Source organism: Tachyglossus aculeatus, chromosome 4 (genome assembly GCF_015852505.1).
Source record: "Tachyglossus aculeatus isolate mTacAcu1 chromosome 4, mTacAcu1.pri, whole genome shotgun sequence".
In the NCBI taxonomy this organism is placed as follows: Eukaryota; Metazoa; Chordata; class Mammalia; order Monotremata; family Tachyglossidae; genus Tachyglossus; species Tachyglossus aculeatus.
Window position 1 is genome coordinate 74,916,179 of NC_052069.1, and position 209,950 is coordinate 75,126,128.

Genomic DNA, 209,950 nt, shown 5'->3' on the forward strand with positions numbered 1-209,950 from the left:
TACTTTGCACATAGTAAGTACTTAACAAATGCCATTATTACATTACAAGCCCACAACCTTGGTGTCATCCTCGACTCCGCTCTCTCGTTCACCCCTCATGTCCAAGCCGTCACCAAAACCTGCCGGTCTCAGCTCCGAAGAATTGCCAAGATCCGCCATTTCCTCTCCATCCAAACCGCTACCCTGCTCATTCAAGCTCTCATCCTATCCCATCTGGATTACTGTATCATCCTCCTCTCCGATCTCCCATCCTCCTGTCTCTCCCCACTTCAATCCATACTTCAACCCACTGCCCGGATTGTCTTTGTCCAGAAACTCTCTGGGCATGTTACTCCCCTCCTCAAAAATCTCCAGTGGCTACCAATCAACCTACGCATCAAGCAGAAACTCCTCACCCTGGGCTTCAAGGCTGTCCATCCCCTCGCCCCCTCCTACCTCACCTCCCTTCTCTCCTTCTCCAGCCCAGCCCGCACCCTCCCCTCCTCTGCCACTAATCTCCTCACCGTGCCTCGTTCTCGCCTGTCCTGCCGTCGACCCCCGGCCCGCATCATCCCCCTGGCCCGGAATGCCCTCCCTCCGCACATCTGCCAATCTAGCTCTCTTCCTCCCTTCAAGGCCCTACTGAGAGCTCACCTCCTCCAGGAGGCCTTCCCAGACTGAGCCCCCTCTTTCCTCTCCCTCTTCCTCCCCCTCCCCTCACCTTACCTTCTTCCCCACCCCACAGCACCTGTATATATGTTTGTACGTATTTATTACTCTATTTTATTTGTACATATTTATTCTATTTATTTTATTGTGTTAATATGTTTTGTTTTGTTCTCTGTCTCCCCCTTCTAGACTGTGAGCCCACTGTTGGGTAGGGACCGTCTCTATATGTTGCCAACTTGTACTTCCCAAGCGCTTAGTACGGTGCTCTGCACACAGTAAGCACTCAATAAATACGATTGAATGAATAAATGCAATTGATTGAGGAGAAGAAAGATGTGTGCTGAGCGTTGCTTCAGGAAGATGATAGATTGGAATGGGGAGAGGCTGGAGACTGGCAAGTGTAGCAGTATCACATGTTGACCTGTGTCATGTGTGTGTAGGATTGTTTCTTCCTAACAATAAAAGTAATAATGATTTGTGCCCCAAGGTGACCCCACCATCTCAAGGTCAAATGCTATCTTCTGACCGCCCAAGCTAGCAGGTGGAACTGGGAAGTGCTGTTGGGACACCTCCCCCCACATCCAATACTGCTGGATTGCCAGCCCAAGCCGGGAATACAGAAGGTGTCCCTCGCCCCCGTGCCAATCAAATTAGGTATGGAGGAGCCGGGAGGGTGGAGATTGGATAAACTGAGGCCAGAAGTTGGAATGGCCTAGGAAAACAGTTGATAAATACCTGCGGCCTCTGACCTTCTGGGCAGCGGATCGAGACTTGCAGCAGCCGGTCGAGGGTCACCTCTGCCCAGAGCGTGAGATGCCCGCTCTGCCTGTACCAAGCGAGGAGCCATGGGATGGGTCAGTGTCCCATCTCGCTGAATGCTCGGGCTGGAAGCCGGGCGCTTCGCCTCGGGTGTGTAACTCATCCGTGGATTCCTCCCGAGTGGGAAGTACTCGTGGGTGGGAGCTAGCCGCCTCACCACATGCCAAGGAACCATACGTGAATTCCACCTGGGTGGGACCTGGGGGTTCTGCCACGCATGAGTAACATACAAGTATATTCCTCCCATTAGGGAAGCTCTAATATCACCAAATAATCATATTCCTCCCGAAAGGGAAGTTTAATTCACTGCGTCTACATAATCAAATAATTCAATTGGCCTCATGGAATAAATTTTGTATAAAACTCAGACTTTCTGTCTCTAGTCGCTCTATCTCTCGCCGCGCCGATTCCCGAACGAACCCGTCCCTGGGCGATGGGCGACAAATTATGGTATTTGTTAAGGACTTACTGTGTGCCAAACACCATACGAAGCGTTGGGGTAGAGACAAGATAATCAGGTCGGATGTAGTCCCTGTCCCTCGTGGGGATCAGACTCTAAGTGGTGGGGAGAACAGATATTGATACCTCATTTTACAGACGAGGAAACAGAGGCACCGAGAAGTTAAGTGACTTGCCCAGGGTCACTGAGCAGGCAAATGGTGGGGTCAGGATTAGAACTCAAGCCCTCTAATTCCCAGGAATGTTTTTTTTCCACTGGGCTGTACAGCTTCCTTTGCTGCTTTAGTGCTCCCTACACAAAATCTGTTTGCACCAACTTGTGGTCGTGTTACAGCAGCATAGACCCATTGCTCTGGGAAAAATATCCCCTAATTCTTCCATCATGATATATCCAAATTATCTAATGAATGTACATATTAGAACAAAACTAGATGTACTCAGGAAGCTCATCATGGCTTTTGTTCCAACTGGCAAAGAGCTGGGCCTTACTTTTAAATTCTTTAAAATAGTCTCATTAATTATCAACTCCTAAGGGTATAGAAAGGGGTTGCTTTCCTCTCTCAAAATTAATATGAATCGTCTTACTTTGTTATGTTTGTTATTAGAGAAGCAGTTTGGCTTAGTGGAAAGAGCACGGGTTTGGGAGTCAGAGGTCATGGGTTCTAATCCCGGCTGCGCCACTTAGCTGTGTGGTTGGGCAAATCACTTAACTCTGTGTCTCCATTACCTCATCTGTAAAATGGGGATTAAGACTGTGAGTTGGTGTCATCCACGCCATCACCATTCTTGGGGCCTGCCATGTGCACAAAAGACGAAGATTTGGGGAACCATCATGTACTTGCTCGATATACCTCTTACCATTTTATATTTTTACAGTGGGGGCACGAGGAAAGGTTGCTGAGCTTGGAATGAAGTTTCCGGGGGCAGTTTTGACATTAGGGTAGGGTCTACTGAGATAGTGCTTCCAGAAGTGCAAGGTACTCTGCCTTCCTCCAGCCTGCTACAGACCAGACCAGGAATGTGAGAGGGTTATTATCATCACCAGTGGTATTTATTAAGCACCATTAAGCACTTGGGTGAGCACAATACAATAGAGTTGGTAGACGTGCTCCCTGCCCACAGCAAGCAGCATGGCCTAATAGATAAAACACCGGCCTGAGAGTCAGAAGGACTTCGATTTTAATCTCAGCTCTGCCACTTATCTGCTGTATGACCTAGGGCAAGTCGCTTAATTTTTCTATACCTCAGCTACACTATCTGTAAAATGGGGGTTTAGACTTTGAGCTCCTTGGACTGCTGGCCAACCTGGTTAGCTTGTAATCTACCCCAGTGCTTAGAAGAGTGCCTGGCACATAATATGTGGTTAACAAATACCATAAAAAAGTAACAAACAAACCTACAGACCACAAACGCATCATATTAGCATTAAAAGGCAGGCAGATTTATAGGCTTTGCTTTCACCCTGGCTTCTGGTTTGTCCCAGACAGACGTGCGTTCTGGGTTAAATGAATATCACTGCCACTACCTGTTTTGTATTGCTGGATTTCAAAGTCTACTGGTAAATCGATTGCCAGATTAGAGATTTCTTAGTTTACAGGTTACAATAAGGAAATCAAAAGGCATAAAAATCAAACTCTATTTAATATTCTTACTTATGCATTTTGAGAATATACCAAAACCAAACATAAAGGAACATTTATTCACTCAGAAGGTAATAAAGAAAATTTGCAAGTAGAAAATGCTAGCAGGTTCAAGAGAGGTTTGGATAAGTTCATGAAGCCATTCATAATGGGTTACTAGAGGGAAAGTTAGGGATATTAAATGATATATCTGTAACCATTAGGAAGGTTACCAAAGAAGGAAACCAGCATCCTGTGGGCAGCACTGTCAGACACAGAATATTGGGCTGAATGGCTCATTGGTCTCACCCAGTGATGACATATTTTAATGGTCTTATTTTTTCAAACCCTTTGATGTTTCACATCTTTTTAAAGACATGGACTTGAGAAAATGCCTTGGTTATTAACTCAAACTTGGAAAATCTGAATTTTCTGCACTTGATGTTGATATAAGCAGGCCTCATAAATGTGCATCAGGCGATAGCTCTTCATTTTTCAGAGTCTTCTTCAGGGTGTTGCTGCAGTGACTTCACCTGTAAGATAAAAGTAATAGGCATTCTTAAAAAGGGAATAGTGCCTCGTTTCCTTGCAGTCTGTGACACATTTCATTTGAAATGCGGTTTGGTCGTGACACTAAATAATTCCCAGTTGGAAATAATACTGCTAGATTTTCTGTTTTCTCAGTTTCAACTTTTCTTCAATCAGACACCTACTGTGCGCAGAGCACTGTATTAAGTTTCTGGGACAGTACCAGAGAACTAGTAGATGTGATCCTTGCCCTCAAGGAGCTTACAATGTAGTGGGAGAGACAGACACTAAAATAGATTACAGTTAGGAGGAAGAAGGAGAAATGGATCATTATATGAGTTCTATAAGTTGTTATGTACAGAAGTGTTTCAGGTGGTTGAGATCACACAAGTGTGTAGTTGGTGCTGACGTGATAGTTGGGAAACATGACCTGGGGCTGGGGGAGAGAGAGCAATTACTCAAGGAAGTCTTTTTTATATGCTTATTCTTTCCCATTTTCCCTCTCTGCCACTCGTAATGTCTTTCTCCCCCTCTAATCTGTAAGCTCTTTGTGGACAGGGATTGTGTCTACCTTCTCTATTGCATTGTACTCTCCCAAGCACTTAGTACAGAACTCTGTACACACAATAAGCACTCAAGAAATACCATTAATTGATTGATTGGATGTGATTTCTGAAGAGCTCTGAAGATGGAAAGAACTGTGGGATAGCAAAGGTAGTGCAGCTATGCTTACTGGAAGGCAACTTTCTTGGGTGGGATATGTACATGTCCAAGACTGAACTCCTTATCTTCCCTCCTAAACCCTGCCCTCTCCCTGACTTTCCCATCACTGTTGATGGTACTACAATCCTTCCTGTCTCACAAGCCCGCAACCTTGGTGCCATCCTCGACTCCGCTCTCACGTTCACCCCTCACATCCAATCCGTCACCAAAACCTGCCGGTCTCACCTCCCCGACATTGCCAAGATCTGCCCTTTCCTCTCCATCCAAACCGCTACCCTTCTCGTTCAATCTCTCATCCTATCCCGTCTGGATTACTGCATTAGCCTCTTCTCTGATCTCCCATCCTCCTGTCTCTCCCCACTTCAATCCATACTTCATGCTGCTGCCCAGATCGTCTCCGTGCAAAAACGCTCTGGGCATGTTACTCCCCTCCTCAAAAATCTTCAGTGGCTACCAATCAACCTATGCATCAGGCAGAAACTCCTCACCCTGGGCTTCAAGGCTGTCCATCACCTCGCCCCCTCCTACCTCACCTCCCTTCTCTCCTTCTACAGCCCAGCCTGCACCCTCCGCTCCTCTGCCGCTAATCTCCTCACCGTGCCTCGTTCTTGCCCGTCCCGCCGTCGGCCCCCGACCCACGTCCTCCCCCTGGCCTGGAATGCCCTCCCTCCCCACATCCACCAAGCTAGCTCTCTTCCTCCCTTCAAAGCCCTACTGAGAGCTCACTTCCTCCAGGAGGCCTTCCCAGACTGAGCCCCCTCCTTCCTCTCCCTCTCCTCCCCCTCCCCACCCCCCCTGCCTTACCTCCTTCCCCTCCCCACAGCACCTGTATATATGTTTGTACAGATTTATTACTCTATTTATTTTACTTGTACATATTTACTATTCTATTTATTTTGTTAATGATGTGCATCTAGCTTTATTTCTATTCTGATGACTTGACACCTGTCCACATGTTTTGTTTTGTTGTCTGTCTCCCCCTTCTAGACTGTGAGCCCGTTGTTGGGTAGGGACCGTCTCTATATGTTGCCAATTTGTACTTCCCAAGTACTTAATACAGTGCTCTGCACACAGTAAGTGCTCAATAAATACAATTGATTGAATGAATGAATGAATATAATGCATTTGGGAGAGTATGCTAAAGTAAACATGATCCCTGCCCTCAGGGATCTTAAAATTTAGTGGAGGAAGCAGATATTAAGGGAAGAACAGAGTATGTAGAAACATACACAAGTGCTGTGGGAGTGGGAGTGAGGTGAATACCGAAGTAATAATAATAATGTTGGCATTTGTTAAGCGCTTACTATGTGCAAAGCACTGTTCTAAGCGCTGGGGGGATACAAAGTGATCAAGTTGTCCCACGTGGGGCTCACAGTCTTAATCCCCATTTTACAGATGAGGTAACTGAGGCTCAGAGAAGTTAAGTGACTTGCCCAAGGTTACACAGAAGACATGTGGTGGAGCTGGGATTCGAACCCATGACCTCTGACTCCAAAGCCCGTGTTCTTTCCACTGAGCCACGCTGCTTCACTAGAGTACTTAGAGGATATAGATTGGGAAGTTCAGTGGTTAGTCAGGGATTTTCGTAAGACTTTGAGATCAGACAGCGTCCAATCTACAGGGTTCACAATATAAAAGGAAGGAGGAGCAGCGCCCTATCCCCAGTTTTTAGATGAGGAAACCAAGGAACAGAGAGGTTAAGGGATTTTTCCAAGGTCACCCAGCAGACCTGTGGTACAGCTGGGAATAGGATGATGTCTTCTGACCCTCAGGCTAATGGTCTTTTCATTAGCCCATGCTGCCTCCTTAAATCTCCTAAGAGAAATGTATATCCAATATCAAGTGCTTAGTACAGTGCTCTGCACACAGTAAGCGCTCAATAAATACGATTGAATGAATGAATTACTGTGGGAAATCAGACTTAAATTTCCTTTGGAATGCTGATTTTTTTTCTCCAGTATATATAATATATATTATTTACTACAGGTTTGTTTGTGCCCATAACAAGTTCTCCCTCTTTTGTCCCCACCTTAGTGATGTGCAAAACATTGTCCATTGTCCTCTCCCAAGCTCTTAGTACAGTGCTCTGCACACAGGATGCGCTCAATAAATGCCATCGACTGACTGATGCCGGGAAAGAAGGTGGTCTTCCTACGATTTGTAGGGTCAGGATGAAGACTCTGAACTGGGGAGGTAGCAGAGGGAGGAAAAAGAGTGGAATAACAGGGCCTTGGGAAAAACAGACCTCTTCCCCACAGACAGATACTGTTTTACGAGGAAACCCCTCTAGACTACTAAGTGATCTTAGTCAAATTCCACTAAGTCAAATTCCAAATTCCAAATTCCAAATTCCACTGTGGACAGGGAATTTGTCTACCATCTCTATTATACTGTATTCTCCCAAGTGGTTAGTACAGGGCTTTGTACATAGTAATAATAATAATAATGGTATTTGTTAAGCACTTACTATGTGCCGAGCACTATTCTTAGTGCTGGGGTAGATACAAGGTAATCAGGTTGTCCCACGGGGTGTCAGTCTTAATCCCCATTTTGCAGATGAGGTAACTGAGGCACGGAGAAGTTAAGTGGCTTGCCCAGGGTCACATAGCAGACAGCTGGTGGAGCCGGGATTAGAACCCACATCCCCTGACTCCCAAGCCTGTGCTCTTTCCACTAAGCTATGCTGCTTCTCAGTAAGCACTCAAGTCCATAGTTCACTTTGCTGCCCAGATCGTTTTTCTACAAAAACATTCAGGACATGTCACCCCCAAATCTCTCCTCAAAAAAACTCCAGTGGTTGCCCATCTACCTCCGTATCAAACAAAAACTCCTCACCATCGGCTTTAAAGCACTCCATCACCTCCTTCCTCAAATCTGAAAGACAATTACTCTCTCCCCCTTCACATCTCCTCCAAGAAGCCTTCCCAGACTAAGCCCCTCTTTTCCTCATCTCCCACTCCCTTCTGTGTCACCCTCACTTACTCCCTCAGCTCTTTCCCGCTCCCAGCACTTAAGTAATTTTATTTGTACTGATGTCTTTCTCCCCACCTCTAGACTGTAAGCTCACTGTGGACAAGGAATGTCACTGTTTATTGTTGTATTGTACTCTCCCGAGTGCTTAGTACAGTGCTTCGCATACAGTAAGAGCTCAATAAATGCAATTGAATGAATTAATATGATCAAGTGATGCTGATTCTGCATAATTTATCATCATGTCTATTAACCAATAGAGAAAGCTTAGAAGGGCAGATATTTCTGCAGTGTACACAGAAAGACCCTCTAAATGTACTTATGGTCTAATAAAGTGAATTGTACACCTTGTTCTCCTAAAATTGCACAACGCTGAATTAAGGAAACTTGCATTGTGCTATTCATTGTGTCTTGATATCATGTACTTGCCTACATGTGCCTGTGCTCTTAATAGTACTAACTATTGTATTTATACTTAAAATGTGCCAAGCACTGTACTCAGCACTGAGGTAATAATAATAATGATGATGGCATTTGTTAAGCGCTTACTATGTACAAAGCACTGTTCTAAGCGCTGGGGGGAATACAAGGTGATCAGGTTGTCCCACGTGGGGCTCACAGTCTTAATCCCCACTTTACAGATGAGGGAACTAAGGCTTAGAGAAGTTAAGTGACTTGCCCAAGGTCACACAGCAGACATGTGGCGGAGCCGGGATTAGAACCCATGACCTCTGACTCCCAAGCCCGTGCTCTTTCCACTGAGCCGTGCTGCTTCTCAACAGGTAGATACAAGATAATGAGGTCAGACACAGTGCATACACCTCATGGGGATCACATCCTCAGCAGGAGGGAGAACAGGTATTTTAATCCCTGTTTTACAGATGAGGAAATTTAAGCACAGAGAAAGAAAGTGACTTGCTCCAGGTCACAAGGCAGGCAAGTGGCTGGATTAGAACCCAGGTCCTCTGACTCTCAGGCCCGTGATCTTTCTATTAGGCCTCGCTGTTTCTCACGCTCTTGCACACGGATCATTTTCTCTGACACCGCAGCATGCCGTGTCCAAACAGGCTTGTATTGTTAACTGCAACTTCCCCAATTCCCGAACTGTGGTCGAGCCAAAACACGTAGTGGCAATAACACAATGACAGAACTGCGTGTACTTACCGGCAGTTATCTTTAGAATCAGCACAGCAGCCATGAATGTCTCTAAGAGGAATTTTCTCCCTGCCAGGCAACCAACTACAACAGTGGCTCTCTGGGCAGCTGTGCCCACGAAAGCGGACCCTCTACTGTCATAGCCGCTGGGGTCTGACTGAGATGCCAGGCTGAAGGGCTCTGATTCCACCCGGAGGTCACGGAGGACAAATTCAATCTTGAACCGTTCTCCTGTAAAATGAAAACACAACAGCATGTTCATCTTCCGTGTGTCTTCTCAAGAAGTTGCACTTTGGTTTGCCCAGACTGAGAAGGCCGTTACCAGTGTTCCAGGGGAACTGGACACACCGTGTGCCAACTGCAGAATAATCACACCAAGATACCCACCGAGTTTGCATCAGTCCAGGGCAGACAAACTGATCATCTCTGGAACTGCTCAAGAAGAAGGTTCACGCAGATCTTCTAGACTGTGAGTCCGTTGTTGGGTATCTATATGTTGCCAACTTGTACTTCCCAAGCACTTAGTACAGTGCTCTGTACACAGTAAGTGCTTAATAAATACGATAGAATGAATTAGCAACAAAGCCACGCTCTTCCAATCAATCTTGTTGATTGAGAGCTTACTGTGTGCTGAGCACAGTATGCACTAAGCGCTTAGGAGAGTAAGCTATAGCAGAATTGGTAGACACATTCCCTGCCCACAGTGAGCTTACAGTCTAGAGGGGGACAGAGACTTAAGTATCAATGAATAAATTACAGATACATACATTAAATGGGGCTGAGGGAGGGGTGAATAAAGTGCAAGAGTGACACAGAAGGGAGTGGGAGAAGAGGAAATGAGGCCCTAATCAAGGAAGGCCTCTTGGAGGAAATGTGCTTTTAATAAGGCTTTGAAGGTGGGGAGAGTGACCGTCTGTTGGATATGGAGAGGGAGAGAGCTCCAGGATAGAGGCGAGAAAGACGCACTTGAGGTACGGTGAGTAGGATGGCATTAGAGGAGTGAAGTACGTAGTAGGAAATCAGGGAGGTAAGGTAGGAGGGGGCAAGGTGATTGAATGCTTTAAAGGAAAGCATTCCTGCATACTGTCAACAAAAGGGGAGGGAATCAGTACCGTTTGCATCATTAGGAGAGGAATTTCCTTCCAGATTCCTGGAGGAATTTTCTTTGAGAAGAGATTACCTGAGAAGAGTTTACCTCAGGTTCCCACATACTATCAGCGAAAGGAGGAACTAGCTCACCCTGAAGGGAGTTTGGGTTTGTTTGGCTATAAAAGGCAAAAGTCTCTTTTGTAAAAGTATGCATCTACCAGATTGTGTTGGGGTGGTGTACCCTGGTAAGTGGAGACAATGGGAGGCTTTAATAATCAGTGGTATTTACTGAGTGCTATTATGTGTAGAGCACTGTACTAAGCACTTGAGAGAGTACTATGTTACAAACTTAACCCTCTCTAAGCCCTCATTTCCTCTTCTCCCACTCTCTTCTGCATCATCCTGGCACTTGGACTCTCTCCCTTTATTCACTCCTTCCTCAGCCCCACAGCATCTATGTACATATCCATAATTATTTATATTAATGTCTGTCTCCCCTTCTAGACTGTAAAGCTCATTGTGAGCAGGGAACCGGTCTACCAACTTATTATAGTGCATTCTCCCAAGGGCTTAGTTCAGCGCTCGGCACACAGTAAGCGCCCAATAAATACATTTGATTGACTGTACAATATAGCAGAATTAGCAGACACATTCCCTGCCCATTACGGACTTACAGTCTAGGGATAAAGAGGACTTGTTGTAAACCATGATCCTGGTGTGTGATCCTTTTGGTAATGATTACCCAGCATGACAGACCTGTGACCCAAGCCGATCAGTGGTAACCCCGGCCAGCCCTCTCTGGGCTAAGAGCACATATTTTACACCCAAAACTTAGATAGACACATGTGATAACCATTGCTCTTTACTATCAGATGTTGGTAGCCATCTTTTAGATTGACAGGTCATGATGAAGCCACCCCTTGTAGTGACTCTTAAACACACTCTCCTTCACATCACCCTACTGCCACCTCATTCCTTCCTTGCTCCCCTATTGTTAATTTATCCCTTAACACATCTCACTCCCCAACAATCCTCTGTTATTACTCTATTTATTTATTTATTTTAATTGTACATATCTATTCTATTTATTTTATTTTGTTAATGTGTTTGGTTTTGTTCTCTGTCTACCCCTTCTAGACTGTGAGCCCACTGTTGGGTGGGGACTGTCTCTATATGTTGCCAACTTGTATTTCCCAAGCGCTTAGTACAGTGCTCTGCACACAGTAAGCGCTCAATAAATACGATTGATGATGATGATGATGATGCTATTTTTAAAAGACCATTCTACCTTTTCTCCTCTTCTTCCTTTTCCCTCCCAGTTCTCCACACCTCTCCCCCTTCCATCCTTACTTTCCATGAAAGTATTGGTCATAAATAGTGTATAGGAAATAATGCAAAATGTGATTAGTTAAATGTAAATGTTATGTTTTCTGGTGTCATCTTGGCCCGTTGCTTGGTGGAAAAACACGACTCTGAGGGTCCGAAGACCCAGGTCTAGTCATAGCTCTGACCCTGGCCTGCTGTGTGACCTTGGCTAAGTCACTTAACCTCCCTGTATCCCACTTTCCTCATCTCTAAAATGGGGAGTAAGGTATCTGCTTTCCCTCCTCTCGGATTTTAAGTCACATGAGGGGTAGGAACTGTGTTTGATCTGATGATCTCATCTACCTCAGGGCTTAGCTTTGTGCTTTGGGACACAGTAGGTATTTAATAAATAACATAATTATGATTATTAACATGGGTCTAGTTCTAGTGCTAGGTCTACCACTGTCCTGCTGTGTGATCTTGGGCAAGTCATTCTACCTCTCTCCACACCTCAGTTTTCTTCTCTGCAAAATGGGAATATCTATCTCTCTTCACCTCACATAAAGGATGTGAGGATAAACTAGATAACTGTTGTGAAAGCAAATTAGAAAAATAACCACTGTACAAAGTCAACATCTTATTAAGTGTTCCTATTTGCAGTGAATATTCTATTTTGATCTTCTGTTCTCCCAAGTGCTTAGCACAATGATCTGCAACTTTAATGAGGCAGAGGCTGTGGTGGAATGGCAGTGGCTGGGGTGACAATGATGATCCTGGGATTCCCTCTGCTGCTCCACTGGTACAGCCACTGCCTCGGACACATCCAGATATTTTTACATCCTTTATGAACCTGACCAATTCCAAATCATTTGCAAACTCCATCTGTAAATTTACAGATAATAATAATAATAATAATGGCATTTATTAAGTGCTTACTATGTGCAAAATACTGTTCTAAGTGCTGGGGAGGTTACAAGGTGATCAGGTTGTCCCACGGGGGGCTCACAGTCTTAATCCCCATTTTACAGATGAGGGAACTGAGGCCCAGAGAAGTTAAGTGATTTGACCAAAGTCACACAGCTGACAATTGGCGGAGCCGGGTTTGAACCCATGACCTCTGACTCCAAAGCCCGTGCTCTTTCCACTGAGCCACGATGGTTGGCAACTTTAACCTGAGGTATCTGGGAAGTCACTTTCACACTTTTGGGCCACTACAGTGTCACTTGGCACAGTGCCCAGCAAAGTAATTATTATGCTTTCCTGGATTTAATTATAATGTGGTAATTGTGGCACTGTACTAAACATTGGGGTAGATGCAAGATCAGCTAGTCAGACACAGACCCTGTCCCAAACTGGGCTATGCTCAAAGTGGGAGGGAAAACAGGTAGTGAATTCCCATTTAACAGACGAGGAAACTAAGGCACAAAGAAGTTAAGTGGCTTGCCCAAGGTTACACATCAAGCAAGGGGTGGACCCAGGTCCTCTCACTCCCAGGCCTGTGCTCTTTCCAACAGGCCACACTGCTTCTCAATGCAATAATGTACAGTTGTGGAAAGCCCTTTGGCCTAGTGGAAAGAGTATGACCTTGGGTTGTAATCCCATCTCCATTACTTGCCTGCTGTGTGACCTTGGGCAAGTTATTTAAATTATTTGTGCCTTAGTTTGTTCATCTGTAAAATGGGAATTCAATACCTGTTTCCCCCCCCAACTTCGACTTAGACTCTGAGCCCCATGTAGGTCGGGGACCGTGTCCAATCTGATTGTCTTGTACCTATCCCAGAGCTTAGTGCAATGCCTGGCATGTAATCATTTTGGTATTTATTAAGCACTTACTAAATGTCAAGCACTAAGTGTTGGGGTAGATGCAGAATAATAAAGTCCCTCATGGGCTCATAATCTAAGTAGGAAGGAGACCAGGTATTCGATCCCCATTTTGCAGATGAATGACCTGAGGCATAGAGAAGTTATGTGACTTGCCCCGGTCCTCTGACTCCAAGGGTCATGCTCTTTCCATTAGGCCACACTGCTTGCCATAAAAAAAGAAATGAACAAAGTAATGCATGATAACTTTACAAACAGAAAGACCTGTGCTTTCTAATCCTATAATTCACTATCAAGAGTGACAACTGTTTTCTGTAGTGTCTACTAGGTTTCATAAGGTTGAAAAAATTTCAGTCCATCCTTGATTTAAGATGTTTTGAGATACGAGGAATGGCCCTAACAACATTTCTAGATAGATTCCCTTTTTAACTTTACAACACATTGGTTTCAGCTGTGCAACACTAGCCTCGTTTGGGACGCTAGCTCCAGGGGAGATGGTGGGTTCTAGAGGGCCAAAGCAAAATGGGGAAACACTTTTAATGATAATGATGGTATTTATTAAGCGCTTACTACGTGCAAAGCAGTGTTTGGAGGGACTGGTATAAAAATTTCAAGGAGATGTGACAGAGTGGGTGAGGCTGAGGGCAGGGATGGGGAGGGGATTACTCAGTCCCCAATCATCATCATCATCAATCGTATTTATTGAGCGCTTACTATGTGCAGAGCACTGTACTAAGCGCTTGGGAAGTACAAATTGGCAACATATAGAGACAGTCCCTACCCAAGAGTGGGCTCACAATCAGAGCTAACAGAGAAAGTGGCTAGGTCCATTTTACATTAGACTAAGTAAATGTCAGCTATCTTTCCACGGAATATCTCCAACTCAGAAATAGTGGATAGAGCATGGGCCCAGGAGTCAGGAAGACCTGGGTTCTCATCCCGGCTCTGCCACATGTCTGCTGTGTGACCTTGGGCAAGACACTTAACTTCTCTGACCCTGAGTTACCTCATCTGTAAAATGGGGATCCCCTCTCAAGGTTGCAGCTGGAGAGTTTCCAGTACTCTACCAGTCTCGGCCTCAAGCAGAGGCATACCCATTCCATTCCTAGCTTGGGCAGTGGCTAGCGAGTGGAAGCAATCTGCTGCAAGTCAAAATTCACCTGTGCTGGGCAGCAGCGGCATAGGAGACAGTCGAAGATGGAGACTCAAGTTTACTGCACGGAAGGAGGCAATGGTAAATCATTTCTGTATTTTTACCAAGAAAACTGTAGGGATACTCTACCAGAAAAATTGCAGATGGAGAAAAGGGTATTCTGGGAGAGAGTTATCCATCGTGTCTCTATGGGTTGGAAACAACTCGATGGCATAGAAGAAAAATTGGGATAAGAGTGGGAGCCCCATGTGGGATAGGGCCTGTGTTCAACCTGATTATCTTATAGAGAAGCAGGATGGCCTAGTGGCAAGAGCATGGGGTTGGGAGTCAGAGGATGTGGGTTCTAATCCTGACCCCACCACCTGTCTGCTGTGTGACCACGGACAAGCCGCTTAACTTCTCTGGGCCTCAAGTAACTCATCTGATTCTGGATAATTTTGGTGAAAAGTCTCCGATCTCGGTTCAGGAACCAATTCCCCACTCTAACACTGTACTATTGGTTCGGCCTTATAATGGGTCTTAAGTCAAAATGTTTTAAGTAAGAGCCCTTTGACTCAAGACAGATTTTGAGGAATAAATCATGTCATAAATGTGAGGACTCCTGAACTCTTACACAGATGCTTTTTCTCAATAGTAAGCGGTTTCGTAGCTTTACACAGTTAAGTGTACTTCAAGTAAAACATTTTTTATTCTTATGCTGTTTGTATACTGAAATTTTAAAGCTGTTTGGAACTGCAAATCCTTACCAGTTTTAGTAAGACTGAGGTCAGTGTAATTGGCCCAACAACTGTTAAACGGCACTGTTGTATTTCCGCTAAGTCCGCTGATTTGGTTATTGTTGATGTCCTTGAAAACAGCTTTTAAAGTCATTGAAGTGATACCTACTGATACACAGTTGCCCTAAGAAATAAAACAAGTTCCAGTGGTTAGCATGACTAAATACATTTCTCCACCACACACACTCTCACACATGTAGAAATAGGATTCTTTTGAATTATTCAAATAAACTCAGTGAGGCACAGTTCTTTTCGAAAACAGACCTGGAGAGAAGACATGATACTACTTTATTCAAGCTTAGATTTTATAATAGAAACACCAAGGTCACATGATCTCCTACAATTCTAGTTTTTTGGTTATACAGTCATTTGCATTTTATTTACCTTGATAATTACTTTTGTTATTTCATGCCATTCAGTTTGGCACTAATATCAGTACCTCATTAGCATTATACAGGAAACTTAATTGTAACTGCCTAAAATTCTCTTTCTCCAGTAAAGTTACATAATCCTAGCACAGTGAGGAAAAGCACACTATGATCCCAGGATTTAAGATAGTAAGTCAGAAGCTTAGCACGTTTGGACTGTTGTTGGGTTTTTTTAATTGTTTTCCACAAACCTTCTCGAAGTATCTCTGCTGTAAAGAAATCTGGGTAGGCCTTACCCCCTCTATTCCATTAAGTTTCACCCATCACGGGTCCTATTAGGAATCAACCCTGAGGTGGGCAGGAGAAATCTGTACTTGCCTCAGCTCCAGATCTGTGGAAAAACTTGCCTCTAGCCCAGAGGCTAATTGGGTCAGGTCGACCCACTAAACAGCAGTAAACTGCCTCCATGGATGTGAGGGGTTGGGGCAGATAATAATAAAAGAATCACAGGAAGGGAGAGGAGCTGTTAAACTACTAGGTAGTCTAATTTGACTGCATTAATGTACAAGGTCTGACTTTTCATTCCCCTGTTATACAGTACTTGCGAAGGTTTGCACAGGACTTGAACATTTGGATTTGCCACTATTCCCTATATTCCGAGCACAGTTCTACGAGGCGACTTACATCAGAATCCACTGCCTTTATTGAAGGCTGCTGGGAAAACGGTAGTCCTTGCTGTCCTGCAGCTGGTTGGGTAATCACCAAGAGTGAGGATATGAAGGCCATATAGTTTACAGGGAATTGAGACCTTTCAACTGGTCGTGCAGTCAGCTGAAAGAGAAAAGATGTAATAAATGTCCTCCTTCATAACATTCCAAACTGAAACCCCATCCGTGTTAACCAAGCAGTAATAATATCCACTGACAAAGATTTAATTCTGTTACAATATCGCTTCCAGATCTCTAAAAATAGAGATGAATTAGTTCTGGAGCGTTCTGTTTGAACAACCAAACAAGAGCACATTTAAGACTTGTATGCATTTGGAGTAAACCTGTGAACATCACATAAAATATTGACGGATGACTGCTAGTCAATCAACTGGGTAATAACTACTCCCCCTTCTCCTCAGAGGTCTCATCCCTGGGTTTCTATCTTGGTTCGATCCCCAAAACGAAGAGAACCAGTCCTCAACACCAGAACCTACTCCAGCTCTCACTGGTACAGAGTGAATAATAATAAAAATAATGGTATTTGTTAAGTGCTTACTACGTGCAAAGCACTGTTCTAAGCACTGGGGAGGTAACAAGGTAATCAGGTTGTCCCACAGGGGGGCTCACAGTTTTAATCCCCATTTTACAGATGAGACAACTGAGGCACAGAGAAGTGACTTGCCCAATGTCACACAGTTAACAGCGGAGCTAGGATTTGAACCCATGACCTCTGACTCCAAAGCCCGGGCTCTTTCCACTGAGCCACACTGCTTCTTCATAAGCAGCATACTATTACTACTACTTGTACTACTAGTCAATTAGTCATATTTATTGAGCCTTTACTGTGTGCAAGGGAGAGTACAGTATAACAATAGAACACACCCATTCCCTTCCCACAATTAGCTTACAGTCTACTACTACTACTAACAACAATAATTACAATAATTATTATAATTATATCTCAAGTGATTACTATGTGCCAAGCATTATATGGAGTGCTGGAGTAGAGACAGGGTAATCAGGTCTCACATGGGGCTCACAGTCTAAGTAGAAGGGTGTGCAGGTATTTGATCCCCACTCTGCAGAGGAGGAAACTGAGGTAAAGAAAAGTTAAAAGAGATCTGCTCAAGTGGAGCCGGGATTAGAACCCAGGTCCTCTGATTCCCAGACTCTGATTCCCAGGCCCATGCTTTCTCCACTAGGCCATGCTGCTTCTTGAAGATGCTAATATTCCTGAATCCCACTAGGGCTATCTGAGGATTGATATCACTAGCAGTCTGACGCTGGTAACTTTTCCAGTTTATACATTCAACTCTTATTCCTCTCTGTCCTGATCCTAGCAGCCACTGTGGCTCTTCCCTGTCGACAAATCCTCACCTCCAAGACCCTCTGTCTCTCCTTTCCCAGTTGTCCCCTCCACAGGGAGTTAATGTGTATTCTCTGTGGAATCCAGCCTCTCAGTTTCTCCAAGGTCTCACTTTCTTCCCCTATTATCAGTAGTGCTGTCTTGTTTCTATAAACCATAACTTTTAATATCCCAGTGATAGGTCCCTCCACTCACCCCCAGCCATTATTGGTCATTCTGGATAGTCCCAGCTCTCAAGGCAGGGGGAGAAACTCAGAAGTTAGAGGGACCATCCCAAATCAGCCTCCTCCCCAAATCAACGGGGACAGGAACAAATTCATTTACCCATCAACATAGGGAGCCAGTCACAACTTCCATAGGCATTGATCAACTATTTATTGGCTCCAGCAGGAAAAGAACTACTCAGAGGAGAGGAAAATCCAGGAATGGGTCAGTCCTCCATCCGTGGTGGTCCTGTTACACCCCTGTTTGGGTCAGCCAGGCCAACCATCAGCTCACCTCCTCCAGGAAGCCTTCCCAGACTGAGCCCCTTCCTTCCTCTCCCCCTCGTCCCCCTCTCCATCCCCCCCATCTTACCTCCTTCCCTTCCCTACAGCACCTGTATATATGTATATATGGTTGTACATATTTATTACTCTATTTATTTATTTTACTTGTACATATCTATTCTATTTATTTTATTTTGTTAATATGTTTGGTTTTGTTCTCTGTCTCCCCCTTCTAGACTGTGAGCCCACTGTTGGGTAGAGACTGTCTCTATATGTTGCCAACTTGTATTTCCCAAGCACTTAGTATAGTGCTCTGCACACAGTAAGCGCTCAATAAATATGATTGATTGATTGATTGATCAGAACTACTCCATTGCTGGACAATCAAACAGAGAAGCAACATGGCCTAGTGGATCGAGCACGGGGCTGGAAGTCAGAAGGACCTGGGTTCTAATCCCGGCTCTTCCATTTTGCTGCGTGACCTTGGGCAAGTCACTTCACTTCTTTGTGCTTCAGTTACCACATCTGTAAAATGGGGATTAAGATTGTGAGCCCCACCTGGGACCTGGACTGTGTCCAGTCTGATTTGTATCTCCTCCAGCACTTAGTACTGCCTGGCACATAGTAAGTGTTTAACACATATCACTACAAAAACAAACAAAACAAACGATCAATTGAGTGCGTACTGTGTGCAGAGAGCTGTACTAAGCACTTAGGCAAGTACAGTATCAATAGAATTGGTAGATATGATCCCTGCCTATAAGGAGCTTACAGCTACCAATCATTAATATTTTCAACAACTCTACAAATAGAGTTGACAATAAAAAAGAATTCACCTATCCACCAAATTTATGTGTGTCATTCAAGACAGTAGGGGAAGAATAAATAGCAATTTATAAAAATAGCTGGACTGGCCTTTTTTTGTTTTCATCTCCTACCTTAATCCAACCAGAATCACTTGAAGGAGGAACAGGACTGGAAATCGACATGGAAGAGACATTAAATCCTAGATTTTCCCAAGATTACAGCCTGTCCAAGACAATCAGCGATTTCCTCAAGTTCGGAGAATTGCAGCTGACCTGAGGACAAACAACATCCTTTACTATAATTGCAAAACACAGGCTAGAGTGCAGAAAAAATAGAGTATGTGATATTTCAATTCAATTACCCACACAACTTCCTCCTCCTCATCTTCCCAATTGCATAAGATTATGTAACTGCACTGAAGTTTCAGCCACGGTGTGGAAAAATATTACCCTTTGATAAAATACATCTAGAAAAGAACACAGTTTAGTTGCTGCTGCTAAATTATATACCTTTTGGGGTGGTTATAGGGAGGGCAAAATTCCGTATTTACTTGTTTACTTGTTTTTAATCACTTTTATCTATTCTCTTACTCTTACACCTTTGCTGTCCGACATGGGGCTCACAGTCTGTGTGGTGGGAGAACAGGGATCTTTCCCCATTTTAACAGAAAAGGAAACAAATACAGAGAAGCCTATGGCCACTCAGCAAACAAATGGCAGAGTCAGGATTAGAACCCTGATCTCCGGACTCTCAGAGTCATGCTCTTTTCGCTAGGCCACACTGAATGATCTTTGAATTCCTTCATGTTTGTCAAAGATGAATTGCGACTTACTTAAGGAAAGTGACTCTAATCTACCCTTAGATTACCATTGGAAGGCCCTTTTCCGTGTGTGGTCACTTGGACATACGGCCATCCCTTTAACACAAACTCTTAGTAGAACTTACCTCCAGTGTGGTTGATCATTGTCTGCGAGGGTGGATCTCCAATTTGCAGTTCAATGACAAGTTTTGCTGATCTCTTCCTGCGCCGACTCTGCTCTCTAATTATTTTGGTGATTCGGATTTTTTCAGGTGATATCTTCAGGAAGGAGGCAAGATTTTGAGCCAGGCTGTTGGAGTTGTAAAAATCATCATCCAGCATTGCTGGTAAGGCGAAAGAAACAAAGAGAACTGCAGTGGTGTGGATTTCCACAGGAGTGGATCCTTTCACCAGGAGGTAGAGCATTTGAGAGGTTCTATCAAAATAGTTTTCCCCAGGGATGGCGGACCTCAGCCTGGGAAGAGGTTGCCCTGAAAAAAGAGCCAAAATAGAATAGGTCAAAGTATTTCATCCATTATTCTAATTGGAAAATATTATAAACTATGTTTTATAAACTAATCCATCAACTCTACCAAAGTACGTCAGTGATTCAGTGGTTGCTATTGTCATTGAGGTTGAAAATTATTTAAAATGAAGTGAGCATTAGAAAAATCCCAAAAATATTTTGCCCCATCCAGTTAGATTAATCTTTCATATTGTTTGTTAAGTTTTAAATGAACACCGGACTTTGTTTTATGGAGACGATCCGGATTTTTATATAGATACTTGAGGTCAAAAATGTCACCAGCACTGTTTCTCCTGATGAAAACACATTTCCTGGATTTGAATACAAGTCTGAGGGCCATAAACAGTAGGAAAGAACAAGCTTTCTTTGAAAATATACTCTTCATTTTCCTTACATTCATTTACTCACTTGATAGTTTATTAAATCTATCAGGTACAAACCAGATGGGGTTTGTAAGCTCACTTTGGGCAGATTAGACTGTAAACTCATTGTGGACAGAGAATGTGTGTGCCTATTGTTATATTGTACTCTCCCAAGCACCTAGTACGGTGCTCTGCACGCAGTAAGGGCTCAATAAATACGATTGAATGAATGAATGAATGAGGTCTGTGACTATTGAACTGAATATCTGAGCTGATTCAACAGGAAGCTCTGCTATACTCGGAATTGTCCTGTATAAAGTATTGGAGACCAATGCATACAGAATGTGGAAGCTTTACCTGTATCTCAAAAAGTTGTTAAATGGAAAGAAGAGGTCAGAGATCTCTGTGCGCAGAACAATTCACTCAGCTCATTCAATCACTTAATGTCATCTTCAGCCAGGAGGCCTCATGGTCAATGACTAAATTGTTGATTTCATACATGTATACCTACTTGGATTGAATTTACAGACTTTCTTCTGAGGGCTCCACACTGTATTTTCTGGGCAAACAAGTGAGTTGTTCACATACACATCCAAACGCTGAAGTGTGGAGAAAAAAATTGCCACTTGAACAGCCTGTAAAAGACAAATGACTCAATATTGTTTCTTTTAGATGGGAATCTGAAAATACAAATATGCTTTGCCCTTCCACTAATGAGCGTCAGTCACCTCACCCACCCAACAACTAGAGCCTAAAAGAAACCAAGTGGTGTGTTCAAGAAAGCCAAGCCACAATTCTAAAAGGAATTTATTATACTGCATCTCTCTTTTCTTCTTTTTAGATGATTTTTGCCTTCTAAGTCACCTTTCCAGGTTATTCCCTGCTTCTACCCTCCTCTTGGTAAATGCTCCCTTCAGGAAAAATATTCTTTCTGCTCAGAAAAGTCTCAATTCCTGAGGAAGCAAGCTCCAGCAAAACAGATCCCACCAGCTTACAGGATAAAGAGAGAGACAGAGACAGAACAGTATGACTTCACTTTCCCTCTGAAAATGGTTCTCTTCTTCTTTGAAGAATGCTAACACTCTTCTACAAACTTTCTCCCTTTTACAAAACCCTCCTGGGTTCCACTCTCCAGACCTCCTACCATATCCCTCCCTTACTTCCATCCCTTCCTACCTCTTCCTGCTTTCTCACTACTGGCTTCGTTTTCTCTAAGTGTTCTAGTGAGAAGTCGACAGGGCTAAAAGTAGTCAGGATTAGGGGGAAAATCAGACTAATTCTTGTTTTACCTTGTTGTCCTCAACATTAAGCAACATTAGTCGGAGGTTCTGAGGGCTGGTGCCCGTGAAATAAATTTCGTAAGACTTGTTCAGAGCCACGATGCTATGAAACAGGGACAGTCTCCTTTGACACGTATATCCTGAACACCAACCATGATCCTGTGGACCTAATATCAGAACAGAAGAGATGGTACCTTACAATGCAGTTACTTATTTATTTTCTCCTTGAAGTAAATGGCAAATCTTTCCTGAAAATAGCATTAATATAGTGAGCTCCCTCTCCCAAGCCCTTAAAAGGACACGTGTTTCAATCAAGGAAAGGGGAGCTCTAGATACGATTAGCTGGATGTTCTGTGTCCCACTCGGGGAATTCATTCATTCATTCAATCGTATTTATTGAGCACTTATTGTGTGCAGAGCACTGTACTAAGCGTTTGAGAAGTACAAGTCGGCAACATATAGAGACGGTCCCTACCCAACAATGGGCTCACAGTCTAATCCCTGTGCATGCCATGAGCTATGGTAACCTCCATATCCCAGTGTCTGGGTCACTCTCCCTAGCCCCCAGAACACTTTGCTCATATCTTTGGAGACCCTTGGGGCCACTCCAGACTGCCGATTCTGAACTGGATAATTGGATGAGTCCAATCTTAACTCTGGTGTGAGCACATTTGAACTCCTCTGGCCAGACAACTTCCTTCTCCACCATTTCCCAACCCTGACCATCGGTATTCTAACAGAGGCCATCCAGATGGGGGCCAGGCCTCAGACTTGCCTGGACTGAGACCTCGTCCAGGGATAATAATAATAATAATGACATTTGTTAAGCACTATGTGCAAAGCACTGTTCTAAGCTCTGGGGAGGTTACAAGGTGATCAGGTTGTCCCACGTGGGGCTCACAGTCTTAATCCCCATTTTACACATGAGGTAACAGGCACAGAGAAGTTAAGCGACTTGCCCAAAGTCACACAGCTGACAATTGGTGGAGCCGGGGTTTGAACCCAAGACCTCTGGCTCCGAAGCCCGGGCTCTTTCCATTGAGCCACGCTGGATGTTATCCAGGGCTCCCAAAGATCAGGTATGCCCCATCATAGCAGTCTCAGATGGGGACAAAAGGACACCTAATGGGCACGTTCTGGAAATACTGGGTGAGGAACATGATTTTGGGATACTCAAATAAGTGTCATTGGTTTGCTACACTTTTTTGCTCAGCGGGAAGCAATTGTTGGGTTACTTTATTTTCATTATTGGGGCAATTAGGCAGGAAAATGTCTAGAAAATATATTTTTTTTTTCTGCCAACTTGGAGCTGGGCCTCCTAGCTCTCCAAACCTAACAGTAGGATGAAGCCAAAATTTCATTTTATTTGCACAATTGAAATGAAGAGCAGAGAAACCCTAGTTTCTGGAATGTGGTGATAAGATATAAAATATCCCAATTCAACTGCCAAATAAGTCATTTTGGGTCCTTTCTCTCATTTTCACTGAAATCCTTACCATTAATAAGGTCAACATAGCCATCACCAAGAATAGCCACGGGTGAAATTCTTCGCATTTCTGTATCAGAGTCCAGGCTTTCAATGACCAGCATTGCATAATCCATTCCAAAACGACGATAGCTTTGCCACTCCTGTACATACTTACAAAAAGAATCTCGAATGACTCCTAAAACACACACAAAATTGTTGACTAGAACATTTTTGAAAGGATAAAATGATTGAACAGAAAAGGTCATAAATTGCCCACTTTGGGGGATGTCATTTCTCTTGGGTCTAATTTAGAAATGTCTCAGTGGAGGAATTCCAGGTAAAATTGATGGGGACTTAGAAGTTGAATCTTTGGTGTCTGAAATTCATGTACAATTTCGGGACTCTCCAGGACAAATAAAATCATCATTTATAGATGCAGCTCTCATGTTAGGCATACAGTGGCAGCCCTAAGCAGGATACTCTGTGGTTTACTATGCTGAGGCAAGGATCACCCAGCCGTGCATCAGTCAATCAATTATATATATTGAGAGCTGACTGTGTGTATAGCATGGTACTAAGCGCTTGGGAGAGTACAACACAATAAAGTTGGTAGAAACCATTCCATATCCACAAGGAGCTTACAGGCTCTTAATGGGCTAGTTGACGGTGAGGCAGATAGATACAACTGTAAATCTGAGTGTTTGTCTAGAGAGAAATTCAAGCCCTCTATGTTGATTCATTTAGTATGATCTAAATTCCTTTATTTGTTTTGCTTTCTACAGTAGACTGGCCATCTAGCACTTAGAACAGTGGAAGCACTTAACAAATACTATCATTATTTATTCCCCTCTTCTTAGTGGGCTTGATTCTTCCACTGCAGGTCATGAGGATACAATACTGTACCTCCAAAAATCTACAAAAGAATGTGTCTGATTCAATCAATCAATCAATTAATGGTATTTATTGAGTGCTATGTGCAAAACACTGTACAAAATTCCTGGGAGAGTACAATGTACCATACAATAGAATTAGCAGACACATTCCCTGCCCATAACAATCTGAAGGAGAAGGTTGAGTCCAATATGTCATAGAGTCACATCAACCTCAGTATATTTCCGTGGGCAGGGGCCATATCTATAAGCACCCATAAGTCACTTCCCTTTTATACTTCCATGAGACATATATAAGAGTGGAAGGATATTCTCCCACTTCTATGTAAACAATACTAATGATCACAATCACATGTTTCTTATTTTTCCAAAGCTCTCTCATATTAGCTATCTCACTATGTCCTTACAACATTCCTGTTGGTAGGAGGAGGAATCATGTTCTTGTCCCCATTTTACAGATAAGGAATCTGAGGCCCAGGGAGGTTAAGTGATTTGTCCAAGTTCACCTAGAAGACGGGATTAGGGGGCTGAGTAAAGATTAGGTCTCCTAACACCCAGTTCTGTGCTCTTTCTACTAGGCCACTACCTCTGAGGAAGTCTGTTCAGTTTTACAACCACTCTTTATTTACCATCTTCATCATCAATGGTATTTATTTAGCTCTTACTATGTACACAGCACTGTACTAAGCACTTGGAGAGCACAAGACAACAGAGTTGGCAGACATGTTCCTTGCCCACAATGAGCTTACATCCTAGAGTAGGAGTCATATATTAATATAAATAATTCATTTATCACTGAAGAGAGAAGACTTAATTTAACTGAAAGTGCATTGGCTCTTCCAAAACAAATCAAGCATGTTTCTAAAACACTAGACTAAAGGCAGGAATCCTGCTGGGAGATCATTAAGTGGAAATCCTTCTTCTGGGCCAATACTCTAAGGGAACTATCAGAATAAAAGTACTGCCTTTAAAGACAGGCAAAAAACCCTGGGATTCTCTTTTTCATAGTAAATAAAATTCTTCAGTATTTCAGTATCATTCTATAGCCTTGGTAAGAACTTAGTACTGTGGGGAAAAAGACACAAATGGAATTCATCTTCCCATCAAGGCATTTCACTGGGACACCTCTTAAGAATACCATCATCTCTTTATCTTATGATCTTTATCTTTATATCAAGCCTTTACTCCCAGCTTGAGTTGCCAAATTCAACCAAGGGAATTAATTCCCTATCCTTACCCAGGTCAAATTTTGGGTTCAGAGATATCTGTCGGAATTCACACCCCAAGACATACTCCCATGCTCAGATCTTCCCTTCTCCATGAGAGGCCTTTTCAATTTCACCTGACCCCTTCCAAGAAAGATCACCACACTGGGACACAACAAACTGCAGCAAAACTTACTCATCTTTGAGAATCTTTTGAAAACACATTTAGTGCGCTTTCCAGATTGTATAGGAAATGTATATTTCATCAGTTTGCACACCACTGAAGATTTTCTTTTCTTTTCTTACTAAATTTTATTGTCTTATGCTGTTGAGTCATCCACTAATTCAGAAACATTAAATAAATCAAAGGAAGGAAATGCACAATATTGCTTGAGCTTTTCCATTACTAAAAAGGGGACATATGATTGGCATAGGGACAGTGTTCAATCAGATTACCTTGCATCTACCCCAGCACCTAGCAAAGTGTTTGGCACATAGTAAATGCTTAATAGATATCATTTTTTCATTATTATTACTACATGGTATTACTGATATTTAACAATAGAATAAAGTATTTTCAAACCTTTATTTGGTGCTTTTTCAGAGACAGGTATTCGACTGCCGTTCAGGGATGTGAGCATTACTTTTGGAATTCGATAGTCCCCAATTCCATGTTGTTTGTTTCCATTCCATTCATATTCAGCTTGGGGTATCACTGAACCGGCACTTCCAAGGAAAGAGCCATCAGTGTCTTTAAGGAAAGCTTTCTTCTTGGCATCACAAACCATGTCTACACAATCTGATGGGTTCACTTTACTGGGCATAGAAAGCAAATTAATGATTATTAGTGCTATCCTCCCTCACTGCCTTGCATTCTGAATTTCATTAGGTTTTCGATCAATCAATGGTATCTACTGAGTGCTTACTGTGTGCAGAGCACTGAACTAAATTCTAGCGAGAGTAAAATATAATATAGTTGGTAGACACAATCCTTGCCCTCCAGGAGCTTATAAACTAGAGGTTGTTTTTGGTTTCTATGTGAGCTCTTTAAAATGCCAGCAATGTGAGGTATATATTCATTCAATTGTAGTACAGTGCTCTGCACACAGTAAGTGCTCAATAAATATGATTGAATGAAAGCTACATATCAACAGTGTTGATTGAATATTTGTGGGTGCTCACCTGGATCCCATTGCCCCCTCTAGCTATGGCCCCATCTCTGTCCAAATCCCTTGAACGGTTTGTATACTCTCACTGCTTCCACTGCCTCTCCTCCGACTCCTTCTTGACCCTTCAAACTCTGGCTTCCACCCTATTCACCTCACTTAAACTGCTCCCTCATAAATCACTAATAACCTTCTCCTTTCCAAATCTAATGGACTCTATTCTACACTCATTTTTCTTTACCTCTCATCTGCTTCCCAAACTGCAGATCATATCTTTTTCCTGGAAACGCTTTTTAGCCTTGGTTTTACTGACCCATTTCTTTCTTCCCCTGGTTCTTCTCCGAAACAATCTGATTGCTCCTTCTCAATTTCTTTCAGGAGCTTATCCTCTGCTTGCTACTCCCTAACTGAAGATGTCCCTCAGGGCACTGGTCTGGGTCCCCCTGTTTCTCATTTTACAATCATTTTCTTGGGGATCTTATAATAATAATAATAATTATGATTGTAGTATTTGTTAAGTGCTCACTACGTGCTAAGCACTGTACTAAGCGTTAAGGTAGATGCAAGATAAACAGGTCCCACATAGGGCTCACAATCTAAGTAGGAGGGAGAGCAGGTGTTGAACCCCCATTTTGCAGATGAGGGAACTGAGGCACAGAGAAGTTAAATGACTTGCAATTTCACATAGCAGACAAGTGTTGGAGTCAGGATTAGAATCCAGGTCCTCTGACTCCCAGCTCCGTGCTCTTTCCTCTAGGCCATATTGCTTCTCATGCATTCTCATGACTATAACAACTACCTCTATCTTCCTGACAAGCTAATCTCACTTTTCCTCCTGCCTACAGTACATTTCTACATGCACTTCAATGCACTCACTAGATCCAAAACGGAAATCCTCCTTCTTCTCAAATCTTCTCCTCCACCGAATATTCCCAATTTAGTTGACACACTCCCCTCTCAAGGTCACACCTGGAGAGTTTCCAGTACTCTACCAGTCTCGGCTACGAGAGGGAGAGTCAAGCAGAGGCCTACCCGTGCCATTCCTAGCTTAGGCAGTGGCTATTAATAATGATGATATTTGTTAAGTGCTATGTGCAAAGCACTATTCTAAGCGCAGGGGAGGTTACAAGGTGATCAGGTTGTCCCACCTGGGGCTCACAGTTTTAATCCCCATTTTACAGATGAGGTAATTGAGGCCCAGGGAAGTGAAGTGATTTGCCCAAAGTCACACAGCTGACAGTTGGCGGAGCCTGGATTTGAACCCATGACCTCTGACTCCAAAGCCCGGGCTCTTTCCACTGAGCCACGAGTGGAAGGCAATCTGCTGCAAGTCAAAACTCACCCACGCTGGGCAGCAGCAGCATGGGAGAGAGTCAAGGGTGGAGGCTCGAGTTTACTGCGTGGAAGGCAGCGATGGTAAACCGCTTTCGTATTTTTACCAAGAAAACTCTATGGGTACACTACCAGAACAACTGCAGATGGAGAGCAGGGCGTTCTGGAAGACATGTGTCAGTGATGTCATTATGGGTGGGAAACGACTCAACGACATAAGACAAGTTGACACACTGCTATCTTCCCTGTCTCTGATAACCTTGGCACTGTTCTTGACCTCTCCTCTCTTTCAAACCCTGCATTCATGATTGTTGTTCTTCCACATCATTCTCAGAGTCCACTCTTCCTCTCCATCCAAGCAGCCACCAAAGTGGTTCAGGCACTTGTCATTCCTCCTTCCCACCGTTAATATCCTTATGTATATATTTTTAAACTCTGTTGCTTTTCACAATTGCAATTTATTTTAGTGTCTGTCTCCTGGAAAGCTTCTTGTGGGCTGTGATCATATACACCTTGGGAGAATGAACATTTTTAATGATATTTAGCTACACTTATCATCATCAATCATATTTATTGAGCGCTTACTGTGTGCAGAGCACTGTACTAAGCGCTTGGGAAGTACAAGTTGGCAACACATAGAGACAGTCCCTACCCAACAGTGGGCTCACAGTCTAAAAGGGGGAGACAGAGAACAAAACCAAACATACTAACAAAGTAAAATAAATAGAATAGATATGTACAAGTATCAACATGGGCAGAGTTGTGTTACCTTAAATCAGGTCTATGTATATATATATTTTTGACTGCTCAGTAGTGTCAATCGTCCTTATGTTTGTCACCTGGATTGGATGCTGTAAGTCTTCATTCAAAGGGTTTGTCATAAAAATAACATTAGTTTCACCAGAACATACATTCTTGAATCCAACGAATGTGGTACCTAAACAAAATCAATAGAAATAAGAACCATTCAGTAAAAACTGAATTAGGCACACAGTTCTGAGGTAGACCCTGTCTTTGACAGCATTGAAGCAGAAAGATTTGCGGTAAGAGAGCCAGAAGCCAAATTTTGTCCCATGAGTTGGAATCTCTTTATAGACGAAAGGGATGAATTTTTAGGACTTGGTTCTAAACCGGCTCTGCCACTTCTCCATTGTGTGACCCTGGGCAAATCACTTTACTTCTCTGTTCTTCAGTGACCTCATCTGTAAAATGGGGATTAAGACTGTGAGCCCTGAGTGGAACAGGGACTGTGTCCAACCTGATGATGTTGTATCTACCCCAGTGTTTAGGACAGTGCTTGACACATATTAGGCACTTAATAAATGCCATCCTCTTCATTATTATTATTTAGAAGGGAGGTTTCTTATGGGAAATTGGGCCTGAAGGAGTAAATTATTGTTCAGTGAATTTAATGGTAATACAAAAAGCACCTGAGTCTGTATTCCCTTCTCCCAGATGCCCACTGCACTTCTATTTCTAAAGTGAAGGTGCGGCTGTTTCTACTATCATTGGGTCGTATGCCAGCAGGCAGCTAGGAATTGATTTCTCGGTTGCTGTGGAGGTAGTTGCTGTTTTTTGGCTGCACCAGTGGTGTCTGAGTAGCTTTGAATAGAAATGTACCAGCTCATCCTCTTGGGCAAGTTTTTTGTTCATTTACTTTGTTTTTAATGATATCTGTTAAGTGTGTATTATGTGTCAGGCACTGTACTACGCCCTGGGATAGACACAAGATAATCAGGTTGGACAGAGTCCTTGCCCCACATGGGGCTCACAGTATTAATCTCCATTTTACAGTGCTTAGTACAGTGCTCTGCACACAGTAAGCACTCAATAAATACGATTGAATGAATGAATTTTGCAGATGAGTTAACTGAAGCCCAGAGAAGTTGAGTGACTTGTCCAGGGTCAGACAGCAGACAAGTGACAGAGCTGGGATTAGGCCCCAGGTCCTCTGACTCCTAGGACCATGCTCTGTCTACTATGCCACGCTGCTTCCCTACAATGAAAATTAGAGTACTAGAGTTACTATAGAGTTACAATAGAAATCAGTCAATAAGTCAATTATCTTCACATGTTTACGGTGAAAGAAATCTTTTTCATCCACAACCAAAGTAATAGAATCTCACCATCAGCTTCACCATTCTTAAAACAGAGTAGCAGCTATTTTATATCAGGAAATAATAATAACATGGCTCAGTGGAAAGAGCACAGGCTTTGGAGTCAGAGGTCATGGATTTGAATCCTGGCTCTGCCAGTTGTCAGCTGTGCGACTTTGGGCAAGTCACTTAACTTCTCTGTGCCTCAGTTCCCTCATCTGTACAATGGGGATGAAGACTGTGAGCCCCCTGTGAGACAACCTGATTATCTTGTAACCTCCCCAGAACTTAGAACAGTGATCTGCACATAGTAAGTGCTTAATAAATATCATTATTATTATTATTACTAAACTTTGTTTGACTTGTTTAACCAGATGACTCCTACAAAAATTAATTTAATATGTCTCCTGGGAAGTGTTGTGACTACATTCTCCCTCCTCTTTCATTATACCATTTAAGGAGTTTTGCCTTTTGTTTATTAATTCTATCTTTAAAACTTACCACTAACTTTCAAGAGACCACTGATGGCATTGTAGCTCATTAGTCCTGCATGAGGCTTCCTTGGTGCCATATTGTGAGCGGAAGCAAAGGTTGGCCAGCAAATGCCACTTCGCCCACCTTGTCCAAAGAAAAAATGAAAGCTTGAATTCCTTAGAATGTTCACATTCACTAACCAACTTATATTTAAGAAATTCTCTTACCTGAAGGAGGCCTACAGCTCCTATGGGTGGCAGCAAGTCTGATATTGGGATCTTCATTGGTTAGGATGTCAGAGCAGTTAAATTTGGGACTACTTCCTATCAGCAATGAATTCTGAAAAACAGTCCCAAAGTGTAGACCTTGGTCACACATGCTTAATCATCAGTGACAATGGAAAGGATAAGTTATCAAGGTAAAACAAAAACGAACAAATGAGAACGGAATTTAGTAACAGTGCCCAGGGTTGTTGAAATAATGATGGGAAGTGGAGAAGAGGGGTTAGTACTAAGTGTACCAAGAGCTGGAGTAGATACAAAATAATCAAGCCCAAGTCCCACGTGGGGCTCATAGTCTAAATAGGAAGGAAAACACGTATTGAATCCCCATTTTGCAATGAAGGAGACCGAGGCCCACAAAAGTTAAGTGACTTGTCCAAGGTCACAAAGCAGACAATAGGCAGAGCAGGGATTGGAACCCAGGTCTTTTGACTCCTGGGCCTGTACTCTTTCCACTAAGCCACACTGCTTCTTGAAATAGTTGAAGTCCCTTCCCATGTTTAAGGACAGAAACAAGGTAATTGTGTAATGTAGATGGAAACACTTGGCTTTCATTCTCCATAGGATCTGTTGTGGAACCAGGACTAGGGCCTTTTTAAAATCACTTGTTACTGTTATTGGTAAGGTTGGAAGATCTGACTACTGTACTTCCCCATGACAAATAAAATTGCCTCGACACCTTTGGTGACAAATTATTTATTATTTATTTCTCACACATCTCTTTCCCAGGTTAAGTAATGCCTAACTGCTCATAGGTCCTCTTAACCAGTCATTCAATTATTTTGTGCAGGAAGTCCTCAAATTATGATTGTCCAAATTGTGATGGATAGCATTTCTGATGTCTCAGAATCTATACTCTGCTTCAGGTTTACAACATAGCATTCAAGTTGGTAATGCCAGGCTCAAAAGGGTGTGTGTGTAATCTTGTCCCCTTCCTCTTTGTGGCTTACCCATTCACTCTTCCTCTTCGTGGCTTACCCATCTCTTCTTGTGCTTACTTCCATGTCTCTCCATTTTGTCACCTTCTGTAGCTCACTGTCACTCCTGCAACTGCTAAGCCAAGGCAGGATGGGGAAGACTGTATATTTTCTTACCTCTACTTGTACCGTTTTGCTTGAAATTTTGTGAGCCGTAGCAGCTGGTGTGTAAATAATAGAAAAAATGCCCATTCCATTCTCAACCAGGGTCACATTATAAATTTGCACACTCTCTGTTGTCTGTAATAGAGATTGTAAGTCACACAGAATGGAAACCATTAAAGAAAAGTAAACACACCACTATTATCAACCAATCAATGGTATTTATTGAGGACTTACTATGTGCAGAGCACTGTACTAAGCACTTGAGAGTTCAATACAATAGAGTTAGACACTTTCCCTGCCCACAGTGAGTTAACAGTCTAGAGGGGGCTATCATTTGTAAATACTTAATAAGCACCTATTGTGGGTCCATCACTGTACTAGGTGCCTGGGAGTGAACAATAAAAGTAAAAGACATTGTCTGTGCCGTCAAGAAGCTCACAGCCTTAACTGGGGAGACAGGTACACACGGGGGCAGGCATTCAGTGAGAGCAAGAGGAAAAATCATATGCAAAAATCACATAAATCAGTCGAATATTTCAAACTATAAATAAATGCTAAGGATGGCCGAGGGGATGACAAGATCAGGGAAGTCGGGGTTAGTCATGGAATGTCTTCTGGAAGAAGTGAATTTTTAGAAGTCAATCATATTTAACAATTGAGTGCTCATTGTGTGCATTGCATCATACTAAGTGCTTGGGAGAGTACAATATGACAATATAACAGATACATTCCTGGCCCACAATGAGTTTATAGTTTAGAGGGCACAGAGTCATATAATTTGGTGGATTTCAATTGGGGGGAGTTCTGTACAAAAAAAGGAGAAACTATGCACAATGGACTGGAGATAGGAAGGTGGGAAATGAGGATCAGCTATGTAGTTAGATGGGGACAAGTGAAGAGGGCAAAATGCAGTGTAGCAGAAGACAGTAGCAAGGTAAGAAGGAGACAGCTGGTGAAAAGTGTTGGCTCCAGTGCTCGAAAGTTCATATGATGCAGAGGGAAATGGATAGAGAGTTTTTTGGGAGGTGAGTGATGCATTATTCCCAATGGCATTTTAGTAAGATGATCCAGCCAACAAAACATAGGTCAGGATGAAGATGGGGGAGGCTAGAGGTTGGAGGCTGATGGAATAGTCAAGCTGGAGGGTGACTAGAGCATGAACAAGGTGGTGGCTGTAGGGTGGGGAGAAAGGGGGCAGTTCCAAGAAATACTGTGGAGGGAAAAACAGCAGAATTTAGACTATGACAATGGAGGAGGTAAAAGACAGAAATACCAAAGATGATACTGAGGTGAGACTATTCGGGGTATGGAAGATGGTGGTTAGATAATAATAATAATAATGATATTTCTTAAGCACTTACTATGTGCCAAGTACTGTTCTAAGTGCTGGGGTAGATAAAAGGTCATCAGGTTGTCTCATGTGGGCTCACAGTCTTAATTCCCATTTTACAAATAAGGTAACTGAGGCCCAGAGAAGTTAAGCGGCTTGCCCGTGGTCACACAGCAGACAAGTGGTGGAGCCAGGATTAGAACTGATGTCCTCTGGCTCCCAAGCCCATGCTCTTTCCACTAAACCACACTGCTTCTCTAAATTGATAGTGACAAGAAGGCTGGGAAAGTTTAAGAAGGAAGATGAGGAGTTAAGTATTAATCATGCTTAGTTTTGAGTGCTGTCAGGTCATTCATGGGCCCGTGTCCTGGAAACAGGAAGAGATGTGAGGTTTTTAAGGTAGTGAGAAACTGTAACTAGTGAAGTAGATGTGGGAGGCATCTGTGGAGAAGTGAGAACTTGAAGCCATGTGAGCGGCTGAGCTCCTGAGAGTGAATGTAAAGCGAGAAAAGTAGAGGGCCCAGAGAAGAGCTTTGTGGGTCACTACTAACAGAACAGGTTATCTGGAAATAGATGCCATAATCCCAGCACTTCCAAACTGTAAAACCTTGAATAAGAGAGCAGCCAGGGAGACCATCTTGGTTCATATAAACCCCAAATAATCCTCCATGGGCTTCATTATTCTGCCACTCTTCCACAGGGTTATGCTGACCTAGGAAGAAAACGCACCGGCTGATTGCACTTGCATGGGCTTTTCTTCACTTAACAAAGGTTGTCTGCTTTGTGACCTTGGGCAAATCACTTCACTTCTCTGTGCCTCAGGTATCTCATTTTTAAAACGGGGATTAATACTGTGAGTCCTATGTGGGACACAGACTGCGTCCAACCGGATTAGCTTGTATCTACCCCAGTGCTTAGTTCAGTGCCTGGCACAAAATGCTGTGCAAATATCCTAAAAATGCACCTAAAAATTCATATATTCTCGATATTATTTTAAAAGTGTGATCAAATATTTTTGCAGAACTCAATTATAAAAGCACACTTTTTAGACGTGAGGGGGAAGAATATCAGTCTATTATTCCCCCTCATTTAATATTAGTCTCCCATTGTATTTTTTACTAAACTACGTAAATATTTGCTTTGGTGTTGTTATACTCTAAAGGTTGAATCTGTTTGCATTAAAATATGATTCCTCAGTTCATACAGTTAGAGAAAAAGGGGATTTTCTGAAAAATGTCCTCCATCTTTTCTGTTGCATCTGTCTGATCATATCTCAATCCTAATGCTCTAGGAAGCAAGAAAGCACTTTAAAAGCAATACCAATTAAAAGTTAAATAAAAATAGTTACTGGCAATAAAACCCAGTTAAAGCAGTTAATGGAGTTAGGCCTGGCAGCATAAATTCATACATGCATATTAAAACTTCAGCATTCTTACAAAGGCAGATAAAAAATATGATCCTCTCTAATATTCATTCCCATTCTGCCTATTCTGTGAGAAATCAAGACCATTTATGACTTTTAGAATCAGTAAAGCATGCTAATGATTTCAAAAACAACTCCAAACTCGAGAGGAACTTGCACTGAAGCGAACTCTAATCCATCCACTTGGTCTTCACCAAATGGAATGCTGCTCAACTTAGGTCTACAGTATAAAATGTGTCATCAATAAATGTTTCTTTGTTCACAGAATGGAGGAGTTAAATGTCCAGGTTTGGAAAGATGAAGGCTGAGCGGGAACATAATTGAAGCAATAAATCCTGTAAATGTTGGGACAGGACAAAAATGGAATCATTGTTCACCAGATAAATTCTCCAAAACCAGGGCCGGGGTATACTCATTGAAATTTGAAGGTGAAGAGCTCAAAGCAATTCCATAGGCATCTGGAATAGGCGTGTGCAATCGATTCGTATAGAATGCTGTGCGGGCCGAAAATATAAATAGTTTAAATAATTCATGGGTCAGAAGTTCATATTGGGGTATTAGAAGAAAATGTTTATGTTAGAAGTAACATCCCGAATTATGCAGTTGGATGTCAAGGGTGCTACTGCACTATTCCTTTAAGCACCCTGTGGTATAATCCTCCTGGGCTTGTGGAATATTGGTCTGGCAAATATATGTTGCCAACTTGTACTTCCCAAGCGCTTAGTACAGTGCTCTAAACACAGTAAGCGTTCAATAAATACGATTGATTGATTGGCCTAGTATGACCTACACATGACCTTGAAATTGTGCATTATATGATTTGAAGTGTGGCAAATTATCTTACCTGGGCATGGTTCACCATCAATGTGGTATCCGATCCTTTCAAATCCGGCAACAATGTTATTTTGCAACACTGTGTTGGTTCCTAAATTTATCTAGTTCAAAAATAATGAAATACTTTGAGAAGGGTAAGAATACACTGAAACCAGGCAGTGCATGCCCATATATAATGTTCCAAATACATATTATGAAATGTCTTATACCAACATCAACCACAGGAAGAAAAATCAGATGAATGATCATTTATACAACTGAAGCATATATGTTGAGTAAAGTTTCTATGATGATTTCTTGTCTCTTACTTGGATTTCTGTTTGGATTTTCTGCTGAAGCTTGAATTGATCAGTTGATCGAACACTGGTATTTACTGAGTGCTAACTATGTGTAGAGAACACTGTACTAAACAGTACAAGAATGTTAGTGCCTCAGCCACAGACTGTTAAGTCTCTGCAGTCACTGAACTTCATCTCTAGGCTACCATCCCTGTTGGATGGGCAACAAAAACTGGATCCTTCGCTGGCCACTTAGCTAGACTGCACTGTGTCTAAAAGGCATAAGATAAAGAAGCAGCGTGGCTCAATGGAAAAAGCACGGACTTTGGAGTCAGAGGTCATGGGTTCAAATCCTGACTCCGCCACTTGTCAGCTGAGTGACTTTGGGCGAGTCACTTAACTTCTCTGGGCCTCAATTACCTCATCTGTAAAATGGGGATTTAGACTGTGAGCCCCCTTGGGACAACCTGACCACCTCGTAACTTTCCCAGTGCTTAGAACGGTGCTTTGCACTTAGTAAGAGCTTAATAAATGCCATTATTATTATTATTACTATAAAGGAGCAAGGGGCCAGGGATAGTCAAACTGACTGAAAATCAACAGGGAAAAGTTGTGCGGTGTATTCATTCCCACCGTTTTAAAATGATATGGCCAAAACCAGAGGGAAAAATAATCAAAAATAACTGGAAGCATCAGAATTAAATAATTTAAAGAACAGAAAAGGAAATCATTTCCTTCTACAAATCTGTAGATTATGATATATATAATTCTTATATATTACATATAATATATAAAAGATTATTATAAAAATCTAGTAGAAGAGATCATCAGCTCACAAAATGTAAATAAATATTAGATTAATGGCAGAATCCAGAAGAAATCATACTGATGTCATTATTCCTCAGAAATATAATAGCTTTAAATATTGTCATGCTGTTGAGTCACGTCTGACCCATAGTGACACCATGGACACATCTCTCCCAGAATGCCCCACCTACATCTGTAATCGTTCTGGTAGTGTATCCATAGATTTTTCCTGGTAAAAATATGGAAATGGTTTACCATTGCCTCCTTCTGCACAGTAAACCTGAATCTCCACCCTCGACTCTCTCTAATGCTGCTGCTGCCCAGCACAGGGGAGTTTTGACTTGTAGCAGATTGCCTTCCACTTGTATCCACTGCTCAAGCTAGGAATGGAATGGGTAGACCTCTGCTTGACTCTCTCTCCTGTACTCAAGACTGGTAGAGTACCGGAAACTCTCCAGGTGTGACCCTGAGAGGGGTAGCTTTAGATATAGCATTAACTAATTTGGATGGTGCAATAACTACAAACATTTCCCCCTACCATTTTGGAGGCATGCTCTCATTTTACCTCTTAATTCATTCATTCATTCAATCGTACTTATTGAGCGCCTACTGTGTGCACAGCACTGTACTAAGCACTTGGGAAGTACAAGTTGGCAACATATAGAGACAGTCCCTATCCAAGAACGGGCTCACAGTCTAAAAGGGGGAGACAGACAACAAAACAAAACATATAGACAGGTGTCAAAATCATCATCATCATCATCATCATCATCATCAATCGTATTTATTGAGCGCTTACTATGTGCAGAGCACTGTACTAAGCGCTTGGGAAGTACAAATTGGCAACATATAGAGACAGTCCCTACCCAACAGTGGGCTCACAGTCTAGAAGGGGGAGACAGAGAACAAAACCAAACATACTAACAAAATAAAATAAATAGAATAGATATGTACAAATAAAATAAATAAATAAATAAATAGAGTAATAAATATGTACACACATATATACATATATACAGGTGCTGTGGGGAAGGGAAGGAGGTAAGATGGGGGGGATGGAGAGGGGGACGAGGGGGAGAGGAAGGAAGGGGCTCAGTCTGGGAAGGCCTCCTGGAGGAGGTGAGCTCTCAGCAGGGCCTTGAATGGAGGAAGAGAGCTAGCTTGGCGGATTGGCAGAGGGAGGGCATTCCAGGCCCGGGGGAGGACGTGGGCCGGGGGTCGATGGCGGGACAGGCGAGAGTGAGGTACGGTGAGGAGATTAGCGATGGAGGAGCAGACGGTGCGGGCTGGGCTGGAGAAGGAGAGAAGGGAGGTGAGGTAGGAGGGGGCGAGGTGATGGACAGCCTTGAAGCCCAGGGTGAGGAGTTTATGCCTGATGCGTAGGTTGATTGGTAGCCACTGGAGATTTTTGAGGAGGGGAGTAACATGCCCAGAGCATTTCTGGACAAAGATAATCCGGGCAGCAGCGTGAAGTATGGATTGAAGTGGAGAGAGACACGAGGATGGGAGATCAGAGAGAAGGCTGATGCAGTAGTTCAGACGGGACAGGATGAGAGCTTGAATTAGCAGGGTAGCAGTTGGGATGGAGAGGAAAGGGTGGATCTTGGCATCAGAACAAATAGAATTAAAGCTATATGCATATCATTAACAAAATAAATAGAATAGTAAATATGTACAAGTAAAATAGAGTAATAAATCTGTACAAATAAATATACAAATGCTGTGGGGAGGGAAAGGAGGTAGGATGGGGGGATGGGGAGGAGGAGAGGAGAAAGGGGGCTCAGTCTGGAAAGGCCTCCTGGAGGAGGTGAGCTCTCAGTAGGGCTTTGAAGGGAGGAAGAATGAAGCTCTTAATGAAGCTTGCCATTCCCTTACCTCCCATGTAAGGTCGTTGTGGGCAGGGAATGTGCCTGCCAACTCTGTTGTATTGTAATAATAATAATGATGATGATGATGGCATTTATTAAGCACTTACTATGTGCGAAGCACTGTTCTAAGTGCTGGGGAGGCTACAAGGTGATCAGGTTGTCCCACGGGGGGCTCACAGTCAATCCCCATTTTACAGATGAGGTAACAGGCACAGAGAAGTTAAGTGACTTGCCCAAAGTCACACAGCTGACAATTGGTGGAGCTGGGATTTGAACCCATGACCGCTGATTCCGAAGCCTGTGCTCTTTCCACTGAGCAACGCTTGTACTCTCCTAAGCGCTTAGTACAGTACTCTGCATTTGTTAAGTACTCAGTAAATGCCATTGATGATGATGACGATGACAAAATGGTGGGATACAGAAACAAGGTAATTACAGAAAAAGGGTGGCTGTCTTTATTCCACCACTTTCTTTCTGGGCTCATCCTCCCATCCCTCTACGTTGAACTCTTTTCTTCTAATTTCATTCTACTCTCAACTCAGGAGGCCTAACAATGTTCAGACAATGTTTATCCAAGAAAGGAGCATCCTGAGGAAAGAAAGAGAGGTTTAGGGGAGACTGTAGGCCTACCTAACTCCAGTGGATCTGAAATCAAAATCAACTCATCATTACAAAAAAGAAATTCAGAAACAGAGAACATGAACATCGGAAGAGGCAGCTTCATTAGACTGACCCTTGTACTGACACACTCAGAGATACTTTAGACATTTTAATTACTGTATGGGAAATTACAGTTTAGTATTAAGAATACTAAAACACAGAAAATACTTCTAAATATAATCTCAGTCAGTACCTCGATTGCTGCATGCCATTCAGTAGAACTTATATCTTCTCGGTCTTGGTAGGTGCCAGGCCAAAGTGAAAGAGCCACCAAGTTCTCTCGGACCCTGTTGCCATTTCCCCTTATCGTTATGCCTGTGAATGAAATGGGAATCCCAGTGACAGACTGATAGTTTCACAAAGGCAGAGATGTATTTCTCTACTTCATTCTTTAGAGAAGCAGCATGCTTAGTGGAAAGAGCCCAGACTTGGGAGTCAGAGGTTGTGGACTCTAATCCTGACTCTGCCACTTATAAGCTGTGTGACAACATCTCTGTACCTCAGCTACCTCATCTGTAAAATGGGGATTAAGACTGTGAGCCCCACGGGGGACAACTTGATTCCCTTGTAAAGAAATAGCATGATATAGTGGGTAGAGAACGGGCCTCGGAGTCAGAAGGTTTTGGGTTCTAATCCCAGCTCCACCACCTGTCTGCTGTGTGGCCTTGGTCAAATCGTTTCACTTCTCTGTGCCTCAGTTACCTCATCCGAAAATGGGGATTGAGACTGTGAGCCCCAAGGGGGACAGGGACTGTGTCCAACCTGACTTGCTTGTATCCACCCCAGTGCTTAGTACAGTGCTTGACCCATAGTAAGCACTTAACAAATACCACAATTATTATTATTACCCCAGGGCTTGGAGTAATGCTTGGCACATGGTAAGTGCTTAACAAATACCATCATCATACCCTTTTATTACTGGAGAATATTCCCTTTCTGAAGTCCTAATGTTGGATCTGTAAACTGTCTTTTCTACTGTATTTAATGGCTACTTCATTGTTCTACCACTTCCTCTTCTGAAACAGTTTGTGGTATTTGACACTGTCATAATTGCTCAAAGAATACTCCAAGTAGAGAAAAGCAGTGGTGAACCTACAAAAAACACAGTAATTCCATTTTACCCATAAGTCATCTGATTATGATCAAGTAGTTATTTGCAGGTGAAATGCTATAAAATATCTTCAGATTAATTAATAAACGAACGTATCACTAGATTCCCCCTTACATATTATGTGATCATTCTTCCCTCTGCTATATGTAGTAAGTAAAGTTGGTCCTAAAGAATGGAATTTAGACCCAAAGTTCAATTCTTACCTTGTCCCACTGTAAAGTAAATGATGTTATTATCAACGTCAACTCCATCAGTGCCAAATACACCAATAGCTGGGGAAAAGCCATTGTGAAAAGCACAGCCACGAATATAAGATGAGCCATAGTCTTCAACCTATAAAAGAAGTCCACACACTCAGAGTGGTCTTAAAGTACAAACAAAATATATCACAATAAAATATTTGGAAAAAAGGGTGATTTTCAGGAATTAGCTCTTCACATTATAATTGTCCAATGCCCTCCTTTCACAGAGAAAACTGTCTTGAGTGGGTTGGCCATAAAAATCAACAAGTGTGTCAAATAAATACTTTAAAGTTATCTTTCAAAGACTTTCTCTCAATTTACGTTAATGTATAAAATTCAGTAAATTGCAGACTGTATTGCCAACAGATCTAGCCCATTTTAACATAAATCAGTTAAACAAAATAGTTTTGTGTGAAGGAACATGAATAAAGGAGATGTGAAATAGTGAGATTTCCATTCAGTTTCCTCTTTGTGAATATTTTTAATAACCCTCTGCTGCAAATAAATACCCAAATTAGGCCCATATAGCTGATTTTTTTTATGGTATTTGTTAAGCACTTATGCTGTGCCAGGCACTGTACTAAGTGCAGGGCTAATATGAGCTAATTAGGTTGGACACAGTCCCTGTCCCACATGGGGCTCACAATCAATCCCCATTATGCAGATGAGGGAACTGGAGCACAGCGAAGTGAAGTGGCTTGCCCAAGGTCACACAGCAGACAAGTGGCAGAGCCAGGATTAGAACCCAGGTCCTTCTGACTCCCAGACTTGTGCTCTATCCACAAGGGCAAGCTGCTTCTCCTGTAGCCTTTTAGTATAAAGAAAGGCACTCTGTTCCTTAACAATGACAAAAATAGGCATTAGCATAGATAGAGACTAAGAAAACAACTGGAACGCTTTTTTAAATGTACATAGAATGGAAAATAATGTACAAACCTGTCCAAGATTGAGGAAAGACACAGAATATCTTGGATCTGTATGATCCCTGTAGCCTTCCTGTCCAGTGTGATAAAATTCAACGTTGCTGATTCTTGCATTTCCTAAAGAGACCATATGTAACTATACTATCCGAAAAAGAGATGAAACCGAGTTCTTTAAAAATACAACAAAGCTCTAAACAATGGTTGCCCATCCAACTCCGCATCAGATAGAATCTCCTCACCAACAGCGTTAAAGCAATCATCTTGCCCCCTCCTTCCTCTCCTTGCTACTCTCCTATTACACCCTGCCCGGACACTTAGCTCCTCTATTGCTACCCTTCTCATTGTACCTCAATCTTGTCTAGCCTTCAAAGCCTTATTGAAGGCACGTCTCCTCCAAGAGGCCTTCCCTGGTTAAGCCCTCTTTTCCTTGTCTTCCACTCCCTTCAGTGTCATCCTGACTTGCTCTCTTTATGCATCACCCCCCAGCCCCACAGCACTATGTACATATCTGTAATTTATTTGTATTACTGTCTGTCTGCCCCTCTAGACTGTAAGCTCTCATGGGCAGGGAACATGTCCATTGTATTAGTATTACTATACTGTACTCTTCCAAGAACTTAGTATAGTTTTCTACACTCAATAAACTCAATTGATTGATTGATTGTGCCTGAAGAGGAACAGGACCTTCTCCAAGTTACCCTCAGCCCTATGATTCTATGAAAGAATAAAATATAATTTAGAATTTACTCCAAACAACAAGGAATTAATTTCCTCTGTACCTAGAAAATGAACTGAATTTTTTCTGAGGACATAGAGTGTACCTTTGTAGGTCAGCCTGTTTGTCGTGAATGAACTGACGAGCACTCGTGCTCCAAAGGATTCCTTGTACCACTCTGGATAATCTTCTCCAACTATTTTGATGTTCCTACTCAGCAGTCCAACATCGGCTGCTAATGTGTAGTTCTGACCAGTGCCAGGGACCTGATACCTTTCAGCTGTAACAGAAGATTTACTGGTTAATTGCCCAATACGGGTAGCGGGGTTGTTCTGATGACTTATTTTTCTTTGGAAGCAATGTGGCATAGGCCTTTCTGAGGGTTTTTTATGGTATTTATTAAGAGCTTACTGTGTGCTAGGCACTCTACTAAGTGCTAGGGTGGATAGAAGCTAATAATGTTGGACACAGTCCATGTCCCACAGGACTCACGGCCTTAATCCCCATTTTACAGATGAGATAACTGAGGCATAGAGAAGTTCAAAGACTTTCCCAAGGTCACACAGAGCTGGGATTAGAATCCAGATCCTTCTGATTCCCAGGCCCATGCTCTATCCACTCGGCCAGGCTGCTTCTCACGGCCTAGTTACAAGACATTAAGTGTACTTTCCAAGAGCCTAGTACAGTGCTCTGCACACAGTCAGTGCTCAATAAATACTATTGAATGATAAATTGGGCTTGTTCTCTGATACTTCCTGCCTTGTAGAGGAGTCACAGTTGGACTGTATTGCAGGTCACCACAATACATGGGACAACAACAATGAACAACTAGATTCCCCTGCCTCTATGACTGGAGTTACCTTTAGAATGAGAGAACTGATCCCAGATGAACTTGATGTGCCTTTTCCACCTGCATCCTTGTGATCAGAGTGCCAAAAACAAGGATGTAATAATAATAATAATAAAAATAATAATAGTATTTGTTAAGCGCTTACTATGTGCCAAGCACTGTAGTCAGGAACTCAACCCCTGGGATGATGCCACAGAGTCCCCTTCAGTCATCTAAGGGTCAGGGAACTCTTATGATCCCAACATTTCTGCAGCCTTTTCTAAGATGCAGTCACAGTTTGGGACCGCAGCAGGGGGTTGACGAGCAGAGAAAGTGGAGGTGAGAAGACTAACATAATAATAATAATAATAATAATGATAATAATGATTGTATTTGTTAAGCACTTACGACATGCCAAGAATTGGTCTAAGCACTGGGGTAGATGCAAGGTAATGAGGTTTGTCCCATGTGTGGCTCGCAATCCTAATCCCCATTTTACAGACGAGGTAAGTGAGGCACAGAGAAGTGGGGAGAAAGGGGGCAGTTCCAAGAAATATTGTGGAGGGAAAAACAGCAGAATTTAGACTATGACAATGGAGGAGGTAAAGGACAGAAATACCAAAGATGATACTGAGGTGAGAATATCTGGGGTATGGAAGATGGTGGTGTTTAGTTGATAATAATAATAATAATAATAATGGTATTTCTTAAGTGCTCACTATGTGCCACACACTATTCTAAGTGCTGGGGTAGATATAAGGTCATCAGGTTGTCCCACGTGGGCTCACAGTCTTAATCCCCATTTTACAGATGAGGTAACTAAGGCCCAGAGAAGTTAAGTGGCTTGACCGTGGTCACATAGCAGACAAGTGGCGGGCCAGGATTAGAACCCATGTCCTTTGACTCCAAAACCCATGCTCTTTCCACTAAGCCATGCCGCTTCTCTAAATTGATAGTGAGGAGAAGGCTGGGAAGGTTTAAGAGGGAAGATGAGGAGTTAAGTATTAATCATGCTTAGTTTTAAGTGCTGTCAGGTCATTCATGGGCCGATGTCCTGCAAACAAGAAGAAATGTGAGGTTTTTAAGGTGGTGAGAAACTGTAACTAGTGAAGTAGATGTGGGAGTCATCTGCGGAGAACTTGAAGTCACGTGAGTGGTTGAGCTCCTGAGAGTGAGCTTAATCTTAATCCCCATTTTACAGATGAGGTAAGTGAGGCACAGAGAAGTTAAGTGACTGCCCAAAGTCACACAGCTGATAAGTGGCAGAGCCAGAATTAGAATCCACGACCTGACTCCCAAGCCTGTGCTCTTTCCACTACTCCAACATGGAAAGCAAGGAATGGTGTTGGAGGCATAGAGATTTGTAGTGGAGTTTCAGGTTTATACAATTTGATATTGAGTTTAGTTTTTTTTTTTTTTTGGCTCTACCAGAATGTCCTACATAAAAACAGTGAGACTCATGGAAGGTTCAAATTATTTACTAATTTAGGACTGCTGGCATGTCCCATCTGGATAATTAAAATGAATTTAGATTTTTTTAAATGGTATTTGTTAAGTGCTCACTATGTACCAAGCACTGTTTTAAGCACCGGGGTTGATACAAGTTAATCAGGTTGGACATAGTCCCTGTCCCCTTGGGGCTCACAGTCTAAGTAGGAGGGAGAAAGATTTAATGCCCATTTTATAGATGAGGAAACTGCGGCACAGAGAAGTTAAGTGACTTGCCCAAGGTCACAAAGCAGGCAAGCAATAGAGATGGGATTAGAAACTGAGTCCTGTGACTTTCAGGCCTGTGCTCTTTCAGGCCTATGTAGAGAAGACCACACTGCTTCTCTAAGTCTTGCTTTGACAATACTGAATAGCCCAATGATCATATTCATTCATTCAATTGTATTTATTGAGCGCTTACTTTGTGTAGAGCACTGTACTAAGCGCTTGGGAAGTACAAGTTGGCAACATATAGAGACGGTCCCTACCCAACAGCGGGTTCACAGTCTAGAAGGGGGAGACAGACAACAAAACAAAACATATTAACAAAGTAAAATAAATAGAATAAATATGAACAAGTAAAATAAATAAATAAATCGAGTAATAAATATGTACAAACATATATATATATATATATATATATATATATACAGGTACTGTGGGGAGGAGAAGGAGGTAAGGCGGGGGGATGAGGAGGGGGAGAGGAAGGAAGGGGCTCAGTCTGGGAAGGCCTCCAATCACATAATTATTATCCTATATCCTATCCTATATAATCCTATAACTGTATATGTATTTTTTTTTGTTAAGCACTTACTGTGTGTCAAGTACTGTTCTAAACACTGGGGTAGATTCAAGTTTAATAGGTTGGATACATTCCCTGTCCCACATGGGGTTCACAGTTTAAGTAAGAAGGACTCTCCCCCTCGTCCCCCTCTCCATCCCCCCATCTTACCTCCTTCCCTTCCCCACAGCACCTGTATATATGTATATATGTTTGTACATATTTATTACTCTATTTATTTTATTTGTACATATCTATTTATTTTATTTTGTTAGTACGTTTGGTTTTGTCCTCTGTCTCCCCCTTTTAGACTGTGAGCCCACTGTTGGGTAGGGACTGTCTCTATATGTTGCCAATTTGTACTTCCCAAGCACTTAGTACAGCGCTCTGCACATAGTAAGCGCTCAATAAATACGATTGATGATGATGATGATGACTAGGTTTTAATTCCCATTTTACAGTTATAGTTATGAGCTACATCATTATACAATCCATATTATCAAAGACAAAATCAGATATGAACGCTGAATTACATGACTAGAAATTTGAGTTCTAGATAAAAAAAATCCAAGATTTATCATAAAATCAGGACTGCAGTCTTATTCACTGTAAGCACTTAAATACCATCAGTATTATTCACTGTGCTTAGCATAGTGCTTGTCACAAAGTGACAAGGAGGGAACTTTGCATAGTAGAAAGAGCTTAGAGTTGGAAGTCAAGAGACCTGACTTCCACACACCTCCTGTGTGACCTTGGGCATGTCATTTAACTGCCCTAGGCCTGTTTCTTCATCTGTAAAATGGGGATAAGATACCTGATCTCCCTCCTTCTTACACTGTGAGCCTTGTATGGGACAGAGACTGTGTTCAAATCTAATTATTGTGTACCCAGCATTTAGCAGTGCTCGACACATAGTGTGTAATAAATATCATCATTATTATTATTGAAAGCATAAGGTTATTACTATGAATTACTTGCTTGAATTACTTACCAATGTGAGTATATGAAAGAGTATCATTGAGAATAAGACTTCTGTGATCAAGTGAAATTTGTGTAATCCTCCTGGTTTCTGTTTGTTTTGAATCATAGCTGGTAGTTGTTATCAAGATATCTTCTCCAACCTTAGTCAAAGACAAAAATTCCAGAATCATTTTCCACTCAGTAAAAAGGCTGAAGTTTTAAAACAGCATCAGTATACTTTGTTTGTGAGAAGCAGTGTGGCTTACTAGATAAAGCACGGTCCTGTGAGTCAGAAGGAGCTGAGTTCTCCTCCCAACTCTGTCACTTGTATTCTGTGTGACCTTGGGCAAGTCACTAATGTTCTCTGTGCCTCAGTTTACTCATCTGTAAAATGGGGATTACGACTGCGAGCCCTGTGTGGGACAGCAACTTTGTCTAACCTTATTAATTTGTATCTGTCCCAGGACTTAGTACTGTGCCTGGCACATAGTAAGCACTTAACAAATACCATAAAAAATTATAATGATTTAATAATAATTAACAGAGGACATAAGCAATTCATTTACTTCGGTGATTAGTTACTAAATTATTCTAGAAGATAGAAACCACTGAAAATTCAATTTTCTAAAAATAATTGGATCTGTTCATTTTGATAAACAAGCCTCAAATTTCTAATAATCTATACTTCACTTAGTGTTTTTTAAACATTTGTACAACATCAAATGGTGAAATGTAACAGTTAAAAGCAAACTGGTCTGATGAGTGAAGAATAAGCCACTTATCCTGTGTGTGGGTGTATGTGTGTGTATGTGTGTGTGAAACCTGAACACTTACTGTTGGTCAATTATATTACTGAGGTGCCAAAACTGTTCATTAATTTTGCTGTCCTGCATCAGTAACAGATGTTAAAGCAAAGGTGCACTTCTCCCCACTCCTGAAAATCTTCCAGAGGCTGTCAATTTCTCTTTGCAACAAGTAGAAACTCGTGACCACTGGCTTTAAGGCACCCAGCTTTCTCTTCCCTACCTAACCCTGCTCCTCTCCCACTATACCCCACGTCACACACTTCACTGCTTTCCAGTCATCCTACTCACTGTGCCTCATCAAATTATCTGTTCCACCTGGAACTCCTCCCCCTTCTTCATATCCTACAGAACACCACTTTCCCCATCTTCAAGGGCCTTTCTGAAATCATAGCTCAGAAATCATATCTTCCGAAATATCATCTCTTTGGGGCAGCCTTCACTGATTAATCTTTCATTCCCTACCATATTTCTCCCCTAATTACTACTTCAGGATGATTTGCCACCTCAGCACTTGGGTACTCACACCCACACCTCCCCCCAAAGCAGCACTTATGGACATATCTTTAAACTCTGTGACTTTCCCCTACCTATAATTTATTTTGGTTTCTGTCTCCCCAGCTAGATTTCTGGAGTGCAGGGATAATATTTACTATTTAATGTTTAATAATGATGGCATTTATAAAGCATTTACTATGTGCAAAGCACTGTTCTAAGTGCTGGGGAGGTTACAAAGTGATCCGGTTGTCTCACAGGGGGGCTCATAGTCTTAATCCCCATTTTACAGATGAGGGAACTGGGGCCCAGAGAAGTTATGTGACTTGCCCAAAGTCACACAGCTGACAATTGGCGGAGCCGGGATTTGAACCCAAGACCTCTGACTCCAAAGCCCGTGCTCTTTCAGCTGAGCCACGCTGCTTCTCACCTCAGCTACTAACCCTGCTGTATTCTCCCAAGTGTTAATACAGTTCTCTACAAAGCGGAGGCATTCAAAAAATACAGTTGACTGGATCTTTCATTCAACCCTTTACCATTAAGTAGAATCCCCACCTAAACAACTCCTGAAAAATAATAGTACAGGTTCATTTGGATACCCATCCTCACACTAACAAACTCTGAATTTCCCTAGTTTTGTAGAAGTACTTAATTGATTATGGAAGGGAGGAGCATTCTGAAAAGACACCCTTTCTCTATATCCACTTCTTTACATGTTATGGGAAAATCATGACTTTTACCTTCCAGTCCACAGCATGTACCAGCGATAAGCTTTTGGAACCTGCCAGAGCCGTTTTTGAGAGTTTTGTTCTATATACTGCACGTGGAATTCCATGAAGATCCAGTTCACCAAATACCCCTGGGGGAAAATGATAAATAATCATAATTGTGATATTTGTTAAGCACTTACTATGTGCCAGGCTGACTAAGTGCTGGGGTGGATATAAGCAAATCAGGTTGGACACAGTCCCTGTCCCGCATGCAGCTCGCAGTCTTAATTCCCATTTTACAGATGAGGTCACTGAGGCACAGAGAAGTGAATTGACTTGCCCAAGGTCACACAGCAGACAGATGGAGGAGTGGGATTAGAACCCAGGTCCCTCTGACTCCCAAGCCCATGATCTATCCACTAGGCAATGCTGCTTCTCTAAAACAACATCACAATACTACCTTATTCTGTGTTTTCAACAGGAGGTTTTATTAAAACATTTAGCACTTTCGGCATTGAAGGATTAGGTTAAAGTTGGTAGAACAAATAGTCAAGACTATCTTGGCTCAGTGGAAACAGCACAGGCTTGGGAGTCAGAGGTCACGGGGTTCAAATCCCAGCTCTGCTGGTTGTCAGCTGTTTGACTTTGGGCAAGACACTTCACTTCTCTGTGCCTCTGTTACCTCATCTGTAAAATGGGGATTAAGGCTGGGAGCCCCACGTGGGACAACCTGATCAACTTGTATCCTCCCCAGTGCTTAGAACAGTGCTTTGCACATAGTAGGCACTTAACAAATGCCATTATTATCTTTCTAGGATAATGCAGCAGTATCAACTTAGTATTTTCCAAGAAGCTCTTTCCTACCAAAGCAACAGGAATCTAAAGAAACAACTCCTATATTAGCAATGTGTGCTTGTGTGTGGGATAGAAAAATATATGCATATATACATAACTACAGATAGATAAATAGTCATACAAATGTAAATACTGATCTTTCATGCTACAGATAAAATAAGAATATAACAGGTTTTACAAATGAGAAGTATGATTTGAATTTGCTTGTATTACATTACTGAAATATTTTTATTCTTAAAACATAACTAATCTAAGGATTCCTCTAAAATTCATTCAGGTTTGCTTCGATTTCTATTCTCTTTAAGTAGAAGTATTTCCAACTAATCATTTAAGCCAACTACCGGATTTCAACAACTTAGAAACACAATAAAACCGCATAGACCCACATAACCTTAATCCTTAAGAGCAATCATTATGCCAACTTGCCAAGCACTGGCTCACAACATGGGAAAACTTCTATAGCCAGATCTTCTTACCTAAGACCTTGGACCCTTGGTTAACTCCTTCTGATAGAGTTCAGTCTGGGGTAGAATGACTTCCTCTGAGGATAATCTCTAGTTCTCCTTTGAATGGTCTTTCTTCCCAGCCACCGATTAACCTGCCACCCTAGAGTGAAGTGGAAATTCATTCAAACGGGAAGAATTGTAGGAAAAATACAGCAAAAAGGAGGTGGAAGTTCAGGACCCTCTCCTGTTTCCAATTAATTGCCACCAGCCCCTGTTCCACCCTCAGAACAGTGAGGACACACCGTCAGCGTGAGGATTAGCCGGATCCCGTATCAGCGTATGCTCCCTCCTCCTACCTAAGCCTGCAGATCAGGAGAGAAGCTGCTCAGCCCCCAAACCACTGTGATTTCCCATCAGCTCCTGTTCCACACTCAGAATGGTATGGACACGTAGTCTGTACAAGCACTAGCCAAATCCTATATCAAAGTACTAACCCCAATCCTGGAGTTGGGAGGAAGCAGCGTGGCTCAGTGGAAAGAGCATGGGCTTTGGAGTCAGAGGTCATGGGTTCAAACCCCAGCTCTGCCAATTGTCAGCTGTGTGAGTTTGGGCAAGTCAATTAACTTCTCTGTGCCTCAGTTACCTCATCTGTAAAATGGGGATTAAGCCCAACAGCCTTGCAGGCCGAGAGTGAAGCTGCTCGGTCCCCATGCCATTGGGATTTCCCGTCAGCCCCTATTTCACCCTCAGACAGTGAGGATACACAGTCAACACGAACACTAACCAGATCCTGTATCGGTGAACTACCCCCAAGCCTGCAGGTGGGAGGAAAGCTGCTCAATTCTCATACTATTGGAATTTCCCTTCAGCCTCTACTCTAGTCCTAGAAGGGGGAGAAAACACCAGCAACATAATTTCCCAACTTTCAGAGCATCTGGAAGACTGTTGCTGTTACAGAGGCTGAGACCAATGCGAATGTTGGGACTCAGTCATTCTTTCAGTTGTATTTATTGAGCCCTTACTTTGTGCAGAGCACTGTACTAAGCACTTGGGAGAGTACAGTACAACAATAAACAGTCACATTTCCTGCCCACAATAAGCTTACAGTCTAAAGGAGGAGACAGGCAGTAATATAAATAAATAAATTGTAGATATATACATAAGTGTTGTGGGGCTGGGAGGGAGGGTGATGCAGAAGGGAGTGGGAGAAGAGGAAAGGGAAGGCCTCTTGGAGGAGTTGTGCCTTCAATAAGGCTTTGAAGCAGGGGAGAGTAATTGTCTACCAGATTCCAGTCCAGAGGCAGGATGTGGGCGAGGGGTTGGTGGCGAGACAGGAAAGATTGAGGTATAATGAGAAGGTTGGCACCAAAAGAGCAAAGTGTAGTCGCTGGGTTGTTGTAGGAGAGTAGCGAGGTGAGGTAGGAGGGTGCAAGTTGAATGAGTGCTTTAAAGCCAATGATGAGGAGTTTTTGTTTGATGCGGAGGTGGTGGGCAACCACTGGAGTTTTTTGAGGAGTGGGGTGACATGTTCTGAGCGTTTTTGTAGAATACTGATTCGGGAAACAGAGTGAAGTGTGGACTGGAGTGGGGACAGACAGGAGGCTGGGAGGTCAGCAAGGAAACTGATGCAGTAATCCAGGTGGGATAGGATGAGTGATTGTGTTGATGTGGAAGCAGTTTGGATGGAGAGGAAAGGGTGGATTTTAGTGATGCTGTGAAGTTGGGATCGACCGGATTTAGTGATGGATTGAATATGTGGATTGAATGAGAGCCAGGGGTCAAGGATAATAACTGTGAGAAGGCTGAATCTCTGCTCACCTAATCATGATATCCAATAGCTTTTTCTGTATTTATCACTGCCCTGCTCTTTTATGCTGTTTTTGTGTTTTTATCATCTCATCATTCCTTATTTGTCTTTCACCAAACTCCCTTCCCAGTCTTTGACTATGAGTTCCTTGGGTAAAGGAACCATGTCTAATTATCACCTGTGTATTTTTACACAGTGGTTAGTACACAGTAGGCACCCAGTAGGCACTTAAATACCCTCTGTTTCCCAAATGAGTCATGTAAGGAGCAGGGGACCTCACAGCAAAAACTCATAACTCTAAGCCCATTGTGATAAAAAGAAGGCAGAAAAAGAGGCATTTTCTATACTAAGCAAAGGAAATTTAATGGCCCAAGGCCAGAGTTTGGGCATAACAATAAGAAATTTGAGGGATTCACAGTTTCCATTTCAACGAGAAAGCGAGAAGGGGAGGGGGTGTAAGGAAAAGGAGAGCAGAAGGTGGACACCTGACTTTCTGGAATTGGAATTCCCCCAAGAATAGGAAACTGAGTGGAGAGACACAGTTGCAGGGAGAACGATAGAAGGGTGCCTTGGATGTGGTTTTGTTGTATGAGTTGAAATTTCATTAGGTGAAGTCTTGATTTGGAGATTTGTGGCAAAGCAGGCTATAACTCCCATAAGTATTTCAGTTTATGCTACACCCTTGGGATCTGCTCAATCGATGTCTCTTGGACTCACATTAAAAAAAAGGCAGAGGGTGGGGGAGGTGTCCTTTTCTAAGTACTCTAAGAAATGTCTTTGGCATTTATTGAATTGTGAAATAATCCCTAATCCTAGCTCATGGGCAAATTCAAATTTTGCCCAAATCCTATTAACATTACTTAGCCTTATCCCCAGATAGAGCATGGACCTAGTGGAGAGAGCACAAGTCTGGGAGTCAGAAGTCCTGAGTTTAATCCCGGCTCTGCCACTTGTCTGCTGAGTGACCCTGGGCAAGTCACTTCACTTTCCTGTGTCTCAGTTATCTGTAAAATGAGAATTGACACTGGGAGCCCCATGTGGGACAGGGACTGTTTCCAACCCAATTTGCTTGTATCAACCCCCCATTGTTTAGTACAGTGCCTGGCACAAAGTAAGCACTTAAATACCACAATTATTATTATTATTGTTAATAATAGTAAGGAATTCATTTTTGTTGGCAATTAAACTTTGATTTGGGACCTTGAGAACAGGTCTACTAAAGTGAGAAAAACAGAATGGCCTAGTGAAAAGAAAGAGTGCAGGCCTGGGACTTGGACCTGATTTCTAATCACTTTACCACCACTTGTCTGTTGTGTGACTTTGGGCAATTCGCTCAACTTCTCTGTGCATCAGTGCCTGGCATATAGTAAACGCTTAATAAATACAATTATTATTATTATTATTATTATTATTATTATCTGTAAAATGAGAACTAAGACTGTGAACACAATAAGGGACACTATTCTAATCTTCAAAGCACTCCTAAAATCATATCTTCTCCATGAGACCTTCTCTGACTAAGCCCTCACCACCCTGTCTAAGCCCTTCCTTCTGTGTCACTTTTTTTATTCATTCATTCATTCAATTGTATTTATTGAGCTCTTACTGTGTGCAGAGCACTGGACTAAGCGCTTCGGAAGTACAAGTTGGCAACATATAGAGACGGTCCCTAACCAACAGCGGGCTCACAGTCTAGAAGGGGGAGACAGACAACAAAACAAAACATATTAACAAAATAAAATAAATAGGGTAAATATGTACAAGTAAAATAAACGGAGTAATAAATATGTAGAAACATATATACATATATACAGGTATACAGGTATATTTTTACACTCTGTAACCCTTAAGCACTTTGATATTCGCCACCAGCCAACCCCAGAGTGACTTATGTCCACCCCCATCTATATTTATATCCATCTGTAATTTATTTTAATGCCTGTCTCCCCAACTAATTGGTATGCTCCTTTTGGGCAGGGATAGGGACTACCAACTCTGTTGTACTCTCCCAAGCACTTAATATAGTCACTGATTCCTTCAATTGTATTTATTGAGCACTTACTGTGTTCAGAGCGCTGTACTAAGCCCTTGCGAAAGTACAATACAACAATAAATAGTGACATTCCCTGACCACAACGAGATCACAGTCTAGAGGGGGGGAGGCAGGCATCAATACAAATAAATAACATTACAGAAATATATATAAGTGCTGTGAGGCTTGAGGCGGCGGGGGGGAAAGTAAAGGGAGTAAGTCAGGGTGACACAGAAGGGAGTGGGAGATGAGGAAAAGTGAGGCTTAGTCTGGGAAGGCCTCTTGGAGGAGACGTGGCTTTTAAGCATGGGGGGAGAGTAATTGTCTGTCAGATTTGAGAGGGAGGGAGTTCCAAGCCAGAGGCAGATCATGATCTAGGAGTCGGTGGCAAGACGGGAAAGATCGGGGCACAGTGAGAAGGCTAGCACTAGAGGAGCGAAGTATACAGGCTGGGTTGTAGAAGGAGAGAAGCAAGAAGGGGGCAGGTGATGGACTGCTTTAAAGACAATGGTGAGGAGTTTGTCAGTGCTTGGCACATGGTAAGCACTCAGTACATATCATTGGTTAATTGATAATCAAGTAGTCAATGTAGGAAATCATAAACAATTGGCTCAATGTGGCAGCAGTTTGGATGGAGAGGAAGGGGTAGATTCTAGAAATGTTGTGATGGAATCCATGACAGACCGAATACGCGTGCTGAATGAGATAGATACTATACATGCCTTCATAATCCACTCAGGAGTCAGCGTCTTAATGACACTTCATGAACCATCTGTCAAATAATCAACCAGATTCTCTATATTTAATCCCAAGTAAAACAAATTTTTAGACTTCCCTCTCCTTACCTGCACTGATATATATGTTGCATTCAATACGACTTTTCCATAGGTTGCATTTTTAGCTCGGAAGTTATTTTTATTCTCTTCTAGTTCCAGAACTCCAAAGATAGTGAGTCTTCCCATAGGTGGCATTTCAGCATCCACTACGAGCCAGGTTCCTGAAAAATAATAATAATAATAATAATTACGGTATTTTGTTAAGTGCTTACTATGTGCCAGACACTGCTCTAAGCACTGGGGTAGACACAAAGTAATCACAATCTTAATCCCCATTTTACAGATGAGGTAACTGAGGCACAGAGAAGTAAAGTGACTTTCCCATGGTCACACAGGAGACAGGTAGAGGAGATGGGATTTGAACCCATGTCCTCTGACTCCTAAACCCGTGCTTTTTCATTCATTCAATCATATTTATTGAGCACTGTACTAAGTACTTGGGAAGTACAAGTCGGCAATATATAGAGACGGTCCCTACCCAACAACGGGCTCACAGTCTAGAAGGGGGAGACAGACAACAAAACAAAACATGTAGACAGGTATCAAAATCCTCAGAACAATAGAATTATAGCTGTATGCAAATCATTAATTGCCACTAGGCCATAAAAAATGCTGTTTCTAATATATCATGTGAGTTCAGCAACATTTCCTCCATCATATATTACCCTTAATGGGGGACTTTTGACCTGGTGGTGGAAAAGCACAGAACTGGACGTCAGGAGATCTCTTGGTTCTTAATCCCAGCCCTGCCCTGACCTGCTGGGTCACCTGGACTTTATCATTCTAGTTCTCAGTTTCCCCATGTGTAAAATGGAGATAAGATACCCAACTCTATCTCTTAGACGGTGAGTCTCCTGGGGTCTCGGATGGAGTCTGATCTGATCACTCTGGATCTAGCCCTTGTGCTGATGAGGGCTTGGCTTATAAATACTTCTTGAGAAAATACTGTGCCCTTAATTGTTTTGATACCATCCACCTCCTTAGGCGAAGATGCAATGGTGCTGAGAGGAATACAGGAAGGATATGCACTCAGTTATTCTACAGTGTTGGAGTGGCATTCTTACATAAACCCACATTTTAGTATTCATCTCACAGCCAGCACTGAGTGAATAATAACAGTAACTGTGGTATTTGTTAAGCACTTACCATGTGCCAAGTACTGCATTAGGCAATGGTAGAGACACAATATATGTTTATTGGACATAGTCCCAGCCCCACATGGTGATAACGGTTTAAGTGGGAGGGAGAAAAGGTATTTAATCTCCATTTTATAGCTGAGGAAAAAGGCACAGTAGGCAACTGTGGGAGCCGAATTAAAACCCATATAACTGGTTCTTCTGACACTGCATCATGCTGTTGGAGGAACATTTCCTTTATTCTGCTGGTGCACTTCAGCTGAAATGTGCAGTGACAACAAACAAACTGGTAGAATTAGATGTAATAGACGGGGGCAAGTTTATGCAGCAGGGCCTAGTGGAAATAGCACAGGCCTGGTATCTAATCCTGTCTCTATCACTTGGACAAATCACTTAACTGCTCAATGCCTCAGTTGCCTAAACTGTAAAATGGGAATTCAATATCTGTTCCCCCTCTTACTTACACTGAAATCTCAATGAGGGGCAGGGTTTTTATCTGAGCTGATTATCTTATATCTATCCCAGCACTTAGTACAGTGCTTGACATGTGATAAGTGCTTAATAAATATTATTATCATTACTCTCATCATATCTGTTCTCAAATCAAAGAAAAAGATTGGATGAAAAATTTGAAGATCAGATAGGAAAGAAGACACAAAGCGGGAAGAGTACAAAGGACAAAAAAGAGAAATTCAGGAGGTAGAAAAAGAGGTGAAAGTAAAACAGGAATTGACTAGGAAAAGAGAGGAAAAAGTAGGACAAAATGGTAAAAGATAGAGGAAAACAGAAAACAACCAAAGAAGGAGCAATGACAGAGGGAAAAATGAAAACAAATAAAGGGGAGGGTAAGAAATGAAAGGATGAGTGCTTTTGAAAGATAATTCATGAAGTGGTGTAAGACACCAGTGTGGTAATCTGGAACATGTGGGTTGTGTTTCCAACACAGTTTGCAATCCCACCAGATAGCCTCATTTTTTATGTTAAAAAAATAGAGGGAACTGGACACTATTTTCGTAGTCAAAGAATTTCTCTAAAGTCATTAATAATGGCTGCTTAGTTTATGCTTCAATTTCTCCAGCTATGTTGATGCAATACATTTTAACGTGCAGATAGTATGTTTCAAGTAAGTCAACCAATTCAGTGCCTGACCTTTCTCCATTTGTACTTGCATAATGGTTTGTATAATCACCAAACTTCTATCCAGTCAGTTTATGGACTGTCAAAAATTATGTTCATGTTTCTCTTTAGAGTATAAACTCTTTGTGGGTAGGGATCATGCCCATCTACTCCATTGAATTGTACTCTCCCAAGCACTTAGTACAGTGCTCTGCACACAGCTAATCAATCAATCAATGGTATTTACTGAGTGTTTACCATGTGTCAAGCACTGTTCTTAGTGAATGGGGGAATACAGTACAACAGAATTAGAGAAGCAGCGTGGCTCAGTGGAAAGAGCACGGGCTTTGGAGTCAGAAGTCATGGGTTCAAATCCCAGCTCTGCCAATTGTCAGCTGTGTGACTTTGGGCAAATCATTTAACTTCTCTGTGCCTCAGTTACCTCATCTGTAAAATGTGAGCCCCACATGGGACAACCTGATCACCTTGTAACCTCTCCAACGCTTAGAACAGTGCTTTGCACATAGTAAGCGCTTAATAAATGCTATTATTAACAGAATTAGCAGAAAGGTTCTCTGCCCATATTGAGCCTACATGCTCAATAAATACCACTAATTGATTGTACTTGCCTTCCGGGATCAACACATCTGCTCCTTCCTGAGGAATAGTGTAATTATTTTCCTGAGATGATTGCCAGAAAGAATCGTTTGACCACAAACTGAAAAAAGAGGAAAAGCTAGTCACTGTCACAGTCCTCATGATGTTCATCATCATCACTAGTTGTCTAGTGCATCAAACTGTATATGAAGCTAAGAAAATTTAGCTTACAAATTTTGTTTTGGGAGAAGTAGCTGACACATTTGCAATTTAAAAAATGATAGACACAAGTGCAGGCACTCTACTCCTAAAGAAAATCATATTTCCTTCTCTTCCAGAAAAGCACCAGCAACAGTCTTTGAAGGGAAAGAAATACATCCAGTTTTAATATCTTAACTAAGGGAAATGTTGGTGCAATATTCAGGTTAAGACTTTGGCCTCAGAAGAACAGAGCCAATCTGTTTAGAGGTCAGAGGGAAACATCGTTTCTACTTCCTACAAGCCTAACTTCCAAACAACATGGGAATAAAAATGCAACACAAACACACATATATACACAAGCACATACGTATGCGCATGCACGCACATACACACACATGCACTGGAACTGAGCCTATTTTCTAGTTGATATTAACATTTTCTGGAGTATTTGCACCATTTGCCAATATCGTAGGCCTCCCCGATCAAATTCTAAGCTCTTCAAGTGCCGGGACCGCATCTTCTATTTTGATTATATGATCCCAAGTTCAGTGCTCTGCACACAGAAGTTATTCAATAATAATTACTGTGTCCCCCCCCCACACATATTAAGCTTTAGCACCCAATTTTTTCTTTGTCCTGTTTAGTAATTAACTATGGTACTTATTAATTATAATATCTTCATCAGGATTCCTTTGTCCTGAGAGAGGCTCCCTGCTGACTTATTGGTTTCCGAACACATCACAAGCATGTAGGCACTCAGCTCCAGTGGTCTTCACCCAATACAGATAGTCCTGGACCTTTTTCTTTAGCGTCCATCACCAGATTTAAAGATTCACCTTCTGGTAGAAATTCAGTCATTAAGCGGAGCTGAGGAGAGGGGCTGAGGGTAGATGATGACTGAGCTCTGAATGTTGCTCATTGCCCAAATATTTTCATTTGTGTTTGAATTGATTAGTGCCATGAAAATGTGCTCCATGGATCACACACTGTCCTAAGATGGCCAGTTAGACAAATAAACACAAAACATATTTTTTTAATGCAGGAGGCTCTTTAGAAGTCATATGAACATCAAGTTTAAAGTCAAATTCAATTTCAGATTTAAAACAAGACTACCACTAGTCTGCTGTGAGACTTTGGGCAAGTCCCTTAACCTCTCTGGGCCTCAATTTCCTCATCTGTAAAATCAGGATAAAACAGCTACTTTCCCGGCCTTTTAGATTCTGGGCCCTAAATAGGAGAGATCTTTTGGTATTCCTCAGAAAAAAAAATATGGAAGCAGCATTTAAAAATTCATATACTTGTATATCGCTGGCCGTTTCCTGGGAAGGTGATTCCTTGCTGATGAAGATGATGGGATACAGTCTTCCACAGGGTAATGGAAAGCTCCAAAATGAACACTGATATCTCTCACATCAGCATCGAGCGATCTAGCAGCAGCCTGAACAGGGCTCTGTGGGTGACTCTTCCTTCCTGACACTGAAAGAGAAGAAAAAACATTAACGAGGAAGTAGATTACCAACTCTCAACTGAGAATCCCAGCATCCTTTAAATATCGACTCCAATTCGTTCCTGGGTTTAGGGTGATATTTTAATTAGTGCATGGCCTCTTAGTTTTTCCTTCCACTCAGAAGATAAATTTTCTCTCCAAATGTCATTAAAGGTAATTCAGTGGCTCGGAAGGTCCAGGCAAAAAAAACAAACTGACTTGCATATTAAGATAAACTTTTGTCTTGTAATGTCCCACAACATGAACATGCAAATTTTGCAGAATTCAGAGGATTTAATTTCTTTTCCCCAGGGTACCTCCTATTTGTATCTATGAAATATCAATCTCAGGATTTTTGCAAGGGGCACAAGTAATAATTCCATTTGGCCTTTGTAAGAAAATAATTACAATAAAAATTACAGTAGTTCAATATCCCAGTAATCATTACCCTACTTCACAAATGAGACTCAGGTACAATTTCTGCCCAGGGAATATATACCCAGGTAGAACAAAGTGGTAGTATTTTCTTCGAGATGCCAGTCTCCATTTCTGTTGGAACTCCAATTTAATGGATTTGTGGATCCATTCCTTTTATCAGTAATAATGACCTTGTCAAAATGCTGTGTGAAATTATGGGATATTATTACATAATCTTCCTCCTGTACAACAACAGACAAATAAAGGTACACCCAGATCTTCTGTAATGTGGGAGTTTACATTCTTGACGAGCCCATGTTAAGGAAAATTCATAATAGCCCATGTCTTGAACAACTATGCAATTTTCTTCCAAAACTGCGTCACGTCCCAAACAGATAAATACATGTTGTTGGAAGAACATTCCCTATTTCCATAACAGCAGGAAACACCCACTATGGAGAAAAAGTATATAAGGAAAACTATGACTTATTTTATAACCAAATGTATATTTTCATTAGCAATGCTGAATATCTTTTGGGTATAGCCATGTGATAAACACCTGTACACCAGAAACAAAAGAAATGGTCTCTACCCTCTAACAGGATGTACATATATTTTCAAGGTGCTTACAGTCTAACAGGACCTAAATTAAATTAGAGCTCTAAAACTTTTTGTTGGCTTTCTAGTCGCTGTTGAATTTCATACTCAGAAATCTGCATATTCCCACTGAGTCTACAACTCTAAAATGATAAATGATTCTTTTAGACTGTGAGCCCACTGTTGGGTAGGGACTGTCTCTATGTGTTGCCAACTTGTACTTCCCAAGCGCTTAGTATAGTGCTCTGCACACAGTAAGCGCTCAATAAATACGATTGATGATGATGATGATGATTCTTAACAGATCCCCCCAGATGAGGAGATTCCAGAGCATTTAAGATACGTGTTGTGACTAGAGAAGCAGCATGGCTTAGTGGATAAAGCATAGCACGGGGAGTAAGAAGAATTTGTGTTCTAATTCCAGCTCCACCACTTATCTGCTGTGTGACTTTGGGCAAGTCACCTCACTTCTCTGTGCCTCAGTCACCTCATCTGTAAAATGGGGATTAAGACCAGGAGCCCCATGTAGGACAGGGATTGTGTCTAACCTGATTAGCTTGTATCTACTCCAGTGCTTCATTCAGTGCCTGGTACACAGTAATAGCTTAATGAAAAATAAAAAGGAAGGAAGGATTAAACGTGGCTAGCTTTCTAGTGATCATCCCTTCCTTGGATTCTATTGACTTAATAATGAACTCACATCTAAAACCTCAGAGATGCTCCCAGACCCTCTGGGATGCTCGGAACTGATCTTGTCCTTAAAAGGTCTAAGGCTGCTGTGGAAGTTGAGATGAGCTCAAGGCTCTGAACCTCCTTCTAATATCTGAGAGCAATAATGCACAGCCTAAAGGATTCCCCAATACCCTAAGGAACCTGTTCAGGCATCAATAAGACTTCGAGAGGCTTCCAAAGTGCAGGAGATTTCTTAGAACAAAATTATTTCGGCAGAGCTTTTTACCTTAAATCCATAGAAAGTGGCAGTATATGAGATGTTAGTTATGTGATCAACACCTTTAAAGTACCAATTAATACTATTTGCATTTGGAATTAACACCATCCAACCAGATAAATGAGTCAGTCGTTTCTTCTGAAAGGGGACAACACTTGTTCCTGTAAAAGTGAGTGGAGGAGACAAAAAAAAAAATCAAGCAGCTTTTATGAACACCACTAACTCCCTCCCTTTTTGCATTACTCAAGGAGAAACTGGGAGATAGCCACTTTCTTAATTACTTAACTAGTAGTTAATTAGTTTGATTCTTTATCTAATCTAGAAAAATAAATCAACTTATAGAATTGCTCTACTTCAGCTTTCAAATTTTAATGACCAAATCTCCTAAAACTTCTCATCATCTGAATTTTGTAACTGAATTGTTGCTTCTGTGCATAGGAAAGATAAATACTACTCTCAATGTTATTTCTATAAGTAATAGATTTTTAATAATGGCATCATAAAGTTAAAAGTTAAAACCTTTGCATTCCTGTAATATAATTTAGCTTTCTGTATTTCAAATTGTGCCCTACCAGAAATATGTTCTAAATTCATATTGTACATTCATTATATCAAGATCAAACCAAGCTGAAAGAGTATAGAGCAATTATAAGGGAATCATGTCTATTAACTCTACAGTATTGTACTTTCCCAAGTGTTTAGTTAGTTCCCCACACACAGCAGGGGCTTAATAAATACTATTCAATCAATCAATCAATCGCATTTATGGAGCTCTTATGGTGTGCAGATCACTGTGCTAAGCACTTGGGAAAGTACAATACATTAGAGTTGATAGGCATGATCCCTATTGACAGGGAGCTTATAGTCTATAGAGGGAGATAGGCATTAAAATAAATTATAGATGGGGGAAATGATAAGGTGTAAGGATAAACACACAAGCCCTGTGGGGCTGGGGTGAATACCAAAGGGCTTAAGGAGTACACGACTAAGTGCATAGGTGAAGCAGAGGGAGGAAAGGGCTGATAGGGGAATAATCTAATTATAATAATAATTGTAGTATTTGTTAAACACTTACTAAACGCCAGGTACTGTACTAAGCACTGGTGTGGATACAAACAAATCGGGTTGGACACATGGGACTCACTGTCTTAAATCCCATTTCACAGATGAGTTCTATTGAGTTAAGTGACTTTCCTAAAGTCACAGAACAGACGAGTGGCAGAGCCGGGATTCAAATTCATGACCTTCTGACTGTAAGGCCCGTACTTTATCCACTACTCCATGAGGGCAGATGAAAAGCCACACGAGGGCTTGGACTAACAGTTTCAGGCCACAAACATCCAACACACCTTTACTGGCTGCAAATATGCACTGGGGATATTATAGGTTTCCCTGGCCTCTCCCAAGGTGACTAGGCTCCTGAGAATATCTGTTATTTATAAAACCAAAGCCTTATAGAATAAAAGGAATTAGGGATTGAGACAATCTGCCCAGATGGCACAGGGTCCCAGAGAGAGATATTGCAGGCTTTTCTGTCAGGAGGCCCAAACCTTGTCACTGGGGAAAGACATTTCCATGCCCTGTCAATCACTCCTGCCCACCTGAGAAAATCTCCCAATGCTCAATGAGTTTTGGACAAAAGGGAGGTCTGAACCAATTTTGGACAAAAGGGAGGTATGAAGAGGAGGTTAAGCAAAGAGACACAAAGTAGACAATCCCTTGCTTCTCCACTGCCAATTGAAGTTAGTGCCATGACATTTGAGCCACAAAAGAAACCTCTGCTGAGAGCCTTCTACAAGGATAAGCATATTGGATTTTGCTGTTTTAGGGCAATACAGGTTGAGTTAAGGATCATTACCAGACTAGGGGCAGCCTGCAATTAAATCAGGATTTTGTTTTCCAGTCCTTATTGTCTAATTACTGTTTCCATTGCATTACTTACTCCCAGCTAAGGGAGATATATGATTCTGACATTAATACTTCTGTATGTGTGAGGAAAATACTTGTATATCTGGGTCAAGTCTCTCTGTCAGCCCATTACTTCAGGGAAACCATACTATTGCTTTGAAAGTTGGCTTTCTTCTGTGAGCTGTCTGGATACAGACCAGGAGCAAACCCCAAGAAAGTTTCCTGTGCCTCTCGGTGGTTCAAATATACCCTGACATGGGATGTTAGCAGCAAGCTAAGTGGACATTACTGAGGTTCACTGGTCACAGCTATTCTGTACAGGACAGTGGAGGTAGAGCAGTCTCAATGTCCTTTTATCTGCAATGGTTCCAATTGGGAAAGGCTGGCTGTTCAGATGGTTGGAGGAAAGTTGCCTGCACTTTGATTGTCCCCACATGCTTTGGGAAAGGAGCTTCTCTGAATCATCTTCCCCTCAAGTACCTGCAATATGGGGCAAATCCAGGGTAAATCTCTAAATGTGCTACAAAATGTCAAGGGACAATCTGATTTTCATTTTAGAGGATGGAGGAGTTGTGTGCAGAAAGACATTTTAGAAAAGTGATCTGGACAATAAGAGTGAAGTATAGCCTGGAGAAAGGAAATATTGGAGCCAGAGAAACGAGTAAACAGGTTAACAGTAGCCAAACAGATTCATTCATTCAATCGCATTTATTGAGCGCTTACTGTGTGCAGAGCACTGTACTAAGTGCTTGAGAAGTACAAATCGGCAACAAATAGAAACGATCCCTACCCAACAACAGGATCACAGTCTAGAAGGGGGGAGACAGACAACCCAAACAAAACAAGTAGATAGGTATCAATACCATCAGGATAAATAGAATTATAGCTATATGCACATCACTGTACAAATAAAATAGAGTAATAAATATCTACAAATATATACAAGTGCTGTGGGGAGGGGAGGAGGGGAGGGTATAGGTAGGGGGGGTGATGGGGAGGGGAGGAGGAGGAGAGGAAAAAGGAGGGGCTCGGTCTGGGAAGGCCTCCTGGAGGAGGTGAGCTCTCAGTAGGCTTTGAAGAGAGGAAGAGAGCTAGTTCAGTGGATATGTGGAGGGAGGGCATTCCAGGCCAGGGGAAGGACGTGGGCCAGGGGTCAATGATGGGACAGGCGAGAATGAGGCACAGTGAGGTTAGCGGCAGAGAAGCTGAGTGTATGGGCTGGGCTGTAGAAGGAGAGAAGGGAGGTCAGGTAGGAGACGGCGAGGTGATGGACAGCCTTGAAGCCAAAAGTGAGGAGTTTTTGCTTGATTCGTAGGTTGACAGGCAACCACTGGAGATTTTTGAGGAGGGGAGTGACATGCCCCAAGCGTTTCTGTACAAAGATAATCCAGGCAGCAGAGTGAAGTATAGACTGAAGCGGGGAGAGACAGGAGGATGGGAGATCAGAGAGGAGGCTAATGCAGTAATCCAGTCGGAATACGATGAGAGTTTGAACCAGCAAGGTAGCGGTTTGGATGGAGAGGAAAGGGAAGATCTGGGTGATGTTGTGGAGGTGAGACTGGCAGGTTTTGGTGACGGATTGGATGTGTGGGGAGAATGGGAAGGATGGTAGTGCCGTCTCCAGTGCCGGAAAAGTCTGGGAGAGGACAGGGTTTGGGAGGGAAAATAAGGAGCTCAGTCTTGGACATGTTGAGTTTTAAATGGCGGGCAGACATCCAGATGGAGATGTCCTGAAGGCAGGAGAAGATATGAGCATGGAGGGAGGGGGTGAGAGCAGGGGTGGAGATGTAGATTTGGGTGTTGTCAGCATAGAGATGATAGTTGAAGCCATGGGAGCAAATGAGTTCACCAAGGGAATATAGATAGAGAACAGAAGGGGGCCAAGGACTGCTTGGATAAGGTGGTGGCTCTTTGGATTTATTTTATATTTTATTTTATGGGATTTGTTAAGCACTTACAATGTGGCAGGCACTGCACTGAGTGCTGGGGTCGATATTCATTCATTCATTCTGTCATATTTATTTAGTGCTTACTGGGTGCAGAGCACTGTACTAAGCACTTGGGAGAGTACAAAATAACAAAAGATACATTTCCTGCTCACAAGGAGTTTACAGTCTAGAGGGGGAGACAGACATTACTATAAATAAATAAATTACAAATATGCACCTAAATATCGTGGGACTGAGATGGGGCATGAATAAAGGGAGCAGGTCAGGGCGATTCAGAAGGGATTGGAAAATAAAGAAAGGAGGGCTTAGTCAAGGGAAGGCCTCTTGAAGCAGATGTGCCTTCAATAAGGCTTTGAAGCTAGGAATAGTAATTGTCTGTCATGTTAATCAAGTTGGACACAGTCCATATCCCACATGGGGCTCACAGTCTTAATCCCCATTTTACAGATGAGGTAACTGAGGTACAGAGAAGTTAATTGACTTGCCCAAGGTCACACAGCAGAAAAATGGATGAGGCAGGATTGGAACCCAGATCCTTTGTACTCCCAGAGCCATGTTCTTACCAATAATAATAATAATAATAATAATAACAATAATGACAGTATTTGTTAAGCGCTTACTACGTGCCAAGTACTGTTCTAAGCACTGGGGTAGGTACAAGGTAATGAGTTTGTCCCATGTGGGGCTCACAGTCTTAATTCCCATTTTACAGATGAGGTAACTGAGTCACAGAGAAGTGAAGTGACTTGCCCAAAGTCACACAGCAGACAAGTGGCGGAGACGGGATTAGAACCCACATCCTCTGACTCCCAAGCATGTGCTCTTTCCACTAAGCCACACTGCACTAGGCCATGCTGCTTCTTAAATGGAGAGAAAGAAATGGATCTGGAAAATGTTGCAGGGGTGAAAAGAACGGCTGGATTTAGCAACAGCCTCAAAATGAAATTTGAAAAGGATCAAGGAAGCAAATATAATGCTCAGGTTGTGGCCATGGTTTACTAAAATACAATAAATATCCAAACTATTTCAACTATGAATGCAATTAAGAGAACATATCAGTAGCATCTGTATATAGAAAGACTCATTTTTCTAGACAAACTTAGATCAATTAAATCAATCTGTGCTTTGGACTGCCAAACTGAACTTACCAAAGAAGTTGGAAAGGATCACATCCTTTTCCAGAAGAGAAGTGGGAGTAGGTTTGTTGAATGCTAAACGATGAAAGCTTACAGAGGAGTCACAGAGAGACCCAGGAAATCCAACGCTCCATTCTGCCTGTTGACTGCAGTGAGATGGGTCTAAAAGTGAGCTGTGTGGTACAACTGTGTATCCTTTGTGGCCTGTGAAACCAACAAACATTTTAGGAGAGGATTATAAACTTGGAACTGCCTGCCAAATACGATCAAATTTATTTAGCACTTACTGTGTGCAGAGAATTGTACTAAGTGCTTGGGAGAGTGTGATATAACAATATGTACAATATAATGCTTTGGTAGAAACATTCCCTGCCCACAGTGAGCTCACAGCCTCGAGGGAGAAAAAGACACTGATAGAAATAAATAAATTACGGATAAGTACATAAGACCTGTGGAGCTGAGTGGGAGGGGAATAAAGGGAACATATCAGGGCAACACAGAGCAGAACAGGAGAAAAGGAAAAGAGGTCTTTGTCAGGGAAGGGCTCTTGGAGGTGATGTGCCTTCAATAAAGCTTTGAAGCTTTATTGAAGCTTTATTTTATTTTGTTGGTATGTTTGGTTCTGTTCTCTGTCTCCCCCTTTTAGACTGTGAGCCCACTGTTGGGTAGGGACTGTCTCTATGTGTTGCCAATTTGTACTTCCCAAGCGCTTAGTACAGTGCTCTGCACATAGTAAGCGCTCAATAAATACGATTGATTGATTGATTGAAGGCAGAAAGTGTAATTGTCTGTTGGATATGAAGAGGGAGAGCGTTTCAGGTCAGAGGCAGAATGTGGATAAGAGGCTGGTGGCAAGATAGATGAGATCGAAGTACAGTGAGTAGGTTGGCATTAGAGGAGTGAAGTAGATGGGCTGGGTTACAGTAGGAGAATAGCAAGGTCAAGTAGGAAGGTGATTGACTACTCTAAAGCTAATGGTAAGAAGTCTCTGTTTGATGCAGAGGTGGATGGGCAACCCCTGGAGGTTCTTGAGGATTGGGGAAACATGGATTGAGAATTTTTGTAGATAAATGATCCAGGCAGCAGAGTGAAGTTTGGTCTGGAATGGGGAGAGACATGAGGCAGGGAGGTCAGCAAGGAAGCTGATAGAGTAATCAAGGCGGGATAGGGAGATTGTTTGGATTAATGTGGTAGCAGTTTGAATGGAGAGGAAAGGGAAGATTTTAGCGATGTGAAGGATAAACTGGCAGGATTTAATGACAGATTGAATATGTGGGTTGAATGAAAGAGATGAGCCAAGGATAATGCCAAGGTTATGGGCTTGTGAGACAAGAAGGATAGCGGTGCTTTCTACAGTGACGGGAAAATCAGAGGGAGGGGGCAGTATTTGGGTGGCAAGATGAAGAGAAGCAGCGTGGCTCAGTGGAAAGAGCAAAGGCTTGGGACTCAGAGGTCATGGGTTCTAATTCCAGCTCCGCCACTTGTCAGCTGTGTGACTTAGGACAAGTTTAAACTTCTCTGTGCCTCAGTTACCTCATCTGTAAAATGGGGATTAAGATTGTGAGCCCCACGGGGGACAACCTGGTTACCTTGTAACTCCCTAAGAGTTTAGAACAGTGCCTGGCACATACTAAGTGCTTAACGAATACCATCATCATCATCATTATTATTATTATTATAAGGACTTCTGTTTTGGACATGTTAAGTTTGGGGTGTCAGCAGGACATCCAGGTAGAGATGTCTTGAAGACAAGAGGAAATGTTAGACTGCAAAGAGGGAGAGAGACGAGGACTGGAGATGCAGATTTGGGAATCATCCGCATAGAGGTGATAGTTGAAGCCTTGAGAGAGAATGAGTTCTCCAAGGGAGTGAGTGTAGATGGAGAATAGAAGGGGATCCAGAACTGAACCTTGAGGGACTCCCACAGTTAGGGGGTGGGAGCCGGAGGAGGAGCCTGTGAAAGAGACTGAGAATGAGTGGCTAGAGAGATAGGAGGAGAACCAGGAGAAGATAGAGTCAGCAAAGTCACCATCGAATAACATTTCCAAGAGAAGGGAGTGGTCAGTAATGCTGAAGGCAGCTGAGAGGACAAGGAGGATTAAGATGAAGTAGAGGCCATTGGACTTAACAAATACTTCTACAAAATCTATATGTCACAGGGTACATACAGCATTTCAGGTATGCTCTGTCTACCTGAGCTGATCTGATGATCTGAGCTCCCCTTCTGGCCCAACCTGCCAGGAGACAAATGCTGGTCTGCATGCTGAGTTATGCTATTCTAATACAGCACGATTTAGGACTAAAACACAATTCAGCCTCCACTTAAATAGGTTAATTTTGTTGAGTCAGGCACTTATTTTCAGCATGTTAACCTGGAAGAGGGACTCTGAATGCTCAGTACCGCACTCCAGTGAACAGGATTCTTCCATTCTCTGCCTCAGAACTGAACCATTCTTCCAAATGGTTCCTACCACATCCTCAATCCTCACCCTCATTTCTAGCCTGGAAAAAAGAGGGAAGGCATGTTTCTCCCGTTCCCAAGAACCCTAACTTTTTCCTCTCCATCAGTCCACCCCAATCCTCTGAGAGCAAGAGCCCCAATTCTGGTTCTGGACTGTAGGTATGGCCCCCGATACATAGGGGAACAAGGGTTCAGAATTTCCGGAGATCTGAGTAATATTTTCTCAGAATGAAGATGTCCTACCCACAAAGCAGCCCCTGGCATCAACAGCCACCCCTCCAGACCAGTGCTGGGGGCTGGGGTGGTAGGCAGGGGCAGGTGGGGGCACTGGCCACTGTGTCCCTCTCCATCTGGTACCTGATCTCTGCCACTTGCTGTGTGACTTGGGCCAACTCACTTAACTTCTCTGTGCTTCCATTTTCTCATCTGAAAAAGGGAGATGAAATACTTGCTCACCCTCTTACGTAGACTGTGAGCCCCAGATGGCAGAGATAATATGTCTAACTTTGTATAGACCTTAGTGCTTAGTACAATGCTCAACATATAAGGAGAGTTTAACTAACAGCATAATTATTATTGTTGCTACAATTGTCAATCTCTCCGAAGGGAAGGTCACGATGACGATGATGATGATGGTGGTATTTGTTAAGCGCTTATTATGTGGCAACCACTACACTAAGCATGGGGATAATGCAAGATAATAAGGTTGGACACAGTCCCTGGCCCACAGTCTAACTGGGAGGGAGAACTGGTATTGAATCTATGTTGAAGATGAGGCACAGCCAAGTTTAATGATTTGCCCAAGGTCACATAGCAGGCAAGTGGCAGAGCCAGGATGAGAACATAGGTCCTCTGACACCCAGCCCATGCTCTTTCTGCTGGGCTACACTGCTTCCTGACCTCTCATAACTTCATCATCATCATCAATCGTATTTATTGAGCGCTTACTGTGTGCAGAGCACTGTACTAAGCGCTTGGGAAGTACAAGCTGGCAACATATAGGGACAGTCCCTACCCAACAGTGGGCTCACAGTCTAAAAGGGGGAGACAGAGAACAAAACCAAACATACTAACAAAATAAAATAAATAGAATAGATATGTACAAGTAAAATAAATAAATAAATAAATAGGGTAATAAATATGTACAAACATATATACATATATACAGGTGCTGTGGGGAAGGGAAGGAGGTAAGATGGGGGGATGGACAGGGGGATGAGGGGGAGAGGAAGGAAGGGGCTCTGTCTGGGAAGGCCTCCTGGAGGAGGTGAGCTCTCAGTAGGGCCTTGAAGGGAGGAAGAGAGCTAGCTTGGCGGATGTACTTGTCTTATATAGCAAATTTACTTAAGCACTAACTCATTTACTTATCCTCCTTCTCACTTTCCTTCTATTCGTAAATTATTTTAACATCTCTCTCCCCTGCTATTCTTAAATTATTTGAACATCTCTCTCCCCTGCTAGACTATAAGTTCTTTCAGGGTAGGGACCATACCTACTAAGTCATCTGCGCTTTCCAAGTCCTTAAAACACAGTGGGAACTCAAGAAATACTATTGACTAGTTCAATGTGTTTGTAATGTATGCAAAATAATTACCTGTTTTTCCTCTTTTTCCTTCTCATTCTCCTCTTTCTTATTTTCTTCTTTGTCTTCCTCTTCTCCTCTCCCTTTCCTGCTTCTTTTCCCCTTTATAATGTACCATGTATCATGTACCACGATAAACGAAGCAACATGGAAGAAGCACCCACAAACTTTGCTCCTCTAATGCCAACCTACTCACTGTACCTGGATCTCATCCATCTCGCCACCAACCTCATCCACACAATAATCATAATAATGGTATTTGTTAAGTGCTTACTAAGTGCTTAGAGAAGCTGCGTGGCTCAGTGGAAAGAGCCAGGGCTTGGGAGTCAGAGGTGGAGGGATCTAATCCCGACTCCGCCACATGTATGCTGTGTGACCTTGGGCAAGTCACTTAACTTCTCTGAGCCTCAGTTCCCTCAACTGTAAAATGGGGATGAAGACTGTGAGCCCCACGTGGGACAACCTGATCACCTTGTATGCCCCCCAGCGCTTAGAACAGTGCTTTGCACATAGTAAGTGCTTAACAAATGCCATTATTATTATTATTATTATTATGTACCGGGCACTGAATTAAGCACTGGGTACAAGCAAATCAGACTAGACACAGTCCCTGTCCCATATGGGGCATACAGTCTCAATCCCAATTTTACAGATAAGGTAACAGGCACAGAGAAGCGAAGTGACTTGCCCCAGGTCACACAGCAGACAAGTGGCAGAGGAAGGATTAGAACCCACAACCTTCCATCCTCCCTCTTCAGAGCCGACAATTTCTCTTCCTCTTTTCAAGGTCTTACTGAAGGCACATCTCCCCTGAGCGCTTCTCCGACTAAGCCCTCTTTTTCTTGCACTCCCTTCTGCATTGCCCTGACTTGCTCCCTTTATTCATCCCCACTCCTAGCCCCACAGCACTTATGTACATAACCATCATTTATTTATTTTTATGAATGTCTGTCTCCCAACTAGACTGTAAACTTGTGAGCATTGAGTGGGCCTCTTATATTGTTGTACTGTACCCTCCTAAGTACTTAGTACAGTGCTCTGCACACAGTAAGCACTCAATAAATATGACTGACTGATTGACTAATTGGAAGAGCAAGGGCTTGGAAGTCAGAAAACCTGGGTTCTAATGTTGGCTCTGTCACTTACCTGCTGTGTGACCTTGGACAAGTCACTTAACTTCTCTCTGCCTCAGTTCCCTTATCTGCAAAATGGGCATTCAATACCTAGTTTCCCTCCTACTTAGACTGTCAGCGCCACGTGGGACCTGATTATCTTTGTGCTTGGCACATAGTAAGGGCTTAAAATATACCACAAATTATTATTATTGTCACTATTGTCCCCACTCACAGATGATCTCTGTATCTATGGCATTCCCTAATACAAATATCATCAAACATCACTGACATACTGTATCATCGGTGAAATTTTTCTGAATACTCTCAGCCACAGAATTTGAATTTCCAAAGTACCTAGCCGTCTAGTCATTATGGACCCGATTCAAATAAAGTATTCAGACCATTCAAGTGCCCATGAATTGACATCTACTCCGAGTATTTGAAAACGGATGAAAGAAATTGGAACTATTTCAGAATTTGCAAAACCCTCACAACTTATTAAACACACAAATCTTAACGCTGTTTGAAAAGCTGAGATTATACAATTCATCAAGTGCTAAAATAATTCTCAGCTGTGATATTCTGGTTTCCCATACGACTTGTCATTCTGGAACCCAGACATGCTTTAGTTTATATTTGACTCTTCTGCAGGGAATGAAAGAGTCTTTTTATCTATGTAAAAAAAACCATGTCCATCATATTTTGATGTGAATTAGAAATCATTTCACCTGTGAGGGATCCATCAGTGTCCGTCAGTACTGCTTCATGCTCCCAACGAAATCCGGCCTTGTTTGGAGTACGAAAATACCGGATGGAGGCAAATCTTGAACTCCAGCCCCCACATCCATCAGTGCAAACTCCAACAACGGAGGTCACCCCGATAGCAGTGCAGTGTGGGCGGTCAAAGTTCATGAAGTGTAGCGAAGACACGGTTAAGCCCTCATCAAATGGAAGAAGTAAGCCTTTTGAACTGCAATAGGAAGGGCCCAGGCCCAGGTCATCCAGGTGACCAACTATCTTGGCGTTTTGGATTACAGCTCCACTGGATTCACCCCACCCTCCAACATAAGGTGCCAAGATCCTCTTCGTCTCTATTCCAACATCCGCGCTGTTTACCACGATGAAGTTATGGAACTGAAGGGCGCCGCCGTTCACCCACTCTGCTCCTTTCCGGCAATTCCACGTTGTCAGTGAGTTAAATATCGCGGGCGTTGGTACGGTGGAAGTGCAGGAGCCTGTCTGCATGGGGAAATACTCTTCAAAGATCCATAAACCGAACCAGCCCTGGGAGTGCACGGTATTGTTATAAAATTCCCCAAGGGGAACCCTTTTCTGGCAAATATGTGGATCGTGGGACGGCCCATCGGGGTGGTTGTTCATCCGGTACCAGAAACCAAAGTGGGTGCCCCCAGCAACTGCGTTGTGTCTTATGGAGTTGTTTAGGTTGGTGACCCAAAATGCAGCTGGAGTGACGTCATCGTTGAGGAGGCCGCTGCTTTGCCGAACGAACACTGCCAAATTAGACTGCAGGATGTTACCGTGTTCGATCCCGTCTTCTATAAAAAATGCTCCTCCTCTTACGTCATAAATCACGTTCCTCTCCACCAGGAGGTGGTGGGTGTTGTGGACGGTGACTGCTCTGTTGTAGGTCTGGTGAATTGCACAGCCTCGTACGTAGGACTTGAACCGGAGGTCTCCCAGTAGGTGCCAGTGGATTGGATAACGGCCCAAACGGAAAGCCTGGCCAGCGTGAAACACCTGCCAAATGAGAAAAGCACGTTTGAGGTAGAAATAATTGTAATAGCTGGCATTTCTGAGAGCCCGTCTATTTTTCCAAAGCACTTTCCCTTCAATTGACTCATTTAATCTTCACAATGTCTCCGTGAGCAAGGGAGAGACAACTTTCGGACAGATGAGAAAACTGAGGTGCATCAAAGTTAATTGTCTTGCTGAAGGTCTCACAGCAGGCCTGGTGGCAGGGCTGGAACTCAACTCTTGGACTACCCCCATCCCCACCTCTCCATCTTATCACTAGATCATGATGCTTCAGGGTAATAGAGGGGAAGGCTGATATCCAGACTGTGGCTAGATCAGAGAATTCATCTACCTGAGATAGCCAATCCAATTTTGTTCACTTTTGGATTGGGTAACTTATTAACCCACTTATCTAAAATTTCAATGATATCATCTCCCCCTCTAGACTGCTCACTGTGGGCAGGAAATGTGTCTATTTGTTGTTATACTGTACTCTCCCGACCACTAAGTACAGTGCTTTGCATACAGTAAGCACTCAATAAATACTATTGAATGAATGAATGAATAAATTTAAACAAGCACCAGTCTTGTAATGGTTAAACAAAATGAGATGCAAACAAAATTATAGTGTCAGATTTCTTATGGTTTCTCCTCTTTACTCACAGCCTTTAAGATGTGGGTATGCTATTAACTTCTTTTCTTATGCAGGAACTCAAGTGTCAGACTGTCAACAGCTTTTCTTAGGTTTTACATTGTAGCTTTTTTAAAGAGTACCCCTCTTTCCCACTTCCTCTTCCACATTCACACCCAAACTTCTGCCCATAATAAGCATATGATCCCTGCCCTCGAGAAGCCTACTTGTAAACTTGCCTAATTTTCCTTTATAATTCATTTAAAAGCAATGAAAATGAATCTTCCTTTCTGTTTGCCATCCATCATCAGGTGATTTGGTCCTCTGTTCATCCCTAAATCTTATTCAAGTTCTTTGTATTTCATAGGTGAAGTACTTTCATAGAGAAGTACTGTCGCCTATTGGAAAGAGCACGGTCCAGGAGTCAGAGGCCCTAAATTCTAATCCCAGCTCTGCACTTGTCTGCTGTTTGGCCTTGGGAAAGTCACTTTCAATCATTCATTCATTCAGTCATGTTTACTGAGCTCTTACTGTCCACTTAACTTCTCTTTACTTTAATTCCCTAATACGTAAAAATGTGGATTACGTCCTTACTCCTTCATATCTAGACCGTGAGCCCCATGTGGGACAGGGACTGTGTCCCAACTGATAACCTTATAGAAACTCCAGCCCTTAGAACAGTGTTTGGCACACAGTAAACACTTAATAAATATTATTATTATTATAGCACTCTACCTCTGTAGACTACTTATAAAATGTCCCTCATATTCACTCACTTCCTCATTCTCATTTTTTTTTAAAATGGTATTTGTTTAGCACGTACTATGTGCCAGGCACATAGCTAAGCTAAGCTAAACTAAGCGCTGGGGTAGATACAAGCTTATCAGGGTGGATACAGTCCCTGTTCCCACATGGGGCTCACAGTCTGAATCCCCATTTTACATATATAATAATAATAATAATAATAATGTTGGTATTTGTTAAGCGCTTACTATGTGCCAAGCACTGTTCTAAGCGCTGGGCACTGTTCTAAGTGCTGGTTATAGAGAAGCAGCGTAGCTCAGTGAAAAGAGCACGGGCTTTGGAGTCAGAGGTCATGGGTTCAAATCCCAGCTCTGCCAACTGTCAGCTGTGTGACTTTGGGCAAGTCACTTCACTTCTCTGTGCCTCAGTTACCTCATCTGTAAAATGGGGATAAAGACCGTGAGCCCCCCGTGGGACAACCTGATCACCTTGTAACCTCCCCAGCACTTAGAACAGTGCTTTGCACATAGTAAGCCTTAACAAATACCATCATTATCATTATATGAGGTAACTGAGGCACAGGAAAGTTAAGTGCCTTGCTCAAGCTCACACAGTAGATGAGTGACAGAACCAGGATTAGAACCCAGGTCCTTCTGACTCTGGCCCGTGCTCTGTCCACTAAGCAATGCTACTTCTCTTGTTCTTTTAAGTTTACGTTTTATTGTTTTTTTCTCATTCCTACAATAAATCATCCTCGGCTTTGTTTTCTAACACAGGAATCTCTATGTCCATCTGCCATGTGGATTGAATTTTAATTTAACGTAAGTAAAATCACTTAATATTTCCAGTTCTCAAATTGGTATGTTTTGTGTTCTAACAAAGTCATGCATTTAGGAAAACCTGTATTGAGGTTTTTGTTTTTTTTTTGTTTTTAATAGTATTTACTTACACCCTGAATCCAACACCTTTAATGCTACAACCCATATGCAGACATACCTTGTCAGAAGAGTGTTCCCTAATTACGAGGTCACAGTCTCTTTAAAACACGTAGTGGAAAAAGAGAAACATACAAAATGCATCTCTTACCTCTACATATTCTAACCTTCCGGTTACGAGATTCCTATTAGGTTGAGGAGCGTGAAACATGATACAGCCTCCAAACTGATCACTTCCCATTTCTTCACCAAACTTTCCTTGTAGACAAGTCTGGGTGGCAAATTCACCTTTAAAACATCATCAGCAGCACCATTAGTATCTATGGTATTTACTGAACACTTACTGTCTTCAGGTCACTGTACTAAGCTCTTAGGCAAGAACAATACAATGGACAAGTAAACACAACAAACTCTTACTAGATTTAGATTTCCTGGAACACTATCCTCTCTGAAGCACCAAGCTATAGCTTTACCAGTGAGGGTTTACAGAAAAAGTATTCCAGTTTACACTCCTGCAAGATTGGGATCCCCCCTCTAGACTGTAAGCTCTCTGTGGGCAGGGAACACTTCTACCAACTCTGTTATTCAGAGTTTTTTTCTTTTCCTGGTGCTTCCTTTCCCTTTTTCTCTACCTAGTCCTCCTCATAAAGAAATGAACAACTGTAGAAGGCTTTTAATCCAAAACCCCACAACCTTTCAAATACTCAGTACAGTGCTCTGCATACAGTAAGTGCTCAATAAAGACGATTGATTGATCTCTGCAGACAGGAAAGTAGGGCTCCTATGGTGAATAGGGGAAAATAGCCTCAAGATGTTTCCAGTTCAGGCATAAATCTTGATCAACTGAGAGGTCATTTCTGTGTGTAGAGCACTTTACTAAGCACTTAGGAGAGTTCAGTAGAATTAGCGTACAGATTTCTTGACTTCAAAGAGCTTTTGATCTAAAGGGGGAAACGGGCACTTGAGCAAATTACAGATCGAAGGAAATCATGGAGTATATAAGATGTGGACAATAAGTGCTATGGGGGCTGTGGGGATATTAATGCTTAAGTGCTCCAAAAGAACTGGGTCGTGTAAGAACTGAGAAGCAGAGCAGCCCAGTGGATAGAGCAGGGATCTGGGAGTTAGAAGGACCTGGGATCTAATTCCTGCTCCTCCATTTGTCTGCTGTGTTACTTTGGAAAAGTCATTTCACTTCTCTGTGACTCAGCTCAACTGTAACAGGGGATTTAGACTGTGAGCCCCATGTGGGACAGGGACTGTATCCCAACTAACATGTATCTACCTCAGGTCTTAGAACAGTGCCTGGCACAGAGCGCTTAACAAATACTATTAAAATAAAGAGCTGAACTGTCAGTTTCAGTAGCGACAGTCCAGGGAAATCTAGAATTTGATAGACTTGTAAATGATCAAATTATTTTGGAGATTTGCAGTATGAATTTATACCAAACAGCTGGATTTATTGAGTTTATTGTGTGCAGAGATCTGTGCTAATAGTTTGGGAGATGACATCAGAAGCAAAAGACAGGTTACCTGACTTCAGGTGACTTAAAATAAAATGAAGCAATGACAAGCAGATAAAAATATTTATAATTTGAGTTCAGGTGGAAGAACAAGGTGTTAACGTGAGTGTGATAGTGTGAAATCACTGAATGTAGATTTTAATTATACATAAATCAAGAAGTGCTGAGGATGAGTGTAAGCTTCTTGAAGACAGGAGCCGTGTCTTCCTGTTCTATCGTATTGTGTTCGCCCAAGCGCTTAATCCTCTGCACACAGTAAGTGCTCAACAAATACCATTAATTGATTGATTGTATGCAAGTATTTAAGTGCTAAGGGAGGCTGTTCTGTATGGGACTTGAGGAAATTAATTGGGAATTTATTTGAGATTTGGTGTTAGGACTCCTTTGATTATGGGGCTTGGTGGATTTTAAGAGGAGAGTGCTCCAAATCTATTGTCAACCTTACTAAGGTTAAAGAGTTAATAGATGTCTCTCTCCCTCATGGGGCCTGGAAAAATCTTATACTCAGTTTTAATGTTTTCCATGGTTCCTTGGGGAGGGTTCCCACCCCTTAGACTTATGGAATGATGCAGACAAAGGGGATGAATGTTATTGCAGTCATGGAAGGACAATACACTTGAAGTGATTTCCTATTAGTAAAACATACATAGTTTCTGTAATCTTGAAAGCTGTTAATTTTTTAAAGCATTTATTTTATATGTTATAGTTTTTCTGGTCATAAATACTCTATTTAATCCATCCCAAAAAGCATAAGTAAAAGCCCTGATTTTTTTTAAACCTATAATTCTACATTTCAAGATACAATGATAATTACAGAGAAAACTTGAGATTGAATTTTCAAATTAAAGGAACGTGCTCAAATGAGGTAAATACATTCCAAGCAACAACAGCACGACAGCAGGACACTTGAGCCACACTGAATTTGCTGAGAATACCTGAATCAAATCCCTCGGGACATGGTGGTATTTTATCATTCCACTCTATGTTACTGGAGCCTCTCACGAGGATGTTTCTTGTAAGAACACCAACTTCTGCTCTTCCTTCAAACAATGTTCCATCAGGGAGTGTGACAGACACTGCTAAATGTGTATAATTCAGGGGACTGGTTAGAGTTATGATTGTGCCATCAGCAGACATGGAAGCAATTATTCTCTTTTCATTTTCTCTTTGGCTTTGGCTACGAAGTAACAACAAAATAAATTATAAAGTTATACCTTCAAATTTCTTTGAATGGAGTAATGTTAAATGAGAACTACAACAATTTCTTTTACAGAGTTTAAGGCTATTGTGTAACAACTTGAATGGATACAAAATGTATTTCATTTTCAAGCTAAAATTATATAGGAAATATAGAGATAACATGGGATTTCATTTTACTATGTGAATAAAGTTTTGGACCGTCTATATAGATATTTTCATTATATCTATGACAATGATATTGAAATTTAGTATGTACAATAACCATCTTTAGACTGTAAATCCTAGAGAATAGGGACCATTTCTCTTGTATGACCTGTGGAACATTTAACACACAATGAATGTCCCAGATTTAAGGACCGAATGGAGGAGCAGAAAAGAAAAGGTTGGAAGATATACAGTCTTAATTCTTTGTTCACCAGCATTAAGTTTCGACTACATAGGTCCCCAATTATTTACAAGGGCATGGATAAAAACCAAATTCTCCCTACTACAGGAAGATGAAAGTCTTTCTACCATGAAATGTTGCTATATGCTTCTATACTACTGGGATTATTTTACACAGAAGAACAAACCAGACACACTGATAGTTAAGCATCTATACGCATAATCCTTCTGAACATCTGCAAAACTATTTTTAACTTACGTCTTTGTTTTAGAATTACAAAATGACAAAAATGCCAGCCCTGAATCTTAATTTCATCGTGTGTCACTGCCTTAGCATTATTAAGTCAAAGTTCCATACTTCGAATGACTGTTATTGCTGGGTAAATACAGCCTTATCTAATAACACTGTTATCTACGGTTTGTATAATTAAAGTTTCCATTAGTTTTCCTCGATGCTCTTGGAACAGCTAGTTTGTTCAGCTGAAGGTCTTATTGATTATTTTATTTTTACATGAAGAAAGATATAATTAATAAGGAAAGTTTGAAGAGTTTTGACTCTAAAACTATTATTATATCTATGGAATCTTTCTCATCATCATTATCTCCAACAGTAGCATTTGTTCAGAATCTTGAATCCTACTGAATCAGTAGGATTCAATCCTCCCCTCGATTGAATCATGAATAGGTTATGATTATATGTCGGGGCTCTACTTGGATAGAATAAGAACAATGCTCACCAACGTAACTTTTCACATTTATTTTTCAGTCCCTTAAAAAAATGAAGAGGCATAAAAAAATAAGCAGCATGGCCTAGTGGGAAGATCACAGGCCCAGCAGTCGGAGGACCTGGGTTCTACTATTACCTGCTCTGACATTTGTCTGCTGCATGATTTTGGGCAAATCACTTAACTCTTCTGTGCTAAATCCACTTAACTTCTCTGTGCCTCAGTTTCCTCATCTATAAAATGGGGATTCAATATCTTCTTGGACTCTGAGCCTCATTTTGGACAGGAACTGTGTTCGATCTGATTATGCTGTATCTACCCCGGTGATTAGTTCAGTACTTGACATGTAGTAGGAACTTAGCAAATACCATTATTCATTCATTCATTCAATCATATTTATTGAGCGCTTATTGTGTGCAGAGCACTGTACTCAGCGCTTGGAAAGTACAATACAGTAACAAAGAGAGACAATCCCTACCCACAATGGGCTTACAGCTAGAGGAGGGGAGACACATCAAAACAAGTAAACAGCCATTATTAGTATTATTGTTATTTGCCATTGTTGTTTTGAACTGAATGAATAAGTTAAAGTTTCTTGGACTACAAAGCTGTACCTGTTTCCAGTGGTTGCAATTATAATTTCATCTCCCACATTCCACGTTACAGCTTCTTGTAAAACCAGAGTGTTTTCCCCAGCTTCAGCTGTCTCAGCCAGTCGAGTCCAGATCACTGGAATAGGCCGACCTAAAACCACACAAAAATATGGTCATACGGATTTTCGGAGCCATCTATGGCTTTTGAAGAACCACGCCACAACTTATTTTTAAAGAAACTAGCCTACCTGAATAATTAGGGTGCTGAACAAGTTTACCTCAGCCTTTTCACCTTGCTCGTTTAAAATAAGTAAACATAAATAATACACAAATCCTAAAACCAGTCCTAATTTACGTATATCTAGTTACAGTTTGCTACAGTTTTTGTAACTTTATAACTGATGAAGTTTTATCATAGTCACTTCTCTGGTCTTTAGACAAAGTTCAAAAACTGATCCCACTTTTAGTGGGGAACTAAGAATATAGAATATTTGCACAATGTATTTTATTTTAAATGACTACAAACTCAAAATAATCATATGAAGAGAAGGAATATAATGTCATGGCCTAGTGGTAAGAGCACGGGCTTGGGAGTCAGAGGTCGTGGGTTCTAATCCCAGTTCCGCCACTTGTCTGCTGTGTGACCTTGGGCAAGTCACTTAACTTCTCTGTGCCTCAGTTACCTCATCTGTAAAATGGGGATTGAGACTGTGAGCCCCACGTGGGGCAATCTGATTAATAATAATAATAATGGTATTTGTTAAATGCTTACTGTGTGCAAAGCGCTGTTTTAAGTGCTGGGGGGACTACAAAGTGATCAGGTTGTCCCACGTGGGGCTCACAGTCTTAATCCCCATTTTACAGATGACGTAACTGAGGCACAGAGAAGTTAAGTGACTCGCCCAAAGGCACACAGCTGACAAGTGGTGAAGTCAGGATTCGAACCCATGACCTCTGACTCCCAAACCCCATGCTCTTTCCACTGAGCCACGCTGATTACCTTGTATTTACCCCAGTGCTTGGAACTATGCTTGGCAAGGAGTACAGTGGATAAGAACATTTTGGTCATAGACAGTTATGATATCTCTAGAGCTTCTACAGGCCTTTTTCTCACTTTTCTTAATCAATTCTACTTATTGTTTGCTTGCTGTGTTCAGAGCACTGTACTAGACGCTTGTGAGAGTACAATATAAGAGTTGGTAAGCTTGTTCCCTGTCCACAAGGCTTTCCCACTAACTCCTAATGGGCAGGAATGATACTTTTTAACTTTAATGTATTCTCCCAAGCCCTTAGTACAGTGCACTCTGGAAATTCTATATGTGGAGTTTTTGAGGTTTTGCGGCTGTTCCAAAAGGTGACGAAAAGTCCTACTTTGGTGCGAAGAATTATTTACTTTTAAATTTATTTTCATATGATAATTCTTAGAGATACCACCTTACTCTTCTCACAGTCTTGTTAGCTGAATGATAGATGATATATTTATAAGACTATACAAACCTCGCAGCCCTAAACGTTTAGTACACCAGAATTTATTCCTAACTAGCATTCAATCAATCAATCAATCGTATTTATTGAGCGCTTACTGTGTGCAGAGCATTGTACTAAGCACTTGGGAAGTACAAGTCGGCAGCACATAGAGACAGTCCCTACCCAACAGCGGGCTCACTGTCTAGCACATACTAGTCCCCTAATGTACCAGATAACAAAGCTTTCACTATATATTCCTTCTTCGATAACACATGTTTTCACTACATGGTTTTCATAAAAAACTTTTTGAGAACTGAGGAATGTTCCTCCAATAACATGCATCTGGGAAAGAACATGCCACAGAGGCAGAATAAAAGACTTATGTTCATGCATGCTGCACTAACTCATGTGAAAGAGGTCACAAGTTTTCCTTAAGGTTTATGTTCTTTAACATAAGGTTACTGAGGAGCATGACCTCTGTGTTACAAGAGAACTGAGTTTACTTTAAATGTTTGTTTGTAATACCATGAAGATCAAGTATTCCCTCTCGAATAGCCAGAGTTTTGGCCCCGTAGACGGGCAGTTCGGGAGAGCGCAGATGTCCATGCAGTGTAATGATTGCTTTGTGCTGGAATGGAGCTGTTTCTGTGCCAATCTGAAAGAGAAGGAAAAAGTATAGTTTGGAAAGCTGAATTCTATTATATCTGTCGGTTAAAACGTATGTTAATAGGGTTTCAGGTTTCTCGTTTTTCTCCATGAAAAATGTAGCCTTTTCCAAATAAAGAATTATTATGATGACTATGGTATTTGTTAAGTGCTTACTATGTGCAAAGCACTATTCTGAGAACAAGGATAGATACTAGTTAGTAAACCCAAGTCTCACTGAACCATCCACAAGTAGAGGGAATTGGCTTCTAATGAAGGAAACAGGGTTTGTTTTCCTTCACCTTTTTCTAGGGCAAAAGCAGCTGATATTTTCCCCCAATTTTCTTCCCGACATCCAACTGCACCTGAAATACAATATGGGCCTCTAGGTTATCAGCCTCGAAGCAAATATTTTTATACAAGAGACAAAAACGATCAGAGTAGGCTAGCCTCAATTAGAGCCTCAATTAGAGGTAGAACTTTCACTCAGATGTACTATTTTGCAAGAAGCAACACTGAAACAGGCCCCCTTGGATGCGTCTCCTGACATTAACATCATTTTTCAAAGCAGAAATCTGACATTTTGTTACATGATTAGTATGAACCCCAAAGCCCAGCATTTTGCTACTTCTCACTTCTCCACTTTTTCTGTTTTGATCACTATCTTCACATCCTCTAATTTCCTAGAGCTTCCCTTTACTTCCAAACCTCAAAGCAGAGTCACAGGCTGGCCATGGCAGTGTTGGGAAAATCAATCAATCAATCAATCATATTTATTGAGCGCTTACTGTGTGCAGAGCACTGTACTAAGCACTCGGGAAGTACAAGTTGGCAACATATAGAGACAGTCCCTACCCAACAGTGGGCTCACAGTCTAAAACGTTGGGCTAATGATCATCATCATCATCAATTGTATTTATTGAGCGCTTACTGTGTGCAGAGCACTGTACTAAGCACTTGGGAAGTACAAGTTGGCAACATATAGAGACAGTCCCTACCCAACAGTGGGCTCACAGTCTAAAAAGTTGGGCTAATGATCAACAAGGTGGCAACTAGGCAAGAAACAGCTAAACATTCTTAGTTTCTACCCCAGTCTTCCACCAACTTAAGGTGGGTCGGGAAACACGTCTACAATCCCTTTCATTCATTCAGTCGTATTTATTGAGTATTTACCGTGTGCAGGGCACTGTGTTATGCGCTTGGAAAGTACAATTCAGCAATAAAGAGAGACAATCCCTGCCCACACTGGGCTTACAGTCTAGAAGGGGGTGGGGGGGAGACAGACATCAAAACAAAGCAGCGTGGCTCAGTGGAAAGAGCCCGGGCTTTGGAGTAAGAGGTCAGGGATTCAAATCCCAGCTCGGCCACTTGACAGCTGTGTGACTTTGGGCAAGTCACTTAACTTCTCTGGGCCTCAGTTACCTCATCTGTAAAATGGGGATTAAGACCGTGAGCCCCCCGTGGGACAACCTGATCAACTTGTAAACTCCCCAGTGCTTAGAACAGTGCTTTGCACATAGTAAGCGCTTAATAAATGCCATTATTATTATTAAAACAAGTAAATGGGCATCAATATTAATAAATAGAATTATAGATAAAAATATATCAAAACAAGTAAACAGGCATTAATATAAATAAATAGAATTATTGTACACACAAGTACTGTTGGGGGGGTGGGGGAGAGGGCAAAGGGAGAGAGTTGGGGCAACACGGAGGGGAGGGGGAGCTGAGGAAAAGGGTGGATTAGTCTGGGAAGGCCTCCTGGAGGAGGTGAGCCTTCAGTAGAGCTTTAAAGGGGGAAAGTGTGATTGTTTGGAAGATTTGAGGAGAAGGGCATTCCAGGCCAGAAGTAGGATGTGCGTCAGGGGTCTACGGCGGGACAGGCGAGAACGAGGCACAGCGAGAGGGCTAGCACCAGAGGAGTGGAGTGTGTGGGCTGGGATGTAGAAGGAGAGAAGGGAGGTGAGTTAAGAGGGGGCAATTTGATTCACTGTACTCTCCCAAGTGCTTAAAGCAGCCTATATTAACATCAGTGGTATCTATTGAGTGTTGACTGATTGTGAAACACTATACTAAGTGTTTGGAAGAGACAACAGATGCAATGAGCATGCCTGCCAGAAGATTACTCTATTTATTTTACTTGACATATTTACTATTCTATTTATTTTGTTAATGATATGAATATAGCTTTAATTCTATTAGTTCTGATGATTTGTACACCTGTCTACATGTTTTGTTTTGTTGTCTGTCTCCCGCTTCTAGACTGTGAGCCCGTTGTTGGGTAAGGACCGTCTCTATATGTTGCCGACTTGTACTTCCCAAGCGCTTAGTACAGTGCTTTGCACACAGTAAGTGCTCAATAAATATGAATGAATGAATAAATAGATACAATTGAATGAATGAATGGAGAAAACTTTCATTTAAAAGCCCTCTAGGAAAATATTCTCAATAAAATGAAAGAGTGTCCCAAATAATACATAAATCATCTAGGCTAAAATCAGGATAACTTGCTACTTTCAAAGACTCGTTACTTAATACTTAACAGTTATGGGGTGATGAACACATTTGCAATTCCTGCACATACCTGAAGAATACCACCATCTGAAATCAAAATATTCTCTGCCTGCAGTTCAATGTCTGCTTCATCAAATATTAGGCTTCCACCTATCAAACAATTTTAGAATTCATTGCAGTGAAACAAAAAAATCTACAGAAATCTTAACTTAGACAGTTTAATAGATATTAATTTGGGCATCACACTGATTTTGATATTTAAAATTCACTAATGGTGCTTAAAGAGCATCTAAGTATATTTACTGATCCTGGGACACCAAATTCCAGCAACTCCTCAAGTCTTGCAAAGCCTGCTGAGTTGGAGCTCCCTAGATGGATTTCTAATTCCTCCTAGATTACTGCATCAGCCTCCTTGCTGACCTCCCAACCTCCTGTCTATCCCCACTGCAGTCCACACTTCACTCCGCTGTCCGGATCATCTTTCAACAAAACCGTTCAGGAGATGCCACCCCCATCAAAAGTCTCCAGTGGCTGTCTAGCCACCATCATATCAAGCAAAAACATCTCACCGTTGGCTTTAAAGTACTCCATCACTTTGGTCCCTCCTACCTCACCTCACTTCTCTCCTTCTACACCCCAGCACAAATACTTGGTTCCTCGAGTGCTAACCTTCTCACTATGCTTCAATCTCACCTGTTTCATCACAGACTCCTGGCCCACGTCCTCCCTCTGGCCTGGAACCCCCTCCCTCCTCAAATCCAACAGACAATCACTCTCCCGGCCTTCAAAGCCTTCTTGAAGGCAAATCTTCTCCAAGAGGCCATCTCAAACTAAGCCCCACTTTTCCTCATCTCCCACTCCCTTCTGCATTATCCTGTCTCCCTTTGCTGTCCCCACCCTCCAGGCCCACAGCACTTATGTGTATATCTGTAATTTTATTTATTTCTACTGATATCTGTCTCCCCACTGCTAGATCGTGAGTTCGTTGTGGGCAGGGATTGTCACTGTTGTTGTATTGTACTTTCAATCAATCAATCAATCGTATTTATTGAGCGCTTACTGTGTGCACAGCACTGTACTAAGCGCTTGGGAAGTACAAGTTGGCAACATATAGAGACAGTCCCTACCCAACAGTGGGCTCACAGTCTAAAAGGGGGAGACAGAGAACAAAACCAAACATACTAACAAAATAAAATAAATAGAATAGATAAGTACAAGTAAAATAAATAAATAAATTTATTTCCTAACTTTCCTAAGCACTTAGTACAGTACTCTGTACACAGCAAGCCCTTAATAAATATGACTGAATGAATTACTAATCCCTGCTCTGCCACTTGTCTGCTGCATGACCTTGGGCAAATCACTTCTCTTCACCTCAGTTACGTCATCTGTAAAATGGGGATTGAGACTGTGAGCCCCACGTGGGACAGGGACTGTGTCCAACCTGATTTGCCTGTATCCACCCCAGCACTTAGTACAGTGCCTGGCACTTAGTAGGTGCTTAACAAATACTGTAGTAATAATAATTATTATTATCATTATTATTACTACAGATGCATGGATGCTGACGGTAGGCTCATAGTTTAACATGCTAAATAAAGAGCATCCAGGCCTGAATGCCTTTAGATCAAATTCCTATAAATATTTTAGGGTTTTTCCCCATTCCCTGGTTGATGACGGCATTCAGTGGGCTCCCAGAGTGCATGTACTTTCCAAGCGCTTAGTATAGTGCTCTGCACACAGTAAATGCTCAATAACTACGATTGAATGAGTGAATGAATGTAGTGCATCATGGGGGAAGAAGATGAAGGAGCAAATCTGGAAAATAGACTTGGAGCTGGCACCTATGGATGAAGATATCAGCATGGCCCTGGCTTCCCAGTGGGAACAGGAAGAATCAAAGAACTGCCTAGTCAGGTAAGCAAGTGCAAAGCAAGCTCTGGAAAACCCAAGTGGGGCAACACCTGATAGTGAGAGCAACTCAAGGCAGGCCAGAGCTACTCCTAGAAGGTGGAAAATGGATGACGGTCCTTGGACACAGGAGAAAGCAAATTTCTGGCTTGGGAGGCAGAAACTGCAGCAGAGGCCTGAGGTTGCCAATGAAAATTTCTGAGAAAAGCACCAAAACCGTACTGTTCAGGAAACAGAGGCTTGAGCCAGATCAGAGCTCCACGTCTCTAAAGGTCCTTTCCACTCCCAATACAAAATAAACAAAGTTTTTTCAGAAACTTACCCTGAATGAGAAGCATTTTAAGGACCGGGGTACTCTGATCAAGTAGAACAGTTTGTCCTTTTGTAATAACAACCAGTGATCCTTCTTCCGGAGGAGACTCTCCTCCCCATGAAAAGGGGGAGGACCAGACATCGACATAGAAGAAATCGGCATTATCCTGAATGGAATATAAGGAGCACTTGGTCATTTAATGGATCTAACACTTCATCTAATTCGTGAAGCTTTCAAATAGTCCACACAAGAGCCAGATAAACGCGGGGGCTGTAGACCTTATTCCCAGGTTAAAGTGGGGTGCCGAATGGCTTACACTAAGGCCCCCGGAAGGGCAGGCGTAACCACCGCTGCTGCTCCCACCCTCATACAAAGTGATCCATAAGCACGGCCAGATCGATCGCCTACAGTCCCTCCCTCTCCCTCCTGGGGCCAAACTCCATTCCCACTCTGCAGGAGGCATGAGTTCCGATCTTGGGCAGGTCCTGAGCCCCTTGTTCTGGTGTTCTGTCCACCCAAGAGGCGGCTGTTGTGCCATGAAGGATGAACAGGGTTGAGACCGAGGCCAAATGGGATCGTGTGGCAAGGTGGGAGGTGGCTCAGGAGCTGCTACAGAACCAGTCACTTGGTGCCAACTCCAGTCTGCCATCTTTGTCCTGCCCAGAAAGCTCTGTCTTGAACTATCCAGGCTGTCACTACCACTACCTGCACCCTCCTGCGAGAGTCAAGACTGGGGAGCTGGAGGTGCCAGCATTCATCCTGCAAGAGCTAATTCATTCATTCATTCAACTGTATTTATTGAGTGCTTACTGTGTGTAGAGCACTGTACTAAGCGCTTGGGAAGTACAAGTATCGGCAACATATAGAGATGGTCCCTACCCAACAACAGGCTTACGGTCTAGAAAGGGGAGACAGACAACAAAACAAAACAAATAGGTGTCAAAACCATCAGAATAAATAGAATTATAGCTATATGCCCACCATTAATAAAATAGACTAGTAAATATGTACAAGTAAAATCAATAAAGTAATAAATATGTACCAGGTTGCCCCTCAGTTGCCTCCAAACCGTTGCCACCTTAGGCCTGGTAGTACGACATGGAGTGTCTTGACTGGCCTATGCCCTATGCAGCCCGGACTGTATATGGTATATTCAACTCAAACCCACCCGCTGAATGGGATTTCATCCCCCTTTCAGTTCACGCCAGTTCATGATCCTGCCCATCTTTAAAGCTTTCCTAATAAAATCCCTCCTTCTTGGCTGCGGCAAGGCAGCACAGTACTCATACAACGCTAACGCTGCACTTGGATTTGCGCCCTTTATTCACCCCTCCCTCAGCCCCATGGCATTTATGTACAAATCTGTAATTTATTTATCATTTTTAATGGTATTTGTTTTGAGCGCTTACTATGTTCTAAGTGCTGTACTAAGCACTGTTCTAAGAGCTGGTGTAGACACAAGATAATCCGGTTGGACACAGTTCCTGTCCCGCATGGGGCTCACAATTTTAATCCCCATTTTACAGATGAGGTAACTGAGGCACAGAGAAGTGAAGTGACTTGCCCGAGGTCACACAGCAGACAAGTGGCAGAGCTGAGATTAGAACCCAGATCCTTCCGACTCCCTGGCCTGTGTTCTACCCACTAGGCCACGCTCCTTCCACTTAATATCTGTCTCCCCTTCACTGTGGGTAGGGAACATGTCTACCAACTCGGTTATATTGTGCTCTCCTAAACACATTATATGGTGCTCAGCACAGAGTAAGTGCTCAATAAATATGATTGATTTATTGACCCCTTAGGCCATAAACGGGTCCTGCACGTAAAAAAAAAAAATTCATACATTTCACAATGTTTTGCATCCTTGACCACCTGCTTGCTTGTAGGACTCCATGTTCCAGCAGAAACGTGACTAGCGGGGAAGAGAAACCATTCATTATAGGTGCTGTGCAAACCACTGGTACAATAATAAATTCCTCTGGGCAAGCCCCCAGTCCCAAAATCATGACACTTCCATTTTTCTCAGTGGGAGATTATCCACTATACAGTCAATAAATGCTGCTGATACAACACCCTTACCAGTCTGGCAATGCCACTGCCTCCAATGTTGACACGGACTTTAGTCCGTTGGGAAGGGGACTGGGCACGTGTGGTACAAATGATGTGAGTTTTGTTGGTCAATTCAACATCGCACGTTGCTTGGGCTACGGTGACATGGACATCTTGCCAATCTGAACTAGAATGGGAGGAAAAAGAAAAAAAGTCGTTAAGCTCCCTCTAGACTATAAGCTTCTCGTGGAGAGGGATCATGTCTACCAACACAGTAAGTGCTCAATAAATAAGACTGAATGAATGAATGATCTCTATTGTATTGTACTCTCCCAAGGGCTTAGTACCGTGCTTTGTAGCCAATAAATACCAATGATTGATTTTTTTTAATTAATCAGAACATTCTCAGAGCATGGGTGGGACTCCAAGAAAAATTTTCATCCTGGATACTACACAAATTTAATTGCATTAATTGGTAAATATGATAACTTAAGATGTTAGAAGCAGCCGAAGTTTCACCTTTCACAGGATGAAACTTCCATACATTATATGAAAGTCATTAAAATAGCTACTAAATGATCTAGGAGGCAATAACAGCTAGGAGAGTTCTGATACTGGAACCGTAGCTGTGAGGGCAGTTTTAGAAGGGCCAGTGCAAGTCCTCTCAGGGTGTTATAGCACAAACACACAGTCTCCTCTCCCTGTGCCCCATACTTCGCTTCCCACCCTGGCTCCACAATTCTGTCTCTCCCAAACTGTCTAAACAGTGTCTAAACTGTCTAAAAAGTGTTTAGAACACTGCTTTGCACATAGTAAGCACTTAATAAATGCCATCATTATCATTACAATACAACAAAGTTGGTAGACATGTTCCTTGCCCACAGCTCCTCGAGTAAGGGGGAAGAAGAAAACAGATTTTAATTGGTGAAAAGCTAACATAAGTGTAGGTGTTCCTGATCATATTGAAGAGGAGCTACTACTCTTTGTTTCAATTGAGGAAAAAAAGAGGATTGGATTAAACTGCAATGAGATATTTAAGAAGAATGTCTGACTTCATATGTGGTACAACACTATACACACAGTAAGTGCTCAGTAAAAACTATTAAATGATCGAATGACTATAACAATGACAAAAGAAATATTGTGTCTGGGCCTCACTGTGCCCTTAATAAATGCCTTAATTATTATTCTTAGTAGTATTATAAAGAAGAATCAATCGATCAATCAATCAATGATATTTATTGAGCACTTACTCTGCGCAGATCACTGTACTAAATACTTGGAATAGTACAAGAAGAGAGAAGCAGCATGGCTCAGTGAAAAGAGCATGGGCTTTGGAGTCAAAGGTCATGGGTTCAAATCCCGGCTCCGCCAATTGTCAGCTGTGTGACTTTGGGCAAGCCACTTAATTTCTCTGTGCCTCAGTTACCTCATCTGTAAAGTGGGGATTAAGACTGTGAGCCCCCTATGGGACAACCTGATCACCTTGTAACCTCCCCAGTGTTTAGAACACTGCTTTGCACATAGTAAGCACTTAATAAATGCCATCATTATTATTATTACAATACAACAAAGTTGGTAGACATGTTCCTTGCCCACAGCTATTCTACTTAGGACTAAACTATTGAAAATTAAACAGCAAAGAGACTAGCTTATCAATGTGAAAAAATAAAAAAAAAATCAACCCTAAGGCCTGGCTTGGGTTACAAATAGGACAGTTCCAAAAGGGTGAGTATTTGATCTCTTATTCTACATTTTACATTATACATTGGATGGGTTTAAGGAGGAAAAGCTGCGACATTGGAATCAGTTTGAGAGGCAGGAAGGTGTTACAGTCAAGGCAAGGAGATGAAAAACTTCTGTTTCTGCTCTCGCCTTCTGTCCCTCCACTAAATGGGCCTTCAACTGGAAAGATAAGGAGACATATTCAACATATTTTTTGGGATACAGATGAGAGGCAGTGTGGCCTAGTGGAAAGAGCATGGGCCTGGGAGGATCTGGCTTTTAATCCCATCTCTACCACTTGTCTGGTGTGTGGCCTTGGGCAAGTCATTTAATTATCTGTGCCTCTCTTACCTCATCTGTAAAATGGGGATTAGAACTGTGAGCTCTAAGTGGGACATGGACTGTGTCCAATCTGATTAAGTTGCATCCAGACACTTAGTACAGTGCCTGGAACATTTATTAATTCATTCATTAAATCATACTTACTGAGCGCTTACTCTGTGCAGAGCACTGTAGTAAGCCCTTGGGAGAGTAAAACAATGAACAGACCCATACGCTGCCCAAAACAAACTTACAGTCTTGAGTAGGGGAGACATTAATATAAATAAATTAGAGATATTTATATAAGTGGGCTGGGAGGGGGGAAGAACAAAGGGAGCAAGTCAGGGTGAAGCAGAAAGGAGTGGGAGAAGAGGTAAGTGGGGGCTAAGTCAGGGAAGGCCTCTTGGAGGAGATTCATTCATTCATTCATTTCATTCAATCGTATTTATTGAGCGCTTACTGTGTGCAGAGCAGTGTACTAAGTGTTTGGGAAGTACAAGTTGGCAACATATAGAGATGGTCCCTACCCAACAGTGGGCTCACAGTCTAGAAGGGGGAGACAGAGAACAAAACAAAACATATTAACAAAATAAATGTGATGTGCTCTCAATAATGGTTTGAAGTGGGGGAGAGTAACTGTCGGATTTGAGGAGGGAGGCTGCTCCAGGGCAGAGGCAGGACATGGCTGAGGGGTCGGTGGTGGAATAGGCAAGATTGAGGCACAGTGAAAAGGGGAGCATTAAAGGAGAAAAGCGCATGGGCTGGGTTGTAGTAGGAGAGTAGTGAGGTGAGGTAGGAGGGGGCAAAGTCATTGAGAGATTTAAAGCCAAAGGTGAGGAGTTTTTGTTTGATGCAGAGGTGGATGGGCAACTGCTGGAGTTTTTTGAGGAATGATGTGACACGTTCTCAACGTTTTTGTAGAAAACTGATCCTGGCAGCAGAGTGAAGTATGGACTGGTGTGGGGAGAGACAGGAGACTGAGAAGTCAGCAAGGAGGCTGATACAGTAATTCAGGTGGAATAGGCTGAGTGATTGTATTAACATGGTAGTAGTCTGGATGGTGAGGAAAGGGCAGATTTTAGCAATGTTGTGAAGGTGGGACAGGCAGGATTTAGTGATGGATTGAATATGTGGGTTCATCCATTCATTCAGTCATATTTGCTGAGCACTTACTGTGCACAGAACACTGTACTAAGCACTTGGAAAGTACAATTCAGCAATAGAGAGAGACAATCCCTGCTCACACCGGGCTTAAAGTCTAGAAGCGGGGAGACAGACATCAAAACAAGTAAACAGGCACTAGTATAAATAAGTAGAATTATAGATATTCTAGGAAGCAGCGTGGCTCAGTGGAAAGAGCACAGGCTTGGGAGCCAGAGGTCATGGGTTCTAATCCCGACTCCACCACTTGTCGGTTGTGTGACTTTGGGCAAGTCACTTAACTTTTCTGGGCCTCAGTTACCTCATCTGTTAAATGGGGATTAAGATTGTGAGCCCTACGTGGGGCAACCCAATCACCTTGTATCCCCCCAGCGCTAAGAACAGTGCTTTGCACATAGTAAGCGCTTAACAAATACCATTATTATTATTATTAGATATATACATATGTACACAAGTGCTATGGGTGGGGAGAGGGGGGTAGAGCAAAGGAAGTGAGTTGGGACGATGTGAGGGAAGGGGAAGCTGAGGAAAAGGGAGGCTTTGTCTGGGAAGGCCTCTTGGAGGAGGCGAGCCTTCAGTAGGACTTTGAAGTGGGGAAGTGGGATTGTTTGGCAAATTTGAGGAGGGAGGGTGCTCCAGGCCTGAGGTAAGATGAGGGCCAGGGGTTGACAGGAGGACTGGTGAGAAAGAGCTGGCGGAGGTGGTCACGGTGGAAGCAGTCCTCTGCTAGCTTGGTGGAGAAAGAGGAAGAGGAAGAAGGTGGACAGATGGTGGGTGTGTGCTTGCAAACGGGGCCGCTCAGATCTGTTCCCATTCTCAGCTCTGAATGAGAAAGAGGAGTCAAGGATAATGTCAAGGTTATGGGCTTGTGAGACAGAAAGGATAGTGTCTGTAGTAATGGGAAAGTCATGAGAAGGACAGTGTTTGGGTAGGAAGATAAGGAGATCTCTTCTAGAGATACTGCTGTCACAGAGTCAGAGTCACAGAGAGAGAGAGAGAGAGAGAGAGAGAGAGAGAGGGAGGGAGGGGGAGGGAGAGGGAGAGGGAAAGAGAGAGAGAAGCAGCATGGCTTAGTGAAAAGAGCCCAGTTTTGGGAGTCAGAGGGCATGGGTTCTAATCCTAGCTCTGCCACTTATCAGCTGAGTGACTTTGGGCAAATCACTTAACTTCTCTCCCAGTTATCTCATCTGTAAAATGGGGATTTAGACTGTGAGCCCCACGTGGGACAACCTTATCACCTTGTATCTAACCCAGTGCTTGGTGTGTAGTAAGTGCTTAACAATTACTATCATTATTATTATTATTATTACTGCTGGGAAGGATGGGAGAGTTGAAGAGGGGGCTAGAATGGGGAGAGAGTGAGGAGAGGCAGAGGAGATTTGGGGGAACTCATGCCTGATAGTGTCAATTTTCTTAATAAGGTAGGGGGCAAGGGATGAGGGAGGCGCGCAGTGGGGGTTGGGGGTGCAGAGGACCTGAAGAGGGAGTTAAGTGCCTGGAACAACTGGCAAGAGCATGGGCATGGGGCAAAGTTTCAATAAGGATGTAGAAATAATTCTGCTGGGCAGAGTTAAAGCATGCAAGGATAAACCTGAAGAGACAAAGTTGGCCTGATATTAAAGACGGTGGCTCAAGTACAAAAGCAAAGGAGGTGGACTGTGCAGGTGATCCAGGGCTCTGGGTTAGTGGTATGAGATCGACGAAGGGATAGCGGAGCAAGTGAGTTGAGTTCAGGAGAGAGAGTGGTGTTGAGAGCGTCAATTTGGCCATCGAGGGAAGATAGTTTGGATACGGAGGTTAGGTGGGGCATGATGAGTTGAGAAAATTGGATGGGGTCAAAAAATCGGAAGTCTCTATGAGGGAATAGTACAGATTTATGGGGAGGAGGTATGTGGAAGAGGAGGAAAGTGAGGAGGTTGCGGTCATATAGAGTTGGTGAAGGCAGACATTGTGCAGTGGTTAAAGATGAGGAGATTGAGGGTATGTCCAAGTTGGTGAGTGGGCGAGGTGGGGTGGAACAGGCCAGCACATAGTAAGCACTTTACAAAACCATTAAAAAAAATCTAAACCATTAAACCATCTGTGCAGATACAGTCAAAAAATCTGTCCATCTGAAAAATTTTCATAGGTTCTTCCACCATGGCTTAGTGGAAAGAGCACGGGCTTGGGAGTCAGAGAACATGGGTTCTAAACCTGGCTCCACCACTTGTATGCTAAATGACCTCGGGCAAGCTGCTTAACTTTTCTGTGCCTCAGTTACCTCATCTGTAAAATGGGAATTAAAACTGTGAGTTCCTTAAGGGACAACCTGATTACCTTGTATCTACCCCAGCACTTAGAACAGTGCTCAGCATATAGTAAGTGTTTACCAAATACCATAATTATCATTAGTTTTCAGTTACTGGGTATCTGATAGCCTCAAGCACTAAGCTCCTGCAAGTCTAGTACTACTTTTGATATTGTTTTCTAATTTTTTAAATCATTTTTTGGCCAATGATTAATGTAGCTCATGGTAATGTTAATACTTAGCCCATTGTATGAGGTAAGATAAACGCAGGTGTTGGAGTATATAAATTCACAGTACTATCAATATCCATGTACTCGAACAAATGCATTTATTGAGCATATATTATGTGCAGAGCACTGTAACTGTACTAAGTGCTTTGGAGAGTACAATACAATAGAGTTGTTAGACACATACCTGACCTTCAAGGAGCTTACAGTCTAGAGGATTAATTACAGTCTAGAGTATTAATGAAAACAAACATTAATATAAAGGACAGATAAGTCACTGAAAAGCAGCATGGCCTAGTGGCAAGAACACGGGCTTGGGAGCCAGAGGTCATGGGTTCTAATCCCAGCTCTGTAACTTGTCTGAAGTGTGACCCTGGGCAAGTCACTTAACTTCTCTGTGCCTTGGTTACCTCATCTATAAAATGGGGATTGAGACTGTGAGCCCCATGTGGGACAACTTGATTACCTTGTATCTACCTCAGCTCTTAGAACAGTGCTGGGCACACAGTAAGTGCTTAACAAATACAATAATAATAATAATAATAATAATAATAATAATAATATGTACATAAATGCTGTGGGGTGGAGGGGTGAGTGAATAAAGGGCACAAATAGAAATGTAAGGGCAATGCAGAAGGGAAGCAGAGAAGCAGAATGCAATACAGAGAAGCAGCGTGGCTCAGTGGAAAGAGCATGGGCTTTGGAGTCAGAGGTCATGGGTTTGAATCCCAGCTCTGCCAACTGTCAACTGTGTGACTTTGGGCAAGTCACTTAACTCACCTGCACCTCAGTTACCTCATCTGTAAAATGGGGATTAAGACTGTGAGCCCCCTGAGGGACAACCTGATCACCTTGTAACCTCCCCAAGGCTTAGAACAGTGCTTTGCACATAGTAAGCACTTAATAAATGCCATTAAAAAAGGGGAGAGAGAGGGTAGAGGGAAATGAGGATTTAGGAAAGGCCTCTTGGAGAAGATGCGATTTTAATAATGATTTAAAGGTGGGGAGAGTGATGATGATGATGGCATTTGTTAAGTGGTTACTATGTGCAAAGCACTGTTCTAAGCACTGGGGAGGATACAAGGTGATCAGGTTGTACCATGCAGGGCTCACAGTCTTAATCCCCATTTTACAGATGAGGTAACTGAGGCACAGAGAAGTTAAGTGACTTGCCCAGAGTCACACAGCTGACAATTGGCACTTATTGGCACCGACTGATTGTCAGATATAACGGGGGAGGGAGTTCCAGGCTGGAAGCAGGACATGAGCAAGGAGTTCGTAGTGAGTTAGATGCGATGGAGGTTCAGTGGGTATAAGGGTAGTACCCGAATCCGGATCCCGTGATTGTAAGTCTCGTGCCCCCTGCCGTTCCTCCTTTCCGAGGAGCCACGGAAGTGATGATTGGAGTCAGTAATGAGGTGTACGTAAAAGCGGCATTTAATTGGGACAAATCCTTCCCATTGGCAACTGTCACTTCACAAATATGGTGAGGGCCACTCCCTAAGAGAAGGGAGCACATGGGATGCTACGGTTAGACTTTTCAGAAGGCCTACACCCCTTTGAAGAACGAGTGAAAGGGTCATTAAAAATTAGTGGATATTTCTGAGTGAACTCATACTGAAAAAGTGTAGAAATGCTTCCTGTCTTTGGAATGCTCAGTATGATAAAAATCTGTTCCACCTACATGCGAACATTAGCCTTGTTTTAGTAATTGATACTACTTGGGCCTTAAATACAAAGTGGACTTATTCAAATCCCTAATTCAAATTTGGAGGCTCCAAATTCTCAAAAGGAGAATGGGTATTTCAGTTCAGCTAGATATCGTAATCTAGAGTTCTTAACTTCTCATTTTGTTTTAAAGAACACCAAACTGCTCTGCACACAGCAAGCACTCAGTAAATACAATCGTTTAACTGATTGATTGATCAGATACTGTAAAATGGTGCCTCTGCTCCTTCCAGAAGCTCCAAGGGAGTACAGAGTTATTCCTACTGTCTGGTAGAGCCCACTGCTGGGTAGGGACTGTCTCTATATGTTACCAACTTGTACTTCCCAAGCACTTAGTACAGTGCTCTGCACACAGTAAGCGCTCAATAAATACGATTGATGATGATGGTAGAGAAGTAGTGAGGCTTTGTGGAAAAAACATGGGCCTGGGATTCTGGGGAACAGGTTCTAATACTGTTCTACCACTTGCCTTCTGTGTGACCTTAGGCAAGTCATTTAACTTCTCTGTGCCTCAGTTTTCTCATCTGTAAAATGGGGATTCAATACCAGTTCCCCATCCCCCTTATGCCATGAGCCCCATGTGGGGCAGAGACTGTGTCTAACCCAATTATCTTGCATCTACCCCAGTGCTTAGTATAGTGCTTGGCACAAATACCATGCTTATTGTCGTACTTGTAAAGCACTTACTACACGTCAAGCATTGTTCTAACCTCTGGGGTAGATAAACAATAATCAGGTCAGACACAGTCCCTGTCCCAAATGGGGCTCCCAGTCTAAGCAGGAGGGAGAAAATGAATCACCATTTTACAGATGAGGAAACTGGGGCACGGAGAAGTTAAGTGACTTGTCCAAGGTCACACAGCAGGCGATTATCAGATCTGAGTTTAGAACCCAATTCACCTGATTCCCAGGCCCGTGCTCTTTCCACTTGGCAACACTGCTCCTCGGCATAGGAGCAGTAAACCCTGGTCGGGAGAGAAGCGAGCTTCCTAGTCTCTCATTCTGGTCACTCCTTAAATTTCTGAAGGAGATCATATGTGGATCTGAGGTAGGGGAGTCTGGCTGAGATTTGTAATCCAGTTCTTGAGATTATAGGCCTAAAATACATTTAAATACTAAGCAAACAAGACTTTAAACTAACTCCTGAAAAGCAATCAACTCTACAAGTCTTGCAAATCTTTCATCAGTCAATCAACCAATGGTATATATTGAACACTTACTATGTGAAAAGCACTGTACTAAGCATTGGGGTCGATGAAAAATAAAAAAAAGTTCAGAAAAAGGTTGTCATTTTAGACATCAGTACTTAAAAATACAGTTCAACATTATTATAGTGGAACATCCCTTTGGCCACTATCATTTTTTTAAATTTCTCTTAGGTTTGGGAGCTGAGATCTAGGATTCCTCATGCCTCTTGATTATTGACTTATCATTATCCTTTGTCACAACTTACCGTTATTCAGTGGCACTTCACAGAATAAGGTACCGGACTCAGACCGTTGTCTGTCTACTTTGCAATCTGAATTACAAACCCAAACCACTGATTTTTGTGGATCAAATCCACAGCCTATGATGGTCATTGTTAGACCTCCACCAAAACTGCCTGTGGATACAAAATGAAAAAGGAGGCTGACTATAATAAAACATGAATTGCCTATTGGTGAAAATTAATCGAGGCAGGAAGAAAAACAACACGTCAGAAGCAGCAGGACGTAGTGGAAAGAGCATGGTCTGGGTGTCAGAGGACTGGGATTCTAACCCCAGCTCTGCCCATTGATTGCTGTGTGACCTTGGGCAAATCACCTAACTTCTCTGTGTTTCTCGGTTTCCTCAACTGCACTCCCTCCTACTTAGACTGTGAACCTCTTGTGAACCCCTGGCTGTGTCCAACCTGGTAAATTCATACTTACCCCAGTGCTTACAGCAGTGCCAGACACAGAGTAAGTGCTAAACAAATACAATAAAAAAAAAAGATTGTGAACCCCATGTGGGACAGGGACTGTGTCCAACCTTACCATCTTGTATACTTCCTCATGCTTGGTATAGTGCCTGACACTTAATTACACTTAAATACCACTAAAAACAAAGAAAAAACAACAAAAAAAGTCCAAAGCTGAACTTCTCATCTTTCCACCTAAATCCAGCCTTCCTTACAACTTTTCTATTTCTGTTGACAACTTCACCATTCTCCCTGTCCCTGAAGTTCGTGGCACTGGCATTACCCTTAACTCCTCACTGTCTCAGAGCCCTCACATAATAATAATAGTAATAATTATGACATTTGTTAAGCACTTACTATGTGCAAAGCACTGTTCTAAGAGCTGGGGTGATCAGATTGTCCCATGGGGGGCTCATAGTCTTAATCCCCATTTTACAGATGAGGTAACTGAGGCTCAGAGAAGTTAAGTGGCTTGCCCAAGGTCACACAGCAGACATGTGGCAGAGCCAGGATTCGAACCCATGACCTCTGACTCCAAAGCCCGTGCTCTTTCCACTGAGCCACGCTGCTTCTCAAAAAGATCAAAGCAATTGCTAAATCTTACCAATTCTTCCTCTGAAACATTTCTCAAATCCATTCCTTCAAATAGCCACCATCATGGTCCAGATTACAGGACCTTGTCTCGGCCTCCTGGTTGGCATCCCTGCCTCCAGCCTCTCCCCGTACCACACACTGCTACACTTTATGGAGGGAACTGTCTGCTAATTCTGTTGTATTGTACTCTCCCAAGTGCTTAGTACAGTGCTCTGCACATAGTAAGTGCACAATAAACATGATTGCTTGCTCATTTCTCTGAAACACCTTCAATCAACCAAATAATAATAATGATAATAATAATAATGGTATTGTGGCTCAGTGGAAAGAGCACGGGCTTTGGAGCCAGAGGTCATGGGTTCAAATTCCAGCTCCACCAACTGTCAGCTGCGTGACTTTGGGCAAGTCACTTAACTTCTCTGTGCCTCAGTTACCTCCTCTGTAAAATGGGGATTAAAACTGTGAGCCCCCCGTGGGACAACCTGATCACCTTGTAACCTCCCCAGCGCTTAGAACAGTGCTTTGCACATAGAAAGCGCTTAACAAATACCATTATTATTATTATTATTAAGTACTTACTATGTGCCAGTAACTGTACTAAAGCGCTGTGGTGGATACAAGCAAATCGGGCTGGACATAGTCCATGTCCCGCAGGGGGCTCACAGTCTTAATCCTCATTTTACAGATGAGGTAACTGAGGCACAGTGAAGAAGTGACTCGCCCAAGGCCATACGGCAGATAAGTAGCAGAGCTGGGAGTAGAACCCATCACCTCCTGAATCCCAGGCCTATGGTTCCATAGATATTCTCTGCCCTCAAGGAGCTTACAGTCTAGAAGGACTTACGGTCTTTGAAGCATCTAATTGCTACCTATCTCCCTCAACATCAAGCAATCATTGGCTTCGAGATTCCTCTGCTTGAGAATATTTCAAGGTCTGCCTTCCCTGTTGGAGTTACTTATGGATAAGGAATGTGTCTTGTAATTCTTCCATACTTTCCCAAGCACTTAGCAGAATGCATTGCATTCAGTATGTTGTCAATAAATCCTATGAACCACTGCTACTATTACTACATACTATTGCCGCTGCTACTGCTATTACTACTTTTCTTACAGATTAGTAACACTAATCATTAGTAGCGGGAAGCAGCATGGCTCAGTGGAAAGAGCCCGGGCTTTGGAGTCAGAGGTCATGGGTTCAAATCCCCGCTCTGCCAATCGTCAGCTGGGTGACTTTGGGCAAGTCACTTAACTTCTCTGTGCCTCAGTTACCGCATCTGTAAAATGGGGATTAAGACTGTGAGCCCCCCGTGGGACAACCTGATCACTTTGTAACCTCCCCAGCGCTTAGAACAGTGCTTTGCACATAGTAAGCGCTTAACAAATACCATCACTACTATCACTATTACCACTAAAGACTAGTTATCAACACTGGATGTTTCTAATAACAAAGGCAAATCTTGATTGTAAGACAAAGCTGCAATGAATAACAGGTTTTGGAGTTTCCAATAAATCCTAAGGACTTCCTGGAAAAAGAGAAACGGTATGGTCTAGTGGAAAGAGCAGGGACTGTGTCCAACTTCATTATCTTATATCTACCGCTACTAGTACAGTGCTTGGCTCATAGTAGGCAATTAACAAGTACCATAAAAAAAGTTCTCAGTTGGGACTGAAATAAACTGCTTCCAAAATTTACTTAATCAAAATGCCTAGATATTGCAGCTCAGGAAAATATTACTGTTGATAATAATAGTAATAATGATAATGATGGCATTTATTAAGCACTTACTTTGTGCGAAGCACTGTTCTAAGCGCTGGGGAGGTTACAAAGTGATCAGGTTGTCCCACGGGGGCTCACAGTCTTAATCCCCATTTTACAGATGAGGTAACTGAGGCACAGAGAAGTTTAGTGACTTGCCCAAAGTCACACAGCTGACAATTGGCAGAGCCGGGATTTGAGCCCATGACCTCTGACTCCAAAGCCTGGGCTCTTTCCACTGAGCCATGCTGCTTCCCTAATAATAATAATAATAATAATGGCATTTGTTAAGTACTTACTATGTGCAAAGCACTGTTCTAAGCACTGGGGGGGATACAAGGTGATTAGGTTGTCCCACATGGGGCTCACAGTCATCATCCCCATTTTACAGATGAGGTAACTGAGGCTCTGAGAAGTTAAGTGACTTGCCCAAGGTCACACAGCAGACTTGTGGTGGAGCCAGGATTGGAACTCATGACCTCTGACTCCAAAGCCCATGTTCTTTCCACTGAGCCACGCTGCTTCTCTAATGGTATTTGTTAAGCACTTACTATGTGCAAAGCACTGTTCTAAGCACTGGGGAGGTTACAAGGTGATCAGATTGTCCCACGGTGGGCTCACAGTTTTTAATCCCCATTTTACAGATGAGGTACCTGAGACACAGAGAAGTTAAGCGACTTGCCCAAAGTCACACAGCTGACAGTTGGCAGAGCAGGGATTTGAACCCATGACCTCTAACTCCAAAGCTGGTGCTCTTTCCACTGAGCTACGCTTCTCTAATGTCATTTACATCTAATGTTTCTCTGATGTCATTTACAGCGTGGCTTAATGGGAAGAGAACGGGCTTGGGAGTCAGAGGATGTGGGTTCTAACCCCAGCTCTGCCACATGTCTGCTGTGTGACCTTGGGCAAGCCACCTAACTTCTCTGTGCTCAGTTACCTCATCTGTAAAATGAGGATTAAGACTGTGAGCCCCATATGGGACAAACTGATTACCTTGTATCTTCCCCAGTGCTTAGAACAGTGCTGGGCACATAATAAGCGCTTAACAAATACCATCATCATCATTTAGACCCATCATAAACACCAACACATCCAAATAGCTAAACTTTGAATTTCCCGAAATCAATCAATCAATCAATCGTATTTATTGAGCGCTTACTGTGTGCAGAGCACTGTACTAAGCGCTTGGGAAGTACAAGTTGGCAACATATAGAGACAGTCCCTGCCCAACAGTGGGCTCACAGTCTAAAAGGGGATTATGAACACCTTATTCATAATTATGAATATGATTATGAATATCTTATGAATACCTTCTTTTGGAAGAATATTTTCTATAGTCAGTGGATACTCGAAGATAGCAGTGGATTCCGCATAACCTTTTGTCAAATGATGTAGAAAAACAGGAAAAATTCCACCAGCATGTTTTCCAACAGTACACTGCAAGAGGCTGTCATTCACACTAGTGACATTACACGGAATACCATCTATTGTTACCAAAATCTTGGAGATGTCGAAACCAAAAGATGATCCAGTGATTTGAATCTTTGTTCCAGGTAGTCCTTTAAGATAAAAAGGTGTTATTTATATATTGTTATGATATATAAACACACATTCTGACAGGCGCACATTTGTCAGTACTGAACTAAACACATGCATATACACTGAGTTAATCTACGATATGAAAAGGGTGTATTTGATGATCTTAGGGTAAATAATAATAATAATAATGGCATTTGTTAAGCACTTACTATGTGCGAAGCACTGTTCTAAGCACTGGGGAGGATGCAACGTGATCAGATTGTCCCATGTGGGGCTCACAGTCTTAATCCCCATTTTACAGATGAGGTAACTGAGGCTCAGAGAAGTTAAGTGACTTGCCCAAGGTGACACAGCAGACATGTGGGGGAGCCGGGATTAGAACCCATGACCTCTGACTCCCAAGCCCTTGCTCTTTCCACTGAGCCATGCTGCATTCATTCATTCATATTTATTGAGCACTTACGTTCAAGGAAAACTCTTAAAGGTTTACACTTAAAGGAAAACCCTCATTAGAGTACACATGACTTGACTGATGCCATGTCCAGGCACACTATCATTTCTTTGAGCATTGCATTTGTTCTAATGATAATAATAATAATAATCTGTATGGTACTTAGTATGTGCCAGGCACTGTATTAAGCACTGGGGAGGAAACAAGCAAATCAGGTTGGACACAGTCCCCATCATCATCATCATCAATCGTATTTATTGAGCGTCTACTGTGTGCAGAGCACTGTACTAAGCGCTTGGGAAGTACAAGTTGGCAACATATAGAGACAGTCCCTACCCAACAGTGGGCTCACAAGGGGCTCACAGTCTCAATCCCCATTTGATGAGGGAACTGAGGCACAGAGAAGTGAAGTGACTTGCCCAAGGTCACACAGAAGACTACTGGCAGAGCTATGATTAGAACCCATGACACTCTAACTCCCAGGCCTGTACTGTATCCACTGTGCCAGATGTGCACTGTTAGAAGAATGGTCCCCACAGCATCTGTATATATGTATATATGTTTGTACATATTTATTACTCTATTTATTTATTTATTTTACTTGTACATATCTATTCTATTTATTTTATTTTGTTAGTATGTTTGGTTTTGTTCTCTGTCTCCCCCTTTTAGACTGTGAGCCCACTGTTGGGTAGGGACTGTCTCTATATGTTGCCAATTTGTACTTCCCAAGCACTTAGTACAGTGCTCTGCACATAGTAAGCGCTCAATAAATACGACTGATGATGATGATGATGATGGTCCCTAATACCCTAAAAATATTATCTTGGAAAATAATAATAATAATAATGATGGCATTTATTAAGCACTTACTATGTGCAAAGCAGTGTTCTAAGTGCTGGGGAGGTTACAAGGAGATCAGGTGTCCCATGGGGGGCTCACAGTCTTAATCCCCATTTTACAGATGAGGGAACTGAGGCACAGAGAAGTGAAGTGACTTGCCCAAAGTCACACAGCTGACAATTGGCAGAGCCGGAATTTGAACCCATGACCCCTGACTCCAAAGCCCGGGCTCTTTCCACTGAGCCACGCTGCTGGAAAATAGCACTACGGGTGAACTAAGGCCTTTACCATATTTTAATTGATAGACTTCTTTATATTCTGAGACTAAAGGAGTGCTATATTTTATACTTTTTAAAAAATGGGTCACTAGGGCCTATACCGTATTTTAATTGATAGACTTCTTTATTTATATTCTGAGACTAAAGGAGCGCTATATTTTATACATTTAAAAAATGGGTCACAAAATATAGAAAGAAAAGCAAGTTTGCCTAGTAGATAGAGCCTGGGCATCGGAGGACCTAGGTTCTAATCCCAACTCTGTCACTTGCCTGCTGTATGGCCTTGGGCAAATCACTTAACTTCTCTGTGTCTCAGTTTCCTTCTCTGTAAAATGGGGGTTCAATATCTGTTCTCCCTTCTACTTGGACAGTGAGTTTGGTGAGGGGCAGGGTTTGTGTGCAACTGAAGTATCTTATATCTGCTCCAGGGCTTAGTTAGGCTTGACAACTAGTAAATGCTTAAAATACGTTATTGTTATTATTATCATTATTATTATTATTATCATTAGTAGTAGTAAAGCATAAGACATTTCTGAAGAATTATAAATATATCAATTTATATATTCAGTTGAGGCCTCAGTTACCTCATCTGTAAATATTCGAGTAATGTTAGCAATTTAGAATAACCAAATTCATTCCACCTATACATCATTCACCCTCCCCTGAATATCACTGCAGTATCAGAAAATCTGACATCAGGACTGCCAAACTGCAAATGAAAAAGTACAGGTTGGATACAAGCAACCGATGTAAAACTAAGCAATACATCCTACACGTTTGCCAACTTGCTCCAGCATTCACATGCTCTGCCTTCTATATTATAGCCAATCAGTACTCATAAATCAAATCCCAAATCAGATTCCTTCTCCACCTTTCCTCTTCTATTCTGGGAAACTTCTCACTTTCTCTCTTCACCCAAATTCCCTATGTAATGCCTAGGACAGTATTTTGGTACTTTCTTTTTTTTAAATGGCATTTATTAAGCGCTTACAATGGTCAAAGCACTGTTCTAAGCGCTGGGGGGATGCAAGGTGATCAGGTTGTCCCACGTGGGGCTCACAGTCTTCATCCCCATTTTACAAATGAGGTAACAGGCACAGAGAAGTTAAGTGACTTGCCCAAAGTCACACAGCTGACAAGGGGCAGAGCCGGGATTGGAGCCCATGACCTCTGACTCCAAAGGCTTTCCCCTATTCTAACTTTAGATGCGACCTACTAGGCAGACATCACCACCTACACCTCGACCTGCCGGGCCACTACCGATGTGCTGGCTTGCAGCCCAACTCCTTCACTCCAAAGTGACAGTAATGGATCAGGTGACGGACCATAGCGGAATTGGGAGAAACAAATAGTGGTGGTCTGCTAGGGGATTGCTCTCCCTACGCCTCCAACCCCATTCCACTCTGCAATATCGTGGGGTATAACTTTACCTTACCTCTGGCTGGGATAACTTCTTTAAGAAACGGTGTAGCCTCAAGTGCATAGGTGAAAGTCAAAGGTGGATAAACGACAGAGTTAACAACAATCTCCACAAGCACAGTTGAAGCTGCTCCTGCTGATGAAAGACACTGAACTTCATCACAAGTAACTGACACAATTAGACGGGGAATGCTTCCGATGGTCACCGTTGTATTGCCTGGACAGAACCCATTGCCTGTGATAATCAGAACGGTTCCACCCCTGAGGCTTCCAGAAGTCGGGGAAAGCGATGCCACTGCAGGACTGATGATTGCAAAGTTTCCAGATGCCCGACCTTTTGTGGTCACCACAACACAAAGTGGATAACTTCCAGCTGGGACAGCGGTCACAATAACGGTGATGTTCTTTTCATTAACACTCGCAGCTGTGAACTGAATGTTTCCTATGTAAACAGCAATATCCTCCAAGATGGTTCCAAATCCTTCCCCTTCAATAAGAACCTCTGTAGGTGAAGTCTGTAAGACGACTGGGTTCACTGTTGTTATAGAAGGGGCAATTCCATCCAGATATGAAAAGCTGCAGGCCCCTTGGCACCGGGCAGGGACATCTCGTATCCGAACGTTTACGTCTCCAAGATGTGCAGGAGCAGGAGAAGTCTCGCATTCAATAGTCACATAGTTTGCCGACCAAACTCTACATGGAAAATCTCCCATCGTGATTTTTATATCGCCGAGAGAGGCTGCAAATCCTGAGCCTCGTACGGTCACTCGGGTCATTCCCGTGGTTGATCCAGCAATAGGAGTCACCGAGTCAACATGAGGTAAAAGAACGAAGCGGCGATCCAATTCGTTGGTCAAGGTATTGATAGCGGTACCTAGGTTGTGGACAGTTAATGCGACAAGTTCCCCAATCCCTACGTCCATGGAGTTCTGTGGGTCAAGTTGGCACATGATGGAAGTTTCACTGACTCCTTTCGTGATGCAGGGGTGCCCACCAATTGTAACCTGAAAATGAAATAAATATGGAATCCTTGCTCACCTATTAAGCCATGATAAGAATTTAAATGTCTTTGAACACCTAAATAATCTGTAAATTAGAGACTGTAGTTTAATTTGTTTTCAATACCCATTGTAACAAAATAATACAAAAACTAGCCTATGACAAAATATACTTTTCAAGCTTACATGTTGGCTTCGGTAAGCGGCAGTCATATTGTGCCTCGAAAAGATGCTACGAAGTTTACGCCAAAAACATCCTCATATAATAAACTCATTATTTTTCCCTCTCAAAAAAACTTTTCATCGTGTATCGTTCTTACCTCATGAGCACTTGTGATATTACTGAAGCCACTTCCAGTTATTGTAATTAGGTCTCTGACTGTTCCGCTGGATGGACTAATATTGATGATGGAAGGGGAGGAACAGCTTGAAAGCTTGAAGGAGAATCCAGGAGAATTCTGTATCCCATTGACAAGTTGGGGACATGAAGGCTCTGGTTCAAGGCACTCTGACCCTGATCTTCCAAAGGGTGACATTTCTGGTCCTCCTTAATGCAAAAGATAAGTTAGGAGATAGGAGTGACTCTAAAATATATACATTTATATGCAATCATTATATCTATTTTTATACCAGTTTTGACTCTCGAAACAGTGTGGCTCAATGGAAAGAGCGCGGGCTTGGGAGTCAGAGATCATGGGTTCTAATCCCGGCTCCGCCACTTGTCAGTTGTGTGACTTTGGGCAAGTCACTTAACTTATCTGAGCCTCAGTTACCTCATCTGTAAAATGGGGATTAAGACTGTGAGCCCCATGTGGGACAACCTGATTACCTTGCTTAGAAAAGTGCTTGGCCCATAGTAAGTGCTTAACAAATGCCATTATTATTATTATTATTATTATTATTATTATTATTATTATCATTATTATTATTATTATTAGTGAAGAGATTGAAGAAACCCACTCTCTTCTCTGGTTCTGTTTTTCTTAGCTTGTAATACACCAGATACTAAGTATCAAAATGCTGAGATCAATAGATATATCATATATATACACTTCAATTAAAATATACATTTAAATATTTAAATATTGCAGAAAGATTGGCACCCCTGTGTAAGGGAATTTTCATTTGCCATATACATTATCTCAACATCTATTTTAAACACCATATTGTTTTCCTAAGGATTTCATATATATATGAAATATATATATATATACATATATATATATTCATCCTTGCCATCAAAGTGGCTCTTATTCCTAAATGTTAACCCCCTATATGCAAACCTCCTTCAGAAAGTAAATTTCTAAAAGGAGAGTCATATACTTTCTTGATAACATCCCCCTTATTCAGTCTTTCGCTGAAGTGGAAACTCAATGTGTACTCCTGGCTTATTGATTTCCATGTATGTGCTGTTCAGAAACAGGGAATTCTTGGAAAATCATTCAGTCTGAAGAAAACTGTTGATAGAGATGTATAAATTGGAGCGAGAGATGAAAAAAGTAGAAAAATAGGAGACTACAAGAGGAGCCGATAAAAATAACAGAGAAATCAATGGAACCTTTGATGAAAAGTTAAGGAGTCAACATGACTTTGCCGATAAGACAAAAGGGAGTTAGCAATGAATCACCATTAGTATCAGTGAACTCACCATATATTATTAGACTAAGATGTGTTGGTTGATTTCTCTCACCTTTAACATATGTTGCCTCAATTTCATCAATAAATAGGTGCAGTGGGATGTGACTGTTTTCATTTGGTAAAACGTTAATTACTCCTTGAAGGAAAATGGACTGTGCATCATCAATGAATCCACTGCTATAATAGTAAATGCCTGGTGAAGTGAACTGGTAAGAAAAAGAACCTGCCCCAAAACAAAGATGAAGATAAAAAGTACAAATGCATAACTCAATATATCGTTAAAGCATGGTACTGGGATTCAAATCTCAGCTTTGCCATTGGTCTGCTCCATGACCTTGGGCAAGTCACTTAAACTTCTTTGGGACTCAATTTCCTCATCGGTAAAATGGAAATAAAATAAATGTTCTCCCTCCTAATTAGATTGTGACTCCCACGTGGGACAAGGACTTTGTCTGACTTGATTCTTTTATCCACTGCAGTGATACTGCAGTGATTAGTACATGATAAGTACTTACTGAATATCAAGATAATTATTATTATCTCTCAAATGACCTAATGGATGCTGAGGGATTAGTTTACCCAATTATAAAGGGTTTCTTTGTCACAGTTTAAAATTCACTTTCAATTTTCTGAAATAGAATTAATACTACTAAAATCTTAATGTTTCTTTCCAATGACCCCTTGTGACTCTCCATGGCATAAGTGGATACATACCAACTTGACAAGCCATTTACATAGTTTATTTAAATGTATTTTATTCCTTCTTCCATTATTTATAAATAATTTATATCTCCCTGTCTCTCCCATTTAGATTGTACATTTCTCGAGAGAGACTCTATATTAAGGCCTTAGTATAGTGCTCAATGCATAGTAGGGGATCAATAAATTCTACTTATTGATTGATTACCAATTATAAAATTAAAGGTACATTACCTAGAACACGATAAATCATCTCTGTTGCTTTGATATTTAAAATAAATACACCAAAACAATAGGTGTAACAAGCTGTTGCTTGAGATATGTGCGTGTGTGTGTACACACTTATATATATGTACATTATATATATGATATATACAATATGTATATTAAAATACACAAAATACGAAGGTAATTGCATTGTCCGAAAGAGAGGCAATGCCAATTAGCAAACGGAAAACATACTTACCAGATTTTGTTTTTCTGGTTCCACTAGTAAATCCTTTGCCGTCATAAATTACGCTGCCAAGACTGGAGACAGAAAAAACGCCATATCCTACTCCTCTAATGAAAGGCTGAGTTTGCCATTGCCATATCACCTGGTCTCCTACAGATACATCCAAGACTGCTGGAAACCATGCATATCCTAATCCATACACTGGGGCAAAAACCAGAGAGATGATTCCAACAAGTACACTCAGCAAAATAAGAGAAGCCTTTAAAAATCTTACTGAAGAGTTAGAACTTGGAAAATAATGTTCTCTAAGTTTCATAACCTGGTAATATGTACAATTAAATCCTTTTAGACTGTGAGCCCACTGTTGGGTAGCGACTGTCTCTATATGTTGCCAACTTGTACTTCCCAAGCGCTTAGTACAGTGCTCTGCACACAGTAAGCGCTCAATAAATACGATTGATGATGATGATGATGATATTTTGAACTTAGATAAAACCAATTGCTGGGACATTCTCACAGGCTATTGAAAAATGACCTTCAAATAGAATGCCTGTCCTGTGAAGAAAACACCATTGTGTGATCTTGCCAAGCTACTTGATAACTTTGTAACTCAAAGGAAACAAAAATACTAAATACTTCCAATTCTCTGAGTGAACAGAATTATGTAATTTTAAAGATTTTCATTATTTAATGTTTACCTGAATCTTTTCCATTGTTGGTCACTCTGAACGTCTTTCTTGTTGATTGAAGAGTACATTTTATGAGATTCTCTGAAGAAGTTGTTACGTGGCAAGGGAATGACCCTAGAAAGAGTCAGATGAGTAAAAATCACTTATTCAGTCAAATATTCAGGCTTTCACAAAATTGGACTTATGAAATTGCTATATATACAACACTGATTTTTTTTCCATTCTGTATAGGAATAACACTGCAAAAAATGAACTCCAAATATCTCATATTTACTTCCTATATTAACTAGAGATAACCACTTTCCTGAACTAAAGGATTCAATGATTCATCTTTGGGATTTCCATGTGCTATTTTCTGTTTATTTTCACTGTTCTCTTCTTGACCCATTCCAATTTCTATTTGTCCTCATGTCCCCCCCCATGACTTTCCCATCACTGTAGATGGAACCACTGTCCTTCCTAACAAGCCCATAATCTTGGAGTTATCCTTGGCTCCTGTCTCTCTCATTCAATCCACATATTCAATCCATTACTGAATCCTGTCGGTCCCATCTTCTCAACATTGTTAAAATCCACCTTTTCCTCTCCATCCAAACGGCTACCATGTTTTACAATCACTCATCCTGTCCCACCTGGATTACTAGATCGGCCTCCTTGCTGACCTCCCGGCCTCCTGTCTTTCCCCACTCCACTCCATACTTCACTCTGCTGCCCGGATCATATTTCTATAAAATTGTTCAGGAGATATCACCCTGCTCCTTAAAAAAACTCCAGTGGTCATCCATCCACCTGCTCATCAGACAAGAACTCCTCACCATTGGCTTTAAAGCACTCCACCACCTTTCCCCCTCCTACCTCCCCTCGCTTCTCTCCTTCTACAACCCAGCCCACACACTTCACTACTCTAGTGCTACCCTTCTCACTGTGCCTCTATGTAGTCTGTCTCACCAATGACCCCAACTCACATCCTGATTCTGGCCTGGAATGCATTCCATCTAGCCTGTCTCACCACCAGTCCCTAGGAGTTCTGCTTATGAACGTCTAGAACACCCTCCCCTCCTCAAATCCAACAGACAATTACTCTCCCTGCTTTCAAAGCAATATTATTGAAGGCACATCTCCTCCAAGAGGCCTTCCCAGGCTAAGCCCCACTTTTCCTCATTTCCCACTCCTGACTTGCTTCTTCTGCCCTTCCCCTCTCTGAACCCCACAGCACTTATGTACATATCTGTAATTTTATTTTATTTATTTATATTGATGTTGTCTCCCTCTAGACTGTAAATTTGTTGTGGGCAGGGAATGTGACTGTTTACTGTTTTAATGTACTCTCCAAAGTACTTAGTACAGTGCTCTGCACATAGTAAGCACTCAAATACAACTGAATGAATTGAATGAATTCCTCTCAATGCCACTTTGACATTGTATTTTACTTTATCACAGAGGTAGCACTAACATTAGTGTAGAAAGAAAATAATGAACCAATCATCATCAATCGCATTTATTGAGTGCTTACTATGTGCAGAGCACTGTACTAAGCACTTGGGAAGTACAAATTGGCAACATATAGAGACAGTCCCTACCCAACAGTGGGCTCACAGTCTAAAAAGACTGAACCAATAAGATTTGACTGAAAAATGAAGGATTTGTGTTTCTTATGTGTGTGTAACTGAACATTCAGGTTTGTCACAGCTATATTCTACTTGAGAAAATATAAAATTTTCCTTAATACAAAGATATTAAAATCTTACCAAAGAGCACACTGTTTTCATTTGGTATTGTGCTGAACCCAGAACCCACAATGGTGATTTGTGTCCCACCATATAATGAGCCTCTTTGAGGAAATATGTTGGTCACTTGCAAAACATATGCTATGGAAACATTCAATTTTCCACTACAAAAGAAAATAAAAGTTTTAATTTAGTATTACACCGACAACTGCTTGTCATCATCAGATAAACCCTTTGGGACACAGGAACAAATTTAACATTTAATTACATGCTATAAATTAAATTGAAACAACATAATCATTTTCATGGGCACAGCTCAAACTGGATTTAAACACAGAGGTAACTGTTTATAGTTGCAGAATACTTTAGTAACAACCTATTCAGTTTACAATCTGCAGTACAGTGGATTGTTTCTGAACCACTTCTGAACTTGGAGGAAAGGAGAGAGAGATAGCAATTCAAACTACATAAGTGTCATTGTGGAAATCCTCATGAATTTCTGTGTAATATCGCAAAATGACTGAGCATTTATTCTCACACTGAAGGAAATTAGAAAGTGTCATCTTTTACCTTGAAGATGCAAAACCCCAATATCCAACATCTACACAGATGTTGTGGTGTCCGGGAGATAATTTGGGTAGAAGACATATAATAGCACTGGAGTTCCATTCAAGGATCTTGCAAGTGGCTCCACCAACATACACCTTATTGTCTATCAATTCATTCCCCAAGTTGTGGCCCACAATCGTTAAATTTACTTCTCCTGTTATTTTAAAGGGAGGAAAAAGCCCTCAGAGGAGGTATTTTCAAAACAAAAGCATTTTTGGAATGATGATTTAAGAACTAAATGGATTCAATCAGTCAGTGGCATTTATTGAGCATTTCTGCAGAACACTGTGCTAAGCACTTGAGAGAATTCAGTGGAAAAAGTAGACGTGGCCCCTGTCCTCCAGGACCTTCCAAAGTAGTGGATTTGGTTTCAAAACCCTTAAAGTTTTCAGAAACAATTGATGGGGATCGAGATAAAGACAGATAGGTTCCCAAGATGGACAAAATCATCCTTAAATATGGACTCTTTATGAGTATATGATAATAAAACTAAGATATGAAACCATGATAGTATAATAATCATAATAATAATCATACTTGTTAAGCATTTAGTTTGTGCCAAGCACTGTCCTAAGCACTGTGGTAGCGCTACAAGTTAAACATATTGGACACACTCCCTGTCCCACAAGGGGACCACAGCCTTAGGTCCATTTTACAGGTGAGGTGACTGAGGCACAGAGAAGTTAAGTGACTTTCCCAAGGTCACACAGCAGACATGGTGGCACTGGATTAGAATCCAGATCCTTCTGACTCCCAGACCCGTTCTCTATCCACAAAGCCATGCTCCTTTCCATTATTAATTAATCAATCAATCAATCGTATTTATTGAGCGCTTACTGTGTGCAGAGCACTGTACTAAGCGCTTGGGAAGTACAAGTTGGCAACATCTAGAGACAGTCCCTACCCAACAGTGGGCTCACAGTCTAGAAGGGGGAGACAGACAACAAAACCAAACATACTAACAAAATAAAATAAATAGAATAGATATGTACAAGTAAAATAAAGAAAGAAATAGAGTAATAAATATGTACAAACATATATACAAACATATATACATATATACAGGTGCTGTGGGGAAGGGAAGGAGGTAAGATGAGGGGGTTGGAGAGGGGAACGAGGGGGAGAGGAAGGAAGGGGCTCAGTCTGGGAAGGCCTCCTGTATACTAATTACATAGTATATAATAAAATATAATGATCAGGATTTATCACAAAGCCAGTAGTAGAAATGAATGAAACATAAATGTTTAGTAGGTCAAATTATTCCCTAAAAACTCTCTGATTTTTCTTTCACAGGATATATATCTGTAGCCACAAAAGATTCCTTACCCAAGACTTTCCTTGTCTTGGGACTGAAGTCAGTTATCACTGGCGTCTGCAAGTGGCTATAATTAAAAGCATTGTTGATGGTGGCATGTAACCCATTAGTAAAAACAGTGACATCAACAGCTCCTTCAGCCCCCTAGAATTAAAATCAAAGAGAGGTATTACTGAGACAAGTTCAGCCATTGCAAATCAACAGAAAAATCCACTGAATAAGCCTAACAGAAAAGTCTAACTTTACTACGTTTTGAATTCATTCATTCATTCGATCGTATTTACTGAGTGCTTACTGTGTGCAAAGCACTTTACTAAGCGCTTGGGAGAGTACAATATAACACCAAACAGACACATTCCCTGCCCACAATGAATCATCTCTCAGGAGCCAGAGTAGTGAGACCCTGCTGGAGATGCATTGCTGGAGAAACACAAGGCCAGCCCAATGAGAGACCCAGAATAAGAACAGATTGAGCCACATATATTGGCAGAAATATGCAGGTGGTCTGCATGAGGATGATTTTCTGGGGAAAGTCAAGGCAGCCATAAAACAAAGGTGACTGCCAACAGGGCAAACAGTGGGTGGAACAGGCTCATCACCAAGCAGAGGTGAGGGAAAGAGAAATGATTAGAAGCACTAAAACATCAATCATCTGGAACTGGAAGCAGGAATGACAGCTCTAAAAAAAAGGCAGTAACAATTTTTTCTTACATATTTGTTCATTCATTCATTCAATTGTATTTATTGAGTGCTTACTGTGTGCAGAGCACTATATTAAGCACTTGGAAAGTACAATTCGGCAAGAAGTAGAGACAATTCCTACCCAACAACGGCCTCACAGTCTAGAAGGGGAGGGGAGACAGATGACAAAACAAGTAGACAGGCATCAGTACCATCAATATAGATAGAATTATAGATATACACACATTATTAATAAAATAAATAGAATAATAAATTGTTAAACAGTCACTATGTGTCAAATTTTGTTCTAGGCACTGGGGCAGCTACAAGATCATCAGGCTGAATGCAGTCCCTGACCCACACAGGGCTCCCAGCCTAAGTAGGACGGAGAACCGGAATTGAATCCCTATTTTGCAGTTGAGGAAACTGAGGCGGAGAGAAGTTAAGTGACTTGTCCAAGGTGACACAGAAGGCAGGTGGCGGAGCCGGGATCCAAACCCAAGTCTTCTGGCTCCCAAGCCTGAGTTTTATCTACTAGGCCATGCTGTTTCTCAGGAAATGTACCAGGTGCTGGATGTTAACATTTGGCATGGAGCTTAGCTCAAGACCTGGACATAATCAATCAATCAATAGTATTGACTGAGTGCTTAATATGTGCACAAAGCCCCCCAAGAGCAGAAGAGGAGCAACCAGATGGACCACCCGCCCAGGATCTGCCTACCACCAGCTTCACGTGACACTATAACCATGATCCTGCCTTGGCTCAAAATAACCTTTTAGAGTGCACAGTGTTTGATTTCAAATTGATGATAGACCTTTCTAGAAAAAGAATATTGGACAATGAGGCATTTTGCAATTGGGGCAATGAGCAGTTGTTTTTTTTTTTTACAAAACATACAGGGGAAACAGTGTGGCTCAGTGGAAAGAGCACGGGCTCTGGAATCAGAGTTTATGGGTTCGAATGCTAGCTCCACCAATTGTCAGCTGTGTGACTTTGGGCAAGTCACTTAAATTCTCTGTGCCTCAGTTACCTCATCTGTAAAATGGGGATTAAGATTGTGAACCCCCCGTGGAACAACCTGATCACCTTGTAACCTCCCCAGTGCTTAGAACAGTGCTTTGCACATAGTAAGCGCTTAATAAATGCCATTATTATTATTATTATCATTATTATTACACAGAGGGCCCACAGGCCTCTGAAATAACATTAGGAATGTTGAGAATTCTAAAATATTGGCAGGAGCGGAACATACCCATTGAAAAAGTTTGTTTGATTTGACCAGCCAAAATGCCCCGAATACTGGACAAGATGCCTGTTGTTTAGCCTTGTTGACACAGGGCAAATCAAATGACAGGTGGAAAATAATGACCACAATCCGCAATCAATTAACAGCTACAATACTGTCACAAAAATTGGTGAGATTATATTAGGAGGCTTTGTTACTGATATAGTAGTATGAAACATGCTAGAGTTAAAAAATATTAGTTGGATCTGGTACCAGCAGGATATTTTTATTGGTAAGATTAGTTTGAAACCAAAATCTTTTGTTTCTCTGTGAGACTGTTTTGGGTCAGAAATCCACCAATAGGCAACATTTGCTTGGAGAAATTATTAACTCTGGATCCTCCTCTAACCTTGCCTCACACTTACACCAGTCTGATCTTGACTTGCCAAGATCATGGGGTAGAGGATTGGATGGGAAGATGGAAAACCCTGAAATGGATCTTTCAATCAGATGAACTGTGTGATGTGATTTTAGACTGTGAGCCCACTGTTGGGTAGGGACTGTCTCTATATGTTGCCAATTTGTACTTCCCAAGCACTTAGTACAGTGCTCTGCACATAGTAAGCGCTCAATAAATACGATTGATGATGATGATGATGATGAACACACTGACAGGGAAGCAGCGAGGCCTAGTGGATAGGGAATGGGCTTGGGAGTCAGAAGAACTTGAGTTCTAATCCCAGTCCACTTTGTGACCTTGGGCAAGTCACTTCTCTGTGACTCAGTTACCGCATCTGTAAAATGGGGATTAATACTGTGAGCCCCATGTGGGATATGGAATGTGCCCAGCCTGATTAGCTTGTATCTACCCCAGTACTTAGTACAGTGCCTGACCCATAGTAAGCATTTAAACGCTATAAGGAAAAAAAAGGAAAAACTAACTTCAGGTTCTTGGTGTACTGGGTAGGATACTGGGTGGTACATGTTTCCAAAACCATCAATCCTGTCTCCCCCTTTCAGACTGTGAGCCCACTGTTGGGTAGGGACTGTCTCTATATGTTTCCTATTTGTACTTCCCAAGTGCTTAGTACAGTGCTCTGCACATAGTAAGCGCTCAATAAATACGATTGATGATGATGAATCCTTTCTGCAACGTGAGCCCCAATAATCTTAGGTTTTTCTCATGTGGATGAGGAGGGAGTGGCAATTATATTTGGAAAAATGTATTTTAAAAAATATACGCATTTCACACAGATGCAACCACCGACACTTCAAAGTCTTTTTCTGACCTGCTCCAAGGAGTTAGCCCACCACTCGGGCCTGTACAAAACTGAAACATTCTGTTAAAAAAAAAGCAAGAGCCCGTCAAAGTCATCCTCCCGAGTCCAGCATCCACGATTTCAGTGAGCTCTTAAAATTAAAAATACTTCTGGAGATTCATATTTCTGGAGATTTGTTGTCAGTAACCTGTGCGACCGTTCCTGTGTCCCGTTCTGGGGTGTTGCTCTGTGCCCATGGGGTGAGAAGGACAGCAGCACCCTCCTACCCCACTGAACCACCAAGATTTATCGCCGGTAATCCGTGCCATCCAAGCCCCTCGTTCTGACCTTGCCCTGTGCGGACACGGTGTCCACAAGCGGCTCTGAGCAGTCTCCATAAAATGCCAGGCACTGAGGGCAAGAATCATGTTTGCTAACTCTAGTGAACGCTTTCCAGCACTTAAACCAGTGTTCTGTATAGGATAAATTCTCAATAAATATTACTGATAATTGGATTGACTGTAGAACTGTGTGGTGGTTGCTGGTAGCCGTGATGCCTACTGAGGCTGGGACTGTGTCTGTTGGACTCTGAGCTGTGAGGAGTCATTCATTCATTCAATCGTATTTATTGAGCGCTTACTGAGTGCAGAGCACTGTACTAAGTGCTTGGGAAGTACAAGTTGGCAACATAGAGAGACGGTCCCTACCCAAAAGCGGGCTCACAGTCTCGAGTCCAGAATTTTGCTTTTGTAACCCTATCACCCTACTGGTCTTTTGGTTTGTATTTATTAACCACTTACCCTGTGCTGAGCATTATACTAAATTCTTGAGAGAGTTAGTAGATGTGAATGCTGCTCTCAAAGAGCTTACAGTCCAGCAAGGCAAATATGCATTAAAAACAAATTACAGATGAGAATCAGTGTGCGCCCTAGGGAAAGAGCATGGGCCTTAAAGTCAGAGGGCCTGGGTCCTAATCCCAGCTGCACCACTTATCTGCTGTGCAACTGTGGGTAAGTCACCTACTCCTCTGAGCCTCAGTTCCCTCATCTGCAAAATGGGAATTTATTATTGGTACTCCCTCCTACTTAGAATGTGAGCCCCATGTAGTTCCTGATTATCTTTAAAATATGCAATGCTTAGTGCAGTGCTTAACATGTAGTAAGTGTTTAATTAATATAATTATAATAATTATGGTATTTGTTAAGCGCTTACTATGTGCCAAGCACTGCTCTAAGCACTGGGGTAGATACAAGGTAATCAGGTGGCCCTACGTGGGGCTCACAGTCGTGGCTCAGTGGAAAGAGCACAGGCTTTGGAGTCAGAAGTCATGGGTTCAAATCCCGGCTCCGCGACTTGTCTGCTGTGTGACCTTGGGCAAGTCACTTAACTTCTCTGTGCCTCAGTTACTTTATCTGTAAAATGGAGATTAAGACTATGAGCCCCATGTGGGACAACCTGATTACTTTGTATCTACCTCAGCGCTTAGAACAGTGCTTGGCACATAGTAAGCACTTAACAAATACCACCATTATAATTATTATTATTATTATTATTAATCCCCATTTTACAGATGAGGTAACTGAGGCACAGAGAAGTTAAGTGGCTTGCCCAAAGTGGCAAGCAGACAAGTGGCAGAGCCAGGATTAGAACCCATGTCCTCTGGTTTCCAAGCCAGTGCTCTTTCCACTAAGCCATGCTGCTTCTCTAACACACAATTTGAACAGCATAATTATTATTATTACGGTAGGAGCAAAAAGAGTATAAAGATATGTATATAACAGAGGGGTGAAGAGGGGAGTGTAAATATCTAAATTCTTAGGTGACACACAAGTACTGAAGTAACAGTCAGGGAGGATATGTGTTGGGGAGAAGGGAAATTAATCAGGGAAAGTCTCATAGAGGAGATGTGATTTCAGAAGCACGCTGAATATTTATTCATTCCGGATCTGGCTTCTAATTCCAGATCCACTACTTGCCTTCTGTGATGTTGGGCAAGCCACTTAACTTGTCTGTGCCTCAGTTCCCTCATCTGCAAAATGGAGACACAGTACTGATGCTCCCTCGTAGTTAGACTGTGAACTCCAAGTGGGACAGGGGCTGAGTCGGTCCTGATCAGCTTGGATCTATCCCAGTGCTTAGAACCCTGCTTGACACAGAGTAAGCATTTAAAAAGCACCATAAAAAAGAGAGAGCCTAAATAGTGGGGAAGAGAGTTGATTGCATGCCTTGAAGACAATAATTAGGGGTTTCTGCTTGATGCAGAAAGGAAGGAGCAACATTGAAGGATTTTTTAAAACTGTACAGAATGTTATGTCAGAAAATAAAACAAGAAATGTATTTATCTTGTCCTCGTCTTTTAGGCTATTTTCGGTGTTTTGTTCTTTCATCCTTCCATATCTGTCTGTCACCAATGTCCTTTCCCCCTTATTTTTAAATTGGGAGTATTTGTGGACCAGGGACCACTTCTGATTCTCACTAATGCATTTTCCCCTTAATGTTAAGGGAAATATTAACCTAAAAATATTCCCTAAACGTTAAGAGGTCTTTCTCATGACCCCTCTTCAGCCTGGATCTCTCTCCCCATCTCCTCCAACATACCACTGCTCTTCCAATATCCTCTAGACTGTGAGTTCATTGTGGTCAGGGAATCTGTCAGCTCTTGCAATGTACTCTTCCAAGTATTTAGTACAGTGCTTTGCACACAGTAATATTAAATGCTTAGTACAGTCTTGAGAACAGTAAAGACTAGAGAAATATTATTACTATGATCTTTTACTTTAACTTTGGTTATAATTTATTTGATTCTAAATATTTTAATGGATATATTGAGTCTAAACAATTCAACAGAGCATAGCAAACAATTTGGCTTCAACCTAGCCTAAACTCCTTTAAAATGATCACAAAGTTTTTTCTTCAGAAACAATAGCCCAAGATATTAGATAGCATTTCAATCTTCATACGGGTTTTCGAGGATAAAATAATATTATCATAAGTTTGGCTTCCAGTCTGGTGTTTGAATAGAGGAAACAAATGAACAATCAATCAAAGGTGTTTATTAAGCATCTCCTTGGCAGTTTTCTAGCACTTGGTACTGTTCAATAGAACCAAAAGACATGGTTCCTGCCCTCGAGGACTTTGTAATCTAATTTAATGCAACATCAGGAGCAAACCATTCAAAAGCAGAATGTAGTAGGTTTGTGAGGAGCCTATCACATTCCCACTATTCTCTGAATACGTTCACCATTTCGAAAATGAAGTCACATTCAAAGACTTGAAAGTAGAAATTAAATTTGAAACTTACCATTGGGGTTCTGCATTTTATCTCTCTACAATTTTCATTAAGAACACTGCAGCTTTTATTTCCAACTAGGACTTTTGAGTCTTCATTAAAGCCAAACCCAGAAACAGTTAGCCAAGTGCCTCCTGAACAACAACAACAACAAAAGGTAAGCTAAATAGAAGGTAGTTCTGCTCACTATGGCAGAGGTTTCTTCTGATTTCGTAAAATATATCTAATTTGGGGGCCAAACAGCCCTATTGTCTTCATAAATCACCTGGTAGCACACAAAATCCTTCTCTACATCTTTGAAAGTCTCTAAAAATCAGGCTTCCCTTCAATCTTTTTTAAAAATTCATCCACTTTCCTGAAAATTGATGCAGGATTTTTCAATCCAAAAGTTTTACCTAGTGGCGGAGTTATGATTCCATCTTTAACGACAGCTACGAAACCTCCTCTTCCCCATCGTCTATCAGGTAGCAAGGATTACCCCTGGGGTGAGGTTGAAGGGGCAGAGATTTGGGGTGGATTTAGTCAGCATCTCTTATCTCCTCATGATTCTGTGTTGCTTTTGGATGAAGTGGAGGAGCTGACTTGCACTTGTGGCTTGGGGAGCTGTAGGGGTGGTGGGGCAGAGGAGCAGCTGACTGGGAAGCAGCATGACCTACTGGGTAGAATACAGACCTGAGAGTCAGAAGGACCTGAGTTCTAATCCCGTTTCCACCGCTTGTCTACTGAGTGACCTTGGGCAAGTCACTTAACTTCTCTGTGCTTCAGTTTTATCACCTGAAAAATGGCTATTAAGACTGTGGGCCCTTTGTGGAATATGGACTGTGTCCAACCTAATTACTTTGCATATACCCCAGAGCTTAGTACAGTGTCTGGCACATAGTAATGCTTAACAAATGCCATTTTTAAGCAGTTTTCCGTTTCTGCCCAAAGCAATTCCACACTGGGATGAAGTAGAAGGGGTGGAATCTTTTCATTCATTCAGTCATATTTATTGAGCACTTACTGTGTGCAGAGCACTGGACTAAGCGCTTGGGAAGTACAAGTCGGCAACATATAGAGATGGTCCCTACCCAACAACGGGCTCACAGTCTAGGAGGGGGAGACAGACAACAAAACAAAACATGTAGACAGGTGTCAAAACCATCAGAATAAATAGAATTATAGCTATATGCACATCATTAACAAAATAAATAGAACAGTAAATATATACAAGTAAAATAAGTAGAGTAATAAATCTGTACAAATATATACAAGTGCTGTGGGGAGGAGAAGGAGGTAGGGCAGCGGCGGGGGGCAGGGTGGAAGGGGAGGAGGAGAGGAAAAAGGGGGCTGAGTCTTTTACCTGCTAGGCTTCCAGAAACAGGCCAGATCTGTGAGATCTGAGTATTGTAAGTGAAATTGAATCCCTTCTCCCCAGCATTCTGCACTAGGCCAAAGGCATCTATGGAAACAGCAACCGGAAAGGTTCCTCCACTTCCACTCTGTATGTGGCACTGAATCTCATTTTCTTAGAAGAAAAAAAGGAAAAAATATAGTAGTAAAGGCATAAAATCTGCTTGTCACTAAAACTAATGATAATAGTAATTGTCATACAGCAAAATAAAGCCAGTGACCTGACAAACAGAAAAAAGGACCAACATTCTTGGTAAACATCTTAAGAAACAGGGTATAAATTATATACTGCTGTCAGTTCAGAGGGTGGAACTTCTGAATCACACAACCAGGTAATTTGATCTCAACAGTAATTGCAAAGTTCTTGTCTAATGCTCATGATTACGACCAGATAAAACTGAGGAATTAAAATTAGATTCTTTCCCTCTGCATAAATTTAAAAAAGACCAAGTAGACTTAGGACCAAGGAGACTTAAGTGGATGAGAGTGAGGAAGGAGAGACCATGCGATGCCCTTCAGCCCCAGGAAATGATCACTATGTTCTATCAATGTTCAGAAGAGGGCTGCATTTTCAATGGAGGGGCATCTGGGAGTGGGATGGTGGAGTGCCCTGCTGAAGATTTGGTCTGATCCCCTGATGCCCAATTCCTTGCACAATTGGTGAAGAGTGAGGTGGGCAGAAATGCAGCCATGCTTGCTGCCAACCAAAAATAACTTCTGAGAGAGGGAGTTACTGCATCTCCACATTTTTTGAGAGTAGTCATTCATTTATTCAATTGTATTTATTAAGCACCTACTGTGTGCGGAGCACTATACTAAGCACTTGGGAAAGTACAATACAGCAATAAATAGTGACAATCCCTGCCCACAGTGAGCTCACAGTCTAGAAGGGGGGAGACCAATATCATTATAAAAAAATAAAATTACAGATATATACATAAGTGCTGTGGAGCAGGGAGAAGGGGGAAGAGAAAAGGGAGAAGGCAGGGCAATGCAGAAAGGAGTGGGAGATGAGGAAAAATGGGGCTTAGTCTGGGAAGGCCTCTTGGAGAAGATGTGCCTTCAGTCAGCTTTTGAAGGGGGGAGAGTAATTGTCTGGCATATTTAAGGAGGGAGGGAGTTCAAGGCCAGAGGAAGGATGTGGGCCAGGGGTCGGTGGTGAGACAGGCTAGATTGAAGCACATTGAGAAGGTTAATACCAGAGGAGCAAAGTGTGTGGGCTGGATTGTAGGAGAGAAGCAAGGTGAGGTAGGAGGGGGCAAGGTAATGGAGTGTTTTAAACCCAATGGTGAGGAGTTTTTGTTTGATACGGAGGTAGATAAGCAACCACTGGTGATTTTTGAGGACGGGGTGACATGTCCTGAGCTTTTCTGTAGAAAGATGATCCGGGCAGCAGAATGGAGTGTGGACTGGAGTGGGAAGAGGCAGGAGGTTGGGAGGTCAACAAGGAGGCTGATGCAGTAATCTAGGCTGGATAGGATGAGTGATTGTGTTAACATGGTAGCAGTTTGGATGGAGAGGAAAGGGTGGATTTTAGTGATGTTGTGAAGGTGGGACATGGAGGATTTGGTGACAGACTGAATATGTGGGTTCAGTGAAAGAGAGGAGTCAAGGATAATACCAAGGTTATGGGCTTGTGAGACCGAAAGGATGGTGGTGCCATCTACAGTGAGAGCACAGGGTTTGGATGGGAAGATAAGGATTGTCCTGCATTCTCAGACCAGGGGGGAAGAGGGGGCAGAAGGAGAAAAATAGGAAAAGGAGGAAGAAGAACAGGTGAGACGAAGAAGAGGAAAACGAAGAAAAAGATGAGTAGGAGTATGAAGAAGAAGAAGAAGAGGAAAAAGAGTAGGAAGAAGAGGAGGAAGAGGAAGACTATATTCCAAAATAAACCAACTTTCATTTAATAACTTCAATATATTCTGAAATAAAACTTATTGCATGTACAATACAGGCATGTGAGCATACAGATATGTAGTATACTCTCTCCATTGTTCAATACTGTGCTCTGCACATGGTAAACATTCAATAAACACCATTTACTTCAAGGGTAGTGTTTCAATCGAAAGGGCAGAAAACAACTCATACTTAATCAGGATAGAATTTCAAATCTTTCTAAAATATTAGACCCAGATGTTTTTGGAGGGTAGTTGGCATTTCAGTAGTACAGGAATGCTGCAATGTTCAAAGGAAAAATTCCAGTAGGATGAATCCAAAAGAGTAGGCTTACTGATCAGAACTTGTTTAGACTGCTGGACACTATGATTTTATGAAACAGAGTAGAAGTATATTTAAAGTATCATGTCAAATACCTCACAATCATACCTGAGGCAAAGAACATTTTACTTAATCAATTTCATAGAAAAATTCCACAAAGCACAAATAAAAAAGGAACATCCATAAACTATTAGTTTTTAAGTAACTGAGGCCAGCAGGTCATTTCATTCAATTCCATTAGCATTTCACTTAATTCCTGCCCTTAATCAATCAATCAATCAGTGAGATTCCTGGAACACTTACTGCTTGCAGAGCATTGTACTAAGTGCTTGGGGGAGTTCGAGACACAACGAGTAGGTTGGCTTTAGAGGAGTGGAATGTTTGGCTGGGTTGTAGTAGCAGATCAGTGAGGTAAGGTAGGAGGGGGAGAGTTGAGTTAAAGCCAATGATAAGGATTTTCTATTTGATCCAGAAATGGATGGGCTTCCACTGGAGGGTTTGGCCTATTGCCCCCAAGCTATTTCAAGTTTTGACTCCTTCCTCAAATCCCTTGTATCTCTTGCACTTCCACTCCCACCATTTCAAGCCAGATACGTCATTGATGATATTGAAACCATTTAGGCATGGTCTTCCTAAAATATCCCCTCTTCCTCTCCAGCCCTTCCTCCTTCTGCCCCCTTTCTGACTCTCTCATACTTTCCAGATACCTCCCACTTCCTCTAAAAATCTACTACCTGCAAGACCACCTACCCCTCCAACCAAAACAGTTGCCCCTAATAATAATAATAATAATGATGGCATTTATTAAGTGCTTACTATGTGCTTCCAGGAAAATGATCTGGGCAACAGAATGAAATTCAGACTAGAGATGGGATAGACTGGAATAAAGAAGGTCAGTGGAGGAGCTGGTAAACTATGCATGGTGGGAGATGATTGGATGGAGGGGAAAGGGTGGAATTTAGAGATGCTATGAAGGTAGAAGTTTCAGGATTTCATGACAAATTGAATTCGGCGTAGTGAATAGAGCATGGGCCTGAGAGTCAGAAGGGCATGGGTTCTAATCCTGCTCCAACACTTGTCTGCTGTGAGACCTTGGGCAAGTCATTTACTTCTCTGGGCCTCAGTTACTTCATCTGTAAAATGGGACAATATGACTAAATTGTATTTATCCCAGCGCTTAGAACAATGCTTGGCACATAGTAAGCGATTAACAAATACCCATATTTATTATTATTATTATTATTATTATTATTATTATTATTATGTAGGTTGAGAGAGATGAGAAGGAAAAAGCCAAGGTTATGGGCTTCTGAGAGAGGGATTATGGTGATGTTTTCTGCAGTGACGGGAAAAACAAGGGGAGGACAAGATTTGAGTGGGAAGATGAGTTCTATTTTGGATACGTTAGGTGTTGGTGGGACATCCAAGTTCATATGTCCTGAAGCATGGAGAAATGTGAGACTCTAGAGAGGTCAGGACTGACGAAGTAAATTTGGGAATCCTCTCTGTAGAGATGGTACTCGAAGCTGAAGGAGTGACTGAGTGTTTCAAGGGAGTGGGTATTGATGGACAACAGAAGGAGACCCAGAGCTGAACCTCATGGTTAGAGTGTGGGAGGTAGAGGAGGAGTCTGCAAGAGACTGGGAATGAGTGGTTAGAGAGAAAGAATTAGGAGAACCAGTAGAGGACAGTGTCAGTGTGAAGCCAAGGTTGGATAATGATTCCAGGAGAAGGGCATGGTCCAAAGTGTCTTAAAGTAGCTGAGAGATAGAGGAAAATTAGGATGGAATAGAAACCCCTGGATTTGCCTAGAAGGAGGTCATTGGTGACCTTAGAGAGGGCTGTTTCTGTAGAGGGAAGGGGGGCAAAGCCAGATTGCAGGGGTTCAAGGAAAGAATTGGAGGAGAGGAAGTGGAGGCAGCAGGTGATGATGATTCACTCAGGGAGTTTGGAGAGGAATGGTAGGTGGAAGGTGGGGCAATAGCTGGAGGGTGCCATAGGATCAGGGGAAGATTTTGAGAGATGGAGGATACATGGGCATGCTTAAAAGCAGTGGGGAAGGATTCATTGGAAAGTGAGTGAGCAAAGGGAGCAGTAAGGGAGGGAAGATGGGTAGGGGCAACTGGTTCGATAAGATGCAAAGGGATGAGATCAGAGCTTCAGGTAGAGGGGGTAGATATTTGAGAGGAGACAGGAGAACTCTTGAGATACTGCTCTGAAGGATGGGCACATCAAAGAATAGGCCCAAGGAGGAAAGGATTGTAAAAGAGCAGGGAAATCTTAGGTAGATCACATCTGGAAGTTTCAATTTTATTGATGAAGTGTGTGGAAAATTAACTGTGGGGGCAAGAGATGCATAAATTAGGGGATAGGTGGTTTGAAGTGGGAATTAAACATCTGAAATAGCCGGTGTGCACAAAAGGCATGGTATTCCTTAACCATGGAGAAGTATTTTTGCTGGGTGGAAGAGAGGGCAATATTGAAGCAGATGAGTATGAATTTAAGATGGATGAGGTCAGCCTGATTTTTGGATTTCTTCCTGCAGTGCCCTGCTTCTTTTGCACAAGAATAGAGGAAGTGTTCTGTGGAGGTGATCCAGAGTGGCAGACAGCGGTAGGAAGTTGGCAGAAGGTCAGGGAGTGAGGGAGATGAGTTTAGTGGAGAGGTTGAGGGTGTGAACTTGTATATCAAGAGAAGGTAGCTTGGGCATAATAATAATGGTATTTGTTAAGCACTTACTATGTGCCAAGCACTGTTCTAAGCACTGGGGTAGATACAAGGTAATCAGGTTGTCCCACGTGGGGTTCACAGTCTTCATCCCCATTTGACAGATGAGGTCACTGAGGCACAGAGATGTTAAGTGACTCGCCCGAAATCACACAGCTGACAAGTGGCAGAACCGGGATTAGAACCCACTATATCTGACTTCCAAGCCTGTGTTCCTTCTAGTAAACCATGCTGCTTGCTGACTTTAGAAAAGTGAAGGGGGTCAAAAGATTGGAAATCTCTGTAGGGAAACGGGGCAGAATTTGGAGGGTGGGTGTGTGGGGGAAAGAAAGTCTGGAGATTGTGGTCAATTACAATTGCATTATCATTACTTCATCACTGTATCATTTGAGCATTGGGAAGATGTATTTCAAATTTCAAATTAATGAGTATTACTAGAGATGGAAAAAATTGAGCAATTTACTTCACCAATAGTAACTCTTGTAGTTTCATTGGCTGGACTACCAGAGAATCTAGAACCTGATATAATTAGAACAGTCCCTTCTTCATATGAGCCTGTAGAAAACAAACAAAAAATATCTTACTAGTAATTATCCAATGTCCTATGTATAAAGCCACATTTAACTAAAAATCATATATGAAAATTATAAATTATTTTGATCCATGTATCTAAAACTAATACTTTCCACTTAAAAACATTCATTATTATACTTATAAATCAGTGACAGTAGGAAAAATAAATGATATTTTTAATGAAAATGCACACCCGAACTAAGTTCCTAGATTAGTTAAGCAAGTGAAATTAATGTCTAAGACATAATGGCTTTAATGAAAAAGCCCATTTGTATAGGTTTTTCTAAAACAGAATTAACAAAGATTAAAAGATAGAATGCGCCTATTAATCTGTCTTATTTCTACCAGTAGATTCAATTCACTTCTAACATATCCACATACTTTTCTTCTATGTTTCCTGGGTATAGTGGAATTCTTGCGGTTATATTAAAATGTATTTTAAAATGCTAACTCACAAAAATCGATCCAGGTAGAGTCCAGAGAAGGAACAGACTGCATGAATTGCTTAACAGGTCCATTTTTTCAAGACAAGAGGAGGGAAAAGACTAGGGAAAGGAGAAGGAGGAGAAAAAGGAAAGGAGGGAATCAGCAAGGGAGAAGCGAGGAGGAGGTGAGAAGGAGCTGAGAAGAAGGAAAATTGAAGAAAGGAGAGATGTGGAAGGGAGAGAAAAGGCAGAGTGATTGAGAAGCTGTGTGCCTTAGTGGAAAGAGCATGGGTTTGGGGGTCAGAGGTCATGGGTTCTAGTCCCAGCTCTGCCACTTGCCAGCTGTTTGACTTTGGGCAAGTCACCTAACGTCTCTGTGCCTCAGTTACCTCATCTGTAAAAAGGGGATTAAGATTGTGAGCCCCACATGGGACAACGTGATTATCTTGTATCTACCCCAGCGGTTAAAACAGTGCTGCTCTGCACATAGTAAGCGCTCAATAAATACGATTGAATGAATGAATGAATGCTTGGCACATAGTAAGTGCTTAACAAATACCATCATCATCATTGTTATTAATTAGGCCACTTCTGGCCCAGAACTGTGAAATCAGGTAGATATTGTGGCAGTTTTGTAAAAACAGCTAAGGAGAAAGAAAGACAGGCAAGTTGAAGGAATGTTACCATAGAAAGTTCTACAGGCAGAGTATTTGATAAGCCAACTCACAATTCAAGGTTAGAGATGTAGTAAGGACAAATTAGTAAATATTAGGGTAGATGTTCTAGAGAACGGACTCTCCCAAACACTTACTTCAGTGCTCTGCATATGGTAGGTGCTCAGTAAAATATATTGATTGCTTAATTAATTGAATCCTATTGACACTATTTCTAGACTAATAGGCTGAATGAACCATTGGAAGGGCTCAATAAAGCTGTGTTCTTAAATCCTGATTCTAATGATCACTGGACTTGATACTGGATTGAAACCTATGATTGAATGTCAATTTAAGACTTAAAATAGTGTCTTATTCATTCATTCAACCATATTTATTGAGCGCTTACTGTGTGCAGATCACTGTACTAAGCACTTGTGCCTGACACCCCTAAGTTTCTTTACTAGTTAGAAGCCATATAATTTAATTGCCCGATAAAACTATGACATTTCAGTCACTTTTTGATAAAATTCCCTTACACATTCATAACTCTGAAATGTTGTGCATTTTCATTGCAGCATAGTATTAGTACCTATGATGCCCTGAGGTACATTATATCTATATGGAAAGTGCAGAAACATGGAGAATACAGTAATTTCTTCATAGACAAAATGAAGTAGTTGTAAACTCCTAATGCAATTTGCCTGTGTAAAAGGATTAAATGAAGGCACAAAAATTCTGTCCAAATGAAGATTGTGTATTTACCCTGATGAATTGCATAACAGGCAGGAAAAAGGTAAAAATCTGAAAAGTTAGCACTTATTCCTTAAAATCTATTGCAATTTCAGGATCATTTGACATTGACTGAGGGGTGACATATTCAGTGAAGTGTGCTCTGTCCAATCTGATTATCCTACATCCGCCCTATTTCTTAGCATAGTGTTTAGCACTTAATAAGTGCTTAAAAGGATCATAATTAGTTAAATTACTTCATGTTACAAGTCAAAAAAGTTCATCTTGATAATACCAGAATGGGATTTTGGAGTCATAGAAAAAGTCCTAGAATAACAGACAATGTGGCTTCCTGGTCGACCCAGAAGCCGCATCATCATCATCACTCATATTTATTGAGCACTTACTGTGTGCAGAGCACTGTACTAAGCGCTTGGGAAGTACAAGTTGGCAACATATAGAGACAGTCCCTACCCAACAGTGGGCTCACAGTCTAAAAGATTAACGATTGTGCAGAAGGGAATAGCCACCCTTGCAATGAACTAAAATGTTTTACAGAATAGCACAAAATTAAATTACATTTATAAGGGATTGAATTCAACAGTTTGAAGTCAGAGAATAGCAAGAATTTTGCAAATGGGGTTTAATTCTCAATGAGAAATCATTAAAGTGTTTTCCACTGCTTCCTCCTATTTTATCAGGGTGAACTTGATATTCGCAACTGTTTCTGCTTCTCCTGTTACGGTAAATTCAGAGTTGAGATTGATCGTTTTACCTATTGCAAACCAAATACAAACGTCAGAGGAGGTACCTTGGGTAGGGCTAATGGAGGAGATGATCGGAGTGTTTTGGTTGTCCCACTTATATCCACAGTCACCGGAACATTTAGATGGAAGCCCATTGATATAAACCTCAACCTTCAAATAAATATATGGAGTTAAAGACCACCCAGAACGTCACAGTCCCACAAGTTATGAAACTCACTAGACTGAGTTAATTAAAATGAGGGGTTGAAAATTCCACCCAGGACATTTACACAAGACTTATAAAATAAAGAAGACGCTGCATATGCTATTCTATTGCAAAAGCCACCAAGAGTCTATAAAACCCAACTTTATAAATACCTGCGGCTGGTGGTTGGGTGTACGGAACAAGTCTCCCAGAATATGCTTCCGGAATATGCCACCTTCCCTCGTTTTTGTTGCTGCTATATTGACCTTTACTCCAGTGATGTTGGAACCATTGATCTGGTTAGACAGTTAAGAAACAGCTTGTGACTGCTGCTGGGATGCTAATTTTCTAGTCTTTGTTCTCAGAATGTTGATTTTTAAAGTATTTGAAAATGTATGACATGGTATTTATATCGAGGATCCATTTATCTCTTCTTCACCTCCTTTCCAGGGTCAGAGTGGGAGTAACCCTTTCAATCAATCAGTGGTATTTCTTGAGCACTTACTGTGTGCAGAGCACTGTACTAAGTACTTTCTGTATTTTCTAGTGTACTCAGTGGGCTCATGGTGATATATATAGGTGCCCTCTCCACCAGGCCAGTGGAAGCAATCACTTTCCCAGCTTTTAAAGCTAGAGTCCCAGGTTATGCTTACTACAGTGTTTCTGCACAAAGTTAAGTGCTCAATTAATACCACTGATTAATTGATTGCTTATCCCAGGTCTCTGAAAAGAGCTCACTGAGGGTTTCTAACTGGGGCTGAAAAGGCCCAAAATTTTTGGCCTATTCCTGACTGAAAAATGGACATCTCTGTGCCCAAATACAACAGATAGCTGCCTACCTTCTGCTGGCACGCACACATTCCTGGCAGTGTGATGGTGGGAAGTATAGTGCAGATTCACATCCTTTAGAGCATGGGTTTCTACCTCAACCGTACGAGGCATGAGGGAATTAGGGAGTGCCTCTTTACAGTTGTTTCAGAGACAGATTCTCCACTTCTGCTTTGTCTGCTTCCTGTGTGCCCCCTTTTGGAACTGGGAATCCCGGGAAAGGCATGCTAAAGACACCACTTGCCCTCTGCATAAAGCCACAGAAATACAGCATGGTTTTAATATTTTGGTTGACAAATCCCACCTTCAATGGGAATCAAGGCCAGTACGTCTGTTCATTTTTTAAGGAACATGCAGGGCATATATACATTTGCAGGTATTTCAGAGAAGATCCTTATCTCCTATTAGAAGTAGGAAATGTTGCAAATATTTTGCTTTGTTCAAACCTTTAAAAGATTCTGGTGCCCGTATGCACTTTTCCACTTGACTCTCCATAAGTACCCAGAACAGCTTCCCTCTCTTGTTACTGAGACTTCCCCCATTTCAGCAATACTTTGGAGGGCATACTTCAAATCCACAGCTGAAACATCAGCAGGGAGACCTGTACACATAGATAAATAGGTTTGGGTATTTATGACATTAGCCATTTGCTTTTTCAACAGGCCCGTGTGAATGACAAATTACCATCATCATCATCATCAATACTTATTGATCACCTAACTGTAGTCTCATACTAGCCAGTTTTAAGAGCACAACAGTGGTGAAAACATGGTTCCTACCTTCAGGGAACTTACAATACAATGGAGAGACACAAAGCCACATAATTATTTACAAATCATGCCAGTAGGGAGAAAAAGCAGATATTTACCTAGTAGTACCTAGATAGTTGAAAGACGAGTAGTAATAACTAAATGAATGAGGTAAATTAATCACTATATTTATACTAGAATATTTTTATACATGATCAGTGATCTAGATGTCCTCTTATAGATTATTTTACTTACATTCTATAAGACCTAACTATTTAAAATAATTCAGATTCTGAATATTTCTTGAGATCACAACATAGGTGAATTTGAATAATTCTTACTTGCCTCTGGTTCCAAAAAACATTTATTTAAAAATGGCTACTAAGTCTTATAGATTACGATGTATTTACTCTGATCACACAAACATTCTAGAATATGTTTCTTATGCGTGTGGTAATATTGATTAATCTAACAAACACTTCACTTGAAAAATAACATTCCTATTGCGACCTTTTTTTTTACCTTGAAGTAAATGTCCATAAGCCTGGATGTCAAAACTGCCACATAATGGAGGAGATGCTGTTTGAATTCTTTTGATAAGAACATGGGATTCTCCCGGCCAGTTAGTCCCTCTGAAAACTGACTCATTCTCTGTATTTGTCACAGTCTAGTTTCCAAAATTAATATAGATATTAATTAATAATGTTGGCATTTGTTCATTCAGTCATTCAATCATTCATTCATTCAATCGTATTTATTGAGCGCTTACCATGTGCAAAGCACTGTACTAAGCACTTGGGAGAGTACAGTACAACAGACACATTCCTGCCCATGACAAGCTCACAGTCTAGAGGAGGGGGACAGACACTGATATACATAAATAGATAAATAAACAAATGACATATATATATAATCTATGTCTACATATATATATATATATATATGCACTCAAGCACTATGTCTATATATATATAAGCACTTATATATATATATATATATATATGCACAGTAAGCACTCAATAAATGTGATTGAATTAATTAGCACATATATATGTGCTATATGTGTGTGTGTGTGTGTGTGTGTGTGTGTAGATATATACATATATATATATATATTATATATATAATAGTGGAGATGGGAGGGAGGATGAATGAAGAAGCAAGTAAGAGCAGCCCGGAAGGGAGTAGAAGAGGAGGTGTGGGGGGGCTCAATTAGGGAAGGCTTCTTGGAGAATAATAATAATAATAACAATGATGGTATTTATTAAGTGCTTCCTATGTGCTAATTAATTCAATCACATTTATTGAGTGCTTACTATGTGTAGAGTATTGTGCTAAGCACTTGGAAAGTACAAATCGGTAACATATAGAGACGGTCCCTACACAACAATGGGCTCACAGTCTTGTTAAGGGCTAGGTGCCAAGCACTGTTCTAAGCACTGGGGTAGATACAAGGTAGTCAGTTTGTCCCACGTGGGGCTCACAGATTTAAGCCCCATTTTATAGATGAGGGAACTGAGGCACAGAAAAGTGAAGTGACTTGTCCACAGTCACACAGCTGAGAAGTGGTGGAGTCAGAATTGGAACCCACAACCTCTGACTCCCAAGCCCGGGCTCTTTCCACTAAGCATCGATTATCACTTAGTACAGTGCTCTGCACATAGTAAATGCTCAATTAATATCACTGATTGATTTATTTTCTGAAGTTCCTCTCTAAGATCTGTTGGGATTCAACTGTTCCATCGCTGTAGTATTTGTGTGTATTGAAAGAGAGTAAGTAAATGCTGCCCAAGTTTGACTGAAAGAGTTACTACACCTCTCAAAGCCCTTAAACACTGTGAGGAGTAACTTTACTCATTCAGTCCTATTTACTGAGCGCTTACCGTGGGCAGACCACTGTACTAAGCGTTTGGAAAGTAAAATTCAGCAACAAAGAAAAACAATCCCTGCCCACAATGGGCTCACAGTCTATAAGGGGTGGGGGGTGGGGGGATAGACATCAAAACAAGTCAAAGGGCATGAATAGCATCAATATAAATAGAATTAGATCAATTAATCAATCATATTTATTGACTGCTTACTGTGTGCAGAGCACTGTACTAAGCGCTTGGGAAGTACAAGTTGGCAACATATAGAGACAGTCCATACCCAACAGTGGGCTCACAGTCTAAAAGGGGGAGACAGAGAACAAAACCAAACATACTAACAAAATAAAATAAATAGAATAGACATGTACAAGTAAAATAAATAAATAGAGTAATAAATATGTACAAACATATATACATATATACAGGTGCTGTGGGGAAGGGAAGGAGGTAAGATAATAATAATAATAATAATAATGATGGCATTTATTAAGCGCTTACTATGTGCAGAGCACTGTTCTAAGCACTGGGGGGATACAAGGTGATCAAGTTGTCCCACGTGGGGCTCACAGTCTTAATCCCCATTTTACAGATGAGGTAACTGAGGCTCAGAGAAGTTAAGTGACTTGCCCAAGGTCACACAGCAGACATGTGGTGGAGTCGGGATTCGAACCCATGACCTCTGACTCCAAAGCCCGGGCTCTTTTCCACTGAGCCACGGCTGCTTCTCTATGGGGGGATGGAGGGGGACGAGGGGGAGAGGAAGGAAGGGGCTCAGTCTGTATGTATATATGTATATGCATATATGTATATACACCCCTGGCCTGGAGGGGTATATATATACATACATATATATATGTATATGTATATATGTGCGTATATATGTGTGTATATATATACATGCATTATATATGTATGTATACACACACACACACACACACACACACCAGAACATCACATCAAAACTTTAGTTATCAGAACAATCTGGCCCTCTAGTAGTAGAGATACTTGCAAAAGTAGACTTACCTGAGTAAAGTCAACTGCCAGTAAGGGAATTCTGTAACTGCAGTTATGTGACAACATAGTCACTGAATAGCTGTTGGTTAAAAATGATCCATCTGTTTGGGTCTGATTCACCTGAAATTGCTTTAAAAATATTCCTTTATTTGCTAAGACTGGGAGTCTTCTCTTCGGCACTCCTAAATATTAAAATTGATAAACAAAATCAAGCAACAACTACAGAATCTGTTCCTACAAAAATGTTAAAATAACATGTCATATAGCAAAATACTTAAAACACATATTTGAATAATTGATCTAGGGAAGCTCCTTGAGGACAGGAATAGTACCTACTTTCATTCAATCGTATTTATTGAGCACTTACTGTGTGCAGAGCACTGTACTAAGCACTGTACTAACCTACTTGCCCTATGTACTCTCTCAAGTGATTAGTGCAGTGCTCTGCACACAGTAAGCACTCAATAAATACCACTGATTGGTAAAACTCTCAAGTAAATGTGAAAAAAGTGTTCCCCTTTGTCACTAGTTCAGCTCACCCGTAGTCCTAGGTTGCCGTCAGCATGAAGATATTGGGAGCTAGATTCTAGATGCAAACCTCAAGAGCATAAATGAAATCCAAATCTATAAACTTCCAATGCTGCTTTATCAACTGACTAGAAATCAATCAATCATATTTATCCAGTGCTTACTATGTGCAAACCACTATACTAAGAGCTTGGGAGAGAACACTACAACAGAGTTCATAGACATGGTCCCATTATGTTTTAACATAATTCTTTCAAATGCCAACATCATAACAAGGGGCAACCTTTTTGTGAGCCCCGAGTGGCCAGGACTATGGATCCCATTTTGGCCTATTAGCCATATATGCACTCATTGGTGAACTTCACCACCCGGGGTAAGCATTAAGGCAGTCAATCGGCTCTCCCACCCCTACCTTACCTCACAACCTACTTTCCTATTGCAACCCAACCCAAACACTGTAGTCCTGTAACACCAACCTACTCTCTGTGCTGTGATCACATCTAACCTACTGTCATTCATTCAATCGTATTTATTGAGTGCTTACTGTGTGCAGAGCACTGTACTAAGCACTTGGGAAGTACAAGTTGGCAACATATAGAGACGGTCCCTACCCAACAGTGGGCTCACAGTCTAAAAGGGGGAGACAGAGAACAAAACAAAACATATTAACAAAATAAAATAATTAGAATAAACATTTTTGAATAAAATAGAGTAATAAATATGTACAAACATATATACATATATACAGGTGCTGTGGGGAGGGGAAGGAGGTAAGGCGGGGGGGATGGGGAGGGGGAGGAGGGGGAGAAGAAGGAAGGGGCTCAGTCTGGGAAGGCCTCCTGGAGGAGGTGAGCTCTCAGTAGGGCCTTGAAGGGAGGAAGAGAGCTAGCTTGGCGGATGTGTGGAGGGAGGGCATTACAGGCCCGGGGGGATGACGTGGGCCGGGGGTCGACGGCAGGACAGGTGAGAACGAGGCACGGTGAGGAGATTAGCAGCAGAGGAGCAGAGCGTGCGCGCTGGGCTGTAGAAAGAGAGAAGGGAGGTGAGGTAGGAGGGGGCGAGGTGATGGACAGCCTTGAAGCCCAGGGTGAGGAGTTTTTGCCTGATGCATAGGTTGATTGGTAGGGTAGGGACTGTCTCTATATGTTGCCAACTTGTACTTCCCAACCGCTTAGTACAGTGCTCTGCACACAGTAAGCGCTCAATAAATACGATTGATTGATTGATTGGTAGCCACTGGAGACTCTTCTCCCTCATTCTTGTCTGGCCTGAAACTCTCTCCATCTTCATATCTGACAGAGCACCAGTCTCCCCATCTCCAAAGTCTTCCTAAAATCACACTTCCTCTCAGACGCCAAATACGCCCTCATTTCCCCTATTCACTCTTCCTTCTGCATTGCCTATTAACTTGGCTCTAAACTCTATCAATTTTCACCCCACCACCATCTGCACAGCACTTAGGGTATCCTTATATCTTGCCATTTCCTCTATCTGTATTTATTTTAATGTCTCTCTCCCCCTCAATACTATAAGCTCCTTCTGGGCATGGATTGTGTCTACCGACTCCATTGTATTCTACTTTCCCAAACACTTGGCACAGTGATCCGCACAAACTAAGCACTCAGTGAATATCAGTGATTGATTTATAGATAAGGAATATATATATAATAATAATAATAATGATGGCATTTGTTAAGCGCTTACTATGTGCAAAGCACTGTTCTAAGCGCTGGGGGGATACAAGGTGATCAAGTTGTCTCATGTGGGGCTCACAGTCTTAATCCCCATTTTCCAGATGAGGTAACTGAGGCTCAGAGAAATTAAGTGACTTGCCCGTGGTCACACGGCAGACAAGTGGTGGAACTGGGATTCAAACCCCTGACCTCTGACTCCAAAGCCCGTGCTCTTTCCACTGAGCCACACTGGATGCTGTGTGATATACACACACACACACACACACACACACGTATACACTCGCAAACACTGACATAAATTTGTATAGTCTTGCAAAATATTGTACAACTGCTACATCTAGATGATTTGGAATGTAAGGTTCTACTGTACATTTGCTTAAGAAGTTTTTGGTTGAAATTTTAACAATAAATGTATACCATTCACAGTTGAGAATGTAGCTTTTTGTCCTATATATACCACATCCACATAAAAGGACTGAGCCTCAGATGCTTTCTTTAAATTGATCCTTTGAAGTAGAAAATTATTTCCTGGGTGTTTTTCTTGAATGAGGTACAGAAGATCTATACAAGTATATGTCCAGCTGAAATAGATCCATATAAATAAATTAGATCTGATGAACATTTCAGAGAAACAAATATTCCATGATACAAAATATGAAAATATGGAAGAGCAACCAACTCTAAAAGAAGAGTCACCAGCACAGCCCTTTTCAAACATCCACCAGACCTGAGAGTGAGCAGTACTCTTCTAGTTGCCTTAATAACAAGCTAGACATTTGGAAAGAGTGCTGACTCTTTTGGACCTGCTCTGTGTAGCCTCCATGAAGTTGCTTAGATTTCATTCGTATCACTACCATCCCACAAACCTCTAGTGGCTCCCCATTTTTGTCCTGGAAGAACAAAATAATGATGGTGTTTGTTAAGCACTCTCTAAGTTTCAGGTACTGCTCTAAGTGCTGGGGTAGATACAAGCTAAACAGACTGGATACAGTCCCTGTCCCACGTGGGGCTCACAGTCTTAATTCCCATTTTACATAGGAGGGAACTGAGGCACCGAGAAGTAAAGTGACTTACCCGAGGTCACGCAGCAGACAAGTGGCGGAGCCCAGATTAGATCCCAGGCCTTCTGACTCCCAAGCCACTGGATTACGCTACTTCTAACTATGCTGCTTCTATTGAATTTACGGTTCTGCTTCAGCAATTCATTCCTTATTTATCTCCTTTTTCCTCCCGCTAGATTTAGCTCACATTCCTTGCTCTTCCCAAGCTAGCATTCTAACTGGACCACACTTTAATTTACCTGTCACTCATTCTTTAGGTTTTCCCTTTGCTTAGGAACTCCCTCCTTCCTCATATATACCAAACCATACTTACCTTCTGCCCTCAGAGACCTCTTCAAAAGCCTTTCCTTGATTAATTCCTCATAATTCCTTGTTATATCATTTTATGAGTCACCCTTAGCACTCATGCGTCTATTTCTTCATTTTCCTTGTTCTGTTTTTAATTGTCAACTCCATTTCATTCAACTGCGTCTGTGCTCATACCCTCTTACCTATTGAATGTTTGTAATCCATGTCCACTTGTCTTCCTTAATTTATTATACACTCTTACAGAACAAGAGACCCTGCCTTTTACTTCTATTGCTTGGCACACAGTTAAGTGTTGAATAAACACTGCGCCATTTGCCTACATGCTGCAATAAATTAAGCAGTCTCCTAATGGCTTTAGAGAATTCATCCTCCTCTCAAGTGTCAAGCTTCACAGTGAGAGTTGTCTCTTATATTGTGAGTCCAGTTTGGGACAGGGACTGGGCCCAATCTGATTATCTTGTATTTGCTCAAGTGCTGAGGAAGTACCTAGCACATAGTAAGAGCTTAATAAATGCCATCAATGTAATGTTCAGACTAACACCTGTGGCTTAGATGATTTAAAATATCCAGACATTCACACAATTTTGTTATGCTCAGTGTGGACAGTGTGCCCCGTAATGGAAACTTACTTCATGTTCCCTTCAGCAAAGTTAAAAGACAGCCATGTATCATTGCTTCTGGTTGATTTGTTACTTGGTACTGGAATTTTAGACCAATCTCATGAGCCAAGAATCCTTTGTATGCTAAACAAAGCTGTCCAAGAAAGTATAAAACAGGAATGATTAATAACAATTTATAGAAACTTGTTTTCCCTGAGTAATCTAAATCACCTTTTGAAATATCATCTTTGTCACAATCAGCTGGATTGACTTCAAAGTTCATAAAGGTCTTCTGTATAGAGTTATGAAAAATCATCAAGACTTTTCACAGAACCAGACAACAGGTGAATCTAAATCATCACTTTAGGGCCAATATTCTGCAAGACAGATTTCGAATCTGCTCCAATATTTTGAAGAGTTCCACCTAACTGAAATTTCAATTTCAAAAGAAAATATTTGTAGAATGACAAATTTGCATTACAATCCTTATGTCCCAGTGATCTTGTATTCATGCAAGGAACAGACATTTTGGTCCTCCAACTGCCATTTCCTGAGCACATACAATAATAATAATAATGACATTTATTAAGCACTTACTATGTGCAAAGCACCGTTCTAAACACTGGGGAGGATACAAGGTGATCAGGTTGTCCCACATGGGGCTCACAGTCTTAAGCCCCTTTTACAGATGAGGTAACTGAGGCACAGAGAAGTTAAGTGACTTAGCCCAAAGTCACACAGCTAAGTGGAGGAGCAGGGATTTGAACCCATGACCTCTGACTCCAAAGCCTCCAAAGTGACTCTTTCCACTAAGCCATGCTGCTTACAAAAAATAAGCCATGCATATATCACATTACACTGTATTCCCTTTTGGGGGTTTAAGATTTTCTTTAATCCCTATTCTTTGAGGTGCTTTTCTATGAGAGATGAATTAAAGTTGTCATTAAAGAACACATTTTTTCTGAGGAGTTCAGTAATTTTTCCCCCCGTGGTATTTAAGCACTTACTAAGTGCCAGGCACTGTAGTAAATGCTGCAAAAGATACATGATTCTTTCAATCATATTTATTGAATGTTTACTGTGTGCGGAGCACTGTACTAAGCATTTGAGAGAGTACAACAATAAACAGACACATTCCTTGCCCACAACAACCTTACGGTCTAAAGACAGACATTAATATAAATAAATACATTGCAAGTATGTACATAATAAATATGTAATAATATGTGCATACATGATAATCAGGTTAGACACAGTTCATGACCCACACAGGGCTCACAATATTAATAGTCATTTTAAAGATGAGGTAACTGAAGGTAGCAGAGAAGTTAAGTGACTCACCCAAGATCATACAGTAGTCTCATGGCAGATCTGGGATTTGAACCCAGGTTCTTCTGACTCTGAGGCCCACGCTCTATTTACAATGCAATGCTGCTTCTCTAAAGCTCACTTAAAGCTTATTTTGAAGGTGACTGGAAATAGATGTTAGAAAAAAAATCTAACATTTTCACAGCTATGACTGCCCATTGTTGACATAAATGTATAAGGTAGAAGACACTTTTTAACAGTATTAGCAAGATTTCAAGCTCCTGTAAGATTCTCAGTTCACTGTGGGCAGGGAACGTGTCTACTAACCCTGTGTTTCTCTCCCAAGGACCTAGTACAGTGCCCTGCACACAGTAAGCACTCAATAAATACAATCGATTGATTGATTGCTCAGCATACAGTAAGCGCTCAAAAAATTATATTGATTGATTCCAGTAACCGATTTTTTTCAGACTCAATTAACAATATCAAACTTACATAGCGATAAGGAAATAATGGAATAGCTCCATAGGTAAGCTTGCTTGATTTCATATCTGCTGAATCAAAAAGAATAGCTGGATTTTTCAGGGAGTAGCGGCCACAGAAAGCATCCGTTTCAGAGGTTTTCTGTCCTCTTTTATTATCTTCCTAGGAAGAAAACAGAATTCCATTTAAAATGTGGATGTCAGTTGAAAAGGTAATGCCCTGAACCCAAATTTTCAAATACACATTTTGTCTTAAAAAAATCATGGATATCATTAGCCACATTTCATACAATCATTATCATCAAATCAGCCTCCCGACTACCACATGTGTTTACACGGATCTTCTTGTGTTATTCATCAGATGACTCTCCAGCCCTCAAAAGACACCAGTGGCATCAAGCAAAACCTCATTTGAGGTTCTCCACTAGTTTTCTCTATTTAACATATTTTACTGATATTTGTTAAGTGCTTATTATACATCAATCACTGTTCTAAGAACTAGGGTAGATCCAAGCTAATCAGATTGGACACTGTCCCTGTCCCACATGGGGCTCAAAATCTAAGAAGCTTAGTACAGCGCTTAGTAGAGTGTTCGATAAATATGATTGAAGGAATGAATGAATGAATAAGAAGGGTGGAGGTCAGGCATTTACTCTGTCATTGACTCATCACTGGTTACTACTCTACTCACACCCTTTGCTTCTCTCAAATTCACCTTCTAATTATATTTCACCCAACTCTCCTGCCCCTGTCCTGGCTGCTTTCCCAGCTGGGACACCCCACCCTCAAATGTGACAGACCATAGCTACCCCATCTTCAACTCCCTAAAATCTCATCTCTTCTGGGCTACCTTCTCCAGTTACTTCACATCACCCCAGTCACATCTACCCTAGACCACTCATCATTTATATATTTTATTCCTGCCCTTTGCATTCATGAATATATGCATATTTAATTTACTTATTTATATTTATTTGTACCTAAAACTGTTTATGCAGCTATTTCATCCTGCTATATTTGTTCCTTTCTGTATAACTTTTTTTCTATCTCCTGCTTTCATTACTTTTAAATCATATTTGTAGACATTTCCTACTGAATTGCAAGCTCCTTGAGAGCAGGGAGTGCATGGCTGGCTGCCATTATACTGCCCCAAGCATTTAGTCCAGTGTTCAGCATACAGCTGGTGCTCAATAAATGCCACTGATTGGAAAGGCAAGATTTAGGAATATCAGCACACTTCTCCCAGTGTAAGCTGGCCCTGTCTGCCTAAATGGGTGGCAGTCAGCTCAGTTTTGTGGAGAAGGTGGAAGTGAATAGCCCATTGGGAGGGTGACGGAGGTCCTAAAATGAGCAATATGCTCATTTTCTTGCCTAGCCATTTCCCTCTCTTTACCACGATCCTCATTCTTTTGCTCTTGCCCTGTGGCTGTCAAGCTAAGGAGTGGAATCCACCAGGATCATAAAGATTTGGTGCCCAGGGAAGCACCCAACCTACAATCATTCAACTTGGGAAGACCAAGAACAGGACACCACCACCCAATGATTTTTAACAAAAGTTGATCCAGGCACCCAGTACCACTGCTCAAAGAGCCATACTCAGAATGTCAGATGAAAATGTAGATGAAACTAACCAAATCGGCTCATCAGATATTAAGCAACATGGGACGTATTTCAAAATGGTCCTGAAACTTATATCCATTTTAGTGGCAATGCCTGAGTGATTGTACAGAGAGAAAGAAAATAATAATTATGGTATTCTGGTTGATGTGGATGCGGATGGGCAACTGCTGGAAATTCTTGAGGAGTGGGGAAAGATGGACTGAACGTCATTATAGAAAAATGATATGGGCAGCTGAGTGAAGTATGGACTGGAGTGGGGAGAGACAGGAGGCAAAGTGACCAGCAAGGATGCTGATGCAGTAGTCAAGGCAGGATAGGATAGGTCCGTAGTAGCCGTTTGGATGTAGAGGAAAGGATGGGAATTAGAAAAGATGTGAAGGTACAACCAATAGGACTCGGTGAAGGATTGAATATGTGGGTTGAATAAGAGAGATGTGTCAAAGATAGTACCAAGGTTTATGGGCCTGAGAGACAGGAAGGATGGTGGTGATGTCTCCAGTGATGGGAAATTCAGAGCGATGATAAGGCTTGGAGAAGTATGCCAGTGATTCATTTTTCTCAGGGGGAAGATAGGGCTTGGAGAAATATGCCAGTGATTCATTTTTCTCAGGGGGAAGATAGGGCTTGGAGAAATATGCTAGTGATTCATTTTTCTCATCTTCCAGAGCTGCGGAAGTGAAACTGAGTTCCCCGCAGATCGTTTTTCCTAATGAAGTTTCATTCTGATTTGAGCAAAAGTTTACATGATATTTAACAAGATTTTGCTTTTTTAAAGTTTCAGGGTACTTTGAAGTCAGTGTAGCTAGGCAAATGATTTGCATTTCATTGCACAAATGCAGGAAGGTTATGCTCTGCCATTCCCGCTTTCTTACTGTCCAAAACTTTCCTCATGCATTTACAGCCTAATGCACATCAGTTTTTGCTGCAGTTAAAATAGTCTAGTGCAAGTGAACTTGTACCCAGGTTATAACCAATTCCACTCTAAATGTTTTGCAGCAAAGATACAAAAATTAGTTCTGACTTCAAAGCATAAAACAAAATTCCCAATTCAGGTGAATTTCCCAAGTATAAATATTATGGAATTTCTATGTTCCTAGGGACATAGGGACATACCATTCTGAAATCAGTTTCGTAATCTCTGAAGCATTGCACTATAAAGCCTTCTGTAAAATGGGCAATTTTCTTTGGACATTTGGCACTAACCAATTCTTCCAGTGCTGCTTGAACCTAAAATAAAATAAATATTAGGATATTCCATACCAAGAACAATTTATGCTTAAGAACATTTGAAGCTCTTTCACAGATTTGTTAATACGTGGCTGTTAATAGTATGAAAACATTTTTAAAAACAAAAATTGTGATTATAGTTATGAGTAAGCTATTTGTTAAGCAATTACTACATGTGAACCACTGTGTGAAATACTGGAATAAATATGTTAGTTCAGACACAGTTCCATCCCACATAGGACTCACAGTCTAAATACTCTATTTCTTCCTCCTACCTGAAAGGAATTCCAGTTTCACACTAAAGGGATTGAATGATTTTTGCAACCAATGACCTTCCTCAAAGCTGCATCAAGGTGACAAAGTGCGATGGACCCACACCAACCATGAGACTATCATGATAGACTTTCTCAATGCTTCTGGGTATCAATAAATAGATTTTCCATGATTTCTCAGAGCCATAAAGCATAGACCTAATAAGTCAATATCAGTCAATCAATGACATTTATTAAGCACCTGCTGCATTTAGAACACTGAACTAAGTGCTTGGGGGAGTAAAGTCAACAATAATAATAATGATAATGACATTTGTTAAGTGCTTACTATGTGCAAAGCACTGTTCTAAGCACTAGGGAGGTTACAAGGTGATCAGGTTGTCCTACGTGGGGCTCACAGTCTTCATCCCCATTTTCCAGATGAGGGAACTGAGGCCCTGAGAAGTGAAGTGACTTGCCCAAGGTCACACAGCTGACAAGCGGTGGAGCCAAGATTAAAACCCATGACCTCTGAATCCCAAGCCCAGGCTCTTTCCACTGAGCCATGCTGCCTCTCCGAATTTATGTGTCTCCTAATACTATCTTAGTGTTCAGTTGATGAGCAAATCACTAAGCTACTCTTTCCATCTTCAAAGCACTATTAAAATCACATCTCCTCCAAAAAGCCTTCCCTGATTGGTCATGTTTTCTTTTCCCCCATACTATTTGCCTTCCCTTCTTTGTCATCTATGCACTTGAGTCTGTACACCTTAAGCACTTTGATGTTCACCCCAACCCCAGCCAAAGAGCACTTAACTACTTGTTTTCATACATGAGAAGCAGAGTGGCTCAGTGAAAAGAGCACAGGCTTGGGAGTCAGAGATTATTGGTTCTAATCCTCGCTCTGCCGCTTGCCAGCTGTGTGACTTTGGGCAAGTCACTTAGCTTCTCTGTGCCTCAGTTACCTCATCTGTAAAATGGGGATTAAGACTGTGAGCCCCTCGTGGGGCAACCTGATTACCTTGTAACTCCCCTAGCGCTTAGAACAGTGCTTTGCACATAGTAAGCACTTAACAAATGCCATTATTATTATTATTATTTTACACTGCCACTTCGCCTACGTGAATATATTTTAACATCTGTTTCCTTCATTAGATTGTAAGCTCCTTGAATGTAGGGGTCTTACCTACCAACTCTATTGTACTGTACTCTCCCAAGTGCTTAGTACAGTGCTCTGCACACAGTAAACACTCAACAAATACCACTGATTTACTGATTGGTTGAAATTTGGAGCAGTTTGAGAAGTAGAATAACAAGTCAGAACTCTACTGGCAAAGACAGACATAATATGAGGAGACACAATAATAATTGGTATTTCTTAAGTGCTTACTATGTGCCAAGCCTTGTACTAAGCACTGGGGTAGGTACAAGATAGTCAGTCAATCATATTTATTATTCAGTCACATTTATTAAGCACTTACTGTGTTCAGTGTATCAAACAAAACTCACTATTGGTTTTAAAGCTCTTCATCACCTTGCCCACTCCTACCTCACCTCCCTTCTTTCCTTCCACATCTCAGCCTGCACAATCCACTCTTCTGTTGCTAACCTTCTCACTGTGCCTCGATCTCACCTGTCCCACCGCCGACCCCTGGCTCACGTCCTACTTCTGGCCTGGAATGCCCTCCCTCCTCAAATCCACCAGACAATCACTCTTACCCCCCTTCAAAGCCCTACTGAAGGCGCACCTCCTCCAAGAGGCCTTTCCAGACTAAGCCCCACTTTTCCTCAGCTTTCCCTTCCTTCTGCATCCCCACAACTTGTCCCCCTCACCGCCACACAGCATTTATGTATACATGTACATATCTACTAATACTATTTATTTATATTGATGCCTGTTTCCTTGTATTGATGTCTGTCTCCCTATGTCTAGACTGTGAGCCTGTTGTGGGCAGGGATTGTCTCTCTTTATTGCTGTACTATACTTTCCAAGCACTTAGTACAGTGCTCTGCACACAGTCAGCACTCAATAAATATGATTGATTGAACGAATAAATGAATACAGAGCACTGTGCCAAGTGCTTGGGAATATACAACAATAAACAGTGACATTCCCTTCCCAAAAAGAGCTCACAGTCTCCCACAGGAGTTCACAGGCTAAGTAGGAGGGAGAACAGGCATCTCAATGGTGATCTCTCCCTCATGTCCTGCCTCAGGCCTAGAATGCCCTCCCTCCTCATATCCTACAATGATTCCACCCCTCCTTCAAAGTCTAATTTAAGGCACACCTCCTCCAAGAGGCCATCCCTGACTAAGCTCCCTTTTCCTCGTTTCTCACACCCTTCTGCGTCACCCTGACTTGCTCTCTTTATTCATCTTCCCCCATCTCCCCTGGCAGCCCCACTTATGTATATATCTGTAATTTATTCATTTAATGTCTGTCTTCCCCTCTAGACTGTAAGCACATTGTAGGCAATGAATGTGTTAATCAGGTTGGATACAGTCCGTGTCTCACACTGGGCTTACAAAGTGGGAGGGAAAATATCTATTTAACATCCATTTCACAACTAAGAGAATGGAGATATTAGAGGAATTAAGTGACTTGCCCAAAGTCACACAGGAGATAAGTGGCAGAGCTGAGATATGATAACTGTATATGAGAGCAACATTTATTTCAGGGCCATTTATTCTTTCTGCTGACTAGAGAGTATTTTGTGATATGTAGTCATCTTCTGAGGATGTCAAGAGAGAACCAAATCCCCCTTAAAGTGTTATCAATTACCAATTTTTATAGGTTAATAGTTGTAGTAGAGAGTGTAAAGTTGAAAAAAGGAGTAAATTCAGACTATATATTCCAGGAAAATGGCATTACAATTACAAACTTTTCACTGTAGACTGGAGTTCTAGATTTTGAAATGGATTTTGGGAACTTCCTTTTTATTGGGAAGCAGCATGGCTCAGTGGAAAGAGCCCGGGCTTTGGAGTCAGAGGTCATGGGTTCAAATACCGGCTCCACCAATTGTTGGCTGTGTGACTTTGGGCAAGTAACTTTACTTTTCTGTGCCTCAGTTCCCTCATCTGTAAAATGGGGATGAAGACTGTGAGCCACGCTGGGACAACCTGATCACTTTGTAACCTCCCCAGTGCTTAGAACAGTGCTTTGCGCATAGTAAGTGCTTAATAAATGCCATTATTATTATTATTATTGGGAGCTTAAGACAGTTAAATTGTCCCCAAAAATAGAACTGTCCAATTTTTGAATTCCTTTTGAAAAGATTTTGATGTTAAAGGATTATTTTAAATTTTCAATGTTAAAAGTCAAAATGTGGTGCAAATAGCACATCTCTTTTTAATAGACATTGAATGTTTAAACACTTAGGAGCACCCGCTCTGACTCCCAAGGACCATTAGCAGCAAAGGTGAGGAGGAAGGAAACAAGAAATGAAAGAACTACAAAAGCTAAATATGGTGGTGACCAGAGATTTTTTTTTTGTCACCATTTTCTTCAACAAACCTCAGCTCCTGATGCCCAGGGCTTGAGAGGTTTGGAAGAAATTCCATCCCATTTCAGTGTGAAAGTATCCAAACTGGGCTTTCCTTTGGTGAGCTCAATCATGTCTACCGTCACATTATTGCCTTCAGGTACCTCATAACTGAGAAGATTAAAATCACCTGCAAGAAAGCACACTACATCCTGAAGGAAAAAAAGTTATGTACATTTGGGTAGCATAGTCAGGTTGCTGCTAGGTGTATGGTGGGCCTAAACATGATGGCATCTTGTGGTCCTGGCTTGTTTGAAATGGGGGAGGGAAGGGAAATGTGTTTAAGTAGCAGATACTTCACTTGCCACTGAAATGGAAAGTAGCAAGCATGTTAAATTGTCCCCTCCCTGGACCAAGATCAATCATATTTATTGCACATTTACTTTGTGCACAGCTCCATACTAAGCACTTGGGAGGGTTCCATATAACAGAGTTGATAAACACTCTTCCTGACCACAACATTGCAGTCTTGAGATTCTGGCATCCCATACTTCCCCGGGCTTGGCATGGGGAGATGCAATTAATAGACAGAAAGACTGTCATGGCAAAGCAGTTCCCTCTTAGGCCCCCTTACTGAGTCCCTCCCCTGACTGAGCCTGGTGCTGCACAAAGCCGGCTTGTCCAAAACCAACAAAACCAATGGCAGTCCTCCATTTTCAGGAACTCTTTAGCTCTCAGGCAGAAAGATGAGATGAGACTCAAAGAGTGAAGTCTCTTCTAATTGGCAGCCCCAGTAGATGAGCCAGGAGACCATCCCTTAAACTTGCTCTAGTGACACTCTAAATAAGACTTCCTGGATTAGTAAATCTACCAATGTGTTTGCACTGCATTGTATTTGCAGAGGATTGGGCGAGAACAAGAAGGGGCATTACTTGCCCTCAAAGCACTTACATAATCTGATAAGACTGAATGGGTCTACCAGAAGGTAGGCAAGAGTTATAGAAGGAAAAGTTGGAATGGTTGGGAGTGCATCGGTAAACACGGGGTGGCTATCAAAGAGGCCGTTTATAACATGCTATTGCTACAGTCAGGGACAAGTTGCTAAGACAATTGGTCTGACCCAGTAAGGGAATTTGTTATGATTCATTCAATCATATTTACTAAGCACTTACAGTGGATCTTACAATCTTATAATCCCACGTATAGTAGTGCCGCAAAAGTTCTCAAACTTACCTCTGTCTGATATAAACGTTACAGAGTAGACATATCCCTGGTTACCTTCTGTTCTCGTTACTTGTACTGTATCTGGTTTTATAGACCACAGGTCATTTAAAGCAGATTGCAGGGCAGAGCCTGGAGCATCAGCAGGTAGCGAAACTGTGGGATATATAAGAAAAACCTTCATAATGGAAATAGGCATTAAATAAGCTTTGAAATTGATTGTGAGTTTTCATAAGAACTTACAAAAATATCATTTGGCCTGCTATTGCCTCAATAAGCCAATTAAACGGTGAGATGAACAAATAAAAAATGGGTCTAAAATAGTCTCTCTTACTTTGGATGAAGCTCCTTATGGGTAGGGAACTGACTCTGTTATATAGTATCCTCCCAAGTACTTAGTACAGTGCTCTGCACACAGTAAGCACTCAATAAGTGATTGATAACAATTAAACACATGTGATATTCATTTACTTTTAAGCTAACTAGAAGTAGTTCTTACTACATATGAGTTAATATACTACATATTCAAATATTGATCTATTGGTTCTATTTAATGTTTTTATGCAGATATAGTTGAAAAAAGCAAAGTATGACCAGTAATGACCAGAGTTCCTTGAAAAGATTAGACTTTTTGGTTTTTCATGTTATCTGCTGTCTACACTCTGTCCCTTTTTGATTTCTTTAGGATGAGGGGAAACAGCATGGCTTAGTGGATAGAGCACAGGCTTGGGAGTCAGAAAGATCTGGGTTCTAGTCCCGGTTCCAATGCTTGTCTGCTTTGTGACCTTGGGCAAGTCACTTAACTTCTCTGTGCTTCAGTTACCTCATCTAAAATGGAGATTAAGACTGTGAACCCCCATTGGAACAGGGACTGTGCCCTATCTGATTAACATGTATTTACCCCAGCACTTAGAACAGTGCTGCACACATGGTAAGTGCTTAACAAATATCATCATTATATTATCATTAATATCTATTTTACCAGCTAGCTACATGAAAACTTCACTCGGTCACCCCTCAAGAGGCTGATTTCTCCAAACCAAGTTGGTCCATAGGATATTGTCACTTACCAATGTTCTGTGGCTATGCCACACTGAATAACCTGTACTTTATTTAGCATGTCCTTATTTTGTGCCTACCCTGTTTAGTTTGGTCCATATCAGTTTGCCACGCAACACATGTAGGAACCATGTTGAAATTCACCCTCTGTGCCTACCCTGAGCAGCTGCAGTGAAAATTGTTCATTTGCTGGTAACAGCCTGCATGTTTAGGACCTCATTACTGATGATCCTGCCCTGCTAATGAACTCTCAGCTCACTCAGTATTAATGACATATAAACTAATATTCCAACAAGTGAGATGTGATTTCACAATGACATTCTCATTCTTTGGTAGATCATTAGTTTGGTCTATCCACAGATATGATAGTTGTCACTGAATTTGCTGGCCTTTTTGAGACTACTTTATCTCTTATGAATCATTGGACAAACTATAATAATCCACCAGGTTCTCTCAGTGACTAAACTAGCTTAGAGCATTTTTCACCATTCCCACCATAACTAAGGTGAGATTAGCAGTATAATTTACCTGTTTTTTCGTTGTTATAGATTAATCTATACTGGGTATCTGAACACAAATTAGAATCCATACACGGACTGGAAACTAATCGTCTGAACTTCATTATTTGCTTCAGCTGTTGTCCAGTTCAAAGTTATGACCTATTTTTGAATAAATTGATTAAAAAAAAAACCAACATGGAATTTCCCTCCCCCCAAGAATGTTCTTCACTTTCTAATTTGCCAAATTACACCCCTACTGTCCTTCAATAACATACTAAAAATACTTTCCTAATTAATTCCCCTGATAGCGGGGCCACGCCATCCACTCACCATGCATATATGCATCTGTCACCTTATGTATTTTGGGACAGGGACTGTGTCCAATCTGATTATCTTGTCTCTATCGCAGAGCTTGGCACATATTAAATACTTAACAAATACCACAATTATTATTATTATAATTAGTAGTAGTAGAAATTGTTTGAGTCACCTCTCAAAAGGTATGTGTTTTCACTACATGCCTTGGTTAGACGTCTAAGTGTTAAACTGGGGAACATTCTGGTTAGAACATATATCTGTCCTTCATTTTTGAAGAAGACACTACCAACGGTGAATTTCACATATGAGTGGGCGGGGGGGGGCGGGGGGGGGGCGGCTAAAAAGGACAATGCAGGATCCACAAACCTGGTCACAATGGGCTCACAAAAAGGCAATTTCTTGTTTTGTCATTGTACTTAATGTTTGTAGCCCCTGGCACTGTCAATTTGAACATGAAGAATTGGCAAGAGAAACAGTTGTGTCTGTGCATGCAGCATTTACCCAAGGCATGAATTCTACACCACAAGTTTTCGTTTAACATGAGATTCTTCAACAATGAAACAAGTGCATGACTGCAGAAATCTTTGTATTTATGCTCTTGCATTTCGTCTTTAAAAGAGACAGGAACAGAAACCTCCACTATGACAACACAATAGTGTCTGCTGCTGTTGAGGACCGCACCCTTCTCAAAATGTAGGCCACTGGGCATGGCAGTACCATGTGAGAGAGGGTAGACTTTTCAGTGGAAACCATCACCACTACCGCAAAACAACCTAAAGATCCCCATTCCCCTTTCCTTTCCAAACCAAAGCTATTCAAACACCTAGCATATCCTGCTCTTTTTGTTTTATTTTGTTACGGCATTTGTTCAGCTCTAGGTATATGTCAAGCACTGTTCCAATTGCTGGGGTAGATGCAAATTAATCAGGTCAGACAGAGTACCCATACCACATGGAACTCACAGTCTAATTAGGAGGGAGAACAGATATTTAATCCCGATTTTACAGATGAGGCAAGTAAGGCACAAATAAGTGAAGTAACTTGCCAAAAGTCGCACAACGGGCAATTGGTAAGCTGAGATAGAAGCCCAGTCCTCTGACTCCACTAGGCCGTTCTGCTTCTCTACTACTGTGTCAGCCTGTTTGGTGACCTCCCTGCCTCCCATCTCTCCCTTCTTCAATGCCTATTTCATTCTGCAGCTCAGATCATTTTTTGATAAAAATGCTCTCCCCACTCCTCAAAAACCCCCCAATGTTGCCCATCTACTGCCATATCAAACAGAAATTATTTTCCATCAGCTTCAAGGCACTCAACCAGCTCTCTCCCTTCTACCTTAACTTGCTGATCTCCTACTGCAACCCAACCCACACAGTTCACTCTTCTAAAGTCAACCAATTCCCTACCTTGATCTTGTCTATCCTGGCACAGACTCCTTGCCCACATCCTTCCTCTGCCTTGAATTCCCTCCATCTTTGCATGAGAGATCACCACTTTGCCCATCTTCAAAGCCCTTCTAAAATCACATCTTCTCCTAGAAGCCTTCCCTGACTAAGGTCTCATTTCCTCCTATGTTGCCTATGCAATCAGATCTGTAACCATTAAGCTGTATGTATGTATATGTGTGTGTATGTCTGTGTACTTGTGTATGCCTGTGTGTATATATATGTATGTCTGTATGAGTATGTGTATATACATACACATACATGCACACATATGAATATATATAGCCATACACTTTGCCATTTCCCCTTATCTGTAATTGATTTTTATATCTGTCTCCTACAAACGCTCTTCTATTCTAATCTCCCAATTGCTCACTACAGAACTCTGCCCACAGAAAGCGCTCAATAAATACCATTGATTGGTTGATTGATGGATAAAGGGCCTTCTCTTAAATTCATTTTGCACAATCCCTTCAGCACTTAATCAGTCTATTAGATTTTTCACACATAGGTGTTCAAAAATAAAATCAATCAAAACAGCATTTACAGAGCACTTACTCTGTGCAAAGCACTGTACTAAGCATTTGGGAGTTCAATACAGAGTTGATAGATACATTCTCTACCCACAGTGGGTTTACAATCTACAGGATGAGCTTACAGTCTAGAGGATGATGATTACAGTTGATGATGATTGAAATACTAATTCCCAGTAGCTTCATATTTATATCCCATCCTTCAATATAAAAAATAAGGGAACATCAATTCTGAAATATATTTATCCGAAATGTTCCTGCCAAGATACTGACTACTGAATTATAAAATCTTCTATTTGATAATCATATGCTATTGCTTTCCTCTGAAGTACTTATCTAATAAAAATTCCCTTTGGAGAAGTATTTCTACCAGGATAGTTTATAATTATAGCAAACCTGAATTTCCGGCACTATTGCAGATTGGGACTGAATAATTTGTTCCTCATTTACAGCATCCCCCGTTTGTTGTTCACTGTAGGAATTTTTGTAATGGAACATCCCAACATCAACAAAAGCACTGAGCCCATACTCTTGGAATAAGATTTCAATGTAATACCTGAAAAATAGAGTTATTCATGGAGAAGTCATTAGGACTTTCCAAATTTAGAAGTATGTTTATTGTATTTAAATTCAGAAGATGAACACTGCTTTAATTTAAAGTGTACCTATATATGAAAATATGAAATATGAAAGTATTTCATGTTGAGAGCCATCTACTATCAGAGTTTAAGCTTTTCAGATTATCCCAACGGTTTCTGAAGCATGGGTATGAATTTTGAAAAGGAAATGATTGGAACCTTTAATTGATTAATTAGAATATTTGCAATTATCAATTGAATAAATCTCAAAATACACCAAGTATCCTCATAATTCATAGTGTACATATTTAAAAAAAAAAGATTCAGACTAAGAATAAATTAATTTCCTAATGTGATAATATTACCAAGTCAGCTGCAGGACCATATTAAACCTCAATCTCCTAGCTTCAAGGTGCAATTTTAGCTTGTATTCCTTCTTTTCTGTGCTTTAGGAATTAAATATCTGTACATACAAACACACACACACACACACACACACACACACACACACACATATTGCAAAGGACTAGAAATTTCACAAAATATTGGATGCAGCAGGAAAGACTTAAATAGTTCAATTTAAAATTCATGAATGACTTTCTAACATCTTCACTTAGACTGTAAATCCTTAAGGTCAGACTATACATGCTTTCCTACTTTTGTACTTTGTTAAACGCTTAGTGCAGGGCTCCTCACTCTGGATGCTTAATAAACACGTGATTGATTAATTGAGAAGAAAATGACAGGCCAATGATATAAAAGGGAAATTCTTACTCTTTTCCTTTTTTCAGGTGAAAGATATCCGATCTCTGTGTATCACTGGAAAAATAACTGCTGGAATATGAAGAATGATATGCAATCTTTACCTTATGAGAGAAAAGACATTACATTAACTGGAATCTTCCCTCTCAGCATTAAAAACATCATTTCTTCTTTCTGCCTTTCTTATGATTTTTGCTTTTCCTTTCTGCCCTTCCTCCATGGCAATAAGAGCAGTGTTATCGTTCCGATAATTGAGAAGGTAATAATCATGAACCATATTCTCCTAATGATTAACTGGAACTGCATTTATTCTTTCAGGCCTCTAAAGGGACAATTTATTAGAGTTGAGTAACTATGTCGCAAATAGTACATAGTACAAATAGTACACCAGTGGCCCAAATGCATTAATGGAGCTTCCAAAGAAAAAAGTATGATTCTATCTGTGGAAAAACCTGGCTCCCTGTAAACCAAATAACAAATCAATTTAGTTTGAGTGTACATAAGCATCCACTTTTTTTATTTAATAGTATCTGTTAAGTGCTTACAGTGCCAGGCACTGTACTAATCACTGGGGGTGATACAAGCTAATCAGTCCATGTCCCAATGGGACTCACAGGCTTACTCTCCATTTACAGATGAGGTAACTTAGTAAGCATTTCTACTTTCAAGTAAACTTAACAGAACTGCCAGGGCCTTAATCTAGAAAACGTAGAATTAGAAATGCATGAAACATTTAATAATATTAAAGTTGATGTTCAAATTTTTTGGAACTCGGAGAATGAATGTTCACAATTAGTTTTGCTTCAAATCCTTACCTCAAATAATTTCATCCCATTATCGTTTGTATTTTTAAAATTGTTTATAAATCCAGATAAACATAAGCACTGAAAATTGCCTTTATGATCACCAGTAATCATTGTGAGCAGAGAACGTATCTTTCAAACGTTATATTCTACTCTCCCAAACTCTTAGCATGGTGCTCTGTACACAGTAAGCGCTCAATAAATACGATTGATTGGCTGAATTGCAAGCCGTACTGTGGTTTTCCTACCTTGTCTTCTGGATCTCCAGTCTGGCTGAAATAAAGAGCGTAGCGGTCATCACCTTTAATGTAGAATCGGTAACTGTCAGAATCTGGAGCCACCAGGAATCCACTCAAGCGGGCAACAAATCTGTCTTGCTCCACTGGCCAAAAATAAGAAGCCGAATCTACCCAGGTGGTGCCTATGTATCCAGGAGTACTTTCGTTGTAGCCAAGCACCTCTTCAAGGAGAGCAGGCCGGCTGTTGTTCCATACTTCCAGTTTTAATCCTCTTCCTCCTGTATGGGATAAAATATAAACAAGTCTTCTGAGTACTTCAGATTGATCCAAACCAGCAATATGGATGCTTACAGGCATGGTACATGGTGCTTTTCAGTAAATTCTTGTTCTCACAAAATTTAACAACCCTAGATTTTGCATTTACTAGTCTGAAATTTCCTTATACCACAACTGACTAATTATTTGGGGGTCTCAAACACTAGGCACTTTCTAAAATGCTCTTAGAATGAGGGTTGACCATTCACGCATATCCCTGGAATTTGGGAGGGTATTATAAGAATAAAGGACGTGATCCCTGCTCCCAAAGGAGTTTATAATCGCTTGGAAAAGGAAGGAATAAAAAGAGAGATAGACAGGAAGAGATAAATAGAAAAACTGAGAGCAAGAAAGAAAAGCACGCCATCATATTCAAGATTTCCAGAAAAGTCACCTAAGTGATTGAAGGAGATTAAATGAATGTTTTTTCGTTGAGTGGTGATTGTGGTGATTCAAAGAATAATTGCTGCTAATGTAGGCACAGAAAAGGTGAATTAGGATGGAAATTCACTTAACTGTTCAGTCTATGCCACTCATGCAGTAGGTCTGGGTTTGAATTTTTATCAAGTTTCACTTTCCAATAAAGAAATGATCATTCTTTTTCTTGATTACTCACCCGGATATACAGTTTTGAGGATTCTAGGCTGGGGTGGGGTTCTGCAGTATATGCTGTTATCTGTGACTGCCTGAACAGCACAGATCTGGCCTGTAGGGATTTAAACCACAGACTCAGTGAGTACCCACTAAACTTTATGATTATACCTACAGTAACAAATCTAGAAAAATACCACTCGGAGAAAAATACCACTAGGGGCCTCCTGGGAAGAGGGAAGAAATAGACTCAGAATGAAGAACTACAACAGAATTTATGGGAGTAGAGAAACAATTTAATCAACCAACAAATCAGTCATTCAATCGATGGAATTTATTGAATGCTTACTATGTGCAGAACACTGTGCTAGCACTTGGGAGAGTAGTGCTTGGTACATAACAATTAACATATGCCACAATTTTTTTAAACTCTACAACAGAGTTAGCAGACACATTCCCTGCCCACACTAAGCTTACATTCTAGAGGGGGAGACAGACATTAATATAAGTAAACAATTTATAACACATAATTTAAAGATATATACAAAGTGCTGTGGTTTTATAGTCATGATACCTTAGCATTATCATTATTGCTATTATTATGCATCTTGACTATAACTACAGAACTGATGCATTATTATGTATTATATATACTTATACATAAGCACATATAATGGCATATGGGATAGAACACGGGACTGGGAATCAGAAGGTCATGGGTTCTAATCCTGGCTCTGCCACTTGTCTGCTCTGTGACCTTGGGCAAATTACTTACCTTCTCTGTTCCTCAGTTACCTCATCTGTAAAATGGGGATCAAGACAGTGAGCTCCACATGGCACATGGACTGTGTCCAGCTTGATTTGCTTGTATCCACCCCAGCACATCGTACAGTGCCCGGCACAAAGTGCTGAACAAATACCATTATTATTATTATTATTAGTTATTATTATTATTATATCCTGTACTTATGTTATGTATTATGTACATAATAACAAGTTAGTTTTTAGTTATCTACAAATAACTCCTAAAAATTGTCCTAATTATGAAAATAGTTTGTCAGTGCATCATTTGGAATGAGATTCTTATTAAGTTCTTTAATGAAGTGATGGTGTTTAAATACGGATTTTATTAGACACGGCCTGAAACTTGATCAAAATAGTGACATGGGCTCTGTAGTTTGCAAAATGACTGGAATGTACACAGATAAGCAAAAGTTGTTTCTCTTCCAAGTGCTTAGTACATACAGTGTTCTGCATACAGTAAGCACTGAATAAATACCATTGATGATGATGATGAAACACATGTATTAAGCTATTTGAAAACAGCATGCCTTATAAATACAAGAATAATAATAATAATAATAATAATAATAATAATAATAATAATGGAGAAGATACAACCTAATCAGATTGGACACAGTCCCTGTCCCATATGGGGCTCACAATCTTAATCCCCATTTTACAGAAGAAATAACTGAAGCCCAGAAAAGTTAAGTGACTTGCCCAAGGTGACACAGAAGATGAGTGGCAGAGCTGGGATTAGAACCCAAGACCTTTGACTCCAGGCCCATGCTCTATCCACTATGTCATGCTGCTTCAACTCAAATCATATTATTTGTGTGTGTGTGCCTCTGCAAATCATTATTCTTCTTCTGTACGGAGTAGATTGGCCCAAAAGAGGGTTGACATGCATGCTTAGGTATCCCAGACAGAAAACAAATGATTGTGAGGCTGCTAAAGTACATTCATACAGTGTCTTATAATAATGATGCTATTTGTTCGGCACTTACTATGTGCCAAGCACTGTTCTAAGCACTGGAGTAGATACAAGATAATAAGATTGTTCCAAGTGGGGCTCACAGTCTTTATCTCCATTTTACAGATGAGGGAACTGAGGCCCAGAGAAGGGAAGTGTCTTGCCCAAAGTCACACAGCTGACAAGTGGTGGAATCAAAATTCGAACCCATGACCTCTGACTCCCAAGCCCGTGCTCTTTCTATTAAGCCACGCTGGTAGAGAAGATATTATTATTCAAATTTCTCACCGGGAATATTTTTCCCTTGTGGTTGTTGGTCAGTGCTTAGAACAGTGCTTTGCACATAGTAAGTGCTTAATAAATGCTGTTATTGAGAACTCAATCCTGCAGCTCTCCTAAAATCCCATCCACTAATGTCTTCCCAAGTGCATTCTCATCTCCTGAGTCCTAGCAACCACGCAGCAACTTCAAACTAAAGTATTTGTTTTTAGCCTTCCTCTGCATTTCCAATTCTCTGCAATTAGAGTATACACTCTTTCAGGCCTGGAACATCAATCAGTCAATCAATGGACTATGAACTCGCTGTGGGCAGGAATGTGTCTGTTGTTATATTGTAATAATAATAATAATAATAATAATAATGATAATAATGGTATTTGTTAAGCACTTTATGTGCCAGACACTGTACTAAGTGCTGGGGTGGATACAAGTAAATTGGCTTGGACACAGTCCCTGTCCCATGTGGGGCTCACAGTCTCAATCCTCATTTTACAGACAAGGTAACTGAGGCCCAGAGAAGTTAAGTAACTTGCCCAAGGTCACACAGCAGGCAAATGGCCAAGCCGGAATTAGAACCCATGAGCTTCTGATTCCCACGTCCGTGCTCTATCCATCACGCCATACTGCTTCCCCTAATAATAATGATGGCATTTGTTAAGCACTTACTATGTGCCAAGCACTGATCTAAGCACTGGGATAGATACAAGGTAATCAGGTTGTCCCACGTGGGGTTCACAGTCTTAATCCCCATTTTACAGAAGAGGTAACTGAGGCACAGAGAAGTGAAGTGACTTGCCCCAAATCACACAGCTGACAAGTGGTGGAGTAGGGATTGGAACCCCCAACCCCCAACTCCCAAGCCCATGCTCTTGCCACTAAGCCAAGCTAGCACTTAGTACAGTGCTTCACACACAGTAAATGCTCAATAAATATAATTGAATGAATGGACTGTACTGAGTGCTTACTGTTTGCAGAGCACTGTACTAAGAACTTAGGCTTTTGTTGTAATTTCCCAAATGCTTAGGGCTGTGTTTTGTGCCAGTGAGGGCAAAATAAATATCATGATTACAACTGTTATAATGATCAGATGGGTGGATCACCACTATGCATGTGGATTCCAACCCCATTTTGGAATCTTTCCAACTCTTCTTTCTTTTGGGCTGTACAGAAGTAATGTTTGATGTGGGGAGATTGTAATCCACGCTTACTCGCCTTTTTAGCTGCTTGTCCACTCTATCAGTGGGATGGCGGTTCTCCCCTCACAACATCTCTAGAATACACCCTTTCCTCTTCATCTAAACTGCTACCACGCTGATGCAAGCACTTATTTCCCACCTTGACTGCTGCATCAGCCTCCTTGCAAACCTCCCCGCCTACTGTCTCTCCTCTCTCTGACCTATACTTCACTCTAATGCCCAGATCATTTTTCTAAAAAAAACTACTCATTACACATAGACCCACTCCGCAAAAATCTCCAATAGTTGCCTATCCACCACCACATCAAACAAAAACCCCTTTCTACTCACAGCTTTAAAGCAATCAATCAGCTCTCCCTCCTATCTTTAAACCTTGCTGAACTCCCACTACAACACAATCAGTGTGGCCTTCACTCTTGTATCACCAACCTACCGACTCTCTTGCCATTGGCTCTTTGCCCAAATCTTCCCTCTGGCTTGGAAATTCCTCCCTCTTCAATCTGAATTTGTGGTCACAAATTGTGAAAGATGATGCATTTCAAAATTGTCTACTGCTTTGTAATATGTACGGTAAAGTTTCTGTAAAAATTGCATAGGGTGCAATTTGCATACGAGGTGTTTGGCTTAAAGATGTGCTTGGGAGCCCTTATCAAATCTACTTCCACCGACTTGAAAGAGTTGATTTTTCATTCATTCATTCATTCGTATTCACTGAGTGCTTACTGTCTGCAGAGCACTGTACTAAGCACTTGGGAAATACAAGTCGGCAAAATATAAATGACTCACATCCTCTGATTGATTCTATCTCCCCCTGAAAAACTGTAAGCTCCTAGTAGGAAGGGATCATGTCCACCACCAACTCTATGGTACTTTTAAAAGCATGTTGAACAGTGCTCTGCACACTGTAAGCAGCGTGGCTTAATGGAAACAGCACAGGTTTGGGAATCAGAGGACGTGGGTTCTAATGCCGACTCCCCCGCTTGCCTCCTGTGTGACCTTGGGCAAGTCACTTAACTTCTCTGTGTCTGTCCCCTCATCTATAAAATGGGGATTAAGACTGAGAGCCCCTCGTGGGACAGCCTGATTACCTTGTAACTACCCCAGCACTTGAGAACAGTACTCGGCACATAGTAAGTGCCTAATACTACTATTATTGTTATTATCATCCAAATAAATACCAGTCATTTACTGAGAGAGAGGGTACCAAGTGGAGAAGTCATTAGAGATTGAGGAACAATCCTAACAATATTTTAGTTATCCTCCCAACACCTTCTTTCTAATATTCAATTAAAGAAATTCATACTTCTTTCATATTATCTTGGTCAGCAATAACAAAGAAAAATTTGGAAAATTACCTCCAACAAGAACTCGGGCCGGGTAAACTGTCTGATCAAAGAACTGTCCTCTTATTGTGAGCAGGGTACCTCCTTGAATGCTTCCTTGGCCAGGTGTCACTGAAGTCACCTCTGAAAAAAAAATCATTCCATGCTTAAAAAAAAATTTTACAGAAACTTTACCATACATATTACAAAGCAGTAGACAATTTTGAAATGCATTATCTTTCACAATTTGTGACCACATATTCAGAATTTGAATTTTCTTTTAACTTGGATTTGAAATTCAAATCTATATGATTTGAATTTTTAAAATCTTCAAAATAAAATATTGGTGTACCTTATTTTCATGGTTTCAATTCTAGTTAACCTATGTTTATGATGGAATAATTCATTTTATTTTCATAAATAAAGTATCTAACTAGGTGATGTCTTTTAGCTGCCAACTATCCTCACATTATCAATGGAGTTGCCAGGGCTCATGTTCTTACAATAGAAAACAATGTTAAATGTGGTAATATTTTAAATTCTGACAGTAGGAAAAAAATAACTTTGTTAAGTAGAAACTAGGTAAAATTTTTTAAATGAAAGCTCAACATCCTTTTAAAAATGAAATGCACAAGATGATGTTTTCATCATTTTCAAGATAATCATTTGCAAATTTTCTGCCAGTAGTTTTACAATGCTTCATATTTCCAATTTCTCTATTCCTTAATTTTGGGGTAAAATGCTAACTTTCATTTGGCCATGGTTTGGCTAGATCCCATCTTTTTATCTGGTATCTGTACAAGTGGGTTAATTGGTGAGAAAAGATTACATACCTGCATAAGTCTGAAACATAGCTATTTTATGCAATGAGGATATGAAATATGTTGATGGCTGTGGAAAACTCCTGCAAAAAAACCAATCAATTTCTTTTATCAATCAATCTATACTTAGGCAAAGTAGGACCTGATTTTTAAACTGAAAACCATAATTTCATCTCCTTAATTGGGATAACTGGTCAACTGTTTTTGTGGGTAGGAATCATGTATACTAACTCTGTTATATTATACTCTCCCAAGCAGTTAGTACAATGCTCTGTACACAGTAAGTGATCAATAAATATGATTGATTGCATTCTGGAATAGTTTTAAAAATCCATTTTTAAACATCTAGATCCCACACCACTATCTACAATCAACATGACTATTGGACTAATCTCAGTAGAGGTAGAGAAAATTACAAGGTAATTAGTAGTAATAATATAAATAATGATAACAATAATAGCGGTATTTTTAAGTGCTTGCTATGTGTCAAGAACTGTACTAAGAGCTGGGATAGGTACTAAGTTATCATGTCTCACATGGAGCTCCCATACGGCTATTGAATCCCCATTTTGCAGATGAGGGAACTGAAGCACAGAGAAGTTAAGTGACTTGCTCAAGCTCACAAAGCAGACAAGTGGTGGATCCTGAATTAGAACCCAGGTCCCCTGACTCCCATGCCTGTGCTCTTTCCCTTAGAAAATGCTGTTTCTCCTAACCTAGGCTCAGATTGAATCAGGAGAAAAGAGAAGTACAAGGGAGTGAAAAGAAGTAAATGGGTACAAGCCATGGCAATCTATTCATTCTGAGTACTCTTCGATCAGCATAGTGTACACGCAAACACACACACACACACACACACACACACACAAATAATGCTATACCCATACACACGTAATAAAGTATCACAAAGGGAATCTGACCCAATAATACTAAATTCAAAACTCCCTTTATTAATTCAATATGAATGTTATCATTTCAAAGTTAAGAAACCCCTTAGTTATATCATATTCACTTGTCCATATTCAAACAGTGAACTACTGCTAGAAGGGTTTGCACATTCCCACTGCCCTCATTTCCTCTTCACCAACTCTCCTCTTTTGTCTCCTCATTAGAATTTAAACTTCTTATAGGCAAGGAAAGTGTCATTTGTTTATTTGTGTTTCCCAAATACGTAGTATAGTGCCCAACCCCAGTGAACACTCATTAAATATCAATCCTAAATACCACTGATTGAGTGCTGCTAAATTATACTGCTACACTTTAAGCTCCTTGAAGGCAGGGATCATGTCTTCCTACGCTATTATACTCTACCAATGCTTAATACAGTGCTCTGCACACAGCAAGCTCTTAATAAATGCCTTCAATTGATTGATTAGTACTGCTACTGCTGCTACTACTACTACTACTATTTCTTCTAGACCCATTACAGCCTGTCTTTTAATCAATCGTATTTATTGAGCGTTTACTGTGCGCAGAGCACTAAGTGCTTATTTAATCTCAACTCAAATGAGACTGCAGTCTCTAAATTCATCTTTAGTTATATCCTAAGGGCTATTCTTCATTGTAATCTTTTTTGACCTCACAGATGCTTTTGACAAGGTGGATTACTCCCACCTCATGAGACATGTGAGAAGTGCGATTGTCAGAGATTGGAGGGAGAGGAGGTAGGGATATTGGTGCTTCAGGTGGGAGATAATAGTCTGAAATAGGGAAATCTGTGAAGGGTGGAGTCAGTGAGGGAGATATAGTAGTATTTTTGAGAAGAAGAAAGAGCTGTGTTCTAGCTATAGATGGGAAGTTTGGAGCGGCAGAAGATGCCTGGTTTCTGGATTCCGCAAACATAATTCAGATACTCAAGTGTAGGAGTGAAAGAAGCAAACTGTGGGGAGGAAGCAGGGTTGAGAATTGGTAGTGCACAAGCAATGGAGGGGCAGGACAACCAGGAAATTGTGTTGCATAGAGTGGGCATTGTTGAGGGGCAGACTTTTATGTACAGGGGAATCCAGGAGAGACAGGTGAGACAGATAATGGGGTCCAGAGTCCAGAAGTCTCTATGGGGACAGTTGGGTGGGGAAAAGGTGATGTGAGGTAACAGATTAAGAGGTTGTGGCTGGAAAGTGGTAATTCAGAGTGAATGCAGTCAGAAACGGAGCAGTCTGACACTGAGGACCAAATATGTCCCAATCAATCAATGGTATTTATTGAGCATTTATTATGTACAGAGCACTCTTCTAAGCACTTCGGAGAGTACAGTACAATAGAATTTGGAGACACATTCCCAGCCCATAATGAGTTTACGGTCTAGAAGGTGTGTTTGGCTGATATGGGGTGGAGTAGGATATAGACCTCCGAAGGTCAGCAGAATTGGGTAGTGAATGGAAGCAGGATGCCAGGCAGTGAAAGAAGGGATCGTTTTGAAATTTCTCATTCTGAAAGATTTACTGTCTCATAGCGAGAAAATAGAAGACTGGTTCTACAAAGGACTTGGGAAAGGCCTTTTACAAAGACCTCGGGATCTAAGAGCTTCTTTCCGCAAAAAGCGATGTGTCGATGATACCTTACAGTTCTTTATAGAATGAAATTCTTTCCTTGAAGTGAGAACTGAATTAGGATTAAAAACTAACAATGTGAAATTCAGAGATAGTTCTTACCTTCGATATTTAATGCCCACTATTCCATTAGACAGGATTATAAATGCAATTATTAATAATAATAATAATGGCATTTGATAAGCACTTACTATGTGCAAAGCACTGTTCTAAGTGCTGGGGAGGATACAAGGTGATCAAATTGTTCCACATGGGGCTCACAGTCTTAATCCCCATTTTACAGATGAGGCAACTGAGGCACAGAGAAGTTAAGTGACTTGCCCAAAGTCACTCAGCTGACAATTGGCAAACCAGGATTTGAACCCATGACCTTTGACTTCCAAGCCCATGCTCTTTCCACTGAGCCACACTGCTTCTCTGCTCCTCTTGATATCAATTACCAAGTGATATCAATATATCCCAAACATGCTTGGTTATCTGGTAAAAAAAAACACTGATGCAAACTTCAGCCTCTAGAATCATATATCAAGGAATTCTCATGAACAACACCAGTCCTGTTTTCAACTCCTGAATTTAGATTTCAGTGCAAAGTTATATATAACACGTGTGTTCTATAAAAAAAGAAATCATCATAAAGTGACTCACCTCCCATAATCACTGTCTAAAATAAAGCTGACATTGTGGTGACCTGCCAAATAATTAAAACAGAATACCTAGTAAGGTTTGACTTGCTATTTTCATTTTTGAAAAACTGAAGAGAAACAATTTTTGCTTACCTATGTATGTTCCAGTCATTTTGCAAACTACAGAGCCGATGTCACTATTTTGATGATCAAGTTTCAGGCCATACCTAATGAAATACATATTTAAACACCATCACTTCATTAAAGAACTGATTAAAGTATCTCATTCATTCCAAATGATACACCGGGAAACTATTTTTATAATTAGAACAATAGGAGTTATTTGTAGATAATTGTAAATAACAGCTATATCATACTACTGCCTTGCATATAGAACTATCAGGATAGACCTCATCCTACAGAAATTACAACTCATCAGGAATGAACCCCTATACAAGATACACAAGGATGAAGAGCTCAAGCCCGGGATACCATAGTCTTCAAAAAATAGTATATACTTGCAGTTTTTCTCCCCTAATGAACAAAAGAGGTTCTCATGTTTATGAGAATTTTAAAAGGACATTATTGAAATCAATGATCAGCCAAAAAGCAAGGGATAGGTTTTGTCAGAAATGAGTGTCATAATTTTAAAATGATTTCCACTGAATATTTTCATCCCAAAGACCATAAGCCTATGCTTGGCTTTGGAAGACAGGCTGCCTTAAGTTCGTTGAGAGGCCCCTTCACATTTCTGGCCACGACGCCAGAATGTCCACTATCTCCTCATGCAGGCCTACTAGAAGGAGGAATGCCACCAGAATAAGGGACAGGGGTTGCACTTTTCTGGTGATTCTGCCCTCAGCATTGTTGCCACCACTCGGCTTCCTTTCGGACACTTCCTTTGCCCGAATACCTAGATAATTGAGGTCCAAATCACATTTTACAGCCTGAGTTATCCAGGAAGGGTGGCTGTTCCCTAAAGAATGTGGTAGCTCATTTGGGAGAACAGGGCTCACCATTTTAACGTAAATAAAAATCATTAAAGGATTACTTACAAATCATCTGAATCAGGCTTGAGAAGCTCACAGGGCATTCCTCCAACGTAAACTCTAATAAATAAATTGTTCAACATGCAATCAATTATACAACTGTTAGGTATGCTTTCTTCCACCACTCTATTGAACTCCCTCTTTTAATTCACCCTTTCCTTCAAGACTGTGCTTCACTGAAATTTACCACACCTTTGGAGAACATTCTACAGAAGGTTACACATCTGTCCTCCTGGTAGCAGGCAGTGCTTAATTTGTCCTGAGCTCTTTGATAAGGTTCTTAGTGCCAGAATATGTTATCTTGCCAGTACAGCTGAACGAGAAGAGGCCAGTGGAGGAGGCAAAGAAAGAATGGAGTTTGAAGGGCAAGATGCAGCAAGAGATGACATGCTTTTCTTTCTATTGCTTGTTCTCATATGCCTAGCGAAGCGCTCCACACATGGTAGCTGCTCCAAAAAAAAACTGATGATGATGAGAGGCTGGAATCTCAGAACCAGTAATAATAATAATAGCAATAATAATGGCATTTATTAAGCGTTCACTACATGCAAAGCACTGTTCTAAGCACTGGGGAGGGTACAAGGTCATCAGGTTGTCCCACGGGGAGCTCACAGTCAATCTCCATTTTACAGATGAGGGAACTGAGGCACAGAGAAGTTAAGTGACTTGCCTAAAGTCGCACAGCTGATAATTGGCGAAGCAGGGATTTGAACCCATGACCTCTAACTCCAAAGCCCCTGCTCTTTTCCACTGAGCCATGCTGCTTTTCAATAATAAGAATTGCTCCAACTTGGATCATTATTCCCTCTGACCCTCCCTGAGTGTTGATGCTTCTTAGAGGAAGCATTTGTACTCTCCTAAGCACTTAGTACAGTGCTTTGCACATAGTAAGCACTCACAAAATATGATTGAATGAATTAATGAAGCACTGATGCCAGGCATTAAGGAAAGATCTGCAGGGGAGTGGAATATAACATCTCCCTACCAAATATGGCTCATCAAGTGATTCACTCCAACCTTTGGAATGGGGGTGGAAGTGGCTGTAATTTCTTCCAGGGAAGAGCCTTACTGGTTCCAAACCTGTTGATGTTGCGGTCAGCAGTCCCCAAATCCTGGGACTACCCAGAGATGCTGCTACTTACAGTGGGGCAACTGTGGGCAGACGTTGCTGACCAATGGCAATAAGGAACTGCTGAGGATGGAAGTGTCCCTGCTCCCTCTTCTCCTCCTTAGTGAAAATGTAAAATCAGTTGACATAGAGTGACTTGCCTGAATGTTGGGTACCATTTTTCAGCATCTACTACAGATGAGGTCATATTATGGAATCTGCATTTTGGAAAACATGTTACTGAAAAGTTTTTAATAGAGTAACAATTGAGGACATTATAACAATTGAGACCAGGAGTTGGAAATTAGCCTAGAAATAGTCCATGGTGGCAAAGATAGTCTATCCCTTGTGTGTGTGTTGGGGGGGTGGGGGGAAAGGTATTCCTCAAGGCTCAGTTCTAGGTCCTCATCTATTCTTTATCTTATACCAACTCCTTCATAGAACTCATTTGCTCCCATGGCTACAATCACCATCTCTATACGGATGATTCCCAAATCTACTTCTCCAGGCCCAAGTCCTCTCCTCTGTTGTCTCATATTTCCACCTGCCCTTCAGCTCTACTTGACTGCCCCCCTGAAACTTCAAACATAACATTTCATCTTTTCACCCAAATCCTGTCCTCCTCTCATCTTTCCCATCACAATAGACAGCACCACCCTCCTCCTCCAGTCTCCTAAATCTGAGATTTTGCCATAATCTCCTACACATCTTTCTCTTTCAACCCACCTATTCAGTATGTCACTATATCCTAACAGTTCTACCTTCACAATATCTCTGTCCATTCCTCTCCAAACTGTTAACTTACTGGTCCCAGTACTTATCCCATTTTACTGAATCAGCCTCCTGGTTGACCTCCCTGCCTCCAACCTTTCCCCACTCCAGTCCACAGTTCACTCTGATGGGGAGACATGTACAGAATTATTTCTTAGAAAAATGATTGGGCCAGCCAAGTGAATCTGTTCATGCCTTCCCCGTTTCTCAGAAGCCTCCAGTAGTTGCCATCCATATTTGCATTAAACAGAAAGTCCTCACCATTGGCTTTATGGTACTCAGTTCTCCCACCTAACATTACTCCCACTACAACCAAGTCCACACACTTGGTTCCCCTAAAACCAACCTACTTACTGTGTCTCCAGTTCATCCTTCCCTTTGACCCCTTAATCATGCTCTCCCACTGGCCTGGAATGCCCTTTCCCTTCACATCTCACAGACCACCACTCTCTTCATCTTCAAAGCCCTACTAATATCATATCTCCTCCAGGAAGCCTTCCCTGACTAACTTCCATCTCTCCACTAGACTAAGTTTCTTGAGGGCAGGGATCATGTTTACCCACTCTACTGTACTGTGCTCTTCCAAGTGCTTAGTTTAGTGTTCTGCACAGTAAGTGCTTCTTAAAAGCCACTGGTCAATGGATTGATTGGCAGGTAAATCTCCTTTACCCACTTTCCCTACTAGCCTCTCCCCAGTTCTTCAGGTTCATTCTCACATATACTCCCTCTCATCCTCCCACATTTCCCGGCTTTCCAGGCACCAATAACAATGGGTCCGTGGAACTAAAATAAAAATAAAAAATAACTCCCCAGTGTATCGGTTACATTTCTCATCACTTGAGGGCAGAACCATGATTTCTGCATACCCCAAAGAGCTTTCAACATACATTCAAACTGGGGCTGATCTCTGGCCCTTTAGGGATTACATGCTTGACGAACTGCAGAAAATATCCAGGAACAACTTTCAGGATTTGAGCTGAACCCACATCAAATTAAAGGATGCATTAGTCAATCCTATTTACTGAGTGTTTACTGTGTGTAGAGTACTGTACTAAGCACTTGGGAGAGTACAATAACACAATGTAATGGACACATTCCCTGCCCAAAGTGATCTTACAATTTGAGTGCAATTCTGAGAATCTTCATGAGTACCAGTAAGCATTTAATACTATTATTACTATTACGATGCTGATTTAGGCCCAGAGAAATTTCATCTGAAGCCCTTTGCAGAATAATCACTACTGTAACTATGAAATTACTTTCTTTTACTTTGTATATTTGTTAATCGTGTTGGGCTCCAAATACTTTGCCTCAGGTCAGAATTCCAAGACACAGGACTGCAATGTCTCTCCAGGAGACATTTAGTGGCTCCCAGACTGAGCCCCATTTTTCCACTCCTCCTCCCCATCCCCCCCCCCCCACCCTACCTCCTTCCCCTCCCCATAGCACCTGCATATATGTTTGTACAGATTTATTACTCTATTTATTTTACTTGTACGTATTTACTATTCTATTTATTTTGTTAGTGATGTGCATATAGCTTTAATTTTATTTGTTCTGATGACTTGACACCTGTTCACATGTTTTGTTTTGTTGTCTGTCTTCCCCTTCTAGACTGTGAGCCCGTTGTTGGGTAGGGACCGTCTCTATATGTTGCCAATTTGTAGTTCCCAAATGCTTAGTACAGTGCTCTGCACACAGTAAGCGCTCAATGAATACGATTGAATGAATGAAAGCAGATCTATCGGGATATCGGGGAGAAACCTGAGACAACTTCACTGCACTTGGGTCCATATCCCCTAAGCAACATGACCCTCATTCATTCATTCATTCAATTGTATTTATTGAGCGCTTACGATGTGCAGAGCACTGCACTAAGCACTTGGGAAGTCCACGTCGGCAACATATAGAGACAGTTCCAACCCAACAATGGGCTCACAGTCTAGGAGGGGGAGACAGACAACAAAACAAAACATGTAGACAGGTGTCAAAATCATCAGAACAAATAGAATAAAAGTTATATGCACATCATTAACAAAATAAATAGAATAGTAAATATGTACAAGTAAAATTAATAGAGTGATAAATCTGTACAAACATATATACAGGTGCTGTGGGGAGGGGAAGGAGGTAGGGCAGGGGGGATGGGGAGGAGGAGAGGAAAAAGGGGGCTCAGTCTGAGAAGGCCTCCTGGAGCAGGTGAGCTCTCGGTAGGGCTTTGAAGGGAAGAAGAGAGCTAGCTTGGCAGATGTGCAGGGGGAAGGCATTCCAGGCTAGGGGAAGGATGTGGGCCAGGGGTCGACAGCGGGACATGAGAGAAGCGGCCCATTGCGGAGGTTAGCGGCAGAGGAGCGGAGAGTGCGGGCTGGGCTGGAGAAGGAGAGAAGGGAGGTGAGGTAGGAGGGGGCGAGGTGATGGAAAGCCTGCCAACTCCTTCAGCACTACCCCTATCCTCTGTTGCATTCCTCCATCTGTAATTCATTTTAATTTTGGTTTCCCCCACTAGACTGTAAGCCCCTGATTGTGTCTACTAATTCTATTTTACTTTCCAAGTACATAATACAGTGCTCTGCACACAGTACATTCAATATATCCACAAACTGCTTTAATAAGCAGGTAACTCATATTATCCCTAATGAAGATTTTCATTATCAATTTTGAAAATCAATAAAATAATTTATTATAAATTATCTCACTTTCATTAATACTAGTTTTTTTCCTAATGTAGGCTGATTTATTTTACCTTGAGATTTTTCCCGTTTTGGTTAACTTGTTTAAGCAAACTGTGCCTGATCTTACTTGACTGTATTTTTATATCTATGAAAATCACAAATCACACTTTTCTGGAGTATGAAAGTTTTGAAATGAATAAAATGTACCTCAAAATTCTGACATTTTTTCCATTGGAACTCAGAGCTGTATTACTTCCATAGACATCAGTGAAGATTCTGCCGTGGATTGTTATCACTGCACCTAGCAATAGTAACAAGACAGGCACTGTTCCTTCAAAACTGTTTGCATTCTAAGTGTATAAACACTACAGGAAAATGTTACATATGATATCACAGAAAATTACAAACATAAACACATCTCATATATCTGCCACTTCTCCATCCAAACAGCTACCACTCTGACAGATACTCTAGTCGTAATAATAATAATTATGGTATTTGTTAGGCACTTAACTATATGCCAGGCACTGTACTAAGAGCTAGTCATATTACTGCTAGACTACCAATACCTCTTGGTCGGTCTCTCTGCCTCCAGCCTCTCCCCTCTCCAATCTCTACTACATGCTGATGTTCAGATAATCTCCTGAAGTGCCATTTGACACACATCACTCTGGTCCCCAGAACTCTCCACTGGTTCCCTGTGTCTTTCTGTGTAAAGTACAAACCCCTCACATTTGAGCTCCTCAAAATTGACTCACCTCCTCTTACATATCTGCCCTCTTTTGCTATTTTCTGACTCCCTTCATTTCTCCCAATTAACTTTCTAATCCTACCTCACTTCCAACACTCTCACCTCCATCCCCTTATTCACATTTTTTCCTCTGGCTTGGAACTTCCTCCCCCTGCTTTCCCCAAATCCAACCATCCCCAGGGCTTGGAATTCCCTCCCCTACTTTCCTTAAATCCAGTGGACCACCACTCTCCCAATATTCAAAGCTCGCCTAAAAGTCCACCTCCTCCAACATGCCTTCCTCAATGAATTTCCTGCATCTCATGTCATTTAAACCCATCATACACCAGTTGAATTAACGTCCTGAATTATTCCCATTTTCAGCACTTCTATATATGTTTTTTCAATTGTACATTCAATTCTTTATTTTGAGTACTCTGCAAATATGTTTACGTTTGTCTCCCCCTTTAGAGTATAAATTCCTTGTGGTAAGTGTGTGTCATTTTCTCTTTTTTGCACTTCCCAAGTGCTTAAAACAATGTATTGCACCAGAAGGCACAATAAATATTAGTAGTAGTAGTAATACTACTACTGCTTCCATCACTGCTATTACCTGGTAATCCTGATGAAGGTTTGATGCTCATTATTGTTGGTGTTCTGAATAGCTTGGGCTATAAAACAGAAAGCAAGTTTATGAAGTCACATTATTACTTCAACGTTGTTTTCCAAATAATAAATACCTATTGTATGTAGGATACATACAAGTGTACACATGTATGTACATAGGTGGGTGTTTGAAATTTTTTCCAACATAAAGTATTTCATCTTATGTTCATTTTAGTTCAGCAGTCAGTGGACTTGAAAATCTAATAATAATAATGATGGCATTTATTAAGTACTTACTATGTGCAAAGCACTGTTCTAAGCACTGGGGAGATTACAAGGTGATCAGGTTGTCCCATGGGGGGCTCATAGTCTTAATCCCCATTTTACAGATGCGGGAACTGAGGCACAGAGAAATGAAGTGACTTGCCCAAAGTCACACAGCTGATAATTGGCGGAGCCGGGATTTGAATCCATGACTTCTGACTCCAAAGCCCGTGCTCTTTCCACTGAGACACGCTGCTTCTCACACATCTACCCACGCTGCATCTACCCACAATAACAGTTCATTCATTCATTCAACAGTTCTTTAATGTAGTTTATAAATAGCACCTCAGTTCTTAAACTAGATTCTTGAACAGAAAATCACACAGATGTGCAAAAGATAAGCATAAGTGCTTAAAAATACTTCAAGAGTTTATTAGTTCAATGACACAATAATCTTTATTATGGCATGTGCTCTATTCTACTAGGTCCCTGATCTGTATAAACATTTCTGTTTTTTGTTGGATAGGCCAACTAACATTGTGTCTGCATAAGCACATACATGCATAGCCATAAAAACCTTCCACATTAATAATAATGGTATTTGTTAAGCATTTACTTTGTGCCAAGCATTGTTCTAAGCACTGGGGTAGATACAAGATAATCAGGTCTGACACCGTTCAAGTCACTCGTGGGGCTCACAGTCTCAACCCCCATTTTACAGAGGAGGTAACTGAGGTGCAGAGAATTGAAGTGACTTGCCCAAGATCACACAGCAGACAAGTGGTGGATCCAGGATTAGAACCTAGGTCCTTCTGACTCCTAGGCTTGTGCTCTATCCACTACACTAAGTTGCTTCTCTACAGTTAATAACACAACGTTTTTTTTGGGAAAAAAAAGTCCTAGCTCCTGAAAACCTCAAGTATAGGAGTTCCACTATCAAGGCTAGTGACAACAACAAACATGCCATGGAAATAAGCACTTTTCACACAGTGAGCACTCAGTAAATACCACTGATCGATTGGAAATACTATTATTGGTTTTGGTGGCACTTTTAAGATATTATAGAGTTTTTATGTAATTTCCCAATTCCCTGTTTTTTCTCTTTTCCACTACCATTCTTCGGTTCTTACGTTACATTGCTCCTCTCATAGCCTGCCAGTTTCACCTATGTCCCCAGTGCAGTTTTCCTATAGAGTTTATAGCCTGGTACCATATTAAGTCACTGATTTTTTTCCCTACCACAAGGGCAGATATGCCAGTTATGACAGAATTCTTCCCAAATGGTTCCAATTCATCCTTTTTTTCTAGCTTTAATATGAAAACACTTGGATATTATGGCTTTGCTTTTAGCCAATTTCTAAATTCCCACTTCCTTGTTTGATGAGCAGTCTAATTTGCCCTCATTGCTCTCCTCAAATTCCCAGTTTCATTCTTCTTGAACTCCTCTGGTGTTTAATTAATAATAATAATAATAATAATAGCATTTGTTAAGTGCTTACTATGTGCTGAGAACTGTTCTAAGCCCTGGGATAGATACAAGGTTATCAGGTTGTCCCACGTGGGGCTCACAGTCTTAATCCCCATTTTACAGGTGAGGTAACTGAGGCACAGAGAAGTTAAATGGCTTGCCCAAATTCACACAGCTGACAAGTGGCGGAGCCAGGATTAGAACCCATGACCTCTGACTCCCAAGTCCAGGCTCTTTCCACTAAGTCACGCTGCTTCTCTAATTGACTTTGTTTTGTTGTCTGTCTCCCCCTTCTAGACTGTGAGCCCATTTTTGGGTAGGGATGGTCTCTATATGTTGCCAACTTGTACTTCCCAAGCGCTTAGTACAGTGCTCTGCACACAGTAAGTGCTCAATAAATACAATTGAATGAATGAATGAGTGAATATCAATCTGAGCCAATTCCTCTTCCGTGATCATAGCTTTCTCCCAGTTTCTAGTTTTAAAGTTTCTCTACTCCCTTTTTAATTCTCGTGCCAGGAACTCGGGGTTATTTTGGTTCAATCATTGATTCAGTCATATTTATTGAGTACTATAATACCTGACCACAACGGGCTCACAGTCTAGAAGGGGATGGTTCCTATGGACTAGACTGTAAGCTCCTGTGGGCAGGGAATGTGTCTACCAACTCTGTATATTGTACTTTCCCAGCTAGTGGAGTGCTCTGCACACAGTAAGTGCTCAATAAATATGATTGATTGATTGATTGATGCCTTCTATTCCACCTGTCCCAGAAGGTCCGTCCCTCTCTCTTGTCCAGTCCAAGAGACTCTGGATCTCCACCAGCCCCTGAGATCCTGCATGGGGTACTGGGCAAATTTCAGAAAATGCTATTAAAAAGGTCCTAGATTTTTTTAAGTCTCCTACCTAAAAAACTCAATTTGCCCCTCCGAGGCCTCCATTGTATCCTCCCCAAGGTTACAGGTTAGTGACACATAGTAGGATAAGTGGCTCTTTCCCTGCACCCCCAAGCCCCCCACAACAAAAAGAGTGTAGTAACAAATTGCATGAGTATTGCAGTGTACATAAATCAATCAATCAATCGTATTTATTGAGCGCTTACTGTGTGCAAAGCACTGTACTAAGCACTTGGGAAGTACAAGTTGGCAACATATAGAGACAGTCCCTACCCAACAGTGGGCTCACAGTCTAAAACTGTCTAAAAATCATAAATGATGATTTTTTTAAATTCATTTTGTCATGCTGCCTCAGTTATAACAAAAAGTGTCATTTTTCACCAACCAATTATGAAAGTGAAATTCTCATGTTACATTTTCTCATAAAATAATTCACTATCTTCAATTATTCAAGAAAATAAGGCATCTACATACACTAAAGCTGCATTTCCAGTTATTGATAAGACCTTTGCATATATTATTATCCGCCACAGGAACTCCATCCACAATGACTTGAACGATATAGGTATCTTCTGGCATAGGTCTGAAAAACAAATTGCAATTATAGATGAAATGGGGATTTTATTTTACTTATTGTACTGATACTGAGAATTACCTAGTCTTAATCACTCTGTGGTATTTATTGAGCGCTTACTGTACACTGTACTAAGCACTTGGGAGTGTACAATATAACAAAGTTGATAGACATGTTCCTTGCCCACAGCAAACTTACAGTCTAGAGCCTTAAACTCTATTTTCTCATCCAATATGAACCTGGAATAGCAACCTTTAAAAATGCAATAACTTTTTACCAAAAGAGGGGCCTAAATCGTTTGTCCAACTCACTTGTCGTTGTTGTCTTATGCTGTCGGGTCGTTTCCGACCCATAGCGATGCCTTGGATACATCTTTCCCGGAACGCCCCACCTCCATCTGCAATCGGTCTGGTAGTGTATCCATAGAGTTTTCTTGGTTAAAAATACAGAAGTGCTTTACCATTGCCTCCTTCTGCACTGTAAACCTGAGTTTCTACCCTCAACTCTCTCCCATGCTGCTGCTGCCCAGCGTAGGGGAGTTTTGACTTGTAGCAGAGTGCCTTCTGCTCCCAGCCACTGCTCAAACTAGGAATGGATAGGCTCTTGACTCTTCTTCCCATAGTCGAGACTGGTAAAGTACTGAAAACTCTCCAGGTGCGACCCTGAGAGATGCCAACTCAGCTTATGTTAAAAAAATTCAAGGTAATCAATGTTTCCATGAAGATGATAAAGTTTCCCACTGAGAACAACTGAAGAGGCTTAATCCTAAGAGTCCAGGCAGCCAGTCAGTAGTATTTATCAGCAGTTACCATGTGCTTGGGAGAGGACACTATAACAATAAACAGACACATTCCAGAAACAAAACCCTATGTGGCAGAAATGATTACTACTTCCCCATTCTATAATTTTTTTTAATGTCCATCTCCATCTGTAAACCGCAAACTCCTTAAACGAAGGGATTACGTCTACGTCCATTGTATTGTTCTTTCCCAAGTGCTTAGTACAGTGCTCTGCACACAGTAAGCACTTAATAAATATCATTGATTGATTATAGTGCCCAGTGTTACTTTTTATTTGACAGTTTGTTGTTTTGTACTTTCCCAAGTGCTTAGTACAGTGTTCTGCACACAGTAAGCACTCAATAAATATCATTGATTGATTGATTATAGTGCTCAGTGTTACTGGGTTGGGTTTTTTTTACAGTATTTGTTAAGCATTTGCTAGGTGCCAGGTCCAGGTCCAGGTCCAAGCACCGGGGTAGCATGCAAATCAATACGGACACAGTCCATGTCCCACATGGCGATCACAATCGTAATCCCCATTTTACAGGTGAGGTAACTGAGGAACAGAGAAGTGAAGTGACTTGCTCAAGGTCACACAGCAGACAAGTGGCGGGGGTGGGATTAGAACCCAGATCCTTCTGAATTCCAGCTTCCTTTCTGTCCCCTAGGCACTCTCTCTTCCCTATAGTCGTGTTGCCGCTGAGTGCCACAAGTCAGTATCCAGGGATGGATGCAGTGCATTGTAAATTACATGCAAAGATTTATTTTAACTTGCAGGACCCATTTAGAGCCAAAGTGACTGCAGCATAGTGCTAATGTGTGCCTCTAGCTCCATGACACAGCTGTCTTGCTAGTAGTCTTTGTCTCCCACCTACTGAGAAACAACATGGACTGGAGAAAAGAGAAAAGGCCTCAGTGTCAGGAGGACCAAGGTTCTAATTCCAGCCCCGCCACTTGTTTGCCCTGTGACCTTGGGCAAGTCACTTCAATTCTCCGTGCCTCAGTTCCCTCATCTGTAAAATGGAATTAAGCCTGTGAGCCCCATGTGAGACATGGATTGCACCTTGGCATATAGTAAGAGTTCAACAAATACCATAAAAAAACAACAAAAACTGATCAACTATTTTCCAAGGTTTCAAATGATTTTGCAGAATTCCTTAGGTCATTTTTTTCAGTCAGGAACCTTTACTACTGATGAGAGTAGGAAAAACCTGGACTAGAACACAGATCCAGAGCTACACCATCTATAAAAAGGAAAGCCTCTCCCTGTAATCTAAGGAAGTCCATGTCGTCCTCTCTCTAGAGCAGGAAAGGAAAAATCAGAGTGCATTTCCCAATTCTATTATTAGATTCTGCTTCATGTTCAAAAGACCAATCTCCCATGCTTAGATGCAGGCAAAGATATTATTTATATATTTATGTAAGTTTGATAAAAAGTGGCCAGTCAATGATAGTAAATTTGTGTCATAGAGCTAAGCCTTATAGAGTTATGATAGAATTGACTAGCAAGTGATGGCAATCTAGAACAGTCATGGGCTGTAGGAAGAAAACCTGTCCCCTGTCACCCCCTAATTCAGGTTTCAGTGGGCCAGGCCACCGAAGCTCAGTAACTATTGCCCCTTGCTCTGCTTATACAATCAAGGCAGTTTTTTCAATGCATGGATATACTGCTAGGTTTGTGTAATTTGAAGCCATTCTCCCACCTCCTCCTCACAAGCCCTTTGACTTCTAGCTCCTCCACTCAACTTTTTGTGAGTGGCTTTGATTGTGTCCTTAAAGCACTTCCTCTGGCCTCCCTCCTTTCAGTTTCCCAATTTCAGTTCTCCATACAGCAGTTCTTTGGGTATACTGCCATCACTCATTCTCCTCATACGATTCACCCAACAGATCAGTGATTTTTTCTTTAATGGCATTTAACAATAATAATAATAATAATGGCATTTGTTAAGCGCTTAATATGTGCAAAGCCCTGTTCTAAGTACTGGTTGGGGGGATACAAGGTGATCAGGTAGTCCCATGTGGGGCTCACAGTCTGAATCCCCATTTTACAGATGAGGTAACTGAGGCTCAGAGAAGCTAAGTGATTTGCCCAAGGTCACACAGGAGACATGTGGCAGAGCCGGTATTAGAACCCATGATCTCTGACTCCTAAGCCGTGCTTTTTCCACTGAGCCACGCTGCTTCTCTTCTCTTCTACTTGTTAAATGCTATGTGCTAGGCACTCCCTTTGCTCCTCTCCCCCCAACCCACTATGGGCAAGTCACTTAACTTCTCTGTGCCTCAGTTACCTCATCAGTAAAATGGGGATTAAGACTGTGAGCCCCACGTGGGACAACCTAATCACTATATGATCTCCTCAGCACTTAGAACAGAGCTTTGCACATAGTAAGTGCTTAATAAATGCTATTAAAAAAGACCCACAGCACTTATGCATATATGTATATATCTATAATTTTATTTATTTAAATTGATGCCTGTTTACTTGTATTGATGTTTGTCTCCCCCGCTCTAGACTGTGAGCCCATTGTAGGCAGGGATTGTCTCTCTCTATTGCTATATTGTACTTTCCAAGCACTTAGTACAGTTCTCTGCACACAGTAAGTGCTCAATAAATACAATTGAATGAATGAATGAATACTATGCACCAGGGTAGTTACAAGCTAATAAGGTTAGAAACGGTCCCTGTCCCACATGGAGTTCAAAGTTTTAATCCCCATTTTACAGATGAGGGAACTGAGGCCCAGAAAAGTCAGGTGACTTGGTTTAGGTCATTCAGCACACAAGTGGCAGAGCCAGGATTAGACCCTAGGACCTCCAGCGCTTAGAACAGTGCTTTGCACATAGTAAGCGCTTAATAAATGCCATCATTATTATTATTATTATTATTATTATTCTGACTCCCAGGCCGATGCTCTAACCACTGGACAATGCTACAGTGCCTGTCACATAATAAGCGCTTAACAAATACCATTATTATTATCATTATTATTTCCCATCATGTGAAGATTAGCATAGCTAAAATTATTGTTTGAAATTGACCTTTTTTTGTAATTAAGACCACTTTTGTCACTGGAAAAGACTAATTTTAATTCCTCTTTTAAGACTAGGTGACATTTATTGTCCTCTTTCTAAATGTTCGCAATCTACCTAAAATGCCAACATTGAATGGAATTCTTAGGCCAAAGAGATGCTAAAAATGTAAAATTTCATAAGAAAATGATACCGTTTCAAGTCAGAGATTAGCAACAGAATAATGTTAAAGACCAAAACTGTGGATTAACATAATTATGGAATGAATAATTGCAGTCAATTTATGTATAGTGAAAATGCTGCTGCCACATCGATGTTATATAATAAGAAACATATAGAATTTCTTAAAATAATGCATATAACTCATAAAACATGCCAGGTTAAGTTAATTATTATACCTAGTACAGTGCTCTGGGCATAGTAACCCCTCAATAAATATGATTGATAGCTTAACACAATTATAATTGATTATCTTTAGGTATAACTGCTAATATTCTACAGATTCATGACTTTGAAATGTTATCAATAATTCAATCAGTGGTATTTTTTGAGCACTTACTATATGCACAGCACTGCTCTAAGCACTTGGGAGAGTACAGTACAAAAGAATAAGCAGATATATTCCCTATCCATAATGTTATAACTGATAATCACTAGGAAATTACTTATAATGCTGATGATAAAAACAGCAGCAGAAGTAAATACAGTAATCCTAAAGACATTAATATTCCAGTGTGAAAATATATAAATAGAAAGAGTGAATGATTTATTCTTAAAGAAATACCTAGTGTAGCATATTATTTGAGTCGCATGACTTGCATCTTTTTCTACGTCACAAGGAATTGACCGAATTTCCGACACTAAATGAACACCGTTGCCCAGCAATTCATTGTCAGCTCCATAGTTGAACTGGTTTGCTTGGGCAAACCCTAGAAAAATAAGAAAATAAAACCATTTAAGACGGAACCATATTAAGCAAGCAATGGTCATCGGTTTGGGATTAGTCAATACACAAAATACGTTGAAAAAACAAATTTTATTCCACATCATTCATTAGCTTAATCATTCAATTGCATTTATTGAATGCTTACTGTGTGTGGAGCACTGTTCCAAGTGCTTGGAAAGTTCAATTCAGAAATAGAGACAATCCTCTCACACAAGATCACATACTATTTTTTTAACTAGAATCCATAAATCAGAATACTACATGTTGAGAAAAATAAAAATTAAATCATTAAAAAATACAAAATATCACCCATTACCTGCTAAAACAATCATATATTCTGGGATAATTCCTTTGTCCAGAACCCCACAGGGGACAACCTGATAGCTTTGTATCTACCAGTGCTTGGCACATAGTATAAACGCTTAACAAATATCATCATTATTATGATACATACCCTTTTGGGGTAACATGGATAAAATTGATTGTACTAAGATCATAATAATAACAATAATAATGGCATTTATTAAGCACTTACTATGTGCAAAGCACTGTTCTAAGAGCTGGAGAGGTTACAAGGTGATCAGGTTGTCGCACGGGGGGCTCACAGTCTTCATCCCCATTTTACAGATGAGGGAACTGAGGCCCAGACCACACAGCTGACAATTGGCAGAGCTGGGATTTGAACCCATGACCTCTGACTCCAAAGCCCGGGCTCTTTCCAATGAGCCATGCTGCTTCTCATCATCAAATGGTTCCATTGATTTCTGCCTTTCATGTATTTCAACCATTCATTGTGAGCAGGTGTTTCTCGTGGTGATGATAATGGTACCTGTTTAGCACTTAATATGAACCAAGCACTGTACTAAGCACAGGGGTAAATAATCAGGTCCACAAGGGGCTCACAGTCTAAGCAGGAGGGAGAAGAGGTATTGAATCCCCATTTTGCAGATGAGGGAACTGAGGCATAGAGAAGTGAAATGTCTTTGAGGTCACATAACAGGTAGATGGCAGAGTCAGGATTAGAACCCAGGTCTTTTAACCAGGCTCATTCTCCTTATAAGCTCATTATGCTGCTTCTCATAGTCTTTTCTGACTCTTCTAGATTCGCATTTACCCCTGACCTACCGCACTTTATGGGCTTTCCTATTCCCCTCATTCAAATAAATGTTCTATTTGTTAAGGATGGATTACTGTTTTTCACTGTAGCCCAAAATTAAGCTGTTAGTTTGAGGGTTTTTTCTGCTTTTTTAAAAAAATTTATTCTTTTTTTCTTTTTCCTCAGAATCACATTTTTTCCTGGTTTCCTCATGGACCTTTTTTCTTTTACCCCCTAGCAAAAATGTTCAATTTTATTGTGTGATGACCACTACTCTAGAGTGCATCTGCATAGATCGTCAAGTGGGTTTATCCGTCCTACACCTGATTCTGCACATTAAATAGAGCTAGCACAGGCAAGAGAGGGGTCCTACAAGGAATGATGGGTCCTCAGGATTCATTCAATCATATTTATTGAGCGCTTACTGTGTGCAGAGCACTGTACTAAGCACTTGGAAAATACAATTTGGCAACATATAGAAACAGTTCCTACCCAACAATGGGCTCACAGTCTAGGAGAGGGAGACAGGATCTCACGGCACCACTCCAATATGTCTCTGTTTATGGTAATATTCTACTCTCCCAAGCGCTTAGTACAGTGCTTTGCACACAGTAAGCTCTCCATAAATATGAAAGAATGAATGAATTTCTGGTTTGGTGGTGTTCTATAGAGGCCTGAGACCTGTGCCCAGGAGGTAACTGGTAAGCTGTGGGGGTTACTGGGAGCTGAATCAACATGATTAACTCCATTTACTGTTTAGATAGTCAAGCTAATAAATAGCCTTTTCCCACAGAATTAACATCATCATCAATCGTATTTATTGAGCGCTTACTATGTGCAGAGCACTGTACTAAGCGCTTGGGAAGTACAATTTGGCAACATATAGAGACAGTTCCTACCCAACAATGGGTTCACAGTCAAGAAGACGGAGACAGGATCTCACGGCACCACTCCAATATGTCTCTGCTTATGGTAATATTGTACTCTCCCAAGCGCTTAGTACAGTGCTTTGCACACAGTAAGCTCTCCATAAATATGAATGAATGAATGAATTTCTGGTGGTGCTCTATAGAGGCCTGAGACCTGTGCCCAGGAGGTAACTGGTAAGCTGTGGGGGTTACTGGGAGCTGAATCAACCTGATTAACTCCATTTATTGTTTAGATAGACTTAAGCACTTAGTACAGTGCTCTGCACACAGTAAGCGCTCAATAAATAAATACGATTGATTGATTCAAGCTAATAAAATAGCCTTTTCCCACAGAATTAACATGAAGATTGTCCTTCGACAGAAAATGGTATTTAGTTATACTGATGCCATCTAGGATCTCAGTAAATACTATTGATTGCTCCTTTCCCTATGTTATCACTGAGGATACGTCCTACACAATTAAGAGGTGACCAATGGAATTTCAGGGATCAATGCTACAAAAAGTTCTACGTGTAACAAATTTGAAATGCAAGGAGAGGGGAGGAGACCAGACCCTGGAAGTTGGAGTGGTACCTAATCCACATATATTTTTAGAAGCCTGACCAACTTTATCTTGTATCTAAAGAAAACATTTAAAGAATAAAATTTCCAGATCCACTTGATGCATGAATGATAACTGAGTTTCATTTGTATTTTTGATTCTGAAATTATCATTTCTTCTTCCTAGGGAATGGTTGTACGAAAACTCGGTGGTACAGACTACTGAGAAGAGATTTGCCTTTGTGCCAGTTTTTGCTTATCTTTAGAATTCACATTTTCATTAGAAAAACAGACATTTCTGGTAACTAGAGCATGGAAAGTTTTTCTTGTTATGAGAAACAGGAAACGATTTATCTTTCCTTTATAAAAAACACATGGGATATCTTCAGTAGTTGAATCTTCCAAGTAAAAAAATAATATTCTATCTGTTAAGATAATATTTTAGGATATGTGTTAGATCAACGTAGCATCTAAAGTGAAATTTGATTCAAGTAGATTAAAAAAAAAAACTAGGCCAATTCAGGTTTTTCTATTATTTCCTAATTTACATTACTAACAAGTTTGTTAGTAATATAGTGATATTTCACCTGGTTAACTCCTTTAGTGTTTTTTAAATTATTTCCACAGGGTTAAAATATGTAGTTTGGAAGAATATATAAATAATAACTGAAATTAAAATTTGCACTCAAATTTTTAACCAAGGAAATTGCACATACGTCACCTCATGATACTGTTAACTTTCATACCAAAGAAAAAGATATCATACATAGGAATAGCTTACATTCTGGCCATGGCAGATGCGTCAGCATTACTTTTAAACTTATGATATGAATGGTCCATTTTTATTTTGGGCAGGAGACCAACTGGAGACAGGTACTGCCCGGCACCAAATCTAGCCTGCTGAGAGGAATGGTCTAAGTTTTTCACTCTCATTTTTTTTCCTCACGAAAGCCAGCAAATTCAGAGATCAGATGCATGGGCAAAATACGGATTTCACTCTCTTTAACACTGAAGTTGAGAATGCTGTCTCTTACAAAGACCCGGGAAGTAGGATTCATTCAATCATATTTATTGAGCACTTACTGTGTGCAGGAGGAGCCGCCTGCCCTCCGCCGCGGGACCAGCATGAGGTCACTGAGGCCCAGAGAAGTGAAGTGACTTGCCTAAAGTCACATAGCTGACAATTGGCGGAGGCGGGATTTGAACCCATGATCCGTACCTCGTTCTCACCTATCCCGCCGTCGACCCCCAGCCCACGTCCTCCCCCTGGCCTGGAATACCCTCCCTCTGCACATCCGCCAAACTAGCTCTCTTCCTCCCTTCAAAGCCCTACTGAGAGCTCACCTCCTCCAGGAGGCCTTCCCAGACTGAGCCCCCTCCTTCCTCTCCCCTCCCAAACCTCTGCCCTACCTCCTTCCCCTCCCCACAGCACCTGTATATGTCTGTACAGATTTATTACTCTATTTGTTTTACTTGTACATATTTACTATTCTATTTATTTTGTTAATGATGTGCATCTAGCTTTATTTCTATTTATTCTGATGACTTGACACCTGTCCACATGTTTGTTTTGTTGTCTGTCTCCCCCTTCTAGACTGTGAGCCTGTTGTTGGGTAGGGACCGTCTCTCTGTACTGTGAGCCTGTCGTAGGGTAGGGACCATCTCTCTGTGTTGCCAACTTGTATTTCCCAAGTGCTTAGTACAGTGCTCTGCACACAGTAAGCGCTCAATAAATACGATTGAATGAATGCAGATTGTAGGGAGATGGAAATGTGGCATTCCTTAAATCATCAGGACAGTGCGGGACCCAACTGGTTGGGAGGGCAGCTGGGCAGAGTGGAAAGAGCATGTACCTAGGAGTCAGAGGACCTGGGTTCAAATCCAGGACCTGCCATTTACCTGTTGTGTGATCTTGGGCAAGTCACTTAACTTTTCTGGGCCTCATCTGCCAAATGGGAATTCAATACCCGTGCTACCTCCTACTTAAGACTGTGAACCCCATGTGGGACATGATTATCTTGTATCTACCCCAGTGCTTGGCACATAGTACGTGTTCAATAAATACCACCACCACCACCAGTGCAGGGAAATATTGGTTTCATAAGCAACAAAAGATTTTTTCTCACAAAATAGTATAAAAATCTGGGGGTGAAGGAGAATGAAGATGACTGTTTTGGAAAGACTTGACAGTAATAATAACTGTGGTATTTGTTAAGCATTTACTATTTGCCAACTACTGTACTAAGCACAGTCCCTATACTATGTGGGATTCACAGTCTAAGTAGGAGAGAGAACAGATGTTTTATCCTCATTTTACAGATGGCTAACAGGCATAGAGAAATTAAGTGACTTGCTCAAGGTCACACATCAGGCAAGTGGCAGGGTCAGAATTAGAACCAGGTGCTCTGGCAACTAGTCCCATGTTTTTTCCACTTAGGCCACGTTGCTTCTACTAAAACGAAAAATGCAGATTATAAGTAAAACACCCTTTCTAGAAAGGATAATAATAATAATAATAATAATGGCATTTATTAAGTGCTTACTATGTGCAAAGCACTGTTCTAAGTTCTGGGGAGGCTACAAGGTGATCAGGTTGTCCCATGGGGGGCTCACAGTCTTACTCCCCATTTTACAGAGGAGGGAACTGAGGCACAGAGAAGTTAAGTGACTTGACCAAAGTCACACAGCTGACAATTGGCGGAGTTGGGGTTTGAACCAATGACCTCCGACTCCAAAGCCCGTGCTCTTTCCACTGAGCCACGCTGCTTCTCTAGCAGTAGGGCAATGTCAGAGAAGAACTCATAAAGCTGAGTGATGGACTGAAAACTGGTGAAACTTCAATGTGAGCAAGCGCTGGTAATGGGCCTGGGGAGTCATAATCCGAATTGAACTGCATCATGATGGTCTTTGAAGCTATCAGTCACAATCCTGGAAACAGACTTTGGTGTATTGTTGACTGTTCTTTTAAATAATTAATTTAAAATGTGGCAGTAGTCAAAAAGATCAACCCAATTTGGAACATCATCAGGAAGGGGAGAGAAAAATGAAATAGTTATAAAAAGGCAGAGTTATAAAACCCTGGTATATTGACACCTGGAACATAGTGCACTGGCCTAATCCCAGTGTTTTAAAAGCAATACGATAGAAATGGAGAAAGCACAGAGAAGGAAAACCAGGATAAGGGAATGGAGAAACTTCTTCATGAGAAAAGATTGAGTCCTTATTATAGTGTTCTGCACAGCGTAAGCACTCAATAAATACCACTGATTAATGGACTGATTTACAGGGTTAGGACTTTTCAGGCTGAAAAGCGGCAGGCAAAGAGAGGACATGTTTAAAGCCTACACAACCATGAAAGATTTGTACAAAGAGAACACACAATTATTGTTCATGAAATCCCACAACACCCTGTTTGAAGTTTGCAAATGGTAAGTTGTAAACAAATGGAAATATTTCTTCACACAGCCGGTGGGAAGAGCTGGAACCATCACTGTGGAGGGAGTGGTCCAAAATGGATCACAAGAGGAAGAGTTAGGATGTGGAGGAAAGTTGGAAATGTTACGTGGCATATCCCTAAACATTCATTACCATGAATGACAAGAAGACAACTCTCATCAATGGTATTTATTGAGTGCTTACTGTGTACAGAACACTCTACTAGGCACTTAGGAGAATGCAATACAACAGAGTTGGTAAACACATTCCCTGTCCACAGTGATCTTACAGCCTAGGGACAACTACCTGATCATCCTATTTCCACCGCTGGAAACAGAATTTTAGGTTGGACAGGACCATGGTTCTGATCCAGGAATGGAATTTCTTATGTGCTAATGCTTGGATTCCTACTTCAAGGAGAGGGCACGAGGGCTCCCATTTCCAGGCATTTGTTTCGTCGAACGTTGAATAACTGTCAGACAAGGTCAATTATCATAACAGGAAATATGATTCAAGCTGGGAGAATTAAGGGTAGGGCTATTTATTCAAAGGCAAGTGCTATCAGAGCTAGGTTGGCGTCTCTGAGGAAGAGTAATAGAACCCTTTAGCCTGTAGCCAGGACCACTGCATCTGGAGTCCAAGGATGCAATCTGCCCTTGGGACTCGAAGACTCTGGAATCCTTAAAAGGCCTTAAATTGTCACAAAATCAAATAAAACTTTTTATTAAAAAATAAATGCCGCTTGACGATCAGCCCCCTGAGGAACCACACTTTCAGATTTAGGATGGGGCTCTGCATATCGTGATCCAAACTTAAGATCCAAATAGGATGGTGAAAGCAGCCATTCAACTGGATAAGATCTGAATGTAGGATTTTGGTGACTGAGTGGAGAAGGAATACAATTTTTCTCCATGACAAGGCAAAAGATCAAAAGAAATATCTTTTTTTTTTTACTTAAAATTAAATCAGCTCAAAAATATAACATTACGAGAGTCTAAAGTTCAGGTTCCCAAATCAAATTTGATATTATGACCAGAGCAAAAACATAATGCAACACATACCTTCTCCTCTGATAGTCAGCCTTGTGGCTCCATTTATGCTACCATATTTAGGTATGATTTCTGTAACTTTAGTGACAATCCTTTGGCCATCTGAAATGGAGAAAGAGAATCAATTCTAAAAGTGTCCTATGTCTAACACTGAATAACTCTCATTAATCTAACACAAAACAGAATTGTGTTTTGGAATTCATGCAGCTGACACCTTTAATTTTAAACTCCAATAAATTTTAATTGATTCTGGGGCACTGATTTCCTACTAAAAAGTAGTTTTTAAAAATGCACTTGCCATGTTTGTTGTCTTTTTTCTGATTTTACTATGGTTAATAATAATTGTGGTATCTTATGTATTTACTATGTGTCAAGCACCGCACTAAGCACTGGGATAAATACAAGATACTCAGGCCACGTATTGTTCCTGTCTTCCTGTAGGAAGGAGAACAGGTATTTAATCCACATTTTATAAATGAGGAAACTGAGTCACAAAAAAGTTAAGTGACTCGTCCAAGTCACACAGCAAGCAAATAGTGGAGTAGGATTAGAACACAGGTCCTCTGACTCTCAGGCCCGTTTTCTTTCCATTAGGCCACTCAGCTTCCTTCAGTTCTGTAGCAGCATAACTTAGTGGATAGACCATAGGCCTGGAAGTCAGTAGGACCTGGGTTCTAATCCCAGATCCGCCACGTGTCTGCTGCGTGACCTTGGGCAAGTCATTTCACTTCTCTTGGCCTCAGTTATCTCATCTGTAAAATGGGGATTAAGGGTGTGAGCCCCATGTGGGACAGGGAGCTGATTAACTTGTATCTATCCCAGGGCCTAGAACAGAGCTTGGCACTTATAAGTGCTTAAGAAGTACCATAATTATTATTAATCAATCAATCAATCGTATTTATTGAGCACTTACTGTGTGCAGAGCACTGTACTAAGCGCTTGGGAAGTACAAGTTGGCAACATATAGAGACAGTTCCTACCCAACAGTGGGCTCACAGTCTAGAAGGGGTAGACAGAGAACAAAACCAAACATACTAACAAAATAAAATAAATAGAATAGATATGTACAAGTAAAATACATAGAGTAATAAATATGTACAAACATATATTTAGTCCTGTTGGATTTCAAGACTTCTAGTTCATCTATCCAGCACTGTTTAGTGAGCAGTCACAATGGCTAGTGGGTCTAGTGCACTAAAACAATCTGCAAAAAGGAGTTGCCTGGTTAACCCAGGTCATACTCAATCTCCACTTAGTGGAATCAGCACTGCAAAATGTCCCTCTGTGTCCAAATCCTCTTTTTCCAAACAAGTTCCAATTTCCCACAATTTACATTTGGCCTAATGGAAAGAGCCTGGGCCTGGGAGTTGGAGGACGTAGGTTCTAATCCCGGATCTGCCACATTTCTGCTCTGTGACCTTGGATAAGTCACTTACATTCTCTGGTCCTCTGTTCTCATCTGAAAAATTAGGATTAAAACTGTGAGCCCCATGTGGGACCGGGACTGCGTCCAACCTGATTACCTTGCATCTGCCCCAGTGCTTAGAATGGTGTTTATCACAGTAAGTGAGGAGCAGAGTGGCCTAGTGGAAAGAGCCTGGGCTTGGAAGTCAAAGCTAATGGGTTCGAATCCCAGCTCTACCACTTGTCAGCTGTGTGACTTTGGGCAAGTCACTTAACTTCTCTGGGCCCCAGTTACCTCATCTGTAAAATGGGGACTAAGACTGTGAGCCCCACGTGGGACAACCTGATAGCCTTGTATCTACCCCAGTGCTTAGAACAGTGCTTGGCACATAGTAAGCACATTAAAAAATACCATTATTATTATTATTATTATTAATAACAAATACTACAATTATTATTGTTGTTATTTACAGCATTTTGTCCAATTTCCATAGTAAAGGTAGAGTTTTATTGTAACTACATACATCAGATTTACAGGAGTATATACAATTACAGGTGAGGAGATGTGCAAGGAGGTTTCAATCAATCAATGGTATTTATTGAGTGTTTGTTATGTGCAGAGCACTGTACCAAGTGCTTGGGAGAGTACAATACGACAGAATTAGCAAGCACGTCCCCTGCCCATAATGAGCTTCAGCATTCAAATTCAATGATGACTCCTTATGTGATCATTTTACCATATATGATTCCACATTGACCTGAATATGCATCTCTGAAAGTACTTGTTTTACTCTCATCGCTTATAAAACCGGCAACATTTGGCCTCGATTTTGTAAGGTGCCTTTTGTTCCAATGAAAAAAGATAAAATATAATAATGCTTAGAAGTTGTTATTGCCTTTTTTCATTTCTCTAAAGTCCTTTTACATGACTTATCATGTTGCGCTCCCAACAGTATGATGAAGAAAATAATAATAATGGTATTTATTGGGCATTTATAATGTCTAAGCACTGTTAACAAGGTAATCAGAATAGACAAACTTCTGTACAAAATGCTAGAAAGTATCATTCCTCATTCATTCAATCGTACTTATTGAGCACTTACTATGTGCAGAGCACTGTACTAAGCACTTGGAAATGCAATTAAGCAACAGAAACAATCCCTACCTACAGTGGCTCACGGTCTAGAATTCCTCTTTCAATAGAGGAGAAAATTGAGGCTCAGATAGGTTAAAACACCAGCACAATATAACAGGACATCCTGATCAACCAGACCTTTGCTTTTCCCATTAGATCACATCTTGACTCTTACTAAAATACATATATATTTTTCAGGATTCCCACAATAGCTTTCTGACTACCTTTTAGTAGACAACAATCCCAACTGCTATATTTGAGAGGTTGAATTGTATTTATTTTGCATGGGACAAGCATAGTGACCTCATCTGTAAAATGGGAATTAAGACTGTGAGCCCCAAGTGGGACAATTTGATGACCTTGTACCTACCCCAGTGCTTAGAACAGTGTTTGGCATGTAGTAAGTGCTTAATACCATAATCATTATTATTGTCTCTTTTTATTGCTATATTGTACTTTCCCAAGCACTCGGTCAGTAAATACGATTGAATGAATGAATGAATCTGATGGCCTTGCATCTACTCCAGAGCTTAGACCAGTGCTTGGCACCTAGTATGCACTTAAGAAATACGACAATTATAACAATAACGATGGTTATTTGTTAAGCGCTTATTAGGTGCCAAGCACTGGTCTAAGCGCTGGGGTAGAAATAAGGTCGTCAGGTTGTCCCACGTGGGGCTCACAGCCTTTATCAGTGTGGCTCAGTGGAAAGAGCATGGGCTTGGGAGTCAGAGGTCATGGGTTCTAATCCTGCTCCACCACTTGTCTGCTGTGTGACTTTGGGCAGGTCACTTCACTTCTCTGGGCCCCAGTTCCCTCATCTGTAAAATGGGGATAAAGTCTGTGAGTCCCACGTGGGACAACTTGATCACCTTGTATCTCCCCCAGTGCTTAGAGTAGTGCTTGGTACATAGTAAGCACTTAACAAATGCCATTATTATTATTATTATTAATCCCCATTTTACAAATGAGGTAACCGAGGGAGTAAAATGGGGATAACGACTGTGAGCCCCCCGTGGGACAACCTGATCACCTTGTATCTCCCCCAGTGCTCAGAGTAGTGCTTGGCACATAGTAAGCACTTAACAAATACCATTATTATTATTATTAGTATTAATCCCCATTTTACAAATGAGGTTACCGATGGGGATAACGACTGTGAGCCCCCCGTGGGACAACCTGATCACCTTGTATCTCCCCCAGTGCTCAGAGTAGTGCTTGGCACATAGTAAGCGCTTAACAAATACCATTATCATTATTATTATTATTAATCCCCATTTTACAAATGAAGTAACCAAGGGGGTAAAATGGGGATAACGACTGTGAGCCCCCCGTGGGACAACCTGATCACCTTGTATCTCCCCCACTGCTCAGACTAGTGCTTGGCACACAGTAAGCGCTTAACAAATACCATTATCATTATTATTATTATTAATCCCCATTTTACAAATGAGGTAACCGAAGAGGTAAAATGGGGATAACGACTGTGAGCCCCCCGTGGGACAACCTGATCACCTTGCATCTCCCCCAGTGCTCAGACTAGTGCTTGGCACATAGTAAGTGCTTAACAAATACCCTTATTATTATTATTAATCCCCATTTTACAAATGAGGTAACCAAGGGGGTAAAATGGGGATAACGACTGTGAGCCCCCCGTGGGACAACCTGATCACCTTGTATCTCCCCCAGTGCTCAGATTAGTACTTGGCACATAGTAAGCGCTTAACAAATACCATTATTATTCAATCAATTAATCAACCGTATTTATTGAGTGCTTACTGTGTGCAGAGCACTGTACTAAGTGCTTGGGAAGTCCAAGTTGGCAACATATAGAGACAGTCCCTACCCAACAGTGGGCTCACAGTCTAAAAGGGGGAGACAGAGAACAAAACAAACATACTAACAAAATAAAATAAATAGAATAGATATGTACAAGTAAAATAAGTAGAGTAATAAATATATACAAACATATATACATATATACAGGTGCTGTGGGGAAGGGAAGGAGGTAAGATGAGGGGGATGGAGAGGGGGACGAGGGGGAGAGGAAGGAAGGGGCTCAGTCTGGGAAGGCCTCCTGGAGGAGGTGAGCTCTCAGCAGGGCCTTGAAGGGAGGAAGAGAGCTAGCTTGGCGGAGGGGCAGAGGGAAGGAGGGCATTCCAGGCCCGGGGGGTGACGTGGGCCGGGGGTCGACGGCGGGACAGGCGAGAGCGAGGTACGGTGAGGAGATTAGCGGCGGAGGAGCGGAGGGGGCGGGCTGGGCTGGAGAAGGAGAGAAGGGAGGTGAGGTAGGAGCGCTTAGTACAGTGCTCTGCACACAGTAAGCGCTCAACAAATACGATTGATGATGATAGGAGGGGCCGAGGTGATGGACCGCCTTGAAGCCGAGGGGGAGGAGTTATTATTATTATTAATCCCCATTTGACAGAGGAGGTAACCGAGGCCCAGAGAAGTGAAGTGACTTGCCCAAAGTCACCCAGCTGACAAACTGAGCCCCTTTCTTCCTCTCCCCCTCGTCCCCCTCTCCTTCCCCCCCCCATCTTACCTCCTTCCCTTCCCCACAGCACCTGTATATATCTATATATGTTTGTACATATTTTTTTTACTCTATTTTATTTGTACATACCTATTCTATTTATTTTATTTTGTTAGTAATGTTTGGCTTTGTTCTCTGTCTCCCTCTTCTAGACTGTGAGCCCACTGTTGGGTAGGGACCGTCTCTATACGTTACCAATTTGTACTTCCCAAGCGCTTAGTACAGCGCTCTGCACATAGTAAGCGCTCAATAAATACGATTGATTGATTGATTGATTGTACATATTTTCTTTACTCTATTTATTTTATTTGTACATATCTATTCTATTTATTTTATTTTGTCAGTATGTTTGGCTTTGTTCTCTGTCTCCCCCTTTTAGACTGTGAGCCCACTGTTGGGTAGGGACCGTCTCTATACGTTGCCAATTTGTACTTCCCAAGGGCTTAGTACAGCGCTCTGCACATAGTAAGCGCTCAATAAATACGATTGATTGATTGATTGATTGATTGTACATATTTTTTTTACTCTTTGTTTTATTTGTACATATCTATTCCGTTTATTTTATTTTGTCAGTATGTTTGGCTTTGTTCTCTGTCTCCCCCTTTTAGACTGTGAGCCCACTGTTGGGTAGGGACCGTCTCTATATGTTGCCAATTTGTACTTCCCAAGCGCTTAGTACAGCGCTCTGCACATAGTAAGCGCTCAATAAATACGATTGATTGATTGATTGATTGATTGTACATATTTTTTTGACTCTATTTTATTTGTACATATCTATTCCATTTATTTTATTTTGTCAGTATGTTTGGTTTTGTTCTCTGTCTCCCCTTTTTGACTGTGAGCCCACTGTTGGGTAGGGACCGTCTCTATACGTTACCAATTTGTACTTCCCAAGCGCTTAGTACAGCGCTCTGCACATAGTAAGCGCTCAATAAATACGATTGATTGATTGATTGATTGATTGTACATTTTTTTTGACTCTTTTTTATTTGTACATATCTATTCTATTTATTTTATTTTGTCAGTATGTTTGGTTTTGTTGTCTGCCTCCCCCTTTTAGACTGTGAGCCCACTGTTGGGTAGGGACCGTCTCTATACGTTGCCAATTTGCAGTTCCCAAGGGCTTAGTACAGCGCTCTGCACATAGTAAGCGCTCAATAAATACGATTGATTGATTGATTGATTGATTGTACATTTTTTTTGACTCTTTTTTATTTGTACATATCTATTCCATTTATTTTATTTTGTCAGTATGTTTGGCTTTGTTCTCTGTCTCCCCCTTTTAGACTGTGAGCCCACTGTTGGGTAGGGACCGTCTCTATACGTTGCCAATTTGTAGTTCCCAAGGGCTTAGTACAGCGCTCTGCACATAGTAAGCGCTCAATAAATACGATTGATTGATTGATTGTACATATTTTTTTTACTCTTTATTTTATTTGTACATATCTATTCCATTTATTTTATTTTGTCAGTATGTTTGGTTTTGTTCTCTGTCTCCCCTTTTTGACTGTGAGCCCACTGTTGGGTAGGGACCGTCTCTATACGTTACCAATTTGTACTTCCCAAGCGCTTAGTACAGCGCTCTGCACATAGTAAGCGCTCAATAAATACGATTGATTGATTGATTGATTGATTGTACATTTTTTTTGACTCTTTTTTATTTGTACATATCTATTCCATTTATTTTATTTTGTCAGTATGTTTGGCTTTGTTCTCTGTCTCCCCCTTTTAGACTGTGAGCCCACTGTTGGGTAGGGACCGTCTCTATACGTTGCCAATTTGTAGTTCCCAAGGGCTTAGTACAGCGCTCTGCACATAGTAAGCGCTCAATAAATACGATTGATTGATTGATTGATTGATTGTACATATTTTTTTTACTCTTTATTTTATTTGTACATATCTATTCCATTTATTTTATTTTGTCAGTATGTTTGGTTTTGTTCTCTGTCTCCCCCTTTTAGACTGTGAGCCCACTGTTGGGTAGGGACCGTCTCTATACGTTGCCAACTTGTACTTCCCAAGCGCTTAGTACAGCGCTCTGCACATAGTAAGCGCTCAATAAATACGATTGATTGATTGATTGATTGTACATATTTTTTTTTGACTCTATTTTATTTGTACATATCTATTCCATTTATTTTATTTTGTCAGTATGTTTGGCTTTGTTCTCTGTCTCCCCCTTTTAGACTGTGAGCCCACTGTTGGGTAGGGACCGTCTCTATACGTTGGCAATTTGTAGTTCCCAAGGGCTGAGTACAGCGCTCTGCACATAGTAAGCGCTCAATAAATACGATTGACGAGGATGAGGATGATGAAATGGCGGAGCGGGATTGGAACCCCCGACCCGTAAGTCCCCAGCCGGGGCTCCGGCTGCTTCTCTCTGCGGCCTGCGGCCTGCGGCCTGGTCTTGGCCCTGACCCCGGTGACCCCGTGCCTGTCCCCCATGTCCGGAGCTGGGGGGCCCTCCCCATGGACCGGTCCTGGCTCGCCCCGTTACCTGGAGGGCAAGCGGCGTTGCTCAGCAACAGCAGCATCAGCATCCTCATCCTGACCATCATCACCATCTTCATCGGCAGCAGCCCCAGAGAGCTCCCGCCGCTCAAAATTGTCCGGCCAGCCCTGGTCAGGAGGCCAGTCCATCCCCCCAGGACCGCCTAACTCCACCCCTATCCCAGCCCCAAGGTGGAAACCTCAATTAAAGCGCAAACTGCCCATTTTCCAATACGAATTCCCATTTGAATGAATGGTGGCGGCTGTTAAGCGCTCACTATGTGCCGAGTACTTTTCTAAACGCTGGGCTAGACCCAAGATAATCAGGTTGGCCCACGTGGGGCTCACAATCAGTCAATCAATCGTATTTATTGAGCGCTTACTGTGTGCACAGCATTGGACTAATCAATCAATCAATCGTATTTATTGAGCGCTTACTGTGTGCAGAGCACTGTACTAATCAATTAATCGTATTTATTGAGCGCTTACTGTGTGCAGAGCACTGTACTAATCAATCAATCGTATTTATTGAGCGCTTACTGTGTGCGGAGCACTGTACTAATCAATCAATCAATCAATCGTATTTATTGAGCACTTACTGTGTGCGGAGCACTGTACTAATCAATCAATCAATCAATCGTATTTATTGAGCACTTACTGTGTGCAGAGCACTGTACTAATCAATCAATCGTATTGATTGAGCACTTACTGTGTGCAGAGCACTGTGCTAATCAATCAATCGTACTTATTGAGCGCTTACTGTGTGCAGAGCAGTGTACTAATCAATCAATCAATCAATCATATTTACTGAGCGCTTACTGTGTGCAGAGCACTGTACTAATCAATCAATCATATTTATTGAGCACTTACTGTGTGCGGAGCACTGTACTAATCAATCAATCGTACTTATTGAGCGCTTACTGTGTGCAGAGCACTGTACTAATCAATCAATCGTACTTATTGAGCGCTTACTGTGTGCGGAGCACTGTACTAATCAATCAATCAATCGTAGTTATTGAGCGCTTACTGTGTGCAGAGCACTGTACTGATCAATCAATCCTACTTATTGAGCGCTTACTGTGTGCAGAGCAGTGTACTAATCAATCAATCAATCAATCATATTTATTGAGCGCTTACTGTGTGCGGAGCACTGTACTAATCAATCAATCAATCGTATTTATTGAGCACTTACTGTGTGCAGAGCACTGTACTAATCAATCAATCAATCGTAGTTATTGAGCGCTTACTGTGTGCAGAGCACTGTACTAATCAATCGTATTTATTGAGCGCTTACTGTGTGCAGAGCAGTGTACTAATCAATCAATTGTATTTATTGAGCGCTTACTGTGTGCGGAGCACTGTACTAATCAATCAATCAATCAATCGTATTTATTGAGCACTTACTGTGTGCAGAGAACTGTACTAAGCACTTACTGTGTGCAGAGCACTGTACTAATCAATCAATCGTACTTATTGAGCGCTTACTGTGTGCAGAGCAGCGTACTAATCAATCAATCAATCAATCGTATTTATTGAGCGCTTACTCTGTGCGGAGCACTGTACTAATCAATCAATCGTATTTATTGAGCGCTTACTGTGTGCAGAGCACTGTACTAATCAATCAATCAATCGTATTTATTGAGCGCTTACTGTGTGCGGAGCACTGTACTAATCAATCAATCGTACTTATTGAGCGCTTACTGTGTGCAGAGCACTGTACTGATCAATCAATCGTACTTATTGAGCGCTTACTGTGTGCAGAGCAGTGTACTAATCAATCAATCAATCAATCGTATTTATTGAGCGCTTACTGTGTGCGGAGCACTGTACTAATCAATCAATCAATCGTATTTATTGAGTGCTTACTGTGTGCAGAGCACTGTACTAATCAATCAATCGTATTTATTGAGCGCTTACTGTGTGCAGAGCAGTGTACTAATCAATCAATCAATCGTACTTATTGAGCACGTACTGTGTGCAGAGCACTGTACTGATCAATCAATCGTACTTATTGAGCGCTTACTGTGTGCAGAGCAGTGTACTAATCAATCAATCAATCGTATTTATTGAGCGCTTACTGTGTGCAGAGCACTGTACTAATCAATCAATCGTACTTATTGAGCACTTACTGTGTGCAGAGCACTGTACTGATCAATCAATCGTACTTATTGAGCGCTTACTGTGTGCAGAGCAGTGTACTAATCAATCAATCAATCGTATTTATTGAGTGCTTACTGTGTGCAGAGCACTGTACTAATCAATCAATCGTACTTATTGAGCGCTTACTGTGTGCAGAGCACTGTACTGATCAATCAATCGTACTTATTGAGCGCTTACTGTGTGCAGAGCAGTGTACTAATCAATCAATCAATCGTATTTATTGAGCGCTTACTGTGTGCAGAGCAGTGTACTAATCAATCAATCAATCAATCAATCGTATTTATTGAGTGCTTACTGTGTGCGGAGCACTGTACTAATCAATCAATCGTACTTATTGAGTGCTTACTGTGTGCAGAGCAGTGTACTAATCAATCAATCGTATTTATTGAGCGCTTACTGTGTGCACAGCATTGGACTAATCAATCAATCAATCATATTTATTGAGCGCTTACTGTGTGCAGAGCACTGTACTGATCAATCAATCGTACTTATTGAGCGCTTACTGTGTGCAGAGCAGTGTACTAATCAATCAATCAATCAATCGTATTTATTGAGCGCTTACTGTGTGCGGAGCACTGTACTAATCAATCAATCAATCGTATTTATTGAGCACTTACTGTGTGCAGAGCACTGTACTAAGCGCTTGGGAAGTACAAGTTGGCAACATATAGAGACAGTCCCTACCCAACAGCGGGCTCGCAGTCTAGAAGGCGGAGACAGAGAACAAAACCAAACATACTAACAAAATAAAATAAATAGAATAGATATGGACAAGTAAGGTAAATAAATAAATAGAGTAATAAATATGTACAAACATATATACATAGATACTAAGCGCTTGGGAAGTACAAGTTGGCAACATATAGAGACAGTCCCTACCCAACAGTGGGCTCACAGTCTTAATACCTCGTGGCTCAGTGGAAAGAGCCCGGGCTTGGGAGCCAGAGGTCATGGGTTCTAATCCCAGCTCTACCACTTGTCAGCTGTGTGACTTTGGGCAAGTCACTTCATTTCTCTGTGCCTCAGTTACTGCATCTGTAAAATGAGGATTAAGACTGTGAGCCCCACGTGGGACAACTTGATCGATCACCTTGTATCCTTCCCAGTGCTTAGAAGAATAATAATAATAATCATAATGGCATTTATTAAGCACTTACTATATGCAAAGCACTGTTCTAAGCGCTGGGGGGATACAAGGTAAGCAGGTTGTCCCACATGGGGCTCACAGTCTTCATCCCCATTTTACAGATGAGGGAACTGAGGCCCAGAGCAGTGAAGTGACTTGCCCAAAGTCACACAGCTGACAAGTGGTGGAGCCGGTATTTGAACCCATGACCTCTGACTCCAAAGTCCATGCTCTTTCCACTGAGCCACGCTGCTTCAAAAAAGGTGATCAGGTTGTCCCACGGAGGGCTCACAGTCTTAATCCCCATTTTCCAGATCAGGTAACTGAGGCACAGAGAAGTTAAGTGACTTGCCCAAAGTCACACAGCTGACAGTTGGCAGAGCCGGGAGTTGAACCCATGACTTCTGACTCCAAAGCCCGGGCTCTTTCCACTGAGCCACGCTGCTTCACACAGAGTAAATGCTTAACAAGTGCCATTATTATTATTATTATTATTACAGATGAGGGAACTGAAGCACAGAGAGGTTAAGTGGCTTGCCCGAGGTCACACAGCAGTTAAGTGATGAAGCTGGGATTAGAACGCACGTCCTCTGACTCACAAACCCGGGCTCTTTCCGCTAAACCACACTGCTTCTCATTTGCCCGCAGCCTGACTCCTTCTCTGCCCACTTTTGTGGTTGGCGCTTGATCTGGATTAGTTGGTGGAACAATTATTAAGCATCTGCGGGGTCCTGGATGTAGTTTGCAACTTTCAAGTCCTAACTATATTGTCCCTAATACTGTTTTTGCTAAATGCAGTTTAATTCATGGTGTGTGATCTGGTATTTATGCCCCGAGGTGGTTCTCCTAGAAGGTGCAGTTGTAAATCTTAATTTTGAATCTCGAATTCAGAAAATGAACGGAAGGCACTCTGTGATACGAGAGATTTCTCTGAAATACGATACAAATGGTGCCGTAAAAGGCACAGGACTATAATCGGTTCTTTTGTTGAGGTTCTTGGTCTTCACGAGTGGATTTTAGCTCTTCTGTGTCACAGGAGACTCCAACACAGGTGGATTCTTTCTGCAGTTTGGATTAATTGGATAGTAAAGTCCTTGAGGGTGGAGTTCATTTCTTTCATCTCCATTGTATTTAGCCAAGCACTTAGTACAGTACTTGGAGCACAGTAAATACTCTGGCATAGTGGTTAGAGCACTGGCCTGGGACTCAGAAGGTCTAAACCCTCCCAGTTCTGCCACTTGTCTGCTGTGTGACCTTGGGTAAGTCACTTTACTTCTCTGGGCCTCAGTTACTTCATCTGTAAAATGGGGATTGAGACTGTGAGCCCCACGTGGGACAGGGTCTTTGTCCAATCCGATTTGCTTGTATCGACCCCAGCACTGTTCTAACAGTGCCTGGCACGTAGTAAGTGCTTAATTCATTCTTTCATTCAATCATATTTATTGAGTGCTTACTGTATGCAGAGCACTGTACTAAGCGCTTGGGAAGTACAAGTCGGCAACGTATAGAGACGGTCCCTACCCAACAACGGGCTCACAGTCTAGAAGGGGGAGACGGACAACAAAACAAAACATGTAGACAGGTGTCAAAATCGTCAGAACAAATAGAATTAAAGCTATATGCGCATCATTAACAAAATAAATAGAATAGTAAATATATACAAGTAAAATTAATAGAGTGATAAATCTCTACCAATATATACAAGTGCTGTGGGGAGGAGAAGGAGGTAGGGCGGGTGGATGGGGAGGAGGAGAGGAAAAAATACCATAATTAATTAATTTAATTAATTACTCAGTATATTACTCAGTACTTAATTACTCAGTATAGATATTGATTGACTGAAGGATTGAGTGAAGAGAAGCAGTGTGGCTCAGTGGAAAGAGCACGGGCTTTGGAGTCGGAGGTCATGGGTTCAAATCCCGGCTCCACCACGTCTGCTGTGTGACCTTGGGCAAGTCACTTAACTTCTCTGAGCCTCAGTTGCCTCATCTGTAAAATGGGGATTAAGACTGTGAGCCCCACGTGGGACAACCTGATCACTTTGTATCCCCCCCCAGCGCTTAGGACAGTGCTTTGCACATAGTAAGCGCTTAACAAATGCCAAAAAAAAGTATGTTGAGCCCTTCAAGGGCCCAAGGGCCCGTGCCAACCGGTGCATGCCCTATCCCATCTGAGCAATAGGTGGGCAAGAGGAGCTGGTGGTGCCCACCGACAGGACCCTTCTGGTAGGTTGAGGAGATGAGAAGCAGGACAAGGCTTCAGAACATATGCCAATTCCCCTACAAAGGGTCCCTTGGTTTGAAGTTTCTGTAACATTTTCTTTTTGTGATGGTCCACAAGCTAGAGAAGAGACAGTTAGTATTCTTCCATGGCAACAGACATTTTCCACTGAACAAACACCAGGAGACCAACAGCCATGAGAAATGAGCAGTGACAGTCACAGGTTCACTGAATCCAGTCTGTCACATAAAAATAGCAACCTGAACATTTTATAGTTCAATGCTCAGCCTTAGTTCACTGCCCGTGCATGTAGAGTTCCCAACTCAGAGATGGGAGGGGCTGATTGGGGCTATTCTTCCCTTGGGATTAGGACTGCATGCCCACTTCCCTGATGTGTGTGTGTGTGTGTGTGTGTGTGTTATTGTGTGAATGGGGGGGGGGGGGGTCCACCTCCTTGCTCTTGTATTTGTTTTTTTTGCCTCTCTTTTTTTCCCCAGTCCTGCCTCTGAGAGCCCTGTGCTGAATTCAGTGGCACTTCAGCCCTCGGGTCCCTGGCTCTGAACAACAAATTTCAGGGGAGCCAGAAAATGTTTTAAAAAAAACAAAAAACATCGCAGGTGGTAGCAGTAGCAAAGAGCTCTGGGCACCCCTCCACCAGGATGCTGGGGTCTCTGAGGCGGTGCCTACCCTCCCCTGGAAGACCTGAATCCCAGGTATAAGGTGAGAACAAGGCCCAGTAACTGCTATTACCTCAACGTAGTGCTTAGACCTTGACACCCTTCCCAGAGGGGTGAGGGATAATCCACACTTCAGCCAAGTGTTTTTTTCTTTTTATGTATCTAAGTGCTTACTGTATGCCAAACATGTGTCACACTTGAGGAACTCCCACAGTTAAGGGGTGGGAGGCACAGGAGAAGCCCACACCAGAGAGACACTCGGACATGACATTTTGGACAATCACTCTCCCCTCATGTAAAGCCTTATTAAAAACACATCCCCTCCAAGAGGCCTTTCCCAAGTCCTCACTTCCTCTTTTCCCACTCCCTTCACACTTGGATTTGCACCCTTAATTCACCCCTTCCCTCATCCCCATCATACTCCTGTACCTATCCATAATTTAATTTATTTATTTTAATATCGGTCCCCCCTCTAGACTGTAAGCTCCTTGTGGGCGGGGCAAGTGTCTATCAACTCTATCATGCTGTACTCTCCCAAGTGCTCAGTACAGGGCTCTGCACAGAGTAAGCACTTAATATATCTGATTGATTGACTGACTGATTGATTGCCAGGCACTGTACAGAGTGCTATGGTAGGTATAGGATAATCAGGTTGGGCCCAGTCCCTGCTCCACATGAGGATCACTGTCTCAATCCCCCTTTTACAGATGAGGTATTCGACACAAAGAAGCTCAGTGACTTGGCCAAGAATACCTAACTGACAAGTGCCGGATCCAGGATTAGAACCCAGGTGCTCTTTCTACTAGGCCACACCATTTCATTCATCATAGAATAAAAATATACACAATTAATAATCATTCGATCATTGTTCATAATCATTTATTATTATATTATTACTGTAAAACTAAATGGCAGCAATAAGGTGCTTCTTTGGGTGGCAAAATGGTAACTCTGCCTCTATTTGAATAAAAACGAGCCCCATCTGATTGTTCAGGGAAGGCAACCAGCTGCCTGGGTAAGATAATTCTCGGGACTATAGTATCTTCCCTGCAGAGCTTGGGGACAGCAAGCCAGGGACTGGAGGTGAAAGAATTATCTGGGAGACTGTTGGGTTTAGTGTCACTCCAACTATTTCAAGATAACTACGAGAAAGAGGTGGGACTGAAGAGATAAATTATTTAGGAGGTCAACTATCTTGGCCCTAAGACATTCTTTCCCCAAACTTCACCAGCTCTGGGCTTCCATGGTTCCCAGGTCTGCCCTAATCATCACTATCTACTCTAACAGCCTTCTCATTGGTCTCCCAGCTTAAATCAATCAAAAAAATTTAGTGCTTACTCTATGCAGAGCACTGTAGTGAGTGCCTGGGAAAGCACAATAGATGATGACATGATCCCTGCCCTCAAGGGGCTTACAATCTAGCAGGGGAGCCAGACAAAATAATATAGAGAACAAGTCAACCAATCAATGGTATTTAATAATAATAATGACATTTATTAAGCACTTACTATGTGCAAAGCACTGTTCTAAGCACTGGGGAGGTTACAAGGTGATCCGGTTGTCCCACGGGGGGCTCACAGTCTTATGTTATGAAAATATATACGATCACCCCTCACATCCAATCCGTCACCAAAACCTGCCGGTCTCACCTCCGCAACATCACCAAGATCCGCCCTTTCCTCTCCATCCAAACCACTACCCTGCTGGTTCAATCTCTCATCCTATCCCGGTTCTGAGAGGTGCAAAACACTATATTAGGCTCCACTTCTAGGATAGCTGGAAAACAGGAACAGACAAAAATGCATTTCAACACCTTTTAAAAGGACTCATGATCACTTAGGCAGAGGACAAGGCAAAAATGAGGCGACGGTGGCAATGGTATTTTCAGCTTGGCGCTAGAGGCCAAGTCCCAAAATGCCTTAAACAACAGTGTTGGACCCAGGAGCAGCGGTAGTGCAGATTCCAGATGAGTGTTGGGGAAAAATTTCCACGTCAACCCTCTTACTGACTGACCCAGGCAAAGATGAAAGCAGGACACTAGTAGGTAGGAAAAGAGAAAGCTCCGAGATCTTCTGGTGTTCTTGGGCCTGGAGATGTGTACGTGTGTGCTTGTACATATTTACTATTCTATTTATTTTGTTAATGATGTGCATCTAGCTTTACTTCTATTTATTCTGATGTCTTGTCACCTGTCCACATGTTTTATTGTCTGTCTCCCCCTTCTAGACTGTGAGCCCGTTGTTGGGTAGGGACCGTCTCTATATGTTGCCAACTTGTACTTCCCAAACGCTTAGTACAGTGCTCTGCACACAGTAAGCGCTCAATAAATACGATTGAATGAATGAATGAATGTGTACATGCCTGGGCATGTCCACTGGGAGTTTGCTAAGCCCTGAACCTGGAGGTCCAGGTACCCTTAAAGCAGTGCTGGTTGGGGAACCTACAGAATTTCCTCTTGGTTGGGGAACCTATAGAGTTTCTATCTCTCATCAGTAATGAACTGAGTGGGAGTTCAGAAGCGCTTACTACAGTGCTCTGCACACAGCATACACTCAATAAATACCACTGATTGACTAATAATGAGAAGCAGCAAGAGGACCGACTGTAACCTAGGGCATCCAATTATGAGATTAACAATGCATAAAGTTGGGAAGGTAATAATAATAATAATAATAATAATAATAATAATGGTATTTAAGCACTTACTATGTGCCAAGCACTGTTCTAAGCGCTGAGGTAAATACAAGGTAATCAGATTGTCCCATGTGGGGCTCACAGTCTCAATCCCCATTTTACAGATGAGGTAACTGAGGAACAGAAAAGTGAAGTGACTTGTCCAAGGTCACCCAGCAGACCAGTGGCAAAACCGGGATTAGAACCCACGACCTCTGACTCCCAAGCCCGTGCTCTTGCCACTAGGCCATGCTGCTCCTCTAGGTTCTCTATTGTATAATTGGCTGTGAGACCCACTTGGGACCGATCAATCTGTGCATCAAGCAGAAACTCCTCACCCTGGGCTTCAAGGCTGTCCATCACCTCGCCCCCTCCTACCTCACCTCCCTTCTCTCCTTCTACTGCCCAGCCCGCACCCTCCGCTCCTCCACCACTAATCTCCTCACTGTACCTCGCTCTCGCCTGTCCCGCCATCGACCCCCGGCCCACGTCATCCCCCGGGCCTGGAATGCCCTCCCTCTGCCCATCCGCCAAGCTAGCTCTCTTCCTCCCTTCAAGGCCCTGCTGAGAGCTCACCTCCTCCAGGAGGCCTTCCCAGACTGAGCCCCTTCTTTCCTCTCCCCTCGTCCCCCTCTCCATCCCCCCGTCTTACCTCCTTCCCTTCCCCACAGCACCTGTATATATGTATATATGGTTGTACATATTTATTACTCTATTTATTTATTTATTTATTTATTTTACTTGTACATTTCTATCCTACTTATTTTATTTTGTTGGTATGTTTGGTTCTGTTCTCTGTCTCCCCCTTTTAGACTGTGAGCCCACTGTTGGGTAGGGACTGTCTCTATGTGATGCCAATTTGTAGTTCCCAAGCGCTTAGTACAGTGCTCTGCACATAGTAAGCGCTCAATAAATACGATTGATTGATTGATTGATTGGGACAGGGACTGTGTCTGGCCTGATTAACTCACATCTAGCCCAGCGCTTACAAAATTATATGGCAAATAGAAAGCACTTTCAAATAGCATTTTTAACTGCCTGTCTTGGAGAGGCAGTATATCATAGCCCTCAGTACAGGAAGTCAAAACATTATTCCTGCTCTCTAGGTGGTTATAACTGAAGGAAGACAAAATCGATGCCCACATATAAAGGGCATTCAAGTACCTATATAAATTGTATGTCAAAAGTGGGCCATTGAGGTCAGAATTTCCTTAGCTGCCCCTACCTTTGGCACTTCCATAATCCATGATACCTTTACCTTTGATTACAATTCCAAGAAGACGGGAAGGTTGGGTTGCTGATTCACTCTTGGTTATGGAGAGGTGATAGGGTGGGAATTCAGGGAGGCTTAGATTGCAGGTGTGGAATTTTCATTTGCAGCCAGAGATAAACTGGGGTGAGGCTCCCAGGGGGATGGGAGACAGGCACCCCCCCGCCACCCAACCCCCCAGATATGGGGTTAGAGAGGTGGGCAAGCAAACCCATCATCACCTAGTAGATAGAGCCCAAGTTTCGGAGTCAGGAGGACCTGAGTTCATTCATTTATTCAACTCTATTAAGTGCTTACTGCATGCAGAGCACTGTACTAAGCGCTTGGGTCCTCTCCCCCTCGTCTCCCTCTCCATCCCCCCCATCTTACCTCCTTCCCTTCCCCACAGCACCTGTATATATGTATATATGTTTGTACATATTTATTACTCTATTTATTTATTTATTTATTTTACTTGTACATATCTATTCTATTTATTTTATTTTGTTAGTATGTTTGGTTTTGTTCTCTGTCTCCCCCTTTTAGACTGTGAGCCCACTGTTGGGTAGGGACTGTCTCTATATGTTGCCAATTTGTACTTCCCAAGCGCTTAGTACAGTGCTCTGCACATAGTAAGCGCTCAATAAATACGATTGATGATGATGATATGTTTGTACATATTTACTACTCTATTTATTTATTTTACTTGTACCTATCTATTCTATTTATTTTATTTTGTTAGTACGTTTGGTTTTGTTCTCTGTCTCCCCCTTCTAGACTGTGAGCTCACTGTTGGGTAGGGACTGTCTCTATATGTTGCCAGCTTGTACTTCCCAAGCGCTTAGTACAGTGCTCTGCACACAGTAAGCGCTCAATAAATACGATTGATTGATTAAAGTGCAATCCCTGCCCACAGTGAGCTCCATCTAGAGGGGACACAGCCTCTCATCTGCTGTGTGACCTTAGGCAAGTCAGTTAACTTCTCTGGGTCTCTGTTACCTCATCTGTAAAATGGGGATCAAGACTTTGAGCACCATGCGGGATATGCACTGTGTCCAACCTGATTACTCGGTATCTACCCCAGCATTTCGAACAATGCCTGGCACATAGTAAGCGCTTACAAATACCATAAACCAAAACAAACAAAAAAGACATTGACCCACACGGGGTTGAGGAAATGGACACTTTTGCAGCTCTAGTTTCTGGCCAGTCCCCCATTTTACAGCAGGAAGTGGGGTGGGCTCCCTTCTCAGTCCCAATCCCTACGTGCTGGTGTTCTTGCCCCTACTCCCCTGCAACCAGCTTTAAGTGGGGTCTCCCAAATCCTCCTGGCTGTGTCCTAGATCCCGTAACCAGTCCCAGGGCTGGCAGGAGCACAGAGCGGACTAAGGTGGGCCCAGGACCCTGAGGGTTGGGGGTTGTGAGGAGGGAAAAGGGGATTTGGGGGTATTTATCTTCTGTGGCTGGATTGACTTTGTCTTCTATCGTCAGGCAGAAGGGCCTGCTCTGCTGGGGTCGTGTTGCTTGTGGAAGAGAAAGGCAACCTCGGGGGTAACATGAGGATTTTGCAGACAGGCCCCATGGAGTCTGTAGAGGAACCCCCAAAGGTGGCTGTAGACCCTTGGTCAGGAAGTGAGCCCCAGCTCATCCGCTTTCGCTTCTGGGAACTGACCGAGGAGCCATACATCACTGGCAGGAGGCAAAAGATGAACTAAACATCTTGGCTCCACTTCCAGCCCTACAATCAATCAATCAATCATATTTATTGAGCACTTACTGTGTGCAGAGCACTGTACTAAGCGCTTGGGAAGTACAAGTTGGCAACATATAGAGACAGTCCCTACCTAACAGTGGGCTCACAGTCTAGAAGGGGGAGACAGAGAACAAAACCAAACATACTAACAAAATAAAATGAATAGAATAGATATGTACAAGTAAAATAAATAGAGTAATAAATATGTACAAACATATATACATATATACAGGTGCTGTGGGGAAGGGAAGGAGGTAAGATGGGGGGAATGGAGAGGGGGACGAGGGGGAGAGGAAGGAAGGGGCTCAGTCTGGGAAGGCCTCCTGGAGGAAGTGAGCTCTCAGTAGGGACTTGAAGGGAGGAAGAGAGCTAGCTTGGCGGATGGGCAGAGGGAAGGCATTCCAGGCCCGGGGGTCGACGGTGGGACAGGCGAGAACGAGGCACGGTGAGGAGATTAGCGGCAGAGGAGCGGAGGGTGCGGGCTGGGCTGGAGAAGGACAGAAGGGAGGTGAGGTAGGAGGGGGCGAGGTGATGGACAGCCTTGGAGCCGAGGGTGAGGAGTTTCTGCCTGATGCGCAGATTGATTGGTAGCCACTGGAGATTTCTGAGGAGGGGAGTGATATGCCCAGAGCGTTTCTGGACAAAGACAATCCGGGCAGCAGCATGAAGTATGGATTGAAGTGGGGAGAGACATGAGGATGGGAGATCAGAGAGAAGGCTGGAGCAGTAGTCCAGACGGGATAGGATGAGAGCTTGAACGAGCAGGGTAGCAGTTGGGATGGAGAGGAAAGGGCGGATCTTGGCAATGTTGCGGAGCTGAGACCGGCAGGTTTTGGTGACGGCTTGGATGTGAGGGGTGAATGACAGAGCGGAGTCGAGGATGACACCAAGGTTGCGGGCTTGTGAGACAAGCAACCAGACTTGTCTGGCAACCAGACAAGTGCCCTGGTTGCCAGAGGACAGTGGAAGAAGGGGAGGGGAGGAAGCCTAGGAGGGGACATGAGAAGATCAAGCATTGCTTGAATGTGGGGTAAAAGGTAAAAGACATAAAGTTTGGGGGGGGGGGGGGGGTGGGAGAGCAGCAGCGTTTGCTTAAATCAATCTATCCTTAGCGTGATAGAGCATGGGCCTGGGATTCAGAAGGTCATGTGTTCTAATCTCTGCTCCACCATTTTGCTGTGTGATGTTGGGCAAGTCGCTTAACCTCTCTGTGCCTCAGTTACTTCATCTGTAAAATGGGGATTGAGACTGTGAGCCCCACGTGGGACAGTGACTGTGTCCAACCCAATTTGCTTGTATACACCTCAGTACTTAGTATAGTGCATGGCACATAGTAAGCACTTAATACCATAATTATTATTATGATTGAGCACCTAATGTATGCAGACAATGTATCAAGCACTGGGGAACATACAATAGATTTAGTAGACAAGGACCCTGCCTTCAAGAGCTTGACATATTAGAGGAGACTAGACACTGAAATAACTTACAGATGATAGGAAGAGAAAAAGGGTATAATGAGTTTCTCCCTACATTCATTCAATCGTATTTATTGAGCGCTGTGTGCAGAGCACTGTAATAAGCGTCTATACACTGTAAGCTCACCAAGCACTTAGTACAGTGCTCTGCACACAGTAAGTGCTCAATAAATAAGTGATTGATAGATTAAGGAACATGTGTACTAACTCTGTCATTTTGTACTTTCCAAAGTGCTTAATACTGTCAATACTACTGAGTTGGTGCTTACGGGATAGTGGATTTAAGCTATCAATCGGTTGACGAATGGTATTTATTGAGGGCTTCCTGTGGGCACAGTGCTGCGGTAAGTGCTTGAGTGTTGGCAGACACATTCCCCACTCACAAGGAATTTACAGACCAGAGGCATGGGCAGGGAAGTGATCAGATCCCAAGTGCTCAGGGGGCAGCTGGGAGATGTAACTTGGGGTCCTTTTTGGGGGAGATGCAATTTTAGAAAGGATTTAAAGATGAAGAGAGCTGTGTTCTGTTAGATTTGAAAGGGAAGGAGCTCCAGGCATAAGGAAGAGCATGAGCAAGAGTGGTGGAGGGAGGAAACATGTCTACCAATTCTGTTGCAGTCTACTCTTCCAAACTCTTAATTCAGTGCTCCGCAGCCAGTAAGTGCTCAATAAATGTCATTGAACAATAAAAGAGTAAGTAGGGAGGTGTTGATTAAATGCCTTGTGGGCAGGGATCCTGTAACAACTCTATTGTAGTGTACTCTCTCAAGTACTTAGTACAGTGCTCTGCACAAAGTGCTCAATATATGACACTGACTAATTAAATCATTTTATTAACCAAAAATGTTCGCGTGCTCTGTGTCCACAGCATTGTATTAAGCACTTGGGAGAGTACAACAAATTAAAGCCAATAGTTAGAAGTTTCTGCCTGATGGACAGATGTGGGAACATTTTAGAAAAGTGATACAGGAAACAAGAGCGAAGTACGGCCTGATGAGGGGTGAGATCTGAGGCAGGGAGACCATCGAAGAGGCTGAGGTTGAAGGCAAAGGCCTGCATCAGTGTGGCAGTTGCTCAGATCATCATCATCATCATCAATCGTATTTATTGAGCACTTACTATGTGCAGAGCACTGTACTAAGCACTTGGGAAGTACAAATTGGAAACATATAGAGACAGTCCCTACCCAACAGTGGGCTCACAGTCTAAAAGGGGGAGACAGAGAACAAAACCAAACATACTAACAAAATAAAATAAATAGAATAGATATGTACAAATAAAATAGAGTAAAAAAAATATGTACAAACATATATACATATATACAGGTGCTGTTGGGAAGGGAAGGAGGTAAGATGGGGGGGATGGAGAGGGGGAGATGGGGGGGATGGAGAGGAAGGAGCATACACTGAGACATTGAGGGAAACAGCCTGACAGGATTTGCTGAAAAATAAGAGGGATGGGAGAGATAAGGTTTGTGAAATGAAGGAGAGAAGGAAGAGACGGATGGGGCTTCCTTGAGCAGGAATGGGAGTGGAGGAAGGGAAGAATGGATAGAAAGAACAGAGATTGTTGGCTTGTTGTGGGGAAAGTGTCTGCCAATTTTGTTGTATTGTACTTTCCCAAGAGCTTAGTACAGTACTCTGCACTTAGTATGCACTCAATACCACTGAATAAATGGGGGCTTCTAGCTTGAAGGAGAAGGCTGTAGGAACATGGGGAAAAATCAATCAATCAATCAATCAATCATATTTATTGAGCGCTTACTATGTGCAGAGCACTGTACTAAGCACTTGGGAAGTACAAATTGGCAACATATAGAGACAGTCCCTACCCAACATTGGGCTCACAGTCTAAAAGGGGGAGACAGAGAAAAAAAACCCAAACATACTAACAAAATAAAATAAATAGAATAGATATGTACAAGTAAAATAAATAGAGTAATAAATATGTACAAACATATATACATATATACAGGTGCTGTGGGAAAGGGAAGGAGGTAAGATGGGGGGATGGAGAGGGGGACGAGGGGGAGAGGAAGGAAGGGGCTCAGTCTGGGAAGGCCTCCTGGAGGAGGTGAGCTCTCAGCAGGGCCTTGAAGGGAGGAAGAGAGCTAGCTTGGCGCATGGGCAGAGGGAAGGAGGGCATTCCAGGCCCGGGGGATGACGTGAGCCGGGGGTCGATGGCGGAGCAGGCGAGAACGAGGCACGGTGAGGAGATTAGCGGCAGAGGAGCGGAGGGTGCGGGCTGGGCTGGAGAAGGAGAGAAGGGAGGTGAGGTAGGAGGGGGCGAGGTGATGGACAGCCTTGGAGCCGAGGGTGAGGAGTTTCTGCCTGATGCGCAGGTTGATTGGTAGCCACTGGAGATTATTGAGGAGGGGAGTAATATGCCCAGAGAGTTTCTGGACAAAGATAATCCGGGCAGCAGCATGAAGTATGGATTGAAGTGGAAAAAAAGGGGGGGCAGAAATCCTAGGGATAATGGGACAGGGATTGAAGGGAAGAGTCACAGAAGCCCAGAGAGCCAACAAGGTTGATTCCTGCTGGCATTTGCTCTTAGTGTCCCTTTCTGCATGCCTTCCCATGGTCCAGCCCTCTAAGTTAATAGACCTCTGGGAAAGAGTCAGGCAGATCTCACTATCTCACCAGATGGCAACCCTCTTTACTGAACACAGCAGTTTAGAACCTGGCCTTCCTCAGTGTCTGGAGGCAGCTAGTACTAGACCGATTTGTTTTGCAGGTGGAAAAGATGAAGTACAGAGGAGGTCAAATGTGTTTCCTGGCAAATTGTTATTAGGTATACCAATATATTGGTATTATTAGGTATTCCAATATATTGGAATATTCTGGGAAAACCTGTTGCTTTTCTTGGTGTCAGCTCAGGAACTCTAGGTGGGGAGTCAGTTATTCATTCATCCAATCGTATTTATTGAGCACTTACTGTGTGCAGAGCACTGTACTAAGAGCTTGAGAAGTACAAGTTGGCAACATATAGAGACAGTCCCTACCCAACAGCGGGCCACAGGGGGCTCAGTCTTTATCCCCATTTTACAGATGAGGTCACTGGGGCACAGAGAAGTGAAGTGGCCTTCCCCAGCTCCCCTGGCACCTAATAATAATAATAATATTAGTATTTGTTAAGCACTTACTATGTGCAAAGCACTGTTCTAAGTGCTGGGGGGAGGATACAAGGTGATCAGGTTGTCCCAAGGGGGGCTCAGTCTTCATCCCCATTTTACAGATGAGGTCACTGAGGCACAGAGAAGTGGCCTTCCTCAGCTCCCCTGGCGCTTAATAATAATAATAATATTAGGATTTGTTAAGCACTTACTATGTGCAAAGCACTGTTTTAAGTGCTGGGGGCAGGATACAAGGTGATCAGGTTGTCCCAAGGGGGGCTTACAGTCTTCATCCCCATTTTACAGATGAGGTCACTGATACACAGAGAAGTTAAGTGGCCCTCCCCAGCTCCCCTGGAGCCTAATAATAATAATAATAATATTGGTACTTGTTAAGCGCTTACTATGTGCAAAGCACTGTTCTAAGTGCTGGGGGGAGGATACAAGGTGACCAGGTTGTCCCACGGTGGCCTCACAGTCTTCATCCCCATTTTACAGATGAGGTCACTGAGGCACAGAGAAGTTAAGTGGCCTTCCCCAGCTCCCCTGGTGCTTAATAATAATAATATTGGTATTTGTTAAGTGTTTACTATGTGCAAAGAACTGTTCCAAGTGCTGGGGGGAGGATACAAGGTGATCAGGTTGTCCCACGGGGGCCTCACGGTTTTCATCCCCATTTTACAGACGAGGTAACTGAGGCCCAGAGAAGTGAAGTGACTTGCCCAAAGTCACACAGCTGACAATTGGCGGAGCCGGGATTCAAACCCATGACCTCTGACTCCAAAGCCCGGGCTCTTTCCACTGAGCCACGCTGCTTCAGTGAACCTAATGAATGACTAACTAAAACCTATTCCAGAAAAGAACTTAGGGCCAGGGAGTACTTCACAGACAGGCTTCTGAACAGATACCGCAACTTTCCTGGGTAAAGTAAAACTAAAGCAATTTGTGAAAATATGGAAAGCATTGCTACACGGAATTGCCAATCATAGAGTCATCTAGTTCCCAGTTTGGCCCCGCTCATCAAAACGGTACCTATTATAAAAGTAATTTGGGTTGATTTTCTCTGTGACAAACATACAGTATTTCTAATTCCAATCTGCATGAGAGGTCACAGAAATCACATTACTCCAAATCTCTAATATGACACCAAACTAGAAGATTTAAGGAAAAATATGTGGACATGCCCCATTAGAATTCAAAACTGCGGCACAATATTAATTCATAAATCCGGACATCTATGTCAAAAGGTAGACCGTGGGCGTGGGAGTCAAGGACCTGGGTTCTTATCCTGGCTCCATGACAAGCCTCCTGTGTGACCTTGGACAAGTTACTTAACTTCTCTGCGCTTCAGTTAGCCCATCTGTAAAATGGGGATTAAGACTCTGAGCCCCCCACGTGGTACACGGACTACGTCCAACCCGATTTGCTTGTATCACCCCAGCCCTTGGTAAAGTGCTTGCCACATAGTGAGCATTTAAATACCATTAAAAACAAATCCAA

At 41.7% G+C, this 209,950-nt stretch overlaps 1 protein-coding gene across 1 annotated transcript; it reads right to left on the reverse strand.

The window, feature by feature from the left end:
• Positions 1-3,836: 3,836 nt before the first annotated feature.
• Positions 3,837-186,775, reverse strand: PKHD1L1 (PKHD1 like 1). The gene is given in 82 exon segments (XM_038745633.1): positions 3,837-4,078; positions 8,931-9,152; positions 15,036-15,189; positions 16,118-16,264; positions 18,936-19,008; positions 19,010-19,076; positions 19,750-20,094; positions 20,991-21,126; positions 21,781-21,938; positions 23,268-23,435; positions 25,918-26,150; positions 28,602-28,627; positions 28,630-28,769; positions 30,430-30,546; positions 30,630-30,741; positions 31,778-31,900; positions 33,647-33,807; positions 35,363-35,453; positions 39,159-39,280; positions 40,280-40,409; positions 41,255-41,358; positions 42,063-42,236; positions 46,046-46,175; positions 48,053-48,171; positions 49,354-49,483; positions 54,008-54,159; positions 56,880-56,968; positions 58,347-58,524; positions 59,034-59,193; positions 60,507-60,658; positions 65,503-65,694; positions 71,377-72,406; positions 74,865-75,001; positions 77,172-77,413; positions 79,160-79,289; positions 81,131-81,260; positions 83,835-83,914; positions 85,998-86,154; positions 88,068-88,224; positions 95,084-95,258; positions 96,940-97,089; positions 101,089-101,337; positions 104,325-105,312; positions 105,627-105,853; positions 106,997-107,167; positions 108,110-108,298; positions 108,796-108,900; positions 110,535-110,677; positions 111,084-111,276; positions 112,449-112,581; positions 118,905-119,026; positions 120,235-120,399; positions 125,664-125,783; positions 128,423-128,528; positions 128,736-128,858; positions 129,837-129,991; positions 130,662-130,806; positions 133,031-133,203; positions 135,661-135,824; positions 137,243-137,306; positions 137,309-137,366; positions 139,016-139,165; positions 141,736-141,849; positions 145,615-145,772; positions 146,816-146,959; positions 148,391-148,467; positions 148,469-148,521; positions 151,052-151,211; positions 152,008-152,099; positions 153,047-153,315; positions 153,969-154,058; positions 158,530-158,640; positions 159,330-159,400; positions 162,512-162,554; positions 162,643-162,716; positions 163,545-163,598; positions 168,297-168,390; positions 169,433-169,490; positions 172,528-172,636; positions 177,224-177,368; positions 184,447-184,536; positions 186,769-186,775. Coding segments are annotated over 82 exon segments (12,675 nt in total). The 3' UTR covers positions 3,837-4,052.
• Positions 186,776-209,950: the final 23,175 nt, after the last annotated feature.